Source organism: Panthera pardus, unplaced genomic scaffold, assembly GCF_024362965.1.
Source record: "Panthera pardus isolate Hobbes unplaced genomic scaffold, ASM2436296v1 HiC_scaffold_6, whole genome shotgun sequence".
Classification (NCBI taxonomy): Eukaryota; Metazoa; Chordata; class Mammalia; order Carnivora; family Felidae; genus Panthera; species Panthera pardus.
In genome coordinates, this window is record NW_026526991.1 from 38,347,077 (window position 1) to 38,627,844 (window position 280,768).

At 37.0% G+C, this 280,768-nt stretch overlaps 1 protein-coding gene across 1 annotated transcript; it reads right to left on the bottom strand.

Annotated features, from left to right (window-relative positions):
- Positions 1 to 401: 401 nt before the first annotated feature.
- OTOGL (otogelin like) lies at positions 402 to 137,423 on the bottom strand. The gene is made up of 58 exons (XM_053895292.1): positions 137,211 to 137,423; positions 136,095 to 136,134; positions 134,841 to 134,889; positions 130,055 to 130,121; positions 128,299 to 128,397; positions 126,592 to 126,746; positions 122,627 to 122,748; positions 117,885 to 118,090; positions 112,236 to 112,363; positions 111,765 to 111,871; positions 107,144 to 107,250; positions 106,803 to 106,928; positions 105,104 to 105,212; positions 103,876 to 103,922; positions 103,267 to 103,412; positions 101,978 to 102,101; positions 99,759 to 99,936; positions 96,112 to 96,236; positions 92,747 to 92,956; positions 90,108 to 90,273; positions 89,202 to 89,276; positions 86,597 to 86,649; positions 84,863 to 85,025; positions 80,770 to 80,877; positions 79,883 to 80,021; positions 74,175 to 74,309; positions 68,761 to 68,910; positions 66,432 to 66,551; positions 63,576 to 63,692; positions 62,309 to 62,465; positions 61,603 to 61,629; positions 49,882 to 50,049; positions 47,477 to 47,755; positions 45,426 to 45,543; positions 40,510 to 40,589; positions 40,162 to 40,203; positions 37,279 to 37,352; positions 34,116 to 34,293; positions 33,451 to 33,593; positions 33,185 to 33,208; positions 32,997 to 33,089; positions 30,849 to 31,038; positions 27,757 to 27,971; positions 24,300 to 24,441; positions 22,408 to 22,593; positions 20,124 to 20,336; positions 19,582 to 19,686; positions 18,397 to 18,504; positions 16,508 to 16,609; positions 15,900 to 16,004; positions 15,774 to 15,814; positions 11,019 to 11,082; positions 9,781 to 9,959; positions 9,242 to 9,346; positions 5,846 to 5,965; positions 4,396 to 4,441; positions 1,597 to 1,676; positions 402 to 952 (listed from the first exon to the last, which is right to left on the bottom strand). Exons 1-58 carry the CDS (start codon positions 137,284 to 137,286, stop codon positions 752 to 754), a joined length of 7,032 nt encoding a protein of 2,343 aa, XP_053751267.1. The 5' UTR covers positions 137,287 to 137,423; the 3' UTR covers positions 402 to 751.
- Positions 137,424 to 280,768: the final 143,345 nt, after the last annotated feature.

A 280,768-nucleotide genomic window follows, 5' to 3' on the forward strand; every position in this document is an offset into this window, starting at 1 on the left:
AGTTCTATGATCTGTCTCTAAGCATCCCACTCTTTATGACTATCCAGATGCCAATTTTAGCTGACTAAAAAGTATGTGATACATTTACCAGACTAAACAGTAGTGATAAAAGAATACTATGATCTTTTTGTTAAATTTTTTCATCTTTATTTATTTTTGAGAGAGAGTGAAATAGAGAGAGCGAGTGAGCAGGGGAGGAAGAGAGAGAGACAGGGAGACACAGAATCCAAAGCAGGCTCCAGGCTCCGAGCTGGTAGCACAGAGCCCCATGTAGGGTCAAACTCATGAATCATGAGATCATGAGTGAGCCAAAGTCGGATGCTTAACTGACTGAGCCACCAGGTGCCCCCAAATGTACCATTATCTTAATTTAGGTAGCTTTGGCAGACTTTGTAAAAAAAAAAAACAAAAAACCCACTATTGGGTGAAACTGAAAGAATTCTGCAAAGTAACCTTCTAATTGATGAAAATATCCCAGAGCTGAGGCATATTGCAATTATATACATAACTGCATTTCAGCTGAACAACTTAAAGTCATTTGATTCTCTAAAACAGAGTAAGTCAATAAATCTAATATTTTTCGAGTAAATTGTATGTATTCTATACCAAGTGTTCAATTGCCATATCCCAATAGTCTGAAAAATACATTATTGTTAAACAGAATAAATCTTCCAGTGCCTAAATAATAGTGTTAAAAGTTAACTTCACTTGAAATTATGATTCTTGAATAGAGTTTTTGGAATCCCAAAGTTTAATTCCACTGGCATGTGCAGTCTACAGGTTCCTGAAGAGTGTGCATGACTTCAGTGCCATTTCCTGAGCAATACAGAGGCACAGATAAGTTTCGCACTCCATTTTCACGACAACACTTGCAGAATCTTAGATGGCTCTCGATATTGATGTTATATATGGTAGCAGATGGGCATTTTCCATCACAAGATGCAACATTTATCTATAAGGAGAGACAATGAGAAGAGAATTCTCAAAAATTTTAAAAACTGGCTATTTGATTCTACTAAGAAATCAAATGACAGCAAAACTTTATTATCACGTTAACTCTCAAGCTTCTATATGTTAGAAGACTGCAAAAAATACCAGGTTGAAACTAGTAACTTGAATAAATCAAAGAGATATACCATGGTGATGCCTAAGAGAGCAAGGCTGATGTAAATTAAACTATGAAATAAATGTGAATACACAACTAGACAGGTGTATGTAAAATGTTCGTCACAATCTAATGATTCTATTGTAATCTATATTATATCATGATGCATGTAGACTGAAGCATTGGAGAGGTCATATCAAACAGGGTAAAGTTAGAACTAGGACTTTTTTGCTGAGTAAAATTGCATAGTTAAGAAAATATGTAGTCAAATATATTTAGTGTTAATTTCTATCTCTCTAGATTGCAGTTATGATTCAGAACTATTGATTATTTATGCAGAATATTTTAATATTAGACTATACAAATAGTCTCAAAGTTAAATATTGTGACTATCGGCATTTTTTTGGCTTACAAACACATTTAGTGCTGTGATGCATGTACTTTTGGAAAGACACATGCTTTTCATGTAACAAATTATATTTTCCACTTACAGGGTTTTGACTTCTACAGTCCTGTTTCCTTATGATTGATTTAATGATCACTTTCTGGCATATTCTTTCTTCTCGTTTGCCTGATAAAATATAAAATGTATTTATTCATCTGAAGGCCCATGTCACATTATTTCTCTAATTCAATTAAACATGTGAATATATTAAAGTAAATAATATATATATTTATAGAATATATATTTCTATATTAAGATGAACTTAAAAGTTCCCCTCATATATTTTATGTTCAATATTTGTTTTCAGTTTCCAAATAGCTTTTTCTCATATTTTTTAATTTATACTTATCTCTTTATCTTATTCTCCTAGAATAGTTATCATAATCATAAATCATTCCATGCATGCAATAATGCTAGCATTAGCCTATGCTTATTACATATAGATAAAATATACACTTAAAATTCTAAAAATATGAAATGATTTTTAGAATGAGACATTGTAGAAGTATATATACATGTACATAATTAGGCATCTATACATATACACATAAATCTATTTTAAAATTAAAAACAGACTTAAAACCACTTTATCTTAATAGGTTTTAATATAAAATCATACATGTATATAATTGAATTATTTACCAACCTTTTTGAAATGTATGGATGAGTCATATTATACTTGATTTTATGGCTCTGAAATGATCTCTTATGACTTCACATTAAAAGACTTTATATTAATTAATGATATATTAATATGCTTCTGTATATGTGATGGACTATCACTTGATAATACATCAAGAAAATATATTTAATGCTATATAAGAGTATATGCAAATAATCTCTGAATCAGGATACAAAAAGACCAATGTTCTTACTAACTTGCTTTGCTACTTTTAGGAAACTCACGCAGATCATTCTGCTGAGTTTTCTTGTTCACAAAAGACTGGAATTAGATCTCCAGTTTCCAAACTATTTATTTAAGTTTAGCCACAAAATATTTATTTAAGTGCTCATATGAAATTCCAACATGCAAAGTATATAAAAGTTAAATTACTCCCGTTGAAGCAGAGAGGTGTAGCAAAGATTGCCTGAACTTAAGCTGTCCTTCCCAAGGTCACTCTTGACCTTCAAAGTGCTAGCTTTGGACATCACATTTCAGCTCTCATCTTAATTTCTCAGGAGCATTTGATCCAGTCTCCCACACTCTCCTCCTTGAAACACTTTTCACACTTGGCTTCTTAAAAACACCCTCTTTTGGTTTTCCTCCATCTCATTCGTGGTTCTTCCTCAGACTCCTATACTCGTTCTTTCTCCTTTCCCCAGCCTCCCAACTATAGCCTGGCTAGAGGTTCAGGGTTGGTGACAGAGGGCAAGCTGGTGTGTACCTTGTGATGCTTTCACTCAGTGGTTAGTTACTTTATTAACCTTTCTATTCTCATGTAGGAAGAAAGAATAGCCAAAAAGAAATCATCTTTAATGTGACCTCTGAGGTACCTACAATCTTCTTTCTGTCGCCTTCACCCCTGTGCTTGAGCAATCTTTGCTATTTCCCCTGCTTTCAATACTTTTTATTCTTCCAGGCTGGCTTCCCAAAGACATTCAGTCTCAACTCAGATGACACCTCACCACAGAGGCATTCTCTAACCACTCACTTAAGTTAGCAACCTAGCCCCCCACTCTCTATCCCTTTAATTCTGTACTATTTTCCTCTGTATCACTCATCACTACTTGACATAATAGTATATATTTATGTGGTCATTGTTTCTTCCCCTTCTTGATAATATGCACTAGGCATGCAGGTATTGTTTCATTCACTATCATAGTCCCAGTGCCTAAAAGAGTGTCTGATACATGGCAGGCACTTAATAGAAATCAGTTTGATAACTTCACTTGTGCAATGAATATAACTGGGACAGCATAAATTTGTTAGTTGGCTGAACTTATTTGTACCAAGAGGCATTTCCTATTCATTCCTTAAAGACTATTGCAACACACTTTGCTATTACACAGCACCTGCAATAGTATCCAACATCCAGTCTCTCCAAGATAGCCCAGTCACCCAGAAGCAAAGACTGAAGACAAGAATTCTGTGATACCAAGGCAGAAACTATTTCACAAGTCCTTACATGTCAGATGGGAGAAACTGAGGTAGCTTGGTATTATTCTGACTTGGCAGAATTGAAAGGTACTAGACCCAGGCATCGGACAGGCCTAAATCCATTACTGATTGGAGCCATCAACTTTTCTGAACCTTCATTTCCTTATCCATAGGGGAAACCATACCAACCTTCCCACCTAACCTCCCAGAACTGTTGTGAAAACTAGTTGCAATACACTCTGCAGTGGGCGTAATAGTGTTGACAGTGTAGGTAATAGATGGTAGTATTGTGGTCAGTAGCATAGAATTTCCACTGTCTGCCCTCAGATAACATAAAGTACTTACTTGTTTAATAATTAACATGGGGTTATAGAATCCAAGGTCCTTACTGAAGTCACAATACCATTCTCATCATAACCTACTTAACTTTATGTTCCAAGCAAAGTTGATACCACAGACACCTCTTAAACGTAAAATCTAGGAAAATCCCATGCAATACCTTTTGGGAAATGCAACAGTGAAGAAATTTCTAATATTTAAATTAAAATTAATCTAAATTAAAAATATTTTATTCATACTCCAGAAGACTGACAAAATAATTAACCACATGACATTTAAGTAATAACATTATAAAATGTGCTTCTCTCCTTGCATTATAGGATCTGAATTTTATGAAAAAAATCAAAGTCACCATGAGGAATTAAAACTAATCTATCAAATTAATGCATGTAATATGTCCTCACTTACAGATCTTGCAACAGCCTTCATTATAAAGCTTTACAATCCCTTCATTCTAGGAAGAGAGAAGGAATAAAGTCAAAACTCACAGTGTTTGTTCATTTCCTCCTAGACTAGACATAGAAAACTAACTCTCAGTATTTTTACTAAATATCACAAAGCCTTTATAAGAAAATGATAGAAATATAACTATTTCTAATAAGAATTTGTTGTTGAAACTAGGAGCAAATATTTTTGTTTCAATTTTGATTATTTTTTTACTAGTAATATGAAAAAAGTGCAAAAAGATTAACTTACTTAAAAGAATACTTTATTTATTTATTTCTTATAACACATTTTAAATGCCACACACACACACACACAAAAAACTTACCAGAACAAAGTTTTATAGGTACTCTAAATAGAAGTCATTATATTTTCAACTCCTTGAAATAACCAAACGTATTCTATGAGACAAGACTAAGTTCCTGAATATAATTAAATGTTAAAATGATGTATCCTTTCATTAATATTTATTATTCAAAAAAAAAACACCCCACTTCAGGATGACTGACTCTTACCTGATTAAGAAAATTTTATTAATTACATCTTGAGTTCTTACAGTAAGTTGTTCATTGCTTTTAGTAACTTATTAATTGCAATTTAAGCAAAAAGAATTTTGGCTATAAAAATGAACCTGTGAAATAAGATGACGCCTAAGATTCTTTCCAGAGCTGAAATCCTGTGACTTCACTATATATGTCTATCTAGCCAGCCAGCTAGCCACCATCACTAAAAGAGCACATCTTTAAAAAAAAAAATCAATAAGACCATGCTATTTCTCCGCATTGAAGAAAAATATTGCCTACACAATAGAATAGAGCGCACTTTTCATTAGGGATTGTTATCTTCTGAATAATTAACGCTACAAAGGGCCTTATAAGAAAAAGTATCACTTCCAAAAATCTACTTTCCCAATGGACTCTTCTCTGAGAAAATAAGAAACTGGGATATCTAAGCTAAAGGATCAGCAATGCTGTGACATGTGCCGACTTCCACCATGGCCTGTGCTCAGAGAAGCTAAGACAAATTTCACTTAGGCCAGCATGCATGAAAAAGTGAATGACATCATAAATCTGGCTGTGTGCTTAAGAAATAAAATTGGCCCACCTCAAATAGATTATTAATTCATGGTGAAAGAGATTCTAGTCTGCTGATCAAATGATTTTTCAATAATTATTTGATCTACATGTTAAAACCCTAGAGATAGCACAATGTTAATTCAGGGAGAATCAGAATTATTTGGAACGCCATTTATAACTGAAAATGGCAAACTGAATAGAGCTTTGATGTTTACATGAAAATAAAACATACACCAAAATAAATAAGCCACTACATATGTATGTACTACCTTGGAAAACATATTATTTTCTAAGTTATATTTAATACTATATTTTTTTAGATATAAAAAAGTACAAACCATTTTGCATTCAGTCTCATTAAAAGGGGGACAGACCATACTGTAGTTGAGAATCATTGTCCCTTCATCAGTCTTAACACATTCATATGTGGTACAATTATAGTGCCAGGTACTTCCCTCCTAAAAATAAGAGAACATTACTGTTTTGCTTATTAAAATGTGATGTATTTCTCTTTTCTTAATGTTCACTTATTTATTTTGAAAGAGAGAGTATGCATGTATGTGAGCTGGGTTGGGCAGAGAGAGAGGGAGAGAGAGAGAATCCCAAGCAGGCTCCATCCTGTCAGCACAGAGCTCAATGTGGGGCTTAGTCTCACAAACTATGAGATCATGACCTGAGCCAAAATCAAGAGTCAGGTGCTTAACTGTCTGAACCACCCAGGTGCCCCCAAATCTGGTATATTTTTAAGTAGAATATTTCCTATCCAAGTCAAGAGGCAGAGAACTTCTTGTGGCATAAAATGTCTATCTGGAAATATCCCCAAATTTATCTAAAAGGATTAAAATTACATATATGGGGTGTGTGTGTGTGTGTGTGTGTGTGTGTGTGTGTGTGTCTGGTTTCAAACTAGATCTGAGATGTAAATGTGAAATAAAGCAATAGAGAGAAAAGAAACAAATAGTGTCTGTTTCTACTACAAGATTAATTATCCAATTTGGCCAAATGTCAAAGGTCTTGTTCTAATATTCCCTCACTAATTATAAAACAACAAACCATATTAGTTAACACGCCTCCTTTCTTGAGATTTGTTTATTCTTCCTTCTACTCCCTTATCACCAAAAAATTTAAAAATCTTTGGAGGACAGTGATTATTGATTTATAGCCCTAGTTTTATATGCCTTATGGTTGTTTTAAAACACATTCCTATTCTTTTAACAAATTTTTAAACATAATAACTATTTCATTCCTGATTTCAGAATTCTTATTTAGATATAAAATCAGCTGAACATAATTATAACATAATTATTGGACTGTAATTGTTGATTTCTAATTTTATTTTACAACCCACATTTTAAAATGCTAGCCAAACTCTGGCTTGCAGTTTCCTTGTGCAGTAAGGAATTTGGATGAACTTCTTTTTCTCCAGATTCCATTTTAACTTATAAATATCTTTAGGTCTTCTAGGAACCTCAACTAGAAAAGATCTACAAGTCCAGGTATAAAAGGAAATAAAATATTCAAATTCAAATTAGAATTTTAATATTCAGCTCAAATAGTACTATCTTATTTATCTGAAATAAAAAATTAGTTGTCCCATAGAAATAAGATTTCTAGATAACTAAAGTTTATCTTTGAAAGAGCCAGGAGTTAACGATCCAGATGTACATTACCTTGATTGCATTACTTGTTGAATTCTAAGATTTTATCTATTTTTGAGAGAGAGAGTGCAAGCAGGGAAGGGGCAGAGAGAGAGGGGGAAAGAAGGTCCAAAGCGGGCTCTGCACTGACAGCAGAGAGCCCGATGTGGGTCTTGAACTCACGGACTGAGAGATCATGACCTGAACTGAAGTCGGAATTTCAACTGACTGAACCACCCACGCACCCCAGAATTCTCAAAAAAAATATTTTAACAGGGGTGCCTGGGTGGCTCAGTTTGTGAGTTTGTGAGTTTGCGAGTTTGAGCCCCGCATTGGGCTCTGCGCTGACAGTGTGGAGCCTGCTTGGGATTCTCTGTGTGCCCCTCCCCCCGGCCCCCCTCAATAAATAAACTTAAATATTCTGAACATAATTTAATCTTTTATTTACATCTCAGGCTACCCACTGTAAATACTAGTCATATGCACAGATGGCTCCTGGATTATTGATAACAGAGTTTATGTTGCCCTGTTACTAAAAGCCCCAAATTACTGTTTTTTCAAGTACACTCTGATTCCTTTTCCCTCACTGACACCTATGTCTTCATCACTTTAGAAGCTTCCATTTTCAAAACTCCTTCCTTAAAATAATATATTATAGGGGTGCCTGGGTGGCTTAGTTGGTTAAGAGTCTGACTCTGGATTTTGACTCAGGTCATGATCTCAAGGTTCATGAGATGAAGCCCTGCTTCTGGCTGGGCATGGAACCTGCTTAAGATTGTCTCTGTCCCTTTCTCTCTGCCCCTACCCCACTCGCAGGCACGCACTTTCTCTCTCAAAAATAAACAATATAATATAATAATGTAATATAATATATTATAAAATAGACATGTCGGGGCGCCTGGGTGGCTCGGTCGGTTAAGCGTCCGACTTCCACTCAGGTCATGATCTCACGGTCTGTGAGTTCAAGCCCTGCGTCGGGCTCTGTGCTGACAGCTCAGAGCCTGGAGCCTGTTTCAGATTCTGTGTCTCCCTCTCTCTCTGCCCCTCCCCTGTTCATGCTCTGTCTCTCTCTGTCTGAAAAATAAATAAACGTTAAAAAATTAAAAAAATAAAATAAAATAAAATAGACATGTCACTGTGATAAAACAGACAATATCAAAACTATTTAAATCAGTAACACTAGTGTGTGCATAATTGTGAAACATAGGCTATGGCACAAGACAATTGTTAATCTTATTTCATAAAATGAACAGAATTGGAGAAATCTGTTTTGGGGCTATGTGAGTAATCCCATGTAATTAAAAACACCAGAAGTAAGACCTCTAGGTAATTAAACTATTAATGGAAAAACCTAAGGATAGCAACAATAAATGTGAACTACTTTTAGGTAATGTAAGTTATGAGAAATGTACTAAATGTTATGAGTGATGTACTAAAATGAGAAAGTTCCATTTTCTAGTCTAAGGAAGGAATAGGTCAGTCTGCAAACATATATGGAGTTATTAGGAGATAACAGGAAAATTCTGAATAATTATTTCATTATTTTTAGTGGAAAGGTGTAATATAGCATTACTGACTCCTGAGATCTTCTTTGTAAAAAAAATTGTCAAATACTCAATCTTTTTTCTTATTTACCCATTGAAATCTTCAATACCTGAAATAATAACATGCTAACACCTTGAGTTTCATATTTCCATTAAAATGCTTCATTTTAAAGGAGTGAATAAAATAATAATGTTTTCCCCCTTTATTCTAAGATTAGAAAAAAGCAATTCTCAAAGCCCATTCCTCACATCTGTAAAAAAAAAAAAAAAGTGAGAATCTATAATAAAATATCTGTGAGAAATAAGTTAAATATATTCCTTTACAGCAGGAATTACCAGAAACTTTAAAATGTAACAAATGTAACTGTGTCTTATGTGCTGCATATGAGTGTGTTTATTGTGTGTAGAGTTGTGTGTGTGTGTGTGTGTGTGTGTGTGTGTGTGTGTGTGTGTCTGATAGTTTTCAAACTTACTGGACTTAAGAACATCTTAAGAAAATAGCACAGAGAGCTACCCTCCAAGGAACATATTTTAGGGACTAAGGAATTCATACCTCATATATAACTGATGTTCCATTTTCCATTTGAAATTTGCAGGATACATTTTTGCAGGTACCACAGCAATCATAATCACTTGGAGATGGAGTATATACCTGGTGCTGTATATAATGACAGTACATTTAGTTAGCCACACAACAATACCAGTAGTTTTAATGAATCCACTCTGAAAGTGCTTCCCAGTATACCTATATGCTCTCTCAGAACACCTGTAAGCATTTAAAAGGTTGAATTTGAGGCACTTCAAATAATAATTTACTTCATGATTTAGAAATGAAGTAAATATTAACCTTTACATCTAGCAGCCAAGATTCATTAAGCAGGTCAAGTAAGCTGTATAGATAAATAGATAATAAGGCTCAAGATGGTACACAGGGAAAGGAAAATATGCATTATATACATTAGACATTACTAGATTACTGAACTATTCAAGTGTATACTTTTAACTTATGGAATATTCACCAGTTAAAATTCTATAGCTGCCATTTTATTATTAATTTAACTCTCACCAGAATGACTTACAAAGAATACTTACAATGTCACATTCTTTTGAACAGTTCACCATTGTAAAATTCAGAGTGTGAAAGCCTGTATGGTTATCTTTTTCTTCCAGACACTCCACTGTATAACAAAAGTCCCCTTCCAAATACTTTATCATAGACTGGCCAGGATTCAATACTGATACTTCTTGAAATACACACACCTCATCCTTTTCTAAGAAAAGAAAAACAGTCAAGGAAAAGTACTATTTTGAGGATTTTTTTTATTAATCATTCAATGGAAGTTGTATTTAAGTTTATGTTTTCACTGTGATGTGTAATTTTTTCAAAACCAATAATGATCTTTCCCTTTATATATTGTTAATAACTCAAGAGTTTACTTAATAATGAATGTAGCACATTTAGTCCCACTCTTTACTGTCTGAACTGCCTTCAGAAGCTATACTTTATAGCAGATTCCAGAATTTTAGATCTAAGTGATCATCAAGCTGTTTGTTCTCTCTTCTGGAAACATAACATGACAATTTGATGGAGTAGATATAGAATGAGGCAAAAGCCAAATCAACAGTGGTAGGGCCTTTCGTGGTGGGATTGTATAACATTTCATGGTTTTTAATGGTTATTTTTAGATAAATTTTTCAATTTTGTTGTGCTGCAAAATAAATAGTGCTATACATTATGCTTGATGATTAAGGTAGCTAATACAAAGTAAAAGTGGCATATTAAGGTAGGCTAGAAAGTGATGAAAATACAGCTCAGAAGCTCTCTGTGCCTTGCTAACACCGAATTTAAGCCTTCTCTTATATAAAAATGCAAGTTTAAAGCTGTTGAATAAGCTTTTTTTCCTATTAAGCTATTAACACTTAATATGAAGATTTGCTATGTTGTAGAAAAACCAACTCTATGCTTTGCAATGTTAGCATGCATAATGATAGAACAATGATCAAAGTCTCTCACTTCTGGATGGATGTTGTAAAAATAGTAAATACATGTATTTAAAAGGACCATAAAATCAACTTTCAATTCTGAAAAGCCTCTACAAAACATATTTGTTGTTCTGTCCCATTAAGGTATCTATCAGAACATTTAGAGCTATTACAAAAGAGGCAACTGAAAAATGATAATGAATTTTTATACTCAAAAACTGGCACACACTTAATCAAATGGGTTAAAATGTGTGATACAACTCAAAGAAAATACTTTTTAATTTATTAATAGTGACCAGATAAAAATCGTATTCATCGCATTTAGTAGTGAGAAGAAACATAGTTACCACAGAGATACCGTATACATCCACAGTCACTCTGAAAGTTCTGATCTACTGCAGTAAATTCTCCCTGTTAGAAAGATATTATTATTAAACGTGACTTACCCAGCTTCTCATATGACAACTGTAAAGATATATACACAGTATAAATTTAGTAAGTTCCCTACCATACAGCCAGACACATATCAGGTGCTTAATAAATATTTGATAGTGAACAGGCTTTGATTAACCCGGTGGTCATTTAATTAACAGCCCACAGAAAAAAATTCACAACAAACACGATGATGGCGGCACTTAATCTCTCCAAATTTTAATTCCTTTATCTATTAAATGAGTGAAGGTAGAGAAGATGATCTTTATGGTCTTTACTGACTTGAAAATATTGCTTGGTTCTGAGCTTCTAGCGGGCAATTGGAGATAAGAGAATACTTGCTAATCCTGGAAATTGTGCTTGATGCGAATGTTCTTGATCTTCTCTATCAAGGTGGCCCAAGGTCCTGATGTTTACATGGAGCAAGGATGCCATAGTATATAAGGCAGGAGCAAAAGAGTATGGTAGAGTGACGAATAGCATGCATGGACTCAGGAATAAGGCCGTCCTGTGCCCACCTCGGCTCTGCTGCCTACAAGCTGTGTGATCTAGGGCAAGTTGCTAAGCTGGTCTTCTCCTCACTTCCCTCATCTGTAAAATGGGGATAATAACATTGCCTACCTCTTAGGGTTTTTTTAGAAAAAATAATGGGTGAATTCACGTAAAGAACTTACCATAGGGCAGACACACAGCAAGTGCAGTATAACCTTCAGGTGTCGATGAAATGCCTCCATACCAATGCTTAAACATTATCCTATCAGAAATGGTATCTATTCCTCTCAGTATAGGACCAAGTTTAAAGTTTCAAGAATTGCATTTTAAAGAGCAACTTTTTCTGAGAGCATTTTATTTTCATGTGATGTCAGTAAAAAAAATTAATTTGATTTGTAATGTAAAAAATGACTCTAATAAATTCATAGTAACATATAAAGGGTACTTTTCCCCATAAGCTAATAATATCTTACCTTCTATAGTGCTTTACAAGCTGTAGTTTCATACACATTAACTCATTTGGTCTTTTATGATTTTTAGTTATTACCCAATTCCAAAGGGATTGGAAATAAAATGTTAGAAACATGGAGTTAGAAAAATAAATCAAATTCTCCCATGGCATAGGCTCCAAGTTGGTGTGTTTAACTCCCAAGGAAGCATCCCTCTCCTTTAAAATCAGTAACAACATCACCTTAAGCTGTTTGCACTTTTTGGCTCCTGAGAATAGCGCTTGCTATGAATGGTCATGTACAAGCTTTTGTGTGGACTTATGTATTCATTTCTCATGGATATACACCTAGGAGTGGAATTTCTGGGGCATATAATACATATATATATATATATATATATATATATATATACACATATATATAGCCTTTTGTCTTTCACAGTGTATTCCAAAACAGATGTATCATTTTACATTCCCACCAGTATCATATGAAGGTTCTAATTTCTCCACATCCTTGCCAACATGTATTATTATCTGTCTTCTTAGTGAGTGTGAAGTGATATCTCGCTGTAGTTCGGATTTTCATTTAACTGAAAGCTAATGATCTTATGAATCTTTTCATGTGCTATTGGCCACTGTATACCTTTATTTGGATAAACATCTAGACATATTCAAACAATGGAATATTATTTAACAGTAAAAAGGAATGAAGTGTGGACACATACTGCAACACAGATGAACCTTGAAAACATTATGCTAAGTGAAAGGAATCACAAAACCACATATTATAGGATTCCACTTATATGAAATATTCAAGATAGGAAAATCTTTAGAGCTAGAACAGATTCCTAGGGCTGGGAAGTTTGGAGGAAATAAGGGGTGAGTGCTGACAGGTGCAGAGTTTCTCTGGGGGTTAATAAAATTGTTCTAAAGTTGATTTTGTTGATGGTGGCAGAATTCTATGAACATAATAAAAACCACGGAACCATATACTTTAAATGGCTGAATTGTGTGGTGTGTGAACTATATTTCAATAAAGTTGCTATTTAAAAACAGAAATACTGCAAAGGCCTACCATAAACTCTTTAGGTTGAGATACATTTGTTGTGTATGTGAATAAGCTGATGTGATTTAAAATAATATACCATCTTAGACACTGAAACAAATGTTTAGCAACTATTCAGAGTAGGTACTCAAGAACAATGGGTCAGGTCAATGCTTGTATAGAATCATGAATGTTAAAACTATATCATGCATGTGGTTACATATATTCATGTAGGATGTTCAAGAATATTGCAGCTACTGCATATGTTCTGTGTGCCTAGCACAGTGCTAATATATAAAATAGCAGGCACTCAACAGATGCTTGGAGTATTGAGTAATGTGAAATTTTGATTCATAATTAATATTCAGACATTGAAAGTTGAGCTGGAAAAAAAGCTAGATAGGCCAGCATCTAGCCTAAATATTGGAGATGGAGAAGAACACAGAGAAAAGGTAAGTGGAGAATGGTAGAAACCCACAAGAAGAAACAAACAAACAACAACAACAAAAAACAGGACAGAGAGGGATGGACAGTAAAGTGGTTGGTGAGTTGGTGGTCAGGCTAAGACAGGTGTTAAAGGGGCACATACACACAGGCATACACAACACGCCCAGAGTTAAGGTAACAACCAGAACAAGTTTAAAGAATAAACATACAGGCTTCTCCCCAAAAACACTTCAAAAGACCCAGAACACAGTAGGCACAAAATCCCATAGGATGAGGGTTAGATTTATCTTGTGTTTGAAGTTATTGAAATGTCTCAAGATGCTTTATTACCTCTTCCAGGCCAGCAGGAGAGCTCTGAATGAGGCTGGGTAGAGGTGAAACCACAGGGTCTCTACTTAGCTGCTTCTTTGGTGATCAGTGTTTACCCAAGGACCCAGGACTCTTGGACTTTTGATGTGCAAGCCTTGTAACCTTAAAGATTTTGTAGATATTTCTCTGTGTGTGTCCATGTATGTGTGTGTCTCTGTTTCTAGCTCTCTCTCTCTCTCGCTCGCTCTCTCTCCGTTTCCCCCCCCCCCCCCACCCACCCCTACACACATGTTACAAAGGGCCAGGGTCCTATTTTTTATCCTCCTAAATTCAACCTCTCCCTAGTCCCTCTATACAGATCTTGCTATACCCAAGGTTCTCATTCATGAATGGCTGTAACAGTCTCTGGCTGATCTACTTCCCTCTAATGTTTTACTGTCCTTATCCTGCTACACAGGAAGAGCAAAATTAACTCAAACACTCAATTTTCATCATAATATCCATCCTGTGCAGGACCCTCTTTCTCTCCTATCATATTAAATGTGCAGTGAGTTCCTCAGAATAGGGCTGTGCTATTTCAAGTGTCTGGTCCCATCACCACACAAAGTGGTTTTCAACAAATGTTAGTTGAATGAAGAACTGCAAAGAAAAAATAAATAAATAACATCTACATTCTTCCATCTCATCCTTAAAGCCAACCTCAATACACCAAGTTGTATAGTTCTTCATCTCCCATTGTTCCTTGCTCTACCTCCAGTTAGCTTTTTCTCAAGGCAAGAGTCATCATTACCTTTTAGCCTACGTATCTTACCTCACCTTTTGGTGTGTTTATTCATGTTCATCCTAGCGTCTATGTGGAATAGTTCAATTCCTTTCATCCATTATTCTAACCTGTCACTTTCTTCCAAATTTTTCTTGATAGTGAACTTCCCTGGAAAGTTCTCCATGATATATTGTATTAATTTTGTAATAATAATTATAGCTAATACTTATTGTGCTCTTTCTATGTGTCAAGTACTATCTAAATATTTAATATATATTAACTTATTTCATTCATCTGATATAGGTATTGTTATTATGTTTATTTTTTTAAGTTTATTTATTTATTTTAAGGGACGAAGACAGGGGGGAGGGACAGAGAGAGACAGAATTCCTAGCAGACTCCACACGGTCAGTGCAGAGCCGAAAGTGGGGCTCGAACTCACAAATCGTGAGATCATGACCTGACCTGAAACCAAGAGCTGGACGCTTGTTATTACTTTTATATTGCAGATGAGGAAAGTGAAGTACGACTAAAAAAAGTCCAACACAGGAATAAAAACAAGGCAGTTTCAACTTGCTTTTGTTATTTAAACTTATGTCTTCGCTGTAGTTTTTAATAGAAATGAAAGAGTTATGGCAAAGTAGAAAGAATAAAGGAATACACAAGACACACACATAAAACAACCCTTGGTTTGAGTCCTGAAGATCTCAGTCAGTCATTTACTCTCTCTGGACCTCAATTTCCTTATTTACAAAATGTTCATATAACTCTTAAGAAGGTACAGTTACATGTTTATATCCCCTCTTCCTCCACAACAGATGCATCTTTGGCACAATTTCTTGAAGAATCACTAGGGACACCTCTCAATATGGAGGTAATCTTTTTTTCCAATGTTTTGCTTTATTTTCAGACCAGTGAAGTCAAATAGGCATAAGACTAATAGATTCAGTCACCAATGAAAAAAATAATGTATTGCATTTTCTTATCTCAAATAAATAAAAAAGGTTCACTGCTCCCTGATACCAGCACATGTTACTTTAATCTACTTCAGTATCATTTAATAAGGATAATTTCATTAACTCTGACAACTCAGAAATAAGGGGGATAAAGCAAGAATTAAACTAATTTACATAATATGACAGTTCAATCAAAATGTGTGTTCTTACCACTTCACAAGCTGGCATAACAAGGTTTCCACAGCTACATTCTAAAAGGCAAAAATCAACATATTTATATTGATCAGAACACATTACTGTACTGTAATAAAACTTTGAAGTATGAAAATTAGTTACCGCAATGCCATGTTGGACAACATTGACCAGATACATTTTCTTTTACAAGGTTCATATCTTCTGCACAGTTGAGTAGTGGTGTAGGACAAAGATTTGGGTCACAAACTAAACAGAAAAAAATGACGTGGATGAAGATTAGCCTCTTGTAAAAGCGCGTCCTCACCAGCTACCATTTAGTTCACAGCCATTGCTGATATAGGGCACAGATTCCTATCTTCCCACTGCTACCTCTCCCACCACTCATTGGCCATGTATTGGTGAGCATGGAATGCATGAAAACAGGAGTATAACCAGGACCAGCTCATCAGGTGAAGGGCCCTGAGAAACACTAGGTGTGCAAGAAGAGAAAGGAAGTGGAGAAGGTATGGAATCACCTGGAAAGCTGGTCTTTGTAGGATGATGAAAAAAGTCATAGTAATCTATTTTGGGGAGGTAATGATATTATCCAAGAAGAGCTCTTAGATATATAAAAACATTGCATACATTTAATATATATTTTATATGCTAGAATTCAATGAAGGTGTGATATAACAGCACAACTAAGATTCATGAGGCTTCTTAAATATTGGACACATCTAAACATTTTAAATTAGTTAAGATATACTTACCACAGTAATACTGAGGACAACAGAAATGTGTAGTATTAAGATCCACAGTGAGAAACTCCCCATCAGTACATAGTGGAATAGGTTCAGTGCAAGATTCACAAACTAAAGGTAAAACAAAAGGTCAGAAGTCACAGCTGAGCTAAAAACAAGTGATTAATTCACATTATGACACACATATAAACCATCATGTTCAATAAAATAGGAAACAGGGAAAACAAGTCTTTAACAGACAGATTTCCTCATTTGGTCATAAAAACAACAATACTAAGTATATTGCTTTATGCTTTCCAAGCACAGCGAGAAAAGCATTAAGATTTCTGGAGCAACTTTCTTTTTTCTAGGATCAAAATGTCATTGATTTATTTACTTAAGTTTTCTGAATTCACTACCCTTGATTACTCTAGTTTACGGATGGATGGATAATATAGTAGGCATGTGTTCTTTGGGGTTGTTCAGTATCCCTTTCCCAACTTTGATTACAATTCTCTGAATGACCTTGAGGAAATGCCCCACCCACAGTCTTGGAGTGACTCTTCATAAAGGTGCCTGACCCTCAGCAGGCCTCTGTGAATCTCTCTCTATGGCATTTGAATCATAAATAGAGACACACCAGGGCAGGAAATGGATGTTGCTGAGTCAGTCATTAGTGACTGCCACCTACAATAGCTGATTTCTTTCCTTCCCAGGGCGTGGTCTGCTTCATCTTGCTCCTACAAAATCTTGATTCCCAAGCCTTCCACTAATTGGTTGTGTTAAGCTAGCTGGAATCAATCCCTTTTGCCACTTGCACTCAAAGAAACTTAACTGGTAGAAAGAGATGTGTTTTGATTTCCATAGGTACATCTGAAGCCTACGTTAATCACCAGTCTTAGATATGATAATCCACTTGCAATGAAAAACAGAGAACTTTTTAGTTTTCAATGTCCATTTCATCAGATGGAATATATAGCTTCATAGACAGTCTTTTCCTGGACACCTTTCATCTCTACCATTCTCTTCCAGCATCATCATGCTCACACATATATCACACATTTTATATAAAATGAATTTTTTAAAAATTTGCTTAATGTTTATTTATTTTTGAGAGACAGAGAGGACAGAGCATGAGCAAGGAGGGGGCAGAGAGAGAAGGAGACACAGAATAGTAGGCCCCAGGCTCTGAGCTGTCAGCACAGAGCCTGACGCGGGGCCCGAACTCATGAACCACGAGATCATGACCTGAGCCAAAGTCAGATGCTTAACTGACTGAGCCACCCAGGCGCCCCTATATAAAATGAAATTTTAAAGAGGTTCTATAATGGCTTGGCAGAGTCCATTATTTTAGTTGGTTCTTCAAGAAAAGCCAAGGCTAAATTTTTCTCCAAAAACAATTGGTGCTAGCCTTATTAAAGAAAAAAAATACTTAATTATATTGCCTTGAGCGTGTTTTGACTGGTATATATAGTCCATATATATGTTTTTAAAAAAAAACTAATGTTTATTTTTGACAGAGAGAGAGAGAGACAGAGCATGAGCAAGGGAGGGGCAGAGAGAGAGGGAGACACAGAATCCGAAGCAGACTCCAGGTTCTGAGCTGTCAGCACAGAGCCCGATGCAAGGCTCGAACTCACAGACCACAAGATCATGACCTGAGCTGAAGTTGGACGCTCAACTGACTGAGCCACCCAGGCGCCCCGAGTCCATATATATGTTAAGTGAACATAGAGCTAACCGTAATAATTGTCAAGAGTCATTTAAAATGCTGTACTTTCTTTTCAAATGTTCTTATTCAGTTGAGTTTCTATCAGTATATTAGCAGAATATTGGTTACCATGAGTCCCATAAAATTCACATCAAATAAAAGATTTTCCCTCCCTTTGTTCCAAAAAGTTATCTTATAGAACACTTACCACAGAGAGGAGAAAAACAGCAAGGCTCTTCCTGTTGAACTTGAATCATGAATTGATCTTCTCTGCATTCTGGAATTGAAATACTGGGGCATTTCAATGGGTCACATTCTGCAAAAACACAAAGATATTTGAAAATTTGTATAGAGTGAAATGATTAGATAAAGTAGCATGGTTTACTTCTCTTTGAATGTATCTGTATCCTGCTAACTCAGTGTGTGGTTGGTAGGGGAGGATTCCCATACAGCACCAAGTAATTCTCCAGACACCAGCTGGGTGTCCTACAATTCAACTCAATTCTATCTATAAACACTAGTTACAAGCCCACCTTGTATAGCCCATACTGCTGGCTGACTGGCTATAAATCAGAGGTTCCCACATCTTCTTCCTTGAGTTTGATTAATTTACTAGAACAGCTAGCAGAACTCAGAGAAACATTGCACTTACTAGATCACCAATTTATTATAAAAGAAAATAACTCAGGAATAAACAGATGGAAGATATGCATAGGGCAAGGTATAGGGAAAGGGTTGGGAGTTCTTGTGCCCTCTCAGAACACACCAGGCCCCGAATTTCCTTGTGTTCACTATCCTGGAAGTTCTCTAAACCTCATCCTCCTTGGGGTTTTTTATGGAGACCTTATTACATAAACCTGATTGGTTAAATTTTTGGCCATTGAAGATCTCATCAAACCTCCAGCCCCTTTCCCCTCCTTGGAGATCATGGGGTGGGACTGAAAGTTCCAACCTCCAATCACCTCATTGATTCCCCTGGCAAGGGGAAATCATTAACTCATTAACATAACAAAAGACACTTCCTAGTTCTCCTCACTTTGGAAAAGCCAAGGATTAGGAGCTCTGTGGTGAGAAGGGGGTGGAAGACCAGATCTATATCTCTTATTATAAATCACAATATCACACCTGCTATTTCCTATATATTTCTGCTAAGATTAAGATTTTTACATTGAGTTAATTATCTAAATAGATGTATTAATATAATATATAAACAAAATATCTACATATGTATTTATAAAGAAATTGCAGGTTAAAAAAGAACTATCTTTAGCAAGACAACTCCACAATATTTTATAACCAATCATTTTCTTGTAGACACAGAGAGTGAGAATCTAATCCACTATTCTGAGCAAACAATAAACCTGACTCTTAATGCTCCTAGTTAATAACTCACCACATTGATACTGTGGGCAACAAGAAAGAGGACTATGGCCAACAACCAATTTTTGACTATCCGTACATGTTGGAATGGCAGTTTCACATAAGGTCATGTCACAACCTGGAAATAAGAAACAGAAGCGTTAAAATATTCATGAATATAACTAAAATCTGTGCTTTATGCTGCAATTAAACACATTCAGCTCACAAATGGGTCATATGTGAAAAGGTTGCCAATCGAAGGTTTATTTATTATGGTCTTTCACCCTCGACTGTCACAAGTCAAAGATTCCCAGAAACGTTCTCTTGTCACATATTATTGAATATTATTAATTGTTAATAGCCAGAGTTTTGTGTGTGTATTTGCAAAATCGGCAAAAACACGAATGAGATAAAACTTGCTTTGAGAGAATATAAACAATATTTATGGCAATATTTCTGTTTTTACCTCAACCTTTACTTTCTTTTATACCAAGCATTAGGCACATCTTACTTTTTCACAAATGGTATCAACAAATTTTGTGGCATTAACTGTAAGGCTTTGGCCCACATACACACCGCAAACTTCCTTTGAACAGCAGGTCCACTTATCAATGATGCCCAGGACAACTTCAGCTTCTCGTTCACAAGTTGGCGAGGGCTCTTCATCACAGTCAGGTTCTATGGGAATAATACTTCCATTCTCCAAACATTTGTACAGGGCACATTCGTCAATGCCCCCATTCCAAACTTCCCCAGCAGTGTGAGGCTGGTCTTCACTATCAGTACATGCTTAAAAAGAGGAACAATGTTATATCACTCATCACCCGGCCACTAAAATAAATGAAGCTGTGATGCATTTATTGTTTTAATTTCAGACCATGAGTTGGTTCAGCAACATAGATAACATGTCCCATATTTATCCTTTCTTAGATTCCCCTTTTCATCAGCTACTAGCTTACATTTTTCTCTAATGAAATTTGCAATGTAGTCTGCAAAAATATTTTTCCTTCCTACAACTACCTGTAAATTTGCCTGTCTTCTTCAATAAATAGGATCATTTGTTTATTTCTTATTCATTTTGTCTGCTAATACAACTTATTTAGCTTGAAAAAACTCAGAAAAATAAATTTAAGTTAGTTTTAAAATATTAACTGTTAAAACTGAGTGGTATTAGAAAGAAAAAAAGGCCTTACCACACATCATTTTTGTCAAATGAAAATGCAAAACATGTCAGCTTTAAAATCTAAATGTGGGAAGTAGCTAATTATTTAGTGACTCTTATAGTTTTATTATTGAAGTTTTACTTAATGAAAACTATGGCCATCTAATAGTTCTTTTAAAAATAATAGAGATGAGGAGAGCCTGGGTGGTTCAGTCACTTGAGCAACCAACTTCAACTCAGGTAATGATCTCATGGTTCGTGAGTTCGAGCCCTGGTCAGGCTCTGCTGACAGCTTAGAGCCTGGAGCCTGCTTCAGATTCTGTGTCTCCCTCTCCCTGCTCCTCCCCAGCTTGCACTCTGTCTCTCTTTCAAAAATAAATAAACATTAAAATAATAATAATAATAATGATAATAATAATAATAGAGATGATTAGTGACCAACATATCCCCAACCTCAAATGAACTTCTCTTATATTATTCTCTTTACTATCAAACCAACCTCACAGGTCCCTAAAAACAAACATAAGCACTCCTGTTTATTCTCAGTCTTCTACAAATACTCTTCTCAATGACAAACACAAACTTTCTAGAACTATATGTGCCTTTCACTTCTACTTGCCCATTTTCTTTCATTATTAGCTAATTCTCTTTTCTTCTAACCACAGTGATAAGCCCTATGACTGAAAAAGTACAGTACTGCAATTTTCTCAATTTTGGACTATTTTCATCTGCAACCACAATGGAGATGATGAGTCAGAATCAAGTGGTTTGAAAATGAAAGTAGAAAAATTAAATGTTTTCTCCCAGATAATAACACTATCCGACATCTCTCAAGTGGTTATTTTTCTCTAGGTACTGTTGCAAAATACTTCGTATTATTTTATGGATCCCCACACTAGCCTTAGGGAATAAGTGCTTTTATTTTTCCCATTTTACAGATGTGTAACTTAGGCTCAAAGAGGTAAAACTGAATCATTATTACGTGAAATAATTGGAATTTGAGATCAGTGCACAGCCTATGTTCTTAATTCTTAATTTGCCATACTCTTGCTAAGTTATTACAGGCATAGGTAGAGATTGAAACACATCACCACCATGGGGGGGTGGATTAAAAACTTGATGGGGATTAAGGAGAGCACTTGTGGTGAGCACCAGGTGTTGTATGTGTTGAATCACTAAATTTTACACCTGATATTGCACTGTATGTTAACTAACTGGAATTTAAATAAAATCTTGGAACAAACAAACAAAAAAAAACCCCTATATTATGAACAAAGCTTCTTTTTTCTTAATTTTTTAATGTTTATTTATTTTTGAGAGTGAGAGAGAAAGACAGAGTGTGAGCGGGGGAGGGACAGAAAGAGGGAGATGCAGAATCTGAAGCGGATTCCAGGCTCTGAGCTGTCAGCACAGAGCCTGATGGGGGGATCGAACCCACAAACTGTGAGATCCTGACCTGAGTGAAGTTGGACGCTCAACTGACTTAGCCACCCAGGCACCCCTGAACAAAATTTCTAACTTGGGTCACTTAACTTGAAATCAATCATTATATTAAAATCAAATTACAAACGAACTGGTTTCCCTTCCAACACCTCTGTGACCTTTGTTCACTCTTTCTCAGCACATCTTCTCGAGATCTAAATAAGTTTCATTTATTTGCCAGGTCCCTAAGAACTCACTTTGCACTCTGCTGCTTACCACATTCTTTCTCTGGAATGCACTGAGTTGAATCTGGCCTGTGAAGAATGGTTCCATTTTTGCATACACAATCTTCTCTTAAATTCAAACATGGAGAGTGTCCATAGAACCATCTGTTCAAACATGTTCTTGCTTCACAAGTCCTCACACAGGGTTGATACTCCTTCCCCTCTGGGCAATTCAGAGCTATGAATAACAGAGGACAAAATTTGCTAATGAAAAAAGTCACCTATTTGAATTATAGGAAAAGGAAGAAATGTCAGATTTCTTTTGGAAAATTAATTTTGCCCATTTCAGTCTCTTCAAAGTTCATTTTTCATTTATGATGTAACCCAAAACTAGAAACAAAACAAACAGTAGGTATTTTTGAGCATCTTCCAGATGTCCAGCTAGTATTATGTTATGTTACAGTTGGAAAAGCTCATCTGATTTGTAGCAAATAATATGACCAATAGGCAGCCCAGATCTGGTTGGGATAAATATAGATTCAACCAGTATGAAGTTACTTCTGTGTGTAGTGAGGATATACAACAGTCTACTCAGGATAAGCACAGAAATATGCTCTGAATATATAACTCAACCAAGCCATAAAAAAGAAAAATGCTGTGTGGTTAGGTTCAATCCTTCACTGTCACAAGAAACTACCATTGCTGAGCAGTTTCTAAATTATGTTTGAGAAAACTCTTTTGATTTTCAGTGATCTTAAAAAATCATACTTTTAAAAAATGAACATGTAGCTGGTGGGGATATAAATTGATAAAATCTCAGTGGGGAACAATTTGACAGTGTCTATTAAAGTTAGAGATGCCATACATTTCCCATGAATCAAGCTACCCCACTCTTGAATAGTGATTACCTCTGGGAGCAAGGAGAGGTAAGAGATAGCAAGGCACACCAGGAGCTGCTTTATATCTGAAACAACGTCATGTAACCGGTGTTTGGGATATATTATTCTTTCTCTATGTATTTTATTTTTTCCTCTAGGGAAAATGAAAACTTTTATGTTATCTTGGAACATTTCACTGACATTCATTTTGACCATATTTTACCGCTTAATCTATTTAATTGCTATTTTGTAAATGAAATTAACATTGTTTTCTGTAAAATGTGCCCAGGACTGATGATAGGTTGAATAAACTTTTTATGAAAAGCCTTACAACTTAATGAGAAAGCATGGGCCCTATAGATAAAAATGGGCCAACTATTAAACACAGAGAACAAACTAAGGGTGGATGCGGGGGTAGAGGGGAGGAAAAATGGGTGATGGGCATTGAGGAGGGCACTTGTTGGATGAGCACTGGGTGTTGTATGTGAGCCAATTTGACAATAAATTATATTCATTAAAAAAGATAAAAATGAGCAAAGAATACATACAAAAGAAGAAAGATACACAAACACGTATTTGGAAAAAGATTGAACCTAGATATGGATCAAAGAAAGCCAGAAAGATTAGTTTCCAGAAAGTGGATACAGTATCAGGAAAGGAGGAAAAGGGGACAGAAAATCATGCATCCTCTTCACAAGCTTGGGAACAAGCTGGGCAAATGAGGCAGGTGGAATTGAAACCAACAAAATGTGCTCTGGGATACAGAATTCAAATCTTTTTTCCATTCCCTGTGATTTCTTCCACACTTCCACTGATTTTGCTAGCTAATATTTTGTGGACTAGGTTTTCTTCTGGGACAACTGAGGCCGACCATAGGTGTAGATCATGATGAAAATAGAAGTTGCCTATGTGGGAAAGCTGACATCTAACTTCTAGGTTACATTGACAGGCATTTTATTCTTATGAAATTATTTTGTGGTGAAAAATGAAAAGAGAAAGAAGTGAATGCAAAAAATATGGAATGCTTTTTGATGGTTAGAAATATTATTTGAAATGTACTACTTACAGCAGTAATCTGGTGTTCTCCAGTGAATACAGATGTCGAACCTGTTGCACAGAGCCACATACGCTGAAAGTGCATCACATTCATAGTTCCAGAAATAGGTGTAATTGATCCACATCTTTTCACAAAAGTTCTGCGGTGAAACCTAGAGATACATTTTGTCTTGAGATAAGTTCTGTTGTTTTATTTCTCTGAAGGGCCTAAGTTACACTAAAGCTATTCAGAGAATAAAAGGGTGTCAAGTTAGTATTTACTATGGCTCTTCCTTGACCTGAGATTCCAAATTTCATAATACCATACGTCACCTCTGATGGTATAATATTTTTAAACACATTCTGGATAAGATAAATATTGCCTGCACTAATCTACATAAATCTATCTTATAAAGATAAAAGAGAAACAAAGCATGTGTACCTAGCGCAATCTATTTCTGATATTATACTTTGGGTTACAATTGTCCTTTCCATATATTACATAGGACTTGAATCCATGACAGATAAAACCGGAAGCTCCTAAAGCATTCCATAATGATACATGGCCTTACTATTAAATGAGGTTTTAAATGCTTCTCAAAAAAGGTAGTAATATTGAACATTGAATAATTTATATAGTTTGACTTGCCTCAATTTAGAGACACATTTGTTTCTATAGATGGTTTCATTTTGATCTAGAAATGCCTGAAATCTAAATAATTTAACTTGTAACACCATTTATTCCAATTTTTCTCTCTGCTCTTTCATTCAGCAAACATACTAAACATCCGCACACACATCCTAAATTCTGATACAGTTCAAAGAGCCGGATAAAAATACTAAATATTCTTCCCCTCTCATCATTTCTTCTTCAAGGTCCATATCTATAAAAAAACCAAGATTCTACATTCTTTTAGTCTTCTTTACGGAATCTCCTTGGTTTCCAACCACTTTAATTTGTATGGAATACTTGCTGTGGTCAAGAGTATCCCCACTGCCAAATCCAGGGAACACTGATAGTTTCCTTCTTAAAACCCTCTCCTTGGACTTGGAGTGTACTTCGTTCTATTGCCTATTTACCTGTTTATTGTCGGCTCCTCTGCTGCCTTATATTCTGAGTGCTTCTCTAGATTCCATCCTCAATGGACACGTCCGCTAGCTACAAATGTTCTTCCTGGACTCATACCACCAATTGTGGGCATTTAAATCTTTTCCTAGCTGTGAGCTAATATATGGTAAATATACAGAGCAGACACTGGCACATTGCACACTACTTATTGTTATATTTAAAAATCCATATGCAAATGACTCCCCAGACCTGATCTCTGGCCTCAACTTACCTCCTCTGAGCTCCAGAATTATGTTTCTAAGCTTTTTCTGGGTATTTTTGTTTTGAAATTCCATATGACATAATTCATCCGAAGTAAAAAATTATATATATTTCTGCTTAACCCACAAAAGCTGATTCTCCTGTATCTCCCATTCATATATACTCACTTATGCATGCTTTCATAATTTACTGAACACCTAACTATATATCAGGCATGGTGCTATGCATGAGTATAAAGGTCAATAACACAGGCCTATTCTCTGCCTGTGGATCTCTTAGCTAAAAAAGGTCTTTGAATAGATTCAAGGCATCACCATGCTAAAATGAATCAGAGGACGCAAGTGTTCCAGCTAGAAAAACTAGAAGCTTAAAAGCCCACTGGCAGGAAAAATCTTGGAATGTTCAAAGAGTTGAAAGGAGACAGGAGAGTGTAGCACAAGAGGAAGCTAGAGAAATAGGTGGGCCAGAGGGTAGAGGACCCATAAGTCTTGATAGGAAGGTTGCTTGGCATGTACTTTACATATGAGTGAGAGACGCTGAAGGGTTTTAGGTAGAATGATAGAATCCAGGCAGATCATCTGCCTGCTTTGTGGAGGTTTTCAAATGAAGATGAAGCTTACAAGTGGGAAAACCAAATTACCAGCATTCCTTTCTTTTGCCATCTGATTCACTGGGAAGAGATCTGTACCTGTGATCTGGCTATGATAGACTAAATGGCACCCTGTGTTGCCTCACTAAGCCTTTAATAGTTAAGCTGGAAAGTTCCTGATTTAATCAGCCTTCTAACTTCTCCATCAAAAATGCAATTTTTTTGAAAATCATTATGCTTTAAAATGACAATGCAGTGAGTTTTAACGTGTTTGTTATTTTTTTCATTTTTATACGTCTGCTTTTCAAAAAAAAATGTAAATAATTAAAACCTATCTTCAGCCATGGGACGCCTGGGTGGCTTAGTGGGTTAAGCACTGTTTCTTGGTTTTCGGCTCAGGTCACGATCTCATGGCTCCTGAGTTTGACCCCCCACATCTGGCTCTGCACTGACAGAGCCTCCTCTCTCTCTGACCCTCCAGTCTTCTCTCTCTCTCTCCCTCTCTCTCTCTCAAAAAGAAATAAATAAACTTAAAAAAAAAAAAAAAGCAAAGCCCATGACTTCACATCCTTTGCCTTTCCCTGAGGGAACTCATGGGGCAGGCTGAGGACTATGGAGTCTACACTCCACGGTCTGGCATGGAAGGTGCCACACAGTGAATTCCTTCCTGCCTTGACAGTTCCCTCATCCTCTTTCCCAGGCTCTTTTCCTCCATATGTCTTACACTCAACTATTTCAATGCCTTCCTAGCATGGCCTTTTACACAAAACTTGCTGTTATACATACTGTTATACATATCTGCCTAGGTGTCCCTTCCTCCCTCTTCTCTCCTGGCAAATTTATCCTTCTAAGTAAATCAAACATCTAAAACTACGAGCAGTCTCCTCCAAACCTGGGCTCCTATGTCCCTCCAGACTGTCTATTGTCAGATACCTGTTTACAAGCTTGCTTTCCCACCAGACCTCCTGAGGACAAGGGACAGTCTTGCTCATCTTTGGATCACAGGAGTTCAGCAGAAAGCCTTGTAGGTGCTGGATGCTCACAAACTTTTCATTAAATGATTTACGAAGTGCTGTATTTGTCCCTAACAATGGATCTTTTTTTTAATGATACAGATTATTTAAAATATCTACTAGTCACATGAAGTCAGAAAGTTAGAGACAAAGAATAATTAAATTGAATATATGACAGGTTCTATTACACGTATACACCTAAGAGGCTACGATCATAGAGAATTGATAATATCCTCACTGTCTTGGTTTCTCTATTGGGTTATCAAGTGACATTGATTTCTTTCTCCTAGAGGCATTTATTTGTAGGACATAATTTCATTTTTCTTGGAATCTGTCGATAGAATTCTAAAAAAACAGGAGAATGAAAGATAATTATTCTTCTTATCTCTTTAAGTCTATAAAAGTAAATGATTCTGAATTCCAAAGCATACTGACAGAAGGTTTGGGGCTAAACTCTTCTCACTAGAAGAACATCATGGCAAGAACAGGAATTTATTGGCGTTACTCTCAGTATGTCTAACATGATAGTTCTTATCTATGGTTGCCCTTAACTTACTTTATTATGGCATGGAATGAAAACCCTTCTGTTCAATAACTCAATGCAGCGACTGCAATCATGCTCAGTACAATTCCTAACGGGTCTTCTTGTTGTTACTTCAAATGATTTCTCAATTTCCCAGCTCTCGATAAATAATTCTATGTCTTCCATGTTTGTAATAATTGTGCCATTTTGCATCCTTAGATCATCATCTGGATCCTCATTGCAAATTCCTAGAAAGATATGTGACATTTGAAAGGAAAATTTTTTCCACTTCAACCAAATGTAGGCAGCAGAAATAAATCATTTTAATAATTGATTTGAAATGAATAAATTATTTACTGAACGAGGTGCCAAATGTATATCCTTTAACTTTAATGTTGATGGATTTTTAAATTATGTATCTGGTTCTTTGATAAAACAGTATAGAGTTGTCTTAACCAGATAAGAAAGAAACCACAATCCTGGAAGTCAAGACATGTGAAAAAAATGACAGAAAATGAAGAAAGAGGAGATTGACTCTGCTCCCACACTCTTCCACTACTATTACCACTACTTCCTAATTTAAGAACTAGCTCTTAAGCTTGCCAAGATATTCCTTAGAATAGTGGGTGTTTGCCTCCCAGACATCCATTCTCCCAGGAAAACCCTTCCTGTAAACATTAAATTTTACCTTTCAGGAAGTATCCCTGCCCCATCACCACTGCAGGAGAGAGCTATGATTGGCATAAAGGTAATTCTTAGTCCCTCGCATTAACACTATTGCAAGTAATAAGCCAGTCAGGTCAGGCAGTCACTTAGACACATGGATACATTCAGCACTTGGACAGCCACAGCCAAACAGGATTTGACCTGGGAATTCTAAGGCATAGACAATCTCCCTTCCTTGGGATGGCGTGGCCTATTGATGGTTATAAGGCTTTGACCTGCTATGGCCTCTAGTTTCCTGAGGAAGGCCAGACTGAGGATGGAGCTTGCTCTTTATCCAATGTAGTACAGAGCCAAGGGAAATACAGAGAAATGGCCCAGAACCCTGATCATACGTGATCTGAGAAGATCTAATCTTTCTTAATCCCCAAGGCTCCAACTATAAAAGATATAACTTAAACATTTTTTTTTTCAAGTATCAAATCTTAATCCTCAGGTAGATATATCAAGATCATAAGAGTTGCTGCTACCATATTGCCTCATCCTTGTAAATACACAAGGAACTGAATGCAATGCAAAAACAAACAAATAAAAAAACAAATCACAAGTGAAGTGAACTATACTGTAAAGCAGCTCCTATTTTTTAAGTCTACACTTTCCTGGGAAAAAGTAATTGCTAATAAAAATATTTTTTTACTGCAATGCCAGGCACCACCCCTGTAAACTTCACAGTGCTGTATAGAACGAGGTATTCATACAGACATCCCATTCTAGGGTCCATGCTCAATTTAGCTCACATTTTTGTTCACTACAATTTTTTCAGCCAGCACCCAAGCTAGTAGACATGAAAGCAACCAGATTTCCCCTTAAGAAGCCACTCTTCTCCTACTATGGAAGTTACAAAGTTTAGGGGGTGAATCTTGGCTACCAAAAAGGTGACCCTAGCCTTTTTTCTTTACAGTAATTACTTGAGAATCCAGTTAGCAGAGTGTGCCTGTAAAAGGATGAGCCGACAATGAGGGGGAAAGCAAACACAAAATAAAACAGAAATCATAGCACATAGAAGTGATAACTCATCAGAGAAATATGCATTCCCAAAGTCTCTGAGTATTAATCAATAATAATTGATTTTTATGTATAATCAATACTATACATACTCAATCTTTTGTGCTATGCTTAGCATACTATAAATAGGCAAGGAAATATGTAAACCTTTTCAGCCAAACGTTGCCCTAAATGTTTTAACGAAGAAATTAGAGTCTTTTATGTAATTTGTTGAGGGAAAGGACTTAGTCTTATTTGTTTTTGGGTTGTCAGCACCTAGCACTGTGTTAGACACTCAGGAGGTGATCTATAAACTTTTACTCGATTAATATTTAGTGATATTAAAATAAATATATTTGTACTAAACTAATATTTATTGATTGTATGTATTAAGCAATGTGTCAAGTGTTTGACATTAACTTTCACATTCAACCCTAACAACAATATTGAAGGTAGAATATTGTTATTCCCATTTTAAAGATGAGGAAACTGATATTCACTTAAGAACACGGAGTTATAGGGGTATCCAGTGACTTAGTCATTTAAGCATCTGACTCTTGGTTTCAGCTCAGGTCATGATCTCATGGTTCATGAGTTTGAGCCACTGTGAGTGTGGAGCTTGGGATTCTCTCTCTCCCTGTCTCTTTCTGCCCGTCCTCTGCTCATGCTCTCTCTGTCTCTCTCTCTCTCTCAAAATAAATAAATAAACTTTAAAAAAAAGAGCACAGAGCTACAAAGAAAATAGCCTCCATCAAACATCAAAACCAGTATTATACTTTTTAATTTTGTTATGTACTTAGAGGTATTTGTAATTTATTTCCTTTGGCTTATAACTCTTTATGTGTCTATGTAACATGGTGTGGTATTAGCCTAGGTGTAAAGATACATCTAGGCATTACACTTTATAACAAAACTGTGACAAATATTGAGAGCATTGTGTTCCCTGTATGTAACGTTCAAGGTGGCTTAAGCAACTAAGTTTTCCCCTATTTCAAATTTTAACATAATAAGGAATAAACAATATTCTTAAGCCTTTAACCTTTCTATAACTTCCTATTTTTCACTTGTAAATTAACACTAGTACCAACTTATGTGGGCTATTGTTAGAATTGAATAAGTTCAAGTATATAAAATAACGCTTGGCACCTTATTAATGATTAATAAAGATGAACTAGTAGGAATACAAACAGTATTACAGTAGTAGTAAACATATATTTCCAAAAAATATGCAAACTGAACTGTTATTTCTTGCTTCTTAGCCCATTTTTTTAAAGCTACTGCTTTCTTTAGTATTCATGTGAGCCACTGAAAGTTAGCACCGCACCTCGAATATAAAAAGTGGGGCATCAGGGGCCAAAATGGTAAATGTGGACAGGAAAACAATTAGAAGACATTGAGATTTGAAAAGCAATGCTCACCACAGAGTCCTTCTGTATAAGATGACAAGTTAAATCGAACGCCAAAATGAATGTCGATGATCCCTGTAAGGTGAGCCCACTTTATGATTAGTCCAGCTGGAGTCGTAATCACATACATGGTACCAGAATCTTCTATGGACAGTTCTTGATTTGAAAAGGGCAGAGGTACTACAATAGAATCCACTTCTACCTAAAATAAGAAATTTTACATCTGTTAGAAAACTGTTTATGTTTACATATACACCCATTACAAGTAGGAGAATCAGATGACTCCATTTCTTCTTGTTGAATATAAACTATTTCCTAAGTTTTTAAAAATTTATCTCCCTGCTGATGCCAGAGCTTCAAATAATTTCTAAGCTCATTTATTATTCCTTTGTTGTATCCTGCTATATTCAGTATTTGTTCTAACCCTTTTGCCCCTTATATTCTTCAAAACTAACTTTCTTCTATGTTAAGTATGCTTTTCTGTTTCCCTCAGTATATGTTGATTACACCATTATCTGCTAAAATGAACTTATGATGCTAAAGTTATTTTCAGGATGTTTTCTTTAATCTGGGTCCTTTCTTTGCTCTTCTAAATCAGTGTTTAAATAATGTTCCTAACAATCATCTGTCAAGCTTGGTAAAGATTAAGATTCCCAGCAATTCTATTTCCTAGGTTTGGATGAGATTCTAGACTCTGTATTTGTAACGTGTACTCTTGGTAATACAAATGTAGGCAATGTGAGGATTATATTTAGAAAACCACTGTTATAAATCATGGCAAAGACATGGAACCAGAAATAAATTTGTCAGTCATGTCTCCCCAACCAACCAGTTTCTCATTTTTATATCTTCCTCATACTGCCACCTGCAGGCTGAAATGTCCTTACTCCTGCCTGGTTAATTTCTGCTCTTGGTTTAAGACTTCTCTCAGGTGTCACCTCCTCCAAAAATACCTATTTGACCTTTCTATAAACTGCATTAAGAGATCTGTTTTGGCAATATATTAGTCATACTCTATATACCTCCTATTGGTTTATAATTGGCAGACAGTTACATTTAGGCACCTCACATACAGCTACAAATTACTTGATACCAGGACCTGTGTTGTCCTATCACGTAAACTCTCATTAAATAATTCTTAAATAATTAGTTTTTAACTGAATACATGACCAGCGAGGTAAAAAATAAGCCCTTTGGCCCAAATGCTCATAATAATAGCACTGACCAGATTTGAGTTTAAATTTATTTCTCATCCACTTCCTGTTAATATATCAACCTGATCAAATCAAAGGTATATACAAATGCTATCATCCAAAAAATTACCCCATTCATGTATTTTGCTTTACCTAAAATTAAAGTTTCTAACACTGTACTATATTTTAGTTTCATTTTAATATTTTTTCTAGTCGAGAATGTTTGGCCTGTGGTTAAAAAAACCAAAAAACAAATTCTTTCTAGAAGGTATATAATATCTCAGCCACTTTAGCAAAATCTTACACAATATTTTCTTACATTTTTGAGAGAAACATATCAGTAAAGTATCCAGCTTATAGCTCATCACTCTCCAGTAAATATATATTCCTTGGGATAAAGGTTTTTCCTGTAAAATCAAAGGGTTTTTTTCCCAATTTCCCAATACCTCCCCCTTCTTCAGTTTGGTTCAATAGCCAAATATTTCTTCATTTTTTTCTTATTTTAGCTATCTCATATTCATTGAAAAATGAACATCATCAGCACTTCAAAACTATTTTTCTCTCAGTGGTCTTCATTCTGGTGTTCTTAGCTACTCCTTTTTTCAACCCTGTGATCTCTCTTTTTCACATCAGTTCCACTTTATCTAATGGAAAACACTAATGTTAACTGACACTAAGAAACTTGGGCCCTCACATTATCCAAGAGGGCTTTCATGGATTTTACACGGCCATTACAGTTAACTTCACAAGGGGAGACATATTTGCAACAGTTGGCACATCTTGGAAGGAGAAATACAATATTAAGAAACACATTTTTTTTTACTTTCCATGAAAAGAATGATTAAACACAATAGCAACGAAACTCTGATGAAATGTTTAATTTCCCCTGGTTTGGGAAGGAATCATGTTTAATATAATTTCTTCATTTTCTCTAGTGTAAGGATATCTTTCAACTTTGTGTTCTTACCTTTCTTGTTGCCCGATTAACAAGTATTTTATGTATTGATGTGGTCAAATTTAACTTCTTAAAACAAAGTCCATACGTTCTTCCAGAGGATGCCTTAATTTGAAAAAAAAATATTAAAAATTTATGGAGTTAAACATAATGTTGGCAATAAAGAGAAGGAGTTTATGAAACACTTTGCAAATACTCACTAGCTTTTTAAATGAATTTCCATTCTGAAAAAAAAAGTAAAAAAACACTTAAAAATCTATTACTTGACTTTTAAAAACATTATGTGAATTAATTTTACATGCCTCTAAATATAGTCACATGTAACATTTTCTTTTTTGTTTTAGGTGGTAAAAGATATATCTCAGTGAGTTATTGAGCCCCTTCTCACTTTAGGAATATCTAATGTTGCTGTGTACATTAGCTATGGGTTTATGAAGAAATGACACAAGAATGGATTATGACCTACCTGATTCACAGAACATTTTTCAATGTGAACAACAATAATCTCTCCAGGAATTCTTAACAAGATATAAGAAGCCATACTATATAAGGCTGCATTGTTTCCATCAAATGTAATAATACTCAGTTCTGACAACATGGAACACCGACCTAAGAAAAATGGTAGAGAGTGGGTTTGGTCTGTTAACTAATTATTTGTATTTGTAGTAATGACCGCTCTTTTAAAAAAAAAAAAAAAAAAAAAACTTTTAAATTAGCATTATTATGTTTGACAAAAAGCAACTCTAAAAGTTACACATTGGGAAACAAAATTGTAAATGAAATGGACAAAGTTCAGCAATCACTTTGGCTTGATGAATGAGGTGATCAGTTAAAAAAAAATAACAATCTTCTCCTGATTGGAAATTGACTGTCATGTAAGAAATGCAAACTTACAGGGCACCCGGGTGGCTCAGTTGGTTAAGTGTCTGACTCTTGTTTCAGCTCAGGTCATGCTCTCATGGTTCCCAGGTTCAAATCCCATATCAGGCTTCACGCTGACAGTGTGGAGCCTGCTTGGGATTCTGCCTCTCCCTCTCTCTCTGCCCCTCCCTTGCATGCTCTCTCTTACTCTCTCTCAAAATAAATAAGTAAATTTAAAATTTAAAAATAAATAAATAAATGCAAACTTACAAGGACATTCCCACTCAGGGCAGCAGATATCAGTGTTCACTTGAACGGGCCTTCCCCGGAAACCACAGTCAGGCATTTCCAAGTCCTTCGGGCAATTAAGAGACCAGTTGTATAACTGCCATTCCATATTAAGGCATATATATTGGCTACAATTATAAACAGGATCAAATTGTTGAGGCTGTTAACAAAAAAGAAAATTAGTTTTCTTTTTTCTATTTTCAACTAATGTTTTCAAATAACTTTTAAATTCCCCTTTCACCCTGCCCATAGTGTACATTTTCTAAATACGAAAGCTTTTGAAAGATGAACAATTAGAATTTCACTACAATTTCTGTTGATGTATTCTCTCCAGAATATTAGGTTTGGACTTAATTTAAGCTTTACCTTAGTATTTATTTGATATCAGAATTGCCCATATACTCAGACATCTGAGCAAATTGAAGTCTTATATTGTCTTGATTAGTTTTTGCAAACAGACCTATACAGTAGAGGTTAAGGTTTCATATGTCCTGTAAAGCTAGTATGTCATAACTTCTGTTAATGTCAATTTAAAAAAAAATACTACTTAATACTATAAATATTTCATTAAAAATTCACATGTGAAATCAGTCTAAAAGCCCCTGGACAAAACCATTATAAATTATCTTATATATATATAGCTTACCGACTTCCAGATAAACAAATACAAAATAAATCAGTGGTAGATTTTTTAAAGTTTACGAATTTTATTGTATTTAAATTATGGTAATAATTATAGCAGTGATCAAACATTTATATCACTTATTATGTTTAAGACATTTTTCTAATTAACCCATTTCATTCCCACAAAACAACCCTCTGAGGTAGGTACTACTATTTTTTTCCTGTTTTATAGATGAGGAACTCAGGAGGGTGAAGGTCAAAGTAACTTGCCCAAGATCACATAGCTAGGAGGTGGTATAGTCAGAATTTAAGTTCAGGGATTGTTACTCTGGAATCTGTGATCTTGACCGCTACTCTATACTGCATCTCAATGGAGAGGGAAGAAAACTTAACAACTATTTAGCATCTATTATATGTCATGCACTAATAGTAGCTTCTTTCATTTGCTTCTCCCTAAATTTTTGAGCCAGTTTCTATCATCCCAATATTATACATGATCAAAAGCAAGGATAAGAGAGGTTAAGTGCTTTTCTAACTAGTAAGACTATTAAGTGACCACTTCTAAATTTAAGAGCCAAGGGGAGGCAAATAATCAAGTCCAACTTTCCAAAATTTTCTGTGTGCAGTTGTATCAATTCCCAGTATTGACCCTGATTTCCACTTCACCAGGAAAATGAAAATATTTAGACAAAACTAAAGCCCCTACAACATCTAAATTGCCTGAAAGAATGTACACCTTCCATTCTACTGAAACTATTTTTAACAAGGTCACCAATGAACTTTACTTTGCTAAATCCAATGATCAATTTTTAGGCCTCATCTTACTGACCTATTAACATATTTAGGATAGCTTATTACTCCATCTTCCTTAATGTTTTCTTTCCTTAGCTTCTAGACCAATTAGGATCTCCTCCATTTTCTCCTCTTTCACTAGTTAATGCCCTTTAGTCGTTTGCCACCATTTCTTCCTCCTTCCTCTCTTCTCTATCTGCACACACACCTTTTGTGATTTCATCCCATCACTGAGTATTTCAAAATTTAATTCAGCTTAACCTCTTCTCTAAGCTCTATTTATGTCTACCAGGTCTGTACATCTGTAGGTTGTTGATGTCTAAGAGCAATCTCAGCCTTTACATGGCAAACCTGAACTCTAAGTGACACCCATCCCAGACCTTCACTTCCAACAATTTCCCCATCCTGATTAACGCCAACTTTATCCTTTAATTGCTCAAAGCAAAGATCTTAAAATCCTTGATGCCTCTGTTTCACTCACACTCCATGTCTAATCTTTTAGAAAATTCTGTGATCTTTGTATTCAAAACACATCTTGAACCCAGTTATTTGTCACCATCCCCACTGCTGTCACATGGTCCATGCCACCGTCATCTCTGCCTCAATTCCTGCAGTAGCTTCCTAACCTGTTCTGTTGTCTCTTTGCACCATACTCCCAACACAACAGGTAAAATGATCCCAAAACAAATCAGATCATGTAATTTCTCTGCTCAAAAATACCCAGTGTCTTCCTGTGTCTTTTAAAATAAAAACCACAGTTTTTATAATCATCTACAAGACTTTACATAATATTATTTATTTCTTTTCTTACTGCTGACTTACATAATGGCCTCATTATTATTTTAATATGGCAGGTACATTTTTACCTCTGGGCCTTTGTACATGATCCTGGAACTTTGTTTCCTGGTGTTCCAGACTGCATACACTGCCCTGTTTCTTGGCATGGTTTAGTATCTGAACTTCTCCAGATCTTTTACTCTACAGTACCTTATCAATGAGGATTTTCTGACCATGTCATTGAAAAGAGATTTTTTTTTCTGAGAGCCTCTTCCAACATTTTATATAACTTAGTAACTTATTTTGCTTATTGACTATCTTAGAACCTCCAGTGGAATATAAACTCCACAAAGGCATGGATGTTTGCTTGCCTTTACGTTGTTTTATCTATGGTACTTGAATAGCACCTGGCCAAAAACAGCGCTAAATAAATATTGGTGGAATAAACAGTTGGTTTATCAAAGAGGTGGCACATTTGAAGAAGATAACTAACTGCTCAAGTCTCGGCCAAGACAATTTACAAGCTCTGGAGTCCAATGACCTGATCTTTTTTGGCTTGTCAATGTATCTTTGTTATCTGCCACAGTGGCTGGCATATAATTGCTGCTTAATAAATATTTTTGAATGCCTGAAGCCCACGCTAGATAAGTCTTTATTAAAGGATGATACTTAAGACTTCATTTGAATTTTGTTCTTCTTAGTGTGACCAGAATCTTACTAATTAATAAGACATATCTAAATCAGTTAAGAAAATACAGTGTGTTCATGCCTCAGAGAGGGCACACACACACAAATTTCCTAAAATGTAATGCATATTTCTTAGCATCTTTTGACAAAGATAGATTAGAGAGCATAGCAAAAGAAGTTTAATAGCATTTGGATAGTGATACAGAAACTTGAATAGAAGCTATCAGGAAAAGACAAGTAGCTGGAATAGATTACCCAGTCATACCTCACATTCCAAACCTGTCGTTGGTGTTAACATATCAAATACAGTGAAGTCTGATGGAGTGATCATTTCTGGACCTGTTAGGAATGAAGATATCCTTTCCATTAGTGAATTGGTAGCCATCAAGTATGGAATTTACATGTAGTAGAAACTGCTAAAAAATGTCATAAAGACTTTCCTTTATTCCTCACAAGAACTCTGTAAAGTAGATAACGATACCATTATCATTTTACAGATACGGAAACTATCTGTATAGACAGGTATACAGGTATAGACTACCTGTATAGACAGGTAAGATAGTAAGTGTCAGGGGCAGAATTCAAACTAGAGAATTCTTATTCCAGAGCTCTGGCTTTTCATCACCATTCTATAAACATCTTCACTGTTTTCACAGCTTCAACACAATTGTTTGAATAAGTAAAACTATCAGTGACATCACTAAAGACTGCTCAGGAGTTAGAAATTTTGTTGCCTTTAAAAAGTAAGTAGCGAAGCTGATTCATTTCCCTCGGTGAATATCTAGAATGTATTTCTTGCAAGCAGAATCCACAGTGCTGTGAACCACATGTGGACCACCATTGGTGGGTGCAGTAAAGGAGTGATTCGTGGAAAGTGAAGATATGATTAGTAAACACATTTGTAAGTCACCTTCAAAAGCTTTTTGTAAGAACTAAAGTTATCTCTAAACTATTCAAAGCTGGAAGGACCACAGAATAGCCAAAATAAATGGTTGAAATTTTGTCTAGCTGTAATTAATGTTCATTAGTGATATTGTCTAATAATGACTGTATTCATTTCATATTGCTGCTGTAACAAGTTATTACAAATTCAGTGGCTTAACATGTCACCAACTTATTATCTTGTGGTCAGAAGGAAGTCAGAAGTCTTAAAGTCAAGGTATCATGAAGGGCTGCATTTCTTCTAGAGGCTCCCAGGAAGAATCTGTTTCCTTGCTTTTTCCCCTCTTTGAATCGCCTGAATACCTTGGCTTGTGGTCCCTTTCTTCATCTTCAAAGTCATAGCATAATATCTTCAAATGTCTCTCACTTTCCCCCTCTACTCTGATTCTGTCATCAGAATCACCTCCTCTGACTCTGACCCCCCGCCACTTTCTTATCAGGACCCTTGTTATTACTTTGGGCCCATATAGATAATCCAGGATAATTTCCCCATCTCAAGTTCCTTAACTTAATCACACCTGCAAGTCCCTTTGCAAGTCCCTCTGTAAGGTCATATTCACAAATTCTTGGGATTAAGTTGGGAACATCTTTGGAGGGCCGTTATTCAGTCTACCACAATGATGTAAGAAAAAACTTACATTTTCAGTTAAATAAATTCTCTAAATAATCTTAATTTTGTGCTCATTTTACAGTTTCTAATTTGCAGAATAAAGGAAGACAAAAAATCCCATCCCTTGGTCCTATAAGCAGTGATCATGATATACAGATGTATTTTCTAGAGAATATGAAACAATACAGACTTAAATATTTTTATCCTTTTTAAAAAATTTTTTTAATGTTTATTTATATCTGAAGGAGAGACAGATGGAGTGCGAGTGGGGAGGGGCAGAGAGAGAGAGAGCCACAGAATCCAAAGCAGGCTCCAGGCTCCAAGCTGTCAGCACAGAGCCTGACACGGGGCTTCAACTCACAAATCATGAGATCATGACCTGAGCCAAAGTCGGACGCCCAACTGACTGAGCCACCCAGGCACCCCTTAAATATTTTTATTCTTATTACCATAAACTTTTAAGCAATAGAAAAGGAAACAAAATTCTAGTCCAAAACAAGCACAGTCATGGAATATTCTAATGACTTAACAGGACTAAGTGTATGCAAAGTGCTTAGTCCGGTGCCTGGCATGTACTAAGTACTCAACATACAGAAGCTAATAAAAATAGTGGTAATAGTGACAGTTATAAGGAGGTTTATGTATGTCAACTATAATTCAGTTTTTAAAATTTTGCTTATTTAAATGGTTGGTTCAGAATATTTTTATTTTAAAAATCTCTAGGGGCACCTGGGTGGCTCAGTTGGTTAAGTGTCTGATTTTGGCTCAAGTCATGGTCTCAGGGTTCATGCTGTCAGCACAGAGCCTGCTTCAGATCCCGTGTGTGTCTCTCTCTGTCCCTCCCCCACGTGCATTTGCACATGTTCTCTCTTTCTCTCAAAGATAGATGAACATTAAAACGATAAATAAAATAAAAAATAAAAACTCCCTTAGAATGGACTATGAAATCCATAACTCCTACATAAAGTCAGAACTTCCTACTTGCCTTTTTTAGCAGATAATTTATTTAGCAATACAATTAAACAATGATAATATAACCCAAAAAAGAAGAAATATCTGAACTTTTCTAACGTGTAACCTCAGGAAAAATAATACATTAAGTTTGTCAAGCTTTAGTGTGAGTAGAATTATCAAACCCTTTCCTAAGCCAAGTTTCATAGAGAGGGAGAAGAGTGAGGTATGAGCCAGACTGCCTACTGCAGAGGCCGGGACAGAACACAAGAACGGAAATGGAAATGCCAAAGGATGACTTCATTTGCATTAACATCTCTTCAGAGTCAACTTAATCACTGTGAAAATTTAAGCAAGATTTAGTGAAACCCAAATTCTAGGTTTAAAATGTGAGAGAAGTCCTTGTTATCTATACGAACTGAAATGGAAGAGGTGAACCGAAGGAAGAAGCCATTCAGACAACCTGGTGCGCTGAACCAGTGAAGGCTGTGTAACAAAACAAAGTGAATGCTGGGTTTTCTGCTCAATGGGATAGTACTGATGTCAGCGGCTATTATAAGTGCGCCAAGACTTAAATTACATAAGTCTAATTTTAAGATCTCAAATTGTAACAAAGAGCTGTAAATATGGGTAGAGATGTCTTACCTGGAGGCATTAATGCTGGTTCTGTGGGAATCAGAGGGATGCCTACAAAAAACACAGATACTCTTCCTTAATCTGTTTGGCTTAAAATAAACCCATGTATACTTCCTATAAGGATCTTCAGGCTCAAGGAAAGTGTTTTGGAAGAGAGAGAGCACAGGAAGGATTTTAGAGGGAAGATTCACATGTTTTAGGAAAGCAAATAGAAACAAAAAATTGTGGAAGGGATATTGAAGAAGAATCTTACAGAAGTTGTCTAAAATTTCTGTTTACAACCACTTGCTATCAATAGAGAAAAGAATATTCAAGTGTTTCATTTTTCAGAATAAATTAGGTAAGGTTCATACTTACAGTCTCCTGGATAAACACATTTGAAGGTGACCTCATCAAGGATCATATTTTTAGGGCAGTAGGGCAAGCATCCTTCAACTCTTTACATGAAAAAAAAAATTAAAGTGAAAAAAGTTTAAAATATAAAAAAAAATACTGCATTTAATATATGCAACTAAGACATATATTTCCTGGAAGTTTTCTATTCTCCTCATCAAGCACTAAGGAGTGTTTGATTTGCCACCATTCCATCATACTTCATTTTATGAAATCCCATTCCCTAGGGGATGATAAAGGGATGTCTTTCATGATTAATGAAGAATTTGAACACAGAATTTTCAAAACATATACTTATGTTTGGAACACACTAAAGCCAATGTCTATAAGTCACTGAAAATGAAGAAGAATCATTTATTATGATTTTAATCTACATTTGTTGTACTTTCCACTCCTAAATTCCCCCAAATCCCAGAAGACAGACATGCATTTTAAATATCCTCACCCTAAGGACAATAGTAAAACAAAAGAGACACTTCAGTGGCTCTCTCTGCCTATTTTTAAGCCCTCAATTCATTGAAAAGATATTAGGAATCACTGCCTGTAAGGGACAGAGGTAGAACATGGTTGTGATTCTTTGCGAACAGGGAAGGGAAGGGGCAGAAGCTGTAGTTCTCAAGAGCACAAATGTTTGGCAGTGTCCTGGGAGGATACGGTTGTATATGAGCCTATGGAGATTGGATTTCAACTTCCAGAACATCTGATTTTTGTAAGGATCTCTACTTCTTGTACATGGCACCAGAGCAAAGCAAGAGTGCCATATTTGTGGCACCCGGGTGGCTCAGTTGGTTAAGTGTCCAACTCTTGATTTCAGCTCAGGCAAAACTGTGATCTCAAAGTTTGGTGTCTGGGATTGAGTCCTACGTCGGGCTCAGTACTGACAGCAAAGAGCCTGCTTAGGATCTCTGTCTCCTTCTCTCTCTACCCCTTCCCCCCACCCTCACTCTCTCTCTCTTGCTCTCTCAAAATAAATAAATAAGCTTAAAAAAAAAAAAGAGTCCCAAATTTAAAGAAGCTACGGATGGCTTGGACATCATGGGCCAAAGACAAGAAGGACCATCTGGAATGCTTCTTATCTAATGGAATGAAGCCAATATAATAAGTGAGGTCACATTTTCCTTCTTGTCCAATTGAGGCTCAGAGTCCAATGTATTCTGATTCAAAGAAAATAAATGTAATCTTTTGTGTACAATCAATTATTTCACTCATACTTACTAGAGAGGATTAATGCAAACATTTTTATAAAAAGCCTTGCCTACCTGCTTCTCAAATACACTAGGAGGTAGTAATAATATTGTAAATATTTTTAGACATTTCCAACTGCCACCTCTGTAAAGAATTTGATTTAAAAATACTCAAGGACTCTTTCCAATTCAAGATGAAAATGAACTTGGTACTAGGGGTAGGTATTGCCACCAGAGGACACTAATTCATGGAAGAAAATCCAGGCAACACTTTAAAAAACAAGAAAAGCTAATTTCTTGTTTAACATGAGACACATTTAGCCATCTCTTAGATATCTCCCTCACAGATGATTTTTTTACATAAACAGTTTGGCTTATGTGACCAATTGTTTATTTCATAAAGTAGACTTGAATAATAAAACTTTAAGTGGTATACGATGTTCTTACTCTACTCTAAACTTTGTCAAACAAAAAATAAAAATTAAAGTTACTATATCGCTGAAGAGACTAGGACCAGTTGGTTATCATTAAGTTAAATAAACATCAATTTTGCGTAACTCAATTACTTTGCAATTGTTTTCTGCAAGTCAAAAACCACAGCCACTTTCTTAAAATATTTTGCAAAACTCAGTAGCTTATTCCTTTAAAATGTCTTCATGGCTGCACATGGCAGATTCCCCTTTATTTTGTCACACAACTGATAATCTATTCAACTTTGACTGATAAATTAATGCCTCAGATGCAGACCAGTTCTTGTAATAGGTATATTACATAACAGAAATAACTGTATTTACATATGGGCTCTATGGTATGCTAGTTGGCATCTTTTCTCATAGAAGTTCTCATTTCCACTAGATATTTTTATTTTTAACACTTGCTATGTGCCAGAAAACTGCAATTATCTAGAACAAGGGTGGTGGTTCTGTGGGGGACTTGGCGGAGGGGTGCAGAGCTTTGTTAAATCCCCAGCTCAGTATTTGAATCTCCCTTCAGGGCTGCAAATACAAGGAGGAACAATAATTAGGCACCTTGGTGCAGGGCAAAGGGAGGAGTTGAAAGAAGATAGAGATGGCAATAGAGATAAGAAACAGGTTGGCCACAGTGGCTCAGTCAGTTGAGTGCTGACTTTGACCCTGGTCATGATCTCATGGTTCTTGGGTTCGAGCCTCAAGTTTGGCTCTGTGCTCATAGCTCAGAGCCTGGAGCCTGCTTCGGATTCTGTGTCTCCCTCTCTCTGTGCCCCTCCCCGCTCATACTCTGTATCTCTCTTTCCCTCAAAATTAAACATATTTTTAAAAAGAAAAAGAAAAGAAAGAAAGAAACAGCTTGGCCAGGGCAAAGGTTTATCCTGAGCCTCTTCTCTGCATCCTAACTATAACAAAAGAGAAGGTTTGGAATAGCTATAGACCAAACTAAGGAAGCATTGAGGATCTGGGTTCAGCCACCTAGTAGACTGGTCATACCACAAGAAATAATAAAGTAGCCAAATGCCACTTCAAAATATAGCCCATTTCCTCCTGAGCCAGGCTGGTCGTGCTCTCCGATCTTTCTTCCTTCCTTCCTTGCCTATGAGCTCCTCACTATGGAGCCCCTGTTGTTTGCCTTCCTCCTGATGGCTACTGGAAGAGGCAGGAAATAGGCTGTGAACAGGAGAGGTCCAAGTGAATGCTGAAGATGTCTCTTTTCCAGAAAGAATTGGCTGTTCTTATTTTTAAGAAAGTAAATAGAAATGCTTCCTTCCCTTCTCTCTGCTCCCATTGCACATCATATCCAGGAGAGGTTCAAAACCCTGCCCACTGCCTACAGACTGTGTGATGTAGTGCAAAATGTGTCGCTTCTCTGCACCTCTGTAGGGTTTTTCCCTGGAAAAGGGGAATAAAGAGATTACCCATTTCACAGCACTCAGCACAGTGTGAGTAACACTATAAAGACCACAATGTGCTAACTGTTGTCCTCATTATTGCTTTGGCCCTCTTTCCACTGTATTGTCATTATCAGCTTTTGTTTCTGTCTTCTTCCTAAAGGCTGTGAAATCCTTGAAAGAGACGCTGTGTCTGAAGGAAACAATATACAAAACTGAAAGGCAACCAATGGAATGGGAAAGATATTTGCAAACGACATATCAGATAAAGGGTGGTATCCAAAATCTATGAAGAACTTATCAAATTTAACACCCGAAAAACAAATAATCCAGTGAAAAAATGGGCAAAAGACATGAGTAGACACTTTTCCAAAGAAGACATCCAGATGGCAAACAGACACATGAAAAAATGCTCAACATCAATCATCATCAGGGATATACAAATCAAAACCACAATGAGATGTCACCTCACAACTGTCAGAATGGTTAACATTAACAACTCAGGAAACAACAGATGTTGGCAGAGATGCGGAGAAAGAGGAACTCTTTTGCACTGCTGGTAGGAATGCAAACTGGTGCAGCCACTCTGGAAATATGGTGGTTCCTCAAAAAATTGAAAATAGAACTACCCTATGACCTAGCAATTGCACTACTAGGTATTTATCTAAGGGATACAGGTATGCTATTTCAAAGGGGCACATGCACCCCAATGTTTATATTAGCACTATCAACAATAACCAAAGTATGGAAAGAGCCCAAATGTCCACTGATGGATGAATGGACAAAGAAGATGTGGTATATATATGTACAATGGAGTATTACTCATCAATCAAAAAGAAATCTTGCCATTTGAACTACATGGATGGAACTAGAGGGTATTATGCTAAGTGAAATTATTCAGTCATAGAAAGATATTAAATCCAACAGTATAACCCACAGCCCTAAGTTCAAAATATGTTCAGAATCTTTACATTTTTCATAGCTTCCAGGACTACCAACCTAGTGAAATCCCCTTCATACCTTGTCAGAATTACTGACCAGGTCTGCCCTTGTCCTTCCCTTCCTCAACAGTCACTGCAACAGCCAAGAAGACTTCTTAAACATAAATCAGATCATGTCACTTCTCTGTTAAAAATATACCAGGGTATTGCTCAGACAAAAAGACAGAGTACTCACAATGGGCCACAGGCCCTGTAAGATTTGCACACCACTATGATTCTCTGGTTTCGTCTCCTACCTCTCTCAACTTTGTTCACTGTGCTCCAACTAACTGACTTCTTTGTTTATATTTAAATAAACCAAACAAATTCCTACCCCAGGACTTTGCACTGTTCTCAGATTGAAAGACTCTTTCCCTAGGCATCCACATGGCCAGTTCCCTTACTTCCTTTATATCTCTGACCACACACTACCTTGTTCATCTGTTTTTCCATGAGCACCCTATGTAAATTAGCAAAGATACACATATGTTTTATGCTCCCTATCTCCCTTACTTTCCGTTATTTCTCTTCATAACACATATCTCCATCTAACAATGTATTATACTACATATTTATATTTTTATTTGTTTATTCTCTGCCTTAACCCGACAAAATGTAAGCTGCATGAGGGCAGGTACTTTGTCTGCTTTGTTCAGTATTATTCCACAACAGCTAGATTTCCTGGCACATAGCACACCCTCAATAACTATTGCTTGAATAAAATGAAATGAATTCCTTAATAATTATAGAACATGCACAAATTATTCTTGAGAATTTTTTTGATCTAAAAAATGGGTTGAGATAAGAATCTGCTAATGCTGGAATTTGCTCATTTAACGGTTACGCATGACTTACGGTGGAAGAAATTTACACGCTTGTGCTTCAGGGTCACTACATGTTTTAAAACAGGGAGTGGCACAAGGTTCATATCTCCATTCACACATCCTCCTGTAGGGCACTGCTGCCTGGATTTCTGGGGAAAAATAAAGTTTAGATTGTAAATATTTTAATGTACATCTTAAAAAATAATGATTTATGATAACAAGCCTTCTGGGTTTGACCCCTCCTTGACCATAATGCTCTAGAAAAGGCAGGACAAGTGAAAAAGGCATTACAATTGTTTGGTGATCAAAGTGTTTCATGGTTATGTTGAATATCTAAATGTTAGTCTACTTTCCAAAGATTTGAAAAATCCAGCAGTTGGAGAAGGCAGAAAGATTCTGAATCTTTTCCCTTTATATTTAGTGGGTTCTCATTGATCTATATATCATAATAATACCAAAACTTGATTGGAATTTTACTTTTTGCAAAGTAATTTTTATATATTATTCTATTTTATCTTTGCAAGCCTGTTGAGTATTATTTTCATTTCACAAATGAAGAAATTGAGACTCAGCAGGACCAAATGTCCTACCAAGTTAGGAAAACAGCAAGATCAAAGATGTGTTTCCCGATATCAAAACTAAAGAGAGCATTCCACCTTTGTTCCTACTGTAGAACTTAGAGCATTGCCTTGTACATGGTAAATATTATCTGATGACAAAAATAAATGAATGGGTTTTAATAATACATGCTTACAGTTATAAAATCTCCCTTGATTAAAGAGTTTTCTCTTGCAAATTACTAGTACTCTTCCCTTCCCACATCACAGAATAGTCTGTAAGTAGCAGTCCAAAAGTAACTCTGAAGAAGAGCGCTCCATAAAGGAGAAAGTTCAGGGTAGAGGCTATGTTTCTCAAATTCTGGGTACAGAATGCAATTCCAAAGTACAGGTAGGAAAATAAAACTTTTTGGAAGGCATCTATGCATCTAAAATTTAGATGCATAGAATGGTCATTAGAGCTGGGTCACTAGAATTGTGGATCCTGAGAGAGGATTGGTTCCAAGACTAGAGTAGACTCCTAGAGTTTCCTGGTTTTAGGAAGCCCACAAAAATCATTTTCTGAGATTCTGATGATGCCATTGGCAGTAGTTGGTCCAAAACTCATGTGGAGCCACTGGGTCTGATTCTAATGGAGTAGATTTCTAGGTTGGAGGGGAAATAGAGGATCAAATGTTCAACTTTCAAGGAAACTCAAGTAAAAATATGGTATTGATATGTCAGTGACTCTTTTCCTCATGAGTACAGGAACCCTTTTTAATAGGAAAAAAATTGAAGCTCATCTGAATTTTTAAAATCCAAAGACTATTGAAGTTTACAGAAATTTATCCACAACAGAAAAGGCAGGTGAATTAATGAAAGAAACAAAATGTTAAAATGAAACAGTTTGTTTGGGATAGCCAAAGCATATGTCAAGCTCCTAGGTTTTGAAAACAAATCAGGACTTTTAAACATCAGATGAGTCAGTGAAGATTCCTCTCTGCAATTCAGAAAATTCAACGGCTATAAATAGCTATAAAACTGTAAGGATTTCTAGAAATAAAATCAGGCTTCCACTGAACAAGAGAAATCTTCCAGAGGTCAGTGGAACCAGATACCCTATTATTCAAAAGACAGAGATAAATATGCCATCTTTATCATTAAGAATCAGGTTATTGAGAAGTTGCCTTCTAGGAAACTAGAGGTAAACCCAAGAGATACAAGTAAGCTCTATTTCCAAAGTTCAGATAGCACTGAAAGTAGTAATTGGAGCCATAATTAAAAGTAACATTATTTAAGGCTGTTGTAAGGAATTTACCAATTAATTTATGTGATATAATAACTCTATAAAGTAGGTTTTATTATTTTCTCCATTCTAATTTCATATAAACTGAAGGACAAAGAGGTTAAGAAACTTACCCAAAGTCATACAATTTGATCTACTTGTACTCCTTTAAGAATGACTTAAAAAATAAAATTTGATAAACATTTTGCCATAACGTAAACTATCTATGGACTCTCCTTTTGAAGATCTCAGGACCCATACCTTCTATGCTGAAGCTACTTGAATGTTTGAATTCTTCAGAATCATCATATTTTGATGCTTTAACACTAGAATCTGTAAGGACGATGAAAAAGCCTTTCTTGCTGTATAACTCAAAAGCACTGTAACCAGGAATCCAGAGCCCCTGATGGTGGAAAAATGTGGCTCTCCGATGAAAGGCCGAATTTGCCTGCCACAGTTCCAAACTAAGACTGTCATCATCGTGGACATAGAGAAAATAGTTTGGCCTCTCAGCAGATTCAAAGGAAACAAGAGCCAATGCTGTAAAACATAGAACAGTGCGTTTGACACCTTACTGGATTCTCTGAAGAGAGCAGATCATCAACATGAGCATTATAAAATGTATTTATCAACGGGACAAAAACAGAACTGCATAACTGCCATATATAATTAATACCAGTCTGAAAGATTTCAGAAATGAATTATAAGATCTCTAAAAGGAAAATTAGTATCTTAGAGTAATGAATAACAGTGACAGCTCAAAAAAAATCAGTCTTCAATGAGTTCTATTTTTTAAATAATTTCTCATGTCCTTGGGCGGGGGGAAGACATATCAACTTAGGATCCCAGAATGCACAATTTCATACAAGTAATTCAGTGATTAATTGGACACGTATTTGTATTTGCAAGCTTTAACATTTTCAAATGCACAAAATCTATAAATGGTTAAATTGGATGACATAAAAGAAAAGGGAAACAGAACAATTTAGGCATGTCTCTGAATTTCAATATCACTGGGCTCTCAATGGGCAATGTTCTTGCAAGCGATTTTGCTGAATTAAGAAAAACTATTTGCTCAACATTATTGTCTATTTCCCAATAGATGATCAAATGGCTAACAAACAACTACAAAACACTTGAGAAATGTCATCCCTTTTTTGTTATATGCTTTAGAACTTTTCCTTATATCTGTAAAGTCCATGATATAAAAGGGTTTTTGTTTTGTTGTTGTTTTTAAAGTTTATTTATATTTTGAGAGAGAGAGAGTAAGTGGGGTAAGGGCAGAGAGAGAGAATCCCAAGCAAGCTTCTCACTGTCAGCAAGCAGCATGACACAGGTCTTGAAATCAGAACTGTGAGATCATGAACGAAGTCGAAATCAAGAGTCAGACATTTAACCAACTGAGCCACCCTGGTGTCCTGATATAAAAAGGTTTAAAATTGAGATTTTCAGGTTTAATTTCTTAGGCCTTAATTTTTTTAGGTTTTAATTTTTTAGTTTATGTCCATTAGGATTTTTCTATTAAAAACATTATTATAATCATAGAATGAAGAGCTCTCTCAAGTCCAATCAATAGGTGATTCCAAAGGCATTGATTGTATCTTAAAACTTGTAAGTCCCTCTGCTGAGAACTGGGAGATGCAAAAAGGAATAAATGAACTCTGTATCAGAGGAAAAGTATATGACTAACATATAAATTGGAACTGCAGACTGTGATAGGTGTTTTCACAGATTAAAAAGACCTAAGGGAGTTCTTTTCACAAGAAAGAAGCAATTCATTCTAACTAGAAAATCAGAAGATTTCTCAGAATAAATAAAAGTTAGGTTGGATTCATGTAACAAATATTTTCAAAGCTCATACAACACCTCGTGCATGATTCTACATAGGGCTAGTATAACTGGTGTAGGCTGAGCATCACCAGATCAGAAAGGGACACTAACCACCAGTTGGAACGGGTGCCAAGTGGATATGACCAATAGTGATCTGCATATGCAAAACAGTAAATGTGGGACCAGGTACCAGGACAGACAAGGCCATATAAGGGTAACAGGCTGTCTCAATGACCGTCTAGATTCTGATTTATTTTCATAGTATTTAATTTTTGTGATCAAATCAAAATTTCAAAAATTTTAATTCAAGTCTGTGATGGCTACTATGAAAATTTAAGTTGTGTTTTATGTAGGACCCAAAATTTAATTAAATAATTGCCATCCTAATACATATGTATGCCAACAGATAAACAAAGAGAAGATTTTATATACAAAAGAGATAGTTGGTTCATGTACCAGTGTCTTATTTTTTATATTTATTTACTTATTTTTGAGAGAGAGAGAGAGAGAATGAGCACATGAGCAGGGGAGTAGCAGAGAGCGGGAGGGACAGAGAGAATCCCAAGCAGGCTCCACTCTGTCAGTGCGGAGCCCAATGTAGGGCTCAATTTCCCAAACTGTGAGATCGTGACCTGAGCCAAAATCAAGAGTCAAACGCTTAACTGACTGAGGCACCCAGGTGCCCTACCAGTGTCTTATTTCATTTTACTTCCTTTAGGACATCTTAAAAAATGTCATAAACATATTAGATCCCAAATTATTATTTACTGCATGAATAAATGAAAAAATGTAAAGGGAAAATAAAATTCCCATTTTCAATTGGAAATCATACTTACATGATGCCTTCTCTTTAAAAAGGCCTGGAGTGATCATAAAATTAAAAAACAAGTTGCCATGAATACTACCCCTTCGCAAAGAGAAAATGCTTCTACTGGTCATATTGGCCCCCAGAACAAGGCCACTCTGTCCATAATTTGCCAGCATGTATGGTCCTTCTCCAAGCCCTAGTTCAATACAAATAAGAGAATTATAAATTGGCATAGGAGTTACACATTTTAAACTGTCATTTCAGTGGAATAAATTTTAATAACAAAGAAATACTCCAAAAATATTGTGCATTTAAATATTTATCATTAATAAAATAACTGAACTTTTTCAAAAATAATATAATGAATTAGAATATATACATATTTAGATTATGTAATTTAAAATATATATATACACATGAATGTGCACATGTATATGTATATGTAAAACAGTGCTCCTTAGAAGATTGGCTTCAGCCTTCTGGATCTCAGTTTTTCTCACCTATATATATGAAGAAGTTTCTCTAGGTAACTTTCCACTCTAATAGCCCATGATTCAAATCAATTCTCAATAAACACAAGCTTATCTCTATTGATGGCCTGGGATTTTGATAGTCTTTTAAAAATCAGCTCTCCCTAATAGGTTGCATTGCATGAAAACAGAATTCACAGACATGCTATACAATGCTTTATTGTGTGGAGAATTACTGATTTTACCAGTGAGGCATATCTACAAAAAACAAAATAGGATGAAGCTCAACAAAGAAGTCAAAAGTCTTTTTATTTTTATGCTATTGTTTCTCATACATGTTTCTCTTAAATGGTTACATATGAAGTAGAAAATATTTACTATAGTAAAAACTTACTAGTGTAGAACCAAACTTGAAACTCAATTAAACTAATTTTTCTGCAAACCTTATCTTATGAAGAGACATATATATAAATAAGTTCACTGATATTAAAACAAAAATATGAGTTAGGTTTTGAGATGATAAGTTCAGTTTACCTTCAACTCAATCTCAATTTCACTTAAGGTTCTTAATATAATTGAAAGACTATGAAGTTTCTTCTGAATCATCAAAATTAAGTTATATAATTACCAGCTGTATACTTTACATAGGCATATGTATATTTTTTATGCTATAGGTTATGCAAAATGTTAATATATATGTGGTGTTATCATAAAAGATCAATCTAGTCACTATTAGTGAATTTAACTTTCCTTCTTTCCTCTAATGTTTATCTCAAGAAAAATTTTCTTCACCCAGGCCCACTCTTAAGATGGAGGGAAAAAAAAGATCTAAAGAAATCTGAGGGCTGGGCTTTTTCCTCTTTCAGGACTGAAGACAAAGTTTGAGGGAAGGGGAAAGATCATTAGATTAGACGGTCAAAAGTCTCTGAAGCAAAAAGGAGAACAAAAGACAAACTTTCCATCATAAAAACCCAGAGAAGAAACAAGAGACTCGAGATAAGTTATCTTCCAGTGTTGACCCCTCTACTGACTGGAGACACATCACCACAGAGCAGGTAGGGACCCTGACAAGCCATAAGAAAAAGAATTTCATCAGGAATTTGAACATGTTGAGTAGAGTTGGAAACTTGAAGAAAGTTGCCCCCACCAAGATGGGACTGAGCAGATACAGTGGAGAATCTCTCTATGAACCCAGAGCAATGGACTCCTCACTGCTCTTACAAATACATACCATGCACAGTGTTTCTTTATGAGACCAAATCTACAATAACCAAAGAAAACAATATCATTTTTTAAGTTTACTTATTTTGAGAGAGAGAGAGAGAGAGAGAGCACACAAATGGGAGAGGAACAAAGAAAGAGAATCTCAAGCAGGCCCCACACTGTCAGCGCAGCGCCTGATGTGGGGCTCAAACTCATGAACTGTGAGATCATGACCTGAGCTGAAATCCAGAGTCAGACACTTAACCTACTGAACCACCCAGGTGCCCCAAGAAAACTGTATCATTAGTCTCCACTGCCTGCTGGCTCATTTTCTAAGAGAGACAAGAACAACATAAACTTCCAAGATGCAAAGTATTTCAATTTATAAATATGTTGGTTTGTATAAATATGTAAATAATGTACAAATTAGTAGATAAGTATGTAAATTATAATGAGGTACACTTCAAAATAAAGAAGACATATAAAACTACAACTTGAGGGATTGAAGCACCTTCATGGATATTCAACATAATAGGAGAAAGGAAATAGACAACTAAACCAAGTCTTCTTTCCCCCACAGCATAGGTCCCTGAAGAGACAATTGACATCTTAGAAATTCATTTGTATAGAAATCAAAAGCTTCTGAATTGTCTCCCAGTTGACTGATATCTTGGGTCTGGATATCATGTCTTCATGCATTTTCACTAGCAATTGAGACAAAATCATTGACTTTATCATTAATTTTCTTCGGAGAGAAGTATTCACCACCTACTAAAAGCAATCATTTTCTGCAGTGATTATTCAAACATAATATTCAGTATATCCTACTAATAAAATCACTCTGAACTTACAACTGTCATAACAATTGTTAGTAGAATATTGAAGTCCTTGCTCACTGACAGAAATAACAAAAATAAACTTTTTATGTTTGCTTGTAAATGACCATAAAATGACCATGAAGATATTACATAAAGTCTTTGTGTTAAAGATTATTGAAATAATCTCAACTATTAAATCTGAATTCTCCTACTTTTTTTATTTTCCTCTTAAAGAATCATAATTATTTATTCCTGCATTAGCTTGAAATATTAATAAGTATCTTGATAACACAGTGTCCAGTATATAGTAAATAAAGGAAGAAATATATCAGCTGTGAATATCCAAAGAAGAGTAGGTAGGTTTACAATACCTATAAAATTATTTGGGGTGAAACAAATTAAGAATAGTCATTTAAAACAATCTTTTCATGACGCCTATCAACAATCTCAATTCTATATTCCCCTCCAATCATCTATCTTCATCGCATTATTTTTACAAACTCTTACTCTCCTTGGTGGGTTAATACTTTTTCCTATTACTGTGATCAGAGGAAACAGATTCCCCTATCACTCCACTGAGTCAATCAGTGTCTCATGGAGGCTAAATGCCCATGTTTACCCTCTGAATATTACCAATATAGTATTATAGATGACACCAGAAGAACTGGTTTGAAGAATTCTGTAACACATTGGAAAAAACCATCACGAGTAGGGCAGCAGACTTGTCGACAGAAAGCAAAATGTACCAAGTAGCAAAAGGTAGAAATTCAATATTCATAGAAAATTCTGCTTCAGGATCCAAAGGACAGCAGAAAGAATGCCAGAAAGTAAAAAGGCACAGATGGAGATTTTTACAGCAGAACTGTGGGAGGCAGGAATTCTTAAGTGAGGAAGTCACTGGAGCATTTTTTCAAACTGATGTCTGTGTACATTGTGTAGAGCCCATAACAGCGTGTGGTGACCTTTCTGAGATTGGGATGCATTAACCATACACTAGGCAGTGTAGCATGGAGGTCAAGCTCCTTGATTCTGAACTCAGATCGCTTACAAATTCCAGTTTACTACATTTTTAGCTCAGTGACTTTTGGGCAAGTTTTTCAACCCCTCTGGTCCTCAGTTTCCTCCTCCGTAAAGTATTAATAATACCTTACAGGCATATTCTGAAGCTTAAATTATATGATAAAGGTAAAGTAGTTAACACAATAAAAGCTATTGCTATTATTACTGTCATTAATATTAGAGAATCAGTCGCATTTTAAGCATGACATCCAAAGGATTGATGTAGAATGTGTGTGTGTGCGTGTGTGTGTGTGTGTGTGTGTGTGTGTAAAATCCTCAACAGGAGATAATTTTGGTTTATATTTTCTTTAACTATCACTGTCTTTTTTTAATGTTGGATTTTTATCTACATCAAACTTCCATAAATGTAACAAAAACCATCAAAAACTAAAATGTCAATTTTCCTTTTAATCCATCATCTCTATTTCTCTAAAATTATCTGGCATTCTTTGGGTATTTATAGCTGAAAGATTTCTCCCCAGCTCGGTAAGTCACCAAAAATGCCTTTGATTAGTTGCTTGGGGTTTTTGTAATGGCCCAGTTTTTCTATGACTATTTCTCTAATTGATCTCATCATGAGTCCAGAGTTTGTCCAGTCACTGACCCAATGAACACCTTCCTAGATCGTTTTGCTTGTTTGAAGCAGGTTTAAGTGGCTATGCCTTCCTCATTAAATAGGTTTGACAAAAAAGCAGGCTCCAAATCTGCCATCATCTAGCATTTTCACTGAGGCTATAACACTGTCTCTTCTTATATTTATGACTTACTTTTACATAGCACCTCCTCTTAGACTTCTCACTGCAAATTTGGATGCTTTGTGGGCTAGAAGAGATCCATTATTACTATTAAATCAATAAATTATCATTTTGATAATACATAGTTATTTTTGCCTACCATGATGACTAAATAAATTCTTTATATTTTTATCATCCACACTTAGAGTTTGTTTCTTTATTTCTTTTTATTTTAAATGTTTATTTTTATTTTTGAGAGAAAGCACGTGTGCAAGCAGGGGAGGGGCAGAGAGAGAAGGAGACACAGAATCCAAAGCAGGCTCCACACTCTGAACTGTCAGCACAGAGCCCGACGATGCGCTCAAAATCACAAACTGCAAGATCATGACCTGAGCCATACCTGGATACTTAACTGACTGAGCCACCCAGGTGCCCCTGTTTCCTGTTTCTTTTATTTCTATAACATAATGTTGAATAATGTTTATATTTATACTTAATGGTAAAATAATGGTATATGTCTTTCATCCTTTTTGCCTAAAAAATTGGCTAACTTCACTACTTCATTCATTCATGTCATACAAAAACCATTTATTGAAGGCCTCCTAAATGCTGGGAATTTAGTTACATGCTCTTTTTATTTTACAGGGAGTAAATTTTAATGCAAATACTTAGAAATTTAGATAAATTTTAGAAACTAAAGGCTTTCATTGAGTTATATATCATGAACTATTATTCTCAGACATGTTGTTCAAAAACTTTTAGTCTGAAAAGACATTCCATAGAATATTATACTAATTGTCTTTATTTAAATGTCACATACTGAGCAAGCAACAAACATGCTGGAGAAGTAGGATCCATACTTCCCAGCGTCTCTCAAACAAAGAAGCGTTTTGGAAGTCCTTTGAAGCCAAAGGACTTTGTACCCCAAGAGTCTGGGAGGAAAAGAGACTGAGTCTACCGGGGAGAAACTGGGACAACCTGATGGACCATAGGTGGATGATTGCGAACTGGGGGAGGTAAAATGGGCCACGTAGGCACAGAAGGGAGGATCCCCTTCTGCAGAGAGACGAATGGAGGAGAGAGCAGCTGGGGAAGCATAGGAGGATTATCTGGACAAGAGAAAAACCTCCAACTGGGACAAAGAAGGATCCCATCTCTAACTGCAGGGCTTTCTTTGGACTGGGGCTGGCTGCCCTGTTCTCACACCTGGGGAGTGGGGAACCACCTCTGGGTTCAGTGGTAGGTCAGGGGCGCAATCTGCAGCAGGAGAAACTGGTCCCCTCCCCCGAAGGGCTGTAGCACAGGACATAACCAGCCAGGACCACACATCGGGCATCATGGAGAGGTGCTTCCCCAGTACCGGGGCGCACAGAGCGGGAGTTTAATTCCCAGCCAAGTGCCAGGGCACAGGAGTCTTGTCTGAGCCCGTGGCACAGTGAGGATGGCTTCAAAGGAGTGATCTGGGACACCACGTTGTGAAGAAGTGGGTGGGGGTCGCCATTTTTCTCCCCACCACCACCACCACCAAGGAGGGGCTCACAGTCGAGTCGGGACCAGCCTACACCAAACCACGCCCCTCTGCTCCTGGTAACTGTGTGTCTACTGGAGCAGGATAGACGCTGTGGAACCAGATGGCCCCTCCTCCAGACCAGCACTGCTGCATTGTCTGGATTAATTCTAGGACCATTCTTGACATATAGATATATTCTCCCTTCCATTTCTCCTTCTTATCTCTTCCCTCCTCTAAGCTGGTTACTCTGGTTATTGGTTTGTTTAAACAGACATATTTAATCCATTCTCTTGATACATGTTCTACACGTTCTTTTTTACTTTCCTTTCTCTCTCTCTCTCTCTCTCTGGAATAATCAAGCCATATAATTTAGCTGTCTGGGTAACTGTATCTTTTGTTTCTTTTTCCCCCCGACTCTTTCCTTATTTTCCTTTCTCTCTCTCTGGATTAAGTCTTTCAGTCTCTCTGCCTAATCAATGCTTATTTTTTCTCCCCCCACCCCCACCCCTGTCATTTCTCTCTTTGTATGTGCTCTTTCACTGGCACCGCCTCCACCCTGTCCTTTACTTGTAGGTGGTGTTTCTGGTTTTTTGCTTTTGAATTGTTTTACTTTTTACTTTTTTAATTTTTGTTTGTTTTATTTGTGTGTTTTTGTTTCCTGTTTGTCTGTTTGTTTTCCTTTCCAAGGCTACTTCAGGGAACAAGTCAAAGCACACCTGGTCGAGGGTCCAAAACATCACTATGAGTAGGGAAATAAAATAACCAAAGTCACAACAACAGATAGCAAGTAAACACTCTCCAAAAAACACCCCCTGAAGGGCCAGGCCCTGAAAAGTGTATGACCCCCCTTTAATACAGGAGTGCTCACAGGTGCAGAGCACATAACAAGCTTTTAAAACTTATAAGGAACAGAAAACTAGCCAAAATGATGAAATGGAAGAATTCTCCTCAAAAGAATTCCAGGAAGAAGTGACAGCTAAAGAATTGATCAAAACAGATGTAAGCAACATAACTGAACAAGAATTTAGAATAATAGTCATAAAATTAATTGCTGGGCTTGAAAAAAGCATAGAAGACACAGAGAATCTATTGCTGCAGAGATCAAGTGACTAAAAAATAGTCATGATGAATTAAAAAATGCTATAAATGAGGTGCAAAATAAAATGGAGGCAGCCACAGCGTGGATTGAAGATGCAGAGGGGAGAACAGGTGAATATAGAAGATAAAATTATGGAAAAAGAGGAAGCTGAGAAAAAGAGAGATAAAAAAAATCCATGATCAGGAGGGGAGAATTAGAGAACTAAGTGATTTGATCAAACAGAACATTCTCCACATCATAGGAATTCCAGAAGAAGGAGAGAAAGGGGCTTAAAGTGTACTTGAACAAATCATAGCTGAGAACTTGCCCAATCTGGGGAAGCAAACAGATGTTGAAATCCAAGAGGCACAGAGAACTCCCTTCAGATGTAACTTTAATCGATCTTCTGCACAACATATCATAGTGAAACTGGCAAAATACAAGGATAAAGAGAGAATTCTGAAAGCAGCTAGGGATAAACGGGACTTAACATGCAAAAGTAGATACATAAGTGTAGTAGCAGACCTATCTACTGAAACTTGGCAGGCCAGAAACGAATGGCAGGAAATCTTCAATGTGATGAACAGAAAAAAAATATGCAACCGAGAACCCTTTATCCAGCAAGTCTGTCATTTAGAATAGAAGGAGAGATAAAGGTTTTTCCAAACAAACAAAAACTGAAGGAATTCATCATCACTAAGCCAGCCCTACAAGAGATCCTAAGGGGGACTCTGTGAGTGAAATGTTGCAAGGACCACAAAGTACCAGAGATACCACTACAAGCATGAAACCTACAGATACCACAATGACTCTAAACCCATATCTTTCAACAATAACACTGAATGTAAATGGACTATATGCTACAATCAAAAGACATAGGGTATCATAATGGATAAAAAAAAAAGACTCATCTATTTGCTGTCTACAAGAGACTCATTTAGACCTGAGGACACCTTCAGATGGAAAGTGAGAGGATGGAGAACCATCTATCATGCCGTTGGAAGTCAAAAGAAAGCTGGAGTAGCCATACTTATATCAGAGAAACTGGACTTTAAACTAAAGGCTGTAACAAGAGATGAAGAAGGACATTTTATAATAATTACAGGGTCTATCCATCAGGAAGAGCTAACAATAATAAATGTCTATGCATCGAATTCAGAAGTACCCAAATATATAAAACAATTAATCACAAACATAAGCAATCTTATTGATAAGAATGTGGTGATAGCAGGGAACTTTAATACTCCACTTACAACAATGGACAGAATCAATAAAGGAACAAGAGCCCTGAATGATACATTGGACCAGATGGACTTGACAGATATATTTAGAACTCTACATCCCAAAGCAGCAGAATATACCTTCTTCTCAAGTCCACATGGAATATTCTCCAAGATAGATCACATACTGGGTCACACAACAGCCCTTACTAAATATAAAAGAATGGAGATCACACCATGCACACTTTCAGATCACAATGCTATGAAATTTGAAATCAACCACAGGAAAAAGTCTGGAAACGTCCAAAAGCATGTTCCTTAACATCCTTCTAAAGAACAAATGCATAAACCAGGCAATTAGAAAAGAAATTTAAAACTATATGGAAACAAATGAAAATGAAAATACAACAATCCAAACCTTTTGTGTTGCAGCAAAGGCAGTCCTAAGAGGAAAATACATTGCAATTCAGGCCTATCTCAAGAAACAAGAAAAATCCCAAATACAAAATCTAACAGCACACCTAAAGGAACTAGAAGCAGAACAGCAAAGACACCCCAAACCCAGCAGAAGAAAAGAAATAATAAAGATCAGAGAAGAAATAATATAGAATCCAGAAAAAAAAAAAAAAAAACAGTAGAGCAGATCAATGAAACCAAAGGTTTTTTTTTTTTTTTTTTTAAATAAACAAAATTGATAAACTTATAGCCAGGCTTCTCAAAAAGAAAAGAAAGAGGACCCAAATAGATAAACATCATGCATGAAAATGGATTTATTACAACCAATCCCTCAGAAATACAAGCAACTATCAGGGAATACTAGGAAACATTATATGCTAACAAACTGGACAACATGGAAGAAATGGACAAATTCCTAAATACCCACACACTACCAAAACTCAAACAGGAAGAAATAGAAAATTTGAACAGACCCATAACTAGTGAAGAAATTGAATCAGTTATTAAAAATCTCCCAACAAATAAGAGTCCTTGACCAGATGGCTTCCCTGGGAAATTCTACCAGACATTTAAAGCAGAGTTAATACCTATCCTTCTCAAGTTGTCCCAAAAAGTACAAATGGAAGGAAAACTTCCAGACTCATTCTATGAAGCCAGCATTACTTTGATTCCCAAACCGGACAGAGATCCAGCAAAAAAAGACAACTACAGGCCAATATCCCTGATGAATATGGATGCAAAAATTCTCAACAAGATACTAGCAAATCTAATTCAACAGCACATAAAAAAAAATTATTCACCATGATCAAGTAGGATTCATTCCTGGGCCACAGGGCTGGTTCAATATTCGCAAATCACCAACGTGATACATCACATTAATAAAAGAAAAGATAAGAATCATATGATCCTGTCAATAGATGCAGAAAAAGCATTTGACAAAATACAGCATCCTTTCTTAATAAAAATCCTCGAGAAAGCCGGGATAGAAGGAACGTACATAAACATCATAAAAGCCATTTAGGAAAAGCCCACAGCTGATCTCATCCTCAATGGGGAAAAACTGAGAGCTTTCCCCCTGAGATCAGGAACATGACAGGGATGTCCACTCTTACCACTGTTGTTTAACATAGTTTTGGAATTTCTAGCATCAGCAATCAGACAACAAAATGAAATAAAAGGCATCAAAATTAGCAAAGATGAAGTCAAACTTTCACTTTTTGCAGATGACATGATACACTACATGGAAAACCCAACAGATTCCACCAAAAGTCTGCTAGAACTGATACATGAATTCAGCAAAGTCGCAAGGTATAAAATCAATGTACAGAAATTGGTTGCATTTTTATACACCAATAATGAAGTAACAGAAAGAGAAATAAAGTGATCCCATTCATAATTGCACCAAGAACCATAAAATACCTAGGAATAACCAAAAATGTAAAAGATCTGTATGTTGAAAACTGTAGAAAGTTTATGAAGGAAATTGAAGAAGACACAAACAAATGGAAAAACATTCCATTCTCATGGGTTGGAAGAATAAACATTGTTAAAATGTCAATACTACCCAAAGCAATCTGCCACACTCAATGCAATTCCAATCAAGATTGCATCAGCATTCTTCTCAAAGTTAAAACAAACAATCCTAAAATTTGTATGGAACCACAAAAGACACCAAACAGCCAAAGTAATATTGAAGAAGAAGACCAAAGTGGGGGGCATTACAATCCCAGACTTTAGCCTCTGCTATAAAGCTGTAATCATCAATAAAGTATGGTATTGGCACAAAAACAGATACATGGACCAATGCAATAGAATAGAGACCCCAGAATTGGACCAGAATATATGGCCAACTAATCTTTGACAAAGCAGGAATATCCAAAGGAAAAAAAAGACAGTCTCTTTAACAAATGGGGCTGGGAGAACTGGACAGCAACATGCAGAAGAATGAAACTAGACCCCTTTCTTACACCATACACAATAAACTCAAAATGGATGAAGGACCTGAATGTGAGACAGGAAACCATCACAACCCTCGAGGAGAAAAGCAGGAAAAAACCTCTCTGACCTCAGCTGCAGCAATTTCTTACTTGACACATCTCCAAAGGCAAGGGAATCAAAAGCAAAAATGAACCTCATCAAGATAAAAAGCTTCTGTACTGCAAAGGAAACAATCAACAAAACTAAAAGGCAACCAATGGAATGGGAAAAGATATTTGCAAACGACATCAGACAAAGGGCTAGTATCCAAAATCTATAAAGAACTCACCAAACTCCACACCGGAAAAACAAATAGTCCAGTTAAGAAATGGGCAGAAGACATGAATAGATACTTTTCCAAAGAATACATCCAGATGGCCAACAGACACATGAAGAAATGCTCAATGTCACTCATGATCAGGGGAATACAAATCAAAACCACACTGAGATATCACCTCACGCCAGTCAGAGTGGCTAAAATGAACAAATCAGGAGACTGTAGATGCTGGCAAGGATGTGGCAAAATGGGAACCCTCTTGCACTGTTGGTGGGAATGCAAACTGGTTCAGCCACTCTGGAAAACAATGTGGAGGTTCCTCAAAAAATTAAAAATAGAACTACCCTATGACCCAGCAATATCACTGCTAGGAATTTATCCAAGGGATACAGGAGTGCTGATGCATAGGGGCACGTGTACCCCAATGTTTATAGCAGCACTTTCAACAATAGCCAAATTATGGAAAGAGCCTAAATGTTCATCAACTGATGAATGGATAAATAACATGTGATTTATATATATAATGGAATACTACTTAGCAGTGAGAAGGAGTGAAATCTGACCATTTGCAGCAATGTGGATGGAACTGGAGGGTATTATGCTAAGAGAAATAAGTCAGGCAGAGAAAGACAGATACCATATGTTTTCACTCATATGTGGATCTTGAGAAACTTAACAGAAGACCATGGGGGAGGGGAAGGGGAAAAAACAAGTTACAGAGAGGGAGGGAGGCAAACCATAAGAGACTCTTAAGTACTGAGAACAAACCGAGGGTTGACGGGGGGTGAGGGAGAGGGGAAAGTGGGCGATGGGCATTGAGGAGGACACTTGCTGGGATGAGCACTGGGTGTTGTATGGAAACCAATTTGACAATAAATTACATTTTTTTTAAAAAAGGGAGAATAGCAAACAGAAAAAAAATAAATCAATAAATAAATATCACATACCTTCATTGTAATATTCACAGTCAAGTGCTAAAAAATAAAAGAATAAATATTAAACTGTATAAGAATCTGACCACTTATCTGAATGTATGCAAAATATGGTTATATGTTTATCAGTGACCAATTGAAAGAACACAGAAGGATATCATTATTTGGGAACTTCCTCTAAGCAAAGAGAATTCTTTAAGAGTGATGTGTTGTCATTAATTAGATTTTATAAGATTATTTTATAGGTAGGCAAATATATCTGCCTATTTAGAAATGTCAACTGAAAGTGTTAAAATCTTAAGCATTCTTTTGATGACTTAACTATCTACACAAGTAAATGAAAAGTTTAAAAATGTGAATCTGAAAGCAAATTCAAATGCCTTTTTAAAAAAAAAATACATTTCTGATAATCAGAAAGTGAAATTTCACAGCCATAAGGGGGATGCAGTCATAAACGATTTGAGGATGGTGTATAATTTATAGTTCAAACGTTAAAGTGACAATAGTCAGACACAGAAGGGAAAATTTGACCTCAATTGTTATTTTTATAAATCCTTTATAGATATACTACAATTTATCTGCACTGTCAAAGGAATATAAAACTTAGTTGTCTTAAAGAAATCCTATTTCTATGCATTCCATGGTATTTGTTCTATGATAAGATGGTTAATCTCTTTATGAGATTCTCACCTGATGCTGATGTTCTAAGTAGGGTACTCACAACAAATAGTGGATGACCTCCAGTGAACAGATACCCCTTCCTGACAACATTTGTATGCATATGCTGCTACGCTTGTGCATAAACATTCACAGTCCCCACCGAGATTACAGTTACACGTGTCTTCATGGCAATTTTTGGCAAAAGAAGTGACATCAATCTGCAAATGGAATGGAAAATGAGTTAATTTCAATAAGTACTGACAATAACTGATTAAAATTCAGCCTTCTAAAAGAAAACTAACTGGTCGGTTCAAAATTTGGCATTATCAGCCTAATACTGCCACCTAGAGTTCTCAATATCTCAAAACTTTTTATGGACCAAAGGAGAAAGGGATTTATTAGGTAAATGTAGGATCAAAAAACTAGCAAAACAGTTAATAGGGTTAACAAAAAATAGAATTTCAGCACCTGCAATATAGTAACATTTTGATATTTTGTAGAAGCTCGCTGTTTCATTATTGGCATGTTCTCATAGTATTAAAAGAATGTTCTATTACCAATTGCACTTTTACTGATTTTTATGAATACTTTATTTTTTTTTAACTTTATTGGGGTCGAAAATTATTATGTTGGGAAAGCATTTAGAAATTTAAATTTCTGGGGTGCCTGAGTCAGTTAAGCATCTGACTCTTGATCTCAGCTCAGGGCATGGTCTCACAGTTCGTGAGTTCGAGCCCCACATTGGCTGTCCACTGATGGCATGGAGCCTGCCTGGGATTCTGTCTCTTCTTCTCTCTGCTTGTGTGTGCATACACATGCATGCACACGCTCGCTCTCTCGCTCTCTCAAAATAAATAAACTTAAAAAAAAGAAATTTAAATTTCTGAATAAATCACACTCCATCTTGGTATGCTTTTAAGACCATTTTAAAATGTGCCACCACTAATACTTTTAAACTATACATTGGATTGAGGAGAAGAACACCCATGAAATGAAGCAATGCGCTGAAGAAAAACATTTATGGCTTTGATGTATCATTTCTGACTTTGAGGATATATGTCAAAATGTTCGGTAAACTAGAACAGAGTACTACAAATATTATGTATAAATGTATGCTGTTACATAAGACGGATTGAGAAGGAAAGTAAATCAACTGGATGCATCTCTTCTACAGAAAATCAAACTACCAAATCTGTCTTCTTAACAATGGTTAGGTAGTACATCTGAAGAGCCAATAGTTAGCTAACTTGCTTGTCCCATTCATCTCAAATAGCATAGATATGGCAGTACCCGTTTAAATGTGAAAGTTTAGTAAAGTATTCAGTTACCACATTGCGACACGGAGCAAAAACATCGCTGTACAAAATGGAGCATTCTTTCTTGGCATAAGGAAATTTGTTTTGATGTGCCTCACAGGGTTTAAATAACTCACTTGGGGTTTCACACTGTTGAAGAAAAAAAAGGGAGAAGAGAAAGTTTCCCGGGGGGACTTCTGAAGCCGAAACCAGAGTGAACCATTCTGACTCCATCCACTACAATCACATCTACTGTATTCTCATTCTTTTAGACAGGTTTTACCTAAAGCATCTGTAGTCAGCCAACTCAATGTTAATAGTGTATATATTTTTTTTTAACAACTAAGCATACTGTTAAAATTATGGCGATATTACAGAGAGAGTAAACAGTTTTTGAATTTGTTTCAAATGTGGTCATTAAAAAACTGCGTGAGCAAATGATTCTCTTTCTTTTTCCAGTTTCAGCTCTTTCATTTCTGTCACAGCCGTTCTCTGAGAAATTGTATAGGCACAAGTGTCTACAGGCTCACCTCCCACAGACTCAGAAATGTGGTCTCTGCCTCTTCTAATCCACCTCCCTGAAACCACCTTGGAAATGTCATCAATTGTCTCTTCATGAGAGTTGCCTAAATATAAAGGCCACGTTTTGGTGTTCATCTCACTTAACCTTTTGCTACCTCTGACTCTGTATATTACTTCACCCTTTTTAAACATCTCTCCTCATTTGTTCCTTGTGACACCATTTTCTTCTGGGTTTCCTCCTAATTCATTGGCTGCTACCCCCCATTCTTCTACCCCTTCCGTCTATACAAAGCTTGATCCTCAAACCTGGTTTTCCCCACTCTATATACACTTTTCATGGCTTCAACAACCCGTATACTCTAGTAAGTGCCAAATCTGTATTTCCACCCAAATCTCTTTCTTGAATCTCAAAACTGGAAATCTCCACATAAATTTCTCTATTGCTTCTCTTTAGTGCATCCTAACCTATACTTACCTTTGCACCTCTGTCCTGTACCCACTGTTCTCCACCATCTACTCTCCTCAGTGAAGAGTGCCAGCATCCACCCACTAAGCCAGCAAGATAGGAGACTTCCTTGAATCCTCCAGATTCATCATTCCTAAATACAATCTTTCAGCAGATGCTAATGATTTTAATCTTTAATGCCTCACAGGTTTGTGTCGTTTTCTAAATCTTCTCTGACTTAACACAACTAGCTGGATTAAAGAACCTCCCAACTAGTTTTAGGTAGATCCTAGGACTATCTTGCCACTCTATACTCTGCATCCTAGCCATTGCCTACTTCAGACCCTCCAGAACTGCCATATACAACCTCTTGAAATCCGATTAGGCACCAGTGTTCCTGACACCTTTTAACAGGCTGCTCTCTCCTTTCCAGCTATGCTGTTACCCATCACCTTCTCTTTTGTAGCTACCATAAGGCTTGCAGGATTCAGCCCAATGACACCTTCTTCAGGAACTTTCCTTTGACCATAATGAAGTCCAAGCCATTCACCTCTATCAAAGCACCTACCTGTCTCATATATTCATTGTTAATTTTTCTACCTCAACTACCAAACTAGACTCGAAATTTCTAATGACAGAGGCTTTGTTTTAATCATTTTATGGGTTCAAAGAATCTGGAAAATATGAAGTGCTAAATAGAACTTACCAAATGAAAAAACTTTTTCTTAATTTTTATTTTTGGATTAGGTATGAATAAGAATATACATTATAGTGAGTCTAAAATTCTTTGATCCAAATATTTAGGTATTATTATAAATTGTTTATACCTTAATTCATTTTGAAAGAACAAATGTAAGGTATTTCCTCCAAAAACTTCTAAATGCCACAAGATATATGAGAGCCATAATAAAAAGGATTTGGTATCTCTCCATAGAGTAGGAAGTTCATATATTAAATAAAAGGCTTGTACTTTTCAGCTTAGACCACAATGAAATATGCTGCTTAAATTTTACTGAATTAGGTGAATGTTTTATCTGAGGCCCCTCTTATGCTTTTAAGGAAATTTAGATATATTAGGTAAATTGGGTAAAGTGGTAAAGCAATTAATCAAATAGTAACCAATCAGAAAACTGTAGTCATGGATACCGCTCTTAGTTAGAAAGAAAAATAGGCTAAAAAGAGAAAGTAGAAGAAAAGAATGACACCAATTTTCAATTTGACTCTGTTTTCGGAGTTCATTCAGCATTTCTCAAAGTGTGACCCATAAGACACTATTTCCTTCAGAACTAATACATAAAAACATAGGTTCTGTGTCAATAAGTTGGAAAATCCTTCAAATTCATCCCTCCCTTGGAAGGAAATCCTTCAAAAAAGAAATATGTCTAACTTAAGACATATCTTCTTCAAGAAATCCTTCAAAAAAGAAATATGTCTAACTTAATTTATTCAAATTGCTCCCAAATGTAGTTGACCACAAATCCACTCCCTACCCATTCCCACCCCACACACAGCCATGTCTGGAGAACAAATGGTAAGAAATTCTGCCTTCATTTATCCATTGCTTTGAGTTGACAAAAGTTACATTATTAGAAATATAAATACCTTGATAAAGCATTTTGCTTTATGGAAGGAAAAGTATAAGATTAAAAGACGTGAATTTGAACGTCACCTCTGCTTCTTTCTGAGCATATATTAGTCAGGTCATTTAACTTTCCTGAGCTTCAATTTCTTCATCTATAATATAGAGGCAATGCCCTTAACATTACAAGACTGTCACAAGAATTACATGAGAAAGTAAATGTGAAAGTAAGTTGTCAGCTATGACATAAAATAGTATTATCTAAATAAATATTCCTATGAGAATAAAATGATAAATATACCAAAATATTTTTTAAGTTCTGTAATACATATATTCTACTTACCTGTCCCAATGCCCAACTATCTCCAAATACCTGGGCATTTCTCACTTCTAAGTTATTGGATGTGGTCATATCATTTGAAGTACATTTGTCGAAGTTTCCACATAATCCTGATAGTTTGTTCTAAAGTGAAAGAAAATTATCATGAAATATGAAATATTCTATATTCACTTCAACATTTAAAGGCTCAGTCACTAAAAATTTTTAAAGATTTAAAATTGACATTTTAAGAATTTCCACACATATAAATATGTTTCAAGATGATGTAATTTCATATTTACTTAATTGTATTTAAGTTACTTTAAAATTCTTATAACGTTTTACCATCCCCCAAATTTTATCTATCCACTCTTACCATTGTCTTAGCATTGATACAATAATGTAAGTAACTTGGGAAAGTATAATATAGACACTACAATATATGTGTATATGCATATGTATTTTGTATATATCCATATACATATAAATTTTAATATGAAAGTCCCACGTGATAAGCTTAAGATTTTGTAACACTGTAAATGTTGAAACAATAAAAATAATACATTGTTCATTAGATCATACTTTGAAAAGCCAAAACTTGCAAAACATAACGTCTAAAGAAAAAAGTTAACTTTAATATCCATGTATCATGCCACCATGAGACACAATAAATAAAAACCACATTTTACTTCATATTTGTAAAGGTTGTTATAGGTTATGAAATGGTTATGGAAAGTGCCATATGAATTATTCACATCAACATTACTCACTGCATTTTCTCAAAAAAAATGTGAAACACTTTACTTAGAAGAGGGAGATAAATCAAAAGTACAGAAAAGAATGATCTTCCTAAAACAATGGAAATCCTGCTTAAAACATTGAAACTGAATGTTCTCTTCATGTATTGGTGAATGGAATGCAGCCCTTAGTAGATGATGAAGAAGGCTGCCCGTGTCTCCAGCAAAGATGACAATAACCTTGGGATTGCACCTGTCATGACCATTGCTTACCATGGTGCCTCAGCTCTCAGAAGCCACAATAACTATCCAAAGACAATGGCCACTTCCACCATTGGCCACCCAACAATGTGAGGCAGCAGCGAAGGGGGAGATGTAGAAGAATAATTGGTTAATTCACTTCCAAAAAGTAGGGAAGAGAGGATACATAATTAAAGTGGCAGAGGAATATGGGTGAAGAAAGCATGGCGATGGCTAAATTATTTCATCTTCATCAAAGAAATGCAAGAAGCCAGCAAACACCTAGTAACAGATTTATGGGTTTTATCTCACTTGAGGTTGAAAGAAAATGGCTTGACAATACACAATCATATCTTCAACTTACAACATATTAAAATCTTAAAACATATGTATCCTTTCCATAATTTTATAAGAATACATTGTTACTATCCCAGTTTTTCCCTAACTTGCCACAGATTAGATCCATGAGTCTCAATTTCAATTTCAGATAAACTGGATTTCTAAAAATGTATCAGTGTTTCAAAAACAACTTTAATATATGAGTTTAAAATATTTAATAGGATTGAAAATATTTAAAATAATAGACATATTTAATAATACTTATAAAGCATTTAACAGAAAACAATATTTAAAACAATTTAGAATATAAATTGCCAAAAATTCTAAACAGTGCAGATTGGATCTTCAACCATGAATGAATAAAACAAACTAGTACATCCATACAATGGAATACTACTCAACAGTATAAAGGAACAAACTATTAATTCATTTAACAGTATAGATGAATCTTAAACATGTTTTGCGAAGTCAAAGGAGCCAGACCCAACAGGTTGCATAAAGACAAAACTGTAGACATGAAAAATAGATCAACAAGAGTTAACAATAATGGAGCAAATAATGGAAGAAATTTGGGAGTTGATAGGTCTGTTCTGTATACAACTCTGGTGATAGATACACAATGCCATGCGTTTGTTAAAGCCCATAGAACTCTAGACCATAATATTTTTAAAATAAATTTCCAAAAAAAAACCCCAGAATGTGGAGGAAAAGATGGAATGCAGAATGTAATAAAATGAATCTAATTATATTGCAAACATATCATATAACCACTCCGAAAGGGATGGGAAGAAAGAAACTGACCTAAGTAACTTTGGAAAACTGTTACTCTAAGGTTAAAATTGAAAAGAACTGCACACACCGCTGTACTCCAGTTGGTACAGTTTTTCTTCATTGGGTTACAAGTTAGCAATTCTGAACATACAACTTGTTTCCTAAAGAAAATATCAATTATTTTATTTTCTTAAAACATTGAAAGGTATTTGTAATTTCATTTCTCACATTTCATTTGGATTGATCTACCAAACAGGTTGACCTACCTTCCACTGGGGTCCAACTTTGATATGTATGGTTGTCTTTTTATCCCAAAGAATAGTGATATCATTCTCTGGAAAGTATACTACTATGTAGTACCCTGCCTTCCAAAGCTGGTATGTAGGGTTATTTTCCAGAAAAAAACCTGATCGTTTCTTTAAAAAGGGAAAAGAAAGAAAAAAAAATGAATTCCTTGTTCCCTAACCAAAATGTAAACATTAAGTTAATATCCACCAGTAAGTGTCTAGGTACTAGTATTTTTGCTTGGCCCGTCTTGTCTGAATTCCGTAGTAAAACACAAAACAAATGCATAAAACAGGAAATACATAAATTGGTAATGAGACACAAGATGATAGAGGGGCTTAACATGGATAAACGAGCGAAGGCGAGAAGATATTTCTGTGATAGAAAAGAATATAAACAAAGGCACAGACATAGAGTACATTAAGGGGATATACCTTCTGACTCAGAAATTCTTTGCTAATAATGAATAAATAAGATTGAGTACTAAAAATGTATGATGTTACTTGCAGAAATCAAAAACAAAAACACAAAGTGTGTCTATACTCTATATATAAAACATATGTACAGATAGACTTATAGACAGATATATCTATAGATAGACATATGTATCAATATATAAACAGATCTATCTATATCTATCCATCTATATTCATATCTAGAGAGAGAGAGAAAGGGGAGGTGAATTTCCATTAAGGGGACTTAGAAAGCTTTCTTGCAAGGAGTGGGATATGAATGGATCTGCAAGAAGCCCTACATAGGAAGGTACACAGAGCTGGAAATGAGAATGGAGAAGAAATCATTCTGAGCAAAAGTAATCACTTGAATAGAGACTTGGGGTAAGAAAGTTCAAGATTTGTTCAGGACTGAGGAGAGCACCAAAAGACTAGAGCATGGATTCCATAACAAGCATAGTCTGAGGCCCTTTTGCAGCCAAGTTATCCGTACAGTCAAGGGTTGCTATTCTTTGTGCAAAATGCATTCAATAAAAGTTTCTGAATAGGAAAGTGACAGACCGTGTTTCTATTAAAAGAAAATAACTTGTGTGCTATAAATAATAACATTAGAGAAAAACTAGAGATGGAACCCATTGGGAAAATTTAGAGTACCTTTAGCCTAAAGTACAAATATGCAACATTCCTCAGGAGCAGGTGCTATACCCTATAAAATTTACATTAAATCTGACATTCCAGTTAGCTCATATAATAACTTTAATAATACACGGTTAAATCAAAGTAAGTAAAGCAAATTTAGTCAGAAGCAAAATAAAAATTGTGAAGCGGATATGGAATTCTTTGATTATTTTTCTCCCCCAAATAATAACAAATGCATAGTTTGGAAATACTATACTATAGATGACATTTTAGAAACATCCCTTAGGGCAAATTAAGTAAACTTAGTCATCTCTACAAAGAGTTTTCAGTCATCTAGACCAAGGTCAAACTTAAAAGTACTCAGTATATTATATACAATAGTATATATATTGTGTAACCACATATATGGCTAATGGACTCTACCTAACCTCCTTCCTTCTACTCCAAGTGCCAAGTTGAAGTTCTGGGGCAGGGGCCTGGGTGCCTGTGAGGGTCTGCACTCAACCTGGGAGTATCCTTGTCTCTGAGTGACCAAGGCCTTAAAAATAAAGGGGGAAAAAAAACATGACAGGTCAAGAGAGAGCGCAAAACAAAGGGAGAGGGAAAACTTCCTGTTTTGAACAAGGGGCATCACATTTTCACTTCTAAGGAAGCCCATAATATGTGCAGCCTGTCCTGCCCCCAAGTCACTCTGCCACAGAACCTATTTTTATTGTTGTGATTACATTTTCAGTACCCTTCTATTATATGCTTTGTCTTTGGCTTTGCTATCTGTCTTCTCCCTCACCTGAATGTTAGCTCCTTGGAAGATGTATCAGATCAATGTGTGATTTATATATTTTTAAAACCTTCTTGCACTGGCCTGTTCACAGGTCTCATCTTCTAGCCTGATCAGCAGCAATTAAAGCAAGTAAGTGCAATATTTGTGGCTAATAGCTCTTTTCAATCCATAAAACACTTTTTTGTGTGTTTTCCTATTAAAGTTCCCTTGAACTGGTTGACAAATCTTCAGAACATAAAAATAATTTTTGGGTAAGACAGCTTATTATTAGACTTCCTTCAGGTTGGTTTTGCATCAGTTTTCCTGATGTGAAAGATAACTTTTCTATTTGCCTGTAGAGCTAAAAAAAAATCCTTCATTTTTACTAAACAGGGTGCTTTACCACAAGAAAAACAGTTCTCTTTGGTCTAAAGGAGATACTGTACTCCTTTCTGTTCAGATTAGGAAGCGAGGATGTTGCTCATTGGAAGAGGGAGGGTGTTATGAATTACCCAAAATAGAAACGTCCACTTTAGATGAGAATTACAGCATTTTCAACAAATTCTAGTGATCTTAGAAAGATAAGTTATAAATGTGGAGAATTAACACATTTAAAGGGCAGCTTAAATACATTTATAAAACAGTTATATCTTAAATATTTGACAAAACAAAATTGGGCATTTATTGAAAGAGCAACAGTTTTTCCCTTCACCTAGATGAGCAATCCATCTGCCATAAAATAATGGTACTTATTTTTACTTCTAATGCTTAGGAAAAATGTTAATGGGGGATTTGTTAGTGGGGGAAACCATTTTTATGACTTTCCTTTATCTTACTTCATAATTCACACCTCATATGGAGATGCATACAGGTGAGCACTGGAAGTTGAAAGCTATACTGAACTGTAATTACCGCTTCAAAAATGTGTCAAACTGTCCCTACAAGAACAGTTACTATTTTCTCTTCAGTTTTTTCTTTAAAAAAAAACAATTTTTGTTCTTAGAACCTTTACCTATAAATGAATATCCAGCTGATAGCTATACCAAACTGCAGCAATTATGTCCAAAATATAACAACATGATATACAGACTCTGTTTGCTTTGCCAAAAGCTTGATTGCTGCCTGGTTGGTCTCAACATTTCTGATTGAAGTATAAACTATGATCTAAAGTACTTGTTCTCAAACTTTAGTGTCAAGAAGAATTGGGGGTACCATTAAAAATAATTGATTTTCATTCTCAACCTCAGCCATTCTAATTACTAAGGTGGGGCCCAGAAACCAGCTTTTATAATAGATATTCCAGGTGATTTTAATGCATATTTACAGACCAAACTTTGAGAAACTCTGTTCTAAAATCTCAGAGAGGCCACTTTTTAAAAGGCCATATATCAGGGGTGCCTAGGTGGTTCAGTCAGTTAAACACTAGACTCTTGGTTTCAGCTCAGGTCATCATGATCTTATGGTTCTTGAGTTTAAGCCCTTTGTTGGGCTCTGTGCTAACAGCACAGAGCCTGCTTGGGATTCTCATTCTCTCTCTCTCTCTCTCTCTCTCTCTCTCTCTCTGCTCCTCCCCTACTCTCTCTCTCTCTCTCTCTCTCTCTCTCTGCCTCTCAAAATAAATAAATACACTTAAAAGAAAAGTCATATGTCAGATCATGTCCTTTCTCAATGCCAAAATTTCTTACTTGTAAAACAAGTTCAAATATCTTACACCATTTAAGAGCCTCTGTGGTTTGGAACAAGCCTCCTGTCTACTGCCCTTGTTCCCATGTCCCCTGCTTTAAAGTCAGCCTGGAGACTCCTCCCTGAATCTCTTTGCCATACTGTCCCTCCACTATCCCTGTATACTTCGACCAAACTAAACCACTCGCAATTCTCCAAACAAACCATTGTATCTTTCAACTCTGTTCCTTTCAAATGACCATTCTTCTGTATTGACTGCCTTTCTATTCTCCCTTTTCACCTGCCTAATACCTACTCATCCTTTAAGACTCAGTTCAAATCATTTCATCCAAAGCATATCTTCTGAGCTCTCAAAAATAAGGAAGGTGAAGGAGAAGAGGAAAGCCATTTCTTGAAATCCATTATCTCATTTAATCCTTGTATGAATTTAAGAGGTAGATTCTCTAATCATCCCAAATTTACAATTGAGATAGCTGCAGCTTGAAGAGGTTAAGTAAGCTTGGTCAAAGTGACACAACTAGCAAGTGAAAAAAACAGGGATTCTAAATCACTACTGACTGACTCCAAAGTCCACACTCTTAACAACTACCCTAAACATCCAAGGTTGGCTTCTTTTCAGGGATTCCCATACTGTCCTATACACTCTTGCACATTACACTGAACATTCTTGTTTACGTGAATGTCTCCCTTGCCTGAGTATAATTCTTTAAAGGTAAGCACAGTGTCTTTTCACTGTTCTAGTCCCAATAATTAATACATATTTTGGTATATAGTAAAATGTATGAATGAATGAATGAAATGTATTCATTCTTTCAAATTGGGCAGGCTCCAAGAATACAGGAATAAGGGAAACCATGGCCCCACTTCTCACAGAACTCGTAGACAAATGGAAAAGACAGACAACCACACAAATAATTTCACTAAAGTGTGACTTGTGTCCCAACAAAGTGCTTGAGGGCATGAAGAAGAACTCCCTGAAGGAGTTAAGATGAGACCTACCATAGAAGAGTAAGTGAAAGAAAAGGCTGATCCAGGTGGGAGCAATGACTTTCATGAAGAACCAGAGGTGAGAGAAAGAATTGATCATTTATTTTTTTTTTTTTTTAATTTTTTTTTTCAACGTTTTTTATTTATTTTTGGGACAGAGAGAGACAGACAGAGCATGAACGGGGGACGGGCAGAGAGAGAGGGAGACACAGAATCTGAAACAGGCTCCAGGCTCCGAGCCATCAGCCCAGAGCCTGACGCGGGGCTCGAACTCACAGACCGCGAGATCGTGACCTGGCTGAAGTCGGACGCTTAACCGACTGCGCCACCCAGGCGCCCCAGAATTGATCATTTAAAGAACTAATAAGATCTCCAACTTCTGGAATATGAGCTCGAAGCAGAAAGTGATGAGACATGAGGCAGGAGAGGTGACTGACCATGGTCAGATTGGTGAGATCGTATAAGGGAATGGGAAGTCATTTGAAAGTTGTGAGGCACTACAGTGACAGGAGATTAGATTCCCATTTTAGAAAAAAAGCCACTCTGGCTGCAGCGTGGCAGGATAAGAGAAAAACTAAGACGGGAAGCCGAGAGTCTATTGTGGAGGGTTGTAGTACTCCAGATAATTGGTGATGGTTGCTGGGGCCAGAATCGTCACCATGGAGATGAAGAAAAGAGGAAAGAATTGGAATATAGAGAAGTGGAGTGTAAATGAAAAAGACAAGTATGATTTACTGAAGTCACATAACAACAAAGAAAAGAAAATTGAAATCGAGTAATCACTTACAGAGAAAAGTACCCCAAATCGTTTCTATTTTGTTTTCAGTATTCTCGGGACAAGTTAAAATGATCCTAAAAGAAATAATTTACTAACCTCTTTGTAAGGAGCGTCATTCAGATAAATTTCAGTGTCCCCAACTGAAATCAAAACACTTTTAGAACAAACAATATCATTGTCAAAGCATTTCTTGTTCTGGGCAATGACAGATATATCTGAGTCATCTGCACTCTGAAATGTTAAAAATAATGCATTAATATAAGTATATACTATATATAATTTTTGGTTATCTTTTATTAAAAATTTTTAAAGACCAAGATTAACAATGGATTGTACTGAAATCAAAATACATCTTATTTCTAAGATAAAAATCATTTTGATCTAATAATGTAAAAAAGTTTATGCAAATAAACCAAGATAGCTCAATCTTTTTTTTTCTTTTTTCTTTTTTTTATTTTTATTTTTTTAATATATGAAATTTATTGTCAAATTGGTTTCCATACAACACCCAGTGCTCATCCCAAAAGGTGCCCTCCTCAATACCCATCTGATAGCTCAATCTTTAAACATTTATCTCTAATATCATCCATTAAAATTTTGTTTTAGCAAAACTTTTTTTTCTATTTTACTATTATAGATCAAATTTATCAACCAGTTTCTGTTTCTTTTTTTTTTCTTTGTTTTTAAATATGAAATTTATTGTCAAATTGGTTTCCATACAACACCCAGTGCTCATCTCAACAGGTGCCCTCCTCAATGCCCATCACCCACCTCCCGTCCCTCCCACCCCCCATCAACCCTCAGTTTATTCTCAGTTTTTAAGAGTCTCTTATGGTTTTGCTCTCTCCCTCTTTTTTTTTTTCTTCCCCTCCCCCACGGTCTTCTGTTAAGTTTCTCGGGATCCACATAAGAGTGAAAACATATGGTATCTGTCTTTCTCTGTATGACTTATTTCACTTAGCATAACAGTTTCTTTTTAATAAATACCTAAGATATGTCAGAGAAATTTTAAAAGAAATGTTTTCATTTGAGGCAACATCTTTTGTTATATTTTTAAAAAGTTTTCTGGGTAAATAATTTGCCTACAGGTTAAAATGGAAATAGATACAAAACTTCGGTACTGTTAGTAAATACAGTAATGTGTATCATTTGAGGGCTTCCTTTGAACATTACACATGTTATATTTAATTATTTCTTTGATATTTAATTATTAAGATAATTTTTAAATTATCTCCACTTTACAGATTAGAAAGTGAAGTTAAAAAGGATTAACGGATTGTCCAAGGTCACTTGGCTGAATAAAAGCAGAGACAGCTCAAAACCCTAATTTTTAAAATGCTACTTTTATAGAGAAATTAGGAATGGTCTAGCAATGACTGAGCAGAAAAATCAACTGCAAGTTGTAGGGAGTCCTTAGTTTTGGAGAATGGTATTTAGCCCATACACTCTGAACTTCCTCACCTCCATCTCACCTCCTCCTTCCTTTAGCCACTCCCAACTGTATCCACTAAGAACACATTCTCTAGAATCAGGGTTTCTTGTTTGGTATGTTTCCTGGATGGGCTTGTATAGCTCTACAGACCCTAGAAATTCATTGTAAAATGTTGTTTTTGATTACCTATATTTTTCTAAGAAGAAAGTCCATGGTTTTCATCAAATTTTAAAGTCCTTATCCCTCCAAAAGTTAAAAGCTACACTGCTCTAAGAGTGTTCTCACTAACGTGTAAAAGGTGGGAATTTCACCAGAAAAAAAAGTGGCATTTCTCTTTGAGCTCTGTATTCAATTTTCAAAGGCCTGCACACATTTCCTGAATTCTTTTCATTTTTAGACATATGGGTCAGTGTTTATTTTCAAAGTGAAAAAGTCTTTAAATACCTGGAAATCATATAGGTCTTATAAATTCTCTACACTTAGTGTTTCATATCACCAGCAATATGAATGCCAGCTCAATATTCCTTTTGGCTTGGCCAAATTCTTTCTGTCTTATATGTAATTACTATAGCCTAGTGCCAAGAGGATAGGTTTTCAATGAATAGTGTTGAAAAAGTAATTAATGTGTCCCTCTGTGACCCATTTTTCCTTCCTTCCTTCATAGGAACTGAGAGCTTTTGCTTCTTCTTAAACAATCCTTTTGCAAAGCATTGCTTACATTTTGAAAAGGAGAATAATAAAGGTCATTAGGATGATTATGGCATTGTACTACTCAAAAAAATCATGCCACATTTTCTGCCTTAATGAATGATTTTCAAATAAGAAAAAAATATGTAATTCAGGATTTTGTTTCGCTCGTCCTCTTGAGAAAAGTTATTTAGGTTATGGGATGTGAAAAGCCAGCTGAAAGGCTTTCTATTGCCATTACCTTTCTATTATTATTAATGAAAGTTCCTCACTGTTAGATTATTCTTTATATTAAACTCAGAATTTCCACGAAATATTCTATATTGTATGGTCTGTTTTGTAATATCATGTTATCGCTGACAGTAACAAGGGGATTTTTTAAAGTTTTTTTGTATTAAGATTTGAAGGTAAACAGACAGAAAGAGGATAGAAGGTAGAGCGGGGCTGAACAGACGAGAGCAAGCTTAAAATACAAGGAAGCAGAAACAATGAACTGATGCAAAAATAAAAGATACAGAAAAGGAGTTATACAAGCAAGGCTGAGAAAGCAGAGAGTCGAGCAGTCACACAGACACTGGCCCAGTTTTATAAATGCCATCAGAACATCCATGAATTCCTGCTGCCTGGGAGGCAAGACCATCTGTCAGTTGTCGCCTTTGTGAGGTGTACAGTCTTGTTCAAAGATTTCCTTGGGATGGGATTTCCCTTGGAGTTTTGCCCACAGATTACCACAGGACCCCCCTACTGTTGGGTCCCTGAAATAGCAGGCACCTAACCAGAATGCCATGAAAAGAAAACCACCCTGAGGGGCTTCATTACTGAGGAAATCTACCTGACAATACCCTGAAAAATAAATGAGTTGTAATGTAGTATCAGTTCCTCCCCCTCCATGAAACGTTCCTGCTTGCTGTTTCTCCAGTCAAAATCAGTTACATTCCAACAAGAGAGCTTTAATTTATCCCAGCCTTCTAGTTTCTTGTTTATTAATGACTTCTCCAAACATAAAACAATTGAGGGTAAAGTTAATGTCTTAACAATTGTACCCTTAGAGCTCCTAGCATAGAGGCAGAGAGTGTAAATTTAAATATTTAGGAAAGAAATAAAGAAAGAAAGAAAGAAAGAAAGAAAGAAAGAAAGAAAGAAAGAAAGAAAGAGAAAGAAAGAGAAAGAAAAAGAGAAAGAAAAGATAATTACTGGAAAGCTTATGCTATTAAGAGCTACTGAATATTTTTAGAAGGTTTTAATATATAGGGTGGTTTATCTAAGTAGGTAAACTATTACAATGCAAAGTAAATATTGAACCTTAATATCTAAGGTTAATAATGAAGATCAATCTGGGGTGCCTGGGTGGCTCTGTCAGTTAAGCATCTGACTCTGGATCTCATTTCAGGTCATGATCTCACAGTTTGTGAGTTCAAGCCCCATGTTGGGCTCTGCACCGACAGAGAGAAGCCTGCTTGGGATTTGGGATTTGGAATTCTCTCTCTCTGCCCCTCCTCCCATCTCTCTCTCAAAATAAAGAAATAAATTTTAAAAATATTTTTTAGAAAAGAAAAAAAATAATGACGATCAATCTTATGGATAAAATATCACAATGATATTTATTAATTTTTATGAAAATGTCCGTTACAATATAATGAATAATTCACTAGTATAACTCTAATTAGTTATTAATAGCAAGTTTTTATTCTTTTTTTTTTAGGGTTTATTTATTTATTTTGAGAGAGAGAGAGAGAGTATGAGTGGGGGAGGGGAGAGAGATAGAGAGACAGGGAGGGAATCCCAAGCAGACTCCAATGCTGGGTTCAAACTCATGAACCATGAGGTCATCACCTGAGCCAAAATCAAGAGTCAGAGGCTTAACTGACTGAGCCACCCAGGTGCCCCAGTTTTTATTCTCTTTAATTACCAAATTAAATACAGTAAAAGTCACATTCTGAAGTCTATTCTTTATAAACACTTTCTTTTTAAAAAAAACATTGTCGGTGTAAAAAAAAGAAAGAATACTTCTGCTTTGGCAGAAAAACAGACACATATAATTCTAGAACTTAGAAATTTAGACTTTTAATATTCTTCATATCTTAATCTTACTACATGAACTCTAAGGACAGATCTTAATCCAGATATTAAATTAGGGACCTAAATTTCATTGCTTACTAAAAGATTAGAAGCATGTCTCCTATGACATATCTTCTTATATAGAGGCAGACACATCTTATTAAAATTTGAAACTGAACATGAGGTATTGATTTTTAACAGAAAGATACAGTAGCAAATTAAAGTGATGATAGGAAATCAGGTTTTAAAAGTCTAAAAGCCAAACTTTAATGGCTCTTGCCTGAAAAATGGAATGCTGTTATAGTGCAGTGTCAGTAAAAGGAAAAAAAAGAAAAAAAGAAAAGAAAAGAAAAAAAAAAAGGCTGCTCTAGTCATTCAGCATCAAACATAAGGACATACTTTCATTTCACCAGGAACCAGAGTTGAGACAAATATTCTACTTGAAATGCTTTCTGCACAATCATTATTTTAAAAAGACGAGTAAACAGTATGATTTCTCTACCGTGAAGACAAATGAGAGGTTAAGAAAAAGCAGGCAGAGCATACAGCTCAAATAAGTAGTTAGTAATAGTTCACCAAAGGCCCATTATTTTGCAAAATGACTTGGGGAGGAAAAAACAAATGTAAAGCATGATCCCAATCTTCTCAACTTTAGAATTTTCCTGGACAAATTTGGATCTATTCTTTAAGAAACTTAAAACTGCTCATAATGGAGGCTGACTGAGAATATTTCCCAAATGGGAAATTTAATGGTTTAAAGCATAAGCAGGAGTTGTTTAAGTTTGGAACACTTCCGATTTTACTGTTCGTTTTCTATTTAATAGAACTAATATAAAATAGGAATGTGTCTACTTTGTTGAAATATGCTTAAAAGAACAGGATCACACACAAACCTCTAATAACATAAAAGCCTTACTCGGGGGAAAAAAACATGCATTCAAGATAATCACAAGTTACCTTGCTGGAAGAAAAGATGTTATTTTCTTTATTCTTATAAAGCTTCTTTCTAAAACTTACGTTTTAGATTTAGAAATTTAATTCTGGAATCAGTGATGTTTAAATAAAATTCAGGTATAAAGAAAACCTAAGTGCACTAAACATGACAAATTTTAAGGATTTTATCAGATATACAAAGCCCAGGGTTAACTGCAGGATAGCATCAAGATAACATGTCTAGAATTAAGAGTAATGTCTCTTTATTGCTATAACCATAAACAATATATATTATTCAATGCTGGTTTGATGTCTTATATTTGTATTCACCAAACTAAGCCAATAAAAATAAATATGGCTGACATTTATTGAACACTTACTATATATCAAACATTATCTAAGAGATTTACATACATTTATCTTATTTAATCCTAAGAACTACCCCCAGGAGACAGCTACAATTATTATCTCCATTTTACAAATGACAAAACAGAAGCACGGAAAGTTTAAGAATTAGCCCATCACCTATAAAGAATAAACCTTAAGAATGAGTCAAGGGAATGTTTAAAATTGCTATAACTTTTGTAGGTTTTTTTAAATGACATTTGGATTTGATATAGCATGGAGCAGCACACTTGTTTTTCACATTAAGTCTTTACACAAGTGCAAATAAAAGTACATAGTTGTGACATACCTTTATCAAAAATACTTGGCAATCACTGATATAGTCATATTCCAGTCCATCAAAAGAATGATAATGCCGGTCCCCATATATTGTGCACACGGCTGGGCATGGATAATATGTGCAATTGAACATTCCTCGTCGACAAACACTATCAAAAAAGAAGGCCAGTTATCTTTCTAAGACATTTGGCTCTAATTAGTGGTTTTCAAGCAGTATAAACACTGTAAGGTTTGTATTCAAGAACATTCACTGAGCCCATGGCCCTTAGAAATATTGCCAGTTGGCTCAATAACATTTATTACACTGACAAGTCAGGCCTATATTTATCAGTTTGTTTTAATATACTTTGAGACACCACAACCAAGCCTAAAAATTGTGCTTGGGTCATCTGATAAGAGATGCCAGAGTGAAAAATCAAATATAGTCCTGATTGGCAGCAAAAAAGCCCACAATGCCATCTCCTATATTTCGATCAGTTTAAATACATTACACATGACCTTGTTCAGGAGCTTGGAATTTGTTTCCACATTTTAAGGAAACTCTATTTCAGTTTTGTTTTGTGGTGTTGTTTTGGCTTATTTCCAAAAAGAAACATTTCCATTAAATGTGATCTTCTCTTTGGAACATTTATTACTTTCTTACAAACTTGAGATATTTTTAGTAAATTTCCAAACTTTCACATTTCAGTTTTCTTCTGGGTTGAACAAATATGCCCCAAAATAATGGTATGATTCCCCTATAGATAGTAACTCTCCACCAACTCCTGAATGCCTTTAAAATCTTATTTACTCCGCCTTGATTTGTTTTGTTGCTGAAGTCAGTCACATTAAGTAAATACAAAATGATCAGATACAATTGCTTAGGAAAAACGTTGTGAAATAAATGGATCTCATTACCAGGTATAACATGGTGTAGCAATCACTTCTCCCGAGAGGTACTCCCAATCTTTCCAGATGCATGGACAGCTTTCAGGAACATAACACTTTCCTTTGTGCTCTGCCATTCTTCCCAGTGAAGAAGTAAATACTATTTAGTATAAACTACTAATTTCAGTTTTTAAAAAATCAGCAATCTTGTCATATTCAACACCATCTATGTTCCTTACAGCTGCCACAGGCATGTTCCATCTGACCTATGATGGGGTCAGATCTAATCTTTATCTCCCTCTTTTCACACAGTACCTTGCCTATCATGGTAGTAAATAAAATGCCAGGCAAGTGATTGGATGCAATATTTTAAACTTTTTGGTATTGCTTAGCACCATAAAACAAAAACAGAAGCTTAAATTTCTGGTGACAGTGAGCTATTCTGAAAAGAACATTTAGAGAATAAGTAAGGGCTCCTTTTATTAATATTTGCCACTTAAAAGAAAACAATCTGTGGGGTCTAACGATTTTTCAATAAAATAGTAAATTGTGAGATAGATAACATTTTCTGTTGCAGGACAAAGAGAGTAATCAAAAGCTCCTTATGGAAGTGCTTAAATTTAAAAGCATGAGAATTTAGTTAAGATGTGCTTTGAATAAAAAGCATTACATCAAGTGTTTCACATTGTTGTTATTAACATAAACTTTGATTGCTGGTTTCCTTTGATGTGTTATTTCCTTCTTCAAAGATTATCCCACAAAAAAGTATCTTCAAGTATCTATGAAATAGAAAATTAAATCTCATAATCTCAAATGAGAATTAACTTTGTTGTATTTTCAAAATATTTTGATATGAAGATTAAATACATATTGTATATGATATATATTCCAATACCCTTAATATAAATATATACATATATTTTTCAATATTCTTAAAATCTTTTCTCAAGAATTTATTTCATAAACAATAATAAAATATTACTAATAAAATTTAAATTATAATAATATAACTATAATATAATAATTTAAGGGGCAAGTGGGTGACTCATCCGACTCCTGATTTCGGCTCAGCTCATGATCTCACAGTTGTGAGCTTGAGAGCTGAGCATGGGGCCTGCTTAAGATTCCCTCTCCCTCTTCCTCTGTCCCCACCCCTCATGCGTGCTCTCTCTCTATCAAAAAAATAATGGCAAACTAATAAAAACAAATAGTTACTAAAAATAGACAAACTGTATGAAGATTTTTTCTGAATTTGCTTCAAAATGTTATAATTCAGGGGCGCCGGGGTGGCTCAGTGGGTTAAGTGTCCGACTTCAGCTCAGGTCATGATCTCATGACTCAGGAGTTTGAGCCCCGCATTGGGCCGTATGCTGACAGCTCAGAGCCTGGAGCCTGCTTCAGAGTCTGTGTCTCCCTCCCTCTCTACTCCTCTCCTACTCGCACTCTGTCTCTCTCTCTCTCTCTCTCAAAAATAAAATTATTTTAATATTTTAATTTTTCAAAAATAAAATAAAATGTTATAATTCAATGCTATCAAAATTAACAGAAGTCAGGAATCCTGAATTCTTGCCTCTTCTCTCGAATAGAAATGATGCCATTTGTTTCCTTCTCTGCTTTCACTCTCACATCTCTTCTAGCACAGCACTGTAACTCCTTATTCAATGTACATGTTGTCCATTAGACTTCAAGCTCCACTGGGGAAGACCATGAGTATCTTGATGATTGCGTCCCAATGTCTAGCATAATACCAGACACTCAGTTGTTGAGTGAAGGTGAATAAATGAACCTACCTCTATAAATGCTGCGTTATCTCATTTAGATTTCTCCCTCCAGACAACAGAGTCCTACAGTCTGCATTTTCTCAGCTCAACCCTCCCAAACTTCTAGCCACTTTCCTTGGGCATTGCCATGTCTCCTCTGCCTGGAAAACCCTTCTCCTCCCTTGCTCCTCCTGAAAAACTTGTCATCATTTAAGACTTAGTTTAATGCAATCTTTTACGTCCCACACTCCCTATACATAGAAATTTATAAACACATTTACTTTACTTCATTACATCGCAATGAATCCTCCAATGCAAGTACTTCATTAAATGTCTCGCAAAGATAATAAAATCAACAGCACAAACATATATTTTTGAGTGCTTTCTACGGCCCAGACACTGTTCTAACCACTTTAAATAGAGCACTAACTCACCTAAACCTAGTGACAATCCCATAAGGTAGATTCTGTCGTTATCGTATATATGTATTTTAGTAGCGCCCCCCTACGACACGGAAGCTCAACACAGTGTGCCACACATGAGTGCCGTATGATGGTGCACTGCACATACTCCACCCCCATGAAATAGATATTTGTATGTACGTTTTAAAAAAGAGGAAACTGAGATTCCAGGTGGTTAAGTCACTTGTCCTGAGATACTTCAGCCAATAAGGAGAGCCAATATTTGAACCCATTTCTGTATGACTCTTTCCACTCTATTACTTCCTATTTCTTTAATCCACAGTGATTTCTAAGCTGAGGTCTGAGGATTTTTCAGACTCGATAAATTGCTGTCATGATGACGAGCTCCACGAAAACTGGTGACACCAGGTTTATTGCCCTAAAATAAGCCAGCCAAGATCACATGGAAGACAATCCAAATAGTATTACCATGAATAACTTTATAACATAAAGTTCTATGTAATAAAATTATTTCCAAATCATTCAGAGGCCTCTTAGTTAATTCCAACTATATTTACTTCAATATAAGACGACAAGGTGGGAGAAAATTTCTTTAATTTTTGTATTGAAGTTAGACAAGTAAATAAATAAATCATTGTTGAACTAAAAGTCAAAGGTAACAGTAAATAGATAACAATAAATAAATAATGGCATCAGCTGCAAACATATGAAACAAAATTAGGATGCAGCTTTATCTAATCATCCATACATCCTTGAGTCACAATCAAATCAAATAAATGAAGCAATGTTGTAGGTTTCAATTATTTTAGCGTAATAATAATTATATTTCCCTTGTCCTTTTTACTAAAATGTCTTCCTCGCTCATCTGCTCTATAACTTGATTTTTACCTGCCTTTATTTTCCCATGCATGGGAAGTCATTCTTTCAATCTCTTATGTCCTTCCTTTCTAAAGAGACTGGTACATTCCCAAGTCACTTGACTCTTTTACCTATTCCAGATGGGGACCATTTAGACAAATGCAACTCTCTTGAGAAACAGACCACAAAACCTCTTTCTTCTTTGCTCATGGTTTACACAAACTGAGCTCAGGAATCCCTCTGTGTGAATATATTCACCAAGGAAGAATGGGTGACCTGTTTGCCTTAGGTGGCCTCTCTCTATGCACTGCCTCAATTCACTACCAGAAGACGGAGGGCCAGTGAGACCAGATGTGATATGTGCCTGTGAAGAAGCTGATAGCTGCCAGATTCTGTATGTGCTTTTCCTGTGTACAAGGTATTACTGCTACTAGAGAAATTACAAAGATAGTAGTAGACACACACCATATCTCACAAACCTAACAGCTTAAAAGAAACTTGCGGAATAATCATTCAGCCAACGTCAGCAGAGCTGGGATTTGAACTCTGGTGTGTTTGAAGCCAGAGTTCCCACTATTACCCACTGCCCTATGTAGCCTCAACACACCAGTTTCTGTAACATCTATTAAATAAAACATTAGCATCACTATTATAACTTAACTTCAACGACATTAACAGCACCACAGAATATACAAAAGATATGCACTTAAAGTATTTTGAATGGACACTGGGTCACTATCACTTTCCAAAATTGCAGTTAAACCAGGAGATAAATGCCAAGTCCATCCTGATATGAATCCTCTCCTCAATTCTTTGTATTACTTTAATAATATTGTATATATAACATATGTGTGACATATTGAATCATTTGTTATATGTCGTATGTAGTATTTCAAATATAACATATGTGATATATTACATGAGTATGACAAAATAATTACAATAGTCTCCTAGTTACCAACTCAAAGTTAACCACCAGGCAGATCAACAATTTTAGCTATGTTTATAAATAATGTTATTAAGAGCTCTTGCATTTTCTGTCAAATCCTGAATGCTCTAATTTTTTTTAAAAAAGAGACTTACCCTGGAGCACAAACACAGCCACTTATACAGGGTGAGGATGGGGCGCAAGTGAAGTTCATGGCCAGGTTTGCGCACGTAGTCTCACAATTTACACCACCAGCTGGCAATTCAGGGTCAGGAAATCTGCAGTCAAAATACACTTTTCCCTCGGGACAGGCATGAACTTTAGAGAAAAAGGCACAGATAAAATACCCTTAGCATTGTATTTCCTCCACAAATAACCATATTGACATGCATTTGTCATCAAAGCAGAATTCACCATAGAATATCTTACCAGTTATTATTAGATGATGCTCTGACTCTGTAATGTTTGAGGAGCTTACAAACCTTTTCTAGGAAGACTCTTTTGTCTCCTAAATGTTTAAAACCTATTTTGAGTTTGAAAATCTTAACTGCCTTCCCCAAAGCAATAATTATGTAATTTTCTGAGGTCAAGAAACAGGGTATTTTGATTAATCCAAACATACATTTTCAATTTGGGGGGGACTGGTAATATAATATACTGAAGCTCTTACAAAGCTGTGTATTTACAATGAACACATAATACTTTTAGATCTTGCTCCACCTCTGAGTCATTATTTATATCAATCCTCACTATACTGTAGAAGTGCAGAAGTAAACATAATTATAGACAGGGTAAGGGCTACATATTCTTCCAGAAAGTTTTTGGGCTCAGAGGGATTAAACAAGCTCCCTTGTTTGGGGCCAATAGGATCAAATCTTGTGCATTCCTCTGTGAGAAGTCTGGCCACCTGGATTTTCCCTTCTTTATTCTCAGCCACACTGAAGCAAATGGGACAAGAAAAGGACGACCCAGTTGTTACTGAGTATGTGTGGTCCTTGAACATACCCTGTAAAGAAGCCTAGATAGCTTCTAGATAGCTTGAATCCTTATCATTATGCAAATCCAGGGCCTATAAATCAAGGCTAATTTATAATAGCGTATACAAGACCATGCAAATAAATAACAAAACAATAGCTCCTTTTTATCAGTCTAGACGCTATCTGTTATAAGCAATGAAAGTAGTGTTGTTTATGATTTCCCTAGAATTTCTGAACAGTAACTAAAAATTTGAGGCATTATGGTGAAAATAAATAATTTATAGGGTGCCCTAATAGATAGGATTTTCAGGAATGATTAGCAAGTGTTAAGTGGGATTCTAAATAGAGATGGAAGTAGATGTCATCTTAGAAGACATTTTTAATTAATGGCTGCTAGTCCTAGAGTCCAAGAACCAGTGGCAATGACATCACCTTGGTCATAAGCAGAGATGTACAGTCTCAGACATCATCCCTGACTTGCTGGATCAGAATTAATGTTTTACCAAGGTCCCCAGGTGATTGTGTACACATTAAATCTGAGAAGTCCTGGTCTAGTTTGGCAATTACTGCTCCACAAGTGGGTTCCAACAGGTGCCTGGATACATATGCCTAAAGCCCTCCGTGCACCTGAGGTGGTTCTGGGGTAGGCAGCATCTAGGCAACAACATCCCCTAGGGCGATCAGCTCTGCTCCTCAACAGCCTTGCAAGGTCACCCCAGGATGTCCTACAATTATTATAATTATGAAAGTGAAAAAAGTTAGGAAGCACTGGAGCACCATATTGAGGAATATTCCCAAGACTATATTCATGCACATTGGCAAGGAAGGCTGTGATGGATTTATGATTTCCAGAAAAATGGCAGCAGGGTTGGAGCTGCATGCTCTTTAAGGAGAACATCTACTAGATCTTACCAGTAGAGGGCGTTGCTGGCTCATCACATTTCACAGTCCCATTTGAACACTGGCTAGTAGAAGCAAAACAAATAGTTAATTCATGAAGCCACAACTCAGTTTTTTCTGTATTTCAAAAACAATCAAATAAGTGTTTGGCTTAGCTTGATCCAAACTTCAGCTCCAACACTGAAGAGAGCTATTTCAGTTCAATATTTATCAAACATGTATGTGTGGGGCACTGCAATGGGCATGGGGGATACAAAAACCGAAAGTCATAGCCTTTATCCAAGTGCTTATGTTCTAATAAGAAAGGAAGACATATAAATAAATAATTTATGCAGTGTGACATATGCAACATGGAAATATGTTTAAGATACAGAAGTAAAGCACAGAAAAATGTCTTAAAATCTGTTGGCAACTGACATCAAGACAGTCAAAGAAGGTAAAGTCAGGACAGTTTTAAAGAATGGATGGAGGTTATGATATGGATAAAGCAGGAAGGCTATGACACTCAGAGGAGATGTGGTACAAAGCCACATGTGGTAGAACGGTGTTCTGTGTAACACAGTACAACGCAAGAAGTGACCGGAGACGTAGGTGGCAAAGAGGCAAAGGCCACCTCCATTAAGACGCTAAGACTTTATTTATCCCAGAGACCTTAAGTGGAGAAGTAATATGGTTGGTTCCAATTCTAGAAAACTCATCTGGCAGCAATGTTGAAGACAGAGTGGAGTCACATTTTCCTTGCAAATTAGGATCTAAATTCAGGGCATACGGCAAAGCAAATCAAGCAAGATTAATCTTGAAAATCCCTTAAGAAGGTATCACTTAATTATATCTCAATGTAAAGAAGAAATCAAGATAGGAAACAAACACATCATTTCTGAATAACTCCAACATAGACAGTTTTTACTTCAGCTTTGGACCAGATCATGTGTTCTATATTTGAGCCCAGATGAAGAAGCAGACTAACATACATGGCCATATCACATGAAAACTATGCTTATGCATCATGTAACACTGAAATGACACTCAGAGCTATGATTTACTCACACTGTGCATGACAGAGAGGAACTGAGACATACAGATCTCAGGGCACAGATCCTGGTCTTCCGTATCATACTCTCTCTGGGACATAGGCTTTTTGAGAGGAACGGTACGTGAGGTCACTACACTAATGGAATTTTTTTTTCCTTATTGAGGTGGGATGGTTCCTTTTGCCAAGTTTACTGAAATAAATCCAATTACTTTAAATTCTAAACAGATATAACACTGAGGTAATGTGGAAGGGGGCAAGACTAGAGGCAAGAAAACCAGGTGGAAATGTCCAAAAAAGAGACAGTGAGAGACATTGCTAGCAAGTAGGGTTGGGAACGAGGGAAGGAATTTCACCCATATCCAGAAAGTAAAAAGTCCACTGTGGTTGGCAGTTACTGGCTGGAAATGTTGAACAGGAGGAAAAAGTCAAAAATGGCTCCCAAATTAGTTTGGGAAACTGGCCGGTAGCAAAACCTAGGAGAAGAAGATTCAAGAGCAGGTTGCCTTTGTGTCTTGATCGAAGGGTGATAGGAAGGGAGATGGAGACAACAACAAAGGTAAATTGACCATAAACAGCATTCTGCCATAGATACAAAATAAGCTGCCAAGCAAAGTGGTCAATGGAGCAAGCACTGCAGAGCCAGGTTCCCCAGAATTGAAAATTGGCTCTGTTCCCAAGTTGTTTAACTGCCTGTGCCTCATTTTCCTCACCTGTACACTGGGGCTAAAGCAACAGTGCCAATCTCTTAGGGGTACAGTGATGAGTGTTTTAGTAATAGACATAAAACGTGTAGAATGGTACCAGGACTGCAGAACGTGCACGGAAATGGCCAGGTAACATTATTATTATCGTTACTGTTACTATTATCTTCTGTCAGGTGTTCCTCTGGTGCCACTGAAAGAGGGAGCTTAGGAGTTGGATGAAAGTAAGTGTGGACTGCTGCATGGATGTGTCCTCATTTTCAACCAACAGGTTACAACAGGAAAGCGTGTTAGCCATGAATAAGTGTTATCTCACTAGGATCAACGTCACTAGGGAGGGGGTTCACTGACTCCAGTGTGTGATGTGGTTCAGGCCAACTGAAACCTCTCAGCAACTTGCCATACTTCTATCTGAGAACCAAATTAATTAAAGGGCTTCCATGTTGCTTCAATTCGTAACTGTTTTCTGCAGTTATGAGCATAAGACTTGGGCATTCCCTGCTGAAATGTAGGAGATATATGGCTTAGGGGCTCCTGAGGGGCTCAGTCGGTTAAGCGTCTGACATCGACTCAGGTCATGATATCACGGTTCATGGGTTCGAGCCCCACATCGGGCTCTGTGCAGACAGCGCAGAGCCTGGAGCCTGCTTCTGTCTCCCTCACTTTCTGCCTTCCCCCACTTGTGCTCTGTCTCTCTGTCTCTCTCTCTGTCTCTCAAAAATAAAAATAAAACATCAAAAATTTTAAAAATATATGGCTTAAAAGGCCACATTAAAGTTTTCTGTATATTTGAAATTACAGAAGTCACATTTAAATTTACAGTTTTGATTAAAAAATCGTATTAGTACATGTTGTCAAGTACATCCCCATCATTAAAATCTACCATAAGCCCGACGGTGTTGGGATGAGCTCCCCAGGTTGATAAACGCTGCCCCTATAGTGACACCGGCAGTGAAATCTGTAATAATAAAAAAAAGGTTAAGTTAATAAAATAAGATATAAATTTAAAAAAAAACACTAAAATCAAGCAGACATTATGCTCTGAGTTGGTAACTGAGGCATACTCTAAAGATGACATTATTCTAGGAGCTGGCATGCAATTCTGTTATATGAATGGTAGGAACTGGTTACATCTGGAGTCCTGTGTACTTCCAGATTGTATTTTCTATAGTACAAATTCTGTAACGTCTTAGTCACAGTACAGACTGTGTTGTTTTCGTCGCAAAAAAAAAAAAAAATTAAAATTAAAATTAAAAAAAACAATGTCCCTGAATGCACTTCAGAGAAAAACAATTGATACATCATTTCAGCTTATAAGACAAAAGCCTATATCTCACATGAGATCGGAGGAATTTCTGAGTCCTGATAGACAGTCCAATCTTGCTCCTAAAAGCACTGTCATGTGACTGTGAAACAAACTTTGTTATTAATTTTGATATGGTTAAAACAAGTAGAAATAAACTTTGGGATGAACCATCACATTTCTTAGCTCCTCCTGCGGCTAGTAAACATGTACAGGGTTTAAAAAAACAAGTAAGGAAAGGTAAAGACATTAAGAAACATTAATGAAACAACTCACATGCAGATCTTTGCATATACGCACACTTATTTTAGGGAAAAAGTAGCTGTTCAATAGTGGAGAAAATTTATTTTCCAGTAAATGGTGCTGAGTCAATCAAATTTGAAAAAAGAGAGAGAGAGAAATGAAACAAGCATGAAACTCCATTTAACCTGTAAGGAAAAAGGAGAGAGAAACACTGGATCCTGACCACCCATTCCGGTGACTTACATGGGCACGCAAAAGCTAAGCGTGTCTTCGTAGTATTTGCCTTCAGGACAGTTGCAGCCCTCCGCACAGTCATCGTTACACTGCTCAGGGGCAGCGAGAGTTGTGCAGGAGCGGCGGCAGAAGGAAGAGCAGTGATGGTACAGCATTCCCTTCTGACACACGACCCCTAGGACGAAGGAGCATCAGTTGAGAAGAATTGTCACAGGGTACGGAGGCATTTACGCTGGGCTCTAGGTCTATGATAGACATAAGTTATGAAAAACAAAGATATATTACATCAATAAGCTTAGAACATTATAGAGGCTTTGAACAGAAACAATAAACAAATAAGCAAATAGATAAATAAGCGAATAAATAAATAAAATGCTTACAACTGACCCTTGAACAACACAGGTTTGAACTATGTGCGTTCGTCTACCTACACTTGGATTTTTTCAACAAATACAGAATAGTAGTAAATGTATTTTCTTTTCTTTATGATTTTAACATTCTTTTCTCTAGCTTATTTTATTGTAAGAATATACTACATAATACATACACAAAATGTGTGTTTATTGACTGTTTATATTATCAGTAAGACTTGTGGGTAAGAGTAAGTGATTAGTAGCTAAGTGTTCGGGAGAGTCAAAAATTATAGCGGTTTTTGACTGTGGGTGGGTGGGAGATCAGTGCCCCTCACTCCCACGTTGTTCAATGATCAACTGTATTTGCCTCAATAGGAGTGGAACAGACGTATCCTCTTTTGAAATGGTTTTAATGTGACATTCCCTAACAGTCTTTAATAGTCTATACCATATTTTTTAATATTTAAGGTATTTTACATGTCCAAATAACCTTCCTGATGTCACATTTTAGATGTATTCACTGCTATATTGACATAATCTTGTTGGTGACATTATTTAAACCTAAGTAAACTGTAAGTCTCCTACAAATAAGGCAAAACTTGACTTAAATGATCCATACTCATAGCTTTTACTTTTCACTATCTGAATTGTGTTCATACTTTTTTTCTAAATCTTTCCAATATCTCTTTAGACCAAACCAAAATTAGGCAAACTAAAATAATCTGAAAACACACCTTTAAAAATAAAACCTAGAAAATTCTGGATAAAACATAATTGAAATTATGTTAAATGTATAACTGATCTTGTGAGGAGAACAATGGGGGAGGGCTCATCTCCTCAGGTACCACATGAGAAGAGGGAAATAAAATCCAGAATTTAGAGGAAAGAGGGATAATGGGTCCAGGTAATCTTGAGCCTTACATTTAACTCGTGTGGAAAAGAAAATGAGAGCTTATCCTTCACAAAGCAAGGGAGGAACTGGGAGAACTTTAATTTGGACCCTTGGGTCCTCAGCTGAGAGCTGTACTAGAGCAGAGATCAGCAAACTTTTTCTGTAAAGGGCCAAATGGTAAATGGCCTCAGCTTTGCAGGTCATACTGTCTCTGTCACAGCTATTCAACTCTGCCCTTGTAGCTCAAAAGCAGCCATTGACAATGCGTAAACCTGTGGGCAATACTCTTTATTTACAAAAACATAGAAAGCCGAAGGGTGTCATTTGCCAACTCCCGGACTAGAAGAAATCTGATCATGGTACAGGAAGACACCAGGAAAGCTTCTCTAATTCTGTGGGGCCTATGATGAAATAAAGTTATCCTCTGAGAAATCAAATCCCAGATCTACAACCTGTACAGTGTGGCATAGGCATCTACATTACTTTTATACTGACATTATTTTTGTCTTAGAAAACCCAAGCTGAGAAATTAATATCAAAACTGGCCAGTGATACCCCTGGAGTGATAGGAAAAAGTTTTATGAAACATTTAGGGGGAGGGGGTGGAGAGAGTGATGGTCCTAAAATCCAGGTCATAAAAGATACTAAAATGGGCAGGGTAGATTAACAAAGATTAACTCATAAAAAAATTATAGAACACATAAAGAAAGAAAACAGTCGGGGCACCCGGGTGGCTCAGTTGATTAAGCATCTGATGTCAGCATCTGATGTCAATCTTGATGTCAGCTCAGGTCACAGTCTCACGGCTCATGAATTCAAGCCCCCCATCAGGCTCCACACTGACAGTGCAGAGCCTGCTTGGGATTCTCTGTCTGTCTGTCTCTCTCTCTCTCTGTCATTAATTAATTAATTAATTAATTAATTAATTAATTTAAAAGAAAAAGAAAGGAAACAATCTACCATGAATGAGACAACAGACACCAAAACCATGAGATAATTACCTGTTGTATAACTTACCTATTTAACTACAAATCACCTGTGTTACCATATCACATAATGCTTTTCCATATTTCCCAATACTTAGATATGACATTTCTATGATAATTTTTTTTTAATTTTTCATATTATTTCCATTCCATACCTCAAACCATGCAGTTACAACTCTAATAATGCTCATATTAAAAACAGCAAAAAAAAATTATTGGTGTCTTATCCAATATACATCCAATTTTAAGAAATGAAGTATTTCATTTGTTTTTCAGGTTTGCACACTATACTCATATTCCAAATATCTTAGGCGACACTGACCTTTCTTTTAAAAAGAAAAAAACATAGTAATTACCAACACAAAAATCCCTAAAGTGTCATCTGATCATCTTTATCTGTGCCATTATCATACTCACCACAGAATGAAATCTGAGCTCTGAAATCGATGCTGATACCACGCTGGCCACAGAGGTAGGCATAGTGGGCAAGAGCATTGCATAGACAGGCGCTTCCACACTTGCATGCATCATGGCGGCACAGCTGAGAGTATAGCCCCGGGCTAATGTAGATGTGGCAAGGAGCAAAGAGCTCCTGGTGGATAACATCACAGTGTGCTGCGTATCCAACTAAAAGACAAAAATACATACATACATACATACATAACAACAACAACAAAAACATCAGCCCCTCATTTACTAGTCTAGATCTTACCCTTAAGTACCAAATTCCAGAACTAACCAAGCATCTTGCTTTCCTAGGTGTACTGAATTGCCTATTATTTTCAACAAGAGCCAATATTTTCCATTTATACTATTTTGTTGGTTTATCTTTACTTATAATAATATTGGTGGCAGCACTGAACCCGTATTTAATAATCTTTTAGCAAAAAAATATTGTGCTCTACCTGAATAATATGAGTTACAGAAGGGCCAATATAAATGGCCACAATCACCCCATTGCCCAAGGATCATCATAGAAAATCACCCTAATTCTGCTATAAAGAATTGGTGAGTATTGGAAGGCTTATCTCCAGACAGCCACACACAATAATAGTGGTGCCAGATTGTAGATGCTATGGCAACTCCCTGAAATACACAATTATCCAGGAAGGATTGGAATCATCTCATTCCAACAAAGTCTCTGGGGTAAATGGTAATGTGCCAGCTGCCATATAGTCATTGAATACAATGTCTGCACAAGACACAATGAACAGAGCACAATGTCTGACAACAATGTTTGATAAATGAATCTATGAATGCATGAATAAATGAATAATGAATAGAAATTAGGGGTTGGGCCACATACTAAAGGCTATGAAATATAGGTCTATGTAATCACTTCTTGAAATCTCTTGACTTTTCCCTTGAGAATGACCAAATAGAATCATAGGAGTAACCAAGTTTGACACAGCAATCTAGATCCCATCTTTCTCCAAAAAAAAAAAAAAAAAAATCATCCGTAAAAATGAATGAAGTCTTGCCATTTGCAATGACATGGGTGGAACTAGAGAGTATTATGCTAAGCAAAATAAGCCAGTTAGAGAAAGACAAATACCATATGCACACAGGATAATGCACACAGGAGCCAAAAAAAAAAAAAAGAGAGGCAAACCAAGAAACAGACTCTTAACTCTAGAGAACAAACTGAGGGTTACTGGAGGGGAAATGGGTGGGGGGAAGGGTTAAATAGGTGATGGGTATTAAGGAGGGCACTTGTGACGAGCACAAAAAGGGTGTTGTACAGAAGTGACTAAATTCTACACCTGAAACTAATATTGCACTATATGTTAACTAGCTGGAATTTAAAAGAAAAAAAACACCTGAATGTATTTTGTTGCATATTGTAAATATACTTATTTTGGTAAGGAAACACATGGTAATTGTCTGAGTATTATATTTTTGCACTGTATACAAAAATAAGTAACTTAGACTATAACAGCTTTGTGTTGGCATGCATTCTTCTAATCCCCAGGAATGCCAAAGCAAAGCAATACATCAGTGGGGCTTTTACCGTGTGCCTTAAGGATTTATAGATCAAAAAATATTCCTACTAACATTAAGTAAAAGGGTGATTCAAGAAGATCCTTGTGAAAAAATATCCTTCAGAATTATTGGCTTTTATTTATTTTCCTTTCTCTGGGGATTTTTCTAAATTTACCTATTTGAAATTTTTAAAGTAGGTCACGACAAAGTTGAAGGAGGATTATATCTAAAATATATGTCATAGAAGACATGAGATAGGGGGATAAAAGTGATAAAACATATACGTAATAAAATGGCATGTAACAGGGAGGTCATAAAGAAAAGACCGGAGGGAAACTGAATTTGCCATTTGGACTCTACTCCAGCTTTTACATGTTATTAAAAAACAAAAAATAAAGTTGCTGAAATATCAAAGAGAGAATTGAGAAAGTTAGAAACAAACTGAGCAAGACTAATTGAAGGAGAAGGGAATCTATTAGTAGACATTTTAAGACAGAATGGGGGGAAAGTATCGTTGAATGGGAGTGAGATTAAAAGTATTGAATTATAGGGACAACTGGGTGGCTCAGTCAGTTAAGCATCAGACTCTTGATTTCAGCCCAGGTCATGATCTCACCGTTTGTGAGATTGAGCTCTACACTGGGCTCTGCACCGACAGTGTGGAGCCTGCTTATGATTCTCCCTCTCTCTATCTCTCTCTCTCTCTCTGCCCATCCCCTGCCTTCCTCACTCTTTCTCTCTCAAATAAATGAATAAACTTTTTAAAAAAAATTATTGAATTATAGAGACCACAAGACTTTAGCCTAATACTCTTACTACTGATAGAAAAAATGACCACAGAAGTTAACAATCTTTTACAAGTTTAGAACCCAGCTTAGACAAAAAGCTAGCAGCACTGAAAGCATTATCTTATATTCTTTCCAGTACATCAAAACTGTAAGTTAATACTAAGGATCATGTAATAATCAAAAGATTCCTCCCAAACAATCACCAAAAATTCCAGAAATTGTACTGGGTTTGTATAGGTACTCAAACAACATTAATAATGTATAAAAAATAGCTACCTAGAAACAATAAATTAGCCAAAACAATTAAAGGAACAAATTAAAATTATAAAAATATTTATTTAAGCATACATATTAATTTTTCATAGTCATTTTGCAAAATATATGTATATAACAATACATCTCATTTTATTGATGAGTGAAATAGACTTTCACATGGTTTGCTGTGGCTTTTGTAAAAAAAAAAAAAACAAAACAAAACAAAAAACAAGTACAGGATAAATTCTTGGCATTGTTTGTTACACTGTCATTGCAGATTGGAACTCTGGAGCATGACCCTCTCAAATTGTTGCACACTTGATGGCACAGACCTCCTTGGATCGCTGGCCCCTGCTTATGAAGTCATAGCATGCTGTCTGAGTAAGAGCCGGTAATGAATGTGATAGCAATAGAAGAATCCACATGAGCTGTCACACTGTGGAGCTCAAGTCAAATATCACAAGACTATAACTGCATTATTACAGTATTTCCAGAGATTTTCCTTTAGAATTTAAAGAATCTGACATCTCCAAAATGCTAGCCTACATTTGTGAAGAGTTTAGGGATTTAGGTGTCAACACCTAAAATAAGTAAATTTATGAATGCAAACCAGGAAACAAGATAGTCATTTTCTGGAGTTCTTTATAAAAAATAACCTAGATTACTTAAAGAGGCATATCTAATTATCGAATTGTTTAAGATGACAGTAATACATGGAACTGTCCTCCAGGTTTGCATGCAGGAAGAAAGACTTACTGTTTTGTTGATTAATGTTACAGGGGTCCACCATAGGAACATGAACAGGTGCAAAACAAGTGGAGGAAACTCTCCAAGCATACGCGTGAAGTTGAGGGGTGCCTTCTATCATGCCTGATGGAGACCTAAAAAGCAAAGATAACATGCATCTTAGCCTCTCCCATTCATTTCATTTCTTCATAGTCTTCAAATATTGAAAATGGAGAATACAATTTTTTTTAACTTACAAAGAAAACTTAGAGCTTAAAATGTTCTATCTTTTAAAAAACATGTGCGATATTAGCTTCTGGTTATTAAGAATTTATAATGGGTCAAATTGTGAACATATATGGTTTTATTTAATAATTGCCTCAGGCTTGTGAAGAAAATATGATTCCCATTTTAAAGAGAAAGGAGAGAAGAAGCTCAGAGAAATATTAACATTCACTCAGCGGGTGAGCGTCAGAGCCAAGATTCAAACCCCACTTCTCACCAATTTAATGAAACATCATTCACACAACCAAATCATTAATGTGTGTGTGGTTTAGGGTGCATGGGGAGAGGTAGATGCAGGTAGCTCACATGATTCTTTTAGGGTAAAGACAAATGTCCCAAATATAAATATCCTATATTTCTGATTCAGTATTTCAATTTCCATTATGAGGACTGAAATACTGAGGTCCCATCCTGAAGTTAGGCAAACAAACCAAAAGAAAATTGAGGGAAGATGGTATAAAAGCCCTACTTCATCCAAAGTTGCTCACTTCAGTATCCTCAGCAAACCAAAATGGAAGAGAAACATCTACCCTTCTGACACCAGGCTTATAAACACAATAACACTTAAGGGACAAACACTAAAATGCCCCCACCAGCAGGGGCTTAATCAAGGTTTAATAACTCATCAACCATTATTTAATAAGTGAAAATCCTGACTGGACACTGTACCAGACATTGTCAAAGCGACCTAAAGAATCAGGTTGGAGGGGCACCTGGGTGGTTCGGTTGGTTAAGCGTCCCACTTCAGCTCAGGTCATGATCTCACGGTTTGTGAGATTGAGCCCCACATCAGACTCTGTGCTGACAGCTCAGAGCCTGGACCCTGCTTCAGATTCTGTGTCTCTTTCTCTCTCTACCTCTCACACTCTGTCTCTCTCTCTCTCAAAAATAAATAAACATTTAAAAAAAAAAAGGATCAGATTGGGTTAGGTCTCCTGTAGGAAGCTTTGACCAAGCAAAACTTGACTAATGAAAGCCCCAACAACATGGCCAAATAGTAGAGTAGGCTTTATCTCAGCTGTCTATATTGTCCTATTAAATTAGCTACTTTGGTTACCACTGACCTCAGCCACTAGCAACTATATGGAGCTTCTCACCACGGAAGCTGAGAGAGGAGAATAAAAAGGAGCTTCACAAGCCATTCCACAATGCTCATCCTCTGTCCCCACCCTTTCTCTTTCTCAATTCCTCAAAAGTAAACCATTCTAGAACTCTAAAGCATTATAACAAACACCTAATCCAAAATCTCATTTTGTTCAAACAAGAACACTGAGACTCAAAGAAATTAAAGAGCACTAGCTCTTTGCTTTGTCTCCCCTCTCCTTCTCTCTTCAACGCTTCAAAGGACAATAAAATAGGTCAAGGTGATGGGTGTAGCCAGGGTTCCCAGGAGGAATGGACTCAGAGATGGACTCTCTTATTTCACTTAATCCACTTAATAAATACAAAAAAGAGGAGGAACTAAAATGTAGACCCATTTATTTATTGCGTTTTCATTCTATAAAACAATGTTTGGGCTCACCACACTTAAATTACTGTAATAAGATTTTCAAGTAATTAATATTTTCCATTCCACTATGTTTGCAGATTCACATTAACCTCTATGAAGTAAAGAATTTTAACTGTTTTGTTAGAAAGCTAAACAATGTTCAAAAGTTATCTATGACTCTGAAATATTATCCTGCACTGTTATCATGCCTGAATGTTTATACATGGAGGCGACTGGTGCCTGAGAAAGAGGCAGACAGATCTGCCATCTGTTAAACACTGACTGCTAACCCATTCTGATAAACAAGAAAGAGAAAGAAGGCTTAAACTTCTTTTCTGCACATTTTAGCCAAGCCACTTAATATAGTCTGTTTCATGAATCTGATAAAGATATTGATATTCTGACCTACCAACAAATGAAGCATAAAGAACTAAATAACCTAAGCACAAATTAGTCACACAGAAGAAAAGGTAAAAGAAATTGTCTTTTGAAATTTAAAATTGTAAATGCCAGTTCTCCTTGCCCCTCCAAATTCTTTTCTTGGAGCCCTATTAAAAGCCCTGTCGCCATTTAGTTCAACTGTCTACTGCATATAAGACTCTATGCGACTCATAAATATGGAGAACAAACTGAGGGTTATGAGAGGCATTGTGGGAGAGGGGATGGGCTAAATGGGTAAGGGGCACTAAGGGATCTACTCCTGAAATCATTGTTGCACTATATGATAACTAATTTGGATGTAAATTTTAAAAACTAAAAAATAAAACAAGTTAAAAAAAAGACTCTATGCGGTTCCTAAGAACAGAAGGATTGAGGGGTTCATCCTTATTCTCAAAGCCTTCACAGTTTTAAATGGAAACCAGACATAAAGACAGAGTTTCATAGATAACAGAGTCAAAATGAACTTTGTCTGGTGGTATATGAGCTCCTGTTTTGAAGCAAATAGAGTCTGAATTGGTTTGAACAATAAAATCAGAATTCACAAGAAAGATTAGGTGGTGGAAAAAAACCCAAATAGGAAAAATATGCAGAAGTGTTTTAAAAACTATGGTATTCGGGGAATGGCTTCTTCATGAGATGTTCCTTTGTTACCCTGTCCACGACCACACGGCTCAACATTTAACGTTTTGAAATTACCTGTGTTTTTACATATATTGTTGATTAATACCTTGCATTGACCTCATTATTTCTTAAAGGCTGTTATCCCCTCCTGATCTGCAATACAAGGTCTTTGAGGATGCGAACCATGTGATACTGCTTAAATTGTCCCACAGTGTTTAGTTCAAGAACAGGTGCCCAAAGCATTTACACTAAATTATACACTGTCTTTTCACAAGTAAGTGAAACTGCGTCATCACTACAAGGGGTACAACTGTACTGTACTGCTTTTCTTCTGATGAAACACCAACGATCATAAAATTCAATGAACTTAGCTGCCAAAATGTTACTTCAGAGGAATCATTCATACCAAATGATATCAATATTTTAAAGGTAAAATTTACTATCATTAATGCCAAATGATATTAAGATTTTTAAAAAGCAGTGCACATTGAAAAACGAAATACTGTTAAGTTTGATAGATGGCAGGGGAGAGAATAACTGGTACTTATTCTGTGGGTTAGCCCACGGGCTCTGAGTTGCACCACCCAAATTCACAGCCCAGCCCCACCGTATTTGAGCTAAATGACTTTGAGCTTTGAGGGTCTCAGTGAGTTTCTTTATCTATAAAACAGAGCTACTAATTAGGGGATTGCTTTAAAATTTAAATAGATGATCATATAAAGCTCTTGGAACAGTGATGACTAAGCTATTACTAGTTAAGTAAACACTTCTAATGAAAGAATTTGATTCCTCCAAATTACTAGTCATTAAATCATGTTAGCTATTCAGAAATCATACTTACAGAAAATCATCCCTTATGTTCCCATTAAAAGTGCCACACAGCCCTAATGTTCTTCTTTTCCAGGCGCTAGTGAGTTGAATGTAAATTCTTTCCCCATCTATAGCAAACAGAATCTTTAAACCAAAAGTGGTTTTTAGAAGAATAAATAAGGATGACAGAGTTTGAATTTCAACAATTCCTGCGGGAAAAGAACATACGTAAATCAGCTTTGAGACTCATAGACAGTGTTCTGAAATGCTAGAGTACAACGCCAGAACTCTTCTTTCAAGAGACTGGGTACTAGAATTTCAATAAAAACTTGAAACATTAAAAGCGGGGCACCTGGGTGACTCAGTTGGCTAAGCATTCAGCTCTTGGTTTTGGCTCAGGTCATGATCTTGCAGTTTGTGGGTTCAAGCCCTGCATCAGGCTCCATGCTGGTGGTGGGGAGCCTGTTTGGGATTCTCCCTCTCTCTCTCTCTCTCTCCCTCTCTCTCCCTCTCTGCCCCTCCTCTGCTTATGCTCGCTCACTCTGTCTCTCAAAATAAATACGCAAGAGAGAGAGACACAGAGAGAGAGAGAGAGACAGAGACAGAGAGAGAGAGAGAGAGAGAGAGACATGAAGCAGGCAGGCTCCCAGTTCCTGCTCCTGTGCTCCAGAGCCAATTTTTGCCACCCTGTGCATTCTTTTCTCCTGTTTCCCTTCTGTCTCTCCTTTCTAAGACTTCAGCAGATCTTTTTAATAGATTGTCATGTCCACATGTAACTTCAGTTGGCTAGCATCTCTTGGCAGGTGTGGACAGTCCTTAGCATTTGAAGTCCGACCTCTTTTTCTTAACTCCCGTGTGTGTGTGTGTGTGTAATTTTCCCCAAACTGGTGATGTTTCAATAAGGAAGTGGCACTTTCCTTAAAACTTCTGCATTCCCCTGAGATTATCAGTAAAAAGGAGAGCACAGCACTCTAGAGCCACCATTTTTACCAGACACCTTAAGAGACAAGAAACTTGTGTTCAAGTATGAACTAATGACTTCTGCCAACATGAGAGTTGCTCCTGTATCCCTATCACAATTTCTGCCACCAATCTGGTCACCACGCCCAGAAATCTAAGAACCATTCTTTGATCACATCGTGTCTTTGATGCCCTTTCCCAACCAGCCCTGATCCAATCCATCACTAGGTTCAGACCACTTTTTTTTCCTAAATATTTTCAATCTGTCTTCTTTCCATCTCCACTGTCACTGCCTTACGCTGGTTCCTCCTCATTCCCTGCATGACTGACTTCAGTAACACCCTAACTGTCCTCCATGTTTCCTGCCAGCCTCTCTTAAAGCCACTTCCACGGAGTTGCCATAGTAGTCTACCAAAAAAAAAAAAAAAAAGAAAGAAAGAAAGAAAAAAAGACTATCATTCTTCTCACTGAAACTTATTTATTTGGTTGAACCATATGAGATTGTTATCTTTGTACATAAAAACGGTCAAATAATGATAATTTCATATTCAGTTTCATATCAAGTTCAACACCCTTAGCATGACAATGAATAGCATGACCATGTAATTTGTAATACAAATTGGGACATCTCTGGGAATGAAAGAGAGTGTTAATAATAACTATGCTAGAACACAGGCAGGAACACGAAAACCATAACAACGCTCTGCATATAAGGTTTTCCCCAGTGTCACCCCCACCTATTTCTCTAGTCTCATATCTGGATATTCTTCAGGCTTTAGCAGTCCCAAACTAGCTATAGTTTCCCCTAATCATACTGCACGGTTTATACCTCCTTGCTTTGCATGGAACACTTTTCCCACCTCCTTCACCCTGACAATCCTCAGCTTTGAATGATGAACAAGACGTCACCTCTTCAGAGGTGATGTATCTGATGTCAAAACTTGCCTGACCGTACCCGCACATTCCTGCCCAAGGCTGGGTGAGCTGTACTCACTTAGATCCCCAGAGTCCCTGTGCATATCTTTGAGTTTGTTATATTTTATGCAAGTGGCTGTTTTGTTATATGTCTCCCCTTGCAAACTCTAGGCCACTTGAGGTGAACACTAGCTCCCATAGACATGGTAATCTCTGAGGTCTCTAGCTGAGGACATGGCAACACATAGGCCCTCAAAGGTTAGTCAGCCAATGGGAGAAGACTTCATTCAGGTTGTGTTGTTGTTGTTGTTGTTGTTGTTAATGTTGTTGCTGTTGTCAATGTAAGGCAAGTACATCATTAGCATTGCTTCTTACCATTCAGATTGAAGCCTTGGTTAGGACTGGTAAGGATTTGTCCTCCTCTACTAAGGGTCACTTGTTTATTAAAATCATCCTCCAGAATTAGAGTTATAGACTGAAGGCAGACCAAGCCAAGGTTCTGCATAAAAATCAAGTGATTGGTTAAAGGAATGAGAAAGAAATAGGACACAGAAAGAGATAGGGATGATGGGAGAGGGGAATAGGAGAAAGCAAGAGAGAGAGAAGGAAGAAGAAAGGAGAAAGAGAGTGCACATAGATAAGAATTCCTGGTATATAGAAGGCTTGAGTATAAGTAATATAATAAAGTACTTAACATATAATATATAGCCCCATTACCAATAAAATTTGTATTTATATAGTACATTAAGTATACCATATACCTAACTATATTGTACATAGAACATTAAATAAAAATGTTCTCAACAAAGTGCCAATAGTTAAGTTTTTCATAGCACATTATTAATATAGCTCTCCAATACATTTAAGTGGAATACTAAACATAAAAAATTCAATAAGGAAAAGAACAAAGAGAATTGGGATTCTATGTAGAAAATTTATTTGGACTCTGATATACTACAAAAAAAAATCAAGCTGTAGAAAAAGCAAATAAAGTAGTTCAGAATTGTTGTTGGAAATAACCATTTCATACTGGAATAAAACTAGAAAATTAAAGATTTCTGCAAAATGTTGACTACCTGATTTAAAGAGAGGAAAATCTGTGTGTCTTTACAAATAACTGATGTATTTATTTGAAGAAAAGATCTAAAATAAATATTCCAGTATGCTAAGAAATTCATCAAATCTATTTAGAAAACATGAAACTGACTCAGTCCTGTCAAAAATCATCTCCTTAAAATAGTGGTTTCTGAAGTAACCAAAAACTTAGGTCCATTGTGCAGTTATGCATGAAATGTTCAAAAAAAGTATACATATAAATTCCATTTTTTAAGAAAGAAAATATAATTAGATACGTAGTATTTAATCTAAAACATTTGTTTTCATATTTTAATATCTGAAATCAGGATGTGTCATATAAGCAACAGTATAACATAGATTAATTAGCAACATTTTTTCTTTGTCATAGGTAGAATGGTGAAGCATCTTAACAATGATTTTTGCAGAAAATTTACATTACCATTCATATTACCACTATTACCATATTACGTATTACCACTCTTGACCTAGAATGGAGCTTGAGTGAAAGAACAACAACAACAAAACAAAACAAAACAAAATAAAACAAAAACAAAAAAATTCTCCTGGCCATTTTGAGATGTTCCTACCTGTTCACAGTGAGCTTTCTGTAAAGTAATTGTGAATTTATCTTTTCCAGTTCCTTTCACAAGGATGTACTGGCACATTCCAATAAAAGAATAATGTCGACCATCAAACGTTGTAAAATGAGAATCACCCACAACGGAGCATTGTACTATCAAAATAAAAAATAAAAATTAAAAAAAAAAAACAACAAAAAGGAGAAGGAGAGAGAAGAAGGAGAAGGCAGAGAAAGAAATTATGTTTATTTTTTAAAAGCAGGAAGTTGACTAGGGTAAATAATCATTCATCAAAAAGAAATAGATAAAGTGTTTAAAATGTACTCGCCTGACAAACTTACTAGATTATGTTATTAAATTTAATTCAAAATTTATTAAAGGATAGCTCAATGTATTTTTTAGGTTTTGTAATATTTATACTACATCAATAAGTTTTGACCAGTCACCTGCTCAAAGCTATCCTTTGTTCAATTTTCCATTTATCCTCTCAATATCTGAATTTATGGATCATTACATCTCTTGTTATATATGAGATGAACTCATAAACATCATTGCCATGTTCCTCTTCAATTTAAAGAAAATTGAGACATTTTCTTTAAAAACATTTTGAAAGATTACCTGGACAGTCATGCTCAGTGCAGTTCCAAACTCCACCAACACACACACTAAATGAAATTATAAAAATATTAATCTACTGGTATAAAGAAACTGTATTAATGTTTGCATCAATGTATTGATTAATGTACCAATACATACCATGTTTATAGGTTCAGAATAATCTGACTTGAAAAATATATCTGCAAAAGTTCAATTAACTGATAAACTTGGGCTGGGCAGCACCTAAATTATTATTTGTTGTGTGTCATACTTAAAAATCACTAAAGATGACACAAAGGGAATACAGAATAGCCAGGAACGAAAGTACTATGCAAACAGAGAGCTTTTGTTTTATGTCCTTCTCTCATTGCTTAAACTAAATGAAAAAAAAGTCACACACAAAAAAGTATTTACCTATATTAGGAGGGAAATATACATAAAGAGTTAATAAAGTTATTTCATCTACTACAAAACAAGAAAGTTTCTTTTAAGGATCATCAGACATTAAAGAGAGAGAAAAGATGTCCTCTTATGTAACATAAATTCTGCCTTCTGCCATCAAAAAGACTTTTAGGATGGAAGGAGGATAGAAGGATAGAAGCAGAGTCTCTAAAGAGGAGGAGCTTAAATCATTATTTAAGAATATGGTTGCTTATCTACCTGCATGCCAGTTATATCACACTGACAGCAAAGAGACAAGGGCCTGCTGACATTTACACCTGTTCTTTATAAGACTTCCCTGGAGGGACTTCATGCTTACCTAAAATAGTTTTAGTTGCTAATGTAATAAGAAATTCTAAATGTCTCTAATGATGGCCATGTATTGGCAATCTGGAGAGTCACTTTTTAAAGTACTCAGCAGAGAAGGCCAGGATTACCATTATGTTCTAATGGTAAAAATATATGCAGATTACTGGTTACAAATAACAAGAAAATGCAACAGACTCATTACATAGGTTTATGATTTTATGGAATTATCAAGGGAAGTGAGAATTACATCATAAAAGAAATTATAAATGTTCTATATTTTTCTAGCTTTTTTTTTCTGAACTTGCTTTCATATTTAAAATATGAAACTATGTATAGCCCCCTGCCCTACTCCCATCCAGACTTTAAATTAGATGCAAACTGTGTCTTGGAATTTTTGGAAGAAAATAAGTAATAAGTACATTCCTTTAGACATATGTCATGGTGAAGTTGTCAACTAATCAGGTACCCAGAAATAATTGGCTGTATATTAATAACATACCATTCAGTACATTCCTGTTCAATTTTTGAACCAACTGAGTAAGCTAATCCATGAAAACTACACGGGCAATTTTCCAAGGAGATGCAAGTCCCATTTTCCATTATGAGGCCTATTTAAGAAAAATATGTATCAAATTCTCAAAAGAAATAACAAAGAATGTGTTGTTTGACTATAATAACTCAACCAACTTTTATCGAACACCCGCTCACACTAGGTGCTGAAAATATAATTCTTTTTACTTTTAAAGAGGTTACTGACAACCTGGTTCTATCTCAATCAGTAGCTACCTTATAAGGGTCTATTTTAGAAAAAAAATTAAATTAAATTAAATTTAAAATAAGGATCTATTTCAGTAATTTTAAATTTTCTTATCTCATGACTTGCCATCAAAAACTCAAGTTTCACTACACTGAATAAGGGCAACTAGACAGTATTTCCTTGCTTTTGAGGGAAGAAGAGAGAGAAGGAGAGAGAGAACATATATTCTTGGTTTAATTTCTGTTCATCTCAAAGTGAGAGATTTACACTATTGTCACACAGGTAATAAATATCAAGGTAGTGCTACTCAAAGGGCCAGTGAATTGGAACAGCATTTGCTACCTCTCTCAGTAAAGCTTGTTGAGCCATAACGTAAATCAACCGTGTTACCAAGCACGTGTTTCACTCAGCTGACCTTGTTTTGGAGTAAGAATTCCTAGATAAGGAAGCATTGACTTATATTTTGGCACATGGATTTTTATTCTGGTTCAAATTCCTTATTGCATCATTGACTGGTAACAAATGGTACAGGCCTGGCACTGATCTAAAGATTCTACTTTGAGTAGCACTGACAGACCAACAGACTGAGCTTAACAAATCTGATTCCAAGTAGTCCTCACTCATATCAGGTGAGGAAAAACACTTAACATTTCTGGGATTCTATTGTTTTTAATCTGTAAAAATGAAGGGGTTTGAGTAAATCCTCAGTGTTCTTTGTAAAGACCTATCAGTATAGCAGTCATTCCAAATTTGCTTATTTTCTGTATTTTAATTTTTAAAATTTTTTAAAATTTAAATCCAAGTTAGTTAACATATAGTGTAATAATGGTTTCAGGAGTAGAATTTAGTGACTCATCATTTGCATATAACACCCAGTGTTCATCCCAATGAGTGCCCTCCTTAATGCTCATCACCCATTTAGCCCATACAACCAACAAACACCCCTCCAGCAACCCTCAGTTTTTTTCTGGTTTCAAAAGTCTCTTAGGGTTTGCCTCCCTCTGTTTTTATCTTATTTTTCCTTCCCTTCCTCATTCCTAATTTTAAATCTCACCTGTATCACTTGCTATGTTACTTGTAATTTCACATATTAAAACTACGTCAGGACTAAAATCCTATACTGCCAACATATGAAGGCTTTTTTTAACTTGCTTTCACCTTCAAAACATGAAAATATGCACAGTATTAAATATCCTTAAATATCCAAGAGAACAAAAGATTTGCCATGGTTAACTTCAGGACTCCAGATTCCAAATTTCCTGGGAAATTTACATAGTAGAAAAGCTGCCATTCTTCCTAATCACTTCAAGGATCAAATCCTACCAGGGTAGAAAATTGCAACAGCCCTATGTCCTGAGAGAGGACATTATGATATGATTCTTCAATCACTGGATACTAGTTTCCATGAGTACAGACACTGTTTCTCTCATGAAGTGCTTACCATCTGCGCAGTAACATCCATCAAGACAATGGAGATTGCTCCCAAGACACTGTTTCTCAAATGTGCAGGTTGGTGGGCAACAACTGATACAATCCCGATGGACGAAACTGTCATCACATTTATCAGCTAAAATGGGCAAACAGGGGAGCTATAAGTCAAATTTAATCACCTCTCTTTAAAAAAAAATAGTGTTTGGAAAAGTATGCAAGTTTACCACTGTTATTGGGTCAATGACAAATCCTTGTAAATCAGTAGTTTTGAGTCCTAGGGGCAGTTTTGAGTACTAGGATAAACTGGAAATTAACACAAATACACAGGGTTTAGAAAACAAGAAAACATACTACATGCTGGAAAGTCATCTCTCCAGTCTTGAATCGGGTAGCCAGCGTGGGAACAGGCTCTCGCGTACTCGGTGGCTGCACGACAATAGGTTTCATCATCATCAGTTCTGGAAAATGAAAAGACAGAGCCATCCACAGTCACACAGGAAATATTGGCAGAAACCACACCTTTGAGCTCCAGATCTCTAGAAATGTTGCGTACGTGTTGAATATTCTAGTATGAACTGATGTCAGCATGCACATACCATGTACGATTGGGCAGAAAACATATAAGCATGAGATCACAGCTCACAGGGCCTGAGTAAATTGTCTTCATCAAACTATTTCAATAATTTGGCCACTTTGCTTTTGGTTCAAAAGAGTACCTGTACTGGAAAAACTTTCTATTAAAACAATTTTTTTAATGTTTTTATTTATTTTTGAGAGAGAGACAGAGACAGAGACAGTGTGAGCAGGGGAGAGGCAAAGAGAGAGACACAGAATCCAAAGCAGGCTCCAGGCCCTGAACTGTCAGCCCAGAGCCTATTGCGAGGCTTGAACCCACAAACCACAACATCATGACCTGAACCGAAGTTGGACACTTAACCGAATGAGCCACCCAGGTGCCCCCCAAATTTTCTATTTTAATTATGACATTCTGCCCAGAATCTTTTTGTATGTATTGCTTTGCTCCCACACAAAACATCCCAGCCCTTTTGGGAAATAAATATTATTTATTAATAAACATAAATTTATAAATTTACATCCATAAATCCCATTACCATAGATAAAATTCTATCACAACAAAAGCATCAAATATGAAAATTATTTCTAAGATACCATGCTCTTTATAGTCCACATGCTGCAATAAAACCAATACTAATAAAACTGCAGCACTTTTGAAAGATTGAATAAATAGCATTTAACTTAAGATATAAAAGATTTTCAATTCTTTCAAGTTTGAATTACTAAGGCTAGTTACTTTTATAATGTTGCCAAGAGTAAATAATCTCTCACTGTTTTCTTATAATAACCCTGGAAGCTCCCCAGACAAATATCAGAAGTCTGCCAATTCCCCAAACAGATTAACACAGCACCTATAAAATAAGCAAGGTTTACAATAAGGTAGTGGACTTGTTTTTCAATCCAAGTCAAGCTTAAGATTAAATAGTTACACATCTTACAAGATAATGACCTTAAGAATGTTGTATTTTGTGAACCTTCGCATTTTCAGTATCTCTATTGTAGAAGCCACCTGTCTCAAATTGCACTTATCCTGTGCTACTGTAATTGGAGTCATGCAGCTTATCTAGTCCAATTAATTGAGCTTTAGAAGGAAAAGGAGACTGAGCATATAAACTTCAAAAGCTCAGAAAATATTCTAAACCGCCAAACAAGAAAATTCTCTGAAAAACAGGGTAAGCTAAAATTGTTGAATTCCTGTAAAGGTAATAAGTTTCTGATTTACATTAAAATATGTGCATTGTTTCCTACAATTAATAGATGCTTTGAAAATTAAGAAAGTAACTGAATATTGGTTTCCCAACCCAACGCAACTATTATTAAAATAGCTACCATTTATTAAGTATCTGTGTTAACTCTAGGATCCATGCCACGCCCATTATATATGGCATCACACGAAAATTCACAATTGGGCAAGAAAGAAATTATTATTCCAGTGTGCTGAGGGGAAAATGAGCTTATTTGCTCCATTTTGGATGTTAACTTTAATAAGGAAAATGAGCATTAAATAATAATTGTTTCAAATCAATTGACTTTGGCATGACAAAGTTGAAAGCATTCCCTTGCTTCTAGGTTTAGCATTCTAAAAAGCAGAAAGAGGAGGGCATAAGTTCAGATGGCATTTCCTTTGTGGAACTGTGGAAGGCACTCCCTGATAAAACTCAGCAAACCTCTCCACATCTACTGCCCTTCACATTTAGAGCATGTGTCATTGCTGGAGGCCTGTTTCTGCCCCACCAGAATGTGAGTTCCTAGGACAGGGTCCATGTCTAAATGGTTTCTGTTTCTCCAAGATGTGGCACAATGCTCAGCTCAGAATTGATGCTAAGCAAGGTTTGTTGAATTGAATTCAATATACTATCATAATGCAAGCAGGAAATGAATTTGTGTTCAGCAGATTCCCAATGTTCTTCTTGTATAGGATCTTTGTGGTGCCATCCCCTACGGTAAGAAATGAAGAGACTCTCCTTCAGAAAAGAAAGGATGTAGGTAGGTCTAGACCTTAGTGAAGTATTGAGACAAGTAAAAGGCTAACTGGTAGCCTCTCACTACAATTTGTTCAAGGCCCACTTACTTGATTTATAATGCCCTTCTTTTGGTATTACATGACTGCTCTGTCCCCAAACTTGGCCTCTTCACCTCAAACATATCACTGGTGATACCAGTTGATTTCAACAGTAAAAGGCATTTCTCTATCCTGCTATTTTTATTTCCCTGGAGAAAGCAATTGGATTTCAAAACTTAAAGTCTACAGATATCAAAATTTCAAAAGACAAAAATGTTAAATCCTCAATGATGAAATTTCAGATGAAGTGAGTATAACAGAGATTGTATTTTTGTTTTGTTTTGTTGGGGTTTTTTTTGTCTCCAGAGCCTGCTTCTCTTCATTAGAACCCTCAAGTTTTTGCGAAGCATATGGCTGCCCAGTCAAGGACAATATTTCCCATCTGTCTTTGCATCTGTACATGGCTATGTATATGGCCATCTGTACATGGCTATGTTTCTAAGTTCTGACCAAAGGGTTAAAAGTATACATGAAACTTCCAGAACTCTTTCTTAAAAAAGCTGCCAACAGCCCTCTACTTCATTTTCTCCCTTCCTAAGTGCTAAACTATAGACGTGGGAGTGGTAAGCCAGTTCTGGCAGTGAAATTGAGGACAACACCCTAGGCCTTGTGGGATGACATAACAATAGCATCGCTGTGTCACTGGAAAATTCATGGTGTGGACACATGGTATGACCCCAGAATCGCTTACCAACTTGGACCTTTATATGGGAAACATATGTTTCAATTTAATTTATGCCACTGATACTTTGGCAACTGAAGCAACCAAACAATATCCTACCTAGTAAAGGGAAAATGACTTTCCTAGATCTGCCAAAATATTTCATCTCAGTCAACCGGAGAAGTGGATGCTAAAGATGATAATGCCCATGGCAAGTGAAAAGACTACTGGAGAATAGCCAAAGAATGAATCATGGTGGAATAAACACAATTTTTAATTCCATATACACAGCGAGGTTAAAACCATGGACCACCGATAAGATCCACAAAAAAGAGACTGAGAAAAAGAATAGAGATATAACAACACAGCACTTAAATAAAAAATAAAACCGAATAGGGAACAGAATGTGGTCAAATATTAAGTTAGGTCGGTCCCCAATATTTAAGCAGAGAGGGAACTCTTTCAAAACTCCTGCAGTAGTTCATAAATCCCTAAAATTTAGAGGCTATACATATAAATAAAGATAAAACTGTATTCCACTCAAAATTAACAGGCATCCCAAGTAAGTTTCACATCTGAAAAATATCATTATATTCATTATTTTATAGTAATCTCCATTTAATTAAAGTAGAGTAGTTGTAAATAAGACAATTTCATACTACTTCAACTTTCCCTCTTTGTTCTCACCTTTGCTAAACTTAAGCCTCAACAAGCTACAGGCTACAAGATGAGGTGTAAGTGGTTTTACTCAATCAAAAATTAGTCTAGTCTTTTACAACAAGTTCCCATGTATCATTTACACATCTTGAGATTCTTCAAAAAGTACAAATTTATTAAAATATCTTGAGATATTCTTCAACATTCAAGATGAACATTCAAAATCAAATACTCTTGGTAAATTTTTGAAAAACAATAGTAGAAAAGACTACAATAATAGATAATTTAGAGTGGGTTCTACATTGAGGAACATATTATGATGGGTCTCACCAAATTTGTTCCCTAGACAACCATCTAGTCTAGGTATTCTTAACCTGGGAGAAAATGTAAGAGTCGGGTGACCTTGGATGGGGTCAAGATTACATGTGTACTGTCACTAACCTCTAACTGAAATTTGGCATCAATTACTCATATAGACAACACATCACAATGTCCATAGCAATATCTGTGATTTTGTCAACAATATATCTCATACTTCACTTTTTAATGTTTTCATTTCTAATTATAATTGTTGCAGATATCTCAAAATATTTACTGAGATCATGTAAATGGTAGTTATAGTTAGACTTGAAATGTATGTAAAAACATATATCATAAATTCATTTCTTTTACTATTTTGATAACTCCATTTCAATACAGTTTCCTTTGTAATTTTGTGTGTTTGATTTTGTGCATTTCAAAACATTATTTTGAAAGACTCTGTTGGAATCTCTAAACTCTAAAAGCGATCAGTGGAACAAGCAACCTTTTAAAAATGCTTCTTTTTATGCTGCTTATATAAACCATTTAGATTGCATGTATTATCCAGCAAGCTTTTAATAGATGTTAGGCCAGTTTATGTTTTACATTTCCATAATGTTTTGTGAACTGCTGAGACGTCTAAGTTACAGAAGTGGTTTTTGCTTTTCTTTCTGGATAAAGAAATTTTAATTACAAATACTAATTATTTCACTTACTTGCAAAGATCATTAACACAGCTGGCAATATACAAATATGGATCAATATATTCATGGCAGCTCAAGAAAGGAAACTGCAACAATATCTGACACTTGAAGAAGATTGCCTGTGCAGAAAAAGATGGCAGTCGTCAGCACATGTTTAAGGATACGTGGGCACTCACGTTTTTTCTACTGATCTACTTGCAGGTGTCTCTGTTATTACCAGTTAACAGAAGGCAATTTACGCTCATAAGTTTTAACCAACATTTTCCTAACTACATATTTGCACAATGAGTACTGCTCCCATGAAACTCGTTACATTACTCTTTCTGAAATGTCTTCAAGTTGTTCCTGTTGCACTTACATTCCCTCAATTTAACCGTGTTTAAGTATGTAGCATCTGTACCAAAAAATGCTTAATATTCAATATACAAATACAATATGTGTGAATTATATCCAGTGTGCCCAAGCTCTTCACATCACATTTACCTCAAATGCTGGCATTCCACTGGAGCATGGATTTGGAAAATCTGAGGGTGTGGGCACACATTTGCTGTCATCTGGAATTTGCACCGACCAACTATTTGCAAACATAGCAATGTCTTCCGTATAGTCCTCTATTTCACACAAACACAGACACACAAAAATATGTGTGATAGCATCACTTTTCACAAACACAGTTCATCAACATAAACTTCCTGGTCAGAAAGTTAAACTCAGCCACTTTATCATTACCAATGATTGCCAATGATATTAGACTATAACATTACTTTAAGCTCCTGAATCTTGCCTCTGCGTAATGCTGGGGTAGTATCACTTTAGCATAATAACAATACATTGAACAAAGCGTAAGTACCAAATAAAAGTGAGTAACATTGAAGAGCAAAAGCGAACATCATTTGAGCAACAAGAGGAGGGACTGAAAGTGCTCATCTTAATCCTGCTCCACGTTCAGACAAAGAATGAAACTAAAATCTCAAAGGCTTAGCAGAACCAAACACGGTAACATCTCGAAGCTCTAAGACAGCTGTCGGATGGGAACTTTAGGTTCCTCACCACTTAGACTTAAGCTGTCTACCACTGATGACGAGCTTCTGCACCACTAGAGTAAGAAATCTCAAGCCACATATTTGACCGCTCTCTCTCTCTCTCTCTCTCTCAGCATCTTCAAGAGAGGAACAGGTCTGCTTGCTACCACAAAGGGTTCGGGTTATTGTGGGAGGTCATCTACAAGAATACTTCATTCTCTTAGAATAAAATCCTAAACTTTGCTGTGGCCTGGAAGACTTTTATGATCTGGCCCCTGCGCTCCCCTGATTCCCCTCCTCCTACACCAACCCCACCCCCCACACACTCCTCTTGTCCCCTTCTCTCTTATTCCTGCTCAATCTACCCCAGTCACACTGGCCTCACACTGTTCTCCTTTTAAGCTCGTTCCCACTTTGCTCTTGCTTTTGCTCCCCATTCTTCAAAATTCTCTCCAATCTTCCCTCTGCTCTCTCCCTTACTTTATTTAGGTGTCTGTTTAATACGACCTCCTCAGAGACGCCTTCTCTGTCACATGATCTGGATTACCACTGAACACACACTGTTCTATTGCTCTTAATCTCCATTTACAACTTCTTGTTTTCATAGCTGCTATTGCTCCAAAAAATTTATATTTTAACTTGTCTCTATTTATTTTGTCTTCTTCTACATGGAGGGCAACAGTGTGTCAAAGCTTCCCCTTTGTTTAGCATCTGGCATGTAGTAGGTGCTCTAAATACATTTGCCAAATAAGTGAATGAATAAATAAAAGGGGGGTTGCAAAATTTAAATACATTATTAGATTATTATTTCAAGTTTATCTGGCCTACCACATTATCTCTGATACTGTTGAAAATGTTACACACTGAACCAAGCCTGGGCCTGATCTAATATACTTTTTGTTTTTTAAGCAGGAAAAACTGATGTTACTTTTAAGTAAATTTATAGTCACATTTCATTTCAAAGCATCATCATTTTTGAAAAATCTGCAGGGCCAAAAATACTAGCTAAAGTCCCACTGATTTTAATATCTATGCACAAATTTTAATGTAACTAGATAACCTGGACAGTCCCTTAGAGTTCACTTTAATACAGCTTATAACCACATATTTAGCTATTTTTATGACATTACATTAATAGAAGAGTCACGAAAGTTGGTTATTATGAGACCTTAAATCCATATCAATTGGTTTGCTGGAGGCCTGCAAAACTAAATTTAAAATGTTTCATGAAAAATATGCTACAAAGAATCTCTTGTCTGTATTGGAACACTTTCTAAGAGAGAAAATGAGGATTATTAATTACTATGTTGGGAAAAACAAGAGTAAACCAAGGCTTCTATTTTGATGTGTAGCTGCCTATAAACATGAATTATGGAAACAGAATCTCAACTAGACAATCAATTAAAATATTTCTATATCCACAGAAATTCTGAAAAGCCTCATTTCTTTGTGAAGTCATCCCTGAAGAATGAGTAGGACTGCAGGGGAAAATACAATTTTAATCACTGTTAAGAAACTACGCATTCGATGGCATTCAATCAAACCACCACAGTGCCTCTAAAGATTTATCTAATCAGCAAAGGACAGGCTGAGTTTCAAAAAAAAAATACTAGGCATGTTAAAGCTAAATGTAATACAGCTTATCTGCAGACATTTTCTTGCATTATTACAGAATGGGAGAAAATCAGAGGGCAGGTGCTAGTCACATCCTTATCAATTACTGGTGTTAGTTTTTTTAATACTCCACTTTACACTGGGCACCAAATAAAACTTTGTACAAAAAAGCTGAAATCTCTCTTTAGGCTCTTCCTACATACTTTCCAGGGTCCTTCTTGCCTTCTGTCAATTCAGCCATAATTCAGCTCAATTGCCTTCTGTCAGTCTTCTCCCCGCTATAATCTGTGAACACTTTGGTTCAGGCTGCCCCGGGTATCTCACTGAGAGCAACCACTTTATGTTCCAGGTTATCAAAGTCTGTCTGACCCTTAAGTAAGGTCCTAACTGGAGTCTCTCTGCCTCTAGCAAGAGCAGATGCTATTTTTCTATCCTCACCTCTATACCAGTTCCTCAGATGTCCCAGGAGAAGTTGCCCATAGCTGTCTTTTCTAACACTGAGAACTGAATTGAATATTATTTTCTTCATGAAGCTTTGATACAGAAGACAAAGAAATCAATAATGGCCATCCGACTGGTGTGGCCTGAGTCCAAAACCCTACTTCCTAATATAGTCTCAAGATGCCAAGTCTGTGAATCCTCTCATTCTATGTATCCAACAGGATGCAGAATCGCATGTCAAGATGATCTCAACCCTGCACATGTGTATATGGTGCTCGCAGACTTTTGAACACTTTCACTTACATTTTCTCATTTGATCCTCACAGGCTAAGAAGTTCTTGGGGTCATTATTATTATCTTTACACATGAGGAAACTGACACCATGGAACCCTAGTAAATTAGTAAACTAGCCCCAGTGATGCATTATCCATCTCGGGTAAAATGTCTGCATTTTAGCAAGGGCCTCTTAAAGCAATGTTAATCAAACACTTTCCTATTAGCTCCATTCTAGGCTTACTGAGAACACTTGGAGATGATTGTAAATTCACTAAAATGTATTCGGCGTTAACTATGTGGCAGCCACTGCATTAAATATTTTGCATGGATTATCTCATTTAATCCTTGTAACTCTAATGGTATCATTGTACCATTAAACTGAGATGATTTAATATGTGACAAAGCAGGACTTGAATCCCACAATCTGACTCCAGAACTCACACTCTAAGCAGGACTTTCACTGTCTCTTAAAACACAACATATGGGTGAAACTTCTTTATGAATTTTATTATAAAACAAAAAAAGTATGATATACATAGCACTTTTACAGATTAAAAGTCAATTTCTCAAACATTTATCTAAGCCTGGGGTTGGAAGCCAGTCAGATCTGTAAACCAACACTGACAATATCATTTACCAGCTGTGTTACATTGGGCACATCACCTTGTGCCCTCATTGTAAAGTTAAGAAAATACCAACAGTCTTATAGGATGGTGTAAGGGTTGGAAATAATATAGCTACATGCTCCTATTAACTGTTATTGTAAATAGTATCAAGGAATATTATTGTTATTGCTGACAAAACAGCTCCCATTTTTAATGACTCACTGAAATTAGTTTCATGACTTAGAATAAATAAAGATATGTACATCATCATACATGATAAAAAAATTTTTCCAAGTTTTTATTCAACTTTTATAAACTCTGTTCACATTATTATTTTTTTAATTATTATTTGGTAGTCAATGAATTAATTTCTATGAAGACTTGATGCAAAATATCTTTTGTCTAAAAGTAAGTAAGTTTGTCTCAAATGGGTTTGCATTACTAAAATATAAACCCAGAGAAGGGAGGAGTCTTTGTTTTCTTCACTGATGTATCCCAAGCTCCTGTAACAGTGCTTGACACAAAGTAAATACCCAATTAATATTTGTTACATGAGTTAGACTTCTATCTTAATTTAGCAAATTAACTAATTTATGGAGGCATTACAATTCCAGACTTCAAGCTATAATCACCAAGACAGTATGATACTGACACAAAAACAGACACATGGATAAGTGGAACAGAATAGAGAACCCAGAAATGGACCCATAAAAGTCTGGCCAACTAATCATCAACAAAGCAGGAAAGAATAGCCAATGGAAAAAATTCTCTTCAGCAAATGGTGCTGGGAAAACTGGACAGCCACATGCAGAAGAATGAAACTGGACCACTTCCTCACACCATACACAAAAATCAACTCAAAATGGATGAAAGACCTAAATGTAAGACAGGAAACCATCAAAATCCCAGAGAAGAAAACAGGCAACAACCTGTTTGACCTCAGCCACAGCAATTTCTTACTAGACATGTCTCCAGAGGCAAGGGAAACAAAAGCAAATGAACTATTGCAACCTCATCAAGATAAAAAGCTTCTGCACAGAGAAGGAAACAATCAACAAAACTAAAAGGCAACTGATGGGTTGGGAGAAAATATTTGCGAATGACACATCAGATAAAGGGTTAGTATCCAAAATCTATAAAGAATTTATCAAACTCAACACTCAAAAATCAAATAATCTAGTGAAGAAATAGGCAAAAGATATAAACAGACTTTCCCAAAAAAGACATACAGATGGCTAACAGACACAAGAAAAGATGTTCAATATCACTCATTATCAGGGAAATACAAATCAAAACCACAATAAGACACCACTTCACACCAGTCAGAATAGCTAAAATTAGCAACACAGTAAACAACAGATGTTGGTGAGGATATGGGGGAAGGGGAACCCCCTTCACTGTTGGTGGGAATGCCAACTGGTGAGGCCCACCTAGAGAACAGCATAGAGGTTCCTCAAAAAATTAAAAATAAAACTACCCTACAATGCAGCAATTGTACTTATCCAAAGGATACAAAAATGCTGATTCAAAGGAGCATGTTCACCCCAATGTTTATAGCACAGCTATCAACAATAGCCAAATTATGGAAAGAGACCAAATGTACACTGACTGATGAATGGATTAAGAAGAAAGACAAATATCATATGATTTCACTCGTATGCGGAATTTGAGAAACACAACAGATGAACACAGGGGATAGGAAGGAAAAATAAGATAAAAACACAGAGGGAAGCAAACCATAAGAGACTCTTAAATACAGAGAACAAACTGAGGGTTGCTGGAGGGGAGGTGGGCTGGGGGATGGGCTAAGTGGGTGATGGGCATTAGGGAGGGCACTTGTTGAGATGAGCACTGGGTGTTATATGTGAGTGATGAATCACTGGGTTCTGCTTCTGAAACCAATACTACACTGTATGTTAAGTAACTTGAATTTAAATAAATAATTTTTTAAAAATTATTAGGAAATGAAAAAAATGTAAACTACCTTATGGATTTCAAGAATGACACATATATATTTTCCTATTCAAGCTTCACTTAAAATCGCTAGAGCAGACAAGCGATAGCTACCAGTTTTACCTAACCGAGGACAAGTTGCACCCTTCTGTATACAAATAGCTGGCTCAGTGAAGGAAGAAGACCTCAGAAGTACCCCACATTTCTTCCACTCCACTTACCTTGCTGAATGATGAAATCATCAGATTGAATGTCATTGTAGTTTCCACATAAGCCACATGATTTCCCTTTATGCTCCTGAGACAGTTTGAGGTAAATTCCAGATATTCCGTCCCAAGCCAATGAAAAACCAAAGGAGGTTTTCACCAGAATATAGTCAGCTAGTTTCTCAATGAAAACCTGCCCAATAGTCTCAGGCAATGTTAAACTTGAAAAATAGAACAAAGGCAAGTTAAGCATTATGATGAGGAATCCATTATGGATGACCTATTTCCACACTGATAAAGATTTTACACATATAACTGAATGCTTCTTTCAACCAACCGAAAATACATTTTTGCTAAATATCAGTGATTTTATAAATCTGTAAAATAACTTTATTTAAACCAATGAGAGCTTAAATATATTTATTTTTTACTAGAGAGTTCAAGATAATCTAAAAATGCTGCCCAACAATTTTGAAGTAAGGACAAACAATGGTGAAAATATGGAAACACACGGAGCTCTGATTTTGTTTAATTTTCTTTTAAACTTGGCTGTAAGGAACTAAGAGCTTCTATCTCCAAACCAGGACCTTGGTGTAAGTCGCTGTTTTCCAAAAGAAAAATTTATGGGCATGATCAATTATAATTTACATATTTAATACTGTAAAGTTCATTATTGGGAATATAAAATACTTTGTCATATGGTATTGCATAAGGGTTATATTCATAATTTTAAATTGGATATAATTAGACCTCTTTAAACAAGGGTCACATTGAATATTTAAACTCCTAATCCAATGTCTAGTCTTTTCACTTTTCACAACCATGTACACATAGAAAGGATGTGGGGAAAATGACAGAACTGAAGAAAACTGAGCAACGGATGCTTTAAAAGCACAGTAAGTCACCTAAAATACTTTTGAAAGGTGACTGGACTCCTTCCACAAATATTACAGAAAAGAGCAAGTGCTAATAATTAAGAAAATGGAAGGAGGGGTGCCTGGGTGGCCAAGTCAATTGAGCATCCAACTCCTGATTTCAGCTCAGGTCATGATCCCAGGGTCATGAGACTGAGACCTGCATCAGGCTCGTCACTGAACATGGAGCCTGCTTAAGATTTTCCCTCTCTCTCTCTCTCTTACTCTCGCTCTCTCTCTCGCTCTCTCCCCCGCCCAACCCTGCTCTTCTCCCTACTTGCACTCTCTCTCTCTCTCTCAAAAAAAAAAGGGAAGGAAAAAGTCATTTTTACTAAAATAGTCATGCTAGTTGAGACTTATAACCTGTAAGATGAGTGAGGAAGGAGGTTAGTAGGTATATCCACACATTTCTCTCAAAGGCTTCAAACTGGTGAGAGTTCCTTCCCAGAAAGAGCAAGTCCCATCGAACAAAAACCGTAAAACCAAACCTACTCGCTAACAAAGTGACAGTCCCTAAAGAAACCATTCAAAATATCTGTAACTGCTTGTACAGAGCTGTTTGCAAATAGTTTTTTATGGAGAATTAGTTATAAGAATAGGAAAATAACTAAACTTTACATTGGATAATAAATAAGACTCTAGTTAACTACAACCCTAATCTATTCTTATTAAAAATTATAAGAATGAGGGGCGCCTGGGTGGCTCAATTGGTTAAGCCTTTGACTTCGGCTCAGGTCATAATGTCACAGTTGGTGAGTTCGAGCCCTGCATCCATCTCTGTGCTGACAGGTCAGAGCCTGGAGCCTGCTCTGGATTCTGTGTCTCCCTCTCTCCCTCTGTCCCTCCCCCATTCACGCTCTGTCTCTCTTTCTCTCAAAAATAAGTAAACATTAAAAAATATAAATTATAAGCACAAGAAATTCATATTAAATTCACAGTAAAAGTCAGTATGAATAATATTGTTTAAGTTTGCAAGCTTATAAAAGCCATACTTGAAAAAAGTGAATCATGTTTTATAAAAGTATTTCATAGCTATAGGATGTTAAATGTATGGAGATAGAGTGGCTCGGTTGTGAGTATTTTTTGGTTTGATCATTTGTCATTTGATTCTTTCACATAAAACTTGATGAAATATACAATTTTTAAAAATAAAAGATTCCTAACTGTAATTACCCAGCTGTCTATAACATAAAAGAATGCCACTAGAGATGGAGAATAATAGTAAAAATTAGATAATCTCCCATAAAATTAAGAAAAACTCCGTGCAACCTAGTCAGGAAACATTCACAATGCAAACGAAAATGAATGTACAAATTAATGCTGAAAATTATTCATGGGTTTACATGTACCAACACCCTTCATTTCACAGGTGAAAGAACCAAAGTCCAGAGCCTTACAGGGTTGATTTGATTTGATTTTGACAAATATTTCCCTAACACCTGCTTTGAATTAGGCCCTAGGCCAGATGCAGCATTATTATAAGCAACTTAGTCAAATAATAAGAAAATCATCCTCTTCCCATCATACAAATCATATAAATGCAATCTCTCATACAAATGGAAATCCTCAAAGAAATATTTTCTCGAGATTTAACAAAGTTAGTATTCCTGAAAATCTACTTGAATGGCGTTTTTTTTTTTTTAATGTTTATTTATTTTTGAGAGAGAGAGTGAGACAGAGTGTGAGTGGGGGAAGGCCAGAGAGAGGGAGACACAGAATCGGAAGCAGGCTCCAGGCTCTGAGCTGTCAGCACAGAGCCCGACGTGGGGCTCGAACTCATGGACAGTGAGATCATGACCTGAGCTGAAGTCGGACACCCAACCGACTGAGCCACCCAGACGCCCCCTTGAATGGCGTTTTTGTTTTACAAAACAATAATTTTTTAAAGAGTCTATTATGTTACCCCAAACCCCATATAAGGAATCCTAAATAATTATTTAAATTCAGCTCCAAGAAATACATATGCAATTGCATTATATTCCCATTCAAATGGCTAAGCCTTCTTTTCTAAGAAAATGAGAAGTACAGAACCCAAATGATCAAGAAAATAAGCCTGAGAGAGGTGAGAGACTGCTTGGGGTCACCTGACTGTGACAAAGCCAAGGTCAGTGCCTGCTGCCTGCTGCTTCATCCAAAACCCTTTATGCTATCACCTGCTGCCTCTTGAGGAATCTAAACTGAGAACAAAGTACATAGGGTGGTAAGGTCATTGTGCTGGAAAGAATCCCTAGGGTTCAAACACTTGCTAATGAATTCTAAATGACAGAATTGTTCCATCCCACAATTTACATTTTCTGTCATAACTCAGCCAAGGAATATTTTAAATTGAGTATTTCTACAATTATTTAGATTGGAAGGTAGATTATTCCACAGCATTCCTACATTAAGTATAAAGCCTTTCTTCAAACTAATAAACGTTCCTTCACCCAAAACTCTCAGATCTTCTAGTCAGCTAGGAAGGCAAAACTGGGAGTCTCTCTGATTTACCCAAGAAGACTAGTAATTTATTGGCTCTGAATCATTGTCAGAACACTAATGGAAACTCTCAATTAATATCCAAACCTCATTCATGCAAATTTGGAAAAGACATCCAAAGGTTTAGTTTTATTTTAAGTTACTGCTAAGAAAGAAAGAAAGAAAGAAAGAAAGAAAGAAAGAAAGAAAGAAAGAAAGAAAGAAAAAGATTTAAGAAAGAGAACAAAAATAAGAGTTGAACTATGAAGATTTCTCCTGAATCCTTCTTAGAAAAAGGATGTGATAATCTCATTTCTATCTAATCAAACATAAGTGTATCCTGCACAAACATTAAGGAGGTTAAATTGGTTGGATTCCTGGTCACATGACTGGCCTCGGCGCTTGCTGAAGTCTTAATATCTGTATGTTATAACTTTAAGGTTGTTGTTTGAAAGAAATCTTCTCATCTCTTTTGCAATGCTGGCAGGAATGCAAACTGGTGCAGTCACTCTGGAAAATAGTATGGCGTTTCCTCAAAAAGTTAAAAATAGAACTACCGTATGACCCAGAAATTGATGGGTATATATCTAAAGGATACAGGTGTGATGTTTTGAAGGGGCACATGTACCCCAATGTTTATAGCAACAATCGACAATAGCCAAAGTATGGAAAGAGCCCAAATGCCCATTGACAGATGAATGGATAAAGAAGATGTGGTATACACACACACACACACACACACACACACACACACACACACACATATATATATGTATAAACATATATATGTATATATATATATGTATATATATGTATATATACACACACACAATGGAGTATTACTCAGCAATCAAAAAGAATGAAATCTTGCCATTTGCAACAATATGGATGGAACAAGAGGGTATTATGTATGCTAAGCAAAGTAAGTCAGTCAGAAAAAGACAAATATATGACTTCACTCATATGTGGAATTTAAGATACAAAACAAATGAACATAAGGGAAGGGAAGCAAAAATAATATAAAAACGGGGGGAGGGCAAAGCATAAGAGACTCTTAAATACATAGAACAAACTGAGGGTTGCTGGAAGGGCTTGTGGGGGGGGAGGGATGAGCCAAATGGCCAAGTGGCATTAGGGAAGACACTTGTTGGGATGAGCACTGGGTGTTATACATAGGGGATGAATCACTGGAATCTACTCCTGAAATCATTATTGCTAACTAACTTGGATGTAAATTAAAAATTAATTAATTAAAAAACAAATAAATAAACATAAAAAAGAAAGAAATTCTTTCTTCCTACTCTCCATAATTCACTTTCAAGCATGAGATGTTTGGAAATTCTATTAATTCATGGTGTTATTTTTATTATATCATTTATCACATCTTACCTGATTCCATTCTTTTTTATTTCATGCCCATAAATTCGAATTTCCTCTTGGTCTGAAAAGAACAAGCTGATTGACCGATAACAGTAATACACTGAACCATGGCACTTAGGGCTATTATGAACCTTAAAAGAGAAAAAAAAAAAGCAAAGACAGCATAGGAACCAGCAACAGATATGTAGGCCTTCATTCAAGTCACCAAAGCCACAATGCCTGTCTACAGTTCTACAGCACCATTAGTCCTATGACACTGAACAAAATTACAACTACATTTAGGATTTCCAAAGAAAAAAAGATTTACCACAGAAATTGGATGGCAAAATTAACTCCATAAAGTACACATTAATTCAGCATATTTTTTAAATGATCTGAATCTTTACATGTTGAGTGTCAATATTCTAAAGATACATGGTATGTACTGGAATAAAATTAGTTCTAGGAAGAGGACAGTAGAGCACCACAAAAACACACATTTGTATTTTACATGTCCATGTCATGTTAAAGAATCATGAAATGGAGCTCTACACAATGCAACACTTACAGATTGCAAAAAAGTGACTATAACCTCTCTAAAAATAAAATTGCTCTAAAAATAAAATAATATTTTAGGGAAGACAAATATTATTTCTCAAACCTTGATGGGAAAATTAGTTTATGAGGAAAGAAAGAAAGAAAGAAAGAACAAAGAAAGAGAAAGAAAGAGGAAGAAAGAAAGAAAGAAAGAAAGAAAGAAAGAAAGAAAGAAAGAGGAAGGGAAAGAGGGAGTGAGGATAGAAGGAAGGAAGGAAGGAAGGAAGGAAGGAAGGAAGGAAGGAAGGAAGGAAAAAAGAAGGAAAGAAAAAAACAAGGAAGAAAAGAAAACAAGAAAAAATAAAAGCAAAGAGAAAAAAAAGGAAGGAGAGGAATGTTAGAATCTCTTACCCCATTCCAATATTAATTTCAAACATTCAAAAAGCAAAGTATAAAAATCTGACCACATTGAGAAGAAATTTATGGAGATAGAGAATTTGAAATTAAAAAAAAATTAGGGGGCACCTGGGTGGCTCAGTCAGTTAAACGTTCTACTCTTGGTTTCAGCTTGGGTCATGATCTAATAGTTCATGAGTTTGAGCCCCATGTTGGACTCTGCCAAGACAGTGCAGAGCCAGCTTGGGATCCTCCCTCTCTCTCTTTCTCTCTGCCCCTTTCCTGCTCACATCCTATCTCTCAAAATAAATAAATCAACTTAAAAAAACATTATTGATTGGAACATAGAAAATGTAGCAAACAAAAAATGGGGTAAATGTTAACTCTATACAAATGTACAAAGAATAGAAATTAAATAATAACTTATTGGGCTCAAGCCTAAACCATATTTATATGAATTCATAAAGGTATAATATGTAAATGACAATAATGTAAAAACCACATATCATTTAACCTAAGATGGTGATATAACCCCATTAAGAGGAGGGAAGGAAAGTGTGTGTGTGTCTGTGAGTGTGTGTGTGCGTGTGCGTGTGTGTGTGCGTTAGGGGCAGGAAGGGTGATGTAACAAAGATGATTCCATCTTCCATTGTAAGAAATGAATGAGTAAAGCCTAACTTGAAAGATAAAGAAATAATAGCATATTTTGGCATGTAAGATAAAAGCCTGAAGAAACAGCTTAAAGAGCTAGAGAAATTGCCTTTGGGGAGCCAGATTTTAGCTAGGGTTGGGAATGAAGGCAAACAGGGGCTACAGTTTTGCTTCACTGCCTTAGATGACTTTTTTAGACTGTATACATGTATTATTTTTATAAAAGTAAAATTAAATTTAAAAAGAAAAAGAAAAGGATTGGGAATATGAAAAAGGATATATGCATAAAGATGTTTATCAATTTATCTATTAAAATACTGAAAAAAATTTTGAAAACCTAAAATTCTAAGACAGGGCATAAGTAAATAATTTGAGTATTCTGCAAATTGAAACAAATACAGCTAAAAAAAAATTGGGTTTTAAGAATACTTGACGTGGAAGAAAGTTCTTCACATAATATCAGGTGAAAATCTAGGACAGAAAATTATACATAGTATGATTTCAAGATTATAAATGTGTTTAAAAGTCACAGAAAAAAGTGTAGAAGAAAATATATGAAGCCATTAGCAATGGTAACTCTTACTGATATTTCTATTTTTTTAGACTTCTCTGAAATTTTCAAGTTCTCTCCAAGAGAAGTGAACTACTTCTATAATTAGGGGAAAGATGACATTTAAAGCAAATGGATTTGTTGACCTGAAAATTTTCCACCATCCAAGACAGAGTCAAGTAGAAACAATATTAACTCTGGGAGCACAGTTTAGCACTGTGTGTTATTAACAAAGGACAGAGTATCTAGTTGACACTTTATTCTTCAAAGGAGTGAGACCCTGGACAAGCACATTTCAATGAGGGAGTCAGAAGGTGTTTAAGTGATAAACCCAGAGAAAGAGTGGAGGAGTAACAGACAATAAGTGACTGAAAATAGGAGCCCTGTAAATACCGAAGATGCATGCCACTAACTTCCCTATCTAAGGAGACATGGGAATTTTTTATCTTTAAGCCCGGTAAGTTAACTTTCAATAGACTTCATTTCCTTTCTGGGTCACAAGGATTTGTTGTTCTTAAAAAGCTTCAGGGTCTACTTTTTAATATTTGCATCACCTAGGAGAGGAGGAGAATTTTGGCAACTCTAATGTAAGTTAGAAGGGAAAAGGGAAGCAGGAATTGAAACAAATAATGCCTATGAAGAGTTTTAGCTTTTGAACAGGATAGCACAGCAGTTTCCTGACTGTGTTTTGAGATAGCTGGAAATTCAGAGGAAGATGGTGAGGCAGGGAAAGAGGTCCCTGACTTTATTGGTTCAACTAAAATCCCTCTGCAGCTTGTATTTTTTTTTTAATTTTTATTTATTTTTGAGAGAAAGAGAGTGTGCGCATGCAGGGGAGGGGAGAAGACAGAGGGAGACACAGAATATAAAGCAGGCTCCAGGCTCTGAACTGTCAGCACAGAACCTGACTTGGAGCTTGAACTCACAAACCATGAGATTATGACCTGAGCCAAAGTCAGATGCTTAACTGACTGAGCCCCCCAGGCGCCCCTGCGCTTGAATTTCTCTTAAGAATTCTTCCAAATCAGAGCACTTGGGGGGAGGGGTTCAGTCATCTTGAGCATCTGACTCTTGATTTTGGCTCAGGTCTTGATCTCACGGTCGTGAGATCAAGCCCCGTATCAAGCTCAGCACGGAATGTGAGCCTGCTTGGGATTCTCTCTTTCCCTCTCTCTCTGCTCCTCCTCCACTTGTGCTATCTCTCTCTCTCTCTCACTCTCTCTCTCTCTCTTTCAAAATAAATAAACAAAGTTATAAAAAATAGAATTTTTCTGAATCAAGAGTTCTTCAACTAAGCACTAACTCTCTGAGCTCAATCCTGTAGTATGAATCTACCTAGTAATTAGCTGCCTGCCTCCATGCCTCGAGCCTGTGCTTATGTGCTCTGTTTCCTGAATGCCCATCTCGGGCTCATACCAAAGGGCACCTTTGAGAAACATTAATCCAGGTGTACCTCACACTGGAAGTGTCAGGAAGGAAATGTGTATGAGCAATTTGGTTGGTGTCCAAACCCACTCCTTCTTCAAAACATTCACATCAAATCTGAAGAATAAGGACATTAACTGGAGTTGTTATAATTTGATATCTGTGATACAGACATTCTGCATTGCCTGCAATTCTCTCCCACCTGGATCCAAACCCTTCTTCTCCCAGTCCAAGGCTCCATCTCAATAGAATATACCCAATTTAGCTACATATTTAGTCCATTCCAGTAAGAACCAATCCTTCTCCTTCCCCAGTCAGAGCCCTAAGTATGCATGCTATGATTATTATATATTTTCCATCATTTGTCCTGTACTTTAAAAATACAGACTTGCCAGAAAAAAAATCTTTAAGTTAATTATGTCCTAGGATCACCTACCCATACAGTGTACCGAGGCTCCAAATTACCACAGTCCTTTGCAAAGATGTAAGAACAGTTTCCTGGGAAATAATAGTAAATGCCATCAAAGGTTTCAAAGTGGTACTGTCCCCAGGTTTTGCAAATCCCATCTCTGCCATTGCCCATATTTGGCACTGAAAAGAAATAGGATCATATTTAGTAGAATAAAATAAATTACACCCTGTTTCTGGCAGGATTCAGTTATGGTAGGTGGTTCTAATTTTCAGTAAAATAAATATTTCCCTTTGGCAGTCAGTATCACAGAAAGAAATAACTAACATAAAATTATGAGTTGCTCGCAAAACTGTTAAACTCTCCTGAAGGAAAACATGGTCTCCAAGCTGTTTTGAAGAAAGGATTTATGTTAGAAAGTTCCTTAACTTTTGCTTTTAAAGGAAGACTCTGGAAGAAGAGAAGAGTGGGGAAAATGATACAGTAAAAGAAGGTAACAGTGATAAAACAAATATAATGCCTCAGAAAAGAAATTAATGTCCCCATTGAGTGCCCTAAAAATTTGCATGAACAGCATTAGAGTATTCCAGACTCTGCAATTTTTAAAAAAATATATCTTAATACTGTCCACAGAGAAAAATAACCACTGGCAAAAGAAAAATCATGTTTATATGTCTGAGACCTAGGGATGGGGAGCATTAGTCATCCAAAGTATGCTGGAACATAGGAATCCATGACCTCAGACTGGCCAAATTTGAAGCAACTATCATCTTAAATTGTATAACTTCATCTTCACTGTTCTCATGTCTACCTCCCTTTGTCCCCTTGTGGATAATCCTCTATTCTATTTTGATTTTCTAGACCCTTCCTTCTAGAATAATATGGAAGTCAATGACCTTTACAGAGCACTCGGTGTATAACATTTTAACACATGCTATAGGGAACATAGAGATAAGGCACAATCATTGTGCCTTTTCTTTGTAATTTTACCTAAATTTATTAGCCTTGACCAACTTTGGCCTGTACAGGAAAATAACAGAGTGATTCATTATTCAGACTTCTCTGACAGTATGCCTTGCCTCTGTTGCATATTTTCATAGAATCTTATACTTTCTTTTATAGCATGTGGTACAAGTATAATTAATGTGTATCCATTGTGCATCAGTCCCTTCCTCTAGACTGTAACCTCCAGGAGGGCAGAAACATGTCTATATTGCTCACTATTATATCCCCAGTGCCAGGCCTGGAATTTAATAGATATTCCATAAATACTCATTAAACAAATTAATATCTATCATTATTGATGTCGGACCTTATCCTAGACACTGTGGATAAAAATATTTTTTAAAAACCCTCTGCCTTTGAAGAGCTCTCAAAATTGTTTCTATTTTATGTACAGAATGTCCAGTTAATTCAAAGTCAAAAAGAATGAGGGCTCCAAATAACAAATCTGATTTATAAAGCAACAGAGAAATGAATAAGAACGTAGTTTAATGGATTAATATAATGTAAAGTGGAAAAAAGGCTGGAGGAAGTTGTAGAGATTAGTGAGAAAGGAAAGTGGAGATACCTATTTTCTTTTACATTGTTTCTAAATTATAGGAATGAATTATGGACACTCTAGTTAGTATATAATATGATTGTCCCAATCCCCAGTGGCTGAACACTTACATAGCAAATTAACCTTAAAGTTTCCCTCGACTTGTAATTCCCTCAAGCATCCCTGAAACTTACCAATCTGGCACCGTGTCCCAAGTGCCTGAAATATTTGACAGTCACATGTACCAGTCTTAGAACAGAAAGCTCCATTAAGACATTCATGAGGACAAGAACCTGACAGGCAAAAAAAAAAAAAAAAAAAAAAGTTATCTTCTGGCATGCCTCAGTTCTTATAAACATAAAATGTCAAGATTTAGCTTGGACTAACTGTAACCATTATTAATTCAAACAGAACCCTGGGCCTCTTGCCTTGATGAGCTAAAGAATTAAGCCTGTCAAGTCTCTATCTAGTTCATTTCATTATGTGTGCTGTGAAACAAGAAAGACAGGATTTCACATCTCAAACCACCCTGAGAGCAAAGGTTAGCTTCCTTCAAGCAATTGAAAGGTCAAGTTCCCATGTAAGGAATCCCTGTCCCAGATGATGAGAACCAGAAATGCACAAACTGCAGATGATTCTGTTGACGGAGTTTGGCCCTGGCTGCACGTCCAATGGTCTCCATCTCCAGGAGCAAGTGTATTAAAGAATAGTGTCCATCATTAGCTCGAGGGATCAGGTGAAGCATTAAAAAACTCAAATGGAAGCTCCCATTTTTGAAGAGAAGAATTAAATATTTCATCCAAAGTGTGTGTATTAATTAATCTTCAGGCTCCATTACAAATAATACATTCTTCCTGACTCATACTTAACTTTAATGGGTATAAACCAAAGTCATGGCTGGCCTTCACCAAAAATACTCTTTTTCATGGAAAGAAAAATTGCCCCAAAGGATTATGCTGAAAAGAGGAAGCAAGAAACTATGAGCTACTGAGTATGTTTTTAAAATGCAAATGCATCACAGTGAAATTTTTTCCTCTAAAAAGGAGAGAGGACAAGGAGTAATTGGCAAATTTCAAGCAGGAAGAATTTAAGTAACACATCAAGAGAACGAGAAGACATCTCTGAGTCACCATAAAGAAGTACTAAAGATTGAGCCTTTCAGGAATATGTTAAGGTCATGGAAGGCAGTTAACGAACTGTGATGAGTTAACCACCATTCTGACAAAGTCAACAATAAGAAAATCCTATTATTATTCTACTTTTAAGATCCATCAATTTAAAGTCTTTTTACATTTAAAGACCTACAATTCTCTCTCTAACTCTTAACTGAGGGAAAATGAGCTGTTTCCATTTGATTTTGATTGATCCACTGATCCAGGTAAAGTCATGTTTTTCATAAATTTAAATGCAGTTTTTTCCCTATAAATTTTATCTTAGAACACAATCTTACATTTTTACAACAAATAAATATCAAATAAATAAATAAATATCTAGACAAACAAATGTATCTCCTTCAGAAATTTATTTACAACACTGTTTATTCTCCTGGCTAGCCAAAACTAGCCAGGAATAGTTGCTATTTTAAATAAAAGGAAAAGTTGGAATTCAATTTCAAACTATCATCAGCATTATGCTTAATGGAAATGGGAAGTGGGTAAGCCAGAATAAAGATGTCAGGGAATCAAGGAACAAGTAAATGACTCACAAAGAAATTTGCTGATACCCAGTGATATCTTTCCTGATCATGTAGCTATCAGCTTCATCTAATTGTTTAACCCTGCTAATTTACAAAAATAATTCAAATTTCTACATAAAGTGAACTTAACTATTACTATTATTACCACCTTGGCTCAGTTTCCTTCATGCATTAAATGGCAATAGTTAATTCAATGTATTTCTCAAAGGGGTCTTTTAAGAAAGCAAACAGAAAAATGTAGGCGTGACACCAACCTTTTATTTTGCTCTCACCCCAATTAATAGCTTCATGGAAGAAATATCTTGGAGATGTTGCTTCAAACTTGGAGAGAAAGAAATAAGAATTCAAAATAGTTAAATTATTTAATTTGAGCCAAATAAGCAAATTAGAAACTCTGGAGAAATAGTTACAGATACAGCAATTATAAAGTGCTGACTCTGTGTCCTTGACTTATGGAGGCATCTCGATGAGGCAGAAAGGGCTCCTCGGGTTGTGGTTAGAGGATGTGACTTCAAGCTTTGGTTTTGCCTCTTACCTGACTTGGGTAAGTCTTTCTCCTCTTTGAGCTCAGTTCTTCTCCTGCCTCCCTCTCCTCTTTGGAAAAGAGCCTGAGTGGAGTCTAATCTTTGCATTAACTGACTGCTTTGCCTACAGAAGTAGCTCTTCTCTGATATTTCCAAGTGCAGATCAATCTGGAGAAAATGCATGCGGCTGATGGACCAACAGACAAGGACCTGCAGAGCCATTTGTGAAGACACCATCCACAGAAGCTTCTGCTTTGGCACTGTGTGTCACCCTCCATCTCCAAAGAACTGACACTTTGAAGTTCATAGGCCATTTAAGTATATCTTTTTATAGACCCCCAGCCACTTTAGGGTAATGGTTAAGAGTATGAATTATGGAATCAGACAGACCTGGATTAGAGTCTTGATTTTGCGATTACATAGACATAGGCAAGTTTCCTAAGTTCTTTAAAAAAAAAAAAAAAAAAAAGGTTTCTTAACCTCTTCGTGTCTTCTTTTACTTGTCTGTAAAATGGGAATAATGGTATCTACTTAATTGTGCCGTTATGACAATAGATTAAAATGATGTATGTAAAAATTCCACCATAGTGCCTCACACATAGACACCTAGCAATAAAGAGATTTATATTTATGTAAGAAACCCAGATAAAACCTTAAGATTTTTGGAGGTCAATATAGCTTATAAGCAAATAATTGTGGTTTACTAGGCCTAATCTCTTAAGGGTTTTTATTCAAAGTCAATGATAATTTAGTGTATGGTCTGAGGCAATGTCCTTTCCAATAGCATTTCTACGTTTACCAGAAGAACACATGCTCCCAAAATTTTCCACATAAGTGTCAAATCGAATACTAGATGTTGTTAGAAAAACTGGAAAGGTTGACGGACAAGAAGAAAGTGGGAAGAGGGAATGTGACTTCAGGTACAAAGTCCTACCTCAACAGATCCTGGTCTCCTTCCTACATGCAGTTTTATTTTGGCATTTTCCAGTGAAGACTTGTTCTTTTAATACCCACACCTGCCCCATTCCGGGAAAGAGGACTCCCACACTCTTTCTCACACTTCAACACTCCTTTCTAAACTCCTTGAGCCACACTATGCCTCCAATTCCATTATTTCCTGTTCTCATTCTTCCCTGGTTTTATCCTCACTGCTCAATCTCCCCATTTTGCCATTGCCTCTGTCTTCACACTAAGTTAAATTCACAATAGTCTGTGACTTTGATTCCCCCAAGACAGCAAGTTTTTATTCTCTCTGCAGCCGTAATGTTTCCAGCTGTCCGCATCTAACAGCCACCAATATTCCTGGGCACCAAAATCTTCTTACTTCAGCACCAGTGAATTATCTCTGATGCTCACTAACATTGTCTACTGGTTTCAACTCTGACTCATACAGGCTTATAACCTTGAACAAATTATTGAAAAAAAATTTTTTTAATGTTTATTTACTATTGAGAGAGCGAGAGAGTGTGTGTGAGTGGAGGAGGGGCAGAGAGAGAGGGAAACACAGAATCTGAAGCAGGCTCCAGGCTCTGAGCTGTCAGCACAGAGCCTAACATGGGGCGCAAAGTCAAGGACCGTGAGATCATGACCTGAGCCCAAGTCAGATGCTTAACCAACTTAGCCACCCAGAAGCCGCTTGAACAAATTATTTAACCTCCTCATCCTCAGTTTCCCAATCTATAAAATGGAATAAGAGTAGAATTGTATTAAATGCAATGAATAAGGAAAGCACAAAGAGCAGTGCCAGGCATAGAACAAGGGTTGTAAACAAGTTACCAATTTTTATTACTAGGCAAAAACTGAATGTACCAGACAAGAAAGATCAAGCCTTTTTTTTTCTCCATATCCTTTCACTTAACTTAGGGTATATATACTCCATGGAAACTACAAGTGCTTAGCACACTGGCCTCCTCATTACGGAAGCATCCTAATTACCACACATTCCATGCATCACACTACTTTTCACCAGTGCTAAGACAAGACACATACGTAGCTTTTACCTTTTTAACTAACCTGAACTCAGAATGGAATCTTACACTTACAATGGAGAGCATTTTATTTTTAAGTCATATAAATAATGGCAAGTAATTGATGGTGTCAGATTCAATGAATAAGTTACACAGAAATGACCTCTTTTTAAAATTTTTTAATGTTTATTTATTTCTGAGATAGAGACAGAGCATGAGTGGAGGAGAGGCAGAGAGAGGGGGAGACACAGAATCCGAAGCAGGCTCCAGGCTCTGAGCTGTCAGCACAGAGCCCGACGCAGGGCTCGAACTCACGAACTGTGAGATCATGACCTGAGCTGAAGTTGTACTCTTAACTGACTGAGCCACCCAGGTGCCCCAGAAATGACTTCTTTATAGTCTTACCTTCATTAGAATTTAGAATCTAGGCAATAGGCACTGCTATTCATTTTATGTCTCTAGCGTGGTCCCTGGTATGTCGTCAAAAAATATCAATGAAACTGAAAACAAGCATAATTCAAATGGGAATGATTTGCCTCCCCAGCCTTGTTTAGAACTATGACTATAAAAGATTTTGGGGGAGCCTGGGTGGCTCAGTCAGTTGAACGTCCAACTCTTGATTTCAGCTCAGGTCACGATCTCACTGCTTGTGCTGGCAGCACGGAGCCTGCTTGGGATTCTCTCTCATCCTCTCTGAAAGGGACCACCACCAAGACTGAGCCCCCAAACCCCTCCTTTCTACACTCTGGGATTTTCTCCCTTCCTGGTTCCACTTTTCTCTCTCCCTTACTTGTGTACTTCCCAAATAAATTGGCTGTACCTAAGTCTCTCAGCACCTGCTTTCAGGAGGAAATTTTTGAAACGTAAGGCAGGTGCAAAAGAAGTCCAGGCAGTGGGTGCATACGTTCACATAACTGGTACAAGATGATAGCCCATTCTTCCTCCTTGCTGATAACATCCCCACAGGAGGATGGGAAGCACAGAGAAACAGAGGTTTGTGTCTACCCTTTCTTTGCTCATCCTTCATCTCATTGCCAACATATTTCTGAATCCTTACTCTCGCAGGTATCTATCCATCGATGCTCTGTCTTCCTAGAGCAGAAGTTATGAATCAGTGGGCAAGACTGGACTTATGACGGGTGAAATTTCACGCAGCGCATGATGATGACCTCACTGCCCTTCTTCAGCATTTCTTCTTTTAAAACCTGTTCAGATGTTAAACAGGTTCTCTCTAAATGGGAAACCAAGACAAGGTAAGTGTGCTCCTCACTTATTAACCACAGGTAACTCCTTTGGGGTAAATCATACAAATTCTAAAAATACCTAAGTGGACAATAGTATAACCCTATCCACAGGTCACTTCATGGGACAACTTTGGGGTCTATTTCACAGATTTTTGAAACTAGTAGGTTCACCAACATGCATTTTTTTCTCAAAATGAATTTTCTACTGAGTCATGCTGATGTCTTTCTGTGGTTTACATGGTCAACTGACAAACATGTAGTTAAATTTCTCAGAGAAACATCATTTTAACCACTTCACATGATGCATAAGTACTTAAGTACACAAAACACTCTTTTTAAGGGGGAAAAAAGTGTTTCCATTCCAAAGACAATCTTTTGCCCATCTCACTACAAAAAAAAAAAAAAAGATTTCTGAATAATAGTAAATTAGTTCTGTCCTCTAAATTGACACAAATGGCCTATCAAATCCATCTTCAGTTCTCTTTAATTAACACCAAAACATGTAAAAATTCAGGCACTTACCAGAAAATACTAGCAGAACTGATTGCAATTCAGATTTTGACAAAGGCCTCCTTGAATATATAAGCCGTTCGCTATATAAATACTCAAATCACATTACTTTCCCATGAATACCTTTAAGTTAGGATTCTCTATTTTACCACCCATCTTTTATAGAGAAATATTTTTTAAATCCACCTATTTGAACATTCCAATCATAGTTTGCAAATATTGTAATTATGTTACCCCAAATCCTTTATATAAGGGGACCCAAGCAGAAGGGCCTCCTCAGATTCAGTGCTACCTGCCCTCCAAAAACAGAGGTCACCTCTCCAGAGGTGTCTGTCATCGAGATTTGTCAGACAATATAAAAGCTGTCTGTCAGGACATCAGGACACCTCTGATGCCTTTTTGCAAGTACTTAACTCAGATCATGTAGACCTCTCTCTGCCCCTGTTCACTTGTATTTGTTTGATTGCATCACCCTGCTATCGTGCTTAATTTTTAAAATGATTAAAAATTTCTGGCATGTAGATGAGATTCAATCTCCCACACATGCTGTGAGCCTATCAGTAGGTAACTGAGGTAAATAGCAAAAAAGCACTCTACCGAACAAGTAAACGTGAACTAAGCATGAATTTGAGGGTTGTAGAAAAGCAGTAGAGAAGTTACTTTGCCTCTTCTCCTTCCTGTCTTGTTTTTAGCATTTTTTTCCCCTTCACAAAGGTCTCATTGTTGAAGTGACAGCAGAGTCCCGAAGCAGAATGGATTATTTCTCTGCCTCTTTCCATCTGAGGCATAACCTACCTGTGCTGCTAAAAGAGCTCTTTTCTGTCGATTTTCATTAAACCCGTTTCTGGAAGAAAACAAAAAGAACTTGTATAGTCAAAGGCCCCTAGGCAACCTGAACAAGCCTTTCCCAAGAGAGAGCTGATGTTTTCCTCCTGATTTCCATCACTTTATCAAAGAGGTCTTTCTTGGTTTAACATTTAAAAGGTCCCCCTCCCCTTTTGGAGGGGTTAGATTTGGGTGGCGGTGCTGTATCGTTTTACAAAATTCAAGAGTGTCCCCAAATCTCTCCGGTCTCTGATGTAAACTGAATTTTAGGAAGGAACTTGAAGATAGAGAAGTAAACAAAATAGCGTAATATCGTAACACCAACACACGATATTTTCTCCACATGACCATAAAACCCGTGAGTTAAGTATTCGCCAAGAGCACATTCACTTTTTCCAGACATGATATTCACTTCTCTCCCTTTCCATGTCATAAAGCACAGATTAACATTAGTGTAAATAAGCACATCAATCTGTGATTTATCAAAATCAAATGAGGAATAGAATTCTGCTTTCCATCAAGCAGATCGGTTTAGTTCAAAAAGTGATTTTCATTATTTAGTGCTAGAACAATTTTATTTTTATCATTAAAAATTGTTTTACTCGGGGCTCCTGGGTGGCGCAGTCGGTTAGGCGTCCGACTTCAGCCAGGTCACGATCTCGCGGTCCGTGAGTTCGAGCCCCGCGTCAGGCTCTGGGCTGATGGCTCGGAGCCTGGAGCCTGTTTCCGATTCTGTGTCTCCCTCTCTCTCTGCCCCTCCCCCGTTCATGCTCTGTCTCTCTCTGTCCCAAAAATAAAAAATAAAAAACGTTGAAAAAAAAATTTTTAAAAAAAAAAATTGTTTTACTCTATGCTAATATATAGCATGATTATAATCAACAATGTATATTAATAATAAGAATATAAAAGGGGGGATTATTGAACATAACTTCTTTATAAATCTTTGAAGTGAAAGTATTATCTCCTTAGTATCTACATCATTGGACCCCACCAAAAACTCATCTTATAATTAAAATGAAAGGAAACACTTTTTCTTCATAAATAGGGAGATGAATGCCTGAGAATTTTTAATTTGTGGAAATATTTTAAAGAACTACATCTCATGCCCTTATTTTGAAAAATACTTAGTTTATTTTTTTCAAAAGCAGATACATTTATCTGCTGAGCTCTGCTCATTCCCATTAACTTATGTTTTAGAGGACAGAAAGAACAAGAAGTACTCACTTAGATGCTTTCGTCAAGATGGATGATGCACAAATATATCCTGCCAGAGATAAATATACACGTATAAGAATGGGGAACAAATTATCCATATATGGAGGTCATATGTTCTGGTTACTAAACAAATCATTGTAACCTAAATTCTAAAACTTAGTCTGAGTTTTGCTGGGAGTTATTTTGCATTTTCTAGAGGATGTTGAGCAGCAAATACCCCTGTGAGTCATCAAAGTAACTGGTAACCCAGACAGAAGGAACAGTGTACCTAGATTTGTAGAGACATAATAAATACAGTGGGAGAAGCACTAGATTTGGAGTCAGAGCTCCAAATTTTAGTCTTGGTCCTACCACTTAGCAAATGCCAAGTTTAAGCAAGAGAGCAAACACATAAAAAAAAAAAATGATGGTGTTGGACAAGTCCATCTTTAAAGTCTCCTCCAGCTGTCAATACTCTATGACATTTTCTCCTTGGAATTTCTGTCACTACAAGGACTGAAAGATTGAGTCCATGACCCCTCTAGTCTTATGTTTCAGTAATTTCTCTCACTTCCCCTACAAGCTTCAAAATATACAGCTCTTTTCAGGATTAAAAACTAATAAGTGGATGTAAATAAATGCTTTCTCCATGAAAATATTCTATACGTATTAATTTATAAATAAAATTGTTATAAAAATCATTGAAAATCAATTTTTAGCCCCAAATGTTAAAGTCCTTCTTGCAATAACTGTTCACCCTTCTTGGGTTGATGGCATGAAGAAAGTTTAGGTAATCTTTTTCTCTTTATTTATTATAAAATTTCAAATGTTTAAGTTATATCGACAACCATTTTAAATCATCTTTTAGAAAAGAAAAAATTAGAATCAGAGTTTCTTCCAGTAGAGTTACTTATGATAATAAAAGCATGATTTTAACATCTGAAGAAAAGACACAAATAAAAACTAAAGTCCCAAAATTATCTACATTACCAAGAACTTTGAAAAAGATGATCTGGGGGTCATTTAGTATCTATTCATTCCAGTGACTTCAAAGTGCCTTCCAGTGTAAGGGAAAACTGTTCGTATCAGTTGCAAGAGAGACGAACACACAATAAAATCAGGTAAAAATTTCATATAACTTCTTACCTTGTAATGACAACAGTAAATGAAGCAAGAATATACTCCGAGGTATCATTAAATTGAGTTTCCTCACAATGTTCATTTCAGTGGAGCCTTTCTCCCTGAAATGCAACCAAATTGTCGGTCTTTACTATGATGGCATCTTAGAAGTTGGCGCATTCGTCGAGTGCTCAAAATCTTATAAATATAACTTTGTAACAACGTAATTCAAAAGGAAATTCCAGTCTTTCTAACTACATACAGCATCTGAAGCTTTAGAGCTTGCAGGCAACTCTTTGGCTGAGTCTCTCATTAGTGATGCATGGCAGCTGCTTACCTGAGCCCGTATTAGTTACACCCTACCCTGCTTCTGCACATCATACTCCTCTTTGGCCTATATTAGTCTTTCACAACTTCTAAACAAGACAGCAGCATCAAACCCACAAAAAGCCTGTTGTTATCTCCTGATGTCACAGAAGATAACCATGATTCCTAATTGTTGATCTATTATGTGTGTTTTATTCACAATAAATAATTACCTGTCCTTTGAGAAAAAAGGGTGAAATAAAATCGTATCAATTGTTTCTAGAATGTCTAGATGTTCTCGTAACGTTTTCTTTAGAAGTGAAAAGTAAACTAAGATGATGTGCGTATGTTTTCAACTCAAGTCCCATTACAATGTAGTTTAAGTTGCCATATGCACGTGCCCACAGATCTTTCTGTTAAACATTCTACAACCGAAGTAGAAAATAACACAAAAAGCTGATATTCTAATATCTGACTTCACAAAGAAACTAAAGTAAAGTAAAGCCCTCAAGACCCTCCCTTCCCACTCCATTTTGCCATCCTCTACGACAGGTGCCCAGTTAGACAACATAAGAGGGCTTCTTATCCCAGCAGTAAGCACACTCTTCTCTGGAAGTGACTATCTAGGTGGGCATCAGAGAATATTTAATCATAATATTCATAATATTTGATTATGAATCATAATCATATATCAAATATATCATATATCATATATCAAATCATCATAATATTTCATAATGAACCCTACAGAGATGACCTAAACCCCGTGAATGAGTGAAAGTCATGCTTATACAAGGGGTGCACATTCCCTATAGCAGATCCCATCCACTACCTCCACTATTATCGGACTCATTTACCAGATGGAGACACAGTGGTAAGGAATGTCTGACTACACAGGAACTACCTTTGAGATGGAAAAACAGGCAGTTAGTTCTTAACATCTTGTTGTACTCAGACACCTCTTCTGCAATGAGTTTCCAGGGCAGTATCCTTGACATTCTAATATACTGCATGCCAGTATCTACTATATAAACAGTTCCTTGCCTGAGTCCCAAATTCACTGATCTTTCACTCTTGTTCTAAATAATTTTAACTCCTTTCCATTGCCTACATGACTGTCAATTCCATGAGTCAGGAGAAGATGTTTGCCTATAAATTCATGTTTTTAGCGTGAAAACACATTATATAATTCATCAAAATTGTAAGTACCTATGCATCTGTCTACACACACACATACACACACCCCTGCATATGTACACCCATTTTAAATTTTTGATAGATAGGTTTAAATAATTTAAGTATAGTATGTGTTTAGTAAATATTTATTGAAAGGTTGTTGGTCATTACTCTTAAATTAATTAGACAATGAATTAATATAATTTTAAACAGATAGGCTTAGCTATTTGTGGTTACACCCTAAATATTTGCCCAAAAATATGTATCTACTCAACCACAATCAAAATTATAAAATATTCTAGATACTAAGAAGATGTGAATTTTAAAAATTAAGCTTGAAACTTGTTTAGAAAACAATAATTTTCTTCCAAAGATTTTTAAATTAAGAGCAGCAATTTCGTTTATGCAGAATGCTTATTGACTCTTTCTGGAAAGGGTAGAAATTGCACATAACAAATATATGTTACTAAGCCCCCTCCTTAATTTAAATAGTTTTTCTTGGCGTCATGCCAAGAAACTATTGCTTATTAGTTTCCCATGTAAGTCAATCTAAAATATGAATAATCTATAAATCATACTTTAGGATTTTTCCCTCTCTATTAATTGTTTGACTTTTTTCTTTGAACCTAAAATTTTTCACAAGTGACACACATGTGGGAAAATCCGAAAAGGAAACCAAGGTTAAATTTCATGATTCAAAAAAATAAACATTTCTATCATACTCATAGATTTTTCTAAACATTACCAGAACTTGATGAGAAAAGGGTTAGTAAACAGCAGTGTAAAGCCAAGTGAAAAGTATTTATTTCTAATATAAACTTGGATATTTTATGTTCTTAATTCAAATGTAACAACTTGGAACTTTTCACCTCAAATTTCATACTGTATGTTTAAACTTCCGATTCAAAAATATCACAGCCATTTTAACTTGTTAAAGTTGAAAATTCCAAGCCTATATCATCTGGCATTCTTATTACTGTTTCTCTGGTTTGAACTATGTGCATTTAAAAACTAGAAATTGTTTTGTCTGGTAAAGAAAATAATAGAAATTCTAACAAAAATATTCGGGGTGACTATTCTTTTGTAGATAGAGGTTTCAGGGATGCTTTTTTCTATTCCTCCTCCACCCAGGATTATAGAAGTTAGGAGATTAGTAAAGGAGAGTGAACAGTGGCAAAGAAAACAATACAAATCCCAAGGTCTTTTTCAACTAACTACATTATGAACTCATTACGCTAAATGGTAGGCTGCGTGAAAATAGGCAAAATAGACTTCCATGAATAGCAACAATAGAACAGAGTTTAGATAAAAGATTAGACCCAGAGCCACAAGAAAGGAATTTATGACTGTTGTTACATGTAGTTATTACTGTCAAAATTTAGTTGACAGCTTTTATATTTCATTCTACTGTGACAAAGGAACTTTGGCACAAAGTGAGTCAGCTACCAGCTCCTGAAGAGATATTAAGTTCATAAGAAGTATGAGGAGACTACATAATGCATGGAATACACAGTTCCCTTTCTGCTACAGGAGCACTGCACATTTTCCCACATGGAATATGATCTTTAGAAAGTCGACACCTGACAGCCTACTGGCCTCAACATGCCACATTAAAAACAACTGGCAAAAATGGGAAAATGTTGGCCTTATACATCAATAATAAAAAGGGGGAGTGTATTTTTAATGAAGTTCATTATCCTTGAGAAAAAGCAACGTCTTTGGTGATTTATAGAGCCCTCATTTTTCATTCATTGAGACCAAATCTAAAGTAGATAACGTTTCATTCCCATCATATCATATTCTACCAGTGAAATGCAATTATTCCTCACTTGCTTTACTCAACCTAGCACATTTCAGGTTTAGTGATTTTATCCGGAATTTGTTATCACTGATCAAACAAAAAGAATCCTGTATCTTTGACATGATTTTAACCACCTGAACTTAACTGCGTTATAAGATAGTTTTGCAGTATTCTATTTGTGCTCTCAGGGGTGTGTTGCTTGGCAATTTCCGGGATGTTTCATGTAATTTAATTTACAAATGGCATCTGTCTTAGCTTTTCTGAAGAAAAACATGATTATGTGTCATAAGCAATAGGTGTGTCTGTCATGATTTCAATTTAAAGCTCCCTCCCAGAAGTTAATGTGTTATATTTTATAGGGACATTCACTTTTCAGGTTACTATGATGCCATTGATTTGCCATATCTAACTGGTATCTTGGAAGAAGTAATATTCCTACAACTCCAGTTTCTTCTTGTCAATATTTTAATACCAAGTTTAAGAAATAATACCAGTATTTCCTGCACTTCGTTCTCTAAACTGCTATAGCACTGTGCATTTACACTATATAGTGTAATATATAACACACTAAATATAATAACATAAACTAAGTTTGCTTCTCAGATATTCAATTTCATGTTGTATCTTCAATCATCTTAGATGTTCTTATTTTAGAGTTGCTGAGGGATAATGATATCTGAAGTTTTCAGGAGGATGAAAGATATAACCCTGTTGTTTGTTGCATTTTCTTCTCATGCCTAGGGTGAATTACGTCATGGGTTTTGTAATTTTGAATTTTAGGTCCATGTCTGGAAGGTGTTTTCTATGCGGATCTTCTACTCCAAAGCTGAGAACGTGCCTCTCTAAAAAAGATTTTGCATCTGTATCTGTCAGTTGCTCCAAGAAATTTCAGTGATATCCCTTACATTCTTGGGAGCTCATCCAACCACTTAAATGGATGACTATTTGATTTTATTCAGCATATTCAAGTATTTCATACCTGGCAAACATTTAAATCATTTAATTCCATATTGCCAAAAACAGAACCACCAACTATCAAAAATCATATGATGTTATTTTCTAAGTGACTAATTTACATATTTACCACTTACTTTCCCAGGTGAATTACAAACACGTGATATGGAGGCATCTATGATTCACAGGTAAACACTTACCTAATTCAACTCTACTGATTTTATCCAAGTTATTCAAAACAAACAAATATAAGTTTATAAAGAAAGTATATCAAAACATCGCATACTTGGATCAAGTTATTTAAAATATAAAAGAAAACCAGTCAAATATTTAAATGTCATAGTTGGATGACTTCATATCACAGCAAGATTCCACCTTAGACACGGGACAACCTGATTTGTGACAACTACTGCAACAGCCACTGGAGAGTCAAACATCAGCTTATCATCTTCCGCCTTCCCTAAATTGGCAAAGTTGGTACAGAAAGCTGTCTTTGGAGACACAGCATCACTGTGGTTTTCAGCATAGCACAGATAAGTATGAAAACATAACTTAGAAGAAACCAAGCCCTTTATTATTATTTGAGAGTTGCACAAAGGTCGGATAATCTCAAAAAGAAATGTTTCCCCCCCTTATCTTGACATGCCCCATTCCCTGGCTCCCAGCCTAAATTAGAGTCTTGCTGAGTTACGTGCAAAATTGTTATCATTATCTCGCGAAAGCTGCAGTAAAAACAAAATCTTCTCTTGGAGGGTTTCCTTCGGTCTTCTCTTCTAACAAGATACGTTTACCTTAGCATACAGTGATGGTTCTCAAACTTTGGTGGGTGCAAAAATCCCCTAGGGAGTGTATTGGAAGCACAGATTTTGAAACCCACCTCCACTACATTCTATGTTTTCTGATCCATGAGTCTAAGTGGATTAGGCATCTGAATTGTAATAGAGAATCTAGCTTTGGGGAAATTGCATACCAAACTAGTTCCTTCTAGTAGGAAAGAGGAATGCAAGTAAATTACAAATATGGGAGCACTGACAGATCCCATTGGAGGGGAAAGCTGTAGAGGCTAGAAAAATTAAGTGGAAGCTGGAAGCCAGCCTCACTATCTACTAGTGAACAGTTCCTTGTTTGGGAAAATAAAGTCGTGATGTTATTTAATTTGCTTACTCTTTCCACGCTCTTCATGCAGAAAACCTCCTCCCAGAGGCAACAAATCTTGACTATCACTGTGATAGGTGGAATAACCCCACAAAAACATCCATGTCCTAATGCCCAGAACCTGTGAATTTTGCCTTAAAAGAGACTTGGAGCACCTGGGTGGATCAGTAAGTTAAGCATCAGACTTTGGCTCAGGTCATGATCTCATGGTTTGTGAGTTTGAGGCCCGCGTCGGGCTCTGTGCTGACAGCTCAGAGGCTGGTGCCTGCTTCAGATTCAGTTCCTCCCCCCCCCCCGGTTGCCCCCCTCCCATGCTCATGCTCTATCTCTCTATAATAAACACTAAAAAAATTTTTTATCTGATGGCAAAAGAGACCTAAAGATATAATTAAGTCAATGATTCCCTTAACTTAAATTCTTGTGGGCCCAATGTAATCACAAGAATCCTTATCAGTGAAAGTGGGAGTCAGAAGGATTAGAGTGAAAGAGAAATTCAAAGATGGAAGAAGCAGCCACAAACCAAGGATTTTGGGGGATTTTCTAGAAGCTAGAAAATTCAATGGAATGTATTTTCCCCAGAGCCTCCGGAAAAAATTCAGTCCTGCCAACATCTTGATTTTAACCCAGTGAAACTCATTTCAGACTTCTGATCTCCAGAACTATAAGATAATAAATTTCTGTTTTAAGTCACTAAATTTGTGGTAATTTGTTATAGCAACAATAGGAACGTAATACACTCACATTCTCTAGCCACCAGGGATAGGCACATGACATTAAGTAAAATAATGTATAATTGTCCCTCAACTGATCTAATTCTCTTTCTCAGGTATTGAAATATATATCACATAGATAAAAGTTACATGTAGTCATAAGATTGTGGGCCTTGTAGTTTTGTGGTCACACAGAATTAGAGGGTAGCTCTTTTTTAGTCTCATGCCTAGTTAAATAAGCAAAGGAAGCTATTCTGCAAAGAGAAGTATGAAGATTGGAGCAGATGTTTAGAGGGAAGCAAAGAAATACGTGATGGAGAAGATACTTCACCACATTCTGGTTTCCATTATCACATCAATCCAATAACTTTGTTTTTAATTGAGTTAACTTGGTTAGAATTTCATTCCCTGACATGCAATGATCCATGACTGATATAGAGGATCTAAGAAAAAGGGGGATGACTGTGATGGTTGATTTTATGTGTCAACTTGACAGGACCACAAGATGCTTAGATATTTGGTTAATATTATTCTGAGTGTGTTGGTGAAGATGTTTCTGAATGATGTTAACATTTGAACTGGTAGACTGAGTAAAGTAGATTGCTCTTCCCAATGTGGATAGGTCTCACCCAATCCACTGAAGGACTGAAAGAAAACAAAGGAAACGAAAAGAAAAGAAAAGAAAAGAAAAAGAAAAAGAGAAAATGATAGGAAAGGAAAGGAAAGGAAAGGAAAGGAAAGGAAAGGAAAGGAAAGGAAAGGAAAGGGAAAAGAAAAAAATATGAGCAAGGAAGAATACCCTGTCTGTGCCTGACTGTCTTTAAGCTGGGACATCCATCTTCTCCTGCCTTCAGACTCACTCAGATTCAGACAAGAACAAAACTATAGGTTCTTCTGGGTCTCCAGCTTGCTGACTGTAGATCTTAGGACAATGGCTTTCTGCTGAGGGATACTATAAATTAGATGGGGGTTACTATTCCAAGGTCCCCCAAATAATCTGCTTAGACCTAAGAAAAACTGGAGAACTGTGATATATACATACAAAAAGAGGTTAAATTTTCCCAGGGACACCTTCTTAAAAAGTTTTAGATAAGAGGGAAGATGAAAGATGTGAGTAAGAACCCCAAGAAAAACAGAGGTGAGGCATTGTGAAATAGTCCCATTACCACTAAGCATTGTTCTGAGTCTAGCTCATTCTTCTGCTGTCCAAGAGCCAGATCCAGGAGAACCCGGAAGTTAGACTTCTATTACAGTACTGCATTGATGGGAGTCAGGGTGACTTCAATGACAGGGAAGCTGTGACAAGATTGGAAATTTGGGAGACCTTTTATGACACTGAGTGTCTTAGGGATGAAGACACTAAGAATTCTATGTTAGTATGTGGACAACAGCAGGCATGAATATTGTTGGATAGATTAGATTATTGTTCTCAGTTCCTTGTTCATATTCTCCTTGTGGAGAATTATATGTTTTCCCTTTTTTATATGCTTTTTACAATACCTCTCCCTGAAGTAGAAAAAAGTATATTTCCCCTCCATGTTGATGGTTAAATTGGTCATGTGACTTTCTCTGCCCAACTTAAGCAAAACCTTTAAACCTTCAGAGTTTTGGATTGTGTTCTTGCACTTCTGCTATCTACTTTCTTGGATTGTTTTCTTCCCCTTCTGCTACTGTTTTCTTGCACTTCTGAAGAAGAAGAATATGTCCTGGGTAGCCACTAGTCCAGGAAGAATGAGGAAACATGTGGAATCCAGACTAAAACAGACCCTCAAAGAGCTGACTCCCATGGGCCAGAAATTAATGTGTGGTATGCCATTGAGATTTGGAGTTGTTAGTTATATGAAACATTATTGTAGCATCAACCTGACTCATTTGGAAGATTCAGTAGGCTTAGTGCCCCAGCATCTGGGGCACTTTAGGGGTGATGATGTGGGCTCACTCTGGCTAACACTCAGGAAGGCTTTCTCTTCAGGGTGATCTTTCACTAGGTCAGGAGGAAAATACCTAGGCCCACTTTCCTTCACAGGTTATGCTCAAGGACTACTACTTCTGGGAAAACAGATGGGAGAAGGCACAGGATTGTAGCATCTCTGTAGACAGAGGAGAACTCTTACCCACTCTTTTCTGGTAGAGCAAAGTTAACTTTTGCTCATGTTTTGCTCATCTTCTAGATTAAGTTTAACATCACTCCTCCTGTGCACTCCTTCTCCGACTTCAAGATGCTCAGCCTTTTCTATGATGGATCATCCACACCATGTCATTGCTCTCAGCACAGTGTATATTGCTTTATGGTCTGTCTCACCCGTTGTGGATTTCTGAGGACATGGGATTCATCTTAATCTCTTCCTTTCCTCATTGTCTAAAAAATATTCATTAGTCAAATAAATTAATGTGTTTCTCTGATATAAGACCCTTGCAGGAGTAGAGTTTTCAAAGCTCTTCTCTTTTGCTTATTTAATGCACAACCACATCCAGTAGACCCAAATAAATGCCTCCAAGTGGATGAATTCAAGCATTGTCCCCACAGGTCAAACTAACATATCTGAGTTTGTAAAGTCAGTGAGCCCAGGGTTCGAGGAGACTCAGATAAGGGCTCTCAGTCATTGACAAACACCTGTTCCTTTGAATTCTGAATAAAGATCACAATTCCAACAGTTTTTAAGATGAGAAAGAAGGAAGACTACACAGATCAATGAATGAATCACAGGACATATTTTCATGGAGAAAGGCAAACCATTAAATATCTCTTTCTTACCTTTCCTTGTTTCCCCGGAGCCACATTTATCTGTGGAAACATAAAACTAAAGCAGAGCACTGGCTTGCCTCTCAGAAAATTGCACTCCCACTCTCCACTACTATTTGGCACTTACCATTTAACTAATTTATATTGCTATTTATCTTTTATGACTATGCCTATCACTTCTACTAGATGAATAGGTGATTGAGAGCTATAAGCCTGTATGCCCCACAGGCCCTCACGCTGTGTTTGATATAAACTTGTCGTTAATAAATGTCATTAGTGGTGATAGCAATAGGATGTTAATGATCATCTCCCTCTTCTGGTATGTTCACAGAGGTTGGTGGGCAGGATTAGAGGGCGGGATGGTGTGGGCTGGGAAATGAGGTTAGGAAGGGAGCCTAACCCAGATCATGGAAAGTCTTATATTCTGTGTTAAATATGACAGACTTTCTCCCGCAGGCAATCGAGATCTGTTAGAAATTCCAGTGGCCATTTTTTTAAAAAAAGCTCTTTGATAGCAGTATGCTACATGAAGTTGAATTCAACATTTCAGAATACAACATCTGGCTTACTTCTTTGAATTTAGTTGCTTTCATCTTCACACAATATCTCACAAAAACTCTCCTTTTCATATAGATGACAAGACAGAAACCCCTCAAAGCAGGCAGAGGGAAAAAATAAGAGATAGTAAAAATTATAAATAGTTACTCATATAAGTTCCATAATACTTACTAGGGGTGAAACATTACATTAGATGGTATGAATATTAAACATATAAAGATAAAACATATACAAATCATCTCTTAAGCTAATTTAATGGGTGATCTAAGTGTAGGCAGAGGAAATAGAAAAAATGAATACAATAGCCTCCTTCCTCAAAGATTACAATCCAGTGAGGTCAATGACATTAAAAGTAATTATAAAATTAAGTATTTAATTGTAACTGTGGTGTGTGTCCTCAAAGAAAGTACCAGATGCCTTGAGAGAGTCTTGTAGGAAAGAGGAAGGTCAGGAGGAACTTCTAAGAGAAGCTTACCTTGAAATTGAGAATTGGAGTTAGCAGGAGAGAACCAAGATGTTACCAAACAGAGAAAACAGCTTATTCAGATGCCTTAAGAAGGAAGGAGCTAGGTAGGTTTGAAGAAATACAGGCTTAGTACAGCTGGAGCAGGGTGAGTTAGGGAGGGAAGGGTGTAAGGCTGGGACATGAGAGCAGCAAAAGGAGGTCATTCAAGTGCTTTGGGCCATTGTCAGAATTTTGGATTTCACCCCAAGAAGAATAGAACCTAGTGGAGAGTTTGAAGCAAAGGAGTAATATAAACAGGATTTTACATATATGTGTATGTATGTGTGTACATATATGCATATTATATACACACACATATATATTAATATATACACACATATGTACTTTATATATATATACACACGCACATATTATCTATTACATATATCTATTTGTTTTAAGATAACTCTTTATGCAAGGAGAACAAAAGTAAATGCAGAAAAAAAGCCAGACATGGTTATGAGATGATAGTGATTCACACAAGGATGGAAGATGTGAAAGTTGAACAAAGAAACTAATTCAGGACATATTTAGAAACAGAGTCACAGAATTTCATAGTTAAGCAGACATGGTGCATGAGAAGAAACAAGATGTAAAGGATGATGTTTTCTGGTATGATTACTTGAGTGGGCAGTGGTGTCCCTTATGGAGATGGGAAACTCTAGAGAAAGAGCAGGTTTGAACAGATGTGAAGTCTGTGGAGAACTGTCTTGTTCCTTTGTTTACAGAGATGCAGGTACTTATTTAAAAGCTGACAGGAAAGATACCAACAAGAAGTAGTTACCGAAGATACAAACATAAGAGGCTGCTCAAAATAGACCAGTTCTTGACCAGTAGGAGAGCTTCCTCTCAAGAAGCTTCTAACCCAGAGGGTGAGAGAAATTAAGTACATGTAATGGGGATACTGTTTCAAATATAATTAATATGTTTTTCTTTTTTGTGATTTCATGTGTATGACTTTCTCCCAAGTTAGAATGAGGCATGCATCTGCCTTGGAGATTCAGGTTATTTTATCCAGGAAACCAAGAGGAGAAAAGTAAAACACAATATTCAGCTTTGAACATACAAAATGGGATTTTTTTGTCTGCAGAAAGACAATTAATTTCAAAATCAGGCTTTTCCAAGAAGGAAGGAGATTTTTGCTACTCTTTATCCCCCTTCTTATATATTAAGAGGCAGGACTGAGGACTGGATCTCAAAGTTCTATGTGATGGAGTTCCCACTGAGGTAAGAAGACGAAGGATTTATTCAAAGCCCATCACCCACAGCCAGATGGAATGCGGAAGGAAATGAATCAGAGGTAGGAAAGAAGATGATGCCGCCAAGGGCATGCTAACGGTAGAAGCAAAGTATGGAGAAGCAAAGGGAAGACCTGAGTTCAGCTCTCCGGGGCAGCCCTCAGATGCCACTTGACAGATGAGACCACATGTCTCCATAGGAATGCTGTGGCAGGCACATGAGAGTCTGATTTCAGAGCTAGCAAGAGGGCCATTCCTTCAGAAAGAACCACCTTGGTGGCAGAAAGTCTGCAGGTTGGACTTTGTCGCCTGGGACTCGGAGACAGACCTCAAACTCAAACCAGTGAAAGCTGAAGTTGGACTCATCAGAGAAGATAACCAGAAGAACAAAGCAGAAGTTATAGCAGCTTCCATCAGCAGTTGCAAACATCAGCAGAACACTAGGGATAAAACACTAGGGATGTGACAGCAGAAGTGGCCAGCCCTAGGAGAAGCTCAGACCAGCCACTCGCTGCAGGGACCCACACTGCTCCAGAAAGCACTGTTGGGAAAGCCAGTCTCCCAAAGACCAAGAGAAGTGAGCCACACCCCACCCCCACACCTAGATGCCAGCAAAGGAAGGTACTGGAATTCTGAAGGACATCTCCTAAGCCATCCAAATAGAGCAGTGGATGATGGTCATAGGGTCAACTACAGTAAAAACAAACAAACAAAAAGAACCTAATTATTCATTGTACATATGAGGTCAGAGTTAGTAAATAGTAGGCCCCACCAAATTTATGAAAAACAATAATATTACATCAACAATGAGACATGCCTCGTAAGGTGTGAAGCTGAAAAGCTGTATCATTCTGGAAGACAGAACTGCAGCAGTGCCTGGGACAGTTGCATTTACCACATGCTGCGAAAGACCAGAAGGCAGAAAATAAGCAATGAGCAAGGTGAGAGGGGCTGCAGTTCAATGTGATCTCAACTGACTCAAGCTTAGTAACCTACAAGCTTAGTAACTGGCTTTCAGGGGCCAGGAGGAGCTGGTCCCAGCACACCACTCTACTCCAACCCAGTTAAAGAGCCATGATAGGGCAGCATCTATATCAAACTCTAATTTGAGCAGATCCCAAAACTGGTGGGTTTTTACCTGTCCTTCTACCTGATTAACACCCATCATGACCTTCAAAAACAAAAGTTACATTAACAAGTCAATTATTAGGTTGAATTAAATCACATTAATTCCGTTCTACTAACCAGCCTTGCTATTTTCTTTTTATTGAAGCTAGCTTACATCCAGGACACTGGTTTCCCTTTAACCTGAGTTTGTATTTGACAAGGTAATTTTTCTTCAGTCGCTCTATGAATTTGCCAATAAGGAGGCACTTGCCGCAATCACAGAAAAGCCCTCTGTTGGCCACTTTTGAAAGCCAGTATGCTCGCTTTCAGGCTTTAGAGCATTCCTTTCCCCTGCTTTGGCAAGCTGAGCTCAACGGCAAATTCTGCCTTAAAATGTTAAGATAAGAATGGCCTAACTGTTTCTAGGAGATTTCATTGTTAAAACATGAGACTTGTCAGCTCATAAATCATATCATACTGCATTATTCCAAGATTAGTTGTAATAGCCTAAAGAAACTTTTATAAACATTGGACTGCTTTTTAAAAATTATATTCTGAGATACAGAAAGGGGGTAAGTGTCTACTTGCTGGGTACATGAAATGGCATTATATTATAAAGAAAAATGAGGTTTTTGCAACACATTTTCTAAATAGCAGGGTTAAGTCAGAAGCTTTTGAGAAGGAATTTGAATGGGGAAAATAATTTTAAATGACTTATTATTTCACTGTTATTTTAGTCTGACTCACATATTTCTATGTTTTGTGCTTGTACTACTTTACCAGTTTGGAAGATTTTTTTCCTCACTTCTAAGAGGAAAACAAACAACAGTTTATTATTCATTAAAAAAAATTTTCTTTGGAGAGACAGAAAGTGATAGTGAGTGAGGGACAGAGACAGAGAGAGAGAGAGAGAAAAAAAATCCTGCAGAGCCCGAAGTGGGGCTTGAACTCATGAACTGTGAGATCATGACCTGAGCCAAAGTTGGATGCTTAATTGACTGAACCACCAGGCACCCCTCATTTAAAAAATTTTTAAGATTAAAAAAAAAACCTGAGCAAAATAACTCAGTATTACTTTTTATCATCAAAAAAAATAAAATAAACTTGGATGCTATACTAAACTATAGTTTTAGGGCGCCTGGACGGCTCAGTCGGTTAAACGTCCAACTTCAGCTCAGGTCATGATCCCAAAGTTCATAGGTTCGAGCCCTGTGTTGGCCCCTGTGCTGACAGCTCAGAGCCTGGAGCTCCTGCTTCAGATTCTATGTCTCCCTCTCTCTCTGCCCCTCCCTCACTAGCACTCTCTCTCTCTCTCTCTCTCTCTCAAAAAAATAAATAAAACATAAAAAAAATTTTAATATAGTTTTAGAGTACTCTAAGGTATAATATTATGTAAGGGAAAACTTTTTAGACAACAAATATTTATTACAGTAGTGTTGTCACATTATTCTTACTAGAATTCAAAATTTGTCATAGCTCACTTTCGTCATAGTTTGCTTTTCCTATATGAATCAGTTTTAAGTTACTTCTGGTGACTGACAATGACTCTGTTGGGTGATTTAAATTTCTAATAAGAAGGTCTTGCTTGTTGTTGAGTAGATGGTAGTTGCTGGAATCACTTAAGGCTCTTTAGTTGCAAGTATCAGAAACTAACTCTGGCCAACTTAAGCAAAAGGGGAATTATCAGAAGATTATTAGAGATCTCACAGAACTAATAGGAAGATTGAAGAATCACACTTAGATTTTGCAATATATGCATGTATTAAATCATTCCGTTTTATGCCTTAACCTTACACAATGTTATGCATCATTTATATCTCAATAATAAAGCTGGGAGGAAAATCATGCTTAGTACTATGAATATTAGATTATCACTTAAGAAAAATGAATTCCAGAGGCACCTTGGTGGCTCAGTCAGCTAAGCGTCTGACTTCAGCTCAGGTCATGATCTAAGTTTGTGAGTTCGAGCCCCATGTCTGGCTCTCAAATTCAGTGTCCTCCTCTCTCTCCGCGCCCCATCCCCCCGCCCCCAGCTCAAAACTAAACTAAACATTTAAAAAAGTTTTTTAAAGAAAAATGAATTCCAACTGTTTCATATTTCCTTACAAAAACTCTGTTTAAGGTCTGAGATCCCTCGAGTGACTAATTGGGTCATATGCCTAACCCTTGACTATAGAGAAAGAATTTCATGAGATACCTCAACTTTCATTACTAGTTTTCCAAGATTCCATACAGTTGGGGGAATGTAATTCCCAAAAGAAAATTAGTGTCATGAGAAAGAGAGAATGGAGGCTAGACAGCTAAAAAAAAATTAAAAATAACAAAATAAAACAACAAAGCTTCACTACACTGCTTCCTCAACTTTGTCAGTGCCATAAAACTCCATTGATACAAACGAAAGGCAGCTACTTCTCTGGGTCTCAGTTTCTTCTTTTGTAAAATGAAAACAGTGTATTAAAAGACTACAGATTGTCTGTATTTCACATTCATGATGACCAACTAGGCAGACATTGAAGCTACACTTGGAAGTGCTTCCATCTAGACAAAAGGACTTTTCCTGACCCTTGTGGACTTCAGTCCTCTCCATCCCTCCATCTCAGTTCTACCTAAGTCTTCAGAAGACATCTGGGGCTTTTCGGGCTCTTGCACATGCCAGAAGTCTCCAGAACTCAATGGATCTCACTTGGAGAACCTGAAAATCAAATATATTTTACTCCAACACAGATGAGGTTAAGTCATGCTGTCTGAAATGCATGTGCTCCATTAAAGAGTGGATGTTCAGGGTAATACATGCCAAAGGTAAGAGTAAGGTTCTTTAACTTATTTTCTGTTTAAAATGAAGTTCTGAAGTTCCTTTCACAAAAATAAGACTATTTATCTTAGCAAAAACAAGGCTTGGTGCTCCATCTAGAGGACATTCTGTATTTTCCAGAGGGTCCTTCAGAGATGTCTATTCCTCTAAATCTTGCTGTAATAATTCTACCAACAATTTTCTAAAAATCAACTAATATGTTTTTAAAAACATTTGGAATAAGCCTATACTGTGTATCAGCGAAGAAGACATAATCCTTACCTCCCAATTTCAACTGATTGTTGAAGTAATAACTTTCTTTTTATTCATGAAATATCTGGGTACATACTAAGAACTTACTGTGCTTACTATTGGGAGTTTCATGGTTTAAAAAAAATTTAGTATGATTCCTAACAACCACTCACTAGTTTTTTAATAATTTTCATCAATTATCAGAAGCTTTTCTTTTTAATTTGACAGATACTCCCCCTAATTTAAAACAATACAGTGAACAAAGATATACCTTTTCACTTAGAATTACACAGCATTTACTTTCAAAAAGACCTGCCTGTTAAGAGCACATGCTATTTTTATGTTTAGTAACAAGAGTTTCAGGTGAGTAATGATTCACAAAACTTTGGAAAAACTTGCTTTTTATGTGAAATCCAGGATTCATTTATGTGAAATTTATTTATAAATTCATTTATTCATTTATGTGAAATCAAGGTTTCCAGTGTGGAAATTCACTTTTAACTAAAAGTAGCATACGCAAAGTGTCTATTTTCCTGTAAAACTCTGTGAGAAAGTAAAGTCATATGGTAAAGCAGAGAAGAATGGACTAGGAATAAGAATCTGGGAGGGAATTTGGGGGCAGAGGAGTGGGGAGTGACTGACTTATCTTGGACTGAGGCCATCTCAGTCAGGACAGGGTAGTCAACCATAGCTTGACAAGCAGAGCAGGGCCCTCACGTTACTGAACTGATTGAGTTGAAGGTTAAAAACAAAACAAAACAAAACAAAAAACCAACTGCACACAAAGTTCTGTGAGAACGGAAACAATCGCCAAGAAAGTTTTGCTCTGGGGTCTGACTTTCCATACTGGTCTCATCAAAAATTTACCATATGTCCTGAGGGTATCCACCAGAGACAAAATAATGTATTGGAACTTCCAAGATACATAAGCCACGGAAGTAGAGTTTTCCCATAGAAGGAAAGAGTGGGGGTGGCAGCATATTCATCTCAATACCTCACTCACAATTTGCAACATAGTCTTGAGAATAAATGGTGGTCCTTCTAAGGCATGGCTAATGTAATGATTTACACACAGAGATGGGTTTCTTGAAAGTAAATCTGGATGAAATTTCCTTTTGGATTTCCTTCATTGAAATGTAAATCTTGTTTAAGTGGATCATAATAGTTAAAGTTGCTGTAAGAGTTCTCTATGCCCTCTCTTGCCACCTAAACAGAGTTCAAAAAAATTGCAATGTCACAGAGCCAGTGAGTAGCAGAGCTGGGACCAGATCTCATTTACACTGGCTGACCCTGAGCCATCACTCTTTCGATTACAATGTAATCATCATAAAACTACTATGAAACACCACAGCCTTTATGGAACCAGTTGTCAATGAATGCTTAGTATCCTGTCTCAGGAAGAGGTAAACTGCTTGGATATGGCATTCTTATTTTGAGGAAGACACAACAAACTAAATAAAACTTTATAAATCGTAACAATATTTTGGTTCTTTAGGGTAACTCTGAATATATTAAGAGACACATAAAATGGTTTTGAAAAATTGGCTTAGTGCTTCGCTGCCTTGTGTCAAAATAGTCTCTGGGCAATATCCAATCACTTTAAAGCCACAAAGTTTGTTAAAAACAAACTTAAGGGGTGTCCTAACGGCCAGGATGGACCTATTCTAGAAGATAGAGATAGTGGCCTCTGGCCTGTGGATGGAATCACCCGGCCTCCTCCCAGCCCACTGTCTTTTGCTCACAGAAAGTCTCCCACCTCTGAGAACTAGGCCTGAGCGAGGTTGAGAAAGGGCCGCCTTTGTTTGCTGCAGCCTGACCAAGGATCCTCTGCACTAGCCTGGGAAAAGCATGAACTACAAAACAAAGGAAGAACTATTTTTAAAAAAAGAACCACTAAGAATACTAGCACTAAACAAAACTTGAATTAATTCCCAAACTGAGCTGCAAGGGTTCACTTTGCCCACGGTTTTGGCAGCCTTAAATCATGAATTGATTTTTCCCAAACTGCAAACGTTGGTTTGATGCCAGTGATACCTTGATGCCCCAAAGAAAAAGTCGACATCACCTTTAATAATTATTTATGCTTCTTTGAATTTCTTTTTATTACTTTGACGCATTAAAATATTTTAAAATTCTACTAATGAAGTATGTATTTTACTGAACTGAAGAGGCTCTTTCATGGGTCATTTAAGATGCAGGGCACATCCTGTCCCCAAAGAGCCCAGCAAATATCAGTGCATGCAGAGAGCAGCCTCACAAGTCACATCCAAATAAAATTGCAGTGAAGATACTCGCTTTTAATGCCATTATGTGCCAAAATAAACCACGGAAACCGCAGCATTGTTATACATCCAAACTTAAAATGCAGAAACTGTGATGTTTCAACCTGCTATAAAAAAAAATGGTGCCAGAGAAGCTATGGCCAGCTCTGGCAGGATCCAATGTCAGGAGACCCTGTCAACCTATGTTCCCTACTTCTAATCACCGAAGCTACATTGGAGGTCTACTTAAACCTCAGGAAAAAGCAGAAACCTGGTTTTGGTGAGTCTTCCCATTACAGCTGTTTTCGATCCCTCCTGAGACTCCTCCCCATATTGATATCTGACTTCTCAGTTTCACTTAAAACTATTTCTAAACAAAAACGACCACCCTAGGAGAAAGATGATAATCCATAGGCTTGCTTTCCCTGTAGAATAATGTGGTCCAAGTGCATCAAATAGTGCTTCTCAAAACTGGCCTGCACATTTAGAAAGATCTTAGAGAGCTCCACCCAGATCGATGAGATGCTACTCTCAGAGTATGGGACCCAGGCATTGTTTTTAAGCTCCCCCAAGTGATTCTAATGCAGCTTTGTCTATGGAGACACCCTGGCCAATGTTCTATGACATGACTTTTGTGCTTAATCCCTTTTGGTCGTCCATACAAACATATTCCAGTTTCAGAAGCTGCCTAGAAATTTGCTTCTTCCAAGAAATGAATTAACACTAAATGATTTTTGCTAAAGGAGGCAAGAGAGGTTAAAGAGAAAAGAAAAGCAGAAGAAAGCCAGTTGCATTCTTATGAGACTTAACCAATTTCCCAGCTGCCGGGTCTTGTTTGGTCAATTGGTCAAAGATTGTATTTTCTTTGTTTTACTAAGAAGCATGCTTCAAAGAAAATAAACGTTAAGTCAAAGACAGTACTGGGTAAAGAGATTATTCAACTGGGATTCACAAAATCTGGCTCATGTTTAGCAGTTAATAGTTGTGGGACATGGGACTTTGAACTTACCACTCTATGTCTCATTTTCCCATCAGAAAAATGGAATACTACGCAGTACTTCCTTCTTCCAAACTCCCTATTAATCTGAGTATCTATCTGTGATCCATTCATTAAAATAACTTCAAGGATGCCTTGTATTCATCAAAATAACTTCAAGGATGCCAAAAATGATGGGGCAGAACTTTTCCTTATGGACTCACATGTAGACATTAGAGTAGAGAGACCAGATTATAAAATCCTTAGAAGATTAAAAACAGATAAAATAATCAAAGCAGTGCTGTGGGAAAGCTTTGCTCAAACTAAAATACTGAAAGGTCTGTGGAGGATCGATTGTTTATGATCCTGTTCTCCAGAGACTGAAATTCTTTGGATACACCAGATGGTTTTATTTATATAGCAAAAGTTCAGCTCTAGTGAGGTGCTGCTTGCAGATTCACACACAAATGAAAGAACCCATATTTTTGGATGTGTACATGTCCTAACTCACAAGTGGGATTTTCCATTGTTTCTTAGGGACCTTTAAACAAATTTTATAGTTCCAAAGTTAAAGAGACAGCCCAACACATTGAAAAGGAACAGCAGCCTCCCAATATAGCAGAGCAATCCAGAGACTAAAATTTAACACAGGAAAGTTACAGATTTGTAGGGATCTCCTCTATCCAAATGTAGGACAGACCTCATTTAATTCACTCTTTGATGTTCATATACAATCCTATCTCCTCAAATAGCATTCTTGAAAATGAAAAAGAAAACTCAACCCTCTTCCCATCTGAATATTTCAAGCTGCATCCTGTGTCAGCTCCTGGCACTGAGTCAGCCTTGTCAGCCCAATTTAGAGCATATGGCGGTGATCCAACTCATTGTGGCTGTTTGTGGTCCCCAGATCAAGTTTCAAAAAAGAAGGGGCAACAATCCGGTGACCTTCTCAAGATAGTAGAGAACAACGCTGGTCATGACTGACACCCGATCTTTCTGCTAACATTAGCTCCTAATCAAGAATGGTGCCAAGATTGCATCAGACACCAACCCACAAACCTTTCCGTCCTCCAACAAGAGGTGTGGAGCATCCTGTCACCCGCTGAGTTTCGGTTTTAGAATGCCTTTCCCTTTCAGATCCAAGGAAGTTTGGTTTTATTGACATTTGAGATAAAGTTCAAGGTCTGCCTTAATTGAGCTTTCCTGTTATTTATAGTGCATGCCTATTTACTATTCATTGTCTTTGTACCTAGTGAGGTTCAATGTGATTTGTAACAATGACATGGTTAAAAAGCTCCAAAATGAATCCTAGACATTCACCTCATAATCAAGAAACCTCACTCACTTGGGATCTTTCTCCTGTGTGTCTCTCATGCTGTCTTCTTTTTTTTTTTTTTTTAATTTTTTTTTAACGTTTATTTATTTTTGAGACAGAGAGAGAGACAGAGTATGAATGGGGGAGGGGCAGAGAGAGAGGGAGACACAGAATCGGAAGCAGGTTCCATGCTCTGGGACATCAGCCCAGAGCCCGACGCGGGGCTCGAACTCACGGACCGCGAAATCGTGACCTGAGCTGAAGTCGGACGCTTAACCGACTGAGCCACCCAGGCGCCCCTGTCATCTTTTCTTAAAAACATGACCATTACTCTTCCGGGGCTCTGAGTCATCCTACCTCTCCACTTCTGCTGGAGCTTCAAGACTGGCTCAGGCAGAGTCACAAACTGGGACCCAGCAAGGTCTACAGAAGTACGCTTTACCTTCCAGGCCAGTCTCCATTTCTTACTTGACCAAATACCAAGTTATCAGTGTGAAAAAAAATGACCTTGACACTTGCTTCAGTAGCCCTTAGATCAAGAAGCTGTCTTTAACCCCACAGGGATTTCAGGGAATACGTATTCCTTGTTCATCCCCTGAATTTTACATAAAAGTCCGTATTGAGGCCTGAAGATTCTCGGAGCTCTGGAAGCATTCAAAGTAACTATTGGCTTTACCCCAGCTCTGAGTGTACACGTAATATATGATTGGAATCAGTAGAGTTCCAACATTTCTATACAGAGTTTTATCTTCTTTCTATCTCCCCAAACAATCTTTGAAGCTAGATGAAATGAGAAAAAAAGGATGGAATTATTTCACCCTGCCTGTTTGTTTCCATGAGGGTTCTAACCAAAAGGAAAAGATGAGTCATTCAGCATCATTCCCTATTTGGTGGTTTGGACTCTGGGCTACTTTAACCAAAAGAGGGCAGCACTCCATGGGATTTGAATTCACAGGAGGCAAACCTTCAGTTTCTAACTGAACTCTTTACCTTAAGCGTGGCACTGCACAAGGTGTTGTGTGGAATACAGAGATGAAGCATTGGGGGAGCAGAACATAGCTATGAGTTGTGAAGTGGTGAAGGATACATCTGGAAATAAAGAACAGGTTTAGATTGTGAGGGTCCCTTAAATATTAAGCATTTAAACTAGATTTTGAGTGTATTGGGGAGCCACTCAAAGCTTTTCAGCAAGTGAATAATATGGTTAGAACTCTTTGGGGAAGATACATCTGATAGAGATGTACTGGAGAGACTGAATTGGGTGAGACTAGAGAGAAGGGAGAAAAATTGATAGGAAAATAATACAAAGAATATCCAGGAAGTGACAAAGGTCTAAACCAGAGGCATAGTTGCACAAATGGAAAGGTTAGACCTGATGGGGGAGGAACTGCAAAGGAGGAAAAAAACATCTTTAGTGGAGTAGATATTGGGAGAGAAGAACCAAGAAAAGCCCAAAGTTTTACATCTGAGAGTTGAGCATACGGTAGAAAGTTTAACCTAAGCTGGAAAGACAGGAGAAAAGAACTTTTTGAAAGCATGTTTCCTTTAGGCAGAGTTAACATTATTATGTTGCCAAAATACAAGTGGTGCAGGGTGGAAATACAGGAACGTCATGGCCTCAGGACTATCTTGGAAAGAAGAAATAGCCCAAAATATATACTCCACTGTCTGTTTTGTTCACCTGAATATATGTTCCACCTGCAGATATAGTGTTGGACCTTAGGCCTGTGTTTCTACGTCCTCTTGGCTTTATATAACTCAGTTTATCTGTCCCTTCATTATACTTTATCTTTGTATCTTATGGTAGAACCACCTCAGATCCTTTTGTGAATAAATTGGGATAAGCATCATTTAATTAATATGTGCATTACATTTTTTTGAACAGACTCCAAAGACATCCTTCTGTAGCACATAAATTCCCAAGTAAAATTCATATCAGTAACTAAGAAAACTAATGTGCAAGGCACTCAACTAAAAGCTTTATGCATATCATTTCATTTAATCCTATGATTAATAAAACAACCTTATAAGTTCATTCCATTAGTATCCCATTTTATAGATAAAGACATTGACACCATGAGGTTAATTAACATGTAATATAGAGGCAAGTATAGATGCAAGTAAGAGGCAGAGATTGAATTATAACCCAGGCAGCCCGAACTCAAAGTCAATGTCCCTAACCACCTTACCTACCGCCTCCTGTCCAGATGTCCATTGTGTCATCTCTATTCTCCTGGTTCTTCTCTTTTTGTCCATGTTCCACAGTAGGATGCTACTTTTTCATGTTGAAGGAACATTGGCCTCCAGAGGCAGTGTCTTCAACCAGAAAGCGCTGTTGCCTCCATGCACCGAGTATGAATTCGCAGGTTTAAAAAAAAGGCACATAATTCCATTCTTTAAAAATTGAATTAATTCTGTCTCTGAGTCCCACACATCAGGTTGGAAGAGTAACAGTCCCATGCCAGTCATGTGAGATACTCGATTCCTCTATCCATTAAATCATTCAGAAATACTCTCAAGATACCAGAAAAAAAATGAGAGGGAGAGATCAAGGAACCATGCTTACTTTTGGCTCTTTCAGTCACTCAATTTGCCTGTAATTAAACATTCCCATGTCTTTTATAACTGCCAACATATTAGCTACTACTAAGCCTATGGCTTCCATCTTTTCTGTCTTGAGCTCCCGATCAATACATCTAATTGCCTATAGATAAGCCTACAAACACTACAAATTTAGCATATCTAAAACTAAACCAAACTCGTTTCCTAAGACACCCCATCCAACCACTATCCTCTTTCCTTTTCTATTACTTATTTTAGTGGATGACATAATTACCTACCTAGTTTCCCAGGACCAAAAAAAAAAAAAGTCACCTTAGCACTCCCACTACTTCAAATCTTACATCTAGAACTTTGAGTCTGAGTAATCATAGATCACCAAGCCCTTGGATTGTACCATCCTGAATTACTGCTATTTGATAGATAGATGATTGATAGATAGATAGATAGATAGATAGATAGATAGATAAACATGTTTGTACACTTTGTGGTCTACACAGTCACCACACTTGAGATTATTAATGAAGGCATCATTTAATTTCCATCATGGGCATTATAGATTTATATTTTTTTACAGAACTTTTCTCACTTTATAGTAAAATAGCTATTATAGTCAATGATATGAATATTTTCCAATAAATAAAGTAAAGTACCTGGAGAAAGAGTACCCTTTTTAAATTTGCATAAAAGTTCCATATGAGCCAACAGTAGACTTGGGTCTTCCTGCTTCTAGACATTCTCTCCAAGCCACTCACACACTGCTGCAGTAGCGATCTTTCCAAATGCAGACTTTTTCATGATTTTCCTTCAGTGGAGTATAAAGATCTCCATTTTCTGCCTCAACCTACCTACTAATGTGAATCTTCTGCTTTGATCATCTTGAGATTCTTACAATTATTCAAATGCACCTTGCACATCTTTGCACATGCAATTCTTTCAGATTATAATACCAATCTACCCATCCTCACCCCATTCCACCTGGGGTAATCTTCCTTCCAAACCTGCTCAGTGTTTCCTTTTATTCAAATCTGTCTCTTCTCCCACCTTCTTTACCCTAGAAAAAATAATTGCACTCTCCTTTGTGCCTTCAATCTATGTCTACATTGGCCAATCACATAGTAATACAATTATCTCTTTTTCTAACTGAACTCATACTTAACTAGGAGCTCCTTGCTTTAGTATAACCATGTACTACCTAACTTTTCCTTTCCTATGGTAATGTAAATTGGTACAAAGAGAATTTATTGGATCAAACACTTGGCTAACTAGCTCTACTGCCCACTGTCTAGCATGTTCTTTGAGTTATGTCACTGCCTGCTGGCAAGCTTGCACCCTGAGCTGTGCTGCTTTGTGCTTTACTTGCTGAGTCCTACTGAGTCTCTGTCATATAACCTAAATGGGAAGTTTTGATAACTAACATTTAGGGACAGAAGTATGGGATTGGGGCCCTATTTAAAGTGGCTCTTGAGTCATATGTCCTAGTCCAGACCTACCTGTGTATCTCAGATTGAATCATGTGTCCAATTCTGACATAAGCTATGACTGAGGCTAAGTTCAGGAGACTGATTCCTACCCTGTGACAATTGGTTGTATGTCTCAACGAGGCAATGGTTCTAATCTATAGAGATCAGGATAAAGGCTGATACACTGTGGAATATACAAGCTCACTTATGTTTTGTACAAACCACTTATGATTGGTCACTTACGTGAGGAGTAGTCACCATGTAGTATACTGCTGTCACATTCTCAAAAGCAGATGGTTTACTAGGACCCCAAAAAATGCTGTTTCTGATGCTATAGCCTGTGCATCTCATGCCAAAAAATCCTGATCCTCAGAGTTATACAGAAAATACCCTGACATTCCCATCATACAACCAAGGTATTAATTCAAATTCAACTTAAACTTGGAGATCTTAAGTCCTATAAGGCAACCATTGCCATGGAGGAGGCCACTAATCCTGATGACACTGATTACAAACTCTCTGGTGGAAGAAAGTTAAAACATGAACAAGGTAGAAAAATGAAGAGCATTCCCTACTTCCACTGGAGAATATGCAATAACCACAGGTGGGGGAGAAACTTTGGACATAGAGGGAGAGGAAATAAAAATAATGAGACAGAGTTCCACAATCTGGTCCAGTTGGAAATCCAAAATGCAAAACTAAAAGAATGTACACAATAGAAAGGTAAAAGGGTGCTTATCAGCTTTTGTGTCTCTACAATAGAGGATCTAGACTACCTTTAACATCTGCTGAAATGTGCCAATTGGCAAACTTTCACGACCTTAATCAACACGAATGCTCAAATTAGTTATACTTGGAGATAGCAATAAATTTGAACTAGATACCCACTCTTAGGAGAGTTAATAAACATAATAAAATAGAGGACACATCCATATGCCTCACTTTAGCCATCAGAAAAATTGTCTTGCCTAAAATCCCCATAGTCACAACATACTGATGACATCCTCCTCCAAGGAGAGTCACTTGATATACTCATTCAGGACATACAAACACTCACAAAGGAGTTCACGCACAAAAAAAAAGATGGGTCATTGAGCCATAATTTGTACATGGTCCCTTGGTTAAGTTCCTGAAAATCAATATGTAAACTAAAGACCACTCCATCCCTAACATTGTCATAAAACAGTTATTGATTCTGTAAGCACCCACAGCATTAAAAGAAACTCAACATCTTTTAGGCACTTTTGTGTTCTGAAGGCAACATATTCCTCATTTTAAAGTTTCCTTAAGCCTATTTATGCTGTTTCTCACAAAATGACTCACCTTGAAGAGACTCCTACAATAAAAGGCTCTAGAATCTGTCCAAATTGCAATATGATTGTAAGTTCCTTAGTATTCCCCCAGAGACATCATTATTGTAGAGGCTTTAGCAACCTTCTCTAATACCTGTTGGAGTCTATGGACTATCCGTGATGGCTACAAGTTGTCCACAGATTCAGGTGTAAAGATTTGACCTCCTCAGCTATACTATGTACTATATGATATATATGTATGTGTGTGTATATATATACATACATATATATATATATGTATACATATATATATATACACACACATATACTATACTATATGCCATTAGAGGCACAATTGCTGACCACATACTGGGTCATCGCAGGAACATAGGCTCTCACAGGCTTTGACTGTGACTATCCATACCCAGCTGCTTATAATGACTTGGGTTATAAAAGCATCAACACTTTACAAGCACAGCAAGGTTACCAAGTTCCTCTTGTTAAAATAGAAATAGTACTCACAGGATAGAGTCAAACCTGGGCCTTCTAGTATACCCCACCTACCGGAAGGGGGTAGTTTCCCATTTTCAGTCACTTGTCAGATGCCTCAGTTCTGGAGGAATTCATCCCTCTCACTGACCTCTTGCCTGCCGGGGGACCCCCTTGGGAGCAGCTTAGTGAAATGCAAAGGGAGTTTGTATATTTTATGGATAACAGTACTACCAACACATGATGGATGCTCACTGCAGAGCTGTTGCTTTAACTAGGATGCCACAAATCATAGATGGGAACCAAGGGTTGACACAAGGGGCCACACTTCATGCACTGGATGCCCTGGCCAACAACCAGCACCGTTTGCACATTTTTACAGACTCTTGAGCCGATGTCATTGGCTTGTCCATCTAGTTCAACAACAACAATTCTTTAATCAACATCACCTTGTTTAGGGCAAAGAACTCTGGGAATCTTTTGTTCACAGATACCCAAAATATAAATCAAAATCTCACATGTCTCTGCACATATGAAAGGCACAATATAAGGACTCACTAAGACAAGTCTTATACCTTTCCAATTTCCAAACATTACTAAAAGTGAGCAAGATACTCATTTCATTTCATTTCACAAAATACACAATGCTCAGCTTTTGAAAAAGACATTTAATGAAGTTTTCACCTCCCTTAGGCTATAAGTCTCATAGAGTGCCATAATGGCAGACTTAAACAAGCTCAAATTCAATTAAATGAAGCATGGCCCATTTCAGTCATCAGTCAGATATCAAGGGTGAGCTGTAATTAAGAGACTGACTCCACTTTCGATGTTTTCTGACAGTTTCAAGCCTTACCACACCCACTTCCTCTTATGTCCCACATGTGGGCAAGCTGATAAGAACGTTCTCTCCTTTAGCTCCAGGAGGAAGTTCACACCATGTAAGCCTGCCCTAGTGAGATGGTACTTTACCCCAGCCCCACCATAATCACAATAAAAGCCAAGTTAGTCACCTTTTCCTTGCTCTTGCAAGCTATTTCAGATATGCTTGGAAGCCTGCCTTGCTCTCCTTAGAAAGCCTCATTGTGTGAGTAATAAACTTTTTCACACATAAAACAGTGTCTATATTATATCTCCATTGTCTACAGAATCAGTCTTATCTGCAACTTCTACCTCAAAAACAGCAGTTAAAATAAGAGTCATAGTTGCCACACTAGGTAGAGAAAAGTAGCTTTCAAAATACAAACATACACATGCAAAAAGATAAAAATAGAAGGAAGATTTTAAAAATAATATTATTTCTGCTTCCAGCAAAGTTGGAGTAAACACATCAAATTTTAATTTATGAACTAAAACAACTAAAGCCTGTGAAATAACAAAACACCTGTGCAAAATATGTGAAACAATGGCTTTCCAATATTGGACATCAGGCAACACTGAACAGTGATCACTGAGAGGAGAAAGAGTGTGGTGAGCACTTCATTACACTTTATCTTATCTTATAGTAGACAATCTTCTAAAACCCATTCAAGAGAAATAAATAACCTACATAGTCATATATCTATTAAACAAATCAAATTCAAAAATTTTTCAGGGGTGCCTGGGTGACTCAGTCAATTAAACATCCAGCTTCAGCTCAGGTCATGATCTCACGGTTGGTGAGTTCAAGTCCCGTGTCGGGCTCTGTGCTGACAGCGTGGAGCCTAGAGCCTGCTTCGGATTCTGTCTCTCTCTCTCCCTCTCTCTCTCTCTCTGACCCTCCCCCCTTCTCAAAAGTAAATAAACATTAAAAAAAAAAATTTAATGTTTCAACAAGGCAAATTCCAAGCCCAAATGGTTTCACTAGCAAATTCTACTAAACTTTTGAGAAACAAATAATACCAATGTGACACAATCTTTTCCAGAAAATATAAGTGAAGATAACCCTTTTAAACTAATTTTAGTAGGCCAGCATTACTCTGACACCAAAAAAATTACAATAAAATAAAACTATAGAACAATACTGCCCATAAATTTAGACACAAAGCAAACACTTCAAAGCAAACTTCTTCAAGCAAACACTAGCAAATTTAATTTAGCAATGTTTTAAAAAAGATAATTCATCATGACTGACTTAGGTTCATCCTGGGAATGCTATGCTGGCTCAACACTCAAAAATCAAAATAAAGCATCAGATTAAAATACTAAAGAAAAACCTCATAATATGAAGAAATGCAGAAAAGGCTTTGACAAAATTCACAATTTTTTATGATTAAAAAAACCTTTAAAAAGTCAAAATAAAAGGAAAATTTCTTAACCTGATAAGGGGAATTTATAAAATATCAACAAATGAGATAATAATGTTGAAAACCTGAATGTGTTCCCTTTAAAATAAGGAACAAGGCTGGGAATGCAAGCTGCTGCAGCCACTCTGGAAAACAGTATGGAGGTTCCTCAAAAAATTAAAAATAGAACTACCCTATGACCCAGTAATTGCACTATTAGGTATTTATCCAAGGGATACAGGTATGCTGTTTTTAAGGGGCACATGCACCCCAATGGTTATAGCAGCACTATCGACAATAGCCAAAGCATGGAAAGAGCCCAAATGCCCATCGATGGATGAACTGATAAAGAGGATGTGGTATACATATATATGTATACACACACACACACACACACACACACACACACACACACAGTGGAGTATTACTCAGTAATCAAAAAGAATGAAATCTTACCATTTCCAACTGCATGAATGGAACTAGAGGGTATTATGCTAAGCAAAATTAGTCAGAGAAAGACAAATATCATATGACTTCACTCATATGAGGACTTTAAGACACAGAACAGATGAACATAAGGGAAGGGAAGCAAAAATAATATAAAAACAGGGAGGGAGACAAAACATAAGAGAGTTAAATATGGAGAACAAACAGAGGGTTACTGGAGGGGTTGTGGGAGGGGGGATGGGCTAAATGGGTAAGGGGCATTAAGAAATCTACTCCTGAAATCATTGTTGCACTATATGCTAACTTGGATGCAAATTTAAAAAATTTTAAGTAAAAATACAAAAAAAAATTAAATCAGTATCTGATGAGTATAAGAAAATCTATAGCGGATTTATTGGATCTACTCAGCTTCAACTGCTACTCAAACTATATTTTTAAGTAATAAGATATAATTATTTTATAGAAAAAGAGCCTGGTTATATTGAGTTACTAGGGTTATTCTAATTTGCTTGAAGATATAAGGAGGAAAAGTTTATTTTTAAATACTTCTGTATATGTTAATACTTTATGCCTATAATTTGGCCCCATTTTAAAATTAAAGTGTGTTTGTCCCTCAAAAAATAAATAAATAAAATAATAAAATAAAAAATAAAATAAGGAACAAGGCAAGGATGTTTGCTCTCAGCATTTCTTCTCAGTATTCCTGAAGATTCTGGCCATAGCAATACAGCAAGAGAATAAAGATCAAAGGCATGCATTCAGTTGGAAAAACAAGTAAAACTATCTCTATACACAGGTGACATGATTTTCTATGTAAAATAACCCCAAAATAGATTCAAAAAAATTCCTGGAACTAATAAGTGAGTTTAACAAGGCCACAACATATAATATCAATATGAAAATTCATCTGTTTTTCTATATGTTATGAATGTACAAATGAAAACTGAAATTTTAAAAAGAACTACTTACAGCTCAAATAAAGGTTAAATACTGAAGTGTAAATCTGGCAAAAATACATGCATGGTATGTATGCTAAAAACTTCAAAAACTGATAAAAGAAATTGAAGAAGACCTTTTAAAAAGTGGAGAGATATACAGTATTCATGGATTGGAGGACAGAATATTGTTAAGATGCCCATTCTCCCCTAATGACCTGTAGGTTTAATGAAGTTCCAATCAAAAACCCAAAGGTATGATTCTTCTTCCCAGAATATATAAAAAGCTGTTTCTAAAATTTAAACGGAAAAGTAAAAGAATGAGAATAACCAAAAGAATTCAAAGCCAAAGGAAGATCAAAGTTGGAAGACCCACAGTATCTGATTTTTTCAGACTTACTCTAAAGCTACACTGATCAAAACAGGGTGGTATTAGTGAAAGGACAGCAATCAATGGAACAGAACAAAGAATCTAAAAAAATATAGACACAAATATCCTCAGTTTGGCAAGAGTGTGAAAACAATTCATTGGAGAGAGGATCTCTTTTCAACAAATGGTGTAAAACAATTGACTATCCATAGGCCAAAAAAGAAAAAAAAATTTGATCTTAACCTATAGTTCACTCTTTATACAAAAAAATAACTTAAAATGAATCATAGACTTAAATGTAAAATGTGAAACTGTAACATTGTAAGCGATAACAAAGGAAGGAAGGGAATTATAGAGAAGGATGATGACAGAATCCTAATTCACATCTGCCACAAATACATATTCATTTTCCTAATTGCTTAGAAAAGGTTCTCTTCATCAAACTGAAGATGGGCTCCTCAAAAACTGTCCACTGAAAGAAGAAATAATAACTTCCAAGATAAGGCACTTGGCATTGAGTTTCATAACGAAGATGTCCTATTAGGAACATATTCAGAAAAATCTATTAAATGATATTCTCCAACTCTGCCAGGAGTCACTGCCAAAATAAAGCTACTTATTGCCTCCCAAAGTAACTAATATTTTTCCAGAACTTACTATAGCCTTTGCTCAATTCTTTTTAACCTCATACGTTTATAGCTATGACTCTTGTTGATGACATGGTGCAAACTGATCAGGAACATTAAATGCTATTTGTAGCCGATATTTATCATTTTCATATCTTGATTCCCCAGTATAGTTACTCTGAGATCCCCTCCCCAAAAAAGCACGATTTAATTAATGACACATGGCATGACCCTGGTTGCCCTATATTTGGACAAATTATCTTCCAAGGATGTTTACTTCATTAGGTAAATCAATGTTTCCACCTTATAGGCTATAATGTAAAAAAACAAAAAACAAAAACTCTCAGAGTCAAAGGCTATTGCTAAGTCAACTAATGAAAAAAACTACAGTAGAATGAGTTGAACATTTATGTAGTGAAAGAGCTTTCTCCTTATTAGGGTTGAAAACAGTAAAGTATTATGAGAGGCAATTCTCGAGCGACTGGGAGATACTTTCAATTGCTCAGGCTTCTTGCACTTATTTTGCTTTTTTTGTTGTTGTCGTTTCACTAGGTGGTGACATGCTAAACAAAATCAAGTCTGAGGTTCCTTGCTATTGATTTTTTGGGAACAGCAAAAGCAATGTTGGTCAGATAAGGCGCTATATGGTGGAGGTAAAGTTACACTTCACTATCACTGTACAGCTTAACTAGAGACGAGTTAAAGATGAAAAAGTAGACGATGATATCTTTTAAAACACCTTGTCCAAGTAATCCTTCCTTGAAGAAAAACTTAAGTGTATAATTAGAAAGAGAAACTTTTATTTACAAATTAAACATAAGATCAAATTACCCCAGTACAATATTTAGTTGTATTGATTTTATTTAGATTTCCAATATTTCTTGTTTGATGAAACCAACTCTTAGTTTATTGCCATGTTTAAATCCACTCGGTCTTCTATAAAGAGATCTCTCTAAAATCAACTCTGATTTTACCATTCTGGATTTTTTAAGATTTCCAATGACTCTTTTGAAAACTCAAAACCAAAATTTCTAGGCTGTTGTTCAGCCACTTCAAATCCAGCAGTACCCCTATCTTTGGACAATCACTGCTCCCACCGCTGCCACAAACTCACAGCCCTCACTCTACCAAGGCTAAATTGTCACCTTTCATTGGTAAAGTTATACTTTTTCCAACTCCATGACTCACAGGAAAAGGACTAGAATGAGAAGAGCAAGGCACTTGCTTCAAACATCAAGTTTAAAGGGGGCACTAAAAAACTCAGGAATCAAGACAAATGCTTTTTAAAAAGTATCTGTAACATGGGGCACCTGGGTGGCTCAGTCAGTTAGGCGTCCGACTTCGGCTCAGGTCACAATCTCGTGTCCGCCAGTTCGAGCCCCGCATCGGGCTCTGGGCTGATGGCTCGGAGCCTGCTTCCGATTCTGTGTCTCCCTCTCTCTCTGCCCCTCCCCCGTTCATGCTGTGTCTCTCTCTGTCTCAAAAATAAATAAACGTTAAAAAAAAAAAAAAGTATCTGTAACACTTCAAAAAAATCTAAATCAATGCAAAAAACTCATAATAAACAAAAATCAAAATTTTAAATGAAGACAGGATCAGTTATCCCTCCTGAATCTCATTCTGCTTAGGGAAACCTTACTTATATTCAAAACCTAACTTGAATGTAATCTCTCTAAGGAAAAATTCTCTTGCTTTCACAAGAGGGTGTCACTTTTCTCTGCCTCTAACTCCACTGCCATTTAACTCTTCTGTAAATGGTGTTATACCTACCTCTCTGCTTACAACCCTTTCCCAGTGAACCGTGAGATCCTCTAAACTATTCCTGTATCCCAGTGATTAGTACATATTAGGAATTCCACAAATATCTCCTGTATGAATAAATAGCTAGATTATGTTAAGTAGAGAGTAAGACATAAACTTGGAATCAGAAATAGAAATTTCAATTCCAACTCCACAACTGATATATTTATTAGTTTTTGATGCATATCTCTGAACATAAGTTTCCTTATCTTTGGAATGGGAATGATCTTACTATCATCAGACGTTTGTAAGCTAGGTACTTATCAAATGCTTTGAAAGAGAAGTCAAATAAAGAGAATAGACATGTATGTATTCATAGGAAGTGAATAAGGTGAAGAGAGAGTAAGGGGAATGTGGTTTACCCAGCTAAAAGAACTACACGTCTGAAAACAGCAGCAGGAAAAGCATCACGCATATTGTTTGGGGAACTACCGGTGGTTTCACATGGCTTCATGTGAACAGCAACAGATCATCAGAGAATTAGACAGGAAACAAAGTAGGCAGAATCCAGACCCTGGGTGAAGCTCTTGTTCATCCAGGAATGGCAAAAAAAAAAAAAAAAAAAAAAATTAGTTAACCTTGAATTAACAAGAAGGAGTTACTGCCAAAATTGTAAATGGGATTCATAAGGTAAGTTGAGTTGGGCCATGGAGGAAAAAATTAAATTAAGCCATTATACATTCAAGTTTATGAACTATTGTGTATTTCAAATACACCATGGAATAAGATTTAAAGAGGAATGTACAGTAGGGATTTAAGGGGGGAGGGAAGTTATTGAGAATGCAGTATTTAGAAGTATAAGTCATGAAAAAGTATAACACGTAAATAGAAACACCAGGATTTAAAATTTTTCTCATATAAAATGGGCACAAAATTATCTGGATTTAGTGCTAATCTCTTTCCTCAAAACACTAGTTGTATAGTTTTGCCCAAAGATTGCTTAGATCTCAGATATCTTTCTTGTCTGACTGCACATAGCAAGTAACCATAAAGAGAAAGAAGAAAGAAAAAGGAAGAAAGAAAGAAAGAAAGAAAGAAAGAAAGAAAGAAAGAAAGAAAGAAGAAAGAAAGAGGGGAGGAGGGAGAGGGGGAGGAAGGAAGGAAGACAAGGAGAAAGGGAGAGAGGGAAGGAAGGGAGAGAGAGAGGGAGGAAAGAAAGAAGGAAAGAAGGGGGAAGAAAAAAAGCAACTATAACCCAGATAAAATCATTTTTCAAACAAAAAGGTAAATGTATTAAAATATACATTTAAAAAATAGGATATCACTCACTAATCCAGCAAAGCTTCCACGTGAGAAGAAAGCATATTAGTACCACCTGTTCCTCAATTTATATGTTGACTTTACAGTCAGAAGTTGTATCAGGGTCCTGAGAGAACACAGATGGCATAATCAGAAGGGATCACTGAAGACGGTTGAGTGAAGGGGCTATCTACTAAGACATGGGGGGATTGAGGGAAACCAACAAGTATTGATGAAGCACCCCAGGACTAGCAACACTGGGAAGCTAACATCAGCCCTAGATCAAAAGAGACAGCAGTTACCAGAACTCAGGAGAAGCTATAGCTGTAGCTCTAGGAAAGGGCTGCCACAGGAGCTGTGACTTTTAGAAATGTGGCCATTGCCAGTTGTCAAGGCTACAGGGCAAACCTAACCCTCACTTCCCAGTCTCTAACAACCTGCTGGTGTGTCCCATTGACGGACCTCTAATGAAAGCCAGAAGGCAATAGAGCTCAGTCGACATTGTTCATAGAGACCAATATGAGACACAGCACAGGGGAAAAGTGTGGAGATTAGCGGGTGTAGGGGGAAATGAAGAATATTGAGCCACTGAGAGCAGAAATCTTTGTCATACGTCTCAGCACACACAACCCACTTACCACTACCTCCTCACCTCTCCTCAGCATCAGATATAATGTTTTGCACATACTCAGCCTTCAATAAATATTTAATGAATAAAAATATAATGGCATATCCATTTTTAGCAAGGGTTAGAATAAACAGTGAGAAAGATCAGAAGACAAGAGAGAAGCAAAGCATGTCTAAGCTCAGCCTCCTTGGGTCCTCTCTCCCCTTTTACAGATATCTAAAAAATCCTAGAAGAAAAGAGATATTTTTTGACATTTTTAAGGACTCAGCTAGGACAGGCCTCTTTCTCTAGTCTCCCATAAGGGGGGAAGGCACTATTGTGAGGTGACCTAAATTTATTCATTTTGACATCATCTCCACATTTTTTAAATTCCCCCTCTACCCTTGGAATACCCTCTCTATTTCTGTCCATTAATCTTCATTGAAAATCCTCTTCAGGACAAGAAATTTTTCCTACATTATGTTCCTTCTCTATATTAGCGCACACTGTCATTTTGTATTTATTTGCTTTTATTGTGTTTTGTACTGTGTATGTATTTATTTGCTTTATAATAATCTTTTTGGTTTTAGGTATCTACACCCTGAAATCGTACTCTGAAGGGGAAGAGGAAAGAGATGTAACATAAATTCAAAAATATACTAAATGACAAATGTTTTAAAAATTACATCTCTTTATTCTTCACAATTATCCAGCAATACAGATACCATTCATCCCTGCTCATAGATGAAGAAAATGAGGACAGCCAATTTTCTGGAAGCTATGCTGTAAAGCCAAGATTTAATGTACCATATTCTTGCCATGAAAAAAAGTCACAAACTCCCATCCTCTGTCTCCTACCCCCCAGTATTCATTATTTATGGCAGATTAACAACCCTGGTTCTTCATAGCCCTGCCCTCCACATCCATGGTCTTTGCCATACAACTTCACAGATCCTTTCTTTAATTAAAGAGGGGGAATTGCCCAGTTGCACAATTGGGCTTGCCCACTTGCTCCTCTGTCTTTGCCATGAGATCATACCCAAGTTAGCCCAGTGGTGCCAGAAGAAGAATGAGAGACACAGAGAGCAAGTTCAAATCAAAGTCCAGCCCAGTTTAGATCAGCTGACTCCAAGACCCATGAGAAAGACCAAATAATCTCAACAGAGACATCCGCCAAATCAGCTGAGAGCAGCTAATCCTCAGCTGACTTGCAGATCTTCAGAATACATGATTACTGTTAAAAAACAACACCAATTCTGATTTCAAAATGCCTACTTTCCTACTATACCACATTATTCTTAGGCTGGATACGAACTTCATCCTATGATGTCAGAAACATTGATCTCTTTGAACCTCATTCTCTACTGAAAAAGAGAAACTGATCTTCTCGTACAGGGGTCTCCAAAGTCTCTAAGTTGCAATGTTCCATGATTGTATTTCAATTTTTATAGGGGATTCTATCATTCCATTATTTGTTTCCTCTTCTTTTTCTACTCCCTAGATGATAATGCAATAGCATATAACAGAAAGTTATTTGTTCATTAGTTTATTCATTCATTTGACAAACTTACTGTATGTTGAACATAAAACAAAGTCCTATTGTCAGAAATGTATAGTCAAGTAAATAAAAGTTAATTGGGACAAATGTTTAAATAAAATAAAAATACAGCTTTAAAAATTTTTTTCATAATGATTTTATTGCTTTTACTCATAGGTAGACGATTATGATGTATTCAGGCTCTAATTTATTGGAGAGAACACCTTTATTTTAGAAGTAAAGAGGATTTGGTAAACAAATAATCACCCTACAATTGATTATCAAGTTTCCTCTTTGAAAGAGTTATCTATGCCAGCCTATCAGCTTCATCTGCTCAGCAGCTAAATCTCAGTCAAGTTCTCAAAATACTCCACAACCGTTCCTTATGTTGTAATGGGGCCTAGGGATGCATGTCATAAGGCCACACCTATGGTGTGATGTTGAATTACATCCCCCCTCCCAAAAAAGCCATGTTAGAGTTCTAAGTCCCAGACCACAGAATTTGACTTTATTTGAAGATAGAATCTTTAAGAGGTAATAAGGTTAAAATGAGATCACAAGGGTGGACTCTAATCCAATATGACAGATATCCTTATAAAAGGGAAAATCTGGACACAGAGGCAGACGTGCATGGAGAGAAGACAATGTGAAGAGACACAGAGAGACAGCCATCCACAAAGCCAAGGAGAGAAGCCTGGGACAAATCCTTCCCTCACAGACCACACAAGGAACCAACCCTGCTGACACCTTGATTTGGGACTTCTAGACCCCAGAACTGTTGTTTAAATTTCTGTTGTTAATGCCCCTGGGTTTGTGGCATTTGGTTATGGCAGCTCGGGCAAACTAATCCAGGTATCTTTATACTTACCACAACTAATCCTGCTCTGGTCATAAGGAGACCCCCTTAATAAAAAGGAACTAGTCGTAAATTTGAAAACTGTATTTGCCTTTAAGCAGGACACTTTATAATTAGAGAAGTGCGTCTGTTTCTATGAGACTGCAGTTTCACTGGTACTTGAACAGTGAGAAAAATATGACTGTGGTTTGGTGATTGACATTTTGCAAAGGAAGGGGATAAATGTCTATTTAATAAACTCTTTTCACAAAATAAAAGTTTGCATATCACCCATATCACCATCATAATCACCCTAGAGTGATTCTAAATTCACAGTAAGTCAACACCCTAAAAATCGCTTGGGAATTTTTTTTTCGTAAGTGTGTAGTCATTGAACTTGTAATTTTGGAACTGTGGCATATGTGCTGGGAAAATGAATTGTTTCTTCTTTACTTCTGTATTAGTCAGGGTTCACCCGGGGAAAACCAAACCAATAAGATATATATTGATACATAGAAAGATATATTATGAGGGATTAGTTCACACAGTTACAGAGACTGAGAAGTCCCACAGTCTCCCATCTGCAAGGAAAGCCAGTGGTGACTCAGGAAAGCCAATGCTGTAGTGTCAGTCTGAAGTTCTGAGAATCAAGGGAACAGAGAAGTACTTGCCCAAGTCTGAAAGCCTGAAGACCAGGAGCGCCAATGTGCAAGAGCAGAAGATGGGTCTTCTAGCGCAAGAAGAGATGAAATTTGTGTTTCCTCCGCCTTTTTGTTCTATTCAAGCCCTTAGTGGATTGGATGTGCTCCCCGACAGTGGTGAGGGAGATCTTCCATACTCCATCTACTGATTCAAAGGCTAATCTCTTCCAGAAACGGACACACCCAGAGATAATGTTTTACCGGCTATATGGGCATCCCTTAGCCCAGTTAAATTGGCACATAAAATTAACCATCACACTTTCTCTTCTCCTATATTCGGCCAACTCCTACAGATTCTATATTTGTACCTTGCTTTGCATACCACTTATAATAGTCCCCTCCTTTTCCTTAGGGGATATATTCCAAGACCGGCAGTGGACGCTTGAACCCGTGGGTAGTACCTAATCCTATATATACTATGTTTTTTCCTATACATACATACCTATAATAAAGTTTAATTTATAAATTAGGCACAGTAAGAGACTGACAGCAACTATAATAAAATAATTATAACAATATAGTGTAATAAAAGTTATGTGAATGTTGTCTCTCTCTCAAAATATTTTACTGTAATGTACTCACCCTTCTTGTGATGATGTGAGATGATAAAATGCCCTCACATGAGACAAAGTGAGGTGCGTGGTGCCAGCATTGTGATGTAGTGTTGGGCTACTGTTGACCTTCTGATGATTCGTCAGGAGGATTACCCGCTTCCTGACTGCTGTTGACTGTGGGTAACTTACACTGCAGATAAGGGGGAACCACTGTGCCTCACTTCGATCACATCTGTTCATCCTAGCAAAGCAGCCTATTGAATGTATCTCCACCTCTAAAAGCTTTTTCTTTAAGCCAGCCTATCTAGTTTAGTGTTCCTTTAAACTCAGTCATTTAAGTTTCTCCTCTGCACAAAATTCAAGGGTTCTCCATATCTCAAAAAACAAATCCAACATTTTAAGGTTTTTTTACGATTTGTATCCAACTTATTCTCTCTCTACTTCCTCCTACTCCTACTTACATTTTCTACATTCACCTCATTTTCCCCTTTTTCCACACTTTTCCCTAAAACTTTCTGTTTATTCAATATGCCTTTATCTCTACCAATTCTACAAGGTCCATTTCAAAGATAACTTTTTCTTTTTCTTACAATGTATACAGTTACACACTCCTGTGTTCCATACACTTGGGTCCAATGGATTTCTGAATTCAGAATCTTTTGGAGTTTATACAGAGAATAAGTACACCTTCCATTTATTATGTAACATCCCCACTAAAGCCTGATCAGTCTCTTGAGATCAAACACATCAATTTTTATGCAATAAAACATAAAATCACACCAAATGGGATAAATAAATACTATTGATAGTGTCGTGTCAATTCAAGTCAGAACTTGCAATTAAATGAGTTTGCCACAAACTTATTTTTTAAGAACTCAAGTTTTGGGGCGCCTGGGTGGCTCAGTCGTTAAGCGTCCGACTTTGGCTCGGGTCATGATCTCGCGGTCTGTGAGTTCCAGCCCCGCGTCGGGCTCTGTGCTGACAGTTCAGAGCCTGGAGCCTGTTTCAGATTCTGTGTCTCCCCCTCTCTGACCCTCCCCCGTTCATGCTCTGTCTCTCTCTGTCTCAAAAATAAATAAACGTTAAAAAAAATTTAAGAACTCAAGTTTTTAGAGCTTTATAGATTTTAGAATTGTGGGTTTTTTCCTCATACTTAAAATGCTTTCAGCTTTACTCATTTCTACTTGGTTCATATTTGTTCATACCTATATACAAGGAGAATTTATCATTGGCAGGTAGTATATTAAATATTTTATACATATGCACCAAAAAGGAACCTACCAGGAAAACAGAAACCAAAAATTTACAACAGAGAAACTGATTCAGGGAATTCGATCATACAAATGGCTGGAGGAACCGATAGCCCAACAGGGAAGAGTGAGGAAAACCAGACCACAGCAATAGCAGGAGGTCACTGTCACCCTTAGGATGAAGAGACAAAAGAAGGGGGTGACGTTGTAGGAGCCCAGAGGCTGGGGACATCTGAAGGAAGCAGGAAGCAAGGTGAGTCTGTCCAGCAGGGGCTAGTGTCATGGAGGAAATGCAGCTACTGCTTGACAATATCCCCAAGCAGAGAGGAAAGGGGATATATGCTCTGGCTTCTCCTTTCTTACCACAACTCCGATCTTCCACCAGCCACAAGTCTGTTGACAAGGAGCCTGGGGAATGCAGCCTGAGGAGTCAGCCCCTCAGTGATACAAAGTAGAATGGTCAAGGAATGGATCTGAATGCAAACAATCCCAAAGTAGCCTGATACAATATGTTCCTTAACTCTTACGCCCTACAAGGAAGGCACTATTATTATCTTTTACAAATAAAGAAACTGAGATACAAAGAGGTTGGGAACTTGCAGAGCTAGTTGGCAGTGGAACCACAATGCCAACCCACTTCTAGATCCAGAGCCCTCCTAAATACCAAGATGTCCTGGAACAGAGTAGATACTCAAGAGATTTCTTTATTGAGCACTTCCTAGGTAGAGTCCAGAGATACAAATATGACTGAAAGCCTGAAGTTGGTACACTAACTCAACATTATTCAGCTCAACCAATATTTCAGAATAAAATAGACAAGAATAAAGAATAGAAATAGAATAAAGAATAAAGAATAGAATAAAAGAATAAAGAATAAAATAGAAAATAGAAAAGGGTCAACAACTGTTGACCCTTCATAATTTTGACAACAGTTCTAATTAAAAGCACATTCATATAGTCATCTTCATATTACATGTAGACATAATGTCGACTCCTTATTTCACATGAGAAAAAATACCAGATAAATAGTGGCAAGTGCTGAAGAGCATATTAATTTCTCACTCAGCAATAGTTTATGGATAGATGTAAGAAGAACCTGATTTATTTACTGTCTATAAAATGCAAGTCGCAGAATGAATAAGATATGGGAAGGTCAAGCAAGCCCTCCTCTAATCCCATGAGGTCTGATTTCCTTCTCTTTACAATAAAAAAGGAGAAAGAAAGAAAGCCAATGAGAAAAAGAACTGAAAGAAAAAATAGGAAAACTCCCTTCTTGAGCTAGATAATACTTACAATGAAAAAAGATAAACTAGGGGGCGCCCGGGTGGCTCAGTTAAGCGTCTGACTTCAGCTCAGGTCATGATCTCACGGTTCGTGAGTTTGAGCCCCGTGTCTGGAGCCTGCTTTGGATTCTGTGTCTCCCTCTCTCTCTGCCCCTCCCCTGCTCATGCTCCCTCTCTCTGCCTCAAAAATAAATCAAACATTTTTTAAATTTTTTAAAAAATAAAATAGAATGGAACATTAATACATGACCTACGATTACATGGAGTTTTCTAGAATGAGCAGTCATACCATGTGGTCCTAAAGTTAAAAGATACATAGATATGTTGAAAGTCTTTTATGGCTGTTGCTATGTTGGTACCAGCAATGGTTAGGAGCCCCTAATTCAATAGTATTAAGAATACCCAAGTATGACTCTATAGAGCCACTGTCTCCTCCCCCCCCCCCCCCCCCGCCCCCAGCCTCCACATTTAAGTACCATGGAAAGGTAGAGGAGGGAGCAGAAATCTATCTTTCCTTTGTGAGTGAGCGTTATTTGGAATTTCTATAGTTCTGTTGCCTTAATTGTTGCATTTTTACAATGATCAGCAAAAATGCCTTTTCACCTACATACTGCTTTTCTTTTAGTAATGTCTCTATTGTTAATATGTATACCAAAATTCTTGCCTGATTCTGGTAGTTTTGCAGGTTGACCGAAAAGTCTAAAATAAAAAAACTTAAGTCTGTGCACTTGGAAGTTTCAATTCAAGGCCATTCTATCCTTCTATAGAAATTCTAGGGAACGATTTCCAGTTTAGCAGGACAGAAAAGAAATAAACATACACTTTCCTATAACCCTCATTCAAAAACTATGACTCTTACTTAGAAGACAATAAAACATCATCTCTTAAATTACCTGAAGGAAAAAAACTAGAATAATTTGGACAATAAACATGAGAAACTACTTTGCCTGCTTTCTAACAGTATCATCTGAGCCTAGCGAGAGCTCTTTTGTTGTAAGCTTAATAATGTTAGGAACCTAGGGCATGTGTCTGCTTTTTTGCCTTACATAGAGACTAATTTTCCTAAGTAGTATTGCTTATCAACTGTGTTATAGGTTTGGAGTATTGGTCTGATTTTATTTCCCTAAAGTAGTGGTGTGAACTTATAGCAAAACTCCTGAAAAGACAGGCTGTGAGGTCTATAAGGACTTTTGTGCAGATTCTGAAAACTCCTTGAGTTTTCTGGAAATCTAGTCAAAGAAATTTGAAAAGTAAAACACATAATTATTTCTTAATGTCTTACACTAGATACTCAGGGAACATTTATGAACTAATTTTTTTAATAGAAGGAAAAACAAGTTAATGACAAACACTGGATTTTTGTAATAGGGGATTGGATTTGTTACCTGTCCTCAAGTCCTAGAAACACTCAAAGGTCACGTGTGATTATAAATTGCCCTAGACCCACAGACTATTTTACTCTTGAGTTCCTTCAGAAGAACTCTGCTCTCCTCTTGGACGAGTGCCCTCCAGTTCCAGCTATTTATTTGCATCTACTTTGTCATTAGGTTTAGAACATACTGTGCCTTTGTCACTATTTGTTCTGGTACCTCTGACCTTTCAGCTTCAAGTTGGAATTTGGGAGGGAAAATCTCCTTAGCATCTTCCTTAACAAAGAATGAAGCACAAAGTTGACTGGCTCCCTGCTTTTTTTTTTCCTTCTCATTCCTAAAGGCCTCTTTCACATCATCATCAAACTTCACTCTGTCAGATTGCTCTGACAGAGCTGAGCAGTAAAGAAGCCTATTTTCTTCATTCTTTGCTACCAAACTCCCTGACTCCCAAGACCCCACTGCTCTTCACTACACCCTACCTTTCGTTGCTTCTCTCTGACAAGGAGCCTAGTGCTTGCATAACCCTGGTCCTTTCTGGTCCTAGAAGAAATTAGTCTAATTTCACAAATTCTCACTGATAGTGATAGCCAGACCAAGATGCTGCAAGGCCAGGTGATTCTGAATGGAATGTACTATTCTTGATTGAGCAAAAAGAAGGGAACTCAGAAACTTGGATTGAAGTCCCAGATCCATCACAATTGGGATTGGAAAGGCAAGTTATTTGACCTCCCTGACCTTGATTTCCTCAACCAAGAAAATAAGAATGGTAATGACAATTACCATAGATGGTTGTAAAGAAAACTTAAATATGATAATATCTGTGATAAGTGTCTACAAAGTGAATTGCAAGGTAATAGCAAGTTAATGTTCACATATTTTTGGATTCTATAAGGCACATAATTCATGATGCTCTTTAAGTTAATATTAATTTATAAATGTCATAATGTTGGAGAGCCATTCACAGTGATATAAGTGATTAGTTAACTGCTCCCCCACGTCTCATCCCCATCCTTCCCTCCATTCTGGAGAATTTACCATCCACGAGATGTCCGTATAAAGGAGACAGAAAATGTTTAAAGGTCCAAGTCCATGCTCTGAAACAGCAATACTAATTTAAGTACAAATAAAATGGCCCTATTCTCACAGATGTTTTTAGATAGAATTTTTCTTTTAATGTCTTCAGACAAACTTATATTTTAGACCTGAGAGAAATCACAAGATGGTTTGTTTTGGCCTACTCTGTCTTGCCAAGATTTTGAAATTAATCTTATTGTGAATCCTATTATCTTTTATGTCAGCTACACAGAATTCTATAATTAAATAACTGAACATTTTTTGTCTTCTTTGTCTTTGTAATTTCTTCAAGATGCAAATATAAAACATAGCATAATTATTAGAAACAGATTTTAGGAGTTAAAAAAAATAAGGGGCATCTATGTCTATGTCTCTTTTTTTAGACTCATCCCATGTTACAGATACGGGCTTCAGAGAATCCATACACTTCCCTATGTTATATAAAATTGTTGTGTGTGCATTCTTTTCTCCGAGGAAAGGGTCCTTACTCCTCAGTGATGATCCATGATTCAACCAAGGTGAGCGACAACTGCTCTCCTTGGCCCCTGAGTGAAAACCAATGCCAATGGATGTCTGTGAACTGAAGACCTACTGTAAGTTTTCTTCCATCTACCACGAAGCTGCAGGCCTTTTCTCCACTAATTGTTGTATTTGTTTGTTGCCTTAGAAACAGCAAAAATCCAGTGACTGGCACATCACTAGCTGCTCAAATGAATGATAAATGCAAGTGGATGAACCCTGAATGTTACCCTTTGATCTCCCAACTTGCTGGGGTATCTCTCTGGAGTTTTCTTTGCAGGGCAATTTGAAAGTTGATTTTGAACAGCTTTCTTCTTTCATTTTTATTGGATAAGAAATTACTCTACATTCTGTTCAGCAGGGAACACATTATTCTGTCAAAGCTGCATAGAAAGAGAGGCATTTTCAAAATGAGTATCACATAGAGGAGGGATAATTCTTGAAAGAAGTTTGGCTCCGTAAGATAAACAGAAAAAAAAATATTCTGGAGAGATTTATGAGAAACAATGAACTCTGGTCATGTAGGACTGTCTATTTGAGGGAGAGCAAGCTCCCTTCTATAGTTACTGACATTCATTCTTGTTGTTGTTGTTTTCATCAGACATTATAGTAAGAGAGTTACAAAGTGTCAGAGCATTTGGGATGCCTCTGAACACACAGAAGAAATATACACCTCCCTCCAGCCAAGTAAATTATTCTCTGAGGGTAAATTGGGCCCCTATTTATAGCACCATTAACTCTTTTAGCATGAAAGAATCTCTAGATATAGGACGTAGATAGTGCACCTGAAGAGCATACCACATAAGCAGCTTGCTCTTCTGATAAGATCAGAATCACTATGCTATAAATAAAATGGTGACAGATGCAAAATTCTGAGCACCATATTTACTACCCTTGTTCTGCCTTCTTCATTCCTTTAAGAGCAAGCAACACACTTAATCAGACATGATCGACCTGAATCTGAATCAAATCTCTTCTGTTCAAAAAAAAAAAAAAAAACCCTCTGAGGTGAACTTCTGATCAACAGCATCCCTTAATTAGATTCAAGAGTTTCTCCCTACTACCCAACATTGCTAGAATTTTACATTAGGAATTATACGTGACCCTACAGGACTCCAGAAGGTGGGAGACAAAAAATAAAGAATGGAAGAAATAAAAGCTGGTAAGGGAAGGAGAGAAAGAACATTTGTTCAATTAATGATAGAAAGGGGGTGGATCTATCAGCAGAGATCACTGTAAAGAGAGGCGACTCAAGGAGTGACCTCTAGGCTGTGATTTGAGTGTTCTAGAAAAGCTTTTCCCATTCATCTTTTCCCCATCCCCATGCCACCTCCAATCCAAATTCAAATCCACAGCTCCTTATTGGAAACCCAAGAGGCCAGGAGGAATTTGGAATTCTAAATTTTGGGGACTTCACAAAGTTACTAAGAGCACATATACCTTACGTTAGTTAACACCCTATGTGGAGTACCATCATCAGATACATTGATATATCTGCTACAAAATGTATGAATACTCACCCTAAATGTGAAAACAAAGACTATAAATAGGCTTTTGTCAATTCATGCCAGGTTTGTACCCAATTAGGTTAGGTCAGCCTTTGCCACCAAATTATTCTTGCGAGATGGAATACTACTATGTTAGTTCACTCCAAGTGGTCTTTCCTAGATCTCATACCCATGCCTTCCCATAGAAATCATTAGTTGCTTGAGTGGCCCCAAGTTCACCAGATTTCATTTTCATATTTGAATAAAAATGAGTCAAGTTCCCTTCCAATGTAGAGTGGGAAACTTCCTGCCTGCCACCCTGCCAGATCTCCACGCCCTCTCTGATTTGTCCTTTCTGCTGAATTGCCATCTCACTCACATCTGGCTTCCGATATCTGTTTTGTGTTCTTTCTCTGTGTGGTCCAAATATGGAATACAACCCCTTTTCTTTTGAGTGTCCAACAAAAACAAAGCGAAGTGGGGATAGACCGGAGGAAAGAGATACAAGTGATACTGAGTCTCTAGAATGAATGGGATTTGGCTCTACGGGCTCCCAGAAAAAGAGAGACATCACATTCCTGGCTTGGGTGAATGCCTAGAAATAGTGCTTCCTACCAATATAGATACGAAGAAGTTTCACTGAAAATATCTTACATTCTAGAATCTTACCAAACACGTAGGGATAATGGCAAAGCAGGGGGTGCCTGACATCTCAGAACAATGCAGAAAACAAATGAAAAAGGTTAAGTTCAGAGTCTTCATCCATTCCCACCACTTGGAACTCTAACTGCCTGTCTCCTCACAGGACTCCAGACTCTGGCTATGATGTTGGGGATCCTCTCACTATTTCTGTGCTGTCTGATAGAGGAACCTACTAGCCACATGTGCCCACTGAGCTCTTGAAATTTGGCTAGTCCAAATTGGGACATGCTGTCAAGGTAAAATATATCACTAAAATTAACTTCACCTGTTTCATTTTACTTTTTTAACCTAGCTATTAGAAAATTTTTAAGTATATAGCTGGGGGTGCCTGGGTGGCTCAGTCAGTTAAGCCTCCAACTTTGGCTCAGGTCATGATCTCACCACCTGTAGGTTTGAGTCCTGCAGTCCCGCATCAGGCTCTGTGCTGACAGCTCAGAGCCCGGAGCCTGCTTCAGATTCTGTGTCTCCCTCTCTCTCTGCCCCTCCCCCGCTTGCGTTCTGTCTCTCTCTCCCTCTCTCAAAAATAAATAAACTTAAAAAAAAAGTGTATGGATGACTCACATCATGCTTTTCATGGACAGTGCTGATCTAAATGTTTCTCTTAATTTCCTCCCTCTCAAGAGTCTCTTTCAGTCTTCTTTCAAAAACTCGAAAGTTCAGTATACTGTTCAGTATACTAAGCAAGCAACACAGCCCCCTCCTGATCTGTCTATCTTATCTTGGCCAAGCCCACTTGAAAATGAGGGAGGCGAGGGTGATAGAGGGTGGGGGACAGTTTCCCATTTCATTCTCAGAGTGGCTGCTAGGGTACTTTCTTAAACATAGCTTATTTTTATCCAAAGACAAATTGTGCTGCTAACCTTAAAATAGAAAAATCTTCTTTCTATTACTGACCTACGCTGAAAAACATATTTATCAGTCACTAACTTTGTAAGCTCTGTAGAACTTGAGCCACCCAAAATTCTTTGTTTCTTAATTTTTTTAAATGTTTATTTATTTTTGAGAGAGACAGACACAGAATGCGAGTGGGTTAGGGGCAGAGAGAGAGGGAGACACAGAATCCAAAGCAGGCTCCAGGCTCCGAGCTGTCAGCACAGAGCCCAACACGGGGCTTGAACTCACAAGCTGTGAGATCATGACCTGAGCTGAAGTCGGACACTCAACCGATGAGCCGCCAGACGCCCCAAGCCACCCGAAATTTTTGACTCTATGTCTCCATTGAACTGATGTGAAAAATCTTGAATGGTGGCTGATACCCTATTTGAGTTTCAGAGAACCCAAGATTGTGAAGCAAAACAATAGGAGGTTGACACCCTTTAAGGAGATTTCATTCAGAGCATGGCAAGGTCTGATGAAACAAGTCTGCCTGTTGTTAGAAAACACCTCTTCACTTAGTGCATATGTAGTGAGCACCTACTAGAAAGGAGTAGTGTGAGGGCTGGACAGTAGGTGCTCAGCACACCCAAGTTCCTGGAGGCAGTATTCTTCTCCCCTGGACACCGAATGCCAATAAATAAGTGTCTGATTTGCTACATTTCCCTACCTGAACATTGTTACTTTCTGACGGTGTATCTTGATGGTTACAAAATGAGTCATTAATATCACCTTTCCATTAGAGGAAAAAGAGATAAGCTACAACAGATGTTGAGTTCCACAAATTAATCTAAAAGACAAAAATAAGAGAAAGACTATTTCACAGCCTACTTTTATTCTTACAGCTAATAAAAATATCTTGCCTTTTTTTTTCCCTTGAAATCACCAACCTACTTTATATGATTTAAGAACTCAGGAAATGTGACAGAATATAATTACCTACTCCTGCCTTTTAAAAAAGGTACCAGAATAAAAAGACCATCATGTTCTAATACACATCTGCAAGAGATATAGAAATATCACTGGTTATTTTATTTTTTTTGTAATGTTTACTTATTTTTGAGAGAGAGAGAGTGAGTGGAGGAGAGGCAGAGAGAGAGGGAGACACAGAATCCGAAGCAGGCTCCGCGCTGTCAGCACAGACCTGAGCCGAAGCCGAACACTCGACCAACTGAGCCACCCAGGCGCCCCAAAATACCACTGGTTATTTATGATTCTTGCGGAGCTTGCTACTTTTTATTAACAGTTATCAGGACAATTCAATCTTTGTACATTATGTTCCTGAAGATAAATGCAGTAAATTAGATGAACTTTAAAAAGTTATTCTATGTACGTTTATTTCACAAGTATAAAGAAAATCACTCAGTTATTAAAATCACTGAAGTCCATATATATCTCCAAAGATACCAGTCCTTCTCTCTTAATTAGTTGGAATTGCACACCATTTAGATACTTTAAAAGCTCAAATGCACGTTTAATAAATAGTAAAGATAATAGCTGACACCATGTATTTACTAAGTGGTAGGCACCATTCTAAGCACCTGCATATACTGACATATTCAATCCGTACAACAATATTCAGAGGTAAATCTTATTATTTTCCACATTTTGCAAATAAAGAAACTGAAGGACAGAGAAATAAAGGAACTTGCCCAAGGTCACCAGGCCATTCGTGGCAGAACCTGGGTGATCCTAATCCAGTTAGTCTGATGACCCCAGAGTCCTCACTTTTCAACCTTGTGCTCTACTTCTTAACAAAATAATAACTAATAATAAATAATGACATTTGATGGGGTTATTTGTTTAATTAATAATGCGAAAACTGCTGAAAACACATCTGACAAAACTGACCACAGTGAACAAAGCAGACATGAAAATCAATCTACCTTGAGAGTAAACTCCAAGTACGGTCACTCAAAATTATCCACAGACACCAGCAATTTACCTCTGAAAATCATAGGCAGCTGCACTGCATTTATTTCAACTTCAGTTGAAATGAAGAAAATTGTCGGTAAAGCTGAAAGACAACTTTAAAAAATGTGAAAGTTGTTACACCAAGACCAGTGTGTGCTAGTATGAAGAAGATCAGACTGTGGTCCATGTGAGAAATGATACAGAGGAAATGAAGAAAGAAGACAGGTGAACTTAGATGGAATTTAGGTGGAGGTGACTTGGCTACTGGATGGACCTAACAAACGAAAGATATATATTTGAAGCTGTGGTTCAGGGACTTGACTTGAATGATGCTAAGACAATGAAGATCTCTGCCATTCGTTAGCATAGGGGACAGAAAAAGAAAGGCACATTTGAGGGCATAGATAGTGAACATAGCTTGGGAAGCGTTTGGTTTAAAGTGAGTTAAATGGGTGAAGGTCAATAAGGAAGGCACTTGTGATGAGCACTCGGTGTTACATGTGAGTGATGAATCACTGAATTCTACTCCTGAAATTAATATCACACTGTATGTTAACTAACTGGAATTTAAGTTAAAACTTGAAATGAAGGAGCACATGCACCCCAATGTTTATAGCGGCACTATCAACAATATCCAAATTATGGAAAGAGATTGACTGATGTCCATTGACTGGTGAATGGATAAAGAAGATGTGGTACAGGGGTGTGTGGCTGGCTCAGTCAGTTGAGTGTCTGACTTTGGCTCAGGTCATGATCTCACAGTTCATGAGTTCAAGCCCCACGTCAGGCTTGCTGCTGTCAGCTCAGAGCCTGGAGCCTGCTTTGGATTCTGTGTCTCCCTCTCTCTCTGCCCCTCCCCTGCTTGTACTCTCTCTCTCTCTCAAAAATAAATTAATCAACATAAAAAATTGTTTAAGAAGATGTGGTATGTATGCATGTATATGGTGGTATGCATGTATATACATGCAATGGAATATTACTCAGCCATCAAAAAGAATGAAATCTTGCCATTGACAACAACATGGACGGAACCAGAGTATATTATGCTAAACAAAATCAATCAGAGAAGGACAAATATCATATGATTTCACCCATATGTGGAATTTAAGAAACAAAACCAATGAACGTAGGGGAAGGGATGGAAAAATAAGATAAAAACAGAGAGGCAGGCAAACCATAAGAGACTCTTAAATACAGAGAACAAACTGTGGTTTGCTGGAGGGGAGGTAATGGGGGGTGTGGGCTAAATGGGTGATGGGCATTAAGGAGGCCACCTGTTGGGATGAGCACTGGGTGTTACATGGAAGTCATGAATCACTGGGTTCTACTCCTGAAACCAATACTACACGGTATGGTAACTAACTTGAATTTAAATAAATAAATTTAAATTAAAAACAAAAACAAAACACGTGAAACAAACAAAGTGTGAATGGAACATTAGATGATAATGTCCTGAAAGAGGTCGGAAGAATGAATCTGAAGCACAGGAAAGAGGTCTAAGTTGAAGACAGAGTGGCCATCAACACGTATATTATAGTTTCAACTATAGACGCACCACCCCTACACATAGTGTTTTGAAAGGGAGCATTCCTGAAGTGAGTTTATTTAAATTCTTCTAACGTTCATGAAGTACCAGCTACACCTATGGCACTGTGATAAGCACTGTGGAAGTTCAAAAAGGTCTGTAACTATATTTTGATTGTACATTTCCTCAAAACCTTGCATTTGAACAGAGTAAGAAGACCAACTCATGAGACAGAATATGACAGAAATTTCAACAGAAACACAAAACCTTTTAGTGAATCAAATGAACCACAGTGGTTGGATTATCAGGGAATATTTAATGAGGGAAGGAGCACTTGACCAAGGCGAGGCAATAAAAAAGTGAGGAAGGATGAAGTTGTGACATGGAAGTAGAAGAAACCACTTGTAGTGTTAGTCCAAGCTTAGTTGCAAAGGACAGAATCCATACCAACCTCTTTAAGCAGAAAGGGATTTGCTATAATTCCGAGGTATCAAAAGGTTTACAGAGTAAATAAGAGAACTGAATAAATAAAATCTGGGCAGAGAGTCCAAGAATAAGTCCCCAGTTCCCACTGCAGGAATGGGCTTCCTAGACACTGCCTCGCCTGCCATGATCAAGGAGCTGCCGCTTCCGAGGCCGGCCCCGCTGTCATCCACCTCAACAGCAATTTGCGCTAGCAAAACGGATACTTTTTGCTCTTCCTCTCTTCAGGGCAGAACTTAGGTCCGCATTTAAGTCTCATGTGATTTCATCTGACTGGCCGGACCTAAATCACATCTGACACCTTTGCGAGGAGATGTGGGTTTTAGCTTTCTAGCCTCTGCAGTACTAAAGGACACACGAAAAGGAGGTTGGAAAAGATGACGGGTAAGACAATCTATATATCTGCCACACTGGACATTTTTGGAGTCTAGGAACCAACCATCCATCCACCAATTCATTTACTCATTTAGCCAAAAAACATTTTGGTGTTAGCAATGTGCCAGTACTCAATATTAATTTTACATTTCTACCTTTACTCTAACTTTGATTCTCTGAGAACACATCAGTTCACTATTCAGCTACAGTCCGTTATGGTACACTTGCCACTTTTTTATCTAAAATATGCCTTTATATTTTCTTGCAATTGCTTTTATTGCTTGGAATGATAGTATAGTTGTTGGCTTTCTGTGTTGGAATCATCTGATTATTAAAGTAGTTTATATTCTTATCTTGTATCTGGTAGCAAAAAATCTCATAATCTTTGAAAATAAAGAAGATAAAAAAAATGCCTCACTGTCCCCCCATTTCCACTCATCTGGAGAACATATGTTTCAATCTTCATTTAATGATCCTCATCATGGATAATGGTAATAAAGAGAAGGATAAGGTCTTACACTGTTGGTGGGAATGCAAACTGGTGCATCTACTTGAAAGCAATATGGAGGTTCCTCAAAAAGTTGAATATATAACTACCCTATGACCCAGCAATTCTCCTACTAGGTATTTACCCAAAGGATACAAAAATATAGATTCTTGCACCCTTGTCTATAGCACCTTTAGCAAAAATAGCCAAGTAATGGAAAGAGCCCAAATGTCCACCAACTGATAAATGGGTAAAGAAGATATGGTGTGTATACACACACACACACACACACACACACACACACACACACACACACAATGGAATATTACTCAGCCATCAGAAAGAATGAAATCTTGACATTTGGAACTAGATGGATGGAGCTAGGGTATAGTAGGCTAAGCAAAATAAGTCAGTCAGAGGAAGACAAATACCATACGGTTTCACTCACATGTGGAATTTAAGAAACAAACAGATGAGCATATGGGAATGGGGAGAGAGGGAAATAAACTGTAGAGAACAAACAGAGTTGGTTGAGGGGAAGTGGGTGGGTGGATGGGCTAGATGAGTGATGGGTACTAATGAGGGCACTTGTTATCACGAGCACTGGGTATTGTATGTAAGTGACAAATCACTGAATTCTACTCCTGAAATCAATATTGCACTGTTAACTAACTAGAACTTAAATAAAAATTTGAATATAAAAAATAATAATAATAATAATAATAAAAGAAAGAAAACTATCCAATTGGTTTCCAAATTATTGTAAATTTGTTTCATTTAAAGTGTCATTTTCAATATTATTTTCCTATGATAGGCTGTGTGCTATGGTCAAATCTAAATCCTTGAACACTTGTTAATATCTTTATTTTATTGAAATAAATTAGGCTCATTAAAAATCACAAACACAACACCCCAGAAAATGAGAAGGAGGAGGAAAATGAGAAAAACAGCATTAACAATTTTGTAGTGCTTACCACTTGCCAAGCACCATGCTAAACATTCAACTTAGCTTCTTTCAATTCTTCTAACAACCTTAGAGAGGTTCTATGATTACCACTATTTTACAGATGAGGAAACTCAGAATATGAAAGAATAATTCGGTCAACAAATTGGCAGTTTTAACCAAGCATAATTATACTTCTAAGCCCTTCTTTTTAACATAATGGAGCCCTTTCTGAAACTAATATAACATTGTATGTTAACTATCCTTCAATAGTTTAAGGAAGGATGTGTTTGCCCAAGTCAAGATTGAGTAAGAGTCTACTATACCTGTAAGGTATACATTTGATTGCAAGGTAATACATGTTGATTCATAACAAGTTACTCCACATCTGTATAATAAGTGTGCGGTTGTCTAGGAAAGTCACATCTAACTTAATTCTATCCTTTCTGAAAAGGAATCTTTAAGTTTACTTTCAAACTGTTAAACTCCATTGTACTAACATCAGACCATGTGAAACTCTATTGTTTTCATTGAGCCTATTATATTAGTACCTCTATCTAAAAGGTTTAAAGTCATCAAGAAGATACCTCTTCCTAAAAAAACAGAAATACAAATTAGAGCTCCACTTTTTAATCAACTTGAACCAAGTCTTGTCCCAGACTTTAATGGGAAATTCTTCAGTCATCATGACAGCACCCCCAGAAAATAAATCATGTTCCCCAGGCCCAGGTTCCTATGATTATCCTGGTATCAGATCATGACATTAATAAACTTAGAAACATGAGACAAGAGTGCCTGGCATAGAGTCCCAACTTGCTGTTAATTTGTGATGTGGCTTTAAATAAGCCATTTAACTTCTTCTCTATTTGCTTCCTCATCTGTAAAATCAGGATTAAAAATAAATTCTCAGAATTTGGTCAGCAATAATTAATGTTTTGAAAGCATATTAAGATATGAGCACTGAGTAGAATAATGTTAAAACTTCCAAATCAGTGTCCTGATGTGTCCAGGGTCAAATATCTAATTTGGCACTAGATTTTGTTCAAATCCATTTCCCACAAGTTCATCAAAGCACTGTCCAGGCAGTGATCTATTTGAAACATTATACCAATGTCTTTCATTGTGTAAACATGAAAATAAGTATTCACAATTGATTGTGCAGGAGGCATATAGAACTAGAGAGTAATTGAATTTTTACTGAAATAGCAATTCAGTGACATTATTTCTTTGTCACCTAGAAATTTCTTTATAACCTGAAATAATCACTGGAATTTCATTATTAATTGGACAGCTACAATTGCCTTAACAAAATAAAATTTGAGAGATTAAATATTTCTTGTTGATTATATTTTAAATGTTTGTTTGGTTTTGAGAGACAGTACGTGAGAATATATGTGTGATGGGGAAGGGCAAAGAGAGAGGGAGAGAGAATACCAACCAGGCCCTGCATTGTCAGTGCAGAGCTTGATGCGGGGCTTGATGTCACAACCGTGAGATCATGACCTGAGCCAAAATCAAGAGTCGAATGCTCAGCCAACTGAGCCACCCAGCCACCCCTCTTGTTGATTACATTTTAAACAAAACTGTCTTGTCCTACAAAAAAAAAGGGGGGGAGGGCTTTTTTTTGCCTCAATAAGACCTCATAACTGAAATTGTACAAAATTTGCTCTTTTTTCCTGTGAGTAGCAACATTGATCCAGTCAACAAATACTCATTTAACATTATCATGTGCCAAGCAATATTCCTGGTCTTGCAAGTAAAATAGTAGGCAAAACAGATCAAAATCCCTATCCTTGTGAAGCCTACATTCTAGTGGGAATGTGAGGAGAGACAGAAACATAAGTAATAAACATAAATAAATAAAATACATAGTATGTATGCAGATAGAGATAAATGTTATTTAAATAATAAATTCAAATAAGTGGTTTTTTAAGAAATAAAACAGAAGAAAAATCACAAGGAATGTTGAGATATCTAGATGGGTTGAAGTAGGGTGAAGATAGCAATTGTGAAGAGGGTGGTCAGAAAAGGAGTCCCTGGTAGGAAACTTTTGAACAAAGACCCATAGCTTTATTTGTTTGTCTGGAGAAACTACATTCCAGGTAGAGGGAAGAGCAAGTCCAAAAGCTTGAGGCATTCCTTGAATATTTGGAAACCAGTAAAGAAGCTAGGATAGAAGGAGCAGAGAAAAACAAGCACTGAGTAGTAGAAGAGGTTGACAATATATCATGAGGTATACTTCTGAGGCCAAAAGGTATTATATTATACTCTATGTGGAGACTAAATTATATGAGGACAAGGTGGTGGCCGGGAGACCTGGTAAGAGGCTATTATACTAATCCAGATAAAAAAAGATTCTGTCTGGGACCAAAATAATGGTGATGAAAGTGACTGGACTCTCAAAATATTTTAAATATAAAGCTAAGAGGATTTACCAAATGATTTGATTTGGAATGTGAAAGAAAGAAAAAAGAAGGAAGATGTTAAGATTTGTATACTAAGTATCCAGGATAGAATTGCCATCAACAGAAATGGGAAAGACTTCAAGAAGTGCATGCTTTGGTGGAAAGCAAACGTTTATTTTCAGGCAGGCTTAATTTGAAAATGTTATTAAACATCCAAATTAAGACTGGATGTACAAGATTGGAATTCAAGAGAGAAGTCCAGGCTAAAGAAATAAATTCAGTCTTCATCAGCATATAAAGAGAAAATGTTTAAAGCCATGAGGCTCTATGAGATTGCATGAGAGTGAGAATAGCAAAAAAGTAGACAAAATAATTCAGAACAACTCTTCTGTTAAAAACTAAATGTTTAACTAAATATAAAAATACTCATATCCTCAGAAAAGCATCAAAGATCTTTCAGGCTTCAAATCATCCGAGTAGTCCAGAAAATCTTAAACCTGACGTTAAGTTAATGTGATACAGATTTTAATGCCCCCAGAAACTTGGCAGAAACCACCAGAGTCCTTTATTCAGGAATATAATATATGTGTAGACCTCAAAGTACTTATATAGTCAATTTTCCATTGTAATATTTGAAAAACAATCAAAGGTAACTAGGCGCACAAGAAGACATGGCAGAAACTACAGACAATAGAAAGAGATCCAGAGGGGCTCCAGATATTGGAATTTTCAAAATAAGATTTTAAGACAACCATGCTTACTTTATTCATGGAAACAGACAACTGAGAACTATAAAAAGAAATCATAACAAATTTGAAAAGAGCTAAAAATATAATTACCATAATTAAGAAACCATGGAAAGATTTAAAAGCAAATTATATCTGGCTGAAGAGAGAAATGGGAAACTAGAAAAACTCAGAAAAAAATATCCAGAAGAGAAAAATCATAGCATATGGTTAAGAGGGCTAGAGAACACTGTGAAGTTTGACATATATGACAGGATTCCCAAAAACAAGAGGACAGAAGCAATATTTGAAGAGGTTATAACAAATAATGTTTTAAAATTAATAAAATGCATCAATCCATAGATTCAAGAAGGCCACTAATTTCTAAGCAGAATAAACAAAAAATAAAGAGAATATTTTCATTGACCTAAGTCTATAGAACTTCAGTATTTAGAAGTTGGAGATATTGGGGGCACCTGGCTGGCTCAGTCGGTTGAGTGTCTGACTTCAGCTCAGGTCATGATCTCATAGTTTGTGGGTTTGAGCCCCACATTGGACTCTGTGCTGACAGTTCAGGGCCTGGAGCCTGCTTTGGATTCTGTGTCTCCCTCTCTGTCTGCTCCCCCCGGCTTGCTCTCTGTCTCTCTCAAAAACAAATAAACATTTTAAAAAATTTAAAAATAGAGAAGTTGGAGATATTGATGGATGAATGAATAAAGGAGATGTGGTTTATATATACAATGAGATATTGTTCAGCCATGAGAAAGAAGGAAATCCTGCTATTTCAACAATATGGATGGACCTTAGGCATTACACTTAGTGAGATAAGCAGAGAAAAACAAATATTGTATCTTAGCGCTTATACGTGGATTCTAAAAAAGCCAAACTCATAGAAATGGAAAGGAGAATGGTGGTTACGAGGGGCTAAGGCATAGGGGGATTGGGAGATATTAAAGTCCATAGGAAAATGAGAACTCATCAATTGGGAGGAAGATAACAGGTCTCCAAAGATCACAGTTGAGATGGACATCAAAGGATGGATAGAATTTCAATAAATGGAGATGGACTTTATTTAAAGAATAATATGAAATCATTGAATGTTTTAGAACAGGAAGAGTAATCTGGTATGGTACATAAAATGAGATAAAAAGAAACTGAAGGCTGGAAGACTTCTCTCAGTGATCTATAGCAATAGTGCAGATGAACAGTGAAAGAAATAGAATGTAGCATTGAGAACGGCAGGGAAAGAAAAAATGAAATTCTGATTGTACCGGTCAGCTATTGCTTCCACAGTGCCATTTAACAAACAATGCTGAAATTCAGTGGCTCTAAAAAACAGTATGTTTTCTTGATCAGACATCAATGCATTGTCTAGGGTTTGGCTGATCTGTCCGGGCTTGTTCAGGCTTAGGTCCAAGTTGTAAGTTGGGTCCACAGCTGCCCCATGTTTTTCTCATCTCCCTTAGACTAGTGGAAATAGAAGAAATGAGAGGCATGCAAAATGCCTTTCCCTGAGTAACAAAAAAAAAAAAATAAATAAACAAAAGAAACAAATAATAAACCAGTTGAAAAGCTGATTGAATGATTAGTCTGTGGAGAGACCAATGACAAGTGGTCACAGATTCTTTGAAGCTACATTAATTTCGAGTAAATTCCAAGTGTAAGCATCTCTAATATGAATCTCAAAATGAAGAAATTTTAAATTTGGGAAAGATATAATGATACTTCATTGATTTTAGAGGACACTCTTTCATTCATATAGCCAGTACCATTGATTAAACACTTCCTATATACCAGGTGCCAGCATAGTCATTTACACAAAATAAGTAAGATAATCGGCCTTTTTTGAGGAGTCCGTAGTCTAGAAGAAAAGGCAGACCTATAAATACATAATTATGATGTAATGTAACAACATAGATAAGTAGAAAATGCTGCTGTAACACAGAAGAGAGAATAGTTAACTTTGACTTGGGGTGGGTGGCTGGGTGGGAGGGACATGGAATTCTTGAAAGAGTGTTTTGTGTAAGTGAGGTATGTGTGAAGAGTGATTGAGGTTGGGTTGAAGAGCAAAGACATTCCTAGAAGAGGAATCATCACAAACACAACGTTTTCTAAAAAAGCAAGAGAGTGTTCCTATATCAAGTGCATGGGGCGGGTGGGGGAGGGGAGGGAGTGAAGGGTCACTGATAAGAAAGTTGGTAAGTAAGGCAGCAAAGAGCCAGCTTACAGGAGTCATAGTTCATGATATCCTCCAGGATAATGAGGAACCATTAATGGGTTTTAAGGAGGAGGAATAATATCTATGCCATGCTCAACTGGGAACTTCTCTGTGGAGTCATCCTTGATTTTCTTTACTCTCACTCAACTTCACTGCCATACAAACAATTTTCATATCCTAAAGATTTTAATTCCTATGAGTTTAAGTCTGTATAATCCTCTCCATCACTTATAGCTACCAATCCTGTTCAGATTCTCTTTGTACTATTTTTATAGAAAGCCCTTCAGTTGCTGCATTAGTTATCTATTTCTGCAAAATAAATTATCCCCAAACTTAGTACCTTAAAACAATAATAAACAGAATTTCTTTAGTTCTTCAATTCAAGCTATTTTTTTGTGGTTCTTGTTGTTGCCTTTGCTTAAAGTTACCCCTGGGTTCAGAATATCCTTTTCCTCCAGCACCCATGCCCAGCCCTACCTTCATCTTTCTCTGTAATATCTTCTAGTAATCTTTCAAGAATCATTTCAGGAGATGCTTTGCCCAGCAAGTCATGCCTGAGTCCTTCCTCCAACTTCTTCCCCAGAGTCTTGTACTTTTCCTTAGTGCTTCTTTAACACTATATGCATATTTTTCTCTCTTACAAATCACATTCTAGAATAATGGTCCAGTTATACACCTGTGTCCTCTGCTGAATAGGTAACATTTTGAGGTCTTAAGCCTTCTCATATTCATACACAAGCATCCACAGCACAAAGTGTCTAGAAAATAATAGACAATGAATGTTTGTTGAATGAATCATTGACTAGATTTGTATATTGGAAAGATTATTTTAAGAGTGATGGAAAATATATGTACTAGGAACTAAGGAAAATGAGGTCAGGGGAACCAGGTCAGAGGTCATTTAGACACTTAGTCTGAACGATGGGAAGTCAGGGGTGCCTGGGTGGCTCAGCTGGTTGAGTTTCTGACTTCAACTCAGGTCATGATCTCGCGGTTCACAAGTTTGAGCCCCACATAGGGCTCTGTGCTGCCAGCTCAGAGCCTGGAGCCTGCTTCAGATTTTGTGTGTGTGTGTGTCTCTCTCTGCCCTCCCCTGCTAGTACTCACTCTCTCTCTCTTTCTGTCTCTGTCTCTCTTCTCTCAAAAATAAATAGAACATTAACAATTAAAAAAAAGAAATATGGGTAAGTCAGTGATGATAAAGTGGTAAGGACAGATTCAAAGAATGTTTATGAAGTTGAATCAGTAGAACTAGGTAAGAAATTGTGAGGAGGCAAAGGGTGAAAGTCTCAGCAGAAAGAGATGGTTGAATGTAGGAAAGGTTACCAAGAAAATAGATTGGGGAAAAAAAATCTGAAGACGTAAGTACAGTTTCTGAGACAGAGTTAAGTGCTCAGCAAATGTTCATTGGCCTTTCTCTCTCTCCCTTTCTTTCTTCCTTCCTTTCTTTCTTTCTTTCTTTCTTTCTTTCTTTCTTTCTTTCTTTCTTTCTCTTCCTTCCTTCCTTCCTTCCTTCCTTCCTTCCTTCCTTCCTTCCTTCCTTCCTTGTTTCTTTCTTAATAATGAAAGTGGAGCCAGGGGCAGGGAGGGAGGGGGGAAGGGAGAGAAGAGGGAAGAAGAGGCTAAAGTGAAAGAAGGAAGAAATAAAGAAAGGAAACCTTTTTTGCAAGCAAATTTTAAATACAGGAGCAATATCTTAGTAATAAACATTAGGGTTGTTTTCCTTAGAGACAAGAGAAAGAAGTAACTAAAACCTAATCTTGGTAATTTAAATGGGTTTAGTCACTTTGCCTGTATTTTAAACTCAAAGATCAAAATAAATGAACTGACTAAAAGAGTCAAGTAAAATGCATTCTTAATATAAATGTAACAGAAGAGATGAATAACAAGAGGGGAAATTAACTATTCATCTCCCCATTTCTGACTCATTTCCCTGTTGAAAGTGGGAGAAAACATTCACAAATCCCAACATTATCTTCAAAACCACGTCTGCAATATTCAATATGCTTGATATGTAGGTGAGAGGAGCAGGGCAGGAAACCTTCATTCATTTGGAATACATACCTGGTCCTGAAGAGTATAGTGGTTGAAATGATCAGCAATTTTATGTCTTACAGAAGAGAGGATCACATGTAATTGGTATATAGTAAGTCTGGAACATCTGGCCAGATTTTTAATGAATCCAAAGCAAGTTTGAGAGGTATAGAATCATAATTGATTTTTTGACATCCTTATTGATACTCCAACAAAATTTGTAAGAGAAGGCAACGTAAAATCACTTTTGCTAAAAGAGAGTTCAGGGCCCCACCTCCAGAGTTTCTCATTCAGCAGGTCTGTGGTATGGCCTGAGAACTTGCATTTCAAACAAGTTCCCAGGTGAGACTGAGAAACTGAAGTAGTTAATGATGGAGATGAAATCTTTATTAAAATTGTATGCTTGTTTAAACTTCATTTTTTCTTTTTTTTCAACGTTTTTTTATTTATTTGTGGGACAGAGAGAGACAGAGCATGAACGGGGGAGGGACAGAGAGAGAGGGAGACACAGAATCGGAAACAGGCTCCAGGCTCTGAGCCATCAGCCCAGAGCCTGACGCGGGGCTCGAACTCACGGACCGTGAGATCATGACCTGGCTGAAGTCGGACGCTTAACCGACTGCGCCACCCAGGCGCCCCTAAACTTCATTTTTTCTATTTAAGCAATGCAAAATATTAAAATGGCTGTGGAATCAAACTGAAACAGTTTTGAGTTCCAGCTCTACACTGATCTGCTGTGAAATTTTGGGAAAGTCATAATCTGTAAAAAGACCAAAATAATGAGACCTATCACACATGGCTGTTACGAGGATGAAATGAAGTCATGTAAATCACTTCACTCCATGCGTGACACATGATAAAGCTAGATAAATGCCACTTATTATTGTTGTCATTATTATTACAAGAGAAAATATAGCTCTATATGGTACCTAACACACCCACTCCTCATTCATCGCACATCAAATGAAATAAAACATGAAGCTGATTCTCATAGGATGCCATTCACTGGAAATGAAATTGTTGGTCAATGTCATCCTTTAAAAGAATTCTTTATTACATGGTGTGGGCAAAGTCCTTTTTTGAGTGCTAGGACACAAAGATAAAGCTCCTACCCTCAAGGACTTTCCATCTTCTTAAGGAAAAATGACATAGAAAAACAGTATTAACTGTTGGGAACTATGCCCCAAACTAATGGCTGAAGGAAAAGAAAGTTTTATGGAGCAGCTGCAGTCACTTTGAGCTGGGGTACAAAGGAATGATTCATGGAGGAGGTGGACAGTGGAATTTGTTATTTGGGGCTCTCCAGCATCTGACTGTCCTTTTCTTAACAATATTCCACTCTGCCTTTTGGAAAAGTCCACAGTGTGAATACTCTTGGTTGGAGTTACTGTTCTCTGCACACTATGGAAACAGAGATCCCTTCTACAAATTGGCCAAACAAATGGACATAGGACTTAGTCTGGGCCGACTAGGTGCTCTATGCCAGGCCTTGGAATTCTGAGGGGAATGCAAGGGATAAGGAATACTTAAAGGTCAAGGTCATGACAGCTACAGTGGCAGGGACTAAGTCCTTAACAGGCTTTTCTTGCCCTGAGATGCTTGCTATCTGTCTCCTCCTTCTTGACCTTCTAGAGTTTTCCTGGTTCCAGATGCCCAAAACCTCCTGTGCGCTTCTAACCTCCTGTGAATTCTGTGATCCTTCCAGTAAATTCCAACACCTCATATTTTTTGTGGCAGAAAGGAAGGTAGGGCTTAAGTTAGCTAGCATCCACTTTCATTGTTTTAAACCAAGAACTGATAGCAGATAAAACATGAGTTTATTTTCAAATAAAGGTAAAATTCATGAAAGAGAAGAAAGATCATGGTTTGATAGGGAATGTGGCAGAGACATGGAAATGAGCTCATGAAAAATTACTACATTCATTTGGTTAAAATAAGAGGTTGATACAAAGGAATCATGGAAAATCCACTCTCCAGCAAATCAGCCTAGGAAATCCTTACCCTCCCTCTTTAGATCATTCCTAAGCCCATTCAGAACTACTTTACTCCTTAGGCAAAAATCACAACAGAAACCATAGAACTCAGCTTGGTCACCTCTCTCCCTGCCCCCTGTACCGCCACATCTCTCTAGTAGTATAACAACCAAAATTTGCTTACCCTAATCCATTGATTGACTATTTCTTTGATCACCTGATAATGTTTACCCTCATCTGTCCTCAGACTGTCTTGTTCTTTAGTCCCCCATTTTTTTTAGAAAGAGAGCACACGAGTGGGGGAGAGGGGCAGAGGGAGAGAGAAAGAATCTTAGATTAAGCAGATTCCACACCCAGCACAGAGCCCAATGAGGGGCTCAATCCCACCCACAACTCTGGGATCATGACCTGAACAGACATCAAGAGTCAGACGTTTGACCAATTGAGCCACCCAGGCACCCCTAGAGTCCCTAATATTCTTCAACACATTTCTGCATTGGCTCCATTTCAACAACCTACCCTTCAAATTGCCTTTGATTGCATTGACCTCTATCTCAAGCACTCCAGAGCTTCCAAGTAAATTGCTCTGCTTTAACATCTACATCCTAGACAACCACTAATGTGTTTTCTCTACTCCTCACTGGATATGTTGGTCTAGCTTTAAGGGAAATATATCCTCAGAACAGATACATTCCCAACTGGCTTAAATCCAGCCACTTAAATCCAGCCAGAGCATGATGGAGTGACTTGTTTAAAAAAAATTATTTGGGGGGAAAAATCTGGTAGTAGCTTAGTAACAGTTGGAATGGGGGAGAAACTGAATACAAGGAGACCAGTTGAGAACAAGTATGACATAGGACTTGGACAAAGGTGGTAACAGTGGGACTTGGAAGGAAAAAAGGAGATAGAATATGACAAAGGAAAAATAGACAAGACTTAGTAGAAAAGAGATGGAGGTGAATCAAAAATAACTTTCTGGTTTTAATCCATGACCAAACTAGAGAAATAGTATGTGCTGGTTCTGAGAAACTGTTTTATATACTTTCACAAAAGTTCAGAGAAGAAAAGAAGAATTTCAAGGCAGTGAGAACAATCAACAAGGCAAATGTTATAAGAAAGTCCAAAAAAAATGAATCAGTTATTTAAAAAAAAAGTCTTTAGATGTGTCTCCTAAAAGGTCACTGGTGACTACGAAAAGGAGTTCAGGAGAGTATGGGACTGAATTCGGACCTATAGAAAATAAAGAATGAATAGGCAGGAAATAGAGATGACAAATATCAACTATTTTAGGGAAGTTTGGAAATGAAAAGAAAGCCAAAAAATAAGGCAATGATTGAAGATGTTAAAGCTAAGAAAGGGTGATCCCAGCCTCGTTACAAAGCTATATGGAAACTGTCCAATGGTCTTTTCTGCTACTATTATGAGTCAAGATTTTTATAGATTTTTTAATGTTTATTTTATTTATTTTTGGGAGAGAGCAGGGGAGGGGCACAGAGAGAGGGAGACAGAGAATCCCAAGCAGGCTCCACACTGTCAATGCAGAGCCTGATGTGGGCTCCAACCCACTAACTGTGAGACCATGACCTGAGCCGAAATCAAGAGTCAGACACTCAACTGACTAAGGCACCCAGGTGCCCCACAAGTCAAGATTTTTAACCTTAAAAGTCCTTGCATTCTAAAAGGGACTGGCACAGTTTCTTGCTGTTAACACCTGTCGGCTGAGCTGGTTAAGACCTAATAGTTGATCACACAGACACTGTTTCAGAAACATAGAAAAAACATAATTAAAACACAAAGAGACTGAGGTACCGACCAGTCTTATTCCTACCTTTCTACTCTCTAAATGAATTTGGTTTTGTTTGATGTGAAACAAGATCCGGAGAAAAGGGTTTTTAATTCAAAGCCTGCGCTCTCTCTTCCAAGAGAAACTAATTGCTTTATAAAGTCGAGAGTGCTTTATAAAGTCCAGAGTGCAGGCAAGGACTCGAGTTGCAGAGCAACTACATGGATTTCTGCATTTGGAAACTTGATCTTTCCAAGTCAGAGAAATGAAAACAAAGCATATATGAAAAATGACTGCCCTGCTCTTATTTGAGTGTTTGCATACTGTTTCCCATAAAGGAGCAGAAATCCAGTGCCAGACTTGTGCATACTCAGAAAGGTAAAAAGATAGCATCTCAGGAATGAGACTGGAGAAATGTGACTCATCTCTCTTGTCCCTTGCCAAGCTTACCTTGAAATTTACTTCTATAAACATAGTCAGCAGAGACTACGCAAAAAAAAAATTATCTTCTGAATCTACATCTGGACTTTTTCTCTACTGCCACATCTTGACCAGCTAGGAGACTTTTCCCCTCTTCTGTTACATAGCAGTGCTAGTTACCAGCCACTCAATGTACCTTGTACATTAGAAGTACCTTTCTTCTAACTTCCTCCTTGCCTGCCAGCCTCACTTCAACTTTGCCATGGCCATGCCATGCCATGCCATGCCATGAAATGAACAAGGATGATAGGTTTTTTGCCTTCCATTGATTATCAAGGCATCATGATGGCCATGCAAAGGGAACACAGATGCTTGACCTTATTTTGGTGTTGAGTGACAGTGTACTTCTTCTGTTTATACATCAGAATGTATCTTTGAACTAAGTTCATAAGGTAGAAGTGTGGTCTGTATATCAAGCTTAAATGTGATCTCAAATACTTTTTTTTTCTTTTTAGTTATCTACACAACTCAAAGGAAAGGGATGGTTTTGGCAATTGTTTGTTTGTTTTTAATAAGCCTAAAATGAATCAAAGATTGTTTGAGCCTCAGATGGATTTTTGGTTTGAATTCTTTATATTAGCTGAATGATGGTCTTGCATTATCTCTTCACGTTTACAAAATCATGTTCAGAAATTAGTACAAATTGTAAGTGTGTGTCATCTCATATACTCTCTGCACATTTTTTACATCCTTACTCCTCAGCAACTCAGGCACACCTCCAATTACTGGAACTCAAAACAAATTGTTCCTGTTTACGATTACTGAGGGATGAAAGGATTGGTCACTAGCCCCATAAACCCACAGAGAACTTCCCACTATGGTTATATACTATCCTATCATCCTCATAATGTCAGCTAAATTCCCTTAGTCTAAATCTTGCCTTACAATATTAGACCATCTACATGATGCAAAGTAAAGAGTTTTGGTGTCAATTGTTCTATTCACTTGGTCAATTTAGAAAACTAAACAAGATCATTCAAGCTGCCGCTATTATTTTTTTTAACCTGAAGTGACTGAATTTACTTTGTGTTGTATAGACTCTTCCCTCCAGGGAGGAATTAGAGACTTCTATAAGATGGTTTCTATGGATGAGGAGACTTTTGCAGATAGTTAATGTCTACACTTGTACGACGTTAGTGTCAGGAGCTCTCTTCCAGAGTATCTGGTGGAGGAGCTTAAGGGGCAATAGTCTGACATAAAGGTAAGTCTCGGAGCCTCATCTTAAAGGCTTGAGGTGGCTTTAAAGGTTGTCCTGAGTCGGTCTTCAGCCAAGGATTTGCATACAGGTGGGGATTGTGGGGATTTTCCAGAACAACACTTATAAGGGAGTAAAGGAAGCAGGACAGGGCAGAGGGAGAAGTGGAAGTGCAGGAGAGTTGCAACAGAGGCTTCAGCCTCTCCCACCGAGTGCTCTGAAGCTGGAATGGCCCCTCATATCTGACCTGAACTGAAGCAAGGAGCTGGGCCTTTGTGCCCCTCCCCCTTCACACCCCCACTCACCCTTTACTCACCCATCAACTAGTCATAGGAAATACGCTGGCCTGGCTAATGAGATGTAAGCTTGGCAGGCAAAAGAATTTCCTGGGGGAGGGATCAGCTGTGAGCCCCCAGCAGCCAACACTTCTGGCCCGTGGAGGGATGAGGGTGTTGGTGCTGAAGGCAGGATCTGGAGAAAGCACCACTTCATCCACAACAGGGGTGGATAATGAAAATTGTAGGGGTGCCAAGGCCATCCCCTTTCCTTCACCCCATGTGATCCTTTCTTCTGCCACTGCCTAAAGACCCCAGCCAGAGTCCAAGGACAAATTTGTGAACATGTAATATTTTTGAAGTTTGTGATTTTATGTTCATGGAAATCTTTTAACAATTCACCTTATCCTGTTAAAATCTAAAACTTCTGTTTTGAAGAAATAGTTCAAATTGAATAACATTTTCATAGACTAAAACTTGTTTCTTTTTTAATACATATATTTAATGTTTATTTATTTTGAGACAGAGAGACAGACAGACAGAGCATGAGAGGGGAAGGGGCAGAGAGAGAGGGAGACACAGAATCCCAAAGCAGGCTCCAGGCTCCGAGCTGTCAGCACAGAGCCCGAGGTGGGGCTCTAGCCCACAAACCGTGAGATCATGGCCTGAGCTGAAATCAGACATTTAACTGACTGAGCCATCCAGATGCCCCTAAACTTCAGTTTCTTAAATCAGTATTTCTCAAACTAGGATTTGGGGGGAGATCCTTAGGAAAGAGGGGATCCTTATGATATTTTTGGAAAGGAAGTTGTACATTATTCACTATAAACAAGTATAAGAAATGCTCTTAGCAGGTATTATAGCCTCCTCAATTAACTGTGGAAGAAAAGGACCATGATGTTAAATCACTAGTTGGATTTTCAGATAAAGTAATTGAAGGAAGGAAGGAAGAATAGAAACAATGGTGGCAGTGGGACTATCTGGGCTCAACAATCGGAGAGACTTGGGTTCAAATCCTGCATGTGCTGCTTCTTACTAACTGGGTGACATTAGAGAAAGTAATTAAGTTTTTTTTTTAATCCTTTATGATCTCATTTGTAAAATGTGCCTACTCACAAGGTTGTTGTGAAAGTTAAATAAAATAACCCAGCAAGGATTCAGCATAGTGCCTGGCATATTTAGAAACACTAAAGAAATAATACATATTATCATTTATGTCACTAAATCTCTGTCGCTGCTTTGATATAATTTGGCAAACATCTTTTTTGCATTGCCTGAAAAAATATGTTAATAAGAAGATAATTAGAAATTTATCACCATCCTATGATTGGCTTAATGTGGTGGTGACATAACCAAGCCAAAGACCAAAATGCGAAAAAAAAAAAAACAAACCCAGCATTTTCAAGCTTTTTGTTGCTTGGGAGGTGGGTCTGAAGAGCCTCATTTAATGAAACCAAAAGAATTGAAGCATAGCTTGTAAGAGAAGACTAAAACTTTTGTAAAAGGAAAACAAGCAAACGAAACCAACCATAGTCTCCAAAAAGAGCTGGTGGAAGGAAATATTATGTCTACAGAATCATGAGTCAAGAAATTCTGGACATATAGCAGGCATTCAATAGATATTCCTTGAATTGACATACATCATAGGAATACAGTGAACAAGACTGTGTTTACCAACTAGCATTTTACAATGGAAAAAAAATAATGAATACCTACCATGTACCAAAAATGTATATATTAAGGTCTTGAATATGTAAAGAGAAATAAGACATAATCTCCACCTTACAGAGCTCACTGTTCAGGGATGAGAGTGATATGTCAACAAATCAGCACAATACAGTGACACGGTGTATTGGGAGCACAGGGAAGGGGCTACTAACTGATGGGAAGGAGCAAGCTTAGGGATTTTGATATTTCCCCATAATCAACAGGAACAACACAGGCTTATGAGCAAAGGGGTGGCATTGCTTGAATTTGTTATTTTGGAAAATGCTCCATTCATTCATTTTTTTTAATGTTTTCATTTATCTATTATGGCCAAGTACTGTCTAGCGAGCAAAACAGACAGCCTCTGTCAACTCCAGTTATAATGCAGGAATCAACTTCCAGCAGACTGCAAGAACTGAAGCCAGGTGACTCTGGTGGCCAAGAGACCAGCTAAGAAGCTGTTGCATTTATCCTGTGAAGAAATGATGAAGAGAAAAGAACAGATTCAAGAGATCAGTGGGAGAGAGTCCTGCGTTGTTCAGAGAATTCAGAATCACATTTCATTTGCCTTAGAAAGATGCGCCCCTGAGGCCTTGTGATCCTAATTCTAAAATCCTGGTTCTGTGGCTGTCAACTGGGCCAAAAGGTCAATCGCTTGATGCTATTTCCTTTCTTCTTCCCACTGTCTTTTCTGGAGCATAAACAATCATGCTCCTCACATTCCCATCAGATAGGAAATTGTGATTCCAGGGAAATGGACCAAAATTAGCCAGCTTCCTCCTTATAAGCAGGCTTCTTCTCAATAAATAAATTCTATTTACTTTGAAACCAGAAACCTTGTTTAATATCTAGTATCAATATCAAAAGACAGTCTTGTTCTCTTTCTTCAAATGACTGAAAAAACAGATCGAAGATGAAACAGTTTTTAAGACAAGAGTTTTAGGACCTCTCTCAGTCAGACTCTGCCTGATAAAAATGACTTCTCTAGGATACTATTTTTAGCCTTCATCTTTTTCCTACCAAAATATGTTCTCACTAGTACAAAATGTCAGCTTAATGCAATAAGAGTCATTTCTCCCCAATTTTGCTATTAGTAAAAATAATTCCACCCAAACTAAGCAAATGATATCTGAGTGTTTGAAATGATGCCAATTAAACAGTATGTCATATTACTCTAAAGAGCTGTGGTAGAGATTTATTGATTGAGTTACTGTTCACTATAATTTGCAAATGTGATTGAATTCAGAGTTTGTGTATAATTAAACATTTGGGGCACATGAGATTCAATGTCTTCTTCACCTTCCTAAGCCACAAGAAGACCGCCCCTCCCCTCCCCGTCAGTCTTGCCAGTTTGCCCAAATCGGCAGATATCTTAGTTAACTGTCTTTGCAAAATTGGTTGGTATCAATCTGTCTTAATTATGCTTTCATAGCCTGAAGACAGCTGAGAAAGAACTTTCTACAAATCTGTATGGTCAAGGAGTTTAGTCTAAGAGTACGGAATAGGGTATATTTGCAGCATAATTACCTCTAATTCATTTGAGCCTGCCAAGTTCACCTCTTCCCTGCCCTGGGAAGCTCTTAAACTAGACAGCAACTCAGAGTGTTCCTGGGCTCTGATTATAGAGTAGCTGTCCCTCCCCCCTAGCACGCATGCACACACACACACACACACACACACACACACACACACACACACATCTCTTTAAAGGAAGGTTAAAAATGGCCCAAATAAGAAGTGAAGAACAGCAGAGCAAGAGATTGGCTAGTGGTAGTGATGAAAACGACAGGTTTGATGGTACTGCCCAGGCTTCCTGAAGAGGGTCATTTAAAAGATGAGCTTGGAAGGAACAGGGATATTTGGAAAAACAGCAGTAGTAGAAAAGGCATTTAAGACTGAGGGAAATATGAGCAAAGAATAAAATCAAGAAAGCACAGTGTGTCCAAGAAAACCTGTGAGATCCAGTTTAGCTGCAATTGGTACATGGATAGCAATAAAACATAACCATGTAGATAAGGTAGGTTTATTGATGTGTGGGTTGTTCTAGATCCTACAGAAAAAAAAAGATTAATTTGGTAGAGTCAGAATAGGTTGATATTATGAAGAAAAAAAAACATTATCAGATGCTTTAGGAAGCATCTGCTTATGCTGGTAAGCAGTTTTTAGAGTGAACAAGAGAAAGAAGAGACAAAGAGTAGGGAAAACATCAGGGAAGGGGGGTTATTTCAAGCAAAATGTACTAAAGCCTAAGTTAAAATGATGGCATTGGGAATAGAAATGACATAACAGATTCAAGAGCCATTGTGGAGTTAGGTTCTATATAACTAGGCTTCTTACTGTGATTACAGAGTAAGAAGAAGCAGGAGTCATAGATAACTCCAAGGTCTCAACTCTAAATTAATTGAATAATTCAAATGTCATTAATGGAAAAGTTAGAGTAAGAAAAAAACAACTTGTTTTGGAGAACACACGATGAGTTCTATTTTATATGTATTTATAGATGGTAACCAAGATTTAGAGGCAGAAATGATTATGTCAGATCCTCTTAAGTGCCACCCTATTTGCCTCTGAGTTCCTTGTCCAATTGGTCTACATGAGCCTTCACTTTGATGACCAACTCTACATGGGCTCCAACAGGTATACCTAATAGCACCTGACCATTCATGCCAATGAATACACCTTCCATCTTCAATCCCAGGGCTTCCCTGTCACCACTGAGATGTAAGACCCTGCCTTGCTTATTCAGGACACATACATACACAACCAAAACACAGGGAAGCCAACACTTTTTTAAATAACTCTTTGAGTAATGGGAGATAAAAGCTGATGGGTAATTACCTCTTCCCAAGATGGATGATTCAGAGATGCAGTAATTTAGTACAGCCTGTTGGAAGGAGGCCCTTCAAGAGTGAGTAATCAGTTGCATTTGATACCAGCTGGTACCAAGGCCAGACTATATCCCTCTTTGGCTCTAGCAACTTCTCTCCTCATTCTCCTTTTCACTCGCACCAGCTTCCCGTATCCCCTAGTAAAAAGTTTCATGTAAGCTTTTACTTGGGCAATCTAGTCTAAGAGAATAGCTAAAGCCCTAACGAAGAGTGATTGGTTATTTATTTTATAAACACTTGGTCACTGAGACTAATGGGATGGCTACCAGTGGTATTCCAGTTACTCTTCTAGGCACATGGTAGATTTGCACTTCTCTCATCCCTTGACATTGAGTGTGGCCAGTCAGGTGTTTCTCTGGCCAATAATAACGAAATGTGAATTGAAAGGATGGATCAACTCAAGCTTTAAATGCTTAACAAGGCAGTGTGTAGTTTTCTGTGTCCCCATAAAATAATGAAATCTTCTTAAATCCAAATTTGTCTGAACATCCTTTAAAAAATCATACACATCAACAAATATAATAAAACTTCTGAAAAAAAAACCACAAGATGGCAGAACAGCATGGAAGTTTTTTGTGTGTCTCATGTCCATGCAATACAGCCAGACCAACACTAAATCATCCTGCACACCTAGAAAACTGATCTGAGGATTAACACAACAATCTGCACAACCTGAACCACAGAACTCAGCAGGCACACGGCATAGAGAGGTGAACTTGGGGAGAGAAAAGCCGTGAGGGACAGGGAGGTACATTTGTGTGTGGAGAGAGGACAGAGATGGTGGGGAGAATACAGGAAAAGCACCCCTCCCCAAAAGCAGCTGGAGAGAAAGTGGAAAATTGGAAACAGCCACAGGGACCGAACTAAAAAAGGAGAAAAGAGAAAGGAAAGGGTTTGAATTCCATTAAGACTGTAAACAGGGGGAGCGCAGAGTCTGCAACCCCGTAGCTCAATACCTGGCAGTGCTCTGGTGGGAAGGGCAAATCCCCAGGAGCAGAGTGGGGTCCGGAAGGTTCTCAGGCCACACGGCGAGAAGTGGTTCCACTGCTGGAAGGACATTTGGTAGAGACTGAGCAACCTGGGCCCAGCAGATCCCAGAGAATGGCCACATTCTCTGGTGCTGGAACAAGGTTGTTAAGGGTGAAGACTGGTGCTAGATGTGTGTTGTGATTTTCCATAATCCCTGAAAAGCTGCTGCTACACTATCTCGCGAACTTTTTCTGAGCCAGGCTGGCACCTGGCCGCAGTCTCGTGGCAGTGGCAGCAGCAGGGTCCAGCAAGCATTCCTGGGTGCACCCGATATTCAGCCAGTATTCATTTGGCCATTGCTCAGTGCGACCTTCCTGCAGAGGGGCAGAATGGGTCAAAACCACAGTCCTTCAGAAGTAAGGGGCCGGGGAAAACAGCCACATCTGAGACAAAACTCTGGCGAGAGGTACTACCTGGGGCTTGGTCACAGACAGCGTAAAAGCGGGGAGCAGACGAAAGCTGAAGACAAAGGACAAGTGCTCGATTACTGATCGGGAAGAACAGAGTTTCCAGTACTAGAGACTGGGTAGCTGGGTGACGCCATTTTCACTGCTCCTGGGCATGCACATACTCACCTACAAGTGCCACAACAATCCACCCCAAGGCTAGCAGCGCCATCTAGTGGAGAACAGAGCCATTACACTAAGCCCCACCCAATGGGGCCAACCTCGCTATTCAAGAACACAAGTCTCACCGCCTGCTTAGTTTATGGACTATAATGCGCTTCATAGTCTGATTTCTAGGGTAAAACAAAGTAATTTCAGTCATATTTCAGTCTGTTAGCAGGTCCATCTATTCAAACATCTTTCTTTTTTTTTTTCTTTTTTTCTATTTTTAATTTCTTTTCTTTTTCTTGAATACTGAAAGAGAAAAAATTCATTTTTATTTTCAATTTTTATTAAAAATATTTTCTTTAAATTTTGTACTATATTTTTTATTTTTGTGTAAATTTTTTCAAATTCTATTTTACTTCCATCATTTTATTTTAGTCTACTTCAGTGTATTCATTTTTTCAAATTTTCAAATGATTTCCTTTTTTTTCATTTTTCTCTCTTTTGTTTCTTTTCTTTTTCTTGAATACAGAAAGAGAAAAAATTCATTTTTATTTTTAATTTTTATTTAAAAAATTTCTTTAATTTTTTTGTACTATATTTTTTACTTTTGTGTAAGTTTTTTCAAATTCTAGTTTACTTCCATCATTTCATTTTAGTCTACTTCAGTGTACTCACTTTTTTCAAATTTTCAAACAATTTCCTTATTTTTTCTTCTTTCCCCTTTTTTCTCTAATCTATCAAGCCACGTTCACACCCAGACCAAAACACACCTAGGATCTAGCATCACTTATTCTATTTGTGTGTGTGTGTGATTTTAATTTTTTAATTTTAATTTTTTTTAATTTTAATTTTTTTAATTTTGATTTTTTTCTACCTCATTAATTCCTTTTCTCCCTTCAAATGCTGAAACGAAGGAATTCACCCCCAAAAGAAACAGCAGGAAGAAACGACAGCCAGGGACTTAACCAACACAGATACAAGCAAGATGTCTGAACCAGAATTTAGAATCATGATAATAAAAATACTAGATGGAGTCGAAAATAGATTAGAATCCCTTTCTGCGGAGATGAAAGAAGTGAAAACTAGTCAGGATGAAATAAAAAATACTATAACTGAACTGCAGTCATGAATGGATGGCACGGCAGCAAGGATGGATGAGGCAGAACAGAGAATCAGCAATGTAGAGGACAAACTTATAGCGAATTAATGAAGCAGAAAAAAAGAGGGAGATTAAGACAAAAGAGCACAATTTAAGAATTAGAGAAATCAGTGACTCATTAAAAGGAACAACATCAGAATCATAGGGGTCCAAGAAGAGGAAGAGAGAGAAATAGGGGTAGAAGGGTTATGTGAGCAAATCATAACGGAAAACTTTCCTAACCTGGGGAAAGACACAGACATCAAAATCCAGGAAGCACAGAGGACTCCCATTAGATTCAACAAAAACTGGCCATCAACAAGGCATATCATAGTCAAATTCACAAAATACTCAGAGAAGGAGAGAATCATGAAAGCAGCAAAGGAATAAAAGTCCTTAACCCACAAGGGAAGACAGATCAGGTTGCAACAGACATATCCACAGAAACTTGGCAGGCCAGAAAGGAGTGGCAGGATATATTCAATGTGCTGAATCAGAAAAATGTGCAGCCAAGACTTCTTTATCCAGCAAGGCTGTCATTCAAAATAGAAGGAGAGATATAAAGTTTCCCAGACAAACAAAAATTAAAGGAGTTTGTGACCACTAAACCAGCCCTGCAAGAAATTTTAAGGGGGACTTTCTAAGGGGAGAAAAGATGAAAATGTAAATACATACATACATACATACATACATACATAAATACCAAAAGCAACAAAGATTAGAAAGGACCAGAGATCACCACCAGAAACTCCAACTCTACGAGCAACATAATGGCAATAAATTCATATCTTTCAGTAGTCACTCTAAACGTCAATGGACTCAATGCTTTAATCAAAAGACATACGGTAACAGAATGGATAAGAAAACAAGATCCATCTATATGCTGTTTACAAGAGACCCACTTTAGATCTAAAGACACCTTCAGATTGAAAGTAAGGGAATGGAGAACCATCTATCATGCTAATGGTCAACAAAATAAAGCCAGAGTAGCCACACTTATATCAGACAATCTAGACTTTAAGATAAAGACTCTACCAAGAAATGAAGAAGGGCATTATATCATAATTAAGGGGTCTATCCACAGAGAAGACCTAACAATTGTAAACATTATGTGCCAAATGTGGCAGCACCCAAATATATAAATCAATTAATCACAAACATAAAGAAACTCATAGATAGTAATACCATAATAGTAGGAACTTCAACACCCCACTCACAACAATGGACAGATCATCTAATCAAACAATCAACAAAGAAACAATGGCTTTGAATGACACACTGGACCAGATGGACTTAACAGATATATTCAGAACATTTCATCCTAAAGTAGCAGAATACACATTCTTCTCCAGTGCACATGGAACGTTCTCCAGAATAGACCACATACTGGGACACAAATCAGCCCTCAGCAAGTACAAAAAGATCGAAATCATACCATGCATATTTTCAGACCACAATGCTATGAAACTCAAAATCAACCACAAGAAAAAAATTGGGAAGGTAACAAATACTTGGAGACTGAAGAAAATCCTACTAAAGAATGAATCAGCTAAATAAGAAGTTAAAGAGGAAATCAAAAAGTATATGGAAGCCAATGAAAATGATAACACGGCAACCCAAAACCTCTGGGAAGCATCAAAGATTGTCATAAGAGGAAAGTAGATAGCAATCCAGGCCTTCCTAAAGAAGAAAAAAAGGTCTCCTTACAGCTAACCTTACACCTTAAAGAGCTGGAAAAGGAAAAATAAAATCCAAAACAACAGAAGACAGGAAATAATAAAGATTAGAGCAGAAATTAATGCTATCAAAACCAAAAAAAAACACAGTAGAACAGATCAATGAAACCAGAAGCTGGTTCTTTGAAAGAATTAACAAAATTCATAAACCCTTAGCCAGTTTGATCAAAAAAAAAAAGGAAAGGACCCAAATAAATAAAATCAAGAATGAAACAGGAGAGATCACAACCAACACAGCAGAAATAAAAACAATAACGAGAGAATATTATGAGTAATTATATGCCAATAAAATGGGCAATCTGGAAGAAATGGACAAATTCCTAGAAACATATACACTACCAAAACTGAAACAGGAAGAAATAAAAAATTTGAACAGACCCATAACCAGTAAGGAAATCGAATTAGTAATAAAAAATCTCCCAAAAACAGAAGTCCAGGACCAGATGGCTTTACAGGGGAATTCTACCAAACATTTAAGGAAGAGTTAACACCCATTCTCTTGAAACTGTTCTGGGGCGCCTGGGTGGCTCAGTCGGTTAAGTGTCCGACTTCGGCTCAGGTCATGATCTCGCGGTCTGTGAGTTTCAGGCCCGCGTCGGGCTCTGTGCTGACAGCTCAGAGCCTGGAGCCTGCTTCGGATTCTGTGTCTTCCTCTCTCTCTGACTCTCCCTCGTTCATGCTCTGTCCCTCTCTGTCTCAAAAATAAATAAACGTTTAAAAAAAAAAAAAGAAAAGAAACTGTCTTAAAAAACAGAAATGGAAGGAAAACTTCCAAATTCTTTCTATGAAGCCAGCATTACCTTGATTCCAAAACCAGACAGAGACCCCACTAAAAGGGAGAACTATAGACCAATTTCCCTGACAAACATGGATGCAAAAATCCTCAACAAGATATTAGCCAACTGGCTCCAACAATACATTAAAAAAATTACTCACCACGACCAAGTGGGATTTATACCTGGGATGCAGGGCTGGTTCAATATCTGCAAAACAATTAACGTGATTCATCACATAAATAAAAAAAGGACAAGAACCATATGATCCTCTCAATAGATGCAGAGAAAGCATTTGACAAAATACACCATCCTTTCTTGATAATAACCCTCAAGAAAGTAGGGATAGAAGGAGCATACCTCAAGATCATAAAAGCCATATATGAACGACCCAACAGTAATATCATCCTCAATGGGGAAAAATTGAGAGCTTTCCCCCTAAGGTCAGGAACAAGACAGGGTTGTCCACTCTTGCCACTGTTATTCAACATAGTATTGGAAGTCTTAGCCTCTGCAATCAGACAACACAAGGAAATAAAAGGCATCCAAACTGGCCAGGAGGAGGTCAAATTTTCACTCTTCACAGATGACATGATACTCCATATGGAAAACCCTAAAGATTCCACCAAAAAACTGCTAGAACTGATTCATGAATTCAGCAAAGTTGCAGGATATAAAATCAACACAGAAATCGGTTCCATTCCTATACACCAACAATGAAGTGACAGAAAGAGAAATCAAGGAATAGATCCCATTTACAGTTGCACCAAAAACCATAAAATACCTAGGAATAAATCTAACCAAAGAGGTGAAAAATCTATACACTGAAAACTATAGAAAGCTTATCAAAGAAATTTAAGAAGACACACAAAAAAATGGGAAGATTCCATACTCCTGGATAGGAAGAACAAATATGGTTAAAATGTTGATACTACCCAAAGCAATCTATATATTCAATGCATTCCCTATCAAAACACCAGCATTCTTCACAGAGCTAGAAGAAAGAATCCTAAAATTTGTATGGAACCAGAAAAGAACCCAAATAGCCAAAGTAATCTTGAAAAAGAAAACCAAAGCAGGAGGCATCACAATCCCAGACTTCAGGCTATACTACAAAGCTGTAATCATCAAGACAGTATGGTACTGGCACAAGAACAAACACTCAGATCAATGGAACAGAATACAGAACCCAGAAATGGACCCACAAACGTATGGCCAACTAATCTTTGACAAAGCAGGAAAGAATATCCAATGGAATAAAGACAGTCTCTTCAGCAAGTGGTGCTGGGAAAACTGGACAGTGACTTGTAGAAGAATGAACCTGGACCACTTTCTTACACCATACACAAAAATAAACTCAAAATGGATGAAAGACCTCAATGTAACACAGGAAACCATCAAAATCCTCGAGGAAAAAGCAGGCAAAAACCTCTTTCATCTTGGCCACAGCAACTTCTTAATCAACATGTCTCTGGAGGCAAGGGAAACAAAAGCAAAAGTGAACTACTGGAATCTCATCAAAATAAAAAGCTTCTGCACAGCGAAGGAAACAATCAGCAAAACTAAAAGGCAACCGACAGAAAGGGAGGAGATATTTGCAAATGACATATCAGATAAAGGGTTAGTATCCAAAATCTATAAAGAACTTCTCAAACTCAACGCCCAAAAAACAAATAATCCAGTGAAGAAATGGGCCAAAGACATGAATAGACACTTCTCCAAAGAAGACATCCAGATGGCCAAATGACACATGAAAAAATGCTCAACATCACTCATCATCAGGGAAATACAAATCAAAACCACAATGAGATACCAACTCACACCTGTCAGAATGGCTAACATTAACAACTCAGGCAACAACAGATGTTAGCAAGGATGCAGAGAAAGAGGATCTCTTTTGCATTGTTGGTGGGAATGCAAGCTGGTGCAGCCACTCTGGAAAACAGTATGGAGCTTCCTCAAAAAACTAAAAATAGAACTACCCTACAACCCAGCAATTGCACTACTAGGTATTTATCCAAGGGTACAGGTGTGCTGTTTCGAAGGGACACATGCCCCCCATGTTTATAGCAGCACTATCAACAATACCCAAAGTATGGAAACAGCCCAAATGTCCATTGATGGATGAATAGACAGAGAAGATGTGGTGTATATATATACAATGGAGTATTACTCAGAAATCAAAAAGAATGAAATCTTGCCATTTGCAACTACGTGGATGGAACTGGAGGGTATTACGTTAAGTGAAATTAGTCAGTCAGAGAAAGACAAATATCATATGACTTCACTCATTAGGACTTTAAGAGACAAAACAGATGAACTTAAGGGAGAGGGACAAAACATAAGAGACTCATAAATATGGAGAACAGTCTGAGGGTTACTGGAGGGGTTGTGGGAGGGGGCATGGGCTAAATGGGTAAGGGGCATTAAGGAATCTACTCCTGAAATCATTGTTTCACTATATGCTAACTAATTTGGACATAATTTTTTTTAAATTAAATAAATAAATAAATAAATAAATAAATAAATAAAACTTCTTATAATGCATGTTTACAGCACAACACAGAGATTAAAAAATAAAATATTCTGAACTTAACAGTGCATGTTAAAGCAAATGAATAAGTATACTAATGTTTGGGGAACCAGAGTTATCCCAGATGGAGAAGGAAGATGAACATATGGACGAAGTTAAGGAAGAACCCTATGTTGCTTGATTTAAAATAGAGGTATCAAGGGGCGCCTGGGTGGCGCAGTCGGTTAAGCGTCCGACTTCAGCCAGGTCACGATCTCGCGGTCCGTGAGTTCGAGCCCCGCGTCAGGCTCTGGGCTGATGGCTCGGAGCCTGGAGCCTGTTTCCGATTCTGTGTCTCCCTCTCTCTCTGTCCCTCCCCCGTTCATGCTCTGTCTCTCTCTGTCCCAAAAATAAATAAACGTTGAAAAAAAAAAAAAATAGAGGTATCAATATGAACACATTTTTTTAATTTCAGTATATTTATAGTTCTGACCTCTGCAAGGGCCCAGAAGCAACAACAGCATAGTAGCAATGAAAACACTTAGTGCTAGATTTTTGTTTCTAGACACCATTCCACCGTCAGTCTCCGTAAAGAAATTAATGGTTCCAGATCTGTGACAGGGAAAGTGCAAAATGAGCCTGCAGCTCAAAAACTGATAGACTAATCAGAAGGACACAAGAGATATCTTAAGGCTAAATTTGGGGTAATTTTAGTAGCAGAAAAAAATAATGATGATAGTCAATTCATTTTTAAAAAATTTTTTGGACTATGTGTCCAAGTGATACCAAAGAAAAAGGGGTGCAAGAGAATTTCTTTATAGGAGAATGTCAGCTAATAAATATAGAATGAATGTTAGAATTAGAAAACCAACTTTTGCAAACATCGAGGTAATAATTGATTTAGGCAAAAATCATGAATGGGTGCTAAAACCATTGGGTGAAAGTTTGTTGAGATACAGGATATTTAAATATTCTCATAGTATGTCTCCCTTAGATTGCTATGGCTTACAAAGAGAAAAAAAGTAATTTAGCAATGGGATAACTTTCGCTAAGTTATCAGATTTCACATCACTAGTCATGGGACAAACTGACATGATGTGTGCATCCTAATATGATTCACAGTGCTCAGAGTAATCTGGGTTAAGAAAACTGGATATGACTCTAGCCACTTGGCACTACAAAAAGAACAATTACTTAGAATTATTACAAAATAACAAATCAGAATTACTGTAAAGCTCTAATGATATAATGTATCTGAAATAGGAGCAAGTCAGTATGCCAAAAATCAAATTTCTAAAGCCAATTCTATTAGCTAAATGACTAAATTTAAAAAGCCCATTTGCCAACTCCCCAATATTAGTAATTTAACAAAGTCTTGTTTCTCTTAACTATTTGAATAGCATTTCAATAATTTTATGTAATTTTTTACAGCAGCAATAGGAAAAAAATAAAGCCATTCTGCCACCTACATTATACAGTCCACATCCAAGCTACCCTCTGATGACACTCACTTGAGCAAGTGCAGCCAACATCAGCAGATGTTAAACCATCCTGTTCATTATAACTTGCTGTAACAATGACCAACATTTAAAAGATATTTTTGGTAAGTTGAAACAATAGGTATTATTTGTCAAATTGGTGAACACCATTTTTTAGCAAATTCACTGAAGTAAAACAAAATACTTCAAAAATATTATTATTTTCATTATCGTGCTAAGAAATAATCATTTTACTGGTGAATCAATTAAACTAAGTAGAAAGATAGAAACTACACATAAAAGAATTTAATACCCACTATTACATTGCCTTCTGTATAGCAATGATTAATCGAATATAGCCAAAGTGTTCTAAAATATGGAATAATTCAATCCAAAGCATCTATACATAATGAGTACTCGTGAGGAATGGAGTATAGGATTGCTTGTGTGTCTGTGTGTCTATGTGTATATTTGTGTGCATACATGTGTGTATGCTTCTGCATATGTGTTTTTCACAAAATGGCTACAAAAATCTTCACGTCCTATAGAATATGCTCTAGTTGCCTGAAAATCCAAAAACCCTTTTGGATTTTCCTATATGAAAAGATATATGATCATAAGATCATTATATTATATATATAAGATATATATTAAATCTTAAGAAGGTATAAGATCATAAGAAATATCCTATTTCTTATATCCTATAAGCTGTATCAGTTTAGGAAATATATGGAGAAGAAAGAGACAGAAGGAATTAATAAAAACATGTGGAGAAGAGAAGAGGAAAGATAAAGGAAAGCAAAATGAAGAAGGTGGACATTCAGTCTTTGGGGAGATAAAACAAACACAAAGATGATTGTTAATCCACTAGGACACAAACCTTAACCTAAACCAGTTTAATGGCATGGGACCCCAGACGTAGTCTGTGAAGATCATAAAAATGCAATGGCGTCAGCAAGAGGTGGTTCCTGGTAATGCAAAGGCCATTCTGTCCTAAAAGAAGTAGGAAGATATGATGATTTCATGAGAAGATGAAGCTGCCAAGAGCTGGAGAATCTTCCTTCTTGTCTCATACGTACATTTTGCCACACACAGACACTGACTGATGACATCTGAATATAACAGCTGATGAGGCACCATGGCCTTGGAGCCAGCAAATGTTTTCATCAATACACCCCAGCAGTTATGCTTTGCATCCATTCATTCCTTGTTGATCTTGGAGTAATTCCCTTTTATTTTTAATGATATGATAAGATATTTGCTCCTACAATTAACTCTGAACATATCCAAAAAACAGTCTGCTCATGTTTTGATGGAAATGTTTTTATCTACAAATGGTCAATGTTATTTTTCCCAGCGCCTTTTGGAACCAAGCCATTCATGATTTCCATTGGGTGCACCCTCATATATTGACAGTAAAGTTCCAGGGCTTTGTAAACTTTTCCATAAACCACCTTCACCAATAGTTATGAAATGCAGTCATACCACAGATAACAATCTCCCTTTTCTTATCCAGAACCATAACATCTGGGTAGGAAAAGGGGTGTAAGGTAGGGGAAGACAAGATTGGGGAATGGAACAAAAATGTTCTGTTTTCATTTTTTTATTAACATTAATGTTAATGACACTTGCAATTCCATATATATATATACATATATATATCTTCAAACATTTATTCATATATACATATATGTATATATACATACATTTATACATACATGCATATATACATATATATATTTATACATATATACATATATATGAAGATATATATAATATATATATCTTCAAACATTTATATAGACTAGGTTAAAACTAATATTTTTGCTTTCCAGATAGAAAACGTCTTCATTAGAACAATTTTGATATTGTCTAAGAGCAATGATAATATGTAGTGCAAACATAAAATCTCTGCAATATGTTGAAATAACATCTTCTGGGTCAATATCACAATGTCTGTTTCCTTTATAAGTCTAGCAAGTATATGAGAAATCTTCCTAAGACAGTTAGGTGTGTGACCTTAGACAAACTAACCTAACTTCTCTAAAATGAAGGATAAACCCTGGTATGTCTTTTATCTCTAACATGACTAAAATAACTGAGTAATCATTAAGTTTATTTTGATGTGACTTCCTTTCCACAGATGTTTAAAGCCCACAGTTACCTCTACTGCATGTCTTCTTTAAAATAGCTCTCAACAATTTTACTGAAAGACAGGATATTCCTAATTTAGTCACAATTTTTTCTCAGCATATTTTCTTAATTTTAGTTTTTCTTTTCTAACATTTTTTTGGTTCCTAATCTAAACATTTATGAATTAAGCAGATTCTTTAAAAGACTGATGATGCACAATCATTACTAAAGCTTTTGTGTGACATAATCTATAGGCACCTAAAATAAGCACTTAAAACATTCTTGACCAGGCAGCTCCTCTCCTCCAACTTCACCCACAACCTTGCTCTCACCACCCTGATCCAAGGCATGCCTTCCTGAAGAAATAAAGAAGGCAATGAAGAACTAAGACACTATAACTATTTTATTATTAAATGTATCCCTGGCCCGAACTAGACAACTGAGTTGGGTCTTTCCCCAAGTTAGGTAAGTGCTCCCTTCTGCGGATAGCACAGAATAGGCCCCTCTTGGCCTCTCTGATTTAATTGGTCTTGGCTGGGGCCCAAGTATCAACTTGTTGGAGCTCCTAGATGACAACAAGCTGCAAGTATTGAGAAATGGAAGAGCTTGAGGCTCTTCTAAGCACCCCCTAAAAGAGTCTGAGTGGGGCAAGAGCTGAGGGGTTGTACATTTCTTGGCGGGTGGGGGTTGGCCTTGATCTTCCACATGGTATATTTGTCTTGTGCCCCATTTAAAGGTTATTTACCACAATATCAAAGGGATGAAATTATAAAGATTCAACAAGTATTTATTACATTGCATACTCAAGATAGAACTGTTCCACTTGCAAAATAATTGGATCTTATGGCACCCTTCCCACCAGAGGATGATGTTTTGTATAGGATTCAGAGTATTATTAACGTTAGCCACACAACACTAATCCCCAAACCATCTGGGATAACTATGCAAGTCACACGTGGGGAGATTTTTTTAAAGTCAGAATCTTGGCCCCACCACAAATCTACTGAATTTGGATATTCAAGTGCTTTACTCATCTCCTTTACTAGTTTGTAAACTGCTTCCAGAGTAAGTTCTTTGCCTCATACAGCTCTGTATCCTTCACAGCATCTAGTAGGGTGCTTCACTCCTGATAGTGCTTACTTCATAATTTTTTAGATTAAAATGAATATGAACACTGGCAATTCTTCCCTTGATAGCCCAATTTCAATAGGTGATTAGAATAAATCAATAGACAAAGTATCAAGTTAATTTATATATGAACTAAATTCAAACTGAAAACCTCAGGCCAGAAAAAGCCCATCATACTTGAAATAATACTGATGACTCTCCAGAAGCAAGGCAAAGTTCTCATTTATCAGATACCTGGAACATAACATTATCTTGAAACCAGTTTCGCAATTATAAGCCCATTCTTTTTGCAAAGAGTTATATGATAGTTTTCAAAGGTATAGACATCTATTTTTTATTTATTTATTTATTTATTTGGGAGAAAGTGAATTTATTTATTTATTTATTTATTTATTTATTTTGGAGAAAGTGTGTGCATGAGCACATGAGCAGGGGAAGGGCAGAGAGAGAGAGAGAGAGAGAGAGACAGAGAGAGACAGAGAGAGACAGAGAGACAGAGAGAGAATCCCAAGCAGGCTCCACGCTAAGTGTAGAGTCCGATGCGGGGCTTGATCCCAGACCCTGGGATCATGACCTGAGCCAAAATCAAAAGTTGGACATTCAACCAACTGGGCAATGCAGGCAACCCAAAAAGGGGTAGGCTTTTAAAAATACCAACAGTACTTTCATTTTTATTCCACTATGAGTTTTAAATTGAGAAAGTCATTAAATAAATATGTATTGAATGCCAAATATGTGCAAGGCACACTGCTGGATGATAGATATTCGGCAGTGATAGGACAGCTTTCGTGGGGCTTACATTCTAGCACACGAGATAGTTAATTATTTTATGGCATTTTAAATAAATACTATTAAAGAGAAGTACAGAGTGGTGTGAACATATAACAGGTGGATTAGGTCCAGTCTTAGGGTCAAGGCAATACCATGTGAGCTGAGTTTTGAAGAATTAATAGGAAGTGACTATGGGAAGAGAAAAGAGAACATCCTAGCATGAGGCACAGCAAGTAAGAAGACCCTACAGCCAGAAAGGATGTGAAGCTCACAAGAAAACAAACGAAGGCTCTCGTGGTCGGAGTTCAGGAAGCAAAGACTGAGTGGTGAGAGATGGCTCTGATAAGACTGTCAGTCAGTAGGACTTTGCTAAAATGAAAATTGTGGTGCTTACCTCAAGAACAGTAGGAAATCATAACGAGATCGAAGCTGAGGGCTCGCACAGTCAGACTTGCACTTTTCAAATGCCCCTGACTGCAGTGAGAAAACTGGATGCAATTGGGAATGGAGGGAATGAAAGGGAAGAGATCTTCAAGAAGACTATTCAAGTGGTCAAGGTAAACAAGATGGTATCTCCAACTAGTGAAGTGACGGTGGAGATGAAGAGAAGTAGGTTGATTCATGAAAGATTTAAAGCTAAAATCAACAGGAATAGGTGACTGATTAAACATGAGGGTGATGGGGGGGGAAAGAGTTAGAGCTGATGCCCAGTCCTCTGGCTCGGACCACAAGGCAATTGCATGCCAGGTAAGGTCACCCAAGGAACACATGTAGACATCTAGCCTTGGGGAAATAAAGCAATAAGGCTATTTGGGTGATGATAACACAAGCAGTTACACAGAAATAGCTCTGCACCTGATGCTGTTCTAGGTACTGTGTGTGTGTACATATATATTATTTTCCCAAAGCCTCATAGCAAGTCCATCAGATAGATTCTATACAGTCCTCGGTTTACCAATGAGAAGTCAGAGGGGCAGGGAGGCTAGGGGAGTTGCTCAGTCACACAGCCAGTTAATGGCACAGTCCCTCAACCGCTATATTCATATTCAACAACCTACCTGTACTGATTTTGAGGTGCCTGGGAGGCCTCTGAGTGGATTTATCAATCAGCTGTGTTTGAGGAGGTCGTCGAGAAGATGTGACTGCTGGTTGACCCATGAGCTGGACCCAGAGCATAGGAGGCTTCTCACCTCCAACCCTATCCTTGGAATGTACGTTTCACCCACCATTCTCATAGCCGGAGCCATAATCAAGGACACAGCTAGGAGAGAGCAATGTGTTGTTGAGACTATCTGAACTGTATAGTGACCGAACTCCGTTAAGACCTCTCGGTAAACTAAGATTCTGGTCAGCAGGTGTGGAGATCTGCTTGTCTTAAGGCCACAGGAGACAAGCCTCATGTGTAAGTTCCCTTGCCTTTTAAAACTGCCACCTACCAACCTAGAGTGGTCTGCCTCATTCTTTGGTCTCTCCTTGCCCTCCGTGTAGCCCCGGGGGCCAGTTTGCAACCATTTAGATTCATAGGTCTGGAATTAATTGAGGTCTGGCTGGATACATTGTTACATAAGAGAAAATAAGGTTGTGTTAGCAGAGTTAAGAACATTACTTAATTTCAGCTGATCCTTGAAGACCAAATAACCTTTCTCCAGAATAAAAATTTTTAAGTGGAGCAGATTAATTTTGGAACTCTTCCCAAGCGATTTTCTATTTAATTGCACTGAGGACATCAACACCATACCATTCCCCCCCTTTACATGAATGGTGTGGGTTTCAGATAAACATGGATTCCAACCTCAGGTTCCCCTTATAACTAGTTCTGTGCCCTTGAAAAAAAGCTGCTTTGCCAGTTTGAGACTCAGTTTCTTCATCTATTAAATAAAGATAAAAAAAAAAAAAAAAAAAAAAAAAAACAGCAAAACTGCTTTCACATGTATAACGATTCAGTGACATAACATATACAGAACCAGGCACCCCCTTCTACTATCTCTCCACATGGCCTCCTGATGAATATGTTACGGCAAGACTGTAATGTAAATAGTTTCCTTACTTTACATTAATTGGATTATAATGCAGTTGTAAGAGTGTGTAGACTGTAAAGGAGGGGTGAGAACAGTCTCCATTCAGCCTTGTGTTTTTGGCAAGCATCCAAGAGCCTTAACATCAGAAGGGAGGACACTGTTGGGGAGGGGGTGACAAGAATAAAAATGTTCCAGGATGAGAAGGTGTGTGACTACCTTGATTCTCACACTAAAATATTGAAAGTACTTAGAATTCTTTGTGTTGAGAAAACTGGATATATATTCCACCCACTTACGACCACAAAAAGAACTTAGAGGCATTTGGCCTGTGTGGACTTGTACCACGCCATTTTATTTGAACTCCTGTGGTAACATCAACCTTTCATGGAGGAGGAGCAAGGAGGATTGGTTAGAAAAAGAGAGCAAGAGATTCTGCAGGAACTTCTTAAGTGCTTTTAAAGCAAACATTTGAACAGAGCAAGACGCACTCACTTTCTAAAATCGGGGCTTTCCATTTTACTGTTCATTGAATGTTTATTCATAAGCCTCCAGGAATTATACAATTTTCTTCAAGCTCTTATTTAATGCTTGATCGGTGCCAAGATCAAGGAGCTTCCATGCTGGAGAGGGGAATTTAAAAACATTTGCCTTGGTAACTGAAAAGAATTGTCTTCTACTGTACTGTTATTTTCTCCATTTGAGATAGGAAGCAGCCACGGAGGAAAAAGCGAAAGTAGAGGAACTTGAAAAACAAAAGTAGGAAAGGATTTATTCATCTTAGCACAATGACTACAGGCAGACTGAATCATTCTTCCTTTGCATAAACATTCTAGAGTTGTAAGAATAGCTCATACTCCCAACGCCAACTGGAAGGAAAAGGGAAAGAGGTTAACTTTGTAAAATAATGGGCTTCTTATTAGTTTTCCATAACACCTAAACACAGGTTAACATAATGAATTCAGTCGAACACTTTCTAGCAGTTTAAAAAAACAGTATGTCTTTGGGGGTACCTGGGTGGCTTAGTTGGTTAAGTGCTCAAGGCTTGGTTTCGGCTCAGGTCATGATCTCACCGTTTGTGGGTTCAAGCCCTGCATCAAGCTTTACACTGGCAATGCGGAACCTGCTTGGGATTCTCTTTCTCTCTCCTTCTCTCTCTGCCCGTACCCTGCTCACCCTCTCCTCTCTCTCTCCAAATAAATAAATAAACTTTAAAAAATAAATAAATAATAATAATAAAATAATAATAATAATAATTTAAAAAGTATGTTTTTAAAATTTGAAATCAACTGGGGCGACTGGGTGGCTCAGTCAGTTAAGCGTCTGACTTCAGCTCCGGTCATGATTTCACAGTTTGTGAGTTCAAACCCCGTGTCGGGCTCTGTGCAGACAGCTAAGAAGTTAGAGCCTGCTTCAGATTCTTTGTGTCCCTCTCCCTCTGCTCCTCCTTTGCTCATGCTCTGTCTCTCTCACTCTCACACAAAAATAAATAAATCTTAAAAAAATAAAAATAAAATAAATAAAAAATAAAAGTTGAAATCAACTGCATGGGTCTACATGGACCTCCACTACTAATAAGGTTAGTATAAACTATGTTTTTAAAATAACAATACTTGCTACCAATAGGTAGGACAACTAAAATGCCTGAATTTTTAGATAAACTTTGAGTGTCAATCTATCAATTATAGGTGGAAGGGATCCCCACTTTCCAGACTGTGGAAGCTTAGCTCAGGAGCAAAGGGAATTTGTCAGGAGCCATGTGTACAACTGACCCTTTCAGAACTGACTTTTGGCTAATGAATTATTCCCATTAATGTAGAAGCAACAACAGTGGCCACAGAGCACAGTCCAGACCTACACAGTTTCCTTTCTGGAAGGTGATCAGAACCAAATCACAGATCCTTCTGACTAAGTGAACATCCGAGGGTTCTTAGATTGATCAAAGGGGAAAATATCCTACAGAAGAAAAAAAAAAATAAAGGTCATTCTTGAGCTATTGATTTTAATAATAATTTTTAAATGTTTTGGGGTACCTGGGTGGTTCAGTGGGTTAAGCATCCGACTTCGGCTCAGGTCATGATCTTGCAGCTCATGAGTTTGAGCCCCATGAGCTCCTCTGCGCTGACAGCTCAGAGCCTGGAGCCTGTTTCTGATTCTGTGTCTCCCTCTCTCTCTGCCCCTCCCCCACTCATTCTCTCTCTCTCTCTCTCTCTCTCTCTCTCTCAAATAAATAAAAACATGAAAAAAATAATAATTTTTAAACGTTTCCTATCCCCTAGCTCATATTGCAGGATATATTGTAAATGCCTTGTAAATCTCCCATGTCCATTAAACCATTCTGAGCAGAACAGCAAATTACAATGACTTATACGTTTACTCTCTCATAACCACTGCAGCCTCTGTCTTATAAGGGGTACGCTGGCTGTGCCTCTATCCCTTAAGGATTGTATCTTGAGAGCTCCCTTTTTGAGGGGCTGAGAGCCCTATGGGAAAAATATCCTTGTATACTTTCTACGGTAAAGAAAAAGAGCAGTGGTGAATCACTTAAAATATCAAACAGTAGGTATAAATCACTCAGTACCTCATCCCCATTTTGCCGATGTAAAAAGTCCATTTCCATGGAAACAGGGATTAGAAATAGCAACCTATGAGAAACACTGGGTTTATTGGAACACATGGAAGTTTTAGTTTGGTTTTCAGCCAAATCTTGAAAAAGAAAATCTTTGACTAATACCTACGTGCTATTTTTATCACTTGGAGAAGCAATGTTTGAATTATGGATTAAGGGAAAATCATTTTTTTCCACTTAAAGGCAATCAAAAACAACATAAGCTAATTTAGGGATTGGAAAGCATTATAAGATTTGAAAGGTTCTCCCTGGTTGTCCCCCAGTTTTCTATCTCTGCTCTGCCTAAGATATGTATACAACAACAAAATAAGGAGAATAATCTGTTCTGATTTGCAGATTTAATTGCAGGTTGAACCCAGGGCTTTTAATTGATATCTATCCCTAAGTGGGAAATCTCCAGACTGTTTTCATTCACAGACAAAAGAAACATGGAAAGACATCTAACAATACTGTATTGTGTAAATTAAAAGCCTCCCTATGTTTAATTATTGAACTGCTTCTTTAATAAACAGGAAACTGCAAACTCAAAGATTCAGCTTGGGAGACAGCATGGTATCCCAGAGTTAGCAAAAAATCTGTGGGCAGGAAGGTAAGAATTTACAGGAGACTACACCCCTTTAGGGCCTGCTATCTCTCCTCATCTATCTCTCTCACCTTTATTTGCTCCTCCCGCAAGGCCCACCTCAAAACTCGCCTCTTCCTCAAAGCCAGTCCTCCAGATTTACAGTGTACATTATTCACAGGTAAAGTTTTTGCAAACGCACCAACTGGCTACAGTATACTTATAACCCTCAAAATCGGCAGTTACGCCGTTTTCCCAGTCGCTCTCAAATATGTGGAGAGCACACCTTCCCAGGTAAAATCTAACCAGGCAACATTCTACCCTCTTGTTCCAGCTCTTGTACTATAAACAAGTGGCCTTTTTGTCATCTATTCCATACTATGTCTTTTGCATGTTGGTGTTTCCTGTTGGTGATTTCGCTGTTTGAAATGGCCCCCACGCACAGTGCTGAAGTGCTGACAAGTATTCCTAAGCATAAGTAGCTGTGATTTCTTACAGAAAGAATGCGTGTGTTAGATAATCTTCATTCAGATGTGAGTTATAGTGCTGTTGGCTGTGAGGTCAATGTCGATGAATCAACGATGTATATTAAATAAAGGTCTTTAAACAGAGACACACACAGAATAAGATTATGTACTGATCAGTTGTTGAAAATGTCCTGACCAGAGACTCACAGGAACCTAGCCCTGTACTTCCCCTAAAAGCGGTGTGTAATCTCGAAAGCAATTAGCTTCAGTATTCCCTGATTCAGTGCTCTCAGGAACTTCATAGATCATAACTACCACAAAAAACAAGAATTCACTGTACCTTAAACTCATGTTGCTCTCATTTTAAAAATATCTTTACCTTCCAACTAGCCCCTTATTGTAGACGGCCTTAGACTCTGGTTGTTGATATTATACTGTTTAGCTCTTTGTTATATACTTTTTGATAATTAATAAAACCATCATCATCATTATCATCGTCATCATCATCATATCAGCTCTTAGTGATTGAGGTCCCACTGTGTGACAGACAGAGTACTGAGAGCTTTACAACTATTATCCCTTTTGTGGATGACCCATACCCCAATTCGATGACAAGTTCCTTTATAGTCAGGAACCTCATCATTTTTTACTGTGTAATATCATCTAGCAGAGAGACAGGTCCATAAGCCTTGCTGAAAAAATGTAATTTTGCTATTTTTGCTCTCATCACACACTTCCTTAGATAACTATTTTGGAAAGCGATTTAATCTAAGTAAATTTTAAGTTATGGTTAATGATTAAATCATAATTATCATATTTCTTATCTCTGTCATGTTTGAGCACTTATGATTTCTCTCACTGGCTGTATTTGGTGCCACATATATGTGTGTGTGTGTGTGTGTGTGTGTGTGTGTGTGTATGATATATATATCATACATATATGTCATTGAAATGGTTAAAACACCCTATAGAAACCTAATACAAAAAAAGTTTAAGTAACTTTACAAAGTCATTGGTCCTAAGGGATGGAATTGGATCGAATGCAGAAGTTCTTACCCATTTCAAGTATTTTCCCTCTTAAAATAAGAATGTTTCTAAATTCCCCGTAAGACAGAAGTTATAATAATAACTAAAACAAGTGTTTAGTCTGAGCCAAGTGCCGTCTAAGTAACTTGCATTCATCAATTTATTTAATCCTCATAGCAATTTTATAAATTCAATGGTATCTGCCTTTTACAAGAAAGACACTGACCTCTAGAGAAGTGAAATAACTTGCCATATGTCACCTAGCTAGAGAATAAATAGCAAAGCCAGGATTTAAATGCAAAGTGTTCTTCCTCCAGAACCTCAGCTCTTAGCCATTGCACAATATTGCTTTCAACCCATGGGTATATTTTCTTAGACTGTTACTATATAATGACAAAAGGAAACTCTAAATTTATTAAAGATATAATTAGATTTATAATTTCTTATCATAAAATCAACCATATATTTTGAAAAATAGGCATAGGTGAATGTGAGAGATACGTTGTTTATTCTATGGGCATGTGACCAAACACAGTCTTGGTTTCTCCACCACAGGCTGACATGTGCTTCAAACTGATTAGAACCTGACAGAGGAGCTAACCATGCGACTGCATGATTCTGGGGTCAGACAGACCCAGGCTTGACTCTCAACTCCACCATTTATTAGGTATGGGATGTTAAACAACTGAATTACCCTCTGGGGTGTCATTTTTCCACCTTTCTCCTCAAAACTACTATAATACTATCCAGCTCACAGACTTGCTGTGAGAAAGAAGATAAAATATTTGAAGAACCCACCATAACAAATAATAGGTAATCAATAAATGTAGGTTCCTTACCTCCAGGGAACTCTTAATCCTCTTCTGCTAAAATAGGGCACCTGGAAATCAAGGGCTGCTCAAATCAGAAAAGAGCTCACCCTTTGATTCCTGAGATTTTGACTGCTAGCCACTGTCATAGCCACATTTTCACAGGAATAGTTTCTCTCCAAGCATAGTAGACCCCCCCTCCCCTGCATTCACCATTTTGCTTTCCCTTCATTTCAGGTGGTCAACTTCAGTCAGGAAACAGATGGTCGTCAATATGTCAGACAATATGTCAGAATAATATGTCAGGTCTGACAATATGTCAGAAGGTCAATAATAGCCAAACGGTACATGATAATATCCATGTCATTTACCTCACTTCATCTCAGCATGTAGGCATTTTATCAACTCGCATCATCACAAGAAGAAGGTTGACTACATACAGTACAATAAGACATTTGAGAGAGAAGCCATATTCACATAACTTTTATTATAGGATATTGTTATAATCTATTTTATTAGTAGTTGTTGTTGTCAATCTCTTACTGTGCCTAATTTATAAATTAAACCATCATGGGTATGTATTATAGGAAATAACATAATATATATGGGGTTCAGTACTATCTGGAGTCTCAGGCACCCACTGGGGGTCTTGGAATCTATCCCCCATAGACAAGTGGGAGAAATACTGTATTCTAAAATTTATTGTGATGGTGGTGGCACAACACTGTGAATATATTAAAAATCATTGAATGTTATACTTTGAAAGCCAATAGTACATGCGTTTTATGTTGTGTGACGATAGATCAACAGAGTTGTTTAATTAATGTCAAATGACAATTAATTATTAATCAAGGCCTTACATTTCTAAATCAATAAGTGGTTTTTTAAATCTTCTGTTTGTATTAAAGTGAGTTGAAGATAAAGAAATAGAAATAACAGCACTTGTCTGTGAAGGGTACGATAGATGGGGTCACAACGGAAGGGTATGAAGAGTCATATGCCTCTTTAGAATTTTACTACAAGAGAGGACATTTAGAGCAAAAGAAAACTCTGTTCAAACAGGTCCTCAGTGTGAAAACACACCTAGGGTAATGAGTAACAACTGTATAAAATCTTCAATTTTCCTAAGATTTCCTATTTTTTAAAACTCATATTCATCCTTTTATCTTTTCTAACATTACAAAGCATACTATGAACTCATAACTGTTGAGAACTACTAGACTAGTCTGGTCATGTCATGATACCCCTAAGAGATACTGCATTTCTGACCCTGAATCCCATCCAGGACCGTATCAATCTCCAAGGCCAAGTTGAAGACTCTGGAACCCCAAGTGCCACCAACTCTGGATTTCCCAGTCCTGGTCTCCAGCTATCTACTCAGATAACAGGACTCAAATTCATCTTTTTTGCTGCTGCCAATTATTTACCTGACCTATGACCCAAACTATAGCTTCTCCTTCAACATTGCATTTTGTTCTCCAGAATGAAATTCCTCTGTCGACAGCAATTGCTGGGGCAATACTTCCGGCCCAGGAGCAGGTATAATTGCTTATCCAACCCCCACCACAATCTCCATCCCATCTTAAATAAATAATCATTCCAAGAAGAATGATTAGTTCTTCTAATATGGTCACCAAGTTCTAAGTACATAGGAATGACATTCCTTTGCTCACTAGTTAAGCTCCAAAATTCTCGGCTACCTTGGACTGTTTTTATTGCTCACAGTCAATCAGTGAGTTAATGACTGTGGCAGTTATTTCTTCCGTTTGGCAGTACTCAGATCTCTTCTACTACCAGTCACATAGAATAATTGCATTTCTCTATCCTATGAAGTGAGGCAAGACCATGTTATTTCCTTAAGTCCATAAAATGGTAGCAAAAGTTACCTTGTAATAGAACGATTTAATTGATAGTACTTGAGTTTCTAGCTCATTCTTCTCCTGTCACAGTGATCATAAAAGTACTTGTTGATATAGATGAGTCATATAATCAAAGAATCTCATAATGCTAAGCCAATGCATGTAGGACAACTACCCCAAAGAGTCACCTAAATTTGCAAAGTGCCTAAACAAGAAATACATCTATGTTGTATCAGGCACCTGAGACTTCAGGTTTGCTTGCTAATGAAGCATAACTTGGACTATCCTAACTGATATAGTCACCAAATTCTAACTGAATATATGAAAGTATATTTATTGTATCTGTCAGTGATGATGAAAAACTAGAAACAATTCCAATATCATCAACAAAGAATTGGTTAAACAAATTATGGTACAATAGAATAGTGTGCAGTCACTGGGAGGAAACACACAACAACATCAAAAGATGTCCAAGCACTTTTCTAAATAAGACATCCGGATGGCCAACAGACACATGAAAAGATGCTCAATGTCACTCCTCATCATGGAATTACAAATCAAAACCACTCTGAGATACCACCTCAAGCCAGTCAGAGTGGCCAAAATGAACAAATCAGGAGACTATAGATGCTGGAGAGGATGTGGAGAAATGGGAACCCTCTTGCACTGTTGGTGGGAATGCAAACTGGTGCAGCTGCTCTGGAAAACAGTGTGGAGGTTCTTCAAAAAATTAAAAATAGATCTACCCTATGACCCAGCAATAGCACTGCTAGGAATTTACCCAAGGGATACAGGAATGATGATGCATAGGGGCACTTGTACCCCAATGTTTATAGCAGCACTTTCAACAATAGCCAAATTATGGAAAGAGCCTAAATGCCCATCAAGTGATGAATGGATGAAAAAGATATGGTTTATATACAGAATGAAACACTACTTGACAATGAGAAAGAATGGAATGTGGCCTTTTGCAGCAACGTGGATAGAACTGGAGGGTATTATGCTAAGAGAAATAAGTCAGGCAGAGAAAGACAGATACCATGTTTTCATTCATATGTGGATCCTGAGAAACTTAACAGAAGACCAGGAGGGAGGGAAAGGGGGGGAAATAAAGTTACAGAGAGGGAAGGAGGCAAACCATAAGAGACTCTTAAGTACTGAGAACAAACTGAGGGTTGATGGGGGGTGTAGGACAGGGGAAAGTGGGTGGTGGGCATTGAGGAGGGCACCTGTTGGGATGAGCACTGAGTGTTGTATGGAAACCAATTTGATAATAAATTATATATAATATTTAAAAAATTAAATAAATAAATAAAAGGTGCCCAAGATATACTCTTAAAATGAAAAAAAGTCAGTCACAAAGCATAATATATAATGTAAAAATTTTTATGAAAAGAAAATATATGTACATGTATACATATAAATAAAATCTGTACATGTAACATGGATGTAGGCTATATTATATTCATGCTACTATATGCGAAGATAGATCTGTAAGAATATTTTACAAGGTAAATAGAATTATAGGACATTTTTGCTCTTTAGTTAAACACTTCTGCATTGTTGGAATTTTTTTTTTGAGGATCACAGTTTACTTTTAAAAACACAAAACATATATAAGTTTTTAAGTAAGCTCTATGCCTAGCACAGGGCTTGAACTCACAACCCTGAGATCAAGAGTTGCATATTCTACTGACTGAGCTAACCAAGGGCCCTATAATGTTTTTAATATAACATTCATGTTTGCCCACCTTTCTATTATCTCACCACCTTCAAGAGGTAACACATCTCTCATAGGTTTAAAAAAAAAAAAAAAAACCCAGGGGGACCAGGGTGGCTCAGTCTGTTGAGGGTCCCACTTCAGCTCAGGTCATGATCTCACAGTTCCTGGGTTCAAGCCCCATGTCAGACTCTGTGCTGATAGCTTGGAGCCTGGAGCCTGCTTCAGATTGTGTCTCCCTCTCTCTCTCTGCCCCTCCCAATTTGCACTCTGCACTCTCTCTCTCTCTCTCTCTAAAGTAAATAAACATTAACAATTTTTTTTTTAAAAAATCTAGGTAAGAATATAGTGTTTTGGTTTGTTTTTTTTTTTTTTTTCATTCCATTTGTTTAAAAATACCTATTCACCAGCAGAACAGATACAAAGTTCTACTTGTTTATTTCCATGCCTGAATTCTATGAGACAATTCAAAATTACTTTGATACATTATACTTAATGCTTTCAATGCCACCTTATTTAGTTGTTGTGTTGGTCTTCTCGAGAATTCTTCTTTGCTAGACTACATGAAATATATGCATTCCTGTTTGCTTTTGGCATCCAACATTGCAATGCTTCTGGTTAATGTTTTAATTAGGCATCACTTCAAGCAAGGGAGGAATTCACTACACAGCAGATAGTTCATTGTGTCCAAAGAATGTTTAAAAATGTAAATTTTTAACAAAATACTAGAATAGATTTTTTAAAGGATAATTGACTCATTTAATTCTCTGTGTCATGTTGATTTGCCACGTTTATGCAGTAGTTCTCTTTTATTAAGAATTAGTATTCTCAATTACTGTCAATTTAGCAAATAGCAGAAATAAATTTCACTTTATGTACTTCATTGGCAATGGTGTTTTCAGTATTTCAATATAAAAATAACAGGTAAGGGCCTTATTTAAGCTACTAACCATGTAATAAATGCAAATTGAGAAGGGGATCCTTAATGGGACAGAAAAATTTGTTTACTTGTCCATATCGGTCTAACCAGTGAAGTATTTGGTGATGTTTCTCAACCTAGAGTCCCAAGAACAGGCTCTACAGTCAAACTGCCTGATTCAAATTCCAGCTCTGCCACTCACTGACCACATGACCTCAGGCGAACTACTTCATTTCTTTATCTGCAAAATGGGGGTAATAAGAGTACCTAATCACAGGGTTAGGTGGCAGCTTAAATGAGAAAATCCAGACAGAGCAGTTAGCATGGCACCTATCATTTGGCAACAACTCGATAATTGTTACCTGCTGCTAGTTAGTATAGTTTATAATGACATTGATATTGAAATTGCTGATGCTTTGTTTTGTTATATGTTGATTTTTTTTTCCATTGGAATATATCTCTTGGTGGTAGTGTCCATCCAGCAAGAAACTAACAATGTGAGTAAAAATCCCAATTTTCTTACCCAAGTTTTATTTTTTGGTTTGTTTGACTTAGACAAATAAAGTTTACAGTGACCCTAATAGAAAAATCAAGACTTGAGTATCTGGCTAATTGTTTAGAGACAGTGCTAAAGATTCATTTTACTTAGAAAAGTTGACTTTACTTTTGGTTTATTAAAGAAATGCAGTAACAGGGATCAAAATTTAACGAGACAATAAGAACTTTAATAAGTCTTTAAAATTCTTAAGAATTATGGCACCTGTGATGATCCTGATATACCCAACATCTTTTAAAACTTACTGTAATATTGTATTTGTAAATTCGTGGCCATTTAGAAAATTACATCAGCTCTAAAATGTCCACAATCAGCAGCAATCTTTCCAGGAAATCCACTTTATTCATATTTTTTCCTTCAAAGTGTGCATTCTTTTTCTGTTCCATCACACCTTAATGACTAGCAGACATGTTTTCATAAATTTTAACAAAATGAGTTTAAAGGACATTATAGTCTCTGAAGGGAAAATTCTGTAAATCATTGTCTCAAACTGATCCTTGCGAGTCTTCTCATTAGTTAATGAGAAAAGAACAGCCATGGACTGAATACCTAAATGATGACTCCGTACCAAGTGAAGACCAGTGATATCATGGCATGCTGTACAAAGATTTCTTTATAGTCCAACTTGTAAACATGGTGACAAAATTAATGACAAAATATGTCATATTATAGACATAGAAAGCTCCAAAGAGCCTGCCCTTTAATGGTCAGTATTCACATAACAACTAACAATTTGTTTCCAGCAAAACCTCCTCCATCACATTAAATTAATGTCACTAATCTATATTTTACTGGTTTTGTAGTTTGTACATGTGTGTTAGTTTTTTTGGTCGTGTAAGAACCATAAGCATTGGGAATTTGTTTATTTGTTTGCTTATTTATGTATTTATATATTTATGTATTTATATATGTATGTATGTATTTTAGCATTGGGAATTTAAACCTAGTTTAATATTTATACGCCTTTAAATTAAAAAATAAATTTTCAACACTAAAAAACACTGAATTTGAATTTTTTAATCGATATTTGAGGATTTTTAAAAGACTAGTAGTGGGGATCCTGGGTGGTTCAGTTAGTTAAGCATCTGACTCTTCATCTTAGCTGAGGTCTTGATCTGACGGTTTGTGAGTCTGAGCCCTACTTCGGGCTCTGGGCTGACAGCACAAAGCCTACCTGGGATTCTCTCTCCCTCTCTCTGATCACCCCCCCACCCAGCTCACTCTTCCTCTGTCTCTCTCTCAAAATAAATAAACTTTTTTAAAAAAATTCTAGTAGTTAATTTGTCTTAAAGAAAATGAAAATATAAGTTCCATTAATTCTAACATTTTCTTCCTGATGTTTTAGTTGAATCTAATATTAAAATACACATAAGATGGGGCACCTGGGTGGTTCAGTTGGTTAAAAGTCTGACTTCAGCTCAGATCATGATCTCGCGGTTTGTGAGTTCGAGCCCCACGTCGGGCTTTGTGCTGACAGCTCAGAGCCTGGAGCCTGCTTCGATTCTGTGTCTCCCACTCCCATTCTGTGTCTGACCTGCCCCCACTCATGCTTTGTGTGTGTGTGTGTGTGTGTGTCTCTCTCTCTCAAAAATAAATAAACATTAAAAAAATTACGCATTCATAGTACATATACCACCAAGTTGAGGGTTGAACATGCATTTGTACATTGTTAGCCATGGTGGAAACTAGTAAGTGAAGCAAATGGGAAGAATGTCTGCTTTCCTCTTTCTTTTCTTTTCTTTTTTTTTAAATCTTTTTTAACCTTTATTTATTTTTGAGACAGAGCATAAACAGGGGAGGGTCAGAGAGAGGGAGACACAGAATATGAAACAGGCTCCAAGCTCTGAGCTGTCAGCACAGAGCCTGACGTGGGGCTTGAACTCACGGATTGCGAGATCATGACCTGAGCCAAAGTCAGACGTTTAACCGACTGAGCCACCCAGGTGCCCCTGCTTTCCTCTTTCTTTAGAGATGTAATTACAGCAGAAATTTGTCAAGTAGAATGTCTCTAGAAATTACAATTATTTAAACAAATTTAACTTTTGAAAGTGTTCCTCCCATCATTTAAACATAAGTGATCATAACCATAGTTATATATTTGTCTTGTTTAGAATAAACCTTGTTTATACTTTTTAAAATGTATAAAATTTTGAATGCGATCCAAAAGGCTACAGTTTCACAAAACTGATGGCCTGTTTTCTTAGCCTAAAATATTATTGGCCACACCTAATATAGCATATCTAATGTTCAATAATTAAAAGTTTTTCATAAGTTTATTTTTATTTATTTTGAGAGAGAGAGAGAGAGAGAGAGAGCGCGCACACGGTGGAGAAACAGGGAGAGAGGGAGGCAGAATCCCAAGCAGAATCCCAAGCAGACCCCAGTGCGGGGCTCAAACTCACAAACTGTGAGATCACGACCTGAGCTAAAGTCAAGAGTTGGATGCCTAACCAACTGAGCCACCCAGGCACTCCAAGAATTAAAAGTTTTGACCACAACAGTTTTATAAGAAATTTAATACAGAGACTCTTTATTTTAATGCTGAGGTCTCATCTTTTATTTTTTAATTTTTTTAATGTTTTTATTTATTTTTGAGGAAGAGAGAACGTGAGTGGGGGAGGGGCAGAGAGAGAGGGAGACACAGAATCTGAAGTAGGCTCGTCTCTGAGCTGTCAGCACAGAGCCCAATGTGGGGCTCGAACTCACGGACTATGAGATCATGACCTGAACTGAAGTCGGACGTTTAACTGACTGAGCCACCCAGGCGCCCCTCACCTTTTTATCTTTAGTAAGAATGACTTCCTAAAGTCATTACTACATCTTACTAAAATAAGATATTTGAGTATTATGAGTGAAGAACAACAAAGCATCACCATGTTTTTAGAAATATTTGTGTGAATATGTATATATATATGTACATATATATCAATGCAGTATGTTCCTTCTCAAAAAGAGACGAATTAACAAAAATTTTACATTAATAATGTTTCTGATATTCAAAGTAATTTGTAATAGCTATGCATTCACAAAATTTCCCAAAGATTGAATAATCGTTAATTTTTAATTCCAGCAAATCACAGAATACCTTCCTTTCTTCTGGCTGTGACAAATTTACAACAAAGTGACATTTTATCATGGGTTTCTTTTTTTATTCCTTCCTTTTTTTTTTATTCCTTCCTTTTTTTTTTTTTGCTAGTAACTGTAATCACAATTAAAAAACATATCAATAAAATTGTTGTAACAGCATCTTTAAAGATGTTTTTAAATGTTTATTTATTTATTTTGAGAGAGAAAGAGAGTGAGCACAAGTGGGGGAGGGGCAGAGAGAGAGGGAGAGAAAGGATCCCAAGCAGGCTCTGCACAGGGCCCAAATTGGGGCTTGATCCTATGAACTGTGAAATCATGACCTGAGCCGAGATCAACAATTGGACGCTTGACTGACTGAGCCACCCAGACCCCCCTAAGGATTTTTTACTCTCATTTCTCCTACCCCTACAACCCTTTCTCAACTTTATTATCACTATAAAAACAAATCGCAAGGCTATTTATGATGCACTTAGAACATTCTGTAACTTTATATATGGTTTTTTACCAATTATGTCTGATTTAATCTTGTCTTTTTTTTTTTAATTTTTTTTAACGTTTATTTATTTTTGAGACAGAGAGAGACAGAGAATGAACGGGGGAGGGGCAGAGAGAGAGAGGGAGACACAGAATCGGAAGCAGGCTCCAGGCTCTGAGCTGTCAGCCCAGAGCCCCACGCGGGGCTCGAACTCACGGAGTGTGAGATCGTGACCTGAGCTGAAGTCGGACGCTTAACCGACTGAGCCACCCAGGCGCCCCTTTAATCTTGTCTTAAGAGCACTCGTTACTGCATTCAGCCATTCATCGCAAAGCACCGTTCCAAGTTAGGGAGATCCACAGTGACTATGACACCTTACCTTCCATTCTCACGGTCATGCTTTCTCAATAAAAATAATAATCACCACTTACTGAGCACTTAATTAGACAAACTTCGCAGTGAGGTGTTTTGTTTTGTCTGTTTTGTTTTGTTTTGTTTTGTTTTGTTTTGTTTGAGAGAGAAAGAGTGTGTGTGGGAGAGAGGGGCAGAGGGCAGAGGAAGAGAGAAAGAGAATCCCAAGCAGGCCCTATGCTCACCACAGAGCTTGACACAGGGCTCGATCACATGACCCTGGGGTCGTGACCTGAGCTAAAGTCAAGAGTCAAATGTTCAACCAACTGAGCCACCCAGGCACCCCCAGTGAGATGTTTTTAATAGAAATGTCCATTTAATTCTCACAAATTGACCGTGTAGGTAACAGACAATATTGTAGAGTTCCACTCAACTTCTAGCTCTGCCATTTACACATTTACATGTGTTCCTTGGGTGTGAAACTTAACCTCAACTTAACCAGGCCTCAATTTCATTTCTTTCTTGCTTGATTTTTTTTTTTTTTTTTTTTTTTTTGGAAAATTGGGATAATCATAGTATCTTCCCTTTAGCTATAAATTAGGAATCATACTAGTAGCTAGCACAGGATTTCTTGTGAATATTACATTCATTAATGTATATAAAGTAGGTAGAACAATGTCCGAGTCAATAAATATAAGCCATTATAGTTGCTGTTTTATCAGTGAGGAATTTGATGGATTTAAGTTACCTGACATAAATGATACAACAATCGAGAGACTACAGAGGAGCTCGAAAGACTGGCCTGACTCCTTGGATATCCAAGTGAACTTATTTTTGTACCAATACCAAAATCTGCAACGGCTTTTTCCCTCTCAGGAAAATTGTAATATAAAAAAGAAGAAAAAATAACCCTCTGAATGAAACTGAAGAAACTCTTGGAAACAGTTTAGTTTTCTCAAGTGCAATAGTGAGGAAGATACTAAAGATTCTCACCTTATTGAAAGGATGAGAGAAAATAAAGACAGAATACTTAGACTTACAACAGAAGTGAATAACCCAGGGATGCCTGGGCGGCTCAGTCAGTTAAGCATCTGACCTTGGCTTAAGTCATGATCTCAGGGTTCATGAGTTCAAGCCCTGTATGGAGCTCTCTGCTGTCAGTGCAGAAGTCCTCTTCAGATCCTCTTTGCCCCTCCCTCTCTCTCTCTCTCTCTCTCTCTCACTCTCTCAAAATAAATAAACATTAAAAGAAATTCCTTTTGTTTGCTGCCCCTCCCACTCTCTCTCTCTCTCTCTCTCTCTCACTCTCTCAAAATAAATAAACATTAAAAGAAATTCCTTTTGTTTGCTGTTTACTCCTTTGAACACAGGTAATATTAGGTACCTGTGACAACATGCAAAATTAAAAAAGCAAAATCATGGGCTAATCAACAGACATGAGTAATTCAATCTACACAAAAACAAAGTCAAAGCCTAACTCTGGCTTTTTGTCACTTTGGCTTATCTTGAGCCAGTATTTTAGCATTTAAAGAAAATGAATCAGTCATATATTAAATCACTTCATAAAATTTCTTACTTCTTATGGTTTGCAGAGTCACAGTAAATGTGAATGTTAAGCTTAGTTTTAAAAGGTGAAAAGTGAAAAAAAAAGTTATTTCACTTCTAGAGACATACTTTCCACATTATTCATACAGAAAAATAATTTATGGAACTCTGAATGTTGACCACTAGTGTATTACATCACAATACCTCTATGTTTTTTTAATAAAGTTTATTTATTTATTTTGAGAAAGAGAGCAGGGAAGGGGCAGAGAGAGAGGGAGAGAGAGAATCCCAAGCAGGTGCAGAGCCTAAAGCCCAGCTTGAACTCATGAAATGTTTAGTCAGGTCCTCTGCCCATTTTTTAATCAGATTGGTTTTGGGTGTTTTGTTTTTATTTTTGTTTTTGGTGTTAGTTTTATGAGTTCTTTATATATTTTGGATATTAACCCTTTATCAGATATATTATTTGTAAATATCTTCTCCCATTCAGTAGATTGTCTTTTTATTCTGTTGGTAATTTCCTTTGCTGTGCAAAAGCTTTTTATTTTGATGTTGTCCCAATGGTTTATTTTTGCATTTGTTTCCCTTGCCTCAGGAGAATATTTCTAGAAAAATGTTTCTGTAGCTGATGTCAGAGAAACTACTGCCTGTCCTCTCTTCTAGGATTTTTATGGCTTCAGGTCTCACATTTAGGTCTTTAGTCCATTTTGAGTTTATTTGTGTGTATGATGTTAGGAAGTTTTTTTTTTTTTTTGCATGTAGCTGTCCAATTTTCCCAGCACCATTTATGGGAAAGTCAGTCTTTTCCCCTATTTTATATTCTTGCCTCCTCTGTCATAGATTAATTGGCCATATATATGTGAGTTTATTTCTGGAATAAAAAGATTATTTCCATTGATCTAGGAGTCTGTTTTTGTTGTTGTTGTTGTTGTTGTTGTTGTTGTTGTTGTTATTGTTCCAGTACCATTCTGTTTTGATTACTATAGCTTTGTAGTATAACTTGAAATCTGGAATTGTGATACCTCCAGCTTTGTTCCTCCTTCTCAGGATTGCTTTAGCGCTTAAGAGTCTTCTGTGGTTCCATACCAATTTTGGTTATTACTTGTTCGAGTTTTGTTGGAAAAAAATGCTGTTGGTATTTTGACAAGGATTACATTGAATCTGTAGTTTGCTTTGGGTAGTATAGACATTTTAACAATATTAGTTCTTTCAATCCATGAGCATGGAATATCTTTCCATTTGTTTGTGTCATCTTCAATTTCTTTCATCAGTGTTTTATAGTTTTCAGAGTACAAATCTTTAACATCTTTGGTTAAGTTTATCCCTAGCTATTTTATTCTTTTTGGTACAGTGTCTCTATATTAAGTTAAAGCATTCATTCTCAAAAAAAAGATTATTTTTCCCCAAGAGTTTAGAGATCATAAACTATGTGTGTCTACAGCACTTAAAAACTGCTTAATAATATGTATCTATTAAATAAGTCCTAAGGATCTCACACGTGATATGGTGAATATAGACAATGATATTATATAATAATAATCAAACTTGTTGAGAGACTATACCTCAATTATTTCCACAACAAAAAAGAAATGTTAATTGTGTGTTGTAATAGAGATGCTAACTATCACTACAGTGGAAATCATATTACAATATACAAGTGGATTAAATCAATATGTTGCACACCTTAAACTTACCCAATGTTATACATCAAATATATTTCAATAAAAATGTATTTTTTCTTTTGGCTTATGAGGAATCCCATGTAAGAAGAATAAAACATAGATGATATTGTTCCCTGCCTTGACACAAGAGTAGCAATGGATGCCTTGGCAAGTCTTCACTTGATAAAATGGGTAGAAGAAACAGCTGGAGCATGAGTGATGCAAGAAGTAAATACAAACCAGCCAAACACATGAGGATATTATTTGGGGCATTTTTGCTTGCATATGTTCACATAACATTGCAGCTGGGTAATGCTGGGCTTTAACTTATGCATATCTGTGGGATAGAGGAATCTCTCAAAGAATGAAGAGAGACTTTATTCAAAAGTGTACAGTGGAAAATTAGTCCTCACAATGGGCTTTCTTGACAGAAAACCACCGGGTTAGCAGTATGTGTTCCATCACACATGATTTTCTAGGGTTTGATTCAGCTGGTCCAAGTAGAAATGACAATTAGGGCACTGTGTAACAATAATTGCTTGCTGTGGCAACAATCACTTGCTGTGGCACTGATTGAAGCAAATCCTCTCCCCCCTCCCAAGGAAAGATGTTTAAGCAAAACTCCTAGACTATGGTATCTTTAACTACGATGTCCATGAACAGTGTTTAAATATGAACAAATGAAAGGCAGCCACATGTGGAGGAACACAATAATGTAGTAACTTCAAGCTGATGTGTCCATGGCATTTGAATAAGAAGAAAAGAGAACAAACTACACTTGAAAAAAATTTTACTCAGACTAAGATTCTACTTTTGGGGGTGAATGAGGAAATAAGGTTTTCAATCAATATAATAATAAAGCTTGATACTGGAACAAATAAAAATATCTCCATACATATAAATATAATTCTGGGTAAAGGGTGTATGTAAGGGATATGATCAATAAACAAAGAAAAACTTTCTATTCTACTGGGAAAACAATAGGCTTATTTTAGGCATATAGGATCCAAAGTAGTCAATCATTAAGATAAAATTAGTTGAAAAATTATTGGTCAGTATCTACTAAAACCAACATAGGGGGGGCGCCTGGGTGGCTCAGTCGGTTAAGCGGCCGACTTCAGCTCAGGTCATGATCTCGCGGTCGGTCCGTGAGTTCGAGCCCCGCGTCAGGCTCTGTGCTGACAGCTCAGAGCCTGGAGCCTGTTTCAGATTCTGTGTCTCCCTCTCTCTGCCCCTCCCCCTCTCACGCTCTGTCTCTCTCAAAAATAAGTAAACATTAAAAAAAAATTCTTTAAAAAAAAAAAAAAAAAACAACATAGGGGCACCCCAGCTAGTCTACTCCTGGAAATATAGCCAACAGAAATATATATAATGTCCAATGAAAGATATATCTAAGAATATTCATGCCAAAGAAACATTCCAAACATGCCAAAGTCCATTCAAAAGTATAAAAGATAATGATATAACTATACAATAAAGTACATTTTAGTAGTGATGTAATAACAATGAATGAGTTTTTCTTACACAGAATTTAATGAATTAATCTTTAAATATATTCTGTGTGATTCCATGATCCATTTACATGAGGTTGAAAAACAAAGTATCCAGGGTGTTAGAAGTCTGGATATTGGTTACCCTTCTGCAGCAATGTGATAATATGAGGGGGCTCTAAAGTACTGGGAACATTCTGCTTCTTGGTCTGTTTGCTGGTTACACAGTGTGTTCACTTCATGAAAGTTCATCAACTATTCATATTTCTGTTTGTATATTATATTCATTAAAAAGTTTACTTAAAAATACAAAGCAGATCTGGATTTAAGTCCTGACTCTGTGTCCTACAAGCTGCATGATATTAAACAAGTTACATAACCTCTCAAAGTGTCAACTTTCCAATTTGTAAAACATAACAATTATGTAATTATTTATGTAAATGATTATGTAAAACATAATAATAGTGTCTATAATTATATAAGTTAATGGGCCTGGCCCAAAATAACTATTTAATATATCAATCATGAAACGCTGAGCTATAGAAGAAAACAACTTCAGAGCTAAGAGGAACATCACTGGAAAGGCTCAAGGTACATTAGATAAAAAAGAATACCATTTGAAAGCAAGAGCCATCAACAATGTCAAGTGCTGCAGAGAGGTCAAGAAAGAAAGGGAGAGAAAATATTTGGTAATATGAAAGTCCTTGGTGACCTCTACCTGACTAGATTAAACCAAGGTAAAAGCAGAAGTCAGACTGCTGTGAGTTAAAGCACAGAGGAAAGGTGAGGAAATGGAGATATGTAACTAGCTCAATAAGTGTGGCAATGAAAGAGAAAGGAAGAAAGAAGGAAAGAAAGAAAGAACAGAAAGGAAGGAAGGAAGGAAAGAAGGAATGAAGGAACGAAGGAAGAGTGAGTGGGCCATAAGTAGAGAAGGATATAAAATTAAGGATTATTTTTAATTGGCAAGAATATACACACATAAAGAACCGATGGACAGAAATTGATAACACAGGAGACAGGAAGATCAACAGAGGTCCCCAATGAGGTGAAGAAAATGGAAACCAAAGCACAAGATAGAATTAATCTTGAGCAGGAGGAAAGACCTCTCTTCCTGTGTGCCAAGAGGAAAAGAAGAAAGAATGAGTGCCAATTCTGAGCCACTGATAAGCAGGGAGACAATATGACCAGATGGTTTCAATTTTCTCAGTGAAGTAAAAAGCAGCATATCATCTACTGAGAGTAAAAGTAGAATTGGTGGAATAGAGACTTTTTAAATGAAATTAAAATACAACTACTGAGTAAAGTGGGAGTGACCTTAACCAGAGATACACAAAAAATATTGCCAGGTAGTTCTGAGGTCCCAACTATGTTGTGAACCATGACTGTTCCATGGCACCAACCTGGTAGTTCATGTAAAGTCCTGCAGTACTTTGCAACTCTGAGCTATTCTTGTAATGACTCTTCAATTATTTTTAAGACCCCAGGTATACAGAGATGACAGATTGCTAGATTGATCCAGATATGAGCTTTTGGAAAGTTTGGTGCAAAGGAAAGATTCATGGTTTCAATGACATACACCCAACTCAAACTAGCTTAAACCCATAAGAAAATTGATGAGGCTATATAACTGGAAATTTCAAAGTATATCTGGTTCCAGGGGTTAATCACTGTCACTGTCTTTTTCTCCATTTCTTGACACCATTTTCCTATCTAGTGTTTTGTTTTTTTTTTTTTTCAGGAAAATTCTTCATTATTGGCAGTAAAGGAGAACACTTGAATCTTAATCCATCATTTACAGTAGCCATCCCCCTCAAAAAGAGAGCACATCTTTCCCATTAGCTTCAGAAATTATTACAAAAATGACTCCTATTTATCTTCTTGGATCACAGGTCTATCCTTAAATCAATCATTTCAGCCTAAGCAACGGAATACTCTGAGTGGCTACCTCTGGAGCTGATGGGTGGAGTAAATTCCACTCAAACCACATGGGCTAACAATATGAGGGAATCCTTAACCAAAAGGAAGACATGCAAGGCTGACAAAACGGATAAAAAGGAAAAGCTTAAAAGCATGTCACTTGTCTTCATTTATTTTACTTTCCAAGTGTCCCCTTTGCATTCAGACTTAAACTTATACTTTTTATATTTCTGAATACCCAAGCTTAATCTTTTATTTTTTCACTTTCTCTTCCACACATTCCCATGATTCTATTCCTTGGTGTCACCCTCTATTCATCTACATTCAAAATGCTTACTAATCTTCACTTTCTAAAATCCTTCATTGACCAAAATTGATTCAATACTTAAAAAGCAAAGCTATTTTAATTTTTTCAATGAATCCAATTTAATCAAATCATTACTCATCCTCAAAATGCTGATGGGTATCCAAATTAATTTTCAAAATTTCTCTTTATACTTAAGGACATAGTGTGAAGTAAAATGTGCAACTAGACTGCACACATGTATTATTCCACAGATAATTCAGTTAATATATATTGGCAATCCAAATGTAATTGACATTAAACTTACGAGTTAATACAAATTGGATCTCATTTCCTTCTGCTCAGAATGCTTTAGTATTTTCCATTTCTCTGAAGGAAAAGATCAAAACCCTTAATGTGGTGCACAGAGCCCAGCAGATCCAGTTCCTGCTACCCCCTCATTATGTCACACCCTCTCTGGTCTTGCTCCACTGAAGCCTCACTGGTCTTCCTTCAGTCCTTCCTTCATAACAGTCAACCTCCCAACACAGAATGGTCTCATAGTCTCTTATTTTTGCTGGGCAAGTCTCTCATTTTTCATCCTTTGGAGCTCTGTTCAAAGTTCCCATCTTCAGAGAAGGAAAAGCCTTCCCTGACCTCCTTGACCACATCAATTCACCCATCAGATTAATTTCAATTTTTGTAGCATTGAAATCTTGACTTCTCTTGATACAGTCATAGTGTTATAGTTGTGTGATTACTTCACTATAGTCTTCCCCACTCACTGCATTATAAATACTAAGAAAGCTAGGGACTGTCTAGTTTGGCCCACTGTTGTATCTCTAATATTCAATACATTGCCTTGGACATTGCTGGAACCCAATAAAACAAATACATTTTGAATGAGCCAATCTATTTATAAATTCTTGATATAAAAAAAAATAAATTATTTTCAGCTGATTTCTTAGTTTCCCAAGAAAGAAAGAAGACGATAAAATATAGTAAAAGAATTTTTACTGAGCTCAAGATTTTACTTTGGGTGTAAAAAATATCAGAAGTAAGTATTTACTAACATTTATTTTCTAAATGTGGGTTGTATATGTTCAACTAGATTTTCTTATAAGCCATTTTTTGAGAGACAAGATGATAAGTGACATGCTTGTCTTCTGTCCAATATCATCAGACAGTTGTTCACAATACAAAAATAAAAGTTCATGCATAATGAAAGCTTTAGACTTTGGTTGCTACTTAGCATTGTCTGATATAGACAGTATAGTTGTCTATTTGGCAGCAGATGCTCTATGTAGCTTGGCATCAACACTATTGTTTACATATTACTGATTCTCCATGAAAAACATCTCTTCACTTTGTACCCTAGAGGATTCATTATCTCTCCAGGGGCAGATGGAGATTTATATATAAAAACTGGTAATGACCTTCTTTGCAAAATTAAAGATGTTGGCCAACTCCTTCTTTGGCAGCTGTCCAACTTGCATAATTGCATTTGCCTTTCTAAATTTCCCTGGAAGCTGCAGTTGAATAAGGTGTTCTTTTAAATTTGCATTTTGAAAGGACTTAATCATGCAGCATTAAACAGCTGCCCCCAGCTGAAGTCTCAGACCTGGCTGGTATTGGTGAACTTTGTGTGTTAGCAAATCACCTTAAGAATTTTCCAGTCAAATGAAAGCCATTAATGTTAGTGCATTTATATGAACAAAATGTTTAAATTTTGTGCAATGTCCATTAGCTACAGTTAGCATTCCTAAGATAATTTTCCTACTCTACTCAATCAGAATTAATAGCACATTCAATAGACATGCTTAGTAAGGATTTGTTCAGAATGGTACTATATATGACAGTCAGTAAAGAGAAGTATGGGTAAGTTTTATATTTCCTACATCCACCAAAGACTCTGATCTAATGTCATCTAATCTTTAATGTAAATAAACTAGAAGTCTAACCGGGAGAGGAGGTTGTCATTCTCCAACACCTGTTATACCAATAGGCACCTTCTGAGAAAGCAACCGCACGTAACTTCTAATGCAAGGTTGGTTGAGGTTGGTTGCATGTGATTGGACTACACATACCTCAACCAATTTCCTCTACAGAAGCAACTGATAGGCTGAACTAAGAGCTTGTCAGTTAGCTTGGAACAAAAATTTTGCATAATGGACTCCATATTAAATGGTACTAATTCTACTAATTCTACTAATTCTATCAGGTGTTCTAGCTTAGGACATTTTTATTCATTCAACAAGTATGCATCGAGAACATACTGTGAGTCAGACAGTGCACTAAGTACTACAGACACTGAAGAGTGGACAGTGGTTTTCTGTACTCATGAGGCTTACTAATGGAGAAGTCAAATAGTAGTCAAATAATCACATGAAGGAGCATACCTTTACATTCTAATACATGTGCTAAGAAGAAATAAAACAAAATACTTTCAGAGGCTGACCTAATATGGGAGGCTTAAGGAAGGCTAACCAGAAAAAAATGAGGCTTGAGCTGAAATATGGAGAAGAAACAGAGCTAACAAGCTGAATTAGAGAGAAACATTACTAATAGAGAGAACAATATTGTGAGACTCTTGTAAATGCATTAGAGAAAATTTTAAAAAATAATAATAAATAATAAATCAGTGCCATTGGAATGCAGAGACTGAGGAAAAGAGTAGATTGCGGTTAGGCTGGAGACACAGATAGGAGCCAACCATAGAAGCCCTAGAGGGCTATATTTATTATTTTGGTTGCTACCTAAAACAACAAAGGTAAATCCCTCAAGGTATGGGACATATTCAAAATTATGGTAATATACTCAAAATTATACTCGAGTATAACTCAATAAGAGGGGCACCTGGGTGGTTCAGTCGGTTGAGCATCCGACTCTTGATTTCAGCTCAAGTCATGATCTCCCAGTCATGAGATCCAGCCCCACGCTGGGCTCTGCAATGGGCATGGAACCTGCTTAAGATTCTCTTTCTCTGTCACTCTGCCCCTCTCCTTGGCTTACATGTGCTTTCTCTCTCTCAAATAAAAATAAAAATAGGACCGCCTGGGTGGCTCAGTCAACTGAGCGTCCGACTTCAGCTCAGGGCATGATCTCGCAGTCTGTGAGTTTGAACCCCACATCGGGCTCTGTGCTGACAGCTCAGAGCCTGGAGCCTGTTTTAGATTCTGTGTCTCCCTCTCTCTCTGCCACTCCCCTGCTCATGCTCTGTCTCTCTCTGTCTCTCTGTCAAAAATAAATAAACATTAAAAAATTAAAAATAAAAATAAATTTTAAAAAATAACAAACTGATGAAAGAGGTAAGAAAAGACCTCATATGAGAAGACCAAACAGAGTGACTTCTCAGGCTAGAGAAAATGGTAGTGTGGGCTAGAGCAATAGTAGTAGAAAAGGGGAGAGGTGAACAAATTCACAGGATATTCAGATTTGTTACAGGGTTTAGACATGAGCTTGAGAACTCTTTGAGACACTCAAGTAGAGATATTGAATAGGCAATTAGGTACATGATCTGGTCTGGTCTGGTCTGGACTGGAGGTATAAATCTGAGAATCATTAGCCTTTCAATGAAGATGAGCCATGCATATGGAAAATACTATCTAGAGAGAGAATATGTGATAGACACAAAGATGCACCACTCCCATCTCCCAACAGATATTCTTCAGCTATAAGCTCCTTCAGCATCTGCCTCAGGTAAGAGAATCTCCACACCAGACCTCATGCCCTTCCTGGGCACCCCACATCTAGCAAATGAGTAAGGCAGATGCATGAAGGTTCAGCCATTTCAGTTGCATGGTGGATGAGTCCATGATTCAGAATGCCCCCGCACTCATGCCCAGATTGTCCAAAGCTTTGTTGGGACTGCAGCAAAGTTCAACTTCTTTTTCACACCTCTGCTTTCTTTCCACAGATGTTGATTCATAATAAACACTTTGCATCCCAAACTCTGCACAACATCTGATCTGAAGAACCCAACCTGTAACAGAATGTAAAGTAAAAGGGGAAAGTGCTCAGAACACACCAAACAGAGAAGGGTGTATCTGCAAAGTAGCGGAGAAGGAAATGCTAGAAAGGAAGAAGTAAAACCTGGATAGCACTGTGTCCTGGGAGCCAAAACTAACATATTACCAAAAACACAGAGGGGACAAGAGTGCTCAGAGATCAGAAAAGAATTACTGGTAAACATCCATTTAGTTTAAATGGTGGAGGTCATCGCTGGCCTGAGCCACAGTGGTTCTGGTGCAGAGTTAGAAACAACGGTCATAATGGAGAGAGTTGAGGAGTGAGTTTGAGGTGAAAAAATGGACTCGGCAAATAATTAAGCCCTTTAGAAAATTTAGAATTTAAGAAATGAGAAATACTAAAAGGAGTTGGAAGGGAGAGCGGGAGTCAAGAAAAGGTGATTGTTTTTAATAGAGAAGAGATATGAACAGCTTTAAGTGTAATTGGAAATAATCCAACTGAGATGGATATGTAGAATAAACAGCAGAGAAGAGGTGAAAAAGGAAGAATTGATAATGTTACATCCCTGATAAGGCATGAAAGGATGAGATCCAAAACACAGGTGGAGAGATTGGCCTTAAATAATCGGAAGACTACATCCTACACTAAAATAGAAGGAAAAGAGAAAAACATGGGTACAGATGGAACTGTATGAATTTGGTCGCAGGAAGCTGAGGGAGTTCCCATCTGATCCCTTCTATTTTCTTCAGGAAGTAGGAGGTGAAGTCATCTGCTGAGACTGAGGAGAAGCTAAGAATATTTGAGGTTTGAATAGAGTATAGAATGCTTAAAACAATTTTTGAAAATAGAGGGAGAGAATTTACCAGGGGAGCAAAGAATTGGTAGATTTAAAGTGCCCGATGTATTGGCACCAATCTGTCCTGATGGGTGACTTTTGTGGCAGTGCCAGTTGTTCATTCATAGGCACAGAGAAAACAGAGATCCATTCATCCATAGTTGGGCTTTTGTCAGATAAATGGGAGGAAATGTTTAAGAGGCGAAAGGACAGTGAGTTAAGACTATCAGTGTGAGCATCATTCAAATATAGACTGTGGGATCTCAATTAAATAATGCTGGTGAAAGCATGAAAAAGATGAGAAAATAGAAGCTGTGGGGCTGGGAGAAAATTAAGGGGTTAGCACATCAGGGCAACACTTCTCCAGATCTGAGGATCTTACTAGTATGCAGAAGATGATTCAAGTCTGGAAGGGGGACCTGAGATTCTGCATTTCTAACAAGTTCTCAGTTAATGCTGATACTACTGAGCTAAGGACTAGACTTTGAGTAGCAAGCCATTAGAAGTTCAAATAAGATCAAAAGTACTTTTGAATCGCAGAATGAAAGAGAGGAGAGAATAGAAGAAGGCAGAAGCAATGATGGGGAAAAACAGTGGACAATGAGTTAGAGAAAGAGAGAATCAGAAATAAAGGAAAGCTACGGTATTGGAATTTGAAAGGAGCAATGGATGCCCACTTCTGAGAGCAGGCAAATGTCCAGGTCACCAAAGATGCTGTTAGATCACTAGAGCTGTGGTAACTGAACGCTGAGCAATGATGAATGGGATTCCATCAAGGAATCCCCCAGCCGCTAAGGAGTCTCCTTCTCTTGTTGTTCATGCGCTGGTGTATTTACAAAATATCCCCATTCATGTGAGTGACTCTCTGTCTTGGCCACCTGAGAAGTCCAACTAAAGGAGATGCCTTGCAGGTCCTGGTTAGGTAGGTTGTAGTTCAATGTGGAAGGGATACCCATCACACTATTACTAGGGAGGCAGAAAATGCAGGGCTGTTTTTTGAGAATAACTCTATTGCAGTCAGAATTTTAAGATGCACTTCCAACATATCCCAGAGCTTCAAAAGACAGCGTAGCCCAATTTGTAGGGTGATTTAAATAAACAAACAAACTATGGAGGGCTTTGGGCTTTAAACACAAGTAAAGAAGGGAAAAGGAAATTGTTAGAACTTCTGGAAATAGCCTACTCTGACATAAGGGACACTTTTAAATCTAGACAGCTCAAACAGGATTGTCCAACCTTAGGCTCAGGTGATATAGATGGGTCCACAAAGTTCGTTTTCCTATCCCGTTCTATGAACCGTACCTTCCCAAGAAATTGTAACTTGCCTTCTAATTCCTGAGTAAGCAGCTAAAGATTTCCTCAAATGCTGAATGAAATCGACCATCAAGACTTGTATGCAAACAACAACAAAATAATTTTAAAAAATAAATGAAAATATTTGTAATTCAAGGTGAATTGATGCAACTCAAACTTAGGGGAAAAAAACAAACTTGGATTAGACAAATATTGATAGTATTTAACTTTATTTCTCCCTTTTGTGCTGAATATTTGATTTGCTTTCAATTTTGTCCCATGTGACTCTTCCTTAGAAATGTAGAGATTAACTCTAGTAAATGTTTATTTTGAAGGAATTCTAATTTTTGGAAGGGAAACAATTGAACAGAAAAACAAGGTACAATTATACCTTCAAAAATATACTTCAAAAATTAAACTATCTGAATTACAAAGAAGGCCCCTTACCTAGGCACAGGTAAGCAAAAGCCATAAGTAAGTATGGAACTAATAAGTAATAATTAAGTTTCTTGGCAGAGTATTCAGAAAGCAGCAAGTAACCTTGTGTAAAGCACCCTTGCAAACTTGAAATCTATAATGAGATGACAAATGGCACAAACATAAGAGGATTTATTTGCTATTCAACAATAGCTTAATTGCATCAACCTCAGTAAATGAGAAATATCATCATCTCTAACACATGACTCACTGGCAGGGAAAACAGGGGGAGCGGCAGATTTTTCTGATATTCTGCACATCTCAGAAACTAGGCAAATGTCCATCCGTGTACATTCCATTCTTTTACAAATTTGTACATTAGGGACAGAAGTCACTATTTAGTATAAACCAGAAATTTATAATTCAAGAAGTATAAAAATGCTTGAAACTGGCCACAGATTATTCTGGAAAGAATATCTGTGGTAATTGGGCAAAGGAGCTGATCACCTAGATTCTTATATATACGAAAAATCTGTTTCTCATAACTGCTCAGTTTGATTCGGAAGAAAAGCTTGTCAGTGTCATCAAATGAGTTAGTTCTTTCTTGACTTGGAGAGATCTTATAGACACATTACATTCTCAGTGCTGTGTTACTCACTGTGTGATGGCATCACTCAATTCCAGGGTATTCCCTGATACAGAGTTTTATCCAAAAGAAAATTATTTAAGGGAAGAAGTCTGGCCTAAAAGAAAAAAGTTGCAGGCTTAGTAGGTTTGGAGATTTTAGACTGTAAGAGATAGGAGAAAAAACTCACACTAGAGTGAAAAGAACATAGAATACTCCCTCTCTCTCTCTCTCTCTCTCTCTCTCTCTCTCTCTCTCTCCCCACTTCACAATACTATTCAAAATAAAGAGTATGTTTTTGGTTTTGGTGGCTTTTATTTTTTAACCTCTTATTAAATTACCTGATGCTGTAGCTCATCATATACCCAAAATAGCAATCGCAAATTAAAATGCCTACAGGGGTGAGGCAGATAAAGCAAAGGAGCGAAAGCATTTCTGTCAAGTTGAAGAAAATGTGCTGTGGTGAGAACTTGGCAACTTGTAGAGTACATGAGCCGCCTAAAGATCTCAGTATTTACTTACCTCCACTCAGTTGTCACAGGCAGAAATGCAGACTGAGTGTTGCCAGATGTTACAAATTTTCAGAATTAAGTATAAACCTGAATTTTTATGTGCTATCTCCTAGATTTTAAATTTGGCAATGATTCCGACATTGTTTGGAAGTGCGTGGGGACTTCTAGTCAAGATGGTTTAGTGAGTTCATAAATTATCATGCCCTCTCTGCTCCAAACCCTCAGTCATGATTGGAAATGTCTAAAAAGATAAAATCCCTATGACATTAGCTGGGTATGAAATCAAGACAAATATCTCCACAGACCAGAAACAGAACAGAGGGGCAATGTAGTGAGCAAAGCTTGGGCAGATGAGTAGCCAGAACCAGGCAGGATGTCTGCAGATTCACTGGGACTACCAGAAACATGGAGGAGGCTTAAAAAACAGTTGGCTTGCTGTTAGGGACTATGGTTTATTAGGAAGTGTTGGACCTGAGAAAATATGAGGAAAAATGACACAGTTTTAAGACCAGAAGTGATCCAAAGATCCCCTAGCACCATAACTGTATCAGCCTTATCTCCAACATTACTATGGATCAGGAGCCCCCAAACAAAACAACTCTAGAGATTTTATAGGAGTTGTCTGTCAAACCAGTATAACACCTAATCACACAAACCTTTTCATCAATTGACTCAATTGTTTACTCAACAATTATCTATTGGGCAGCACAAAAATGCCAGGCAGCATTCTAGGTACTGGAGAAAAATAAGTGAACAAAATAAAGTCCCTAATGTATTCAGGTTACATTCTAGTTACAGGGGAGGGGACAGTATGAGAAACAGATCACAAATAAAGAAGCGAATATATAGTATGTCGGAGGGTGAAAGTCCTAGGAAGAAAAAGTACACTAAGGTAAGGAGGAAAAAGAGCACCAAATTGGAAGGAAGGGTGCTATCTTATAGAAAATGCTAGAGAAGACCTAGTGAAAAGGTGTTATTTTAGGGAGCCAGCCACATAGATAGGTAAGGGACAAGTGTCCCAGGAAGTTCAAAGGCTTTGAGGCAGGGCCATGCACAACACATTCAAGGAACAGCAAGGAGCCTGGAGTGGAATAAGGAAGAAGAGTAAAAGAGAAAAGTCAGAATTATAGCAGAAGGCCAGATGACACAGAGCCTACCAAGCCATTTTAAAGTCTTAAGCTTTTACTCTCTGTGAGGTGAGAAGCCACTGAGGGATTCTGAGGACACAAGAGACAAGATGTGACTTTTACACCGAGAAGATCACTAGGACAGCCTTGTTCAAAAAAGACCAGAATGAAATGGTAGGAGCAAGGAAAGAGGCAAGAAAACTAGCTAAAAGTCCACTCAAGGAATCCAGGTTAGCGATGAGGATGGCTTGGGCCAAGGTGGAAGCAATGGGGTGGTAAAAAGTGGCTAAAATCTTAATATAAGTTGAATAGAGAGAAAGAAGGAGGGAGGGAAGAGGATTGCTGTTAGATCGAATGGTGCATCGAAAGGCAAAAATAACTCCAGACTTTTTGGCCTCCATAGCTATAAGAATGATATTACCATTTACTGAGACTGGAAAGTATGTGGAAAGGTCAGGCTTGAGGTTGAAAGTTGGGTGAGAATCAGAGTTGGGAGGTTTGGCACATATTAAGTCTGTGATATATAGAAGACATCCAAGTGGAAATTTCAAGTAGGAATCCCAAGGAAGAGGTCCAGGCTATTAAAAATTTAGGAGTCATCAGTGGAATCATTAAATTAAAATCCATGAGACTTGATGAGATCAGCAAGGATGAACACCCATCAGTCCAGGAAGTACACTCCTTAAGAAGAGTCCAATAAAGGGTCCATTTAAGTGGTGCGGCAGGGTTTAAGGTAAAGAATAAGGGACGATGCACTACCCCAACAACAGAAAACCTGTAGGGGTAAGAGAAGGGAGAAGTTACTGGGAACACAGAAGAGGTGGCTGACTGGAGAGGGCCTCCTGACAAAAGCTATAACTTTTAGTCAAGGGAAGAAACACAGCAGTTAGGAGTCTAGAGGAATAAATAGCCCAACTTCACCCTCTTCCCAGCTTCCAACAGGAAGACGAGGGCAAGGAAATCTGTTGATACAGTGCACTCAAATCACCTCTTAGGGCACAAATGAAAGACGAGAAGGGAGAAAGCAAATGTGGAAAGGCGCAAGATATTCAGCACAATGGACAAAGGCACACAAGAACTAAATCTTGAGGAATTACAATTTTAGAGATCAAACAGTTAAGGAGTGTGGCAGGCATAATTCTAAGGTGACCCCTATGTGTTCTTACCCTTGGTGTTCTGTGCCCTATAGAATCCCCAGTCTTTGAGTGTGGGTAAGACCTGTGACTTGCTTCCAACCAATAGAATATTGCCAAGGTGAAGTTATTTTGAGATGTAATTAAGGTCCCAAATCAATTTGTTCTGCATTAATCAAAAGCAAGATTATCCTGGTGGGTCTGACTTAGGTAAAAAGTCTGACAGTATAGGGGGCTGAGGTCTTGAGGTCAGAGACTCTCCTTTTGGTCTTGATGAAGTAAGCAGCCATGTTGGAGAAGCCCATATGGCAAGGAAGTGTGATGGTCTGTAGGACTTGACAACTAGCAAAAAGCCATGACCTTCAATCATACAGCCAAGAAAGTGGCATCCTAAAAGTAAATCCAAAATATTTCAAGAAGAGAGTTATCATTTAATCGAATGCTTCTGGTAGTTCATGTAAGGCGATAACAGAAAGCTGACCATTAGAATTTAACTGGTGGCTTTAGTGTGTAAGTGAGGACAAAAGCCTGATTAAAATGGATCCAAGAGGGGCACCTGGGTGGCTCAATCACTTAAGCATCCAACTCTTGATTTTAGCTCAGGCCATGATCTCAGTCATGAGATCAAGCCCCATGTCAGGCTCTAGTTTGGGCATGGATATTGCTTGAGATTCTCTCTCTCCTTCTCCCTCTGCCCCTCCCCTGCTTGCTCTCTCTCTCTCTCTCTCTCTCTCTCTCTCATAAAAAAATAAAATAAATTGGATCCAAGAGAGGATGGAAGAAAAAGAAGTTGCTGGTGACCATAAATTAATTTTTCAGTACGTTTTACTATCATGACGAGCAGAGAAACATGGTAGTAGCCGGAGATGGATGTGGGGTCAAGGGAGAGTGCTTTCACAATAAGAGGTATTACATCATTTTTTAATACTTAGTAGAATTATCAAGGAGATAATAGAGAGGGGAAAATATCAATATAAGGAAGAGATGGAGAATTTTCTGGAATTAAGTCCTTAAGTAGGCAGGAGGGGCTAGGAACTAGTGCTAAGGTGGAATTAGACCTGAAGAGAAACAAGGACAGTTCATACATAAGAATAAGAGAGAAGTCTGATCATTTGGGTCCAAACACCAAAACCAAATAAAGACTGTGTAAGAAAAAAAAGCAAAGAACAATTTCACTCATAAACATATATGCAAATATCCTGAATTAAATACTAGAAAGTTAAATCAACCATGCATTTTTAAACATTTTTGAGATAAAATTTACCTTTTTAAAGTGTCCAGTTCAGTTGTTTTTAATACATTCACAAAGTTGTGCAGGCTTTCCAGAACATTTTCATCACTCCAATAAGAAATCCCATACCCATGAGTCACTGCCAGTCCCTGCTCCCTGTGCCTAGCTAGAAACCACTGATCTAACTTTCTGTCTCTATGGATTTTCCTATTCTGCATATTTACCATAAGTGGAATCATATGATACTAATCTTTTATGAATGTCTTCTCTCCTTTGGCTTGTTTTCAAAGTTCATCCATGTTGTAGCAAGTATTAGTACTTCGTTTTTATGGATGAATAATATTCCATTGGATGTATATACCACCTTTTGTTTAGCCAATCATCAGTTGGTGAACATTTGGGTTGTTTCCACTTTGGGGCTATTATGGATCATGCTGATATAAATATTTGTGAACAATTTTTTGTGTGTGGGTCTGTGTTTTCAGTGTCTATATAGCTAGGAGTACAATTGCTGGATCATGTGGTAATCCTTATGTATAACGTTGTAAGGACCTGACAATCTCTTTTACAGAAAAGCTGCACTATTTTACTTCTCACTAGAAATGTACAAGTGTTCAAGTTTCTCTACATCCTTGTCAACACTTATTATTGCCTAATCTTTTATTATAGCCATCCTAGTGGGTGTGAAGAGGTATCCCATTATAGTTTGCATTTCTCTGATGACAAATGATTTTGAGCATCTTTTTGTGTGCTTACTAGCCTTGGTATATCTCCTTTAGAGAAATGTCTATTCAAATCTTATGCCCATTTTTAATTGGGTTACTTGTCTTTTCATTGTTGATTTATAATAGTTCTTCATGTATTCTGTATACTAATCCCTTATCAGATATATGATTTACAAATATTTTCTCCCATTTGGTGGTTTATCTTACCACTTTCTTGATAATGTCCTTTAAAACTCAAAAGTTTTTAAGTTGATGCAATCCCCCCTTTTTTTTTCTTTTGTTTCTCGTGCTTTTGGTGTCGTATCTGAGAAACCATTGTCTAATCCAAGGTCACAAGATTTATTTCTATGTTTTATTCTATGGGTTTTATGATGTTAGCTTTTAAACATTTTTTAGTTAATTTGTGTATATGTTGTAAAGTAGGGTCCTAATGTCGTTCTTTTACCTGTAGAGATCTGATTGTTACAGCACCACCTGTTGAGAAGACCTGTGTGTCTTTATTGAGTTGCCTTGGCACTGTTGTCAAAAATTAATTGATCTTAAGTGGAAGGATTTATTTCTAGATTCTCAAGTCTACTCCATTGATCTATAGATCTATCCTTATGCCAGTACCACACTGCATTGATTACTATCACTTTGTAGTAAATTTTGAAATCGGGAAATGTGAGTCCTCCAACTTTGTTAATTTTCAAGATTGATTTGGCTAGTGTGGGACTCTTGCATTTACATATAATTTTAGGATTAGTTTGTCACTTTTTTTTATAAAGGCAGCTGGAATTTTTTTATATATATATTTCATCTGTAGATCAGTTTGAGGAATATTTCCATCTTAATAATATATCTTCCAATCCACGAGCAAGGGATATCTTTCCATTCATTTAGATCTTCCTTAATTTCTTTCAAAAATGTTTTATAATCTTCGGTGTGTAACTTTTTTAAACTTTATTCGTAAATATTTTATTCTTTTTGATGCTACTATAAATAGAATCATTTTCTTGGTTTCCTTTTTAATTGTTTATTGCTGGTGTATAGAAATACATTTAATTTTGAATATTGATATTGTACCCTGAAATTTGGATGAATTTATTAGTTCTAATAGTTTGTGTGTGTGTGCACGTGCACATGCATGTTTGTGCCTGTGAGAATTCTGTAGGATTTCTATATACAACATCATGTCATCTGCAAGTAGTTTAATCTCTTCCTTTCCAATCTACATGTCTTTTATATCTTTTTCTTGCCTAATTACCTTGGTTAAAACCTCCAATACAATAATGAATAGAAATGAACAATGTATTTTTTAAATCTTATCATTTTTTTAAATTTAAATCCAAGTTAATTAACATATAGTGTAGTAATGGTTTCAAGAGTAGAATTTAGTGATTCATCACTTACATACAACACCCAGGGCTCATCTGAACAAGTGCCCTCCTTACTGCCCATCACTGATTTGGCCCATTCCTTCACCAATCTCCCCTCCAGCAGTCCTCACTTTGTTCTCTATATTTAAGAGTCTCTTATGATTTGCTTCCCTCTCTGTTTTTATCTTATTTTTTTTTTACATTTTATTTATTTTTGAGAGAGAGACAGACAGACAGACAGAGCACAAGTGGGAGAGAGACAGAGAGAGAGGGAGAGACAGAGAGAAAGAGACAGACAGAATCCGAAGCAGGCTCCAGGCTCTGAGCTGTCAGCACAGAGCCTGATGTGGGGCTTGAACTCACAAACCATGAGATCATGACCTGAGCCGACGTCGGACATTTAACCAACTGAGCCACCCAGGTGCCCCAGTTTTTACCTTATTTTGCCTTCCCTTCCCCTATGTTCATCTGTTTTATTTCTTAAACTCCACATATGAGCAAACCTCATTATGAAATATGACATTTTAGGAATGTAAAAGCCATTCGATATAATAATATAAATTCAAGCAGTATACTGAATGAGAAATTTCAAATGATCAATTTAATATATTTATATAAGGAACACATATCCTGTTTGCTATGTATCAGTATTAACTCATTGAACCTTTACAACAACATATGATTAGGTGCTATCATCCCCTATATTACACATGAGAAAATGAAGCCAGAGTTAATTTATCCAATATAACACAGCAGTTAAGTGACAGAGCTGGAAATTAAACCCAGGCAAGTTACTCCAGAGTCTAGGTCTTAACCATTTGGAATGCTGACTCACATATATCGTTATTCATCAAGGAGCTTAATGATGAAACTTGAGAAGCATTCTTTTAAAAGTCAGGAAAAAGACAAGCATGCCAGTTATCACTACTTCTATTAAACATTTTAGTGTAGGTTCTAGTAAGTGCAAGCCAATAAAACTCTTTGGCATAATAATTGGAAGGGAAGAGACCTAACTGCTATGCATTTGTGGAAAATATGGTTGTCTACACAGAAAATTCAATGGCCTCTAAATTCAGCCATTTCAATTTAAAAAGAGCCAGCAGATTTATGCTTAAAAGGGCTATATACAAAAATCGATGGTATAATCTTAAGCACCAGTAATAATCCATTGGATAATATAACAGAAAAAAAATTCCACTCAAAAAAAAATACTGTAAGATATCTAAGAATAGATCTAGCAAAAGATAAACAAGTAGGGGAAATGGAGAGTTCAAGAAAAGAAAAGCAGACCAGTGTAACTAAAGTATAGGGTTTCTGCAGGGGGATTCAGCAAAATGAATTTGGCCAGATTAAAGGGGTTGAATATATACTCCACAGAAATTTTTTAAGCAAGGAAGTGGCAAAATTAATGTAATAATTAGAAAATTCATTCTGACACCAGTTAAATGGAACCCATTGGTCTAAGCAGGCCAGAAAATGTGGGGCTGGTATTCAATTATAATCACCATCACCGTGGAGATTTTTATAATCGGAGCATTCTCAATAAAAAGAAATATACTGCCACTGGCCCAAATAAAAGAAAAACCAGTATTTTAGATATGACTCTGTTTTTCTGTACAGTAAAACTGAAAAGCAGAAAACACTGCTACACTATTACTCATCAGATAAACTCTGGCTCTCATATTTTCAATATGAGGTCAAATTATGGAATCTGAGTCATTCAGTGGCCTGGGTGGTGACCAGGTCTTCTATCTAATGACTAATTTTGCCATTTAGATTTTTTAAAAAAGACAAAAAATATAACTGTGATCATGGGCAGAATTTATTTATTGAAAAATGAGATTTCAGGCTGGTTTTATAAAATTGTCATGAGACAATGGTAATAAGAGACCATAACTCTAAAAGTTAAAGCACAGATTAAGATTTTCACATCAAACTCTAACATTAGTTTGGCACTAGATAGGGGGTTTCAGCACCCAACTGACCTATTATTGTTAAACATAATATATTCAGGCCTTTATCTTTTCTGACTTGTGTATAACATTTTCATTCACCAAATATTTATTGGGCACCTACTATACATCAGGTACTGTGTGAACTCCAAGGATTTGAGCTTAGAATAAAGCAGATGCATCATCTGCCATCTCATGGCTCATATTTCTTCCTGACCACATTGTTGCACGCTACTCCTGGGCTTTCAGGATACCACTTTCCAGAGTTTCCCCCCACTCCCATAGCCTCCTTCAATATTGTCTCCTTTCGTGGCTCCTATCAGTTGCACTTAACCCTCAGCTCTCTTCTCTCCCAATACTCTCCCAGAGGAATCTCATATATTTCCCTTTTTTACTTCATTTGTTTAGCAAAATTATATATATATATATATATATATATATATATATATATATATATATCATGTATACCTATGGATTCTATATCTATGGATTAATATACACATAGATGTGTTACTATGTGCCAAGCACTGTTCTAAACATTTTGTGACTATCAACTCATGTAATCCTCATAACCACCACTTGAGGTAGATGCTACCATTTCACAGATGATGAAGCCAAGGCACAAACTGATTAAGAAAGTGGCAGAACTGGAATTTGAGCCGAGACAGACCATGCTTTAAACCACTCTGCAATGCACACTCCCATGACCTCAATATGGATGGATGCCGCCTTCATATAAATCCTTAAATCAGAACATTCTGTATTCAGTCTCATTAATTAATGGCTACCATATATCTGTACCTGAACTTTTCAGACAAATCAGAATCATTGTGCTCCATTTTTCAAATTGCATTTCTTTCATGCTTTACAGTCTGTGTTCAGGTTCCTTTCAATTTCCTTTTATAACATTCTCCTAACAGATTTCACTAACCCCGCAGTTCTCAAAAAATGGTCCCAAATAATCCAGCAGTATTTGAGACCATTCCCAGAAACCCACAAGGTCAAAATTATGTTCAGAGTAATACTAAGATATTTTCTGCTGTTTTAACTGTGTTAACATTTGCACTAATGGTGCGAAAAAACTGGTGGTACAGCTGGTGGCAACTTAGCATGACGATTTAGGGGCAGCCAACTATGCTAGAACGCTATTGCATTCTTCACCACCATTAACTAAGAATATCTTTATTTAAAAAAATTTTTTTTTAATGTTTATTTATTTTTGAGACAGAGAGAGACAGAGCATGAACAGGGGAGGGGCAGAGAGAGAGGGAGACACAGAATCTGAAACAGGCTCCAGGCTCTGAGCAGTCAGCACAGAACCCGACGCGGGGCTCGAACTCACGGACCTTGAGATCATGACCTGAGCCGAAGTCGGACGCTTAACCGACAGAGCCACCCAGGCACCCCAAGAATATCTTTAAAAAAGCAGTAAAAATTACTAATTTTTCAAAATCTTGACTCTTTTTTTTTTCAATGTTTGTCGATTTATTTTGAAAAAGAGAGAGAGTGAGGGAGAGACATAGAGAGAGAATCCCAAGCAGGCTGACAGCAGGAAGCCTGATGCAGGGCTCAGTCCCATGAATCTGAGATCATGACCTGAGCTGAAATCAAGAGTCGGACGCTTAAGCAACTGAGCCACCCAGGTGCCCTGTCAAAATCTTTACTCTTGAGTACAAACCTCTTAAATATTGTATGAGACGAAATGGAAAGTACACAGAAAGTGTTTCTAACATATTGAAATGATACTTATCTCAAAGAAAAGCAATTACGTCAAAGTTTGAGTTGCAAGCAGGATTTTCAAAACATTTCTTTCAAGGAATATTCAAAAAGTGTAATATTTATCCTAATTAAAATACTAGGAAAATTAGAATTTTGGAAATCTTGTACCTGATGCTGTGAAACCAAATTGTTTCCCAAAACTTGATTTTTCTGTTGAGGTGACAGTATTAACAATTTTTTAAGTATTATATATTGAAATGTATCAACATTTATAATATTTATATTATTCAGGGAAATAATATTTTTCAATGACCACTCTATGGTGGCACAAAATCATACATGGATACAAGACTCATCCAAAATGCAAGATAGACCAGTGGTTTTTAGTGCAGCATAGTAACAAATGTGCTTTTGGATTCTACGTTGCAACTAAGCTTTATGAAATTACCATTTATTGAGTTTTGATTTCCAAACAGAGAATATTAGGCACCCTAAGTTTGGAGTTCCTCAGCCATGACACAAGCCCATTGCATGTGGAACACCTACCTCAGCACCTTTGCATCCCCCCAGCAGTGGACTCCTGGAGCAAGGACAACTGATGCAAACATGAGGCTCATGCTCCTTGCTCTGCTATGAGTAATGTCCCAGGAATTTCATGTCTTCTGCCAGTATCCATGAAGTCGTGGTAGGCTAATTTGTTAGTCTGCAAATAAATCTCAGAATCCTCACAGTTCTTGAAGCACAATGAGTGATGAGAAAATCTTTTAACTAAGTGAAGTGATCATGTGAGGCAATCCTGGGGAATAGATTAAAATAATTAGAGTAGAGATGGTCTGAAAAGGACCGTGATCTATAGGTCATAGGCAGCTACAAAGGGTTCAGCATAAGTAAAACCTGACAAAAGTGTTACTTTACTAAAGTTAATCTGATGGTGGCATGCCAACTGTCAATGTAGAGCTGGAACAAAACCCAAATATCAACAGCCACAGCAATTAACATTTACAGAGTGCTAATCATGAAGAAAGCATTACCATACCGATTGAATTTAATCCAGTTATGACTCAGGTCATTATGATAAATATTAACACTTATATAGTACTTGTTATGTGAACAGCTTTAAACACACAAACTCATGAGACTTGCATGTCAACTTTATAAGGTAGATACCACTATTACTACAATTTTACAAATAAGGAAACGAATACAACTAAAGGTTGCTCCAGGTCCCAACAAATCACAAACAAGTTCTATAAATGGTAGAGGTAGGATTTGACCCTAGGAAGTCTTTTCTCCAGAGACTATGTTCTTAACCATTATCCTATACTACCTCTTAGGTAAGTCATATATAATCATTACATATATATATATATATATATGTGTGTGTGTGTGTGTGTGTGTGTATATAAGTCATATATAATCATTATATATATATGTATATATATATACATATATATATAATGATTATACACATTGATACATTGTGTATATCATTGACACAATAATAATAATGTGTATTATATACACATATATATGTATATATCAGCCATGTAAATAAGTATAACAAAAATAAACCAAAGCCATAAAACCAGTAAATGGTGAAATCAGGAGTACTCCGCTTAATATAAAAAGAGGGAGCCTATGTACTCAATTATATAAATTCAATTTCTACTCATTTAGGTTCTTTTAAACTAATCCTTTATTTGACTGATTCATTTATACATGCAATATGATGACTATAGTAGTATTAGCTAGTGCCTTTATCATGTCACATACCTATAATTTTTTTGTGTGTTGAGAATAGATAAGAACTAGTGTCTTAGCAACTTTGAAGTTTAGACTACAGTATTGTTAATGATAATCACTGCATTGGCATTAGATCTCCAGAACTTATTTATCTACTAGTTGCAAGTTTTGACGTTTAAACATCTCCCCAATTCCCCCACCCCATGTTGTAAATGGTAGAATTTTCTTCCTCCTCATGGCTGAATAATATTACACATATCTACACCACTGGTTCTGATTTAAAGTGATTCCTTTGAAAACTGTTACAGAAAGAGGGCTAACTCACACTTAAATGGGACCTGTAGTCATTACCCTGGTGACCAAAATAGGCAAATGAAGCAAGCAATGTCTTACAGGATGGCATCATCATCATCATTTAACTTAGGACTCTTTTTTTTTTTTTTTTAAAGACAGCCTTTATTTTTTTTAATGTTTACTTATTTTAGAGAGAGAGATGGAGAGAGAGAGAACGAGCAGGAGAGTGGAAGAGAGAGAGAGAGGGAAATACGGAATCGGAAGCAAGATCCAGGCTCTGAGCTGTCGGCACAGAGCCTGACGTGGGGCTCAAACCCACGAACTGTGAGATCATGACCTGAGCCAAAGTCGGTCTCTCAACCAACTGCGCCACCCAGGTGCCCCTAACTTAGGACTCTTTGACTAAGGGTAACAAGAACTCAGTTCAAAACTCAGGGTCAGCAACCAAGGGCACCAGGGCCTCAATGTCCCTCTTTATCTCTCCCTTTGGTATATCCACCTCTCTCTGACCATGACCATCATTCTCACAATCAAATTTTCGCCACAAAGCTGAAACAATGTTTATCACCTCAAGGTTCACATCTTATTATCTTCATCACAAAAAAAGAGAAAAAAATTCCCCAATTCGAGTTCAAAAGATACTTAGGAAGGGTGCCTGCATGGCACCCTTGGTTCAGCATCCATCTTTGGCTCAGGTCATGATCTCAGGGTTCATGAGTTTAAGAACCGCAGAGCCCACTTCTCTCTCTCTCTCTCTCTCTCTCTCTCTCTGCCCCTCCACGGCTCACACTCTCTCTTGTATAAATAAATAAATAAATAAATAAATAAATAAATAAATAAATAAAATAATTAAATAAATAAATAAATAAATAAAAAGATACTTAGGAAAGTATTCCATCTAGCCTGGCTAGAGCCATTCCCTAATTATGACCAATCCTTGTGAGCAATAGGGTGATAGGCTAGAATAACCCAGGTCACTTACCCATCTCTGGATGAGGGCAGGGTTGGGAGTATATAAAGAGCAAGTCAGGAAAAACATGATAGATAGTCCCTTCCACAACCATGTGATTGGAGCTGAAGAGCTACTCTCCAAAAGAAGTAGGCAGAGAAGGTGGACAGTGATCTCAGGCAACCAGGAGTAATAGATCCTCACAATATCTGAACAGGCACTTTCTATTTGGCTTTGGCATCCTTCAATTTGAAATGCATTTTGAAATTCGGTACATAATTCAATTCAGTACAGAGCTGGGTTTCATTGCTTTATGCATGGATATCTTGATTTCTCTAATGAGACAATAATCTCATTGGAGAAGGAGACTGAGCCCGTACTGGGTATTTTCATACACTTAGTAAATTCTTGTTGAAACAATGTCCAGCCAACCTTTGGTGTCACACTATAAATAGGAAAATCTTTCTTTGGTTGATGGCAGCGGTACTTTAAGAAAGACTGATTGTTTGAAATTCTTCCTCTTTGACTGACAGCTGGCATGAAGTTTTGCTCCCAAAGAAAGAGATGGTCCCTACATCATTTTTTTTATTTTTTTAATGTTTATTCATTTTTGAGAGACAGAGCATGAGCAGGGAAGGGGCAGAGAAAGGGGGACACAGAATCCGAAGCAGGCTCCAGGCTCTGAGCTGTCAGCACAGAGCCCCATGCGGGGCTGGAAATCACCAACTGTGAGATCATGACCTGAGCCGAAGTCGGACGCTCAACCGACTGACCCACCCAGGGGCCCCAGTCCCCACATCATTTTGTCTTCATAGCACTAACAGCACACTGCCACTAACAGCTCAGTGTAGCTGAATCAAATGCCCATTAATTTGACTGTCATGGTAATTAACACGTTCCAGTGTTTTGATGTTTATAATACACTCTTAACCACGCCTAGTTTTTAAACTTAAAATAGTATTCACTATTTTTTAAGCACTTGGTTTGGTGTTTTTATATATCTTAGCTGATTTGACAAAGAGCATTTACACACACACGGAGACACCCACCCCCACCCCCCCACACACACAGTTAAGATGATGAAGAAGCTGAGGTCTAGAGAGATTAAGAGATGGAACCAAATGCATGATCCTTGTGTGTTATGTAGCCAGATTTCCCATCCAAGTCTGTCTGACTTCCAAGCCTGCCTTGTGGCACTATTTAGCTAGAAAATCACATCCTACTTGCATCCCTACCTATTACACAGTTAATGGTTCCTTTGAGAGACATCAGTATACATTCAGTCCAAGCAAAAATGTTCACCTCCTAACATAGTGACACTTTCCTCTCCACACATCCAGCATGGAATTTCCAAACATTCATAATCATTTCATGTGAAGCTACTTGTTTAGAGAAGTCCTCATCTTGAACACTTTTGGCTGTCAAGAACAGGGACAAATGTGTGTTCTCATGGTGCGGAGATGACTTTCTAAAATTATCTTCAGAAACAAAATAATCACAAAGCTTTTGGATGGTGAGGGGACAACTTTTTTTTTTTTATTTTGTTTGTTTTCTCTTACCAAAGATATTTTCCTCACATATTCTAAAAACCTCATTTGGGGCAGAAATCAAACAAAGCCAGCTTCAGTCAGAAAAAAAAAAAAAAAAAGAAGGTGTGAGCAATAGTCCACTGCTAGCCAATGACCTTAGCACCTCACTTATGTGTCAACACCTCTCCTTCTGGTAGCCATGTTGGTACAGTCACCAAGAAAGGAAAAAAAAAAAAAAACAAAAAAAAACAAAACTCCTAACTGAGGCATGTGAGCCCAGCAGTGACTGAAGAGAACAGCACAACAGAGTCAGTAAGCGACATAACTGTGGGTAACAAGCGGTCGTGTGGTCTAACACAAAACTTTATATTTCACTACAATAGCTACAGAATTATGTGGGGTAAAACACATTTGTTACCAAAAGGGAAAATGTTTCTCCTTTCTTAATTATGGAATAAACTGAGTAAACATAATCTGAATCCAACAAGATTATATCACAGAAAGAAGGAATTCCCTGAATTTTTCTCTGAGACTAAAAGAACCCAAGGAGTTTGAACAATGCATTTTTTGGTTGTTGAGGCTTTTTGCTGTTTTTTTTTTTTTCCTTTCTTCTCTTTTCTGAAAGAATTTAGAATGTATCAGTTGATGTCACTGACATATCTTGATGAGGGAGAGGAGATAGAAACAAAAGACAAGGAGGGGCGCCTGGGTGGCTCAGTTGGTTAAGTGGCCGACTTCAGCACAGGTCATAATCTCACAGTTTGTGGGTTCGAGCCCCCATCAGGCTCTGTGCTGACAGCTCAGAGCCTGGAGCCTGCTTCGGATTCTGTGTCTCCCTCTCTCTCTGCCCCTTCTCCACTCCTGCTCTGTCTTTATCTCTCAAAATGAAATAAACATTAAAAACAAATTTAAAAAAAGAGAAACAAAAGACAAGGAAATAAATTTAAATTGGTCTTCTCTTGCCTTTACCAGCTGGCTAGAATTCTCTTCCTCATAAATTAGAGACAATTCACAACCTGACTATAACGGAAGGAAAGCCCAGCGGTAGCTTAAAGCAATGTAATATATGTGTGCTGATTTTGATATTGAATCCTTATATATATTCATCTGAATATTCAAGTCCATAGACTGATACATTGTCTGTATGCTGTGTATAAACATATAATTCTAATAACTTTAATAATAACTTTATGTTTTTTGAAAGAATATCATGTATTTGTTTTATATATAGTTTTATATTTGGGATGTATGCATGTGTTTGTAAGCCATTCTTTAAAAGAAATTAAACACATTTTCATGTGTCCACACAATAACATGTTAGAAAATACAATGAAAGAAAATTGCATTTATAATAGCAACAGTAAAAGAAAATTCCGAGGAATAAAAATAAAGTTCACAAGATCCATATGAAGAGAATTTTTTAAACACTGAGGAAGAGATCTACAGAGAACCTGGACAGTTGGAAAGGCATAGCATATTCTTGGATAGGAGCACACAGTGTAATCAGAATACCAATTTTCTCCACTATAATTTAAAAGTTAACATAATCTCATTAAAATAACTGTAGGATTTTTACAACCAGACAAGCTAATTCTAAAGTTAATATATAAAATAAACATGAAAGAATAATTCTGGGGAGAAAAAAGTCTACAGTGAGGAAATAACCTTATTAGATATTTAAAACATATTATAAAGCTATAGTAATTAAAACAATCTGTACCTGCATATGAGTAGAGGGAGGAATCAACGGACCCCTACCAAAAGCCCAAATACGTACCAGAATTTGTATATAATGAAGGTGGCATTACTAATGGTGGCAAAAGGTGGATTAATTACTGGTTTTGGAAAACTGGGTAGTCATCTGGAAAACAAGTTAATCCTATCTGTAGCACCAGAACACAAAATTAATTTCAGATGGATCAGAAGAAATTATGGCGCATTTTTTTTAAAAAAATACAATCTTCGTGTGTGAGAGTGTGACTCAAAACCTAAAAGTATAATTGAACAAATAAATACAACTCTAAGAAAATAAAAATTTCTGTATAGAAAAAACTATTAAAGGGGCGCCTGGGTGGCTCAGTCGGTTGAACGGCCGACTTCAGCTCAGGTCATGATCTCGCCGTCGGTGAGGACTGTGAGTTCGAGCCCCGCGTCGGGCTCTGTGCTGACAGCTCGGAGCCTGGAGCCTGTTTCAGATTCTGTGTCTCCCTCTCTCTGACCCTCCCCTGTTCATGCTCTGTCTCTCTCTGTCTCAAAAATAAATAAATGTTAAAAAAAAAAAAAAAGAACCTTTAAAAAAAAAAAAGAAGAAAAAACTATTAAAAGCAACACAAAAAGACCAATGATAGACTTGGAAAATACATTTCAACGAGTATCACAAAGGGCTATATTAGGGCTCACACAAATCAAATAGCAAAGCCATCCACACAAAAGGGAAAAAAAAAAAAAGGAAAGAACAAGAATAGACAAGGAAACAAAAATGAGAGAAAGACAAATACACTTCACATTGAAATATCACTTTTTACCTATCAGATAGGTGAAGACCCAAGATATTTATTGTGCCCTCTGCTGGCAAGTGCACTGGGCTCACACACTTCCATGCATGTTGAGTATCAGTAAAACCTCTTTGAAGTATAACATAACAAAGTCCATCAAAGCTATAAGTGTGCATGCTTTTTAGCCTAGCAGAGATTGTCCTGCAGATTTACTCATGGGTATGTGTGGAATATGAAGCCAGAAGATTACATATGGCCATTTTTTAATAGCAAACTATTAGAAACAGCTTAATATCCTGCAATACGCACGGGCAAAATCAAAGGTGGTACACATGTCTTACTCTACTAACATCATACAACTTCAAACAATAAAGAAACAAGAAAAACATAGGCGCAGTATATTTATGGTAATTCAAAATCCCAGTTTCCAGAGCAGTCTGTATTCATACTTTTTGCCCTGGTAGTCCAACCAATTAGTGCTGCCTTTTCCTCGAAAAAGTATCCCTGTCTGTGTAATAAATAATTCAGTCACCCTAAGTGTAATTCTTGGGAGTGAGGAAAAGGAGTAGGGGTGAGGTGCGGAACAGAATATGAAGTTGAAGGGGGGCCCAGGTGGCTCAGTCAGTTGGGCGTTAGGTCATGATCTCATAGTTCATGGGTTCTGTGCTGACAGCGCAGAGCCTGGAGCCTGCTTCATGGATTCTGTGTCTCTCTCTCTCTGCCCCTCCCCACCCCCTCTCTCAAATAAACATTTAAAAAAAAAAAAAAAAAGAATATAAAAAAAAAAAGAATATGAAATTGGATGAAGAGGAAAAGAAGGCAAAGACAGCTTGATGTTTCCCAGGCAGGCTGGTACTCCTCAGTTCTCCTTCTCTTGACACTTTCGAGGCCATCAGTCTCTGGAGCCAGATAGCCTGTGTTCAAATTCTGGCTGCACTACTTACAAACTTTATGACCTTGACAAATTCCTTAATCCCTTTCTGCCTCAGTTTTATTATCCGTAAAAGAAGGATAGTAGGACCCATCTCACAGGGTTATTGGATTAAATAATTATTATTATTATAATTATATATATGTATATATATGTATATATATGCTTTGTAGCTGTTTTGAGTGATACACACACACACACACACACACACACACACACACACATATATATATATGAATATGTGAACATTACCATGACTCATAGTGCTTCTGTTGAGGCTACCATATCTAGATCCTGATAAATTCAATACACAGAAAGACTTAACTACTACAAGTAATCACATTTAAGATCGAAATATAAACAGGATTCACTCATTTAACAATTTTTCACCGAACGCTTATACTTAAGGCTCCGAGGTAGGCTCTAGAGGAATAAAATTATACAAAACACAGTAGAAAAATAGGATGAGTTGGCATATAGCCTACATGTATAAGATGGCACTATTTGTTTGGTTGTAAGATTTATTGATTACCTAGATTAAATGCAGCAAAATACAAATGTTCTAGTTTCCGGTAATTTGTCAATCTCTTAATTATCTGGCAATCTTAATAAAATGTCAAAACAGAATACAAACCTAGAAATATAGACGAATAGCTATTCCCAAACAATAAATAGGGATGTAAGTGTACTCGCATGGTCAAGAACCAGACCTTTGGAACCAAGACTGACTCAGGCTTAAAACTGGTTCTGCCACTTTCCATGTGCAACCTTAGGCAAGTTACTTTCTATCCATTAATTCTTCACATTTAAAAAGAGTAACTCTAGCTACCTACTTCAAGTGAAATTATGAGGATTAAATGTAGGGCATTTACCTAGTACTTAGCACATAATAAATGCTTAATAAATATTCGCTAGCATCATTATTTTTATTTCTCTGACTTTAAATACACAACAGTCAGTTGATTATCTATCCACATTACGTCTTCTCTGCCTGACTTATCTCCATTTATCTCTAAGCAAATGAGACAAAAGATAACTTGTTCTTGTTAGAATATTCAATATTTTAAATGTGTTGTCAAAAAACAGTGACTGGCTGATATTTCTCATAGCAGGAGTATAAACTAACCCCCCTCCAGGGAATCACATTTGTTTAGGTGATTTCTAGATTTCCTATTTAGGCAAGGCCTTCATCTGCAAGACCTACTTCTTCTAATCCTGCTCTGCGTGATAGAGCTATGAAGTGTCCCTCCTCCTCCCTCAGGAATCATGTCTTTTCAGGATGAGGACCCAGTTAGTGGGATTCTACTCGTAAAAGACACCTGCGATCCATTTCTTTCTTCAGCACACGTCTGTAGCACCAAAAATTACATTCTAAGCCAAAAGTTTTGCTAAATTATTCACGTTTATAGGCATTTAATTTATCATTTTAGGATACTAATATGAAAGCAACTTCAAATTATCTGGAGTTTGAGACAGAAGAAAGTAGATGAATTACGGAGATAATTACTAAAGTGCATCTGAGGAATTTTAATGTCACATGTTCCAACAGGAAAAAAGCATGTTTGAGAACTAAAAAGATTAACTGAGAACTGAACTCTGAAGCAGGTATTTTTAGGAATCTTTGGTAATGTTTTAATGTCAGTTAGCTTAAGAAACAAAGTGTTTGTTTCTTGTAGTTGCTAGGCAACATATTGGATTTGATTTGGTTTCCAGTCATTTTAAATAACAGTGCCATGATTATAATAATAATAACACAGTACCACCTTCTTCTGAATTTAATATCAAAGTACTTAAGAACAATTGGCTGTAGTGAAATCATTATTACTTAACAGATTTTTTGTTGTTGTTTTCCATATCCTTATTCTAGAATCCTGGAATCACATACCGTACTCTTAAAAGAACATCTTATGTTCCAATTATGCATTAGACTGTATTTCTATTTTAGCCTAGAGATTCACATAAATTTCAAGATACTGAACTTTGTGACCTTTCCTGTAAATTGCTACATACTCTAATCATTATATTACTGAATCGTCAAATATTCTCTTTTTAAGAAGGCAAAGGAGCAGCATTTCAATAGTTGAAATGTTGCTATGGAAGCAGGATAAACTTCAGACATTTAAAAACAAACCCACCTATACAAAAACCTAATACTCCAACCAAACTACTAATATTAGTTTTCACTATTAATGCATCTCTGTGAGTTCTTGACATGGATGATATTTTTTGTTTTCTTATAAAGTTAATATGCACTTCAGTTATTTTTTAAAGGTTTGTTTATTTTTGATAGAGTACAAAAGGGAGAGGAGCAGAGAGAGAGGGAGACAGAGGATCTGAAGCGTTCTCTGTGCTGACACCAGAGAGCCCAATGCTGGGCTCGAACTCACGAACCTGACCTGAGCTGAAGTCAGACACTCACCCAACTGAGCAACCAGGTGCTCATACTTTTTCATTCTTTTTTAAAATCAGACACTAGAAAGTAGTATGAAACGAAAAGTAACATCCCTTTTCTTACTCCTCCTCAAGTTCAATCCTACTCCCCAGGAATAATCAGTGCTAGCACTTTCTTATGACTATTTCACTTTTAAATTCTGCTTGGAGCCAGCATTTTAGATTTTGACACCCAACTCATCTATTGTTAGAGCTTGAGTGTTGTCTTCGTTAGCACCCAACCAAGAGTGGAAGGGAAGGAAGGAAGGAAGGAAGGAAGGAAGGAAGGAAGGAAGGAAGGAAAAAAGTAAAGGAAGGAGGAAGGAAGGAAGGAAGGAAGGAAGGAAGGAAGGAAGGAAGGAAGGAAGGAAGAGAAAGAAGTAAAGGAAGGAAGGAAGGAAGGAAGGAAGGAAGGAAGGAAGGAAGGAAAAGAAAGAAGTAAAGGAAGGAAGGAAGGAAGGAAGGAAGGAAGGAAGGAAGGAAGGAAGGAAGGAAATAGCAATTTTCCAGCAAAAAACTACGTCTCTGGACCCAAACCTTTCCCTTCTGGCTCAGCTCTAGCAGCACCACTTTACCCCTACTCCATTTCTGGACAACATTCATATGGAGGCCAAGGACCCAGCTAACTTACCCTATTGGATGGGAATTTCTGGGTGTACGTTTTTAAAAGATTGTTTTTAAAGTAGCTTCCCCAGTACTTAGCTTGGTCTAAGTTTAAAGTACCAAACAATCTTTTTCCATCCCTCTCCTTTCCCTCCTGCTCTCTTTCTCCCTCTCCCTGTCCCCAGCTCTGTCATTTCTCTACTTCAATTAACTTTCTTTTGTTTGCCTTATTTATTTCATTTATACTTCGCATAGATGTCTGGAGGGCTTGAATGATCTGGACCCCTTAGAGTATAGGACATCCACTCTAGGGACATGTACAAGTTAAAGCTGCACTGAACTATTAACAGCCCTTGTCACACACACACTCATTCCATCAGAAGGCTTTTCCTCTGGGTCCTGCCATCCCATCCAGGTTCAGTTTTCTGGATAGTCTAAACAATTCTCATCCTCCAGCCCTAGGACAACCTACTGTTCTTAGACTCATTTTTGGTATCTGGAAGATTATTTTCCTTCCTGTTTAGGTCTGGGGTTTTCTGTAGTGAGAATCCAATATTCTCTCTCTCTCTCTCTCTCTCTCTCTCTCTCTCTCACACACACACACACACACACACACACACACACACACACACACATTTAGAAACACTACCATATGCTGTTTTTCCAAACTGTTCCTCAGCAACCATACTGTGAATTGAAACCACCCTGGGTATTCAGCTTACTGCTTGTCATGAACACATTTTAAAATGCTTCTTTAGTTCATGCCTTCTTCTCTGAGAGGCCACGTCTCTGTACAGTCTTAGACATTTATGTCAATAACCTCGCTCCTCCTGGGGCAACAGCTGATTGGATCACTGGCAGGCATCTGACCCTTGTGCTGGTCCACCAGAGCCCCTCACTCAAGAATTTGAACTAGGAGTTCCAGAACCTGGGAATCAACTAGAGTTAAAGAGGTACTGTAGTGTCAGGAACCAGGGTGGGCACTTGGGTGTAATTGTACTGATAAGGAAGCTGCAAGAACCACATTTCAGAGAGAAGAAGGTTAAATAATAGACACTCAGAAACAGGCAGAAACATGAGGCCATGTGAAAAGAGAAAGTAGATACAAGACCAAGAATATAAGAAAACAACTCTTTCTTAATTACTGACAACTTCCCATTTTTTCATGAAGCAAAAGGTAGATTTTCTGACCCTGGATCCTTTAAGATATCCCAGAATTCTTGTTAAAAAATTCATCTTCCTTTAAGAGAGCTTAAATGGGCCTTTATGTCTTACAACCAAAAAATATCCCTGATTATGATCTTCCTTACCTTCTTATCTTGTTCTTTTTTTTTCCCCCCCTCTCATCTTCCTTGGTTTTCCCTGACCCAAACAAAGGGTAATGCCATCTGGATGTTGTCTCTCAATCTCCAAATTAGGCCCAGAAATTGCATGGCGGATAATCAATTCATGGCAGATAAACTTTCACAGCATCAGAACAGAAATGACAGGATCAATTGAACCCCACAATCTAAGCTTCCATTTTGTACACCAAATTTGAGGCACTGCAGCAGGTAATTTACAGTTTCTTTTTTTGTCCTATTTGAAATACTTAGGTTACTTTCTGTTCATTAGAAGTACCTGAGAGCTGAGCGGTAAACTAAGAAATCACTCTTACGCACAAAATCAAAGACTTCAACTTTGGATGGAAGATTAGACAGGAAAAAAACTATTCAGTATGATAGAATAGCAGAAGGTCTCAGGGTTAAGAGAGGATTTTTAAAGACAAAGTATACTTCAATATCCCTGAAGGAATGTGTCAGAAGAGAGGAAGGTTGACAATATATGTCAGTATACTTAGGATTTCAATTCACCCTGAAATCAGCAGATTAAGGACACCTTATTAAATCAAGACATGTACTATATGTTATGGCCAAAAGCTAGACCAATAAAACAAAACCAGAAAGTTAAATATGTCAACTAAAGACTGTCATTTCTGTTTTTTTTTTTTTTTTGCCTATAATATTATTTTTTTAGGTGCATAAGTACTACTAGTAGAATCTAAATGTGTTACATGAATATAAATAATTCATTATTTTTATTACTATGGTGGTCCAGATAAATGTTTGAACTCAATCAACATTTTTCATATACTCATAGGATATTGGCAGTATAGGAATTAGTCATCAACTCTTCTTCAGCAACCTTTCAAGGTGAGAGTTACTGGTCTCTTATAGATGATGCAATAGGATTCTGAGAACTATATAAAATAATGCTACCCAAGGACACATGACATAGTACATACAACATACTAGAGTCAATGTTGTGACCTCAGTTTATCTGGCTCCCAGATAAACTCTCTACTACACCAAGTCCATATATTTCCATATACAGGTGATCCTTGAACAAACAGGTTTGAACTGTGCAGGTCCCCTTATAAGAGGATTTTTTTAAACAAATACAGCACTGTAAATGTATTTTCTATTTCTTATGGTTTTCTTAATAGCATTTTCTTTTCTCTAGCTTACTTTATTCTAAATACAGTATATAATACACATACAAAATACATGTTCATTGACTGTTTATGTTATCAGTAAGGTTTTGGTCAACAGTAAGCTATTGGCAGTTAGGTTTTGGGGGAGTTAAAGGTTACACGTGGACTTTTGACTGCATAGGGGGTCAGCACCCCTAATCCCTGCACCATTCAAGCATCAACTATATTTTGTTTTTAAATGTAATATATAGACTGAAAAGAAGCCAAATCTCCCATTGGAGTGTTCACAAAAATTGCACAATAAATGACAAAGCAAGAAGTCTTCAGGGCTACTGGGGCTGAAGAAGCAATGTTACAACACAGCAATAAGGATCATGGAATGAATGAGCTTGAGCTACAAAGGACATTAGGGTCCATGTTCATAACCAGTGAGCTACAAAACCACTTTAGTCTGTGTAAACTGTAAATCTATTCTTCAGTGTGATTCCAGTCATTCTTAATCCATTGTAGTGTCATCATAAAGTTTTGAACTTAAAAGAATGAATTCATTCTTGGTGTTGCTATAGGTCATATCTGGATACAAACCAGAGGCATAAGTCTTTGCCTTTAAAGAGTCTTTAAAATTATTCTAAGCCTGCTTCTGGTCCTTTCTCATTGCCACTGATTACTATACCTCATTTTTAATTCATGCCTGTTTAAGCCTGTCTAGGTTTGTGGGAGGAAAATGATAGATAGATAGATAGATAGATAGATAGATAGATAGATGATAGATAGATAATAGATACATAGATAATCTGTCTAAGTTTGGGACTATCTTCTGAGCTTTGGCAACCAACTTTTGGCTCATGGACTTGAGTTAGGAGTTCACTTTCAGTTCCATGCATTGTTCTCGTTTTGTTATAAATCACTAATTTTGTGTGTTTGGGTTGACTTGATTTTTTTTTTTTCCATACTTTCTGTTCTCATATGACCCACTCTCCGATTTAGGCAGCAGTTTAGGTGGTTTAGAATAATAACAGGGGCGCCTGGGTGGCCAGCTGTTTAGTATCTAACTTGGGCTCAAGTCATGAACCCACAGTTCATGAGTTTGAGTCCCACATTGGGTGAGCACAAACCCTGCTTTGGGTAAAACACAAGCCACCCCTTTGGGTAAAACACGGGCCCTGGGTGAGCCCCATTTCTCTCTCTCTTTCTCTCTCTCCTTCCCTCCCTCCCTCTCCCTCTCTTTTTGTCTCCCTTTCTCACTCTGCCCCTCACTCACTTGCGTCCTCTCTCTCTCTCTCAAAAAAAAAAAAAGAATAAACAACAAAAGTGTCAAATATTTTAACTTTTGAGTTTCTAGGACCTGGGCTTTATAACTTCAAAAGTAGCTAAATAAAGAGCTTAAGGCATAAATATGTGCTATTAATAGCATCCTTGTGAGATCATACTATCAACTAGAGGCAGTGTTTACGGCTCACTTTGGAAATCAGATCTGGGAAAGATAATGACTCAGAGAAAGGGAGACAAGAATATGGATTCTGGGTCTCTACAGGAGTCCCATGCCCTGACATTACCCACAGTCCAAATCCAGGATTTGTGGCAGAGGAGTGAGGGAGATGGAGAATGAGAGAGGCTTGGACTTCCCTCTCTCAGATGTTACACGGAGACTCTGAGATCCAGGGCTCAGTAAGGTGCAGGACCAGTGGGGTAATATTGACTACAGGGAATGTATAGGCAGAGAGAGACTAAGCTCATAGAGATCCCATGGCCCCAAAAGGGACAACTACCAACAAAATTTTCTCCTTCCCACTAGACCATGAGCTAGAGATAGTTTAGCAGCAACCTGCAAGGGTTGATGAACAGGACCAGAAAAATAATGTCCATCTCAGCACAGTCCTGGGTGAATTTGTCAAAACAAGCAACAAAAGATGTAAAGCCTCCATACCCCTTCATTGATCCTCTATAAACCATCCTAGACATTGGCTACAACCTTGGGGTATGGGATGGTGAAACCCTGAAATGACTGAGATGATATCTCAGCCACTGACGGTAACCAGCACTCAAAATGGATATTAGTTTCAAAAACAGGAAAATGATACAAGTTATGTTTCTTACCCACATGTGTTTGTGAGCTGTTACTCCTACCTTGCTAGCTCAGCTTTTCAATTCATGCCTTTATCAACTGTGATTACTTTAGGACCCTGTTCCACCTAACTCCTAGATTTAACAAGCATCTGTTGCTTTACCACAACTCCAGAAGAAACCAAGCAATACTTTTAGTCTTAATTCTTTGAGTCTTCCTGATAATCTGGTATCCAAAACACCCAACTATTCTTTACCAGTCTTAATACTAATAATGTCATCTAAAGAAAAAAATAGAGGGTCACCTGGATTGCTCAGTCAGTTAAGCATCCAACTTCAGCTCAGGTCATGATCTCACGTTTGTGAGATCAAGCCCTGCCTCAGGTCATGATATCACAGTTTGTGAGTTCGAGTCCCATGTTGGGCTCTGTGCTGACAGCTCAGAGCCTGGAGCCTGCTTCGAAATCTGCGTCTCCCTCTTTCTCTGTCCCTCCCCCGCTCACACACACTCCCTCTCTCTTGCTCTCTCTCTCTCTCTCTCAAAGATAAACATTAAAAGAAAAAGAAAAAGAAAGGAAAAAAATGGAGAAAAGATGGTTTTTATTTAACTGCAAAACATCAGAAATAGTTGCATCAGAAATGGTTGCATTTTAGGGGTGCCTGGTGGCTCAGTCGGTTAAGCGTCCGACCTCAGCTCAGGTCATGATCTTGTGGTCCGTGAGTTTGAGCCCCGCGTCGGGCTCTGGGCTGATGGCTCAGAACCTGGAGCCTGCTCCCGATTCTGTGTCTCCCTCTCTCTCTGCCCCTCCCCCATTCATGCTCTGTCTCTCTCTGTCTCAAAAATAAATAAACGTTAAAAAAAAATTTTTTTTTAAAGAAATGGTTGCATTTTAAAGACAGGAAAGAAGATATGCAGGGATTAAGCAAGTTTTCTGTGATTACAAAGGTCAAACTTTCAACAAGATGAAGACTTTTATTTTTTTATGATTTACTTTTGTGGATGAATATGTGGTACGTCAGACAGGAGGAAGGTCAATTAAGGCAGCATTCTGGAAAAGATTGTCTCAATTGACTACATATATGGCAAAATCAGAGTGTGGGGCATATCTATGGCAGACCTGGGGAGGGGGGGGATTAGGATCGTGTTGTTCAAAGCTGGGGAGCACAGGTTGGATTACCAAAAGCCAGAAGATATTCTGAAATTGGAATTAAGGTCAAACATGTACACCAAATCCATGCTTCTAAGCCACACTTCTAAGTCTGGGGGCCAATATTGTCTACCAGCGGGGTACCTGGGTGGCTCAGTTGGTTAAGCATCCAACTTTGGCTCAGGTCATGATCTCACGGCTCCTGAGTTTGAGCCCCGCGTCAGGCTCTGTGCTGACAGCTCAGAGCCTGGAGCCTGCTTCATGTTCTGTCTCCCTCTCTCTCTCTCTGCCCCTCCCCTGCTCACGCTGTCTCTCTCTGCCTCTCAAAAATAAATAAACATTAAAAAAATTTTTTTAATTACACTACCAGCAATAACAAAAACATAAGGCGGTGGGGGGCGGGGGGAGACATAGTCTCTTAAGAAACAGATTTACCTAAGGTTGATAAAGCATTTTAGGAAGCCTTGCAGAATCATTTGGATTAATGGCCTCCTATAGAATACACAGAAACATTGTATCACATTATTTTAACTAGAAAGTCTGTGCAGCTGCCTAAGAGTTCTTAGAACCACAAGATGCTTTATACCTCGGAAACATCTGTGTCATTTAAAATCATGCTTACTTTGAACATTGTACATTACAGAATTCAGTATGTGCTTTATAATATAAACTCTCCTTAGTTTCTTTTGTCCCTTAGCCTGTTTTACTCTTCTTTCATACATTTTTGCCTTGGGCCCCAATTCCCAGGAGTGGAAGGCTTTTTCTAAATCATATGCACTCTTCCTAGGGGCTAATAAAGATTGATTGATAGAAAATGTGCTCTTTCATATTCTCTGCTTGCTTGTCAATTTATGATTTCTTCAAGGCCAAATTCTTGTCACTGCCCTCACTAGAGTGAAGGTCAGTCCCAGGGAGAGGTTCCATGTATCCAGCAAGGTCATGACCCGACCATGGCATCTGCATTCTCTTTTCTACACTTAAAAACAATGTATTGGTGCCACAGGGCATCAGTATAGTCAGACCTTTGTTAGAAGACAGATTCATTCTGTATAAAAGCATTCTCTGAAGAGTAACGTTTCACTTCTTTTTCCTTCAAAAACTTGTTTTCCCACTGTGTCTGATAGAAAAGCAGCTATTAAGAAATGATTCTTTTTAAAACCTTAATGTCTTTCCCTGTGTTTCATGCTATTAAATGACTATAATTCCGTCAGATTACATATTGATATTGCATAAAGAATCCATATACTAAAGCCATAACTGTTTAAAATATAAATAAAAATTTTTACCAGGCATCTGACATTCTACATAGTGAAATGGAAATTCAACTTTGTAATTCTCTATGGTCCCTGAATTTTTGATAAACTACTTGATAATTTAATTTACTTTTCACATCCTTAACCATGCTTCAGAAAAGCAGACTATGGAGGTATAACGTTAATGTATTTGGGCATTGTCAAAACTTCTGCAAAGGAATGATACTGTACATATTTAAGGCCAGTATCCAAATATTCTGGAAAGCTGAACCACATAAATATAGAACACTTTATACCAGTCACTACATAGTTGGGAAACTATGCATCAGTTAAACAAAGAAATTAAACACATAGGGCCTGCTACATTTAAATATTTAAGTGCCATATTTTAAACAAATCATATTATTGTAGGCCAGAGGATTTCCAAGACAAAAAGTAAAGTCTGAAGCTTTTATAGAACACCTTTTTTTTTTCTTGAGATTTTGAACTTCACACAATAATGCTTTTCATTTCTGTACTTTCTCCAAATGTTTTCAACTTCTTAGAGGCTACATTGTTTTGTAAGAATAAACTGTAGGTTTTCCAGAGAGCCTCTCTCTCCCACTCAGCTGCCCTGAGGGAATTAGAGCCTGTGCACACAACTTATTTTCATTTCCCTCACCCCAGAAATGATCAAATAAGGACTGTTTCCTCACCAACATTTCTAGGGCAAGAGCCTCTAACAAGTGCAACCTTTATCACCGCAAACATCTCTTCTCTTTCCTGCTCTGGCACGTCCAAAGAAAAAGGTTTTTTAACACACACAAACAGTGTTAGAATCGGGGGTCCAACAATTACAAAGATGTACAAGGTGAATATACAGTTCTAAGCTATTGGAAAGTGGATACATTGAGCATCTCTGGAATCCGGCCACAAACAACCGGGAACGCTCAAGCAATGCTACAGAATCAGTACAGTGTCTTCAGAATCTGCCCCTGCTTGCCACCAAAATAGACATTTGCTGGCTGCACAATTCTCAGCATCCTGGTTCAAATAAGGATACCACATATTACATATTCTTTACTATTTTGGAGTTGCCATGGCAGAGTAGAGAAGAGATATTTTTGTTGATGGAATGTCTCTTCACAGAGCTCCTTATTTTGGCCTTCCTGACTTTCTGACGCAGTTTTCAGATTTACTTAAAAATCTTTCCAGGACTTTCTTTTTTAAAAAAAATGATTTGAAACAATCAACATTCCAGCATCCCAGAAAGAGAAGATATGTTGTTCAACATGCAAAAAGGCAGATGATTGGAATTTAACGATACGGAGTTTAGATGAAAAGAATGAACAATCTGTCAAAATTTTAATGAGCTCTTTAACTTTCAGTCCAAACTCCTGGTCCTCTCTCAGTTTCCCTTTCCTTTTCTCTTTCCACTAACTCTTGTCTTCTAGTTATTCACTGCTGCCTTACTGTGTAAAAATAAAATTAGTGTATCAGATTGGACTAGGTTATGCTATAACTTGAAAGAGAATCTTAATGGCTTCAAATAACAAGTCTTATTATTTTTTTCATATGCTGGATATCCTTTGTGGATCAGTTAGGGGCTTTTCTCTGTGCTCTTCTCCCTACCCCCTACCCCCACCCCCGGGAATCAGGTGTATGGAATACCCACCATCTAGATCAGGAACTAATAGGCTATGGCCTCTAGGCCAAATCTGGCAATTTGGTAAAACACATGGACATATTTGGGGTACCTGGCTGGCTCAGTCAGTTAAGCACCGACTTCCGCTCAGGTCATGATCTCATAGTTCATCGGTTCAGGCCCCACGTTGGGCTCTGTGCTAACACCTCAGAGCCTGGAGCCTGCTTCAGATTCTGTGTCTCCCTCTCTCTCTGCCCCTCCCCTGCTCACACTCTGTCTCTCAAATAAATAAAGGTTAAAATTTTTTTTTAATATTCTTTAAAAACCCCACCTGAACATATTAGAGTCGATAATGAATTAATAATGATGCTTTTTAAAAAGTGGGGGGAAGAAATGGACAGTAAAACAAAACATAACCCATGAGATACTATTGAAATTTCTAAGAGCACCGAATCTTTACTCCGTAAATTCGTAATGAAAGGAGAATTATTATGCATTTTATCCTGCCTTTCCTGGATGAATTATATTTCAGAGTAACTAAATATCTTTGGTGGATGAGACAGGTGAATCTATTCATCAATAATACCAGTTAATAAATGCAGATAAAACGTAGAATTAGAAAACTGCCATTTATAGGAGCGCCTGGGTGGTCAGTTAAGCTTCCCACTACAGCTCAGGTCTTGATCTTACGGTTCCTGAATTTGAGCCGCATAGAGTTCCGCGCTGATGGTGCGGAGCCTGCTTAGGGTTCTCTCTCCCTTCCTTTCTCTCCGCCCCTTCCCCAGCCTGCATTCTCTCTCTCTCTGTCTCTCTGTCTCTCTCTCTCTCTCTCAAAAATAAAGAAATAAACTTTAAAAAAAAAAAAGAAAATTGCCATTTACAAATTGTAATTAGCTAACTGGTTCAGGATATGGTCATCGATGGAGGTAATAACATTAGATTAATGGTTGATGGCAAACTATGGAATGAAGAGATCAAGCTATTACCACTTGCACC

Bases quoted from the DNA above. Each gene is read 5' to 3' on its own strand.
- OTOGL (XM_053895292.1), bottom strand. From the start codon at position 137,286: ATGAACATTGTGAGGAAACTCAATTTAATGATACCTCGGAGTATATTC. The intron at 62,466-63,575 runs GTAACTGAATAC...TTCCATTTGCAG, and splicing joins TTGCTCCGTGTCGCAATGTG to ATTGATGTCACTTCTTTTGC. The intron at 47,756-49,881 runs GTAAGTATGATT...TATGTTTTACAG, and splicing joins TTTTAAAGAGAAGGCATCAT to CATTGGCTCTTGTTTCCTTT.